This window comes from Homo sapiens, chromosome 11 (assembly GCF_000001405.40).
Source record: "Homo sapiens chromosome 11, GRCh38.p14 Primary Assembly".
Lineage (NCBI taxonomy): Eukaryota > Metazoa > Chordata > Mammalia > Primates > Hominidae > Homo > Homo sapiens.
The window spans coordinates 76,349,700-76,593,061 of NC_000011.10; the positions used below are offsets into that span (position 1 = coordinate 76,349,700).

The 243,362-nt window shown below is 40.4% G+C and overlaps 3 protein-coding genes and 1 long non-coding RNA gene across 64 annotated transcripts, besides 17 other annotated features; 2 read left to right on the forward strand and 2 right to left on the reverse strand.

Moving 5' to 3' along the window:
* Positions 1–256: 256 nt before the first annotated feature.
* Positions 257–31,433, reverse strand: THAP12 (THAP domain containing 12). Of its 2 annotated transcripts, NR_130898.2 has the most exons (6): positions 31,049–31,433; positions 16,153–16,273; positions 14,639–14,733; positions 11,257–11,364; positions 5,919–5,955; positions 257–3,095 (listed from the first exon to the last, which is right to left on the reverse strand). NR_130898.2 is itself a non-coding variant. In NM_004705.4 (5 exons), exons 1-5 carry the CDS (start codon positions 31,135–31,137, stop codon positions 1,165–1,167), a joined length of 2,286 nt encoding a protein of 761 aa, NP_004696.2. In that variant the 5' UTR covers positions 31,138–31,433; the 3' UTR covers positions 257–1,164. The 2 variants fall into 2 exon arrangements, 1 of the variants encoding a protein (NP_004696.2); NM_004705.4 differs by lacking the exon at positions 14,639–14,733.
* Positions 16,388–16,889: an enhancer, noted in NCBI's record as "H3K4me1 hESC enhancer chr11:76077131-76077632 (GRCh37/hg19 assembly coordinates)". NCBI's record gives its function as "activates a minimal SCP1, AML or CMV promoter by ChIP-STARR-seq in naive H9 embryonic stem cells {active_cell/tissue: H9 hESC(naive)}" and the evidence as "EXISTENCE:reporter gene assay evidence [ECO:0000049][PMID:30033119]".
* Positions 21,634–21,743: a silencer, noted in NCBI's record as "silent region_3781". NCBI's record gives its function as "represses an Ori minimal core promoter by ATAC-STARR-seq in GM12878 lymphoblastoid cells {active_cell/tissue: GM12878}" and the evidence as "EXISTENCE:reporter gene assay evidence [ECO:0000049][PMID:35858748]".
* Positions 30,638–31,139: an enhancer, noted in NCBI's record as "H3K27ac hESC enhancer chr11:76091381-76091882 (GRCh37/hg19 assembly coordinates)". NCBI's record gives its function as "activates a minimal SCP1, AML or CMV promoter by ChIP-STARR-seq in naive H9 embryonic stem cells {active_cell/tissue: H9 hESC(naive)}" and the evidence as "EXISTENCE:reporter gene assay evidence [ECO:0000049][PMID:30033119]".
* Positions 30,638–31,711: a biological region, named in NCBI's record as "H3K27ac hESC enhancer GRCh37_chr11:76091381-76091882".
* Positions 30,782–31,711: a silencer, noted in NCBI's record as "silent region_3782". NCBI's record gives its function as "represses an Ori minimal core promoter by ATAC-STARR-seq in GM12878 lymphoblastoid cells {active_cell/tissue: GM12878}" and the evidence as "EXISTENCE:reporter gene assay evidence [ECO:0000049][PMID:35858748]".
* On the forward strand, positions 31,624–64,935 carry GVQW3 (GVQW motif containing 3). 7 transcript variants are annotated; one of them, NR_130990.3, is made up of 4 exons: positions 31,624–31,675; positions 53,961–54,222; positions 58,778–58,923; positions 61,163–64,935. NR_130990.3 is itself a non-coding variant. In NM_001347884.2 (2 exons), exons 1-2 carry the CDS (start codon positions 32,130–32,132, stop codon positions 61,400–61,402), a joined length of 705 nt encoding a protein of 234 aa, NP_001334813.1. In that variant the 5' UTR covers positions 31,624–32,129; the 3' UTR covers positions 61,403–64,935. The 7 variants fall into 7 exon arrangements, 6 of the variants coding, with proteins under 6 accessions (NP_001334813.1, NP_001334814.1, NP_001269385.1 ...); NM_001347884.2 differs by lacking the exons at positions 53,961–54,222; positions 58,778–58,923 and having other exon boundaries at positions 31,624–32,594; NM_001347885.2 differs by lacking the exons at positions 58,778–58,923; positions 61,163–64,935 and having other exon boundaries at positions 31,624–32,594; positions 53,961–58,433.
* Positions 75,081–75,170: an enhancer, noted in NCBI's record as "active region_5288". NCBI's record gives its function as "activates an Ori minimal core promoter by ATAC-STARR-seq in GM12878 lymphoblastoid cells {active_cell/tissue: GM12878}" and the evidence as "EXISTENCE:reporter gene assay evidence [ECO:0000049][PMID:35858748]".
* Positions 84,226–94,981, reverse strand: EMSY-DT (EMSY divergent transcript). 5 transcript variants are annotated; one of them, NR_199705.1, is made up of 3 exons: positions 94,579–94,981; positions 93,970–94,035; positions 91,636–91,940 (listed from the first exon to the last, which is right to left on the reverse strand). It is a non-coding gene; the product is annotated as an EMSY divergent transcript (long non-coding RNA). The 5 variants fall into 5 exon arrangements; NR_186348.1 differs by lacking the exons at positions 91,636–91,940; positions 93,970–94,035 and adding an exon at positions 84,226–86,127; NR_199706.1 differs by lacking the exon at positions 93,970–94,035 and having other exon boundaries at positions 94,582–94,981.
* Positions 94,324–94,959: an enhancer, noted in NCBI's record as "H3K27ac hESC enhancer chr11:76155067-76155702 (GRCh37/hg19 assembly coordinates)". NCBI's record gives its function as "activates a minimal SCP1, AML or CMV promoter by ChIP-STARR-seq in primed H9 embryonic stem cells {active_cell/tissue: H9 hESC(primed)}" and the evidence as "EXISTENCE:reporter gene assay evidence [ECO:0000049][PMID:30033119]".
* Positions 94,960–95,596: an enhancer, noted in NCBI's record as "H3K27ac hESC enhancer chr11:76155703-76156339 (GRCh37/hg19 assembly coordinates)". NCBI's record gives its function as "activates a minimal SCP1, AML or CMV promoter by ChIP-STARR-seq in naive H9 embryonic stem cells {active_cell/tissue: H9 hESC(naive)}" and the evidence as "EXISTENCE:reporter gene assay evidence [ECO:0000049][PMID:30033119]".
* Positions 95,297–95,526: an enhancer, noted in NCBI's record as "active region_5289". NCBI's record gives its function as "activates an Ori minimal core promoter by ATAC-STARR-seq in GM12878 lymphoblastoid cells {active_cell/tissue: GM12878}" and the evidence as "EXISTENCE:reporter gene assay evidence [ECO:0000049][PMID:35858748]".
* EMSY (EMSY transcriptional repressor, BRCA2 interacting) lies at positions 95,319–203,332 on the forward strand. 50 transcript variants are annotated; one of them, XM_047427269.1, is made up of 23 exons: positions 95,319–95,429; positions 97,201–97,309; positions 102,159–102,258; positions 103,615–103,689; positions 105,050–105,091; positions 108,484–108,659; positions 110,234–110,386; positions 114,122–114,381; positions 122,865–123,141; positions 146,516–146,770; positions 163,687–163,836; positions 166,443–166,613; positions 173,456–173,592; positions 176,763–176,936; positions 178,569–178,767; positions 186,196–186,360; positions 188,096–188,251; positions 189,900–189,941; positions 192,517–192,668; positions 194,560–195,123; positions 196,098–196,598; positions 197,329–197,401; positions 200,253–203,332. In XM_047427269.1, the coding sequence occupies exons 2-23, from the start codon at positions 97,240–97,242 to the stop codon at positions 200,321–200,323; spliced, it is 3,963 nt and encodes a 1,320-aa protein (XP_047283225.1). In that variant the 5' UTR covers positions 95,319–95,429; positions 97,201–97,239; the 3' UTR covers positions 200,324–203,332. The 50 variants fall into 50 exon arrangements, with proteins under 50 accessions (XP_047283225.1, NP_001287871.1, XP_047283229.1 ...); NM_001300942.2 differs by lacking the exon at positions 197,329–197,401; XM_047427273.1 differs by lacking the exon at positions 189,900–189,941.
* Positions 95,727–95,776: an enhancer, noted in NCBI's record as "active region_5290". NCBI's record gives its function as "activates an Ori minimal core promoter by ATAC-STARR-seq in GM12878 lymphoblastoid cells {active_cell/tissue: GM12878}" and the evidence as "EXISTENCE:reporter gene assay evidence [ECO:0000049][PMID:35858748]".
* Positions 95,817–95,886: an enhancer, noted in NCBI's record as "active region_5291". NCBI's record gives its function as "activates an Ori minimal core promoter by ATAC-STARR-seq in GM12878 lymphoblastoid cells {active_cell/tissue: GM12878}" and the evidence as "EXISTENCE:reporter gene assay evidence [ECO:0000049][PMID:35858748]".
* Positions 96,026–96,320: an enhancer, noted in NCBI's record as "tiled region #9860; K562 Activating DNase unmatched - State 1:Tss". NCBI's record gives its function as "activates a minimal TATA promoter and a strong SV40 promoter by Sharpr-MPRA in K562 cells {active_cell/tissue: K562}" and the evidence as "EXISTENCE:reporter gene assay evidence [ECO:0000049][PMID:27701403]".
* Positions 192,870–194,069: an enhancer, noted in NCBI's record as "CDK7 strongly-dependent group 2 enhancer chr11:76253613-76254812 (GRCh37/hg19 assembly coordinates)". NCBI's record gives its function as "activates an origin of replication core promoter dependent on BRD2, BRD4, P300/CBP, MED14 and CDK7 cofactors, with strong dependence on CDK7, by STARR-seq in HCT116 cells {active_cell/tissue: HCT116}" and the evidence as "EXISTENCE:reporter gene assay evidence [ECO:0000049][PMID:35650434]".
* Positions 203,399–203,949: an enhancer, noted in NCBI's record as "NANOG hESC enhancer chr11:76264142-76264692 (GRCh37/hg19 assembly coordinates)". NCBI's record gives its function as "activates a minimal SCP1, AML or CMV promoter by ChIP-STARR-seq in primed H9 embryonic stem cells {active_cell/tissue: H9 hESC(primed)}" and the evidence as "EXISTENCE:reporter gene assay evidence [ECO:0000049][PMID:30033119]".
* Positions 204,785–205,286: an enhancer, noted in NCBI's record as "NANOG hESC enhancer chr11:76265528-76266029 (GRCh37/hg19 assembly coordinates)". NCBI's record gives its function as "activates a minimal SCP1, AML or CMV promoter by ChIP-STARR-seq in naive H9 embryonic stem cells {active_cell/tissue: H9 hESC(naive)}" and the evidence as "EXISTENCE:reporter gene assay evidence [ECO:0000049][PMID:30033119]".
* Positions 229,342–230,034: an enhancer, noted in NCBI's record as "H3K4me1 hESC enhancer chr11:76290085-76290777 (GRCh37/hg19 assembly coordinates)". NCBI's record gives its function as "activates a minimal SCP1, AML or CMV promoter by ChIP-STARR-seq in naive H9 embryonic stem cells {active_cell/tissue: H9 hESC(naive)}" and the evidence as "EXISTENCE:reporter gene assay evidence [ECO:0000049][PMID:30033119]".
* Positions 239,914–240,586: an enhancer, noted in NCBI's record as "H3K4me1 hESC enhancer chr11:76300657-76301329 (GRCh37/hg19 assembly coordinates)". NCBI's record gives its function as "activates a minimal SCP1, AML or CMV promoter by ChIP-STARR-seq in naive and primed H9 embryonic stem cells {active_cell/tissue: H9 hESC(naive and primed)}" and the evidence as "EXISTENCE:reporter gene assay evidence [ECO:0000049][PMID:30033119]".

Consider the following 243,362-nt stretch of genomic DNA (forward strand, 5'->3'; position numbering starts at 1 on the left):
CTGCATTCATTTTAGCCAGCAACAATAAGACAAACTCTGACAATTTACATCAGGGCCCACACAGTACATTTAAAAAAAAAAAAAAACCTAGTTGGGTGAATCTTACATTTAACACTTTCTTAATTGTTTTTTTTCTGTAACCCAAGTAGTAAACCACATACAAAAGACTCACCTTGAATTGTGAAGCTGTTTATCAAATGTTTAAGAGAATTTACACAAGAATGTTTTGACCCCACAAAAAATAATGTGCCTAAGCTTTAAACAAAATTCACATTTTATTTAGATTGAAATAAACTATACAAAATTGATTTTCTTCACCAAAAATAACAGCAATATTTTCCATATTTTTCTAGATAAACCACAACACTTATTTTGTAGGTTTTCCAGGTTTTGCTTATAAATCAAGATGAGGCAGTATATAAGAGTCATGGAAAAAGACAGAGAAAAAAAACAGACAAATCAGTTGTCAGTATCCATGGCCTCTGATTCTGTCTCAACCATGAAACAGAAGTGTTCAACATATACCTGCTAAAAAGCTTAGGAAGATGTAGGCTCCACAAAGGAATGTAAACAGCAACGAGATGTGGAACAACAGCAGGCTTTTCCATTCAAACTTTGTCATTTGTTTCTTTAAGTTCAAGAAAGACAAAATCTACACTGAAATCCTTGTTTGGTGAGCTCACAAGCTTTTCTCCGGTAATTTCTTGTAACTGTCCAGTATAGATTTTTAACATACTTAAAACTCCTATTAGTCAAAGGTCAATTGTGGGCTTCACTACAACATTTTATAAAATGTATTCCTTCCTCCCACACCTCTTCAAAATATATTTCTTCAAAGAATTCATAACACCCAACAAGTAGAGATCCACAGTGATAATAAATGCTATGTCTAAAATGACTTAACTGAAACAATTCCAGAGTGCCATCAACAGAGATCACGCAAAAGGAAACATGGCACTTTCAACGTTCTCTTCTGGAAGAACAGGTAGGTCTTCAAAGCTTGAGAGTTCAAACAGGGGCCATTTAAACAGGTAGATTATCAATGGCTAATGTATTCAATGGAGTCCTATAGGCAAAGATATTTAGTGATTAAGTGGTCTACATACACCTTACGGCTTTTTCTTCCAAATATCAAATATAAGAAAGCCTATTTTTAAAAGTCTCTTAGGTATTTTCCACAGTTTCGGAATTATCTGTAGGAAGCTCTGACTTACTTGTATAGAGTTTAATATATGTGTCCACCATTAAATCCAGGTCGTGTTTTATATCAAAATTTATGTTAAGCAAAGCCAAGTTACTTGACCTTTGGTCTGTCAAAGTGTTCCTCAAATATGCTTTAAGACGCTTTCGTCCATTTTCATACCGCTCATTCTCAACCTTCATCACAGGAAGAATACACAGGACCTTCAGCAATGCATACACATTAGGAAAAAACTTGATGTCAGGCAGGTGGAGGGCTTCATAGATGGTGGACGGAAGCTCTATATCTTTCCCCCTGTGTTTCCATTTGATTCTCCAACAATGAAGCTCAGCTGACAGCGTGTCAGGATTGGGTAAGTCACTTCTATACATGTCAGCATGGTGTTCCTCCGACGTATTGAATTTGAGTTGTCCCATGACTGAGGGTACCAGAGATAAGCATTTAAGAGCTTTGAGGTGCTGTTCTGAGAATATATCTTTAAGTTCCTGAATAATGTGCTCCACTGTTGGGACACTTAGGGTTTCTTTATAGTAACTCTCAGAGGTTAGCTGAGATTCCAAGTTACCCTGGTGAGCTCTGCGGAATTTCCCAGGGAGTTTCATTTGAATATCAAGTTTGGTTGCCAAATTTGTGGCTTCCTCAAACCAAAATTCATGATAAACTTCAATATTTTCCATCACTTCGTTGAGTGAATGCAGTACTGCAGTCAAGCTACCGGCCGCAAAGAAGACATCAGAGGTTTGCCCCTGGAGGTTTTTCCCAAAGGCTCTTGTAAAAGATAGGACATTTTTAAGAACAACAATAGTAACAATGAAATCAAAATCTGACACTGCACTGCAGAGTACAAATGCTCGGCCAGCTATATAGTTATTCCATCTAATATTTGTGTCACTATTTATACCATCTAAACATAAAACAAGTGCTTGCAGGAGTTCCACTAAAATTTCAAAAGCATCATGCCTGCCTGTCCACTGAGAATGGCAGATTTCCTTCAGTTCTTTACCCCTTTCTTTACTGTTCTGAAAAAGAACAGAAATTACGTTGTCAAGTTCTAAAAGCAGTTGTGGTGATCGATGGAAAAAAGAACAAACTTCCTCAATTGTTCCTAATGCAACAGATACTCCCATAACAGGTACTGATTTTGCCAACCACATATTTAAGGCACAGGAAGAGCAGAGTGTGTAGATAGCTTGGGGATATTTCTCTAAAAGTCTAGAAGCAACAACTTTCATTTTGGAAGAAAATCCACTAGAGACAATGTAAGCCTGGCCACGACAATACTCCATATTTAATCCCCACTTCTCAGTTATCATAGTGTGAAATTTCACAGCCAAAATTTCTGCATCGGCTTCATAAGGCAGGAAGCCTATAAATTCCTCTCTTAGGTTATGAGATTCATCAACAAACCTCACCAACACAGGTAGGTGCTCTTCCCCTGCTATGTCCACTACATCGTCAGTGATAATGGAAAAGAAGTGTGAGTCTCTCACTTCCCTGAGAGTTTCTTCTCGAATACAGCTCTCACAGATCTCTAGCATCTGCCTCTGCTGTGTTTTTGAACAAAACAACGTGTTAACTGCTGTTGTCTCAAACCGCTTTCTCAGAACCTCTTCACCAGAATTTATCCGACACTCCAGCAGTGCCTGAAAGTTATCTGGAGTAAAGAGACCTTCTGGGATTTCATCAGCCTCATGTCCATCCAGAGGTATGTTTTGCTTTCCCATCAGAATCAAGATTTCAAATAGAGATTTTAGGTATTCTTTGTTTTCCTTCTCTTCAAGGGTTAGAGGTAAAATGTCCTCATCTTGCCCTTCACCCTCTTCTTCGCTGGGGTTCTGAGCATTGCTATTGTTGGTTTCTTTATGTTTTTGTTCCTGCTCAGAAGTTTCATCAACTGGAAAACAAAGAATTAATTTTACAAACAGGCTCATGAAAAACCATACACAACAAAAAATATTACATCTTTGGTTAAATATTTAAAATCCACAAACTCATTCATTCAATATTCATAGGGTATTTACTAGACCACAGACTAGGACAGAGATTAAAATAAGACACTAAGATAAGACACATCCTAGTGGGAGAGACAAACAGTGTAAAGAGATATATTTTAATCCTAGATGTAAATGCTGTTACAAGATAGGAATAATTTTTTTTTTTTAAGAAGTAGAGCGGGGAGTCTCACTATGTTGCCCAGGCTGGTCTTGAACTCCTGGCCTCAAGTGATCCTCCCACCTCAGCTCCAAAGTACAAGGATTAAAGGTGTGAGATACCACATCCGGCCTAATTTTTAAAATACACTTAACAAGACTTTCCACATATGTAATGAATGACAGTCCATGCCCTCAGAAAAACAAAGTGGGACAGAACTAATTACTAAGGTACTGTGCTTAGTATTTTATATGCATCACATTACTCTCTGTTCAGGCAGGTGGTATCGGCCCCACTTGACAAACAAGGACACTAAGTAACTTGCCCAAGATCACAAATACAGTTAGAAGAATGGAAGTAAAGTTGAAATCCAAGTGCGTCTGGCTCCAAGATCCATGCTGATGCTGTTTTTATCAAACCATTATGCCACACATTTATATGGGAGATGGGACAGCTGTACAAACCAGTATAATATAAAGGAGATTAATGTAACTCTTAGGGCTAGTATTAGAATATCACACATCTTAGCCTAATCTCTTCACAGGGGATAGGAAAACTGAGGCCCTACAGGCTAAATGCCCTGCCCATAGTCATACAGGTCAGTGGTGTCTGCAGGAAAATAATCCAAATCTGAGGAGGCACAGTTAAAACCTAGTTCTTAGAACATAAGACTAGGGCCGGGGGTGCAGTGGCTTACGCCTGTAATCCCAGCACTTTGGGAGGCTGAGGTGGGTGGATCACGAGGTCAGGAGTTTGAGACCAGCCTGGCCAATATGGTGAAACCCCATCTCTACTAAAAATACAAAAATTAGCTGGGCGTGGTGGCACATGCCTGTAGTCCCAGCTACTCGGGAGGCTGAGGCAGGACAATTGCCTGAACCCAGGAGGCAGAGGTTATAGTTAGCCGAGATCGTGCCACTGCACTCCAGCCTGGGCAACAGAGTGAGACTCCGTCTCAAAAAGAAAAAAGACTATGGAGGGCGGTGGGGAGAAACAAAAATTCAGAAGTTGCATTTGATGACAAGGATAAATAAGGGGGACATGAACAAGGAGGGCATTTCAGTTGGTGAGAATTATTCTAGCACAAGCACTAAGGTAGAAGAGGGAAGCAGGCTGCCCAAGTACAAAGGGAAATCTAGTCTGACCGGAGCCTGTGTGAGCCATGCTTCAGAGCTTCATAAGGGTTCAGAAAAATGCAGGGAGCATCCTTCCTTCACCCCTCCTCAAATCAGATGACACTGCTATTCATTATATGTGACACAGCAGTGGTTCTATACTAGGGAGGCTTCCCAAGCCAGAAAGCAAGAGGTTATCCTGGACGCCTGCCTGTCTGGCTCCCTCCCTCTCTCCTCCATTATTTCTCCACTTCCAATTAACAAGTACTAATTCTCTTGCTTTTATTTTTTTCAAAAAGAAGTTCATTAAAGAGCAAAGAGTTCAAACTGAAAAGTCAAGTCCCTCTTCTTTTGGACATCTTTTTAGGTGTCATAGGTATACAAATTTCTTAAGTTCCTTGAATCTATTCCCTTTACTCTCTCTACCATTGCCTTAATTCAAGGCCTTTCAACTTTTATTTGGTCAGTTGACAGTCTAACTAGCCTCCATGCCTCCAGTGTTACCTTTTCTAATCCAACAGAGTACTCTATGTACCATGGAAATCAGGTCCCTGTTATCACCTACTTATAAACCCCTCAGTGGTTCCCTATTGCTAATAGCCCACAAGTCTGCAAGTTCTGGCCTCTGGGGTCCTCTCTAGGCTATTTTCTAACCATAATGGGTTATCACAAACTTTAACAACACTAAAATGAGTGTAGTTCCCCAAAACAGCACCCTGTTTCGTGCACAGAATACCTTTCCCTCTCTTTGCCCAAGTCCATATCTCCTCATCCATAAAGAGGGAAATAACAGTACTTATCTCACGGCTATTGTGAGAATTAAATTAATTAATACAAGTAAAGCACTTAGAACAATGATTTGGCATCAGTAAGCACTCAATAAAATGCTACGTTAATAATAACAGCAATAGGAGGAAGAAACAGAGGAGGAGGAGTAACTAATAACTGACAAGAAGAAAAACAGCTTCTAGCCCTCGTCCTTTGGTGACATAATTCGGACATCAGCACCTCCAGAAAGGCTGTTGTGACCACTACTCACAATGGCACTATGTGCCCCCACAGCATTTAGTCCTTAAACATTTACAAAGAATTTATTACATACCACAACTGGGTGGACAGAAAAAGAGATTCAGTGCATGCCTCTACTGTTGCCCTTCCTTCCCTACAATGGAGCACTGTGTGCCTGCCACCCCTACCACACTGAGAGAGGAGGCGTCACCTCCATGAGGCCTGCATATAGCATAGTGTGTGGCATTGCAGCACTCAATAAAGACAAACTAAAATTAGACTTTAGTCTCATAGATAATTCCAAAACACAGGACAAAATTGAGCACACTCCTACATTCATTCTCAAGGTAGGTTTTCAACACAGAACATATTTATTTGTCCTTACCAGGTCAAGGCCTTTTTAAAAGGCATTCAGAAGTTGAGTCATTAACACTATCACTTACTTTTTTTCTGTTTCAGTGTCCTGATTTCATCTTCACTCTAAATGTCAAGAAAAAAAAAGAAAAAAACAAATCATCTTTAAAAAACTGACCTCTAGTGTATCATCTTAGACTCACAAATACAAATGCCTATTCTGAGTCAATTTAATTCTTTCAAGAGCATAAATTCTTTATATAGTACACATTCTTCAAACAAACAGACAATGAGAAAACCAGAATAAGCTGTTAATGACTCCAAGGTTATAACAAAGTCTTAGGGAAAAAAGAATACATCATTTTGCTTATTTTCTACCTAAATCATCGTAACTTTGGGTTATAAGTGTTTACTGGCTAATGAAAGGCACAAAAATACACCATGGCACTTGGAGTTAAATTCAAGAGGACACAAATCATCTTACTTCCCAATTTAACCCTGGAGATGTCCCATAAGAAGGAGGTTGCTGAATCTCAGGACTCAACACAAAAGTGATGAGAAATCCCTGAGAAGCAGAAGGTGAAAGTACCAGCATGGAAGAGATACACAGAGCATACACAGAGCATAGTAGGCCAAGTGGCACCAATAGGGTTAGACAAAGGAAGAACTTTCCAGCTGCATCCTTTACTTTCCTTCCAACCCTCTACAATGCTTAAATCATGAGCCACCTGTTACTTTCTGTGGCAGAAAAGCAGCAATGCCAGTGACAGCTGAAGACAGCAGGATGCCTGTTGGGCAGCACTGGACATGGTGCTGATAACAAGAAACATCAGCAGGCTGGTCAACCTGGACATCCCCTCCTTATCCTACGGACTGCACGTTTATAAGGATGGTGGGTCAGGAAGAGTATGCCTGCTGTGAGATATGTGAGGCTCTCTGAGGGACAGACTACAGGGAAATGATAGCTACAGGACAGCAAGTGATTGAGCTCCTCATCCTGATACATATTACACTTCATATCTATGGATTTAACCAACCATGCATTGAAAATGCTGGGGAAAAAATGGATGGTTGTATCTATCTTGAACATGTACAGACTTTTTTTCTCATTCTTCCCCTACATAACGTAGCATAACTATTTACATAGCATTTACATTGTAGTAGGTGTTACAAACACATAAATGTATTAAGTATCATAAATAATCTAGGTATTATTTGAAAATGGATGGTTGTGCCGGGCATGGTGGCTCACGTCTGTAATCCCAGCACTTTGGGAAGCTGAGGCGGGAGGATCACCTGAGGTCGGGAGTTCAAGACCAGCCTGACCAACATGGAGAACCCTCGTCTCTACTAAAAATACAAAAAGAGCCGGGCGTGGTGGCACATGCCTGTGATCCCAGCTACTCGGGGGGCTGAGGCAGGAGAATTGCTTGAACCCGGGAGGCGGAGGTTGCGGTGAGCTGAGATCGCACCCTTGCACTCCAGCCTGGGCAACAAGAGCGAGACTCTGTCTCAAAAAAAAAAAAAAGAAAAGGATGGTTGTGTCTATACTGAACACACAGATTTTTGTTCTTGTCATTATTCTCTAAACAATGTAACAGAACAACTATTTACATAGCACTACATTGTATTAGGTATTATAAATGATTTAAAGTCACGGGAGGATGTGTGTAAGTTATATGCAAATACTACACCACTGTATATAAGGGAATCAAGTATCTGTGGATTTTGCTCTCTGAGGGAAGCTCCTGGAATCAGTCCTCCATGGACACCAAGAAGAAAGCTGATATGGAGGACTGTAATGTAAGTGTCAGTATTCATCTAAGTCCCAGGAAAATAGAAATAAACAAATAGAGGGGAAAATGCATAAAGAAAAATAAAAACTAAGGATTTCTCAGAATTTAAGGTGTAAGTCCTCAGTTGTAAGATGACAAATTAAGGTACATAAAAAAAAAACTCACATCTAGATACAGGTTAGCAAATTTTAAAATGTCAAATATAAAGAAACCTTCTAAAAAGCTTTGAGGGAGAAAAGAAGATTACCTAAAAAGGAACAAGAATCAGGCTGGCACAGACTTGAATAGCAATAATGGATGCAAAAAAATCAGAAAGAATCAACATCACATAGACTATATGTATCCTCTACGTATCTCTTAATAACATTTAAAATTTAAAATATCATATAGCAATTAAAAATAATTCCACATCTGGAAACTAAGAAAAACAATCCTATGTTAACAAAATAGAGAAATTACAAAATACCTACAGCCAGACATGACAACACTATATGTCTAAAGTTGTAGGGTATAGCTAAAATGGACCTAAGAGAGACTTTTATAGCTTTGAATACACATAAATATGAGCTAAACATTCAAGAAGCTAGAAAAAGAGTCAAAAAATAAATCACCCTAATCAAAGAAAAACCAATAAAATAGTTCATAAGTACAACAATCACTGACAAAACTACTGGTTCTTTGAAAAGATTATTAAAGTTTCATAAACTTTTAGAAACATTAACAAAACACAAGAAAGAAAGAAAACCAATAAAGATAGCAGAATGGCAATCAAAACTTTCCCTCATCCACCGCAAGCCATCTAATGGTTTTACCAAGTTCTACCTTACTTTCAAGAGCAGATAACATCTACCTACACAAATTTTTCTAGGAGAAAAAAAAAAAAAAGATACCCAACTTATTTTATGAGGCCAATAGAACCTTGATATTATAACTGGGTAATAAGAGTACATGAAAAGAAGGCTACAGACCAAGATTCACAAATGTAAAATCCTAAATAAAATATTGACCAATTGAATCCAATGGTATATAAAAGCAAATAGACATATTGCAGTCAACTAGAGTTCATTACAGAAATGCAGATGGTTCACAGAAAATCCATTAGTATTACTTATTGCATTAAAGAATGAAAAAAATGAACTTGTCTATTAAATACATGCAATGAAAGCATGTGATAAGTTAAATATAAAAACAGAATATAGGTCAGGCGTGGTGGCTCACTATTGTAATCCCAGCACTTTGGGGAGCTGAGGTAAGAGGACTGCTTGAGCCCAGGAGTTTGAGACCAAACTGGGCAACATGGCATGACTCCATCTATAAAAAAAAATACAAAAAAATAAGCCAGGCATGGTGGCACACACCTGTGGTCCCAGCTACTTGGGAGGCTGAGGTAAGAGGATTGCTTCAGCCCAGGAGGTGGAGGCTGCAGTGAGCAGTGTCTGCCCCACTGCACTCTGGCTTGGGTGACAGAGTGAGACCCCATCTTAAAAAAAAACAACAAAACTCTGAATATGGGAGTAGAAGGGAATTTCCTTAACTTGATAAAAACTATCTAACAATACCAACAGCAAACATTATACTTAATGGGGCAAGGCAAGTATGACATTACTAGAATTGTTCAACATAGTACCAGGGATCTTGACTAAACAAGACAGGCAACAGAAAAAATTAAAATAATAAGAACTGAAAGAGACAAATTTCTCCTTATTTGCAGATGATACAATCAGTAACAGAGGAAAAACTCAGAAGACTTACTAGGATTAACTTAAAAAGAAGTTCTTCAAAAGTGCTGGAAACAATTTCAACCAGAATATATCATCTATACCAGTAAGAACCATAATGTATTTAAGAAGTGATCTAAGAATGCATACATTCTCATTTAAACAACTGTAACAAAAGCTCTCAAAATTTTTCGTTTTCTGTACTCCTAAAAGTATTCTAATATTCTTTTCAAAAAACTAGTATTTAGTTTTGTCAATGATTGCTGTTATTTGATAGGTATTTTATGGGATTTTTTTTCTCTTCATGGATAGAACTAGTTAATACTTTACAATAGTTTATACTGTAACAGTAAACTAGTAATATTCGTTTACTAACAGTAATACTAAACTAGTAATAAATTTACAATAGCTAATATTGTAAAGATGTCAATTCAAAGCAATTATAATGAAAATCCCAAAAGAAGTTCTAGGAGAACTTGACAAAAGGACTTTCAAATTCATATGGAGGAGGCCGGTGGCTCACGTCTATAATCCCAGCACTTTGGGAGGCCGAGGTGGGCGGATCACTTGAGGTCAGGAGTTGGAGACCAGCCTGGCTGACATGGCAAAACCGCGTCTCTACTAAAAATACAAAATTAGTCAGGCGTGGTGGTGAGCGCCTGTAGTCTCAGCTACTTGGAAGGCTGAGGCAGGAGAATTGCTGGAAACCGGGAGGTGGAGGTTGCAGTGAGCCAAGATCATGCCACTGCACTCCAGCCTGGGTGAGAGTGAGACTCTGTCTCGGGGGGGAAAAAAAAAATCCATAGGGAAGAATAAAGGTCCACAAATAGTTAAGAAAAAGAAGAGTTAAACAATCACCTTATTTGAAAGTAAGATATATTACAATGCCATGGTAATAAAACAGTGTGGTATAGTTGCAAACAAATAATACAGTGAAATGGAACAGAACTCCCCAAAACAGCCTCATGTAAACTTGTTATATAACAGAGGTGGCATTTTATACCAGTGGACGAAAGGAAGAACTAACAGACCATGTTGGGAAAACAGTTTCTCTATAAGGAGAAAAAGTTATTATAGATCCCTACTGTACATCATACATACTAACTCCAAATGGATAAAATATCTAAATAGAAAGGTAAGCATAGAATAAGGAAAATTAGATAAATGCTATCTTTAAAAAGCACACAGTAGGTGGACTGATAGGACATATATTAAATACACTAGCATGGACACCAACTGGTAGGGAAAGGAATGGTAATGGTAATAGTGGGTGAAGAAGGAAAAATAATAAAGCAAAATAAGGGCCTTGCTAGTGGCAATGATGACAAAAAGCCATGGACTAAGGAGTTACTGTACTTCTGTTCACCTAAGGTCAACAAAATACAGATAGGTGTCAATCCTCAGAACTGAAGGATATCCAAGGAACATAAGAATATGTGTAAATTATGCCATATACAGAAATTTCAGTGTTTTTTTCTAAACCCTGTACATATTTAATAGTGATAGAAACCTTATCTTTAAAACATTCCATGTCTCCACTTTTACACTTTCCCTTTCTTTATTCCTTTGTGCTGAACTCTGGAAACACCTCAGCTCTATTTTCCTTACTATGAAAGAAAAGGTAGCTTTTTCCTTCTTCTCCAGAAGGGAATGAGCTAGTGGCCTGTAATTAACAGCACACTCTGGACCAAGTCAACAAGTATCAACTGGCTAACTCTGAGGGAGATTTTCCAATTTAAATACTAAAACTCATCATCTCACATCTAGGCTATTTAACAACCATAACATTTATTTCCCGTTACATTACCTCTGAAATAGAGAGTAATTTGGATTAATTTTAACATAAATGCATCTGTATTTGATTTCATAGTATTATGGGGGAAGGTGGGAAAGCTGAAAGTACATAGACATACCAGTTCTTTTATTCGTTTTCTGTGTCTACTATGTGGGTTGTTCAAATGACTGGTAAGATCAAATATTGTTGGTATTGCATTATCTCGAAGAACTGTCCTATAAGGACTCTGAAAAAGAAAATTGTGTTAATTCAGAGATGGTCCTTATAAATATATTACACATCAATAAAATTCTATGTTAATGACCTCCACAATATTCCTTCAACTCCAGCTCTAAAGTATAGAGACTTACAGAATTTGATGTCAGTTCAGGTCAGTCTACTATTTCCAACTGTGCCTGCATTTGCCCTTCTGGCAATCTATTATAAATTAAGAAACTGAATTGAAGGTAGGCATAAAATATAAAATGTACTTGCATTTTGCATATCTGTTTCTAATTCAGCATCCCAGCTACTTTATCTGTACTGTCCTTCCATGAGCCCACCAAATCTACAGGAGGTACAAGTCTCCCAAAATAATCTGCACTCTTGTATGTTCCATAATAATGCATCCCTATTTTACCTAATGTTCCACTTTTGCTAATATTACTGAGAAGCATCAAGGCACAGTGAAAATATTGGACTGGGACCCAGGAGACCTAGGAACTAGTCCAAACTCTACCAGTGAGTGACTCACTAAGACACCCTGGCTAAATTACTTTCCCTTTTTGGGCCCCAGTTTCTTTTTCTGAATAAAATTCTGGTATTGAACTAGATCAACATTTCCTAAAATGAAATTATTCACATACTAATGATCACAATGCTTGCCATTTCAGTTATATTACCATCTGTATTTTTACACAATCTACTCATTTTTTAGTTAACACTGTCTTAAGTAATAAAACTGTAGGAAGAATGATCTGATGTTATCTTATGTTTTTAAAAAAGTTTTTAAACATGTTTTTAACACATACTACAAAACTTCTAAAATAAAAATTGATTCATCTGCCACATGAAACCAACTCTCACGCCACAAGTGATACTGATATACATAATCACATTTTTGCAAATGCTAATCTAGGTATTTCTGTATCTCTTTCAAGTCCTAATCATCTTATGAAAGAATGATCATACTCTACCCTACTTCCTGTTAATTTCATCCAACTTGGCTAGAAGCTGGATGCATACTTAGATGGTAACGGTCCTACTGCCAGCCCTGAGGAGGCTGAGTAAAAGACAAGAAGCTTATTAAGAGGGACAGTAATAAATAACTGCTATTACACTCCCCTCAGACAGTCCAAAGAATAGTGCCTTTAATTTCTTCCTGAATTTGGAATGATAAAGATAAGACATACTTCATTTAAATAAGCTTTCTTTGAAGCAGTGATTATTTCAAAATATCTAAGCATGCTCAAAGAACATGCCAAACAAAAATAACAACTTCTAAATTTGTTCACCCAAGGAAGGGAGGTTGGGAAGACATGAAGGGAAAACATGTATCTAAATGGAACACACTATCTTGGGTTGTACCCAAAGAGTTGTTAAACACATTTGGGATGAATTTCTATTCAGAGTCAATATTTTCTAGTTCAATTCCATGCCATAATAGAAAACACAAAGATGATTCTCTGACTTCCTAGTAACACTCAACTTCTAGTGCTGGGCTCGTGATCCTGAGTCTACTAGGGAGGCTGAATGAGGAATTGGTTAGGGACACAATCACTGAAGGGAGTACAAGTTATTATATTCAAAGCTCCCCCATCTTTCACACCGAGCAAATGTCCCCAAAATAAGCAAAAACACATACACAGTCAATTCTTGATATCTTACTAATTATTAAATAAGGAGGGGAGGAATAAAACATTTTAACAAATTTTTAAAAGTCAAATCAAATTGATTTTCTATTTGCAAATAAAGCAAAGATATTATAGATCAGAAAACAGAATGTATGAATGAAAAAAATGACATTTTACAAATATTTATTTTGGCCAGGAATGTTGGCTCACACCTGTAATTCCAACACTTTGGGAGGCCTTGGCCGGGTAGACGGCTTGACCCCAGGAGTTCAAGACCAGCTTAGGTAACACGGCAAAACTCCATCTCTACAAAAAATACAAAAATTAGCGAGGTATGGTGGCATGTGCCTGTAGTTCCAGCTACTTGGGAGGCTCAGCGGGGAGGATTGCTTGAGCCTGGGAGGTCGGGGCTGCAGTGAGCCATGGCTGCGCCACTGCACCCCAGCTTAGGCAACAGAGTGAGACCCTATTTCAAAAAAAAATAATAATAATAAAAAATATAAATATCTATAAGGACACATGCCAAAAAAGACAATATTCAAATACTACGTATGATACCAAGTATCTCAGTATCAAGATTTAATCTTTAACTGCTGAATTAAGGTTTGAGCATAAAAGAATAATCTTACTCTAGCATCAAAATAATAAAATATTTGGCTCCGGCCAAATTCAGTAGTCATGAATGTTTACTGATGAAATCTTTTTTTTTTTGTCTGTTTAAAGACAGGGTCTCACCACCATGTTGCCCAGGCTGGCTCTGAATTCCTAGGCTCAAGCAATCCTTCAGCCTTGGACTCCTGAGTAGCTGGGACTACAGACACGTGCCACTGTGCCTTGCTACTGATGAGATCTTCAATGCCAAACTAATAAAGCCAAAACTCTTAAACATTTAGATACAGATATCAGAAAATCCAGGGGTTTTTGTTTGTTTGTTTTTGAGACACAGTCTCACTCTGTCACCAAGGCTGAAGTGCAGTGGCACAATCTTGGCTCACTGCAACCTCGGCCTCCTTGGTTCAAGCGATTCTCCTGTTTCAGCCTCCTGAGCAGCTGGGATTACACGTGTGCACCGCCATGCCCAGCAAAATTTTTTTTGTTTTGTTTTGTTTGGTATTTTTAGTAGAGAAGGGGTTTCCCCGTTGGCCAGGCTGGTCTCAAACTCCTGACCGCAAATGATCTGCCCGCCTCAGCCTCCCAAAGTGCTGGGATTACAGGTGTGAGCTACCATATCCAGCCCAGAAATCCAGTTTTTAATAACAACATCTCCTAGACGTATAGAAAGAACATTTTCTCACATTTGCGTTCATTTATTCAAGATTGAAGAATCATTTAGAAATTAAAAAAGCAAACCTGGCTCATCTTTCTGTTCTATTCTCTAACTAAAGAATGTAAGAATGAACTATCCTTTAAATTTCTCACAATCTGGTTAGAATTATCTAATTAAGAGACCATATTTATTACTAAAATAAAAATGCAAAAATGCATATGGCAAATGTATTTAAAATAATTTGGGATATTTTTACTTCATGTCAAGAACATAAAAGTAGTTTGCCTTTTAAACATATGAAACCTTTTATTTTGGTTGATCATTATTACCCTTTTAACAAATCAAGGCAAAAATATTCCTCAAATATTTGTGATTAAACTGTTGAACCGGAATTGGCTCACCTCCCAATGACTTCACAAGTATCTGCTTCAATTAATTTTGAGAAATAAAATAACCCAATCATTCTTTAGTTTTCTGATGCCTCTGCAAAATGTATCTGAAAAAAATATCAAAATAAATTGCTGCATAACAACATATAGTGTACCTTTGAATCAAGTTTATGTCTATCCCAATATCTGAGGTGTTACATTAGTTACACTGAAACAAGTCTGCTTCATTTCAATCAAATTTGCCTTATTTGTGCCTTTTATAAATCACAGCAAGAGAATCACAGAGGGTTAAAAATCTTAGAACTCAGGAATTACCTGGCCTAATCTCCTTATTAGGAACTGGGGCCCAAAGAGGGGAAGTGACTTGGCCAAGCTCACACAGTTAACAGTAGGTCCTGATATGAAATTACATATTATTGATGAAAATGTTTTTCCACATTACCTGGATAATTTGTTTACCATTATATCTACCACATAAAAATTAAAAGTTGGTTCTAATAGTACATACAAAAACATGAAAACAAGAGCTCCATTCCGAGATGAAAATTTTACTCATAAAAAAGCTCTAAAGAGCTCCAAATAAAAACACCAACTTTACCTTAAATAAACATATACTTTTATAATCATCTAAAATTTTCCTGAAGACTAAATAATATTTAAAAGTGGTTACCTCAGCCGGGTGTGGAGGCTCATACATGTAATCCCAGCACTTTGGGAGGCCGAGGTGGGCGGGTCACTTGAGGTCAGGAGATTGAGACTAGCCTGGCCAACATGGAGAAATCCCACCTCTACTAAAAGTACAAAAATTAGCTGGGCGTGGTGGCACAATGCCTGTAATCTCAGCTACTTGGGAGGCTGAGGAGAGAGAATCGCTTGAGCCCAGGAGGTGGGGGAGGTGGCAGAAGTTGCAGTGAGCTAAGATAGCGCCACTGCACTCCAGCCTGGGTGACAGAGCAAGACTGTCTTTAAAAAAAAAAAAAAAAAAAGTAGTTACCTTGGGTGAGTAGAAATGGGGCACCAGGAACCGAAGAGTTTTGTTTTGTTTTGTTTTGTTTTAATCATTTTGAGTTTTTTTTCCAGACAAGCGCTCACTCTGTCGCCCAGAGTGGAGTGTAGTGGCATGAACACAACTCTCTGCAGCCCCGACGTCATGGGCTCAAGTATCCTCCCATCTCAGCTTCCCAAGTAGCTGGGACTACAGGCATACGTCACCACACCTCGCTAGTTTTTTTGGTATTTTCTGTAGCGACGGCATCTGGCCATGTTGCCCAGGCTGGTCTCAAACTCCTGAGCTCAAGTGGTCTTCCTGCCTCGGCCTCCCAAAGTGCTGGGATTATAGGCCCCCGGCAAAATCAGGATTTTAAGAACAAAACAGATACTTTTCAGCTCCAAATCTGTCTTCATCTTAAAGTGGCAGGATATAGGAATACCTTCCAACATTGGTAAATACTTACATTTCCAACCAGACACAGTGAGAGAGAGAAATCAAGTCAAACAGAGAGACACCAAGCTCTTCTATTACTCACAGTTCTACAGATCATAGAGGTCTCAAAATGTTTGGCACATAATCGATAATGTTTATTTAGCTGATCAGGTGTTTTATCTTCTAAGTCTGCTCTCCTACAGTTCTCCACCCACTTCTGGCATCTATAAATAAAACCAAAATACAATTATGAAAATGAGCTCAGCATTTAAATTTCAGCCTTCAGTTTTAAGGCAAACATACATTAATAACAACGGATTCCTGCTCCCCTCCCTGAGAACATAATTTGGAGAATTTGATTAATAACAAAATAACAGTTGGAAAAAACCTTAGAAGTCATTTAGTACCAACATTTCAATTACAGACAAGGTTAAGAAGTAACTTGTTTGGAGGGAAGTACAAAATCATCAGCAGAACTAGAACTGAAACCTGCATCTTCCAACTCCCAAAACATCAGAGAAGATTCAACCATCAGCAGAACAAGCAGAAAGCTGCATGCACAGCCACAAGGCTCACAGCTTAACATTCCCTTCAGGATTTCAACTTCAACAAGCATACAAAACAACACTGTCACTGTAGAAAATCAGCAATTAGGCCGGGCGTGTTGTCACGCCTGTAATCCCAGCACTTTGGGAGGCCAAGGCAGGCAGATCAGGAGGTCAGGAGATCGAGACCATCCTGGCTAACCCGGTGAAACCCCGTCTCTACTAAAAATACAAAAAATTAGCTGGGCGAAGCGGCGAGCGCCTGTAGTCCCAGCTACTCGGGAGGCTGAGGCAGGAGAATGGCGTGAACCCGGGAGGCGGAGCTTGCAGTGAGCCGAGATTGCGCCACTGCACTCCAGCCTGGGTGACAGAGCCAGACTCCGTCTCGGAAAAAAAAAAAAAAATCAGCAACTAGATGTTCTTTAAATAACTAGTTTCTAAGGGAAGCATAAAGGCTGTATTCGTTTATCTTCCTATGAACACAAATTATTATCTACAGTAATACGTGCTGACTAGATTGCAAGCTCCATGAATGCAGGGACTGTGACTACACAATCTAGTACACAAAAAGTGTTGAAGACAGAGAACAAGACAAAGTCCATGCCCTCTCGGTGCTTAAATATTTTCAGAAAAGCTAATAATAAGCACTTATTATGAGCCAGACACGTTCTAAGTCCTTTCCAAAGATGGGTACTATTAATATCCCCCTTGTGCAGATGAAGGCACAGAAATATTAAGTAACTTGCTAAAGTCACAACTAGATCTTTCCTCAAATTTCTTTTCTTTTCTTTTTTTTTTTTGAGACAGAGTTTTGCTCTTGTTGCCCAGGTTGGAGTGCAATGCCATGATCTTGGCTCACTGCAACCTCTGCTTCCCGGGTTCAAGCGATTCTCCTGTCTCAGCCTCCCAAGTAGCTAGGATTACAGGCATGCGTTACCACGCCTGGCTAATTTTGTATTTTTAGTAGAGACTGGGTTTCTCCATGTTGGTCAGGCTGGTCTCGAACTCCCGACCTCAGGTGATCTGCCCGCCTCGGCCTCCCAAAGTGCTGGGATTACAGGCGTGAGCCACCGCGCCCGGCCCATTCCTCAAATTTCTAAGAATAAAAGTTCTGCCGTGGATAAACAGTATCACAAATTATTTTTTTGAGATGGTGTCTTGCTCTTTAGCCCAGGGTGGAGTGCAGTGGTGTGATCTCAGCTCACTGCAACCTCTGCCTCCCAGGTTCAAGCAATTCTCCTGCCTCAGCCACCCAAGGAGCTGAGATTATAGGCGTGCACCACGACACTCAGCTAAGTTTTGTATTTATAGTACAGATGGGGTTTCAGCACGTTGGCTAGCTTGGTCTCGAACTCCAGATCGCAGGTGATCTGCCCACCTTGGCCTCCCAAAGTGCTAGGATTACAGGCGCGAGCCACTGCGCCCGGCCCAACATATTCCTTTATAATTAAATCACAGTATTTTTTTTTTATGTTTTAACACTATTGTCCACCTCCCCCCAACATACATGCCCCTGACACTTAATTCTCTCTACTCTAAAAATGTCAAATCAAGGTAAAATGCTATGATTTTTAAAAAACTACACCTAAATTGTACAGCATTTCATTTGACCAACAAGTATTACTGCTCACAGTAACGATGCCTAAGATGTTCACAATTTAATCACACTTTTACACAGTTGTACATTATGATTATAAACATTTCATGTTTCAAAATCCAAATATTAAGTATAAAAACGATCTCACTATAAAATAATTTGCCATACTGCTACAGTTGTTTGTTTTTTAAATTCTTAAATCTCTGGAGACCTTCCACACAGAGCAATACTGTACATATTACCTCCGAACTAAGTTGAAACAGCTTTCTGATATCAACAGCAACTCTTATTCAGACAATCAAGAACAGAATGGGCATCAGGCAGAGAGCCTAATCAAATACACCTGACTTTCTATATGAACTACTTAAGAATAAATCTAGTGAAAGAAGTGCAAGACCTCTAATAATCTTTTTAAAGCAAACTTAAATAAATACACAAGTTTATGAACTGGCACACTAAATTCCAAAGATGTCAATTCTCCCCAAACCCATTTACTAATTCAATATAATCACAAGCCCAGTAAGTTTGTGAGAGAGAGCAAGAGAAAGAAATGACAAATTATTCTAAAACTTTTTATACACAACATTAAAGAACCAGGGATAACCAAGATAATCTTGAGAGAGAGAGAGGAAAAAGGAGGTTGAAAGAATTACACTACCAGATATTAAGACTTACTGTAAAGCTTATTAAGACAAGTACTGGCAGAAGGACAGAACAGTGAAACAAAATAGAGCACTGCAGATACTTAAAGGTAGCTCTGAACAGCAGCAAATATGGATTTTTCTTTTCCAATAAATAGGGCCGAGTCAGCTGAATATCTACATGAAAAAAATAAATCTTAACTCCTACTTGTACACCATACACAAAAATAAGTTCCAAGTGATTGGAGATCTAAATATGAAAGGTAAAACAATAAAGCCACTAAAAGATAACACAGGAGATTATCTTCATGACCTTGGAATAAAGATCTCTTAAGGCAACAGCACAAATGCTAGAGGAAAAGATATATAAATTAGGCTACTTTAAAGTTAATAACTTTTCTTCATTAAAAGAAGCCATTTAAGAGTGAAATGGCAGACCACAAAATGTCAGATATTTGCAATACATATATCTAACAATGGACTCACATTCAAAATATATATGAAGAACTCCTACAAATAAATAACCCAACATAAAAATAGGCAAGGGGCCTTGAACAGGCACTTTATAATAAAAAGGTTATAAAAATGGCAATACATAGATGAAAAAAAAATGCTCGATCTCATTTGCCATCAGGGAAATGCTAATTAAAGCCAAAACAAATTACTACATACCCACAAGAATGACTACAATGTAAAAGAGGTAATACCAAATATTGGGGAGAAGGTGAAGTAACTTTGCCCATCAACAGCAGGATGGATAAATTGTGGTATATTCATTCAATGGAATACTACTTGGCTATGAAATGAACAAACTATCTACAATCTCACAAACGTAATGTTAAGCAGAAGAAGCCAGGAGTACATACTACATGATTCCTTTGATATGAAATTCTAGAACAGGCAAAACTCATTCATAGTGATTGTTCAGAAAAAGAGTTAACACAGCAGACCTCAGGCTGCTGTCCTTAGAAAGGCCTGTTTGTTAAGGACCTTGGGCTGGTATCCGGGAACTTGGTTGGTAAACAGTTCCATACACAGAAATAAAATTTTTCCTAACTGATAATGCAGCTCAATGTGCCTAGACTGCTTGTGCAAACAAGCACACCTGCTGAACACCTGCCATCCCTTCTGGGAATTTGGAATTTTATTATATGCCAGGCAGAGGCTGCCTATGTGATCAGGACCCAGTAAAAACCTCGGACACTACGTCTCTAACGGTCTTCTCTCCACAGAAACACGGCACGTGTTGCCACATTTCCACCACTGGGGAAAAACGGGCTCTGGGTGACCCCCTCATGGGAAAGACGGAGCATAGGGAAGCCTATACATGGATTCCTTCAGACTGTGCCTGTCTTTTTCCCTCATGATCCAGATGTGTATCCTTACTACAATGCAATAAATCTTCACTGTGAGTACAACCATATACTGAGTCCTGCAAGCCCTTCTAGTGAATCTTTAAATATGGGGTGGTCTGGCTCCGCCTCAACACAGTGATGGAATAGCAGATACATTTGGGGAGGGTAACAACTGGGAGTGGGCACAAAAGAGGCTACTGAGGTGCTGCTAATGTTCTATATCTCAAACAATAATAAAGCTTCCATTCATTCTCCCTCTTCCCCCCAAAACCTAACTAATCCAAGGTATGTGAAGTCACAGTGGCTACCACTGGGGAGAATGGGATAATGGCTGGGAGAACCATGAAGCAGAGGAAGTTTGGGACGCTAGTGATACTCTATTTTTTAAAAATCCCGGTGAAATTTTCATGGATATGTTACTCTGAAAATCCAACATGATGTACAGTTATCATTTGTGATCTTCTGTGCATATGTTTTTTGGGGTTTTTTTTTGAGAGAGAGGATCTCACTCTGTTGCACAGGCTGGAGTGCAGTGGTGCAATCTCGGCTCACTGCAGCCTCCATCTCCTGGGTTCAAGCGATTCTCCCACCTCAGTCTCCCATGTAGCTGGGACTACAGGCACACGCCACCATGCCTGGCTAACTTTTTGTATTTTTTGTAGAGACGGGGTTTCACCATGTTCCCCAGGTTAGTCTGAAACGCCTGGGTGAAGTGATCGTCCTGCCTCGGCCTCCCAAGGTGCTAGGATTACAGGCATGAGCCACCGCACGTAGCTCTTCTATGTATACGTTTTTACATGAATAAAATTATAAAAATTATATATGACCGGGAGGCTGAGGTAGGAGAATCACTTGAATCCGGGAGGTGGAGGTTGCAGTAGGCCAAGATCGCACCACTGCACTCCAGCCTGGCAAGAGAGCGAGACTCCGTCTCAAAAAAAAAGAAAAAAAAAAAAAATATATATATATATGACCACAATAAGTGTTTTCACATGTGTATTCATATGTGTATTATGAATATGTATATATATTTATATACATACATACCCACTTACATACTCGTCTCAAATTTTTACCAATGCCTCCCCTTTCCCAGCTCTCCCTGTCATTGTTCTGTTCCCTGTACTCCAGATTTTGTAGACTTTTCCCTTAGCACAGTGGAATGACTCCCCAAATCCATCTGCTTCTCTCCATCAATAACACCCTGGTCCAAGCTACCATAATTTTTTACCTGGTCTACTAGTATCTCTTCCAAACTGGTCATCTGCCCTTCTCTAACCCCTTCTCCGTGCTGCAGAGCATTTTTTAAAGCCAATTTGAGAATGTCTCTCCCATGCTTAAGCTTTTAGTGGCTTCTCATTACTCTCAGGATAAACAACTGTGTTCACTTCTATCCTGGGGCCTTCCCTGCGCTGTTTACTCAGCCTACTACACTCTTCTTGCTGCTTTTTATACACTTCCTATGCACAGTTAACTATGACTCAGCCTTCAGATCTTAGCGCAAATGTCATTTCTTGAGGGAAAGTTTTCCTGACTCACATGTGTACATATATGTGGGTGTATGTGTATGAATATGTATGCACACAGAAAACTCCAGGCATTTAAGACTTTCCACCTCTCCATGTATAATATCTCAACTCCCTACATTTATCTTACTATATTATTCCCACAGTGTAAACATGCCCTAATGTCTCCCATCTTTAAAACTCTCTTAATCCTGATCCTCTTTATAGCAAAACTTGTTAAAGCATCCATTTGGACTGCATCCACTTATCTTGTTGTACTGTCTCCTTAATCAATGCCAAGGAGGCTCCTACTCTATCCCTTTTCCACTGAAACTGCTCAAGAAAATTACTAACGACCCTATCCTGCCAAATCCAACGGTCACTTTCCTGTACAGATTTTATTTCATTTTTAACTTTTCTTTTTTTTTTTTTTTTTTTTTGGTGGAGTCTTGCTCTTGTCGCTCAGGCTGGAGTGCAGTGGCACAATCTTGGCTCCCTGCAACCTCTGCCTCCTGGGTTCAAGCTACTCTACTGCCTCAGCCTCCTGAGTAGCTGGGATTACAGGCACCCCCCACCATGCCCGGTTAATTTTTGTACTTTTAGTAGAGATGGGGTTTCGCTATGTTGGCCAGGCTGGTCTCGAACCCCTGACCAGGTGATCCACCCGCCTCGGCCTCCCAAAGTGCTGGGATTACAGGCGTGAGCCATCGTGCCTGGCCTATCTTTTATTTCATTTTTAAAGTAATGAGAAGAGGTGTCATTATGTTGCCCAGGTGGGTCTCAAACTCCCGGGCTCAAGCGATCCTCCCGCCTAAACCTCACAAAGTGCTGGGATTACAGGCGTGAGCCACTGCGTGCAGCCACTTTCTGTACACACCTTAAACACCTTCAGCACTAGTCAACCATCACTGATTACTTCTTTGTTTTGTTTTTGATGTTTTTCCCTCATTGGTTTCTTACTAATGCAGCATTTCTAAAAGTGTATTCCAAGGAATCCTGTTCAAAGAATTGCTTCTAAAAAAAAAAAAGAGAGAGAGAGACAGGGCCTCAATCTGTCGCCCAGGCTGTAGCACACTGGTGCAATCATAGCTCATTCTAAGTTCAAACTCCTGGGTTTAAGCCATCCTCCTGCCTCAGCCTCTCAAAGTGCTGGGATTACAGGCCTGAGTGACTATGCCCAGTCAGAACTGTTACATTTAAAAAAAAAAAAAAAAAAGGGACCGGGCATGGTGGCTCATAATACCAGCACTTTGAGAGGCCAAGGCAAGAGGATCACTTGAGGCTAGGAGTTCAAGACCAGCCTGGACAATATAGGGAGACCTTGTCTCTATAAAAAATTAAAAAATTAGTCAAGTGTGGTGGCGTGCGCCTATGGTCCCCAGCTACTTGGGAGGCAGAGATGGGAGGATTGTTTGAGCCTGGGAGATGGAGACTGCAGTGAGCAATGATTGTGCTCCTGCACTCCAGCCTGGGTGACAGAATAAGAACCTGTCTCCAAAAAAAAAACAGGGTTCCACGGTCAAAAAAGTTCGGGTAATACCTATTTTATCCTGTCCTACCTGCTCTTAAGGTTTTAGACATTTCTGCAGGGCCTTTAAAAAAGTTAGCTAACCTCTCTGTACCTACTTTGGTCATCTGTAAAGCAAGGACTACCTCAAAATTTACTGCAAGGGTAACATGAAATAATGTATATATAACAGAGAAGTATATAACAGAGCAGTGCCTGTCACAAAGAATACACTACGTAAGTACTGTTCCAGCCTGGGCAACATGGCGAAACCCTGTCTCTACAAAAAATATAAAAATTAGCCAGGCATGGTGGTATGTACCTGCAGTCCCAGCTACTTGGGAGGATAAGGCAGGAGAATTACTTGAGCGCAGGAGGCAGAGGTTGCAATGACTGGAGATCGTGTCATTGCACTTTAGCCTGGGTGACAGTGAGACACTGTCTCAAAAAAAAAAAAAAAAGGAAAAAGAAGTACTATTATTACAACTCACCCCATTGTTTGGAAGATTAAATGAGTTGATATGAAAGTACTTCAGGCTGGGCGTGGTGTCTCACATCTGCAATCCTAAGACTTTGGGAGGCTGAACAAGGGGGGAATGCTTCAGCTCAGGAGTCCAAGACCAGCCTGGGCAACATGGTGAGACCCTGTCTCTAAAAAAAATTTTTTTCAAAAATTAGCCGGGGGTTGTGATGGGCACCTATAGTCCCAGGTATTTGGGTGGCTGAGGCTGGAAGATTGCTTGAGCCCAGGTGGTTGAGGCTGCAGTGAGCCATGCTCCTGCCACTGCACTCCAGCCTGAGTGACAGAGTAAGACCCCTCAAAAAAAAAAAAAGTTTGAAATTTGCTGCTCACATTTTAGAGCAGCAATTCTCAAACTTCATAGTCCCAGGATTCCTTTGCACTATTACATTATTGAGGACTCCAAAGATCTTTTATGTGGATTTTACCTAACAACATTTATCAGAAAAATTTTAAAAATATTTATTAATTCATTAAAATACCAACCTTATGTTAACACAAATAACGTTTTAATAAAAAATTGCATTTTCCAAAACAAAAATATTTAGTGAGAAAAATGACACTTCTTCATTTTTGCAAATCTCTTTAACGTCCAGCTTAACAGAAGACAGCTAGATTCTCACATCTGCTTCTGTATTTAATCTATTGCTATATGTTGTTTTGGTTGAAATATATGAAGAAAATCTAGCCTCATAACGATATGCAGTTAAAAAGGTTATTACAATACTCCTCTTTTTTCCATATAATTGTGAATTCTCCACAAGTGGTAGTTTCTTCAAGATTAGTTGAAATGTGACATCTGAGACCAGACCAATGAGCTTTTTCATGCCCTAGTACATAAAAAATCCCATAGTCTATCTTGCACTTTTATCCATGTATGTCTCTGTAAAACCATAAATTGGTCATTTGGAAAATATTAGTTCAGTGAGTTATACATACCATATAAATGTTAATGCAATTCATTATACAAAAAAAAAAAAAAACACATCAGTATCATCAGTGATCTCACCAGAAAAGTCTTTAAGTATTAGAGAGCTGTCAAGCTCACAGTGGCACATAAATTTTCCAAAATTCTAATTTTCAACTTGAATGCTCAAATTATCAGTTGTTCTCCTTGAAGTGGCAGGCTTGTTTATTTCTGAGAAAATGTCTACTGAACACTCAGATCTGAATAATATTTAGAAAATTCTAGAAAACACAACACAAAATTTATCAAAGCAATGATGCCATCATGTTATGTAGCAACCCAAAAATTCCACTGTCCACTCCTGAGAGACCAAATATGAAAAATGCAAATAATATCAGTGTTATTATGAAAATAGTTCTGACATTGTGGACTCCCTGAAAGGATCTTGGGGATTGCTATGGTCTGAATGTCTGCATCCCCTCAAAATTCATATTGAAACAATCCCCAGTGCAGTGGTGTTGGGAGGTGGGGCATCTGGGAGATGACTTAGGTCATGACGGGGAAGCCTTATTTGCCCCTTCCGCCATGTGAGAACACAACAAGAAGGCACCATCTAAGAAGCCAAGAGTGAGCCCTCACCAGATGCCAAATCTGCTGGTGACTTTATCTTGGACTTCCCAGCTTCCAGAACTATGAGAAATAAATTTCTGTTGTTTAAAAATCACCTAGTCTAAGGTATTTTGTTATAACAGCCCAAACAGGCACCCTCACGAGTCCCCAGAAAACCACTGTTTTACATTTCACAAAGTAGAGCACACCAGCTCTCAATCAGCCTTCATTAAATTGCCAGAAGAACCTTGGAAGCCCTCACCCATCTTGGGTGAGTTAGTACTAGCTGCCTGAGGAGGAAGAAGAGAGCTTCAACGCCCATCTCACTCTAATCAGAGCAATTCATTAGCTCTACCTGTACCATCTCCTGGTTTAGGAAGAGCTCCACTGTGAGCTGCCTCACAGTGGCAAGCCTTGGCATTAGGCAAGCCACCCTGGGGCAATCAAGACTTAGGCTTTTTTTTTTTTTTTTTACTTAAACCGTGTCACTGACCTAAGCTGGGTTGATTATTTCACTTTTTTAAAAAAGAAGCATATTAATGCCACGTTTTCTAAAACAATAAGAACTATTATGGTATGTGATTCCACACCATACACTTTATTAATTACACTCTTGAAGTTTAAATTATTTCTAAATAGCTGTTTCTAAAAGCATGCATGGAATTTATAACTGATGACTGGGAAATGTACTGTTTTAATAGCATTAAATATATTCATCTTTATTGTTTGTTAACAATGTTAGCATTTGAAGACTAGACTGGCAATGTCACCTTTTATCAACCTTCCCTACAACCTGTTTATAGAAGAAAAGGTGGGGGGGGGGTGGGTTAGAACTAATAACCCTAAAAATACTGTTATTAATTCAATAACACCTCTGGAAACTACTTCTTTGTTATAAATAACACTGGGCACAGTGAAATGGAAACTATCAAATACAGTAGAACTTAAAATCATGTAGTACGAGGAGGTTTGATTTGGATAAAAAGACCTTGAACATATTAAGTTAAACAAGCCAGACATAAAAGGAGAAATATTGTATGATTCCACCAATATGAGGAATCTAGAACAGGCAAATTTATAAAGACCGAAAGTGGATTCGAGGTTACCAAAGGCTGGAAGGGCAGGGGAATGGGAGGTTATTGCCTAATGGTTACAGTTTTTGTTTGGGATAAATGAAAAAGTTTTGAAAATAGTGGAGAAGGTTGCACAACACTGTGAATGTAATTAACGCCACTGAATTGCACACTTAAAGGTTAAATTAGCAAATTCTGTTGTATTTTACCAAAATTTTAAAAATTAATGTATATACCCCAAATCGTACACTTTACATGGGTGAATTATATGTGAATTGCATCTCAATAAACATCTTTTTAAAAAGAAATTCATGATTTGGTCTTGAAGCATTCAAAGGAGTCTAACGTTGAAAAGGGCAGAGACTTCGTGTGATCCTGGGAACAAAACTAGGACCTCCAAGGCCTCAATTACAGGAGGCAGATGTCCACTCAATACAAGGAAGAAACAACAGCCAAAGCGTCCAGAATCATCACGTGTCTTCTCACAAAGGGGAGGACTATCATTAGAGGTGTTTTAGCAAGGGCAAAGATGCCCATCTGTCAGGAATGCACAGGGCCTATAAAGGCCCATAAACATCTTTGTCTTCGAATGCTAAATTGTGTCTATGTTTTTTTTGTTTTTTTTTTTTTTTCAGGTAAGAGTCCTTATGCTAGATTCTCAAAAGGGATAATAACCCTAAAAATGATAAAAGTCACTATTATTGAGAAAATTCCAGTATTTCAAGTGAGATTTCACTAGATCTAAACACTTCTTTCAAATCTGAAACTGTAAACCCCTATAGACTATACTCCCCTTAAGGAGTGTAGTCAAAACAGGATTCACTACATATTAATACAAATGACCTGTGGTCCAGAACTGACTAGGGGTGCCCTCATTATGGAAGTGAAATAAACCTGTAAGAATGTCTTTGGGCTAAAATTTGGGTAAAAGGAAGATAACGCATAATGGGGCAAGGCCAAGTCAGACTAAGATGCTCCTCTCCTCTGTTCCCAACTGCTACTCCTCACTGTACTGAGCGAGTTCTTTCCCATGTCTCGGAACTTAAAACACTGGGAATGCCCCAGGACTCAATCCTCAGATCTGTTCTTTGCTCACTCCTTAGATAACCTTAACCCGTACCACGGTTTTAAATACCCTCTATAAACTGAGAACACCCATATTTACAATTTCCGGTTTGAAAGTCTCTGAATTTCAGACTTGTATATCCTATTCTCTCTTCAAGACATCTATTTTCTTTGAGGTGAAATTCTCATAACATAAAACTAACCATTTTAAAGTAAAAAACTAATGGCAATTAACACATTCATCATGTTCTGCAACCATCACCACTACCTAATTCTAAAACATTTTCATCACCTCAAAAGGAAACCTTGTAACCATTAATCAGTTGCTCCCCACTCTCCCTTTCGCCCAGCCCCAGGCAACCACTGATATGCTTTCTATCTCTATGGATTTACTTATTCTGGATATTTAATATAATAGAATCATACAACATATAAGCTTTTGTATCTGACTTCTTTCACTTAGCATAATGTTTCTGAGGTTCACCCATACTGTAGTATGTACTGGCACTTCATTCCTTTTCATGGCTAATATTTCATTGTATTGATATACATTTTGTTTATCCATTCAAGCACTGATAAACGTGGCTTGTTTCTACCTTTTGACTATTGCGAATAGTGCTGCTATGAATGTGTGTACATTTGGTTTTTTTGAATATCAGTTTGCAATTCTTTGGATATACGCCTAGGAATGGAATTGCTGGGACACACAGTAATTCTACATCTAACTGCCACTTGTGGTTTTGATTTGAACTTCTCTAATAACGAGTGATGCTCAGCATCTTTTCATGTGCTTTTTAGCCATTTATATCTTCTGTTTAAAGAAAGAAGTCCTTTGCCTATTTTAAAATTGGGTTGTCTTTTTGTTGCTGAATTGTAAGAGTTCTTTATATATTCTGGATACTGGACCCAGATCAAATGTATTATTTGCAAGTACCTTCTTCCATTCTTTTCACTTTCTTGGTAATGTTCTTTGATACACAAAAGTTTAATTTTGATGAAGTCCAATTAGTCTATTTTTCTTTTTACTGCATGTATTTTGGTGTCATATCTAAGAATGTGGTGCCAGCCAAGCACGGTGGCTTACACCTGTAATCCCAGCACTTTGGGAGGCCAAGGCGGGCAGATCACCTGAGATCAGGAGTTCGAGACCAGCCTGGCCAACATGGCGAAACCCCGTCTTGACTAAAAAAAAATACAAAAATTAGCCAGGCATGGTGGCGGATGCCTGCAATCCCAGCTACCTGGGAGGCTGAGTGAGTAGAATAGTTTGTGAACATCGGTGGCAGAGGTTGCAGTGAGCTGAGACTGTGCCACTGCACTGCAGCCTGGGCAACAGAGTGAGACTCTCAAAAAAAACAAAAAACAAACAAGAATGTGCTGCCAAATCTAAAGTCATGAAGATTTATCTGTATTTTTTTCCTAAAAGTTTAATGACATAGCTCTTATATTTAGGCCTTTGATCTCAATAAAAGTATAGGCCATTTGGAGTTCATTTCTGTATATGGTATGAAGAAAGACATCTATTCTTTTTTTTTTTTCATCTATTCTTTCTTTCTTGAGACGGAGTCTTGTTCTGTCACCCTGACTGGAGTGCAGTGGCACGATCTCGGCTCACTGCAACCTCTGCCTCCTGGGTTCAAGCGATTCTCACGTCTTGGCCTCCTGAGTAGCTGGACAGGCACGCACCACTGGGCTCAGCTAATTTTTGTATTTTTTAATAGAGACAGGGTTTCCCTATGTTGGCCAGGCTGGTCTCGAACTCCTGACCTCAAGTGATCCGCCTGCTTAGGCCTCCCAAAGTGCTGGGATTACAGGTGTGAGCCACCATGCCCGGCCTAGACATCTATTCTTGAATGTCTATCAGGTCTCTCAAACCCAAACTTCTAGTATTCCTCTACCAAACCTGCTCTTCCCAGTCTTCCCTATCTCAGCAAATGCTCACGTTAAAAATCTTGAAGTCGGCTGGGCGCGGTGGCTCAGAGCCTGTTCTAGCACTTTGGGAGACCGACACAGGAGGACTGCTTGAAGCCAGGAGTTCAAGACCAACCTGGCCAACATAGATTTTTAAAATCTTGAAGTCGTCCTTAAGTTCTCTTTTTCTTTTACAATCTACCTCCAAACCATTAGCAAATGATGTTGGCTTCACCTTCAAACCATATCTCAAATTTACCATCTCCTCCTCTATTAATCTGGATTATTACAACAGCCTTTTAACTGGTCTTCCGGCTTTCACCTTTGCCTCCCCACAATCTAATGAGCAGCCACTGATCCTGTTAAAATTTAAGTCTCTGCTCTAAACCCTTCAATGACTTCCTATTTCACTCATAATAAAAACCATAGTGCCTTCCAAGACCTACAAGGTCCTACCTAAAGAATTTGCCCCTACCATACACACACCTTTCTGGTCTCATCTCACCTCTCTCCCAGTCCCTCTCCCTGGACTCCTGGTTGCCCTGTCTTTGCCTTCTTTGGAATGCTGCTGCCCAAGGTATCTCCATGGCTGGCCCCTTCACCTGGTCTTTGCTCAAATTCACCTTCTTAGTGAGGCCTTCTCTAATCACTGTATTTAAAATAGCAATTGTGCGTCCCTTGATACTACTTATTCCCCTACCCTCTAACCTTTGTTTATTTTTCTCCACAGTATTTATCATCATCCGACACACTACGTATTTTACTTGTTTATTCCCCCCCCATTAGAATGTAATCTTCATGAAAGCAAGGACTTCGATTTGTTCATCTGTAACCCCCACTGCTCACAACAATGCCAACACAAGTAGACCTTCAATAATTAATTGAACTAATTAATAAATAACATAAATTATAGTCGCCCGTTGCTGCACCTGTTCCCTTACTGGACTGAGAGCTTTCTGCAAGCAGTGACACCCTTATTCACCCATGAACTCCCAGCACCTAACATTTGCGCTCGGCACATAGTAGGCATTGATTTTAAATGAATGAACCAACAAGACAGGCCTATGAAACATCTCAGCCTTTCAAACACAGTCCCTATGCTATCATTCCCTAAATATGTCAGTGTGTGGGGGTTATCCGAAGGAAGAGGTTCCAATACCAATTTCCACGCCCTCACGCGTACACCCTCTGTTATCCCTACAATACCCAAGCGAGAAAATGAGTAACGGTGACAGCCAGAAAATGAATCCTGAACCGTGCAATGACAAGTCCGAAGGAGAAAGCAGTTGCGATGAGATGAAAGAAGGTAGCGGGACTCAAAACAGAAACACTGTCCCGGGGGTGGTGGCAAGGAGAGGGAAAGGCCCCAGTGGCCACAACCATAGAGTCCTGCTCTCTTTTGACAGCTAAGGAAACTAACGCCCAGAGAGGAAAGCGACTCCCCCGAGGTCACACAGCAAGTGAGCCACGGCGAGAACCCACAGCATCCCGCGTCCGCGCGCCGCCCCAGCTCCCTCGCGTTTGGGGTGGTGTCCTCCGCGCAGAGCCCCCACCAGCGCACGTGCTCCGAGGTCCCCGGACGCCCGCCCGCCCACGGCTCGGGGCCGGCTCCCCATCTCGGTCCAACGCTGGGGTCGACGGCAGTGCGCTGCGCCCGCCTCCTGCGCCCCTCTCAGCCAGCCCGGGAGCCCGCCAGGGGCCGGCGGCTGGCAGCGCTCACCGCGAAGGTGGGCCCGGGCCGCCCGCTCTGCGCCCGCCGCTTACCTGGCAGGGTCCCGCGGGAACCTGAAGAAGGCCAAGTCGGACTGCGTGCTCTTCCGCGTGCAGTTGGGGGCAGCGCAGAAGTTCGGCATCGTCGCCCGCCCGCCGGCCGGCCCAGCCCTCCCCTCCCCGCCTCCTCAGGGCAGTCCGCCCGCCCGTCGGGGCCGGGGAGGGGAGCCAGGCCGGCCGGCCGGCTCGGCAGGGCCGACGCGCGGGGGAGGGGCGGGCGGGCTAGAAGCCGCGAGGGCCAGGAGGGGTGCCGCGGTCCGAGGCCGGGCTGGGGACGCGGCTCCACAGTGCTGTGAGCGGCCGGGAGGATTTACCGCCGCCGCCGCCGCTGGTGCACCTCCCGCCCGCCCGAGACGCTGCCGCCTCCTTCCCACAATGCACCCTGACGCCCGGGGGTGCCCTCTCTTCCCTCAGCCTTCCTCCCCCGCCCCTCCTTTCCGCCTTCTCAGCAGGCGGGCACGCGCAAGGAAGCGCGCCTGCCGGGGTGTGGCGAGGCGGAGGCGGGACCTGGCGCGCGCCGCCGCAGTGCGACTGCGCACAGTCTAATCCGCGGGGAGAGAGAATTGCGCATGCGCGCCTGTCTCCCGGGACGCTAGAGCAGGCGGTTCCTGGGCTGCTCCGGTAGGTTTGGCGTGCGCGGGTTTCTGCAGATCTAGGGCGAGCTTGCACGTTACATCACCGATGCATCTCTTCTTGCTTGCTTAATTTGCCACCACTTAGGCCTTTCTTGCAGAATTCGCCATATACTCCTTAAGGGCCGCGGAATCGGAGCGACCTTGGTGACTGGCAAACTCTCGGCAGATGTGCGTGCACTGGTTTGATGCAGACGTGGTTGTAGGCGATTTAATTTTTCCCAGCTTTGCAGCGACTGTTGGCTTCCCAGAACGGATCTCCCCAGCCTCGACTGGAAGCTGAGGGACAAAAATTCATAAAAGCAATTACTCTTTCCCGGCGAGGCTTCTAGAAGAGCAAGAAGAGCGATATGATTACACCTGCAGCCCTATAAAGATTGATCTGTCCGTCTTTCCCTTACAGTCGTGGCCTGTTAAACGTTCCTGTGTTGTTCAGTGCCAGAATGAGTGACCGCTATTTAGAACAAAGGATTAGTATCAAATTTTGCGTGAAATTGAACAAGTCTGCAAGTGAGACCCACCATCTTTTAAAAGAAGCTTATGGGGATGAAGTCATGTCAAGGGCCAGAGTTTTTGACTGGCACAAAAGGTTTAAAGAAGGACGGGAAGATGTTCGAGATGATGCCCGAAGTGGGCGTCCAGTCACCCACCGAACAGATGACAATATCCAGAAGGTCAAGGACTTGGTTTGTTCAAACAGGCAGTTAACCGTGAGGATGATGGCTGAAGAGTTAAATTTAGACAAAGAAACTGTTAGGCTCATTTTGAAAGAAAACTTGAACATGAGGAAGATTTCTGCAAAAGTTATTTCGGGTGTTTTGAAGGGTGAGCCTAAACCACGAAAACTTGACTTTCGGTCCGATCTTTCAAAGGAAACTAGGAAAAATAGCTCATGTTTGAGGAAAAAGGTAACAGGTTCTGAAACATGGAGTTATCTCCAGGGTGAAGCTGGTGGGGAAATGCCCCTGCCGGTATCCCATCCCAGAGTCCACTACTCTGCCAGTCAGCTTCTGCAGGCGTCATCTTCAACAAGCCTTCCCCCCAGGGTAGCTGAGAATTGGTTCACCCCATGGTGAGAGGAATGTGAGTTAGCTGAACCAGAACTAGGATGCTGCCTCACTGTTAGGCACCTTCTTTGGCTGCTCACGTATTTTTCAGTCTTCACCACTCCTCCCTATGTGCCATGGCCCTCCTCATTACTCTTTGCTGGACTCTTGGACCATTTTCCTTGCTGTTCTCCATAACTTTGAAAAACTTTTGGCTGTTCCCTTCTGGTATTTGCTTGTTCTTGATTTCTTTTGCTCAACAAGTTTGGATTTCTTCTCTGCCCAGACCTTAGCTTGTTGTGGCTGTCCTGTTCCTTTGTTCTCAACCTTCTGCCTCAGAGGATCATGCCAGTGAGAAGAGAGGAACAGGATCTCCTGGAATCTGTATCTCTGTGCCCAGGGAAGCATGCTTTTCTGGGAGGACCCCAAAAGAAGGCTTACAGTTTCAGCCTGCTTTGCAGTCAGGGCCTGAGGTATGGTACAGAAGGTAGTAGCATGCTGGTATTACTGAACAGTGCTGGGCCTAGGGGCTGATCTGGCCCAGATGACTCAGTAGGCACCCTTAGGAATCAGGGGTTGGCCACCAATACTGATCTTCTCACAGGCCTACACCTCACAGAAGAGCTGGGTTTGTTTCATTCTAGTCCTATGCTTTGGACCTCCACTCATTTGGGTATCACCCCTGTTGGAAGAGGAGGATCTGGTGCTAGAAAATATAAACCCGGGGACCCAGGCAAGGCTGTGTTGTGTGGGGAGGAAGACCAGGTGGCTCTCTAGTCCCTGAATTAAGGGAGCCTGCTGCCTATGTGCGGATTCCCACACAGCAGCCTGTTTTTAGTAACTAATGCCTATAGTTTTGAGAACTTGCTGTTTTTAGGACACTGCTGGGCATTGACAATGTGGAGGTTATGAACAAGATCTCCAAGGGCTGATGGGCTTCATGGATGAGATGGTTCTTGAACTGGATCCATGAGGATGGGTGAGACAGGGCTGTGAAATTAGGGAAAGCTTCCGGGGCAGGTGGAACAGCATGAGGCTTCCAACCTGCATCAGTAGAAAATGACACTGGCCAGGTGTGGTGAATCACGCCTGTAATCCCAGCACTTTGGGAGACTGAGGTGGGTGGATCACAAGGTCAAGAGATCGAGACCATCCTGGCCAACATGGTGAAACCCCGTCTCTACTAAAAATACAAAAATTAGCTGGGCGTGGTGGTGCACACCTGTAGTCCCAACTACTCAGGAGGCTGAGGCAGGAGAATCTGTTGAACCCGGAAGGCAGAGGTTGCAGTGAGTGGAGATTGCGCCACTGTACTCCAACCTGGCGACAGAGCTAGACTCTGTCCCAAAAAAAAAAAAAAGGAATTAGAAAATGATGACACTATTGGCTAAAATAACAAAGTTTAAAGAGGAAGATAATGGTGTTGCAGCAGATGAACAATTTGGGATAATTTGCTTTCTCTCCTAAGCCTCCAACTCTATGCCACTTGTTGTTAAATTGCTTCCCCTGAGTCTGTGAATAGGTTTGTAACAACCAATTTGATATCTGATTTTCCATTTGGACCCCGACAAGCAGTTTCTGCAAGTTCAAACTCTGTCTCTTCTCTTCCTGCCTCTGCCAGGATTTATGGAATGGAACTTTTCCCAAGTGGGTTCCAAGTAATACCACATAGACTGGAAACATTCAGGGGGCAGGGGTTTGGTAATAGCATTTCACAGAATTGGCCAGTCTTTGTTTTACTCAAGGATTTTTAGATATAACAGCTCCTCTTAAACAATATTGCTTGATAGTAGAGGCACAACACTCATTCATCACAGTTACTTTTAGTGCTGTTCTTTCACTTTCTCTACTCACCTCCAAAAATTACAAGTTCCTCATTAACACCTGTTTTTGTTTTGTTTTGTTTTTTGAGATGGAGTCTTGCTCTGCTGCCCAGGCTGGAGTGCAGTGGCACGATCTCAGCTCACTACAACCTCCGCCTCCCAGGTTCAAGTGTTTCTCCTGACTCAGCCTCCTGAGTAGCTGGGATTACAGGTGCATGCTGCTACACCCGGCTATTTTTTGTATTTTTAGTAGAGGCGGGGTTTCACCATGTTGGCCAGGCTGGTCTTGAACTTCTGACCTCAGGTGATCCACCCACCTCGGCGTCCCAAAGTGCTGGGATTACAGGCGTGAGCCACCACGCCGGGTCAACACCTGTTAGTTTTGAGACACCTTGAAAGCTAGACGTTGTCCCACAAAGAGAAGATACTGTGTAAGAAAACTCTTAAACCAAACAACAGCTTATAGACCTCCAGCTCCTTAACAGTTTCTAGACATTCCATTTCAGGACAATGAAGTCTTCCTACATCAGATGCGGCTCTAGGTTGCCCACAAGCACTTGGCACCAGGGACACTGCACTTTAGGAACAAAGTCCCCACCACTAGTTCTTGCAGCTTTGTTGCTGAACCTCATAGTAATCCTTGCTAAGGCCTACCCAGTGGTAATTGTTGCAGATTTATATGCTCCTGGTCCCAGGCCAGGATCCCACAACCATACCTACAGGAGTTGTTTCTAACCTGTTATTAAACAGAGGTCCTGAGACAACTTACTTCTGGATTTTATTCCAGTCCTATGAACAGGGCTGGTATGTCCCTGCCAGTGATGCTGGACCAAGACCCATGGTGGAGTGTAGAGTACCAGAAGCTATGTTGGTCCAGACATGGTTTAGACACAGCAACCAGAAGCAGGTAATTAGGAGTGTGAATTCAAATGGTTCCAATTGGCTATAATGAAAAGGACTTATCCAGAGCAAACCATTCACATTTGGCTGCTCAGAATTTCTAAACCCAAGGGTAGAGCATGATCTGGGCATCTCCAAATAGGAAAGTTCTTATATGAGTACTCCTAATGTGTCCACCCACCAAATCTATTTTATTGCTGATGCACGTTTTGCCCTGGCCTGCACCTTGCTGCCTAGGCCTCTTGAGCTCCTGGTCCCGTAGTCTCACACATCCAGCTATGTGTCCGTCACACCCCAGGCTCTTGTCCTTGACTATCTTCAGACACCTCTCAGTTTATTCTTCACAGTTTGCTCTTACTCCTCTCTTTCCTTGTTGCTTTGTTTTCTGGTCCTGGGTCACATCTTCAGTAGCTGCTTTTGGTCACTTTGGTGTGCTGATCCTTGTATTGACCTTTGGGTCATGGTTTTCCACTTAACTTACAACTCTTCTCTGATTTTTTGGATCCTTCTTTCAGCTCCCCGCTTCAGCTGCTGAGTAAGGAAATTGTCTGCTCCAGCCCTGGCCCCAGGTTGCCTTCCTATCTTAAAGAAGCAGGGTGGGGTGACATGGGGGAATTATGTGTTGATTTTGTTTTTTCTAAGGGACATGGGCACCTTAGCCACCCTCAGTTGCACTCCCCAGAGGCACCCAGTGTCACCAGTTTCTCAAGGAGGCAATATGGTTACCTCTAGTAGCAAGAGTCATGAAACTTCTTCAGAGTTATAACATCCAAAGCCCATTCTCCTAGCAACTGTATTTTCCCTGGCAGGAGAAACTCCACCTAACCACAATAGATCAAGCCTGGCTTTCTGTGGGATGTCAGTAGGAGAGCTGGCCATCTGCAAACTTTCTCAAGCTTAACACCATCGGTCAATGACTCCGTTTGGCTTTCAGGTTGATCTTTGTCCCCGCCCCCACGCTCATTCTAATTCAAAGTCCACATGGAATGTTTTATGCCACAGCTGAGCGTCTAAGAGGAATACATGCCTTCTGGGGCAGATCATCCTAACACTGATTTTATGCAATTCTCCCCTTCCATCACCCCACCCTACCTTGCTTCATTTGCCCCACTAGTAATGATCAAAAAGAGAAAGAATAAAATGTTCACCAAATCTGTGACTTAGAAAAACATGTGGAGGGTTCTGCCATCTTCTGAATTCTGATCCTCACTGAGTCCTCATTGAAATGTTATTTGGGGAAGAATGTTTACCTGGGGCCTCCTTCCCAGAAACTTTTTTTCAGATGAATTTCTAGTCAAAGACTAAGACTTGCCTTTGGAAATGCCTGGATAAATCTGGATGCTAAATGACTTGAGGACACCTAATAAAGGAATGGGGTACTATTGGGGAATTGTCTGTCATTGCATTACAAATGCTGCTCAGTCTCCCTGCTATTTGCAGACATCATCACCAGAGAGTTTCACTAGGCTCGTTGGGATTGGGTCTCAGCAAGGTCCCATGTGACTCAATAAGAGCCCACCTTTGCTGCTAAATTGTGTATGTTACTGTGCATTCTCCAATTACTTCTTCTTCAGTCAGCCCACCCAGATTTTACCAGGCGTTTATATCTTTTCTGAGGTAACCATCATGTATTTATGTTCTACAGTGTCTCCCTTATCAGATCCTTGCAAATACTGTCCTAGTTGAATCACCCCTTTCCCAGTATTAATATCCGGAAACAAAAAATCTATAGTGGGGAGCTCCAGTGGGTCCCCTCCAAGGACTCACTTGGGCATAGTCCAGTGGTCAACAGACTTCTATAAAGGAGTCTTTATGGGCCATATGGTCTCTTTTGCCACTAAACATTTTAGTGCAAAAGTAGACATAGTTAATATAGAAACAGATGAGCACAGCTGTGTTCCAATAAAACTTTATAAATGGATACTAGAATTTGAATTTTATATAGTTTTTACAAAATACTATTTTGATTTTTTTAAACCATTGAAAAATGTTAAAAAGAGGCCGGGCACGGTGGCTCAGACCTGTAATCCCAGCACTTTGGGAGGCCGAGGCGGGTGGATCACCTGAGGTCAGGAGTTCGAGACCAGCTTGGCTAACATGGTAAAACCTCATCTCTACTAAAAATATAAAAATTAGCCGGGCGTGGTGGTGTGTGTCTGTAATCCCAGCTACCCGAGAGGCTGAGGCAGGAGAATTGCTTGAACCCTGGAGGCTGCAGTGATCCAAGATCTTGCCACTACTCCAGCCTGGGCAACAGAGGGAGACTCCATCTCAAAAAAAGAAAGTTAGACATTCTTAGCTTTTAGGCCATAGAAAAACAGATGGCAGGACAGATTTGGCCCATCGGCTATAGTTTGATATAACCCCCAGTCTAGTGTATATGAAGTGTGTATATAAAAATGACAGATGATTATTTTCCATCAATAACATTATTAATGCCACATTGATCTGGCAGTGTCTGACAATTTATTTGTGGAAATTGTGGGCCAGGCACGATGGCTCATGTCTGTAATCCTAGCACTTTGGGAGGCTGAGGCGGGCAGATTGCTTGAGGCCAGAAGTTAGAGACCAACCTGGGCCAACATGGTGAAACCCCATCTCTACAAAAAAATACAAAAATTAGCCTGGCATGGTGGCACGTGGCTGTAGTCCCAGCTACTTGCAGGGTTGAGGCAGGAGGATCACTTGAGCCCAGGAGGTCCAGGCTGCAGTGAGCCATGATCGTGCTACTGCACTACAGCCTAGGCGACAGAGTGAGACCCTGTCTCAAACAAAAAAAAGAAATTGTGGAATATTGGAGGGACTCTGTGGAGCCAGGAGAGTAAACTAAAGCTGAATGATTGGCTATTTTACCTTGAAATATTCTGGTTCACAAAATAAATTTTGTGCTGTTTTTGACTAAAAATGATATTATAAAACCACCTATATTATTCCCATGTAAAATATCAAAACCAGTGTTGGCAACACTAAAACTGATGCCAAGCTGCAACCAACAATAATAGAATGAACTGAAGGTAGTCCCAAAAATGATTTGACCATGGGTAGCATTTGAATAAGCTTATGTTATCACCTATTAAAGTGTGTACTATGGAGATGACAAAACTCACTGAAATGTATTTTTTGCATGCTTGCAAATATATATATGTATTACAGATACATATGTGTATTTGCACCTTGCAACTGGTGCTGAGATCTGTCCTTTTAGGTAAGTGTATTTGTCTTTTCCCCTAGAGAGCTCTTTATTGTGTCACCTTTATTTAAACTGATTTTCCAAAGTTGTAGTAGAATCTCAGCATTGAACAGTCCATTACAAAATTGTCTGATCCAGTCAGTCATGTTTCCTATGAGTTCAGGAGTAACTAAACCCTACAGCTGCTGAAAGATTGCATCTGAAAGAAGATTCTGTGTTAATTCACTCAACAATTTTTTATTGAGTGGCTGTATGGGCCAGATGCTATCTTGTGTGCCGAGATACAGCAGTGTACAAAATAGACACAGGCCTTGGATTAGATGGTCTGAAATCTAATTATATTACTCTTCACTCTTGCAAATTTTCTGTTCCGTGTGTGCACACTAACCCATTGTTAACTGCATACCTGGAAATAGGTATGACTGTTGCCACATGCCTTTGTGCTCTGGTCTTGATGCCTCTCCAGCTGCATTAATAATTAGAGGACTGCGTGTTTCATTTAAATTTTATTATCCTTTAGACAGATCTATATTGGCAGAAAAACACACTGGCAATGTTAGAAGTGTAGACTGGCAATGGTTTTCTGAAAAGCAATTTGGCAATATCTATCAGGAGCTTTAAAAATGTTTAGATCCTCTGATCCTCCAATTCCACTTCTGGGAATTTGTCCTAAAGAAATAGTCTAAAATGTGGGCAAAATCAAGGCTTGACAATCTTAAAGTCCAACAGTAGAAAATTGGTTAAGTAAATTACAGTATGACTATCCAGTAGACTGTTGTGCCATCATTATAATTTATGTTTCTGAAGAGTATTTGACAGCATGGCAAAGTGCTTATAGTGTTAAGTGAAAAGAGTGATATACAAAATTGTATGTATAAATCCAAAAAATGACTTTTAAAAAGATGGAAAGGATATGCAAACTCTGGGTAGTTGGATTATGGGTTTTCCTGGTTTTATGCTTTAAAAAATTTTCTCCAGTATATTACTACTTATATTATCAGTAAAAATCAATAGCATCTAGAGCTGGCAGTGGAGAGATTGAGGCCAGATCACTAGTTTGGTCCATGAACAATTAACTGGCTGGGTGGACACAGAGGCTATATGATCTTGTGTTGGCAGCAAGGCTGGGACAGAAGGGAAAAGGACCTGCCCAGGAGGAGAAGGGACCGTGTGACTATGTGACCATAATCCCTACAAAAAAACACAAAGTGTTAAGGGAAGACACTGTGGCTGGCATGCTCTTGTGATGTAGTCGTAGGTCGGTAAAAGACCACTTATGAATCAAGTATATTCTGACAAGTGGAAAAGGATATGAATGCTCTCCTGGGTAAAATTAACCTCCTTTGCATTTCATTCTCACATTCTCGCACAAAATGAATTATCAAGATGGATTTTATAATAGCTGATTCTCTGAAGAATCCCTGAGACTTTGTATGATTCTTTAGTATAGCAGTGGCTTTCGATGTGCCAAGTCTACCTCCTCCCATACTGGGACACTCAAGCAACACAGATGTACACGGGAATTTTGGGTATTCTATACTGAGAATACTGCACACATATCGTTAGTCATCTTAATGTTGTAACTTACCAAACTCTTAAGGTTTGCAAATGTGATTTTGTTGGCATCTAGAACCAGTGTATTTTTTATTTATGTCTGAAAAATAATCATTGTGGGGTTTTAAAATGAAAAATCATGTAGCTAATGCCTATCCATAGATGAAATTGTTATGTTGGGAAAATGTGTACTTAATCTTTGCTTTAGTAAAATGATTATTATAAAAATGTTAAAGGTCTCCTCAGTGAAATTTTAAACCTCCAAATGAGTACACAAGGTAAATACATATTTTATAGGCCTATAGCTCATATAATCGCCAAGCTGAAAGAGTTCTTTAAGATCTAAGTATAAGTCCTCTGGTCTATAGAATGAATGAGTGAGGCTTGGGTTTCAGTTCTGGCTTCTTAACTAGCTATGTGACTTTGGGCAGTTCATTTGTACCCTCTAAGGTTGTCAGTTAATTCATCTGTAAAAGGGAAGTAATGCCATCTATCTCATGGAGTTGTTCATTTTGTTCATTTCAACAATATTTATTGAGTGCTTATCTGTGTATGATGCTGTTCTAGACACAATAAACAAGACCCCAAGAAATGTTCCTCCTCGTGAGCACACATTTCAGTGAGGGAGACAGACAAGAAATAAGATAAATTAGTAGGCTGGGCACGGTGGCTCACGCCTGTAATCCCAGCACTTTGGGAGGCCGAGGCGGGTGGATCACGAGGTCAGGAGATCGAGACCACGGTGAAACCCCGTCTCTACTAAAAAAATACGAAAAAAATTAGCCGGGCGCGGTGGCGGGCGCCTGTAGTCCCAGCTACTCAGGAGGCTGAGGCAGGAGAATGGCGTGAACCCGGGAGGCGGAGCTTGCAGTGGGCTGAGATTGCGCCACTGCACTCCAGCCTGGGTGACAGAGCAAGACTCCGTCTTAAAAAAAAAAAAAAAAGATAAATTAGTAAAAATATCTATGTTAGATAGTGATTATTAGATGTGAGGCTTACATTAAACAGTGTATACGAGGCACACAGCACAACACCTGGCATGGAGTACGTGCTCAATAGAGAATAATTTCTTCTGTGTATACGAGGCACACAGCACAACACCTGGCATGGAGTACGTGCCCAATAGAGAATAATTTCTTCTGTTTCTTGAGGCTTCCTAACAGCTCCGGAATTACCCTACAACGTGGTGGTAGTCGGCAAGAAGCCTGACTGGTTGCTTTCTATCTCTTGCCAGTTAAGGCCTAAACCTGTTTCTGCTTAAGAAGACAAAAGAATTCTTACAGTGGTGTTTTGTACTTCCTATATGGCAGATTAATCAAGGTGGTGCCTAAACACGGTTGATAAATGACCTTTTCTGGAGCCAGTTGGCAGGAGTCCTTGCCTGGGGCAGGATGGCAGGTGTTAAGTCCACAAAGACAAATGCATAGTGTCATTGCTATTTAAGCAAAACAGACTAGAAGACCGAAACGGCTGTTTCTCTTAAAGAAAAGATGTGTGCCCTATGTCCTGGGCCAAATGCTGGAGCACTGAGCAAAGTTTGCAGTATTAGAAGGAAACTGCCTACTGCATTATTTATGGGAGACCAGGGCATTGACAGAAAGCCAGGAAAAGGAGAGTTTAATGGTTTGCGGTTTTGATATTTTTGTCCATTGTAGAAAATTTGGAAAGTTTAGAAATGTTTAAAGAAGCAGCCAGAAGTCCACTCCTAGAGTTCGGGTCTGTCATCAGACCCATCTCCTTGCCTCAGCTTCCTCCTTCAAAAACATCCAGCCAGGCTGGGTGCGGTGGCTCATACCTGTAATCTCAGCACTTTGGGAGGCTGAGGTGGGCAGATCACATGAGGTAAGGAGTTCGAGACCAACCTGGCCAACATGGTAAAACCCCGTCTCTACTAAAAATACAAAAATTAGCCGGGTGTGGTGGTGCATGCCTGTAATCCCAGCTACTCAGGAGGCTGAGGCAGGAGAATCACTTGGACCTGGGAGGTGGAGGTTGCAGTGAGCTGAGATCGTGCCATTGCACTCCAGCCCGGGCGACAGAGTGAGACTCTGTCTCAAAAAAACAAACAAAAAAAAATCAGTGAACGGTCATTTACTGAATTCCTTCTTCGAGCCTGGGCCTGCACTAGGCACAGAGTACAGCCCTTGTCCTTGGGCAGTGCCCAGCTTTGTGGGTTAGGGAAAGGGCCAGAGGTGGAGAGGAGCACCAAGAAAGGGTTCCTACCTTAGACTGTCAATTTTTCCCAGAGGACAGAGCTAAGGAACAAACTTTTGTAAAGAATTGGAACAAACAGTTGTAATCATCAACTAAGGGTGATTGTGAAAAAGAGACAGTGGACTGTAAAGAAGCAAAACACAGAATGATGGTAACTGTAGCTCTTCTTATGTAAGAGAGCCTGGAGCTCTGTACACAAGGATTTAGTGTGTAATATTACCTCTCAGAAGAAACTGGACTTGAGGCTGTGGGCCAGTACCCCTGTACCTTGCATTAAGAACCTAATAAGTGAAAATTCAGAATTACAACCCAAACTCGATGAGGGAATTGGCCCAGGGAGGTTGAGTGATTTTCTTGAATCGCACATTTAGTTGGTGGCAGAGCCAGGATAATAATGAAGGACCTTGAACTTCGCTCAGTCCGTGAGTTTTTTTCTATTACTCCATCGGTAATTATTTCCTTTACTAAAATGTACATTCTTATGATATCTTTAAAATCATGCTCACCCTTGTATTTAACAAATGATTTACTAACAGTTGATTTACATACAATTTTTAAGGAACATATTTATAGCATAGAAAGTGGTGCAGAGGGTTTTACCAAATTTCTCTGGGGTGTCCAGGTCCCCTGGTCCTTCCAGAGGTGCGTATTCATAAGTAAATGTTGGCATTCTGTCATCCATTTTTTCCAGATGTTCTTCCCAAGTAGTGTGTTATGTTTTGTGTTTTTAATATTTCTCATACACGTTTTTAAAAATCTGGGCACATAAATCCTAATAAAACTCTCAACTATCTCCTCTGTGCTGTCTCAAATTTCTGAGTATGCTTATATTCATGACACAGTGTCTGAAGTCATGAATGCTATCACATAATAAGGACTTATATCCCTAAACCCCAGTCTTATGTTTCTAGATGTTCTGAAAATTCTTCACACTTCACTTATAAATGCCGCTATACTGTACCATGACATTTCCATGGTAACATATATTTCAAACATGAAAACAAGAAGCCCAAGGAAAAGGGAAGTTGGTTTCCAATGCATAAATTAAAAAATTAAAAATTGTAGAATACATAAAATGAGGTGATGGGTGTAGTATAAGGGGATACAATTAGGGGACTGTATATTTTATTCTACTTTGACCTCTCCTGAACAGAATGTTCCTGTAGGCTCACCTTAGGGATGGGCAGTATCTACCACCCACCCAGTGGCCCAATCTTGGAATCATGTTTTCTTTGACCCTGACATCCTGGCAGGTCCATGTGATTTCCCTAACATCTCTTACTGTCACCTACTGCAACTGGACAGGGGTGGTCACCCACCTCTCACCTCACTGTCTGAAGACCATCCCCTACACTGCTCCTGTGCTATTTGGCTTGGAGTTTGCTGAAAACTGGAGACTTTTGGACACCAACTTTTTGAGCTAGCTCAATCATGCCCCACTTTGTGCCTGGAATCCCTCTCTGCTGCCATCCACCTGGGAAACTCCCCTTTTGGACTCAAGCCTCAGCCTCACCATTGCTGTTCTCCCCCACCACCCACCAACCCACTCAGTGAAGCAGCCACCCTCCCCTACCACCATGTAAAATGCACATTCTTTAATTTTTTTTTTTAGCTTTAGCTTTTGTGGATACATAGCAGGTATATATATATTTATGGAGTATATTGAATATTTTAATACAGGCATACAATGTATAGCAATCACATCAGGGTAAATGGGGTATCCATCACCTCAAGCATTCATCCTTTGTGTTACAAACAATCCAGTTATACTCTTAGTTATTATTATTATTATTATTATTATTTTTGAGAGGAGTCTTGCTCTGTCACCCAGGCTGGAGTGCAGTGGCACCATCTTGGCTCACTGCAGCCTCCACCTCCTGGGTTCAAGCGATTTTCGTGCTTCAGCCTCCCGAGTAGCTGGCATTACAGGTGCACGCCACCACACCTGGCCAATTTTTGTGTTTTTAGTAGAGACAAGGTTTCACCATGTTGACCAGGCTGGTTTTGAACTTGTGACCTCAGGTGATCTGCCTGCCTTGGCCTCCCAAAGTGTGATTATAGGCGTGAGCCACCACGCCCAGCCTTCCTTTAGTTATTTTTAGATGTACAATTACATTATTATGACTACAGTCACCCTGCTGTGCTATCAAATATTAGATCTTGTCCATTCTTTCTAACTATTTTTTGGTACCCATTAACCATCCCCTTTTCCCCCCACCCCACCCTCCACTATCCTTCCCAGCCTCTGGTAACCATCATTCTACTCTCTGTCTCCATAAGTTCATTTATTTTAATTGTAGCTCCCACAAATAAGTGAGAACATGAGAGGTTTGTCTTTCTGTGCTTGGCTTATTTCACTTAACATAATGACCTTCAGTTCTATCCATGATGTTGCAAATGACAGGATCTCATTCTTTTTTATGACTGAATAGCACTCCATTGTGTATATCTGCCACATTTTCTTTATCTATTCATCTGTTGACAGACACTTGGGTTGCTTCCAAATCTTGGCTATTGTGAATGGTGCTGCAAAAAACATGGGAGTGCAGGTATCTCTTTGATATACTGATTTGCTTTCTTTTGGGTATATACCTAACAATGGGATTGCTAGATTATATGGTAGCTCTATTTTTCATTTTTTGCAGAACCTTCAAACTGTTCTCTGTAGTGGATGTACTAATTTACATTCCCATCAACAGTGTATGAGGGTTCCCTTTTCTCTGCATCCTTGCCAACATTTGTTATTGCCTGTCTTTTGGATAAAAGCCATTTTAACTGGGGTGAGATGATATCTTATTGTAGCAATGCACATTCTGATGTCAAGAAAACTGTAACACTTAACTGAACTTTGTTGTTTGCAGGATGTTTTTCTTCTCTACTAGCCCAGGACCTCCTAAAAGCCAAGCCCACATCTGATTGTTCCATGTTCCCTGCATCCAGAATAAACCTTGCGTGGAACTGCTCAATAAATGTTTGATAGATGAATGAAAGAAGGGATTTTATGGTAATTTTTTATTGTGGTAAAATTCATATGACAGAATTCACCATTTTAACCACTTTAAAGTGTACATCTCAGTTGCATTTAGTGCATTCACAATGCTGTGCAACCATCACCACTATCTAGTTCAGAACATCTTCATCACACTAAAAGGAAACCCTATACTCATTAAGCAGTCATTCTCCATTCTCTCTCATCCTTGGCCCCAGCAACCATGAATCAACTTTCTATCTCTATGGATATGTTTGGACTCATGTATGTTTGTTTTATATTTTGTGTAATAATCCCATACTGTGTTACTTATTTTGTTGCTCAAGTTGTTCCAGCTTTGGCCATTGGGTGTTTTTTCAGGTTGGCTTCTGTGTCTCTTTGATGTGCTTCCAACCTTTTGTTTTTTCTTAGCAGGTCCTTACCTTCTGGTACTACAATATGCTCCAAGATTATCTTGTTTTTTGCCTTCCACACCTGTGACCAGCCATTTCTCTATTCTCGATTTCTGTCTAGCCCTGGTTCCTTTTATTGGAGAATGGTGTTTAGAAAGCAAGATATGGGCAGTGAGTGTATTGCTACTGGAATTTGGGTCTTTTTGATATCTTCCATGTCTCTACTTAACAAGCTCAATTTTTTCTTTAGGTTATTGATCACATGGAATACAGTGATAATAGTTTTAATGACCTTATCTATCAATTTTACCTATCTCCCTCAGTTTCATTTGACTGATTTTTGGAAATAGCTTTTGGCTATTACTTTTAAGCTTTGTTAGATGAGACCAGAGTAATATTAGTCTAGGGCTAATTTTGCCCCAGTGTTGAGGGCACCCGAAACCTTATGAAATATGTCTTGCCACTCTAGATGTTAGGAATAGGAAGTGGACCTGTGTGATCTCCAAAAATGGTTCCTTCTAATCCTTTTAGGCAGTTCTTTCTCTGGCCTCTGGTAGTTTCCTTACATACATGCTGAAGACTTGAGGGGGCTTTGTATATTTGGAAGCAATGTTGCCAGGTGGTACTCAGAGGTTCTGGGATATATCTTCCTGGTGAACTTTTCCTTTTATCATTATCATTATCATATGATTCTTTATCCCTAGTAATTATTTTTGGCTTAAAAGCTGTCAATATTGCATTATTTTGCTTAGCATTTGCCTAGTATATTTTCCCATCGTTTTAACATTTCTGTGCTGCTATTATTATTATTATTATTTTATTATTATTATTATTTTTTGAGACAGGGTCTCACTCCTGTTGCCCAGGCTGGAGTACAGTGGCACAATCTCAGCTCACTGCAAACTACGCTTCCCGGGCTCAAGGGATCCTCCCACCACAGCCCCCGAAGTAGCTGGGACTGCAGGTGCCTGCCACCACACCCAGCTAATTTTGTATTTTTTTGTAGGGATAGAGTTTCATCACATTGCCCAGGCTGGTCTCGAACTCCTGGGGCCAAGCAGTCATCCCACCTTGGCCTCCTAAAGTGCTGAGATTACAGGCATGAGCCACCATGCCTGGGCTCAAATTAGATGTTTTAACAGCCAGTGTTTATTTAGATTTATAAACCTGCATACCGGCTTCGTTGCCTATCTTTCTCTCTTTTTACTGAAATATAATTCATATCCAATAAAATCGTTAGTATATTTACAAAATTGTAGAACCATCACCACTAATTTTAGAACAGATTACAGCATTCCACAAGGAAACCCCCTACCCATTAGCAGTTTCCTCATTTTCTTTAATCCCCTGGCAACCACTCATATACTTTCTGTTTCTATGGATTTGCCTATTTTGGAGATTTCATATAAATGGAATCATAATATGTAGCCTTTTATGTCTGGCTTCTTTCACTTAGCCTAATGTTTTTAAGGTTCATCCACGTTGGAGCATGGGTCAGTCATTTATTCCTTTTTTTTTTTTTTTTTTTTGAGATGGAGTTTCGCTCTTGTTGCCCATGCTAGAGTGCAATGGTGATCTCAGCTCACCACAACCTCCACCTCCAGGGTTCAAGTGATTCTCCTGCCTTAGCCTCCCGAGTAGCTGGGACTACAGGTGCGCACCACCACGCCCAGCTAATTTTTGTATTTTTAGTAGAGACGGGATTTCACCATGTTGGCCAGGATGGTCTCAATCTCTTGACCTCATGATCTGCCCACCTTGGCCTCCCAAAGTGCTGGGATTACAGGCATGAGCCACCACACTCAGCCCCTTCATTCCTTCTTATGGCTGAATAACATTCCATTGTGTGAATCTACCACATTCTATTTATTTATCAGTTGATGGACATTTAGGTTGTTTTCGGCTTTTGGCTATTATGCAGAATACTGCTATGAATGCTCATGTACAAGGTTTTTGTGAACATACGTTTTTAATTCCCTTAGGTATACACCTAGGAGCGGTATTCATAAGTAATTCATTATTTCTTGTATTCACTGGTATGCTGGTAAATATTTAACACCAGTTTTCACTTGGTAGGGTTGGGGATCTCTGATTTGTAACATTTGTTAATTTCTAGAGTGTAAATATTCAAATTACCAATGTGGCATCATTGAATGTAGAACTGGGAACAGATGCAGAGTAGTACACCATTCTATAGTATGTCTACTGTATAAACACAGGAGATACAAATAAAAGTTGCATGGTTGATAGCATAATGTGGTAAAATAATTAAGAAGGCATGCATTGTGAGGATTTTTGACCTTTATATTTAAAGTGATTCATTTAATTGTAAGTTTACATAATTTAATGTTTGAAAATGGGCCGGTTGCAGTGGCTTATGCCTGTAATTCCAGCACTTTGGGAGGCTGAGGCGGGTGGATCATCTGAGGTCAGGAGTTTTGAGACCAGCCTGGCCAACATGGTGAAACCCCATCTCTACAAAAGTATGAAAAGTAGCCTGGTGTGGTGGCCTGTGCCTGTAGTCTCAGCTACTCGGGAGGCTGAGGTACGAGAATCCCTTGAACCCAGGAGGCAGAGGTTGTAGTGAGCCAAGATGGCACCACTGCACTCTAGCCTGGGTAATAGACTGAGACTGTGTCTCAAAAAAAAAAAAAAAAGAAAGAAAAGAAAATGACTGTGTGTAACAACCAATTCTCAAAATTCCTGGAAGTTTTAGCAGTCTGCTATCTGGGCTGATCAGAGCTAGCTTTGGTGCCTCACTTGTATCCCACACCTTACATGTTACTTCTTTCTGGATTCGATTTTCTTTTTTCTTTCTTTTTCTTCTTTTGAGACAGTCTCACTTTGTAGCCCAAGCTGCCAAGCTAGAGTGCAGTGGCTCAATCTTAGCTCACTGCAACCTCTGCCTCCAGGGCTTAAGTGATTCTCATGCCTCAGCCTCCTGAGTATCTGGGACTACAGGTGCATGCCACCACGCCCAGCTAATTTTTTGTATTTTTAGTAGAGACGGGGTTTTACCATGTTGCCCAGGGTGATCTCGAACTCCTGAGCTCAGGTGATCCGCCTGCCATGGCCTCCCAAAGTGCTGGGATTACAGGTGTGAGCCACTGTGCCTGGCCTCAATTTTCTTTAAAAAACAATTGTTTTTTTATGGAGTTGGTCTTGCTATGTTGGCCAGGTTGGTCTTCAACACCTGGCCTCAAGCGATCCTCCCACCTCAGCCTCCTGAAGTGCTAGGATTATAGGTGTGAGCCACCATGCCCAGCCTGAATTCAATTTTCTTATAGACGTATATCTATTAATGTGTTAAAATACTTTCAGCAGGTTTCTGTGAGGTAAACTAACTGTCTTTGTTCATCAGAAAATGTCTGAAAGTTTGGCTCTCGCTTACTAATTTGTGTATAGGATTCTGGTTTGAGATTTATTTTTTGTGCACACTTTGAAGATATTATCCTACTGTCTCCTGGTTCTCATTGTTGCTGATGAGAAAGCTGATTTCATTGTAGTTAACATTCCTTTTGATAATCTGTCCCTTGTCACTGCAGACTTTTATATTTGCCTTGTGGTTTTGCAGTTTAATCAGTATGTGACTAGTCATGTAATTGTATTGTATTGTATTTTATTTTATTTTATTTCATTTTATTTTATTTTATTTTATTTACTTGAGACACGGTCTCACTCTGTCGCCCAGGCTGTAGTGCAGTGGCATGATCTCAGCTCACTGCAACCTCTACCTCCCAGGTTCAAGCGATTCTTCTGCCTCAGCCTCCCGAGTAACTGGGATTACAGGCGTGCATCACCCAATGCCTGGCTAATTTTTGTATTTTTAGTAGAGATGGGGTTTCACCATATTGGCCAGGCTGATCTCCAACTCCTGACCTCAAATGATCCACCCACCTCGGCCTCCCAAAGTGCTGGGATTACAGGCGTGAGCCACCATGCCTGAACTGTTTATTTGCTGTCTTCGTATGTTTCTCCAGTTTTGGAAAATTATCAATAATTCATGATGGTTAATTTTATTTGTCAATTTGTCTGGACCACGGGGTGCCCACATGTTTGGTCACACAATTATTCTGGGTGTGTCTGGGAGGGTGTTTCTGGATGCGTTAACATTGGAATCAATAGACTGAGTAAAGCAGACTGCCCTTTCTAATAATGCGAGCAGGCCTCATTCAGTTGTTGAAGGCTTGGATGGAACAAAAAGGCTGACTCTCCTGCAAGTAAGAGGAAACTCCTCCTGCCTGGCTGCTGGGACATCAGTCTTTTCCTGCCTCCAGACTCAAACTGAAACACCAGCTCTTTTTTTGGGTCTCAAGATTGCAGGATTTTGAACTGGAACTTACACCACTGGCTCTCCTTTTCCTCAGGCCTCTGGACTCAGGCTGGAAAGTCACTGTTGGCTCTCCTGGGTCTACAGCTTGCCAGGTACAGATCTTGGAACTTCTCAGCCTCCGTAATTGCCTCCATAATTGCATGAGCCAATTCCTTATAATAAATCTCTCTCTCTCTGTATACACACACACACACACACACACACACACACACACACACACACACGGATCTTGTTGGTTCTGTTTCCTGTTTCTCTAAAGAACCCCATAATGTTAAATCTTTCTTTCTTTTTTTTTTCTTTTTTGAGATGGAGTTTCGCTCTTGTCACCCAGGCTGGAGTCCATTGGCGTGATCTCTACTCACTGCCACCTCCGCCTCCCAGGTTCAAGCAATTCTCCTGTCTCAGCCTCCCAAGTAGCTGGGATTACGGGCGCCTGCCACCACACCCAGCTAATTTTTGTATTTTTTAGTAGAGACAGGGTTTCACCATGTTGGCCAGACTGGTCCTGAACTCCTGACCTCAGGTAATCCACCTGCCTCAGCCTCCCAAAGTGCTGGGATTACAGGTGTGAGTCACTCTGCCTGGCCCTTTTTTTGTTTGTTTGTTTTTTTGAGATGGAGTCTCACTTTTGTCGCCCAGGCTGGAGTGCAATGGCACAATCTCAGTTCACTGCAACCTCCGCCTCCTGGGTTCGAGCGATTCTCTTGCCTCAGCTTTCCGAGTAGCTGGGATTACAGGCTCACACCACCATGCCTGGCTAATTTTTGTATTTTTAGTAGAGCCGGAGTTTCACCATTTGGCCAGACTGGTCTTGAACTCCTGACCTCAGGTGATCCGCCCACCTCAGCCTCCCAAAGTGCTGGGATTACAGGCATAAGCCACTGCACCCGGCCCCTCTGTTAAATCTTTCTGGAACTCCTATGAGACATCTGTTTGGCTCTCTCTTTTTATTCTTCATTTCTCTTAAATTCTTGTTCGGGTTTTCTCTCTTTATCTCTCTTTACTCCATTTGGGGCATGTCCTCAAAATGTTTCTTCAGATTCCCTCTTCAGCTAGCTCGAATATGTAGGTTAACTCATCTTTGAGTCTTTAATTTTAGTAACTATGTTTTTATTTCTGGAAGTTCTATATGGTTCTTTTTCAAATTTCCCAACTCTTTCTCCTCCATACTATTCTGTTCCTTTATTATGGCTTCTATTTTTATATATATATATATTTTTTCTCTTTTTTGAGACAGGGTTTCACTATGTTGCCCAAGCTGCTCTTGAACTCCTGGGCTCAAGCAATCTGCCCACCTCAGCCTCCCAAAGTGCTATAATTACATGCATGAGCCACTGCGCCTGACCAGGCTTCTACACTTTCTTATCTCTCTATTTTAATCATCCTTACTTCATAGTCTCTTTCAGGTGTTTCCATTTTTACCCTTCATATCTCTAGTTTGTTTTGTTTGTTGACTCTCTATTTTGATCTTTTTTTTCCTCATGTGATTTGTTACTTTCTGAGAGTATTTTCCTCAGGATATTTTTTTTTCTAATAAATTTGTCAAGCATCCCTATCGAGGTATTTTGATTTGCTTCAGCCTAAAGCTAAGAGTTTTAATGGGTCTTGCTCCAGCCTAACCTATGAATTTTAATGATCTGGACCAATTTTTCTGTTAATTTATCTTGCCGGGCGTGGTGGCTCACGCCTGTAGTCCCAGCACTTTGGGAGTCTGAGGCAGGCGGATCACCTGAGGTCAGGAGTTTGAGACCAGCCTGGCCAAATGGTGAAACCTCGTCTCTACTAAAAATATAAAAATTAGCCAGGCATGGTGGCGCATGCCTGTAATCCCAGCTGCTCATGAGGCTGAGGCAGGAGAACCACTTGAACCTGGGAGGCGGAGGTTGCAGTGAGCTGAGATTGCACCATTGCACTCCAGCCTGGGTGACAAAAGCGAAACTCTGTCTCAAAAAAAAAAAAAAAAAAGAAAGAAAGAAAAGAAAAGAAAGAATTTATCTCAATGGGTGCCTGCATCTAAAGGTAAAGTAAATTCAAACTCCCCATCTTGCATGTGGCAGAGACTGGGGTTTCTATTTCTTGTAAATGCTATTTATTACCCCACCCACAGCCTCTTCAAAGATCAATCTTTCTTGCAACTTCTCTAACGCCAGGATACAGCTTTTCCAGTCTCCTTTTCATGGAAGAAGCCCAGCTTCCAATCTCAGGGCTTTATCTCAGTTCCAACTTGCTCACCTGGCAGAAACTTAAGCCCTATCTCCTACTCCTTAGTGTGCAGTGAAACCCTAGCCCACAGCCCTCAGGATCTATATCTGAGTCTGAGGTCCCTGTGTGTTGCCTAGGCACTGGCTGTACCCTGTCCTGCCTTTGAGCTCCCTTTTCATTTCTGATGTCTAGAAATTTCTCTTTATATTTTTCAAATTCAGCGATAAAAAATAACATTTTTAGGCTGGGCATGGTGGCTAACGCCTGTAATCCCAGCACTTTGGGAGGCTGAGGTGGGTGGATCACGTGTGGTTAGGAGTTTGAGACCAGCCTGGACAACATGGTGAAGCCCTGTCTCTACTAAAAATACAAAAATTAGCTGGGTGTGGTGGTGCGTGCCTGTAATCCTAGCTACTCAGGAGGCTGAGCCAGGAGAATCACTTGAACCCAGGAGGCAGAGGTTGCAGTGAGTCCTGATTGTGCCCCTGCACTCCACCCTGGATGACAGAGCGAGACTCTGTCTCAAAAAAAAAAAAAAGATTTGCATTATAATTCATCCAGCACCTCCATGTGTCTATAGCAAGGAGTGCGATGTGAGACCCATCTTCATTAGTGTAGCTGATCATGTTTCTGGAAGTTGCCAGATGAGAAACAATAATTCTGTCAAGTATACACTTATTTTTCTTAATATAATTTAATTTTTTTTTTGAGAAAGGGTATCATTCTGTCACCCCAGCTGGAGTGCAGTGGTGCAATCACCCAGGCTCAATTGATCCTCCAGCCTCAGAACCTCCCCAGTAGTTGGGACTACAGGCACACACCACCACACCCGACTAATTTTTGTATTTTTTTGTAGAGATAGAATTTTGTCATGCTGCCTAGGCTGGAGGTAGACATTTATTAATTTGTTTGTTTGTTTATTTATTTATTTATTTTTGAGACAGAGTCTTACTCTGTCGCCCAGGCTGGAGTGCAGTGGCGCAATCTCGGCTCATTGCAACCTCTACCTCCCGGGTTCAAGCGATTCTCCTGCCTCAGCCTCCTGAGTAGCTGGGATTACAGGGGCACGCCACCACACCCGGCTAATTTTTGTATTTTTAGTAGAGACAGGGTTTCACCATGTTGGACAAGCTGGTCTGGAACTCCTGACCTCATGATCCGCCTGCCTCAGCCTCCCAAAGTGCTGGGATTACAGGCGTGAGCCACCACTCCCGGCCTTGGAGGTAGACATTATCTCCTGTATTAGTCAAGGTTCTCCAGAGAAACAGGACCAATAGGAGATGTATGTAAATAGATTTATTCTTTCGTATAATTTATTGTGATTATGGAGGCTGAGAAGTCCTAAGAACTGCCATTTGCAAGCTGGAGCCCAGGAAAGCCAATGGTGTCATTCTAGTCCAAGCCCAAAGACGAAGACCTGAGAACTAGAGTTTAGTGGGTTTTGTTGTTTGTTTGTTTAGAAACAGGATATTGTTCTGGCACCCATGCTGGAGTATAGTGGCACGATTTTAGCTCACTGCAGGCTTGCATTCCTGGGCTCAAGCAGTCCTCCCACCTCAGCCTCCTGAGTAGGTGGAACTACAAGCATGTGCCACCATGCCCAAATAATTTTTTATTTTTATTTTTTGTAGAGACGGAACCTCACTATGTTGCCCAGGCTGGTCTCGAACTCCTTGTCTCAAGGGATCCTCCCACCTTGGCCTCCCAAAGCTCTGGGATTATCAGCATGAGCCACCATGCCAAGCCAAAACCAGGAGTTCAATGGTGTAAATTCCAGTCTGAGTCCACAGGCCGAAGAGCGAGGAGTGCTGATGTACAAGGGCAGGAGAAGATGGATGTCACAGCTCAAGAAGCGAGAACAAATTTGCCCTTCTATCTTTTTGTTCTATTCAGGTCCTCAATGAATTGGATGATGTCCATGCACATTAGGGAGGGCTGCCTCTTCATTACTCGGTCTACCAATTCAAATGCTAATCTCTTCCGGAAACATCCCCACAGACACACCCAGAAATAATGTTTTCCCATCTATCTCAGTACCCCATGATCCAGTCAAGTGAACATATAAAATTGGCTGTCACATCTCCATTTTGTTTATTTATTTACTTATTTATTTTAGACTAGTTAAGTTCAGTAGTGAGAAAGAGGGAAGGAATAGAACGAGGAGTTCAATCTGTGACTGACAGTGAACAATTGATTGAGATAACTCACTACCTTTGGACCAGCCATCTCCATTTTATAAATAAGAAAACTGAAGCTCAGAAAGGTTGTCTAAACTGCCAAAGCCATAGAACTTTAAGTGCGGAAATAGGTTTTGTGTTCAATCTGCTTCTCTATAAAATCCCATACAGGACATCCAGGCATCTAAAAGGTAGCTCAGTATCTCTGCCTTCTCTCCATTGTTAGCCTTGATGGACAATTTTTGCTGGAGCAAATATTCTGAAAAAGATTCCTCCTGTTTCCTATGGGAGTAGACAGCAAGCAGGTGAAGCCGGGCTCTCTTGAGCCTGGGACCCCCCGGTAGGAGCATTTGGCTGGAAAGATGTGGAAGTCAATAAGCATTTCCTCCACCACCCAGAAGCATCTCCAAGCTCAGGCAGGAGGTGGGCAGTGAAGGGGAATACCAAGCATCCTGCACATCAGGTAGAAGGAGGAAGCCCAGGCCATGGCAGGACTTACCTGTTGAGTCCTGCTGGGTTTGGGCAATGTCTCAGCAGAGACTGGCATACTCTCAGGCTTTTCACTTCCTTCCTTAGACTGGGGGCGCCTCTTGCCCTGTGCATCTTGCACAAAGCCTGGTCCTGAGTAGGTGCCCTGCAAAGGTGCAGGGGATCAATGGGGGTGACTGAGTCTAACTGAAGAAAAAGAAGGCATTTCAAGTCTCTATAGGTTGGGGACTTTAATGAGTGTAAATAGCTACCCTTTATTGAGCATTGTTTATGTGTGGACACTTTTTATGCATGTATATTGGAATATTTTTAGCTGTAAGTAATGATAACTAACAGTGACTTAAATAAGTAGTTATTTTCTGGCATAATAAGAATTCCAAAGGTGCTCCTTTGGTCTTTCCATCTTGGTTACAAGATGGCTGTGACACCCTGCCCTCACCTCCAAGTTCAAGGCAGGCAGGGGTTGGGAGGTGCGGACAGTTCAGACTCAGCAGTCCTGTTTCATCAGGAAAGCAAAAGCTCTCCCAGTAACTCCCAGCAGAGTTCTACTAAATCTCATTGGCCCAAGGGAGCTGCAGTGGTAGGTAACAAGGAGCAAATGGCTTTTGGGTAGCCAGTCAACAGGGTCTGCCATGTGCATAGAAAGCACAGTATGTATTTGGCATGGAGTCGGTACTCAATAAGCATTAGCTATTTGGCGTGCCTGTGTGTGTTTGTGTGTCTGCGTGTGGTTATATGTATATTTTCCATTTTCCCAAACAGTCCTTGGAAGTAGCATCCTCCTTTACTAATGGGACCTAACACACAGCTGGCAAAAGGCACAGTTAGAGCCACACATCAGACTCATTTCTTTCTGACTGAAGTCTGAGGGCTCTTTCCATTGCCATGCTATGTTCCACCCTCCCCTTCAACTGCCCCTCTAAAGTCTTGTCTTGGAGTCACATGAGGTCCAAGTGGGCTTGATGAAGAAAGAATAGGGAAGGAGATCAGATCAGTACTGTTGTCCAGGCTGGAGCGCAGTTGATTGTAGCTCACTGCAGCCTCCAACTCCATGGCTCAAGTGATCCTCCTGCCTCAGCCTTCCAAGTAGCTAGGACAACAGGTGCGTGCTACCATGCATGGCTAATTAATTAAAAGAATTTTTTTTGGTAGAGACAGGGTCTCACTATGTTGCCCAGGCTGGTCTTGAACTCCTGGGCTCCAGTGATCCTCCCCCTTCAGCCTCCCAAAGTGCTAGAATTACAGGCATTAGCCACCATGCCTGGCCTGGAGATCAGTTCTTTTTTACTTTTTTTTGAGACAGGCTCTCCCTATGTCACCGAGGCTACAGTGCAGTGGTTCAATCGCAGCTCACTGTAGCCTCTATCTCCTGGGCTCAAGTGATCCTCCCACCTCAGCCTCCTGAGTAGCTGGGACTAGAGGCATGTATCACCATGCCCAGCTAATTTTTGCATTTTTTGTAGAGTCAGGGTTTCACCCTGTTGCCCACTCTGGTCTCAAACTCCTGGGCTCAACCAATCTGCCCACCTAGGCCTCCCAAAATGCTGGGACTATAGGTGTGAGCCACTGCACCTGGCCTGGAGCTCAGTTCTGAAATAAGTTGACACCTGTCCCTGGGGCTATCCACAGAGTAACGATGAAGTCATGAGAGGAGGTTCAATAACTGTGTGCTAGAGTCATACCTCCACCTGAGTGCAGCCACTTTGGAATGGTCAGGCTAGAAGGTTCAGCCTTTATTCTGATGATGCCACTACTGCCCAGAACTCCTCTGGGACTCTTTGCAAGTTGCAAAAGACCTCAATCTCATTACTGTAATATTGCACCTCATTTCTGACCCCAAACCCAGCTGCAGCTTCTCATCTCACGAATTTCAAGTGACTTTTGACTATTGCCAAAAATCAAAAATCATTCCCTGAAAACAGAATCTATTGTAATTTAGATGCAAAAGAATGTGTTGTCTGCTTTGCAGCCAATTTTCAAATAAAAAAGAAATGTTTAAAGCAGTGGAAGCACTGTTTAAATAAATATGCCGGGCCAGGCGTGGTGGCTCACGCCTGTAATCCCAGCACTTTAGGAGGCCAAGGCGGGTCGATCACGAAGTCAGGAGATCGAGACCAACCTGGCTAACACAGTGAAACCCCGTCTCTACCAAAAATACAAAAAATTAGCTGGGAGTGGTGGCGGGTGCCTGTAGTCCCAGCTATTTGGGAGGCTGAGGCAGGAGAATGGCAAGAACCTGGGAGGCGGAGCTTGCAGTGAGCCAAGGTCACACCACTGCACTCCAGCCTGGGCTACAGAGCGAGACTCTGTCTCAAAAAATAAATAAAATAAAATAAAATAAATAAATAAATAAATATGCCCTCCCAGGTTGACATCTTGGAAGAGGATAACTCTAAGTTTGGTTGTATAATTTCTGCTGTGTTTAAGAAAAATTACTTAACTTGTGAGACATTATGAAAAGGATGCTGGACTTGGTAAAGATACAAATGGGCTTATAATGTTGGTCAGGTGAGACATGTTGCATTGGTGAAATTATAAATTGATATTGTTTTCTCAGAGCAATTTCGCAATGAGCATCACGAAGCTTTAAAGAGTTTAAACCACACCGGTCACAGTGGTTCACGCCTGTAATCCCAATACTTTGGGAGGCCGAGGTGGGCAGATCACAAGTCAGGAGCTAGAGACCAGCCTGGTCAACATGGTGAAACCCCTTCTCTACTAAAAATACAAAAATTAGCTGGGTGTGGTGGTGCATGCCTGTAATCCCAGCTACTCGGGAGGCTGAGGCAGGAGCATCGCTTGAACCTGGGAGGTGGAGGTTGCAGTGAGCTGAGATCGCACCACTGCACTCCAGCCTGGGCGGCAGAGCAAGACTCCCTCTCAAAAAAAAAAAAAAAAAAAAAAAAAAAGAATTTAAGCCAGTTGACCTAGGAATCTTCTAGGACGATTTCTTAGGAATCTTTCTTAGGAAAACAGTCAGAGATGCAGACAAAGATTTATGTAACAGCCATTCATTGCAGACTTATTTGTAAAAGTAGTAAAAAGAAGGAAATAACCCAAATGTCCCACAATGGAGAAATTGTTAAGAAAATTACAGCATACTCATTAAGTGAAATAATGCAGCTATTTAAGATGATGTTTTTAAAGAACTGTCAATGATGTTTGAAGATGTTCACAATAAGATAGGTGATAAAACAGACTATAAAACCACATGCATTATATAGTCCCATTTTTACTTTCTGTATGCTAAAACAAACCCCTCAAGATAGATCCAAAACATTACCAGTGGTTTGATCTGGGTGATGAAATTATAAGTGATTTTAAACTTGCTTCATTATGCTTTTATATATATAATTTTTCTTATTATAACAATAAATATTACTTTTGTAGTTAGAAAATATGTATAATGAACATTAAAATTACTTGTTAAGAAAGAAAGAAATGTGTTTTACTGGGAGAAAAGAGATCTGCCCCCAGGGTTCTGAGGGTTTAGTGGAGGAAATGAGACACGTACACAGATACGCTTATTACAAGGCAGTAAGAGCTATCACGGAGGTTTTATCAAGTGTGGAGGAAAGGATTAGCTCTGCCTGGGAGAGTTGAAGGTTAGTGAAAAGAGGTAACATTTGTTCGGGCCTTGAAGGATGAATAGGGGTCCTCTAGGGCTTTGTAAACTGTGAAGCACTATCTAAGTGTAAGTTAGTCTTTGACTTTTATGATTACTGTCAAGGCTTACCTCATATAAAGCTCTCTTTCTTGTCTCTTTCCCATGCTCCCTGAAGCCCAGGATCCCTGGGACAGGAAGCAGCAGCAGTTAAACAGTCACACATCAGTGCTCCAGCAAGTGAACTGAGGTGCATCCAACTAAGGAGCAGATCCAGGACCAGAGGAAATAAAATTATCTGGGAGCAGGGCCAGGAAGGTGCTGGTGGGTAAACAGTTCCCCCTTATTTGCCACCCTGTGGTAAGGCTGGCTTTGCTTGAGGCCTCCACCCTGAGATTTGGGGCCATCTCCATCTGGGGGATGGTAAAACCTGCGAACGAGCATCACACAGCAGTCTATGATTTACATTGGCAGGAAATGGTGTGTCAGATGTCCTTACAGCCTCCAGACAGGGTGGAGTGGAAAGGAGGGGTGTGAGTGAGGGGATCAGGAAGGGTGACAAGAGATGATTTGTACGGGAGAAATTCTTAGAGAAGCTCAAGATTGGAAGGGACTTAAAAGTTCTGTGATTTAATCCTCCCAATCCCCTTCCTAGCATCTCTATCACATTGTCATTCTTCCCGGGTGCAGCTCAGAGGCCATCTCTTCTATTACCTTCCACTTCAGTTCCTCTGGCCTATGCTTCAGGCATTTCCCATTATTTAATTTTACGAAAGAAAATTCAGTGTCCGCTGCATGCCAGGCACTGTGCTTAGAATAGGTCCTCAATTGCAGTATGCCCTCCTGTGCCTCCTGTTGTTTATTTATTTATTTATGCAACGAATGTACACCGAATGCCTATTATATGCCAGGTAATGTTCTAGATGTTGTAACAGAGTGGAGGAAAATACAGCCAGGATCTCAGGCTCTCACGGACCTGTCATTCTAGTAGGAGAGATATAAAATAAACAAATGAAAAAATAAAATATTGGGTTATAAATGTCAAGAAGGAGCCAGCTTTGGAAAATTTAGGGGAAGAACTTTCTATACAAAGAGAACAGCTAGTTCCAAGATCCTATGGGGGTAACTCCTGTTTGCTCTAGGAACAAAAGGAAGGAAACTGTGGCCTTGTGCATGGAAAATGCTTTCTTCTTTATCTGTAAATGAAAATATTCTTATGTGTCAGGATGTAGTTCAAGCATTGCCTCTTTAGGGAAATCTATCCTGATTTCTCAGGTAGAAGTGACCACTATCTCCTTTCCTCCTCACCGCCCCTGAGTAGACTTCTGTGAGCACACCTGTGACACTTTGCCATTCTTACCACATTAAATCATTGTGACTTCCTAGTGGACCTCAGTCTCATTCAAGGGCAGGACTGAGCTTCCTAACTAAATCCCTAATGTTCAGGATAGAACCTGGCACAGAGTCTGTGATCAGTAATGGTTTGTTCCTAGAATACTGAACTGTCACCCAGCACCCTATCAGAGCCTCACTAGTGATGCTTATTTGGAATTGAAAACAATTTATTGATCAGTGCCAGGCCCTGTGCTGGGTACTTTCCACCCTGCTCATTCTTATAAGTCTCACAGTCAACATGTCCAGTAAGTATCACTATTTTATTCTATAACTAAAACTCAGGCCAGACTCAGTGGCTCATGCCTGTAATTCCAGCACTTTGGGAGGCTGAGGCAGGAGGATCACTTGAACCCAGGAGTTCAAGACCAGCCTGGGCAACAGAGTAAGACCCCATCTCTACAAAAAAATAAGAAAAACTGGGTATGGTAGTGCACACCTGTAGCCCTAGCTAGTCGGGAGGCTGAGATGGGAGGATCACTTGAGCCCAGGAAATGGAGGCTGCAGTAAGCTGTGATTACACCACTGCACTCCAGCCTCCCAAAGAGGGAGAAAGTTAGAGAATTAAAGTGATTATCTGAGGTGGCTCAGTAAGAAGAAACAGAACTAAGATTTGAACCCAAGTCCTCTTGATGTCAAATCCCAATGGTTCCTCTTCTATGTGATGTGACTCATGATGCATTAGTTCATCTGTCCTCTCTTTTCTCCTATATAATCATTTTCCTGGGAAAAGGGTCTGTTTTGTTTTTTTTTTTACTTCATTCTACTATATTCCTTATGACACCAGAACAGTGCTTTGTATTTAGTACACAGTCAATACATATGTCTTAAATCTCCAAGAGGTAGAAAAGAAAGAATGAATGTGTGAATGAATGCTTCACCCAAAGTGAATCAGTCTCTGATAACAGTTCATAGGATGGTGATGGGCTGGAGAGAGGCGTTTCTGAGGGGAGGCGCCTTCCCAGATACCTCCAGGTGTCGATTCCAGGAGGGCCTGGAGAGAGCTGAGGATGCTGTCTCTGTGCTAAAGCACTTGTTTCTTAGAAATCACACCTTTTGCTCAGCTGCACATCTCGGCAGGCAGGCAGGGCAGAGGGGAACATGCATGGCTTCCAATGAGTTGGGAAAATGAGGTTAGGTTTCAATTCAGATACTTATTTGTGTTTTCTAGGTCTGCACGGTCGATGCATTTTCAACGAGCAGTGATTCTGTTCCTCATCTTTCATTGCTTTATGGGACTTCAGGGAATGAAAGCATAACATCCTGCTTTCCCATAAGTTCTCTGGCTGCTACACTGGCACCAATTAAAGACATGTCTATGCAATTAATCAAAACCAATTTGGAAGCACTCTGGTGCTGCTCCTCTGATGTGCTGCCTGCTCCACATACAGTAGTTCCTCAGCTGCGGTGATGGAGCCAGGCACATAGGAGCTTTTGATGAACTGGCTGTACTGGCCCCAAGTGTTAACTATGTCATCTGACATGACTAATGAGGCTCCGGACTTGATCCGCGTGAGCGGAGCAGCCCTGCTGTCTGGAGGAGGCTCAGTTTCCACAGCCAGCCTGGGAAGAGGCTGCAACGTGCAGGGTACACACTGCATCATGTCAGCTGGAGTCCTAGAGGCCTCTAGCGTTGGAGCTGGGAGTCATCCATGGAGAGGGTGATGGAAACTGTGGGCCAGGCTCTGTGTTGGGCGCCAGTGTGAATGTGACCCAATTTAAACTTCTAGCTCAGCCTCCTCATTTTAGACCTGAAAATCAAGACCCAGCAAAAGTGTGAGGCTTGCCAAAGACCTGAACTTTGGAGAGAGAAATGATGGAGAAAGCAGGGTCTCTGCCCTAGATGAGAGGTAAATATGTATGAGGGTAACAACTGGGGCCTGGTGCAAGTATACTTCATCAAGGGTTAACCATAGGCTTCCTTTCTTCCTTCTGCAAACCTTTATCAAGGGGAAGGGTTGCTTGTGCCCTTGTCACCTCAGCAATTCCAAGAGCATGGAATTTGGAGTCAACAGATCTGTGTTTGAGTCCCAGCCCTACTTTGAGTTGATGTAATCTTGCAAATCACTTCATTTTTCTGAGCCTTGGTTTCCTCAGCTGTAACATTGGAATAGGCCATATACTGCCCAGCCAGCCTACCTCCATGAGCCCTTCTGTGACTCAACTGAGTTAATGGGTGTGAAAGTGTAAGTAAGAGCCTCTGCACGTGTTAGTTATTATTCCAGTTTTCATCCCCCTAAGGAGCACTGGCTGAAATCTCTGGAATATGGATCCACAGATAGCTTTAACTCTCTTCCTCTTCCTGCCTCTTTCAAATGGACATAAAAACCAATTGGTCATCCGCCTAAAATCTCAACAGCTTTCCCAGAGAGCCCATGCATAGAAAGAGGAAGAACTCAACCGTTGTAAATTAATGTCATTCCATACATTGATTGAGCACCTACCACATGCCAGACATTGTGTGAGGGATCGGAGTTGGATAAGACATGTTTCTTGGCCACCTTGAGAAGCTCACCATTTAGTAGGAGAAACAGAGCTGGGCATAAATAACTATAATGTACTGCAGACAAATGCAATTGCCATAGGAAAGATACAAATCAAGTGTTTTGGGAGCCAGAGGATGGAGTGATTCATTCCCCAAAAGGAGACTGGAAAAAGGTTCATCAACGAAGTGGTACTGAAGGATGGGCAGGGCTTAGCTCTGTCAGGAAGAACGAGGCAGGGCACTCCAGACAGAGAGACCAGCATAGGCAAATGTATGAAATCTGGAAAGGAATGGTGATCTAAAGGACAGAATAAAATCAAGTAAGGTATTGGGAGTGAGCATGAATCAAAGAAAAATCACTGCACCCCAACTCTGAAACTCAGGCATAAATGTTGCTGTTTCACTGTTCTCTTTGCTGGCTGAGGTCACCTTGGCCTCTGTCCCTCAGTCAGAGAAAATCCCACACTGGCCCTTCCTCCAGCAAAGCCAAACCCAAGCCCCAGCCAGCAGAAGCAAAAACAAATGAACAGGGATCAACAATACCATTAGATGCAAAAATTCTTGAGCTGGGAAGGCCAGGTCACAGCCATACCTCCCCAGCCAGGGTAACAGCTTGATCAGATGTGGCAATGACACCAACCCTGGAGCACGATGGCAAGGAACTTAACTTAAGCCTCTTGGCATGGGTCACAGGCTACATTTTTCTCCTTCCCCCCTCATCCAAAAGAAGCTAGCTTCTTCTTTATGAGTGCTGCTGTCAGAATGGCTTTGGAAAGCCTAGAGCTGCAGCTGAACTCAAGGCATGGCCATGGGCCACCCCAGGGACTTGTATTTTCTCAGTCTTTCTATCTTTCGTTGCGAATTTTTTTTATTGTGCAAATAATACAGTGTTAAGAACGGAAACTTCAAGAAGAGAAAGAGGAAAGAGAGCATCCACTCACATGTCATCTGTTTCCATTTCTCCTTGCCCTTTCCTGCTGTTGTCCATGAGCATAATTTTTTGGCCGCTTTTATTACTGATACAACTACGTATTCTGTTTTTATTGCTTAGCCTTGTATCATACAAGGCTACTTATTGCCAGCCCCTGGTGTCCACACTGGCTTGGCATTGTTCTCCCAAGACTGAAAAAATATGCCAGGTGTCATGTAAAGGGACTTTCCGCAGATAACATGATCGCCATTGACAACTGGCATCATGTGGCAGAGGAAAAGCTTCGACCGCTCTGCCATCATGTTGACTTGGGTTGGAATCTCAGCTCCTCTACTTCGAAGCTAGATGGCCCTGGGCAGATCATTCCATCTCTTTGAGCCACAGTTCCTCATCTATAAGATGGGGATGGCATTAGTACCATCTTATGATACTAATGGGATCACAGTGAGAATTAAGTGAGATACCAAAAGGGGAATGCTCAATAAAGAGCAGCTCTCCTTCCCAACCCTTGAGGGGCTGACCTAGACACCACTCTGCTTTTTCCTCTCTTGCCCACATTTGGCCACCTCCCCTCCCCTGGACCCAGCAGGCCCCCTGGGTGAGCCCACCTAAATTATGACAGGCATACCAGTCTGCATATTTATTATTCACTGGGTGAATTTGCTATCTTTTACTTAAGTATTTTCCTCTGATGAAACTTTTGTTTTTGTCCAGTTTTTCACTATTTCCAATAATGATGCAAAAAAAAATACCAGTGTGTGCCGCTCACCCTATGCTTTAAAAATTGTATTTTCTCAGAAACAATCCCCAGGAGTAGGATCACTGAGATAGAGGATAGAAACATTTTCAAGGTTTCTGATGTGTATTTCCAAATTGCTTTTCAGATTTGTACCTGTTATGCTGCCACCAATTTGAGGGAGGGAACCACTTAGGCTACATTGGAGGCCGCTGGGCCCTGGTCACAAACTTCTGTCTCTGCTTTATTTCTACCATTGTCTTCTCTTAACATGGCTCCTGAACTTCTCACTCTATGGGACAATTCATTGTTTGTCCCCAAAATGATGCTCCCATACTTTTGTGCCTTTGTACTTCCTATTAGTCTTCACCACCCTTGCCCAAGAATATTCTTCCTTTAAGATACCCTCTCACCTTAGAGCTCAACCTTTGTGGAACTGGGAACTTCTATACTCTCTTCAAGACCCAGTTCAAACACCCCTCTCTCCGTGAACCAGTTCCAATCCCCCCAAGCAGAGTTCGTCACTTTTGTTATAAGTGGTACCTGGAGGAACCCTTGGCATCCAAGTGTTCACCAAGAGTCAGCCATCCCCTAACCTCAGCTACAGGCCCCAGTTTTCGTGATTCTCTCTTCTCTTTTCCTCTCTCACTCTTTGCACCAGGCAATCTCACCAGGTTTTCCCAACTCATGTCCTAAATATTCTTAGATCCACTTATCTTTGCCTCATGGTCATTGCCAGAGCTATCACCTCTCCAGGATTCCTGCAATGGTCCCCACAAAAAAAAAAAAAAAAAAAGAGTAATATGTACATGGTTCAAAAGCCAAAATAGTCTCAAGGCTTATTATAAGAAACAGTAGATTCCTGCCCTAATCCTGCCTACCCCCAGCCTTACTCCTCAGAGACAACTAGCCACTTTCAGCTATTTCTTTTGGTATTTACTTCCATTTGCCAAATAAGATACCTATACTGCAGTTTCTTGATTTTAAGTTCAGGCATTATCTTTTTAAAATTTTTTTAAATTTTGTTTATTAGTTTTATTACAGACCTAGTCCTTTTTTTTTTCTTTTAAGGGTATTCCTGAAACACCAAGGTTCAGACATTATCTACTGACTTTGAACAATGGAATATTTCTCTAATAGCGCTTCTCTCCTCCGTTCTCTAATATAATTGTATCTACAATTATTTAACAATTTTTGGTTAATCATTTTGCAGTATTTACACATTATGACCAGAGAAGCCATTAAAAAATATTTATCTTCTGAGATATCAACATCTCTTCTGGGGCTGCTATCTCTCCTGGTGAGGTTTGAGCCTCCTGGGGGCAGGTGGAGCACTCAGGGACAGGGGCTGATATGCAGGAGATGGGGCTGGCTGGCTATTGGCTGGCAGCCAGGTGGCACCAGTCTCAGGATGGTTCTCATGCAGGGCTCCCTGGGCCAGGTAGGTATAGCAAGCAAGGTTCAGGTCAGCCTTTTGGGGGAGCCAAAGGCAGTGCCCAGGAGGGACTGGAGGCTGCTGACTGGCACAGAAACTGAGTGATCTGAACAAATGCTGGCCTCTTGAACAGGGTTCTGGGGCCCCTGGCTATATGTCAGGTACTGTCTTTTTAGTAGCTGGATCTGATGGATAGCCATAGTTAAGCCATCACAGTGCCTGGGATATAGCTGGACCTGACAGAGTTGGTCATCATACTGTTCTTTCAAAGAGTTTGAGAGAAGACTTAGTGATAGAGATACAGAAACTGAGCAAAATAAAACAAAAAGGCAATTATTTACGTAGGAGAACCTGAAATCTTAACAAGAATGGAAATATACTCACAGACCCCTACATGGCTTAATTATGAATAACATTTACATAGTCATAACCCTGGCCAACAGGACTGCATTAGGTACGTTCGACTGTATTGGTTATTAAAGTGTTGAAATATTTCTATACTGGCTAGTAAATAGTAGCCACCCTCAAGCTCCCTGGGTACCCTGTTGCCACTGTACCAGCCATCCCACCCACCCCCTCTCCCTGCCTCTTAGAATTCCCTGGAACTTCCCAGGATCCATCAGATTCAGCTACTAAAAAGACAGTACCTGGCATATAGCCAGGGGCCCCAGAACCCTGTTCAAGATATATAATTAATACTATATAACTTTGTTTAATTTTAATACTTAAATGTTAATAGCCACATGTGGTTAATGGCTACCGTGTTGGACAGCACAGATCTAGAATGATGTGTTTTCCTGACAGGACACTGCTAATATAATACTTGACATGAAAGCGGTCATGGGAAACTGACCCTCCATGATACGAATCTGGGATTGTAATATGACCTGAGTGGGCCTGAATTCAACGATGACTTCATTGCCAGTGGAAAATGGGATACTGTGTCAGGGAAGAGTTCCAACCTCATGGAAGATGGCAAGGAGTAACAGGACTCCAAATTGACTTGCCACAACTCTATGGGTGCTGAAAGTAGGCAAGACCCAGTGGATCAGAAAAAGACAGCATAGCAAACAAAAGGGCCAAGAGCATGGTAGAGCAAGTTTCCTTGCCCTCAAATCCCACTAGTCAATACAATGGCCCAGATGGCAGCTATGCGTGCCTTGGGCCTGTGATGTCACCAAGGAACCCTGGGCTAAGGGCAGAACCTTTTATAGCAAGCAGTTAACAAGCCAGTCTCCTTCCCCTGGAGAGTGAATTGCTGGACGTTGTGGTCACCTTGACCTACCCCTACCTACCTAACTGCTTTTGTGACTAATTATATAAACGATTCAGGGTCAGAAAATGGTTAGTCCTTGCAGTTTGGGACAAACAAGAATATACAAAGACATTTGGAGGTCGGCGAACTGCATCTCCCAAAACTGTCCACCGTAGTCCATGGCATGCAATAGCAAAAGTTACTTAAACTAGCATCTTGTGAATAACTGGGATGAAATGCCTTCAAAAGCAAGTCTTTGGAAGACCAAATGGCTGCTGAAATGCTCTACTAAGGCGAGAATTGTGACCAAGGATTTTAAGATGGATTAGTTGCTTCTGACGGTGCTGAAGTTCTTATTAAAAAAAAAATTCAAGCTCAGGATTCTAAACTCTCAGTTAGGCATGTTCAGAAAACCAAAGAGCTTCCATTGTAGCTTTAAAATATATATGTATTTATAACTAGTATACAAAACTATATTTATATATTAATGTTAATTATATTAATATATAACCTATTATAGCTATGGGACTAAGATAATTGAAAGTCAGACCCAAATTTTAATCCTGTGGGTGCAGAATTACAATGTTCGTAGAAATCACAGGTGCCCCAGGTTTCTTACAGGAAAGTCAGAGCGTTAAATGGGAAGAAATGGGATCCTGAAATATGGAATGGAAACATTTGGTTCACCTTGGAGAAATATGAGAATCTGGAATGCCTAAATCCTCCTGCACTCCAGAAAAAATAAAAAAAGAAGTTTAAGGGCCTGTTTTCTATCTAACTTATTGGAGAAGAATGGGAATGTGATCTTTTTTAAAAAATCCATCTCTGCCTATCAAAGTGCGTGTGCATGTATGTGTGTGCATGTTGTGAGAAAGAAACAAAAATCTAGGATGCACATGTGCATAAATGCACACGCATCCCCCTAAGACCATTGGGAAACTCTACGTTTGAAGACAGAATGTAAAAATTTAAAGCTCTTTCCAAGTCAAATGAATTTAGGTGTCCTGCTTCCTCCAAATCACTTTGGCTTTATGTCCCGCCCTGCGTGCTATTATACCGGAGGCAGGGAAGATCCATGAGGAAAAACAAACTTCTCAATAATAAATCTATCAGCTTTGGATGTATTCACAGCCTCTTGCCAAGTCTCATTTCAATCCTCCTCTTGGGGTCCCACATTTCCCTCTTCCATTTGTTCCACACTTATTATTTGTTTATTGAAATGCTCCACTTGCTAGGATAGGCTCCCAAGGAAGGAAATCATCTTGCTATTTGTTGTAGTTGAGATTCCAGGGATGAGAGGGGAGGGAGGTGCATGATTCCATGGTGCTACTGGGGCTCCAGGCAACACCCATAGAACTTCACTGGAACTGGAGCTCCCCTTCACTGACAACACTTCTTTGCAGTGATGACATTTCAACACTCTATATTTTTCTGAGGATAAAGCAATTAGTAAGTCCAGGGACCTTCCTCTTAATTTATGGTCTCACAACTTAGTGGTTAAGAAAGACAAGTAAAAGTTCCCATCCTGGGACAGCAATGTAATTATAGCAATACATGCAAGGTATCCCAGTTAAAATGGCTTTTATAGGCCAGGTGTGGTGTCTCCTGCCTATAGTCCGAGAACTTTGGGAAGCCAAGGCAGGTGGATCACTTGAGCTCAGAAGTTTGAGACCAGCATGGGCAACATTGTGAAACTCCGTCTCTACAAAATACACACAAAAACTTATCAGGGCATGGTGGCAGATGCCTATAGTCCCAGCTACTCAGGACTCTGAGATAGGAGGATTGCTTGAGCCTGGGAAGTCGAGGCTTCAGTGAACCATGATTGTGCCACTGCACTCTAGCATGGGCGACAGAGTGAGACTCTGTCTCAAAAAAAAAAAAAAAAAAAAAAAAAAAAAGGTCTTTATCAAAAAGACAGAAAATAATGGATGTTGGAAAGAATGTGGACAAAGGGTAACCCTTATACACTGTTGGTGAAAATATAAATTAGTACAGCCACTATGGAAAACTTTATGGAGGTTCCTCAAAAAACTAAAAATAGAACCACCATATGCTCCAGCAATTCCAGGACTGGGTATTTATCCAAAAGAAAAGAAACCAATATATCAAGGAGGTACCTGCATTCCTATGTTTATTGCAACACTATTCACAGTACTCAAAATACAGAATCTATTTAAGTGTCCATTAACAGATGAATGGATGAAGAATGTGTGGTACGTATACACAATGGAATATTATTCAGCCGTACAAAAGAATCAAATCCTGTCATTTGCAGCAAAATGTAAGGAACTGGAGGTCATTATGTTAAGTGAAATAAGCCAAGCACAGAAAGACAAATATCATATGTGGGAGCTTAAAAACTGGATCTCATGAAGATAGAGAGCAGATTGGTGGTTACCAGAGGACAGGAAGAGTAGGAGGGAAGGGAGATAAAGAGAGCTTGATTAATGGGTACAAATACGCAGTTTGATGGAAGAAATAAAACCTAGTGTTAGATAAATATGTAATACATTACAATAATGTATTATATATTTCAAAACAGAAGAAAATAATTTGAATATTTGTAGCATAAAGAAAAGACAAATATTTAATGTGACAAATATCCCAATTATACTGATTCAATCTTTACAAATTATATGAATGTATTAAATTCTCACATGTACCCCCAAAATATATACATCTATTATGTATCAATAAAAAAATTTAAAAACAATACTGATAAACTGTTAAAAGAACAAAAGAAGTAAGTCCAAGGTGCTTTAGGATCATTTGAGCTGTGGGCAGAAGGTGGAGAAAGAGGAAATGCTTTCCTGAACCCCATCCTGATTGGTGAGGATGAAATGGGGTTGGCATTGATTCTGGAAGGGAAAGTAACCTATAAAGGCTTGGAGGGGAAGATATTGTGGTCTGTTCAGGAACATCAGGTCATTCCAAGTGACCAGAGGACTGAGTTTGAGGGAAAGGTAGCAAAACATGAGGCTGAGCCCCATTTTACACGTCTGGCAGATGATATTCAAAGAGAGGTAAAGCGGCGGGGTACGACGGCTCACCCCTGTAATCCTAGCACTTTAGGAGGCCGAGGTGGGAGAATCACTTGGGGTCAGGAGTACAAGAGAAGCCTGACCAACATGGCGAAACCCAGTCTCTACTAAAAATACAAAAATTAGCCGGGCATTGTGGTGCATGCTTGTAATCCCAGCTACCCGGGAAGCCGAGGTGGGAGAATCGCTTGAACCTGGGAGGTGGAGGTTGCAGTGCACCGAGATTGGGCCACTGCACTCCAGCCTGGGCAACAGAGCAAGACTCTGTCAAACAAACAAACAAACAAACAAACAGAGGTTAAGTGCTTTGCCTAAGGTCACACTGCTCATAAGTGGCAGAGCTGGGATGGGAATCAGGGTCTGACACAGCTATAGCCCAGGGTGCTGTGGAGAATCAAGCTCCCATCCTGAGTTGAGGACTCAAAGCCCAAGAAGAGGGATCTTGGATCGATTGATGTTGGTGTTGGGCCATCAAATACATTAGGAGAGGCAGGATTGCCTTTAGTGCCCTCTAGGGGCAAGGGCAGGGGACCACCTAGCAGAAATCATTTTCTTACGGGATCTCCTTACATGAAGGGAGAACTACTGGGCATGGGCAACTGGATTAAGGTCTGGCAAATTAACACACAGAATCACAATTATAGAAAATTGAGTATGAACAGTTTCTAGTTCTCATGCTTTTGAGCTTTTCAGTCTCGTGCCAACTCCAGGAATCTTTGCTGGAGATGTCGGCCTGCTGCCCAAGTACTCTAGCAATAATTATATACAACTGTAAGTAGCTATCATTTACTAAGCTCCAAAGACTTTACACATGTCATCTTGTTTAACTTTATAACTATCCAACAAAGCTGATAATCCTACTCCTATTTTCAGAAAATTGGGGATCTATGAGATTTGTGACTTGAATAAGTTCATACAGCTAGTAAGAGTTAATAACAAGAGTTAAATGCTTAAATGCTTACCATGTGCCAGATTCCATGCTGTAACAGACTGTGTTGCTTGCCTACCCAGTAGCCATCCTGCCCCTTCGCTGCTAACAGAATTCTAATTTTACCCAGCAATCCATCCAGCAGGAAAAGAGGCTCTATCTCCAGTATAACTGGCCAAGCCAATCATAGTGATCCCATTCCTCCTTTGTCAGCAATTGGATTAAAGGCAGGCTTATTACCCAGCTCTGGCCAAAGATGTGGGGGAGAGTATCAGTGAGATGTTTCTGGGAAAGGTTTTCTTATTTTTAGAAAGACACAAAAGAAAGAGATGACCCTTTTCTGCTTTGTATATTGTAGTATCTGGATATAATGCTGGGAACTGTGGCACCCATCTTATGACCATGAGGGAAGCCAGCCTAGGAAAGTCTATATACCAAGGTTGGAAAAGCATTAAGATGAAAAGAAGAGTTTTTGATGAATTAACCAATCCTGAAACTTCCTTACTTCTAGACTTCCTGTTATATGAGATGATACATTTTCCTTGTGTATTCTGCCATGTTTCAGCCATTTAGAGTTTTGGTTTGTTACTTGGAGCTAAAGACATCGTAGCTGACACACATGTATTTTCTCATTTAATTTTCACCAAAAATCCATGAGGATAGTGTTATTATCCCTATTTTACATATTAGAAAATGAAGGCTCAGAGAAGGTGGGTAATTTTCCCAAAGTCATAGAGATAAGAAATGGCATAATAGCATTTGAACCTGGTTCTGCTTAATTCCAGAGTTCTTAACCACATCATACTAAGCAAAACAATGAAAATTAAACCTGTTCTGGCTGGCTCCAAAGGCCATGCTCTTTCCTTCATGTTTTATTGCCTCCTAATTTATGGGATGAAATTCCAAGAAACTTGAATCTATGATGTATGGTACTTAAAATATGATGTCTCCTCCCGTCCCTTCACTCCCCATGGGGATGAGGTAGGCTAGCTACACAATGCAGGGGAGGATGATTGCAAAGGACGCCTGAGTTGGCCTGGTCTTGGTTCCCTGTTACCAGTGGACTGGGCCTTTCTTACTACTGTGGCTTGAGAACATCTGGCAAAAAGGACAGCCTGGGCTAGGCACGGTGGCTTATGCCTGTAATCCCAGCACTTCGGGAGGCCAAGGTGGGTGGATCACTTGAGGCCAGGAGTTCAATACCAGCCTGATAAACATGGCGAAACTCTGTCTCTACTAAAAATACAAAAGTTAGCCAGGCATGGTGGCGGGCACCTGTAATCCCAGCTACTTGGAAGGCTGAGGCAGGAGGATCGCTTGAATCCAGGAGGCAGAGGTTGCAGTGAACCGAGATGGTGCCATTGCACTCCAGCCTGGGTGACAGAGCCAGTCTTTGTCTCAAAAAAAAAAAAAGGGACAGCCTGGCCCCCAGTGAGACACAATTAGACTAACTCTGATGCCTTTGTGTGTGAACTTTCTGTCTTGCCCAGGTATTTAGTCTCACCTGGATGGGTCTTACTACTTTTCCATCTGCTCTAGTGGGAAATTACTTGGCATCCTTCCTTGGCAGGGATGTCAGGAAGAGCTGCCTATCATCAAATGCAAGACTGGACAAAATGACAGTTAAGAGCCATTCCTTTGTGAAGAGTTGAGGATTACATGAGAGGTACCAGGAAGGTAGATTTTTTTTTGAATCCACCAAAAAATATGGCAGGAAGAATGAACACAATTCAAGGAAATATTTCTGAGCATCTTGCATTCACCAGGCCCTGTCCAAGCATGGTGACACAGGCAAATACATAACCCCTTTTGTCTAAGCTCAGCCTTGCAAAAAGGCTAAGATGTGTGGCCATAATTAAAAAAAGAAATAGACTATACCCAGGGTTAAACAAGGAGAACAATGTATGGCAGGTACCTCAAGCAAGAGTGACATGTGACTAGAACCATTAGGAGTTTTGAGAGGTGGCTTGAGATGAAGTTTGTAGAATGGGTAGGCTTTGGACAGCTGGAAATGGGCATGAAGGAAGAAAGGAACCAAGGCAAGAAACCTTCTTGCTTGCAGAGAAGGCCAAATGAAATTTTGGCTGGAGCATTTTGTTGTTGTTGTTGTTGTTTGTTTAGATGGAGCCTCACTCTGTTGCCCAGGTTGGAATGCAGTGGCGCAATCTCGGCTCACTGCAACTTCCGCCTCTTGGGTTCAAGTGATTCTCCTGCCTCAGCCTCCCGAGTAGCTGGGATTACAGGCCCGCGCCACCACACCCAGCTGATTTTTGTATTTTTAGTAGAGGTGGGGTTTCACCATGTTGACCAGGCTGGTCTTGAACTCCTGACCTCAGGTGGTCCACCCGCCTCGACCTCCCAAAATACTGGGATTACAGGCATGAGCCACCATGCCTGGCAGCATTTGTTATTTATAGTGGGAGATAAGCCTAGAAAATAGCATTTTGGGGTCAGCCTGGGACAGGTCCAACATGCCAGGGCAGATAATTTGGTTTGAATTTGGTAGGAAATGAGGAGCTGCCCAAGACTTTTGATCAGAAGCATGACATATTTAGCATTATGTTCTAATGTATAGTAATTCCACGGGTACAAGCAGAATTGAGGTGGGAAAAGATGGAGGAGCAGAGAGATCAATTTGAAGACTTAGGGAATCCCTTCTCCCTGACCATGTAGTGAAAGCACTGTTTCTAAGACCAGCAGCGCCCAAGTGTCTGGCTTACTGCAGAAAGCCAACTTCAGTGGCTTGGGAGGAAGCTCACACCTCACTCAGGGTTCCCACCTAGCTGGGAGCTCACACATGTCATAATGTACACAGCAGAGGCACTGACAGAACCAGAGGACTGGGATCAGTTACATGGGGAGAGGAGCTGAGCTGCAGAGAATCATCAATGAAGACAGGAGGCCCCCACAGAGCCCAAGGCAGCCTCCTTTCACCAGCTACATGGAGCTCAGAAGCAGCAGTTCGAGACTCTGAGAGGGCAGGAGGGTTCAGATTAGTGGAAGTGCGGTGCAGTCCCAGGATGTGAGGGTGGGGCAAGGGGAAGCAGGGGCGAGACTGAAGGACCCAGCAACCCTCTTACTGAGAAGCTGGGCCAGTTCTGCATCATTACAGGGAGTGGCTCTGGCCTTTAGGCCCTAGATCCTGGAGTTGGAGGTTATGCTGCATTTCCTCTCTGCTGTCACTGGCTGCATTAGCTGCCTGTGGCCCCCAACAAGCTCTTTTTTGTGCCCTCCCAATTTCTTTCTACTTGATTCATCACTTATTTGAGGCTCTGAGAATCAGTGTTTGCCTCTCTTTGACAATCTCTGGCCAGAGACGTACATGTCTCTTACACCTTCTTTAAGACTAGAACACCCAGCACATTCCTGCTTGACGGTCTGTGAGCATCACAAGTTTTATGAAAGTAAGGTGGCCCGGTGAAGTTATTATTCTTTATATAGTAAATCCTGTAGGTAACATAAACAAGTGAAGAGAACTGGTTTAAGAGAAAGTTGCAGTGTTTTAATGGATATACTTTGTTTCTTTATTTCCACAAAGAAACATGCTGTTCCCCATTTTCTGAAATGCCTGGCTCTAACCTTCAACTCTTTACTTTTCACAGAGATACTGGTAGTGAGAAATGTTTCTCCCCCTAAAGAAAAACAAGAGTGCAGGGGTATGAGGACAAAGAGGTGCGGTGGAGACTAGCGAGTTACAAAACACATACGGCACTTAAGAAGGACAAGCAATGAATGACAGCCTAGTGTGGCCAGATCACCTGATTTTTCCACAGAAGCTGGAAATCCAGAATTTTATGTAAAACCTCCCGGTTTTAAAACACTGGCAAAGCAAATGTAAAAAAATTATGTGGGGCAAACAAAGCACATCTCTGGGCCAAATCCTGATAATTTACCACCTCTGTCCTACAGTGTCAGGTCTAAGTTCATTAGCTTGGAACTCAAGCCATCCACCACCTGACATTTGTTCATTTCCCCCCACTTCTCAACGGCACGTTCACACTCTTCTCACCACACCAACCCACCTGCGGTGCCACACCCTGATCTCTCCTGTCTTCATACCTCTGCATTGCTGGTCTCTGTCTACAATGCATATTCTCCCTTTCTCTGCCTGGGAATCCCCTATGCAGTTTCTCATTACTCAGATCAATCCACACTTCCTTTTGACAATTACCCTTCTCTTTCTAAGTTTAGGTGCTCTTCATTCTTTCTATACTTCCATAGTACCCTAAACTTATTTCAACCAGATCTCTTACCACACCATCCTGGAATTGCTGGTCGCCTTGTCTGTTGTTCACCAGTTTGAGTACTCCCCGAGGGCAGGGACTTTCATAGTCTCTGACCTGAGAACCTAGGGTATGGGGTAAGAAATATGCCAAGAAAGAGAAAGTATTTAATCAGATGGGAAAAATGAAAATTCAAATAAGATAGCCAGAAGCCTGAACATTTGATGGTCTAAGAGGTGATAGCAGGTCATAAACAGAGGTCAAGCTCAGGATTCAGGAATCAGGATAATTAAAACAGGTTCGAAAGTGAAATGTGGTGAATGGTTTAAGATATGAGCTGTGGATGAGGTGAGGGTGTCTGGGGCCTGATTTTGCAGGGTGCCGAGAGTGTGACAGACACAGAGATGGGTCTCACTGCCTTAATATGTTAGTACTGGGTTCTACTACCAGCTTGATAGTCTGATGAGCTTCTCTGTTTCAAGGACTAATTTTCTCAGCAAACATCTACTGGGCATCTACTCTGTGCCAGACATTGTTAGGCATCATAAATATAGAGAGGAATCAGATATGACCCATGTGCTTGAGCTTAAGGTCTAATGGAGGAAATAGACACATAAATAGATAATGAGAATAAAATGAAATATATACACAACAGAAAGCAGCACATGGGGACTATGATAGCACAGAGGAAGGGCTCCAGATTCATTAAGGCACAGAAATGGTCATTTCCCTGAGGTCAGACAGCTACAGAGGTGCAGACCCAGAATTAGAGCCCAGCACTGTTAGACTTCTAAGTCCAATTTTTTTTCCACTGTAGGAAACTGGGAGAAGACAGAAATCACTTTATGGTTATGGAGAAAATTTATGTGTGTCAGCTTGGTTAAACTGCAACTGTATGGTTCTTGGTTAAAGTCGGTTAAGAGTGACAGTTGCAGCCAGGCGTGGTGGCTCATGCCTGTAATCCCAGCACTTTAGGAGGCCGAGGTGGGCGGGATCACAAGGTCAGGAGTTCAAGACCAGCCTGGCCAACATGGTGAAACCCTGTCTCTAGTAAAAATACAAAAATTAGCCAGATGTGATGACACGTGCCTATAATCCCAGCTACTTGGGAGGCTGAGGCGGAAGAATTGCTTGAACCCGGGAGGCGGAGGTTGCAGTGAGCCAAGATCACGCCATTGCACTCCAGCCTGGGCAACAGAGCAAGACTCCGTCTAAAAAAAAAAAAAAAAAAGAGTGATAGTTGCTTGAGATCTGGAGGCAGAAGTGAATTGGCAGCCATCGCTCTCTGAAGATCATGGGGGTTTGTTACAGCAATAGGCGAGGAGGCACCAGCAGGTTCACTCTCCTCCACTCCGTATCCAGCTCTTCCTGACTGCTGACCCTGTTGACTAACAGTAGCTCCAAACCTAGCACCAGACAGTTGCAGTGGACCCACAGCCTTCTGCAGACGTCTCCATCAGCTCCTCCTCTGCAGCCCCTTTACAACCTCTTGAGTGTGCTTGGCTGCTAGGATTGACTTCTTCAGTGACTCCATCGATCCCTGCCTCCCTCCAAGTTCCTAGTGGCACTTCCCCAGCTGCACCCACAACTCTATTAGTTTGAATTCCTATAATAAATTCCTTATGCATTAATTCATTGTAGTTCTGTTTTCTTAGGTGAACACTGAGTTCACAAGTAATTGAAGCCTGGATGTGGTGGCCCACACCTATAATCCCAACACTTTGGGAGGTCGAGGTGGGCGGATCGCTTGAGTACAGAAGTTCGAGACCAGCCTGGGCAACATGATGAAATCCTGCCTCTACAAAAAATACAAAAATTAGCCAGGCGTGGTGGTGTGCACCTGTAATCCTGTTACTGGGGAGGCTAAGGTGGGAGGATTGCTTGGCCTAGGAGGTGAAGGTTGCAGTGAGCTGAGATGGTACCACTGCACTCTAGACTGGGTGACAGAGCAAGACCCTGTCAAGAAAGAAAGAAAGAAAAGGAAAGAAGGAAGGAAGGAAGGAAGGGAGGGAGGGAGGGAGGGAGAGAGGGGAAGGGAAGGGAAGGGAAGGGAAGAGAAGGGAAGGGAAGGGAAGGAAGGGGAGGAAGGAGGGAAGGAAGGAAGAAAGAAGGAAAGAAAGGAAAGAAAGAAAGAAAGGAGAGAAAAAGGAAAGAAAGAGAGAAAAGGAAAGGAAAGGAAGAAAGAAAAAGAAAGAAAACAAGAAAGAAGGTAATCAAATAGATAGACCAATGGACTAAGGTTAGAAGTCCAGCTTCACCAACATATCCATAACTCCAGTACCCTGCATTTAGTAGTTCAGAAAATGTTTGTTCAGTTGGATTGATGTTTAGGTTGCTTTAGGTTCTTTAATGGTACAGATATCATTGCAAAGAACGGCTTCTAGGAAACTTTTGTTTTGCTTTTGCTTCTGTTTCTTTTCCTATGGTCAGTTCAAGAGTGTATAGTCATTTATGGCCCAGGCTTTGAAGATTTGACCCAGGACAATATCTGTTGTGTTGGCTTTATGTGCTCTTCATCTCTTGGGGTATGATAGATTTTCCTCTGGCTTCGATTTTTCTCACTCCCTCACCTTCTGTCCCTTGCAAAAACAGAGAAAAACCTCACTCTTGTGCATTTACTCCAAAGAAAATATTTCACACTCTAATCAGATCATCAAAAAGCACATATTGGGTTACACTTATGGGAATGCTTCTCTGGCCTGGCTAGGCTGGAAGTGGGAGAAACAAAAACATCTGGAAATTGAGGCTCTGCTTACTTGGGCTGAATGGACAGCAATCAACTCTGAAACACTTAATTGCAGGGAAATTTTCTCTTTGCTACTTAGACCATTCAGCACTTGCTGGGAGAAGACATGTTGCATGCTCACTTTATCTTCTGGAAAGCTGGATTAGATGTTACATTTCAGTTAGAAAACCATTTACGGAATGTCTCTCCTAAACTAGTCCCTCTGCTAGTTGTTGGAGATAGTGCCTTGAGGTGTTTTCAGCTTATGGGGGAGGGTAACACAATGAGTTACAGCACAAGTCAGCATATAGTGCTAGAAAAGAGGCATAAACAAGGCATTATGGAACAGAGAAGAGGGCAATAGCTGATAAGGGGGTGGTGGAGTAGGTGAAGGAACCTAAGAGGGATGTTAAAGGATGTATAGGCAGAGGAAATTAACAGTTATTAAGCACTGAGATTTCACAGAGGAAGATGAATAAGCCTAACAATCATGCATTGATAATCTATCCTGTGCCAGTCACTGAGCTAGGTAGTTTACATATTTTATCACATTAAATCTTCCCTAAAACCGGCCAGGTGCAGTGACTCACATCTGTAATCCCAGCCCTTTGGGAGGCCGAGGTGGGCGGATTGCTTGAGCTCAGGCACTTGAGACCAGCCGGGGCAATACAGCAGAACCCCATCTCTTAAATAAATAAATAAATAAATAAATAAATAAATAAATAAATTTTCCCCATAACCCACCTGGAAGAAACTGAGGCACAAAGAGGTAATTTGTTTAAGAGCTTCAAAGAGGTAGAATTGGGATTCAAATCTAGATTTCTCTGACTTCCAAGAACATTCTCTGCTCCCCCTTGTGCTTGGAGAATTATTTTCAAAAGACAGTGAGATGGATTATGAAGAGCAAAAAGGATTTTGACAGATTTTGAAAGGCACAGAGGTGCAAGAAGGGATGGCATTCTAGGCAGAGGAGTAATCAGAGGGGTACAGCCACAGGGCAGGGTGTGAAGGTGCAAGGCCTGTTTGAGGCACTGTAGGCAATCTAGTGGGACTGCAGGAAGACATTGCCACATGCCCATACCACTGTCTTCTCAAATTCAGCAGGCCAATCATCAGTTCAACACTGCTAGGGGATTCAGAGCTCAAAAAGCCTCAGTCCTTGCTCCCAAGGAGTCTCCAATCTAATTATGATCTGGTGAGATAACTGCCATTACTACTGATTGCCTTGTATGTTTCAGCACAGAATGTATGTGTGTGTGTGCATGCAAATACTCATTCAAGCATTATTTGGACCATTTCCTTCCCATAATTATTTCTTGACACATATACTCCCTGGGCTCTCCATAAGCGTGTGTTCCTTTATTACCTCTGCCTTCAGCAAGGCTTGTATTTGAACTACTGGCCTTGCAGCGGTAAGTTTAAAGCCCATAGCATCTCAACAAGTGTCCTTTCAATTTGACAAAGACCTGACGTGATCTTCCATTAGCTCACTTAGAAAATACTGCTCAACTCTGGGGTTGCAAAGAAAAGATCTTAATTGGAACTGACAAGAAAGTGGACACCTTCTACCATTTCTCTGCAGACTTCACAAGTGCTCAACACTTCTTGAAAGAGAGTATGGCTCCAAGCCTTTCCATTTAGCTGGCTGGAGCAGAGTTTTAAAAATGCACTTCATCTCTGGCAAATCACAGCAGAACACCATCAACAGCTGGAAACTCTCTGAGGTGAAGACAAGTTGGATATTATGCTTGGATTTATAGCCCCCTACCCCATGATAGCTGATTTCCATTTCTGACAGGGTTATTATTTCCATCTTTATAAAGTATCTTGAATTTCACCTTGGATAATTACTGATTATCATCAGCTCCTCACCTGAGGCATCTTAGCACTTGGGTGAACATTTAAAAAAGGGGCTTTTTTTTTTCCCAAAAATGAACTGGGGAAAACTCAGTGTGTGAGACTATGTCTTTATTTCTATTTTCATTTGCAATCCCCTTTGGTTTTCTAATGATCAAGCCATTCATCAGTGTCAATTCACCATCCAGAGTACAGGCAGTGTTTTTGCCACTTGGGTTCCAGTATGGATTAAATGGTAATAACTTGTGTTACTAAGTCTGGTGGTACTATGGTAAACATAGATCCAAAAAGTTTTAGGGCATAGACAAGATCTCAGTAGCCATCTAAGGTTTTTATTCAAGGATGTACGTCACAATCTTCCAAAATTTAATAGAGCTCTGCAAGTTATTCTGACAAGTACTCCCAGTTGAGGACCACTAAGAGTCTAACATCCCTCATCTTGCTTTTCAAGGTTGCCATTCTATGAGTACTTTTTTTTATGTCTTCATGCCTGCCTTTGCTTTTCCTAGTTTCTCTGCCTTGCTATCTTTGATACTCTCTCCTCACTACTCTGCCTGGTGAAATGCTGTTCACTTTATGAGGTCTAGCCCAAATGCCACCTCTGCTATGAAGCCTTCTGTGATGGAAAGAATCCTTCTTTTTTTTTTCCCCTACTCTCATAGCACAGTACCTTTAGGAACATCCTGTGTTATTACCTTCTTCTATAATGTATACAGCTATCTGCATGTCTATCTTCCCATCCCATCTTCCCCACTCAACTACGAGCTCCAGAAGAATAAAGGTTGTACCTTTTTAGTCTTTTTTAGAGACAGGGTCTTGCTCTGGCACCCAGGCTGGAGTGCAGTGGTACAATCACAGCTCACTGCACCCTTGACCTTCCAGGCTCAAGTGATCCACCTGCCTCAGCCTCTTGAGTAGCTAGGACTGCATGTGTGTACCACCATGCCCAGATAATTTTTGATACATATATATATTTTTTGAGATGGAGTCTCGCTTTGTTGCCCAGGCTGGAGTGCAGTGGCATGATCTCAGCTCATTGCAACCTCCACTTCCCAGGTTCCAGTGATTCTCCTGCCTCAGCCTCCCGAGCAGCTGGGACTAAGGCACATGGCCCCATGCCCAGCTAATTTTTTTTATTATTCGATGGGGTTTCACCATGTTGGCCAGGCTGGTCTCAAACTCCTGACCTCAGGTGATCCACCCGCCTTGGCCTCCCAAAGTGCTGGGATTACAGGCGTGAGCCACTGCGCCCAGCCTCGATTTTTGATTTTTTTGTAGAGACAGGGTCTCACTATGTTGCCCAGGCTGGTCTTGGAACTCTTGAGCTCAAGGAATCCTCCTGTCTCAGTCAGCCAAAGTGTTGGGATTACAGGTGTGAGCCACCTTGCCTGGCCTAAAGTTTGTTCCTTATTCATCTTCATATCTCCAGGGCCTGGCATGGAATGGGGCCTGGTGCTCATTCTTTGAATAAATGAGGAAGCTGAAAAGTGAAGAGACTTTACATTGGTTCACTTAATTTAGCCAGATCTGGACTTCCTCTGCATTTATTCAGTAAATTGCTTATAAAGAAAGATGTGCAAGGATGTGAAGGAGAAGGACCTAAATGGCCATGATATTAGTTTTAAATATTATTTGTAAAACATCACTTTCCTAACAAAAGCAATAATAGCTGGTTTAATCTGAATTAGTAATGAAAGAATGGATATCAACTTGAACCTCAGGATGCGTTTTCAGGAAAGCAATCTCACAAAATTCTAAAACTTAATTGACTGCCTCAATCAGTGGAAGAAAATATTAGCCTGAAAATCAGGAGACCTGCTTCCTGGTTCCTGTATGACTTAGAACAAATTGCTTCACCTTTCTGGGTCTCAGACTTCTCTTATATAAGATGGGGCAGTTAAAGTGGAATATCTCTGAGGTTTTTTCTAGCTCTGAAGTTCTATATCCTTAGCCAGAATCATTAGTTGACTGATGTCACAGTTTCTTTATTTTGGCTCTACTCCATATTTAGGAGAATGAAATATTCTTAATAAGATAGAGTTTTACAAAATATATTTTGACATTATAATGATAATATAAATACCTAAAAGGAAAGTTGGAAATAGAGAAAAGAAAAAAGAATCATCCATAGCTCCACTACCCTAATATGTTAATGTTTGGACATGTTTTCTTCCTTTTTTTTTTTTTTTTTTTTTTTGAGACAGAGTCTCACTCTGTTGCCAAGGCTGGAGTGCAGTGGCATGATCTCGGCTCACTGTAACCTCTGCCTCCCCAGTTCAAGTGATTCTTCTGCCTCAGTCTCCTGAGTAGCTGGGATTACAGGCACATGCCAGCACGCCCACCTAATTTTTGTATTTTTAGTAGAGACAGGGTTTCACCACGTTGGTCAGGCTGGTCTCAAACTCCTGACCTCGTGATCACCCGCCTCGGCCTCCCAAAGTGTTGGGATTACAGGTGTGAGCCACTGCACCCGGCCTCTTCCATTTTGTTTTTATATTCACATGCATATGCTTTTCCACTTATTATAAGCATTTTTCTTGATGTCAATTATTTGTAACGTTCATTTAAAATGACTCCATAGTGAGTAGATGCTTGGGATAGGTAAATACTCTTCTATTGCAAGATAATTAGGTTGTCTTCAAGTTTTTGATAGCATTGAAATTCAAATCCCTGTAAATATAATTCTTTCCATCTTTTGGATTATTCCCACAAATAGGAATCCTATATCAAAGGTACAGCAGAGGAAAAACATCTTTTCCTTCTACCCTTCTAAGTTCTGAAGTCCTGGTAACAAAAGACAGATTAACAAAAGAAAAGCATTCAAATCTATTTAATGTAAATTTTACATGATATAGGAACCATCATAAGGAAATAAAGACCCAAATAAATTGCTAAACCTAAGCACTTACATGCGAGGTTTGATGAAGAGTGGAAAGTTGTGGAAAAATATGATAGGACAAAGTGGGTATAAGCTAAGGTTAATAAGCTGGGGGAAACTTAGCAAGGCCTGTTTGCTCAGATTCTTCTTGGTGCCCCTCTATCTTGGAGAAAAGGATGTTAGGGATAGCACCTCTCACAAGTGCTAAGAGGTTCCTAAGACCTGCTTCGGGGAGAAGGGTGGGAGGAGGTCAGAGAGATCTTCCTGCATCAGTCATTTTCTCAAACTCCTTTAGCTTAAATATTCAATATGCCAAGATGCCATATTTTGGGGTAGTGTATTTTGAGCCCCATAGAAGGGTATGAACGTTTGAGTGACTCTTATTACACATTTCCATGGTGTATTTCAGTGAGCGACCGTGATTTTACTCTGCAGAATTCTTTCACCTTCCTCTGACAGCAGTACCCCAATTTTCCTAAGGGAAACCAAGCCCGCCTTCGCACTCACTCCATGTTTTTCGGGAATAACTGACTTTACCCACATCGCTTCCTCTCTCCCCAGAGTAACATGTGGTTCACACCTGGCAAATCAGGGCATTACATGCTCCTGTCTACAGTTCAGGGATGGGCATGTGACCCAGATAGAGCCCATAGCAACAGAGCAAGGAGATTTTGGTAAGACTGTTCATGAGATGGCAGGTGCTCTTTTCTGCTGAGGCTGTAAGCAGGGTGGATGATGTAAACCTGGGGCTGCTGGGAACCAACAGATGGAACCTGAGTATGAAGCGAACACAGATAGCAGAGCTCAGAGATGAGGAGATACTAAGACTGGCTCTGTTTGAATCCCTAGATCAGTAATGCCTGAAGCCAAAACTACCCCACAACTTTTCAGTTAGTGAACAACAAACATTCTTTTTTTTTTTTTTTTTTTAAGAGACAGGGTCTCACTCTGTCATCCAAACACAACATAGCTCACTGTAAGCTCAAATTCCTGGGCTCAAGCCATCCTCCTGCTGTAGCCTCCTGAGTATCTAGGACTAGAGGTGCGCATCACCATGTCCAACTAATCCATTGTTTAAGCCATTTCATTCATTTGTTCATGTTTGTCACCAAAAGAAAAACAAAGCCTAATTGGTATAGGTGGGCTTTTTGTTTTCTTTTCTCTCTCTTTTTTTTTTTGAGGCTGGAGTGCAGTGGCATAAACAAGGATGTCTCATTTCAGCCTCCACCTCCTGGGCTCAAGTGATCCTTCTGCTTCAGCTTCCTAAGTATCTGGGACCATGGGTGCATGCCATCAAACTTGGATAATTTTATATATATATATATATATATATATAGTAGAGACAGGGTTTTGTCATGTTGCCCAAGCTGGTCTCGGATTCCTGGGCTCAGGTGATCCTCCTGCCTCAGCCTCCCAAACTGCTGGGATTACAGACATGAGCCACCATGCCTGCCCTGTTTTAATTTTCACTTTTTAAAAAATTAATCAACTTGATTTTTTAGAGAAATTTTAAGTTCATAGCAAAATTGGGGATATTGTGTATATCCCATCCCCATACATGCACAACCTCCCTCACTATCAACATCCTGCACCAAAGCGGTGTGCTTGCTACAATCAATAAACTTACACTGACATAGCATCAGTCACTGAAAGCCCATCATTTACACCAGGGTTCACTCTTGGTGTTGTCCATTCTATGGGTTATGACAAATGTATAATGCCACGAATCCACCATTATAGTGCTTTTTACTTTTATTGAGATACAATCTATATAAAGCACATAAATCATTTACGTACAGCCTAATAAACTTTCACATATGCAATATCTATACATATAGCCCCTACTCAGATCAAAATATAGAAGATTGATAGCATCCTAGTAGGCTCCCACGTGTTCTATAGGTCGCTCCCTAAAGGTATTTACTATTCAGACCTCTATCACTATAGATTATTTTCAACTGCTTTTGAACTTTATATAATATAAATGAAATCTCACCCTTTGATATCCAAGAATTGTTTTATTTTTGTTTTTTAAGCCACATGCATGGATATGTTCTACGGTCATCATGGCATATTTATAAGTAGCTAAATCTTCTACATTTTATCTCCAGCATTGGACCATGGTAACTGACATTCAGAATAAACACTTTTTTTTTTCTTTGAGACAGGTTTTCACTTTTTCACCTAGGCTGGAGTGCAGTGGCATGATCATGGCTCACTGTAACCTCAAATTCCTTAGCTGAAGCAATCCTCCTGCCTCAGTCCCAAGTAGCTAGGACTATGGATACATGCCACCACACCTGGCTAATTTTTAAAAAATGTTTTTATAGAGATGGAGTCTCACTATGTTGCCCAGGCTGTGAATAAACACTCTTAAAATGCTGCAAGTTTCAATTTATTAAACATATTCAATACGCTTTTCAAGAATCTACAATTTGCCAAGCACTATATTAAAGGCTGGATATAATAAAAAAGGGGTGTAGTTCCTTCCTTCAAGGAGCTTTGGCATTGGCAACTACCATGGAAACAAGCAATTATATTCTATATTATTAAAGAAAGAATAAATTTCATTCATTATCTGATACTGGGAAAGTGGGGGTATAGATTTGAGGAAGAACGTTCATTTACTGAAATATTTATTGTGCTCATCTAGGTCCTGGGCATGGAGAATACAAAGAATCTTGGCCTATGCCTTCTAGAAGCTTCCTACCTGCTAGAAGGAATTATTATCTCAATACAGTCTGATAATTACCTAAAGTATGGCATGAAACAGGTGCCTTGGGAACCTACAGGAGGAAAACTGATTGTGCCTGGTGTGGGAGGAGGTGAGGCTTCTAAAAAAGAGGGAATTTGGCCAAGTCTCTTGGACAAAGAGCAGAGTGCAGTGGGAGCATCCCAAAGATTGATCTCCATGCTTCCACTTTTACACTCTTATTCTCATTCTCACAGTATCAAATATTATGTCTAACATTTGAAAATGGCCTGGCATTTTCTCCTAAAGTTGAACACATGAATATTTAACTTTAGGACAAAAGTTGACCCAACAATTTCTCTAAGTCTTGGGTTCAAATGACTTAGAGAAATTCATAATTTCAATAGGCGGCATGAACAAGAATATTCAGAGCAAACTGTTCACATGAACAAAAACAATAAAATGTTCATCAATGGGAGAATGGGTGAAAAAATGGATAAATTCACACAATGGAGAAACAACAGTTAAAATAAATGAACCATAGCAACATGCGACAATATGGATGACTCTTAGCAATATAAATAAAAACAGTAAATAAATTCTAAAATATTACATACAGCATCACATACTTTTCATGGTATAGATTTTTTTTTTTTTTTTTTTGAGACGGAGTCTCACTCTGTCGCCCAGGCTGGAGTGCAGTGGCGTGATCTCGGCTCACTGCAAGCTCCGCCTCGCGGGTTCATGCTATTCTCCTGCCTCAGCCTCCTGAGTTGCTGGGATCACAGGTGCCCGCCACCACGCCTGGCTGTTTTTTTGTATTTTTAGTAGAGGCGGGGTTTCGCTACGTTGGCCAGGCTGGTCTCAAACTCCTCACCTCATGATCCTCCCGACTCGGCATCTCAAAGTGTTGTGATTACAGGAGTGAGCCACTGTGCCCGGCAGTTCTATAAATTTTAACAAAGTTTTTGTAACTACCACTACAATCAAAATACAAAGCAGTTCCATCACCCTCCCCCAACTCCAAACCCTTGGCAGCCATTGATCTGTATGCTGTTGTGATATTTGTACCTTTTGGAGAATGTCATACAAATGGAATCATATAGTATGTAACCTTTGGATATTGGCTTCTTTTACTCAGAATAATGCCTTTGAGATTCACCCAACTTCTTGTGTGTATCTTACCTCTTTTTTATTGCTCAGTAGTATTCCATTGTATAAATGTACCACAGTTTACTTATTCACTCACTGAAAGACATTTGGTTATTTCCAGTTTTTGGTGAATAAGAACAAAACTGTTCTAAACACTCATGCATGTTTTCATGTGAAATTTTTCATTTCTCTAGGCAAAATGTGTACGAATGTTATTGCTGAGTCATATAGTAACTGTTTGAAAGTTTACAAGAAAATGCCAAACTGCTTTCTAGAGTGGCCATACTATTTTGCATTCCTATCAGTCATGTATGAGAGTTCCAGTTGCTCTGCATCCTCACCAGGAGCTGGTGTTGTCAATGTATTTTATTTCAGCCATTCTATTAGGTGGGTAGTGGTATTGTATCATGATTTTATTTGATTTAAGAGACGGGGTCTCACCATATTGCCCAGGGTGGAGTGCAGTGGCTATTCACAGACGCAAGCACGGCACACTACAGCCTCGAAACCCTGGGCTCAAGTGAGCCCAGCATCTGGAGATGTCTCCTGTCTCAGCATCTGGAGACAGTCTCTGCACCCAGCTGTGACACTGTCATTTTACTTTGCATTTCTCTTATGGCTAATCATGTTCAGTATGTTTTCTTGTGCTTATTCCCATCTGTATATCCTCTTCGGTGAAGCGTCTTTTGCCTATTTTAAAATGGGGTTGTTTTCTTACTTAGATACAAGTCTTATGTCTGATAAGTGTTCTACAAGTATTTTTCTCCCAGTTTGTTGCCCACTGTTGCATTCTTTTAATGGTGGCTTTCACAGAGCATTGCCTTGGCAGCTTTGTAACAAATCAATTGACCTCAGACTACCACTTATAGAAAGAGTATATTTACTTTTCCCTATTCCTTCAGTTAGGTGCAGCTAAAAACCCTGGACACTATATGTAAAACATTATACATAAAACAAATGTAAGAAGAATCTGAAAGGTGACAAGAAGGCAGACCACCTAAGGATCTGGAACCCAAGGAATACACAGAAATGAGTTCCCTGGGTTTTCTTTTATATATCCCAGATTGGGTACTGGAGAAGCTGGCAACCCAGAAATGCCAATGGGCACAGCATTTTTTTTTTAAAGCCCTAGGAAAAGCCTGCTCTGTCTAGTCAAAGGACTAGGAAAGCAGCAGCTTTGCAAGACAGAACATTTTTAGATGATAATGTCTCTACTCCAGATAAGTACCACGGGAAAAAAACTACAACCCAACCCCCACCCCCACCAGCAAAGGCCAGGTTCTAATGAGACCACTCAACTTCCTTTCTCCATTTCTGGGTTCATGTCAGAGAATACACAGGGGGAAGCTTAGACTTTCATCCTCAATGGACAGTAACAAGGCCCTCTCCTAATACTTGCCCCTCACACTTGTCAGCCCACCACATGTAAAACATGGAATTTCACCTGTACCTGGTGGCAAAGAGGTGCCCTTCCCTTCTCAGGTGGGATGGTGTCAGACAAGGCCAAGTGGAGAGTTGGGACTTTTACCTCCAACCAGTGGTAATGAGGCCACCCCCAAACCCCCACCTAGCTAAACTGAAATGTATGCATTTCCCAAAATTCTTATGTTTATGCCTGTGAGTTGGCCATTGCTATTTCTTTCTCGGATTTTAATAGCCTTTCCTCCTTTTTCTGTTGAACTTCTATCTTTTAAGGCCCTACTTGCATGCTGTCTTCTTGGTGACTTTTCCTTACTAGCTCCTAGGAAGTATTAATGGCTCCTTAACTCTTTTCTTTTCTTTTCTTTTTTTTTTTTTTGAGACGGAGTCTCACTCTGTCGCCCAGGCTGGAGTGCAGTGGCAAGATCTCCATTCACTGCAACCTCTGCCTCCCAGGTTCAGGCCATTCTCCTGCCTCAGCCTCCCGAGTAGCTGGGACTACAGGCACCCGCCACCACACCCGGCTAATTTTTTGTATTTTTAGTAGAGACGGGGTGTCACCGTGTTAGCCAGGATTGTCTCCATCTCCTGACCTCGTGATCCGCCCGCCTCGGCCTCCCAAAGTGCTGGGATTACAGGAACTCTTTTCTTACAACTTGCTAATACCAGCTAGGTGCGGTGGCTCACGCCTGTAAGCTCAGCACTTTGCGGGGCAGAGGCGGCTGGATCACCTGAGGTCAGGAGTTGGAAGACCAGCCTGGCCAACATTGTGAAACCCCATCTCTACTAAAAATACAAAAATTTGCTAGGCGTGGTGGCACACACCTGTAATCCTAGCTACTCGGGAGGCTGAGGAAGGAGAATCGCTTGAACCCAGGAGGCAGAGGTTGTAGTGAGCCGGGATCACGCCAGTTGCACTCCAGCCTGGGTGACAAGAGTGAAACTAAAAAAAATTAAAAAAAAAACAACAAAAAAAAAACACACTTGCTAATACCATGAACACCATATTGTATGGCAATTATCTGTGTATGTGTCTGTCTCCCCCACTAGATTATGAGTATGTGAAGGGCAGTTGATCATGTTTAGTAATTTGTTTCTCCGGAGCCTGACAGAGCTTCACCCACAGTGGGTGATGATAAATGAACTTTATATGTAAATTCTTTAACTGAAATTATTTTTAGAAGAAAGAAAAGATATAGCTAGCCTTTAGAATTATTCTCATGCTTAAAAAGCATACTTTTTGGTTACCCAAAGCCTCTGCTTTTATCATGTTAGTATGAAGCTGGTATGCTGTTCTATATAGTTTGTTTTCAGATTGATCTTTTTCCCCTTTAGTTCCTTCTACGCACACGGATCATTTTGTTTTTTAAATTTAATATTCATCCATCTAAAAAAGGTATCATGACATGGCTGGGCACAGTGGCTCCTGCCTGTAATCCCAGTACTTTGGGAGGCCAAGGCGGGTGGATCACCTGAGGCCAGGAGTTCAGGACCAGCCTGGCCAACATGGTGAAACCCCATCTCTAGTAAAAATACAAAAATTAACCGGATGAGGGGGCACGTGCCTGTAATCCCAGCTACTTGGGAGGCTGAGGCAGGGTTAATTGCTCGAACCTGGGAGGCGGAGGTTGCAGTGAGCCAAGATCATGCCATTGCACTCCAGTCTGGGTGACAAGAGCGAGACTCCATCTCAAAAAAAATAATAAATAAATAAATTTAATATTCATCCATCTAAAAAAGATACAATGACATGGCCTGGTGTGGTGGCTCACGCCTGGACTCCCAGCACTTTGGGAGGCTGAGGCGGGTGGATCACAAGGTCAGGAGTTTGAGACCAGCTTGGCCAAAATGGTGAAACCCCATCTCTACTAAAAATACAACAATTAGTGGGGCATGGTGGCGCACGCCTGTAGTCCCAACTACTTGGGAGGCTGAGGCAGGAGAATCGCTTGAACCTGGAAGGCGGCGGTTGCAGTGAGCCGAGATCGTGCTACTGCACTCCAGCCTGGGCGACAGAGTGAGACTCCATCTCAATAAATAAATAAATAGATAAATAAATAAATAAATAATTGGTCTCAAACACTGGCTATATTTTATGGAAAATAAAGAAAGCCTCTGAAAGCAGAACCTAGAGGCTTGAGGGTAGGGTCGAGAGCTGTAGAGAATCATTCCTAGAGATCATTAATGCCTCTGAGAGCGGAACCTAAAGGCTTGAGGGTAGTCAAGAGCTGTAGAGAATCATTCCTAGAGATCATTAATGCTTCTGAGAGCGTAACCTGGAGGCTTGAGGGTAGAGTCAAGAGCTGTAGAGAATCATTCCTAGAGATCATTCCTGATCAAGGAACTAGCATCAGAGCTGTTATGAATCAGTGGCCCTGGCGTGCCTCCTTTATTCCCCTTTCTGATTAAGGTCTACAGTGGTTTTTCCATGCCTGTCCCACCATTGTATGTTGGATGTGTGGGGAAAAGGTAACTTGTCTCTTTAGTTCCCGAGTCTTTACACTGAAAGCAACTGCACCTAAGAAAACTAACCCATATCTGGACTTGATTTAGGTGACAAGATCTTGGACCTCAAACCTAAGCATGTTGCCAAAATGGGAAGACTTTGGGTGGTAGGAATGAGTCCATTTGCATGTGGGAGGAATATGAACTGTTGTGGACAGAAGATAGACTATGGCAGTTGATATTTCTAAAAATGAGCACAGTAATATTCTGGTGTTCCAGGATGCTACTATGCTTCTATCAAGAGATAAAATCTATTTCCCCTTTCCTTGAACCTGGGTGGGTCTGTGACTGATTCCAGACAACAGCCAATGTCAACTGCTGGTCTTATGAATGAACGAGCCCTCATAAGATTCCAGACCTCAGTCTTCAAATTTCCCTTGCTGATGTCAAGAGGAGTAGAGATTAACTGTCCCCACTAAGTCCCACCCAAATTGGAGATTCATGAGTAAAACAGATAATTTAGGCCACAGCAATGGTTATGGAATCACAGATAACCAGACCTCCTTAACACCTGTGTGTTTGGGGGAAGAGTCTTCTGGTGATATTTGAATTTGGACAAATGAGTTTTCTCTAGGGCTTGGTTTCCTCAACTGTAAAATGGAACAATAATTACCAAGTCATAGGAATGTTGTAAGGTTTAAATAAGATAAGCAAGGTGTTCTTTTCATAATGGGTCTGTAATAAACGCTACGCAGTATTATTTCAACTTATTCCCACCAGTTGTTCTAGCTTTACTGCTTTGTACAAATTCACCTTCAGAGTACGTGAGTTTTATATACATTTATACAAACATATATAAAATCTGATTTTATATCTAAATCTCTCTGTATACATATTGCAACATTATAGCTTCTGTAACACTCTTGGATCACTTGCTCTGGGGCAATCCAGTTACTATATCCCAAAGATGCTCAAGCAGCCTTATAGGGAGGTCTACATAGTGAGAAATTGAGGCCTCTTTCCTTGCTGACTTTCCAACCAATGTGAGTGAGGTACCTTGGAAGCTGATCCTCCAGCCCCAGTCAGCCTTCAGATAGCTGCAACTGCTTGGGAGACCCCAAGCCAGAACCACCCAGCTAAGCCACTCTTGATTCCAATAGAAAATGCAAAAACTGTATAAAAATTTAAAAAATTATTCTTGTTTTAAGTCACTAAAGTTTGGGATAATTTTTCTTATGCACTAAGAGTTAACTAACAGCTATATCAAACATGAGGAAAGATGGGAAACTGATCACAGGTTGAGGACTATTTCGGGGTCGATGGAAGGACAGAGATGGTTGAATAAACTTGAAAGTACTGATTGAGACTGAATTTGAAATAAATAACCATGGGGTCCAGGACAGAAAGGAAAAAAAGTAAATCCAGCAAAGGGGAACAGATTTCTTTTTTAAAAAAATTTTTATTTATTTTTTTGAGATGGAGTTTCGCTCGTTGCCCAGGCTGTGCAATGGCGCGATCTCGGCTCACCACAACCTCCGCCTCCTGGGCTCAAGCTACTCTCCTGCCTCAGCCTCCCGAGTAGCTGGGATTACGGGCATGTGCCACCATGCCTGGCTAATTTTGTACTTTTAGTAGAGACGGGGTTTCTCCATGTTGGTCAAGCTGGTCTCGAACTCTCGATCTCAGATGATCCGCCTGCCTCGGCCTCCCAAAGTGTTGGGATTACAGGCGTGAGCCACCGCACCTGGCCAGGGGAACAGATTTCTGTGTATTTTCCCAGACTAGAGGTAGTTATAATCATGTCTAATAGGATAGTAAGTCTCAGTTTTCCTTCTTTGGTTGAGTGTAGAGTGGCTCTCATTTAATTCACCACACATTTCCTGGAGCCAAAGTGCTTTTATTTAAAATCATGGCTCTGTTACTTACAAGCTTGTTACCTTGGGCCAGCTATTTAACCTCTCTATGCCTTAGTTTCTTCATTCATAAAATGGGGATAAAAGTGTATCTGTAAGGTTATAGTAGAGATTAAACAAGTTAATGTGTATAACGTGATCTGGAATACAGAAAGTCCTATGTAAGTATTAGCTATTATTCTTATTATATGCTAGGCTCTACAGTACACAGACCTGATTGGTTCCTCTCCTCAAAGAGCTCGTTGTCCAGTCAGGAAGATTTTCTTTTCTTTTTTTTTGAGACAGAGTCTTGCTCTGTCGCCCAGGCTGAAGTGCAGTTGCGCAATCTCAGCTCACTGCAACCTCCACCTCCTGGGTTCAAGAGATTCTCCTGCCTCAGCCTCTCGAGTAGAGTACCTAGGACTACAGATGCACAACACCATGACCGGCTAATTTTTCTATCTTTAGTATAGACGGGATTTCACCATGTTGGCCAAGCTGGTCTTGAACTCCTGACCTCAAGTGATCAGCCCACCTCGGCCTCCCAAAGTACTGGGAATACAGGCATGAGCCACCATGCCCGGCCAGGAAGATTTTCAAATAAATGGCCATAATTCAGTGTTCTGAGCTCTGTAACAAGGTGTACACTGAGTGGTAGGGGAGCAGAGGCAGGGATGTCTGTCTTATCCTAGAGGGAAAGACAGGGGCAGGATAAGCTTTTTGAGGAAAAAGTTTGAGTCTAATCCTTAAGGAAGAGCATGTTGGGAACATTTGAGACTATAAAGCAGTCACAGGCAGCATGGGAAAGGTAGTTTCTGACTGCAAAATAAATACGGTTAGGAGAAAAGGGAAGATGTGAACTGTAGTATGTAATGACCAGCACCATCAACATCACCTGGGGGCCTGTTAAGACTATAGGATCCAGGCCTTACCTGATATCTATACTACCAATATTTGCGTTTTAACAAGATCCTCAAGCGGTTCCTATTGACCATTAAAGTTTAGAACCACTGGTCTAGAGCATAGGCTCTGGAGCCAACATAATCAGGTTTAAATCCCAGCTTTAGCTTTTTTTTTTTTTTTTTTTTTTAAGATGGAGTCTTGCTCTGTTGCCCACGCTGGAATGCAGTAGAGCGATCTTGGCTCACTGCAACCTCCACCTCCCTGGTTCAAGCAATTCTCCTGTCTCAGCCTCCCGAGTAGCTGGGATTACAGGCACATGCCACCATGCCCAGCTAATTTTTGTATTTTTAGTAGAGGTGGGCTTTCACCATGTTGGCCAGGCTGGTCTTGAACTCCTGACCTCAAATGATCCACTTGCCTCAGCCTCCCAAAGTGCTGGGTTTACAGGCGTGAGCCACCATTTACTTATGTGTGACTTTAGGCAAGCTATTTTGCTTCTTTCCTAGACTTTAGTTGCCTCCTTTGTAATTAGAGATAATAAAAGTTTCCACCTCATAAAGTTGTTCTAAGGACTGAATTACTATGTAAAATGCTTAGACCAGTATGTGGCACTTAGTAAGCACAAGGATTGACTATAATAATTCATCACTCATATGCTACTTCTTAAGGTCAGAGTCAGTTTTATAAGCCCCTTGTCTTTCGATTTGTACTCCATTGTAGAGGAGTAGACATTCATTGTCATTTTGACATTCACTGTAGAGGAAAGGACATTTGGAGGTCAGAAGACCTGGGATTACAAAGCCTAGCTCTCTTCCAATTCCTAGCTCCGTGAAATTTGGTGAGTCCTTGGTACATCTATGTTTTTCTCATTCATAGTATGAAAGACCTTAATCGTACCTGTCACACTGAAATGTTGCGAGGCTCAAATCAAATAATATATGTTAAAGTACAAAAATCCTCTATGAAGATTTCACTTACTATCTTTCCAAGAGTTCTTAAGCAACTGGATGCATAGGAAGGTCAGGGAGACAGCGGAGGGAGGGCCTGGTGATTAATATGTTCCACTTTACGATTTTCTGAAGGTGTAGGTTGGGTTTCAACAACAGTGACTTTCCTAGACCTCGGAGGGTATTTTTAGCTAATGGGCAAATAGTAGTAGGAAACTTAAATGCTGTTATTTACCTTCTCTTCCTAACCTACAGTTCCACTCAAGAACATGAAGAGTCTCATACGTTTGTATAGTGGTTCACAACTTACAACGTTTACGTGGTGCATCACAAGATCCCTATAGGGTAGTATTAACCCAATTTTTCAAGAAGGAAACTATGTCTGGAAATTGTAGAATGCACATTAAAAACTCTTTCTGACGAGCGTTTCTACCGGATCCGATGTTACCCAAAGTACAAAATTTAAAGAGGGAAGTCAATCACAAGATTTCATTGAATCTTCAGTATCAGGCAACTGGCTTCTATTTTATGGCCGCAAATAACTATATATTGGGCCCCTTTTCTCACCTGTAAAATAGGAACGAAAAGACCTTCTCCACAAATAAGATGAAATAAGAACAAAGGCTGAGGGTGAACCTACCACGTCGTAGGGCCTCAAATAAATTCCTTCTCCTTCTTGCCCTTGACAGAGATAGCACGAGATATCACTACCATTCCCACTTCACACGTGGAGGAAATCCAACGCGAGAACGCTCGGATTTCCCCTTCTTTACTTGCAACAACTCCGTAACCCGCAAATCGGCTACGGACAACTGCGATGTCCACTATGTTAGTTCTCGTAGCGTGGATTCTCTCTCCTCAAGATGCCATCTGGGGGGCTAGAGGCCACTAATAATTGCCCTCACGATCGAAGAAACTCGATCCTAATCCTCGACGGCACTTCAGGAACAAAGCTGCTCTCCCATCGTCCCTAACCTCACTACCGTAAAGGTCGCAGCAGAGCCCCTGCTCCAACCGCTAGCGCCATCTTGGCCGCTACGTGTGACGCCACACGTAGCAGAGAGCGCAGCCGATTGGCTGGGAGACGGCAGCCCAGGAGAGGCGCGCGAAGCCAGAGACAGGAGGGTATGCAGGAGAAACCAAGGGAACTACAATCCCGGCCTTCCTTGCGCGTACGACAGCAAACCTGGAGCGAAAGAGGTTGGAGTTTGGATTCGGACCACAACTCCCAGCACCCTCCGCGATGTCTGTCCTTTTCTTTCATAACGCGGAGGAAAAGAAGGACAAGATGAATGGAGGCCTTTTGGTGTTTGTTCTCCGAAAGGCGGGAAAAGCGAACTACACCTCCCGACTGGCCGCGCGCGGCTGCGCCTGCGCCCTGTTACCTGTCGCCATCTTGCCCCTTCAGAGGCACCGCAAACAAACCCAATTCCTGGTGTCCCCTAGTCTTGGCGGAGGAGCCTTTTAGATGAGCCCCGAAAGGCCGGGCAGGTGGGTGACTCTCAGGCAGGGTCCTGGGAAGAGCTGGCAGGCCAGCCAGGCTAGAGGAGCGCCGGGCCAAGCATTCGGAGCCCGGCTTGGGGCTCCCAGCCCCATCCTCCGTTGTTTCCTAACGGGATCGTGGGGCTCCCCGGGGTGGACTCAGGGGGACTCTGGCTGGCCTGGTGCTGGGACTCTGGGGGTTTAGCTCTGGGAGACTCCCGGTGAGTCCAGGTCGTCTGGCTGGGTATCCGCTGGCTTACTCTCTCTCGGTTGTCCTCTCCGCTGGGGAGGGAGTGAGGCGCGGGTGCCGGCCGGGACCCCTGACAACAGCTACTGGCCCAGAGGGGCTTGGGTCGTGGACTTGACATTGGGACCGGCGCCGAGAGGTCCGGGTGAGGAGCCTGGGCTGGCTGCTCTTGTTGTGGTGCTGCTAGGGAGTGCGTGTTTGGAGAGGGGGCGGGGCGGGCTTGTCTCCTTGACACTTGAGTGGGGAAGGATCCTACAAGATCCTGGTTCCCCGAGCGGGCTCCGGAAACTACTGCCCGGGTTTCCGATGCGTTGCGGCCCCGCTCTGGGGTCCCCTGGCTAGGACGCGCCGGGATGCCGTGACGTGGTGCTCGGTTCGAGCAGTCGCCGGCCGCCTCCAAGATCCTGTCGGGAGGCGGGGACTGGCTTGTGGAGGGAGAGGATTCCTTTGGCTCTGCCCCTTCTTCCTCCTCCCCACCCCTTTTCTTTATGTCATACTGCCGGCTGGGGCGCGCAGTCCAGTTCTTCTTGCCTTGGGTTTGTTCTGAGCTGAGAGGACTATGGGAAGTAGGGGGAGGGGGGCTCACCTCGGGACACAGAGTTGGAGTTAGCAGCCCCAGCGCCTGGAACGGGATATAGCAGTTATTTCGGTTCGGTGTCTGACTTCTAGGCTAGACAGTGAGCTCGTTCATTCATTCATTCATCCATTCGTTTTGCTCAGTCGCGTCAACCATTCACTTACCCATTTAACAAATACTTAGAGCGGCTCTACTCTGTGCTAAGCAGGTATTGCGCGTGCCCCCAGAGCCGTGTCTTTTTGTCTTTTACACTAGGAAATTCCCAGTTCTAAGTAAGTTCCTGGCAGCTCAACTGTTGGTAAATGGCTGTTTAATAACTACAGGATCAAAATTCATATTCCATTAAGACTTGAGAGAGTATATATATATGTGTGTGTGTGTATATATATATGTATATATATATGTGTATATATATATATGTATGTATCGTTCCAATTTTAGTATATGTGTTGCTGAAGCGAGCACGAGGAGTTATTTATTAAGTTTCTTTAACTTGCTAGGAGCTTTACAAATTTTATCTCATGTAATTCATAAATGAGGAAGCTGACAGGAGTCAACTTGCCCCAGGTTGGTAGTACCACCTGTTTATTAAATGAAATGCCAGCCACTATGAAAGAACTTTATATATAGTGTTCTTTAATACGCGTAACAAACTGGGTGGTATTACCTCTGTTTTATAGATGTGTAAAGCTTAGGCTTAACCAGTAAGTTGAAAAGTTGGGACTAGAAACCTAGAGGTGTCTGGCTCTAAAGCCTGTGTTCTTTCCACTGTGATAGTTCAAATGACTTAATTCTTGATTTCTCAAAAGTTGGAAAGTGTGGTGGTGAGAAAGGATTGTAAAATAGTAATATCTTTTTGGTTTACTTCTTAGCCTGTGACTGGATCTCCAGGTGAGTGGCCCCTTGAATGTACTTTGGTACTTTGGTAATTTGACTTTTTTTTTTTGTTCTGGTAGGGAGGACAAGCTCTTTGGGGCTACCAAACAGAAGCAGCAATGCCTGTTGTGTGGCCAACCCTTCTGGATCTCAGCAGGGATGAATGCAAAAGAATTCTTCGAAAATTGGGTATGACGTTCATTGTTTGTTTTTTACCTCTCTCTGATACCTTTTTTCCCTTTCTGCCTAGGTCATAGCTGTTTGCATGGATGTCATATCTCACGCTACATCAGAAATTCTTTGGAGATACAGTTCCCATCTTACTCATTGTTGTTTCCCTCAGTGCCTAACATAGTGCTTTGTAAATAGTAGGTGTGTGAATTGTAATAATACTAGTAGCTAAGATTTATTGAGGGCTACTTGGCTATTCTGAGTCTTTTTTATACAACATCTAATTTAAATATTTTAAGAATTAGCTTTGTCCTTTGAAAGCCTAAAAGGTAGGTGTTTTTTGTTTGTTTGTTTTGTCTCGTCTCCATTTTACAGATGAAGCTTAGAAGCCAAGGTAATGGTGATAGACATGGAGTCAGTATTTGAACCAGGGAGTATGCTTTCAGTCTCACTTTAACATACTCTTAACCTTCATGATTGTATGTGTCAATTACATACTATTTCTGAATTCTAAGTTGATGTAAGCCATGCTCACTTTTTCAAATTATATTTTACTATCAATAATAAAACACATTTTATGCTTGTAATTTATTATTTAGTGTTTCTTTTCCCTTACAGCAGCCTTTCTCAACCAGCATTGAGGGAAAGAATTAAACCCTAATGCTAAGGTATCCATTGTATGTAAAGAACTAACTTCGCCCTGTGCATCTAGAGTGCTATTAGTTATTACTTTCCTTGGGAAAATTGAGAAAAAGAGTTATTACTCAAATCATTTTGTGTTCTGTAGTTCAAATGAGGATCTTTGGTTGAGAAATGCTGCCTTAGACTATGAGGACCTTGTCTTATTTACCACTGTAGTCTCTGGCTAGCACAATAAATGAAATAATTGAAAAAAATAATTTGAAAAAGAAGATTAAATGTTTTGGCAGTGGATATGCATTATTTAGATATCTGTGATTTTAAAGGAAAAGTATAGGTCTTGAATTTAGACAGACCTGGGGTCTTGGTATTATTACAAATGACCCATGTGACCAAGGACAAGTTATTTATTCTTCCTAAATTTGTTGATAGTTTTGTTAAAACAAAAAAAAAGAGGATAACACTCTCTGCCTCATTAGTTTGTTACGTGTGTTAACAGTATACATAAAGGGCCCGTCATAGTAAATCTTTGTTGGGAATTTTTCTTTGTAAATCAGATAGAATCATAGCTGCTCTGGCCCTGCCTGTCCTTTTTATTCCACCCAAGGCCACTATGAGGATTTCAAATCACTTTTTAGCAGCATCTTTTAAAGCAAGTCTAAGAGAGTTGTTTTTGGAGAGGGTGTGGGGGATGTCAATCTTTTTTTTTTTTAACCAAACTTTTAGTCCTAATCTGAAGATAGTTTTCTACACTTGCATACAATTAATATAACTTGTTAGTTGCCGATTATAAAGTTGGACTCATATTTATTTGATAGCTGAAATTGCAGAACATATCACAAAGACAGTAGATTGAATTGGGGTTTCTGGGCTTGGGGGCCTTTGAATTGAGAGATTATGTTTAAATATAAAAATGGTAACCTTTAAGTCTAAATTTATTCCTAATTTAATCAGAGCTGTGTGGGTAATGTTGCTGCAGAGTGCTTCTATATAAAAGAAAACAGTCATCTCGTATGGTAATATCATCTTCATTGACCCCTCATATTGGGAGGTGAGCTTTGATAGTGATTTGCCAAAGACTTCCTCCCCACCCGTTGGCTTATTATCATAACAATGAAACCTTTGAATTGTCTTCACATGCTAACTCTAGGTCCAAAGTTTAGAAAAGGTACATACAGTTTTTAAAAATTAGCTGTATCCTTTAAAAAATAGTTATAAATCATTTTAATATAAGATGTTAAATACTTAGATTTTACATACATATAAAGAAATTGGGATAGAGAATTTCTTTATATATACTGAATGTGTCAGTGCTAGATAAATGCTTCCTTCTCTCTGTCTTGCCTCTCCCCTTCCCTATTTTTGTGATCATTCCTGAGCTGTAGCTCCAACACGGGGCTTTATGGACTATAGTGTATTTGAATGGCTGATTTAATGGACCAAATTGAGGGCTTTATATAAATGGTTTGGCAAATCTTTCGTTTTTGGAATGTTCATATGTGTTTGTTATTTTATTCTACTTTTGTATTAACACTGTGATAGAATTGCTTGAAAAATAATACCAGAAATTCAACTAAATTTGAGGTATGTGAAGATCTAAGGATACCCATCAAAATGGACATCAACAAATGTGAAGGAGGTTGGGAAGCTAATAGGGTTCTTTACAATGAGTGAATTTCTTGTGAAGAGGAGGAAGTGATGTGGATTCTATAGCTGTGGTAACTGTGTTCAGAGTCCCAGTTTTGTGTGTGTGAGGTTGCCATCTCTTGATTTTGTACATGACTTCTTAGACTTGAAATGTCAGAAATATTTGTTGTATTTCTTTAGTTAATTTTATTTTCTCTGAAGTAATGTCTTGATCATCATAAATTCCACAGGTCACAAGTGTCAACTTCTTTTTCATTTTTCTCAAACTATTCCCTCACTTTGACCTCTTCATTTCTTTTTATGGCATTGCCATTCTCCTAAACATTTTGCAGGCTGCAAAATCTGACTGCCTTCTGTCATTACTTCCCACAATCAATCAATTACTGAGTCCTATCAAATAAAAACATTTTAGACTGGAAATAGAGGCTTTTCTCAGTCTGGCCACAAACTACTTTTCCATTTTTACCGTTCTCTGTTCTCTTCCATGTGTGAACTAAAATCTTTAAAATAGTTATTTGGATATATTTCTTAGGTGCCTTGTTGGATTTTAATCACCTTGAGGATAGGGATTTTATTTTGTTCCTAGAAATATTCTCCATGATACCTTGTAGCAGTAATGTTCAATTAGTAGTTTGGTTTGAGTTAGGGACTATCCAAGTACAGACATATTTTTACTGCCCTTAGTATAAAACTCTCAAACATAGTTACTGACTGTTACTGGAAGTTACTGGAATAATATGAAACTATCTGTTCTTTTACTCTATTTCTTTTGTACATTTGCTTTTTTTTTTTTTTTTCCCTGCCTGCCTGGCACACAATTCTCTTTCTGATTAAAGCTTCTGCTTCTACGCTAGATGATGTATTTCTCTTCTGCACTTAACTCCCTGAGGGCAGGATTAGCGCACCATTTGGTATATATAATGGGACTCAATACTGATCTGTTGAATAAAATATTTCATAAATGGGGGAAGGCATAAACATTTAGAGTATACTGCATTCTTGGTTATCCCTAATGCTTTTTCTGGACTCTATTCTGGGTCCGATAAAAGCTGAAACATGTTTCCTGAAACTAACTATTTCCTTCACTACTCTGAGCAGCAGAGCTTTGTCCTTCAAGAGTGACCACCACATTGAAATGTCTACATAGTATCCAACACAGGTTGAACATGCAGGATGTTTAAACTTAGGGTCATTTGGTTGGAACAGACATTCCTTTTTTTTTTTTTTCCTTCTGAGACAGAGTCTTACTCTGTCACCCAGGCTGAAGTACAGTGGCATGAACATGGCTCACCACATCCTCAACCTCCCAGGCTCAAGTGATCCTCCTACCTCAGCCTCCTGAGTAGCTGGGACCACAGGCATGCACTACCACCCCCAGCTGATTTTTAAATTTTTTGTAGGGATGGGGTCTTGCCATGTTGCCCAGGCTGGTGTTGAACTCCTGAGCTCAAGCAATCCTCCTGCCTCGGCCTCCCAAAGAGCTGGGATTACAGGTGTGAGCCATGAAGCCTGGCCAGATTTTTTTTTTTTTTTTTAAGACAGGATCTCGCTCAGTTGCCCAGGCTGGAGTGCGGTGGCATGATCACAGCTCACTGCATCCTTGACTTCCTGGGCTCAAGTGATCCTCCCACGTCAGCCTCCTGAGAGGCTGGAACTACAGGTGTGTACCACCACACCCAGCTAATTTTTTGTATTTTTTTTGTACAGCCAGAGTTTTGCCATGTTGCCCAGACTGGTCTCGAACTCTTGGACTCAAGCAATCTGCCTCCCTCGGCTTCCCAAAGTGCTAGGATTACAGGCATGAGCCACTGCACCCGGCCTGACAGTTTTATTTCTTAATGGTTAATTCTGTGGAGAGAGTGCAATGAAGATGTCTAGTATTAGGATTCAGTATATTATGTCCTAGTTGCTGCAAGATCATTTCATGTTTATGTTTCCCAATTAGTCATTTTGATGATAGTTTTTATAGATGCGGAGGATCTTGCTTCTGGAGGGTACCTACAAAGTCCCTTCTAGGTAAGGAAACAGGTTTAGAGATGAGAAAAGACTTGCTGAATGTCACATAACTAATAAGTGGCAGTGCTGGAGTCAGAATATTTTGTTCCAATATTTTTTCCATTGCATACTATTTACAGTACTTTCGATTACACAGGAGGGAGGTAGAATATAGTTTGAATTCTTAGGCAAGCCTAAGGAATTATTTTAAGAGTTGATTAATGAAGATACCTTTTAGTAATGCTGAAAACGTCTCAGCCTTGTTACATCAGTTGGTGCCTATTCCCAGTTGTTGGTATCATTTGTGTTATATGTTTTTTAGTGACAATGTGTGAAACAAAATATCTACTGTTAGATTTTTCTACCTAAACATTTTATATACATGACTTCTGTGAGGCAATGAAAAACAAAATATAAAATTATAAAAGTCACATTTTAATGTTATTAGATAAAATTTTTGAAAGGAATTTAAAACAATATTTTTATTTAATTATTTTTAGTTTTTTTGCCCTGAAGTTTCACTATACATAGCCATAGTATTAAAATATTAAAGGCCTATCTTGATAAAATAATTTTCTTCTTTTAGAATTGGAGGCATATGCTGGAGTTATCAGTGCACTTCGGGCACAGGGGGATCTCACCAAGGAAAAGAAAGATCTTCTTGGAGAACTATCAAAAGTTCTTAGGTAAATTATTGTAAATGTTTGTGAGACTCTAGAAATTTCATTTTGGGGGATTTTATTACTTATCACTCTCAAATTAAGTAACTGTCAAATTAAGTTGAAGAACAGAGGTGTTCAAATTGTTGGTGCTAAGAGACTCCATCCCAGTTGTGTGCTCTGTTACAGAAAATTGTATAATTTACCATTTATTGTGTAATCCAGAATGAATATAATCCAGAATGAAGAGCGTGCAAACTCTTCAGAAAGACTTGAAGGCAGTTTATCTTACTTTTAGCCCACCTGGATAAGGGAGGTGCTTTTGACATAGGTGAAGGAAAGAAGAGCAGTAACTGGATGTGATGATCTAGAGTGGCATTTGTTGGAGGGAAGAGGTGATGTGAGGAAGATGCCTTAATTTACATAAATGGGTAGTGATTATGTGGTCATGGCCTTAAACATAGTCTTTTTTAAGTGAAAATATGGAAGAGGCTCTTCCTGTTACTTAACATTAATATAGGGATGTTATTAAGCCAAATTCTCAATCTTACTGTCTTCATAGTTAACAATTTGTATTTGTTTGTTGTTTATATTTCTCATAAATTCTGTTTTGTAGCCTCTTAATTCTGTTTTGGTCCATATTAGAGATTTAGCTTAAATAGTATGGAATACAATTTGAAGAGTGGTATTCATTTTATTGAGTATTTATGAATGGAATGGGTATAACCTTTTAAAAAGTTGTTTACTATTATTAACTTTACATGTGTTTAATCAGGATTAATATAAGCACATTTTTACCATTGGTAACATAATGTAATGTAGAAGATATGCAGCTAAAGTATTGAATAATAAAGGAATATTACCCTGGTGTTAAGTTGTATAGTGTATAGCCACAGGAAACAGATTATCTTGCCACTCCATTTGTTTATTATATTCATTGAACATTAAATTATAGACTCCTAAGCCTTAGAAAAGACCTTAGAAAACTTTCTTGTAAGTGACAAAATCCTCTTCTCAGCAGTCACAATTAGGAAGCCATTCAGCATCTGTTTGCATGTTTAGATAGCAGGAAGCTCTGCTAATCTTACCCATGGTCTGACATTTCTGAGATTTGGAAGTAATACCTTGATATCAGGCTGAATTTGTCTTCTTATGATTTCTAATTTGCAACTAAATATTTCTTCAGTTACACAGAATTAGTATGAATCCTTTTCTAAGATGTTAAAGCATTTGAAGATATATATATTAGACTCCTGTCTATATCTTTTCACAAAGCAATCTTGTCCCCCTTCTCCCCCCAAAAATGTTGACTTAAACATTAATGAAAGTATAGAAAGAGCTGCCTGCTTGGCAGAGTTCTATAATGGCTATTTTTCTTCATAGCATCTCAACAGAACGCCACCGTGCTGAAGTTCGGAGAGCAGTAAACGATGAACGGTTAACAACAATTGCACATAAGTAAGCCATTAGTCGTACCATCCCTGATTTTTTATGACATAGTATAACACAGTTTTGAAACAGTCTTCCTATTGTGTAGCAGATTCCTGAGTCTTTTAAGTAACAATATCTCTATACTCAGGGATCCTGATCATAGCAGTAAAAGTGATATTAACTGTTTATTCAGTTGGGTTTTTTTTTGCATTTGGTTAGGCAAGCTTTAAGTACTCAGGTCAAATCCTGTTACAATGTAATCTCTGTCTAACTAAAAATCACCACAATTTAGCAGATGATTCACTTACTTGAGGCCAAGTTCAGTAACAAAGTATTGTGACCCCTAAAATTGAAAGCCCTTTAGAGGTTCTTTGTAATGGTATTTGATATGTTATTACCTTATAAATAGGCGTTGTAACTTTTTTGATATCTGACTCATTATTTCATGTATTTTGAGATTCAGAAAAAAATGTAAAATTTGTGTTCTGTCTTTAAGAAATATGAATATAACATCTCTTAATTTATTTTTAAAAAGCCAAAAAAATAAAACGATTAAAGATTCTTACCAAATTGTTTTCTGATCATTATAACTATTTAAGAGGAGGGGTGGAGGGTGGTAGAGGATTGAGGGCAGGGATTAAGCCTTAATTGAGTATGTATGGAGACAGTGCCTCCTAAAGAATACAAAGGAACAGAAAGTAGCCTTTAAATGTTTGTACAAGATGATAAAACATTTCATAAAATATGTTATAGTATAATTCATTTGTTTTTTATTTTTATGTTTTAATGTTAAATAAAACTAAAGGGAAAAATTCAGTGCATTTCCATAATGTGATAACTTAAACATTGTATTTAAGTCAATTGGCAATATTTGAATTGACCCCAAAGAGCTTCATCTTGTGCTTCACTGTCCCTCATTTTACTTAACATAAAATGGGGTGCTACCTTTTCAACAACGTAGTTTGAAGGTTGAGCTGTTTATTCTGGAATTTTGAGATTCTTCAGTGGTAGGTATGCACTGTAGAAATTTGGGAATTTTCTATTAGAGATGTTTAGTAATCTAGTTGCTAGGCTAACATGGTTGAAACACTCAGATATTAGTCAATGTGTTCCTTCTTTAATTTGCTCTAAGCTTTTGAATTGGGGTGCTCTAGAAGTAATGGTAACTGCGCCTAGATTCTAATTTGAGAACTAGTAATAGGAAATTTATGTGCTAGAGAATAAAGTAGTAAACCTTAGCTTGCATTCAGAGGCACTTAGAAACAAATTAGTATTGTAGAAGCATTGGAAAGGTATTGTGGGGCAACTAGTTGTAAGTTGATGCATCAGTTTCATACTTAAAGGATAACATTTATTTAGTCTCCTTTTCCTTTTTTCCCCTTTAAAGAATGAATTTATCCTTATATTTGGGTGAAAGACCAAGTTACAGGTATGCAAATAGGTTATTATTATTTCAGGCTTTTTCTTGTATTTATTTCCAAATTGAAGCTCTCAATTATTCAGGGGCACATTATTCCATTTATGAATTAACCATGCCCCTTGCTTTCCTTCTCTTCCCCTCCTCCCCCTCCTAATACTGCCCACCCTTTAGCCATTTTGCTGCTTGGGAGTACCTCTAGTCAGAGGGTGGGAAGGGAGAGGAGGTGAAAATTTTAATTAGTCATTTTACTACTTGTTAGTTGTCCTGGAAAAGGTTTGGTGGAAGAATTTACAAGTATTTGCCAAAATATTTTTGGATAATATATGAGTTTCTTTAATCTATTTGACCTCTCCCTTTCCCTCCTCTCTCCATCAGCATGGATAATTGAGAGTTGGCTTTTATCTGCCTGTGTTTCCTCTTTTTTCTCTCCTTTCTGATTTCTTTAATACATAAATTTCATTTTTTTGAAAAGAGTTTACTTCAGTGTATAATTTTGAGCTTCTTAGGTTTTTCTATATTCTTGTTTTAATATATTATTGTTTTAGTTGGATCAGATGTTTTATCTACTTGTTGAGCTCAAGGGGTCAGTGAGTGGGGATTGGTGAGGAAGGAATAGATCTCTCATTCTTTCCATCTCCTCTGCCCTCTTCCCCTCAGAAGTAGCAACAGAGCCTAGTTCCAAAGATTATCTATAGGAGGGCTTCATACTCCAAGCCTAGAAAAACAACTAAAGGAATGCGCCTGAACTGACTGCATTCCCTTTCTCCTCCCCTCCCCTCCCCCCACTCAAAATAGGAGTTAAGGCCTGAAGGAATGTGGTTGAAAGGTGATGAGAAAGCTGAGAAGATTGAGCACAAAGGAGGGGGAAACAAAAGGAGTGGGATATCTGGGATCAAAGAAAAGCCTTTCTTGTGGCTTGAAACATAACACGTGTTTATTGTTTGGCACCAGGCCACTTATTAAGTAGTTTGATACTCTTAATTCAGTTTTTAATTATGTCAGAATGTTACAGTATTAACGCCTTGGATGTCAAGGAGCTTCGGATTTTTTAATTGGACCACTCTTGCCCATGTTGTCTCTAGATTCAGGAGAAAGTGTCTATCTGGAATTTCTGCTCTCTTAATCCTTTCCCCATCACTCAGACATTCACAGGATACTGGGTCAGTTTCTGTGTGAGGATGAGGATTTCTTACTGGTGCCTTATACACCAAAGGATATGTGGGCCAAGGTAGTTTCATTAGTATAATCTTAGATTTCTCAGAAAAGGGACTGGAGCAAGGTTTCCCCTGTCATACTTAGTATAAATAGAGAGACACTTTTATACTCACACTAAAGTATCTCAGTGAAGCCCTCCAGGAAGATGTTTAGTCTATAAAATCTAGTTTAGATAACTTGTGTAACTAATGCATATTTACACTTACATCTTCATTACTAAGCAAATAGGAATTTCTGATCTAATTCTAACATGATACTTAATTTTTCACTCAAAGTTTGAGCATGTTTGCATGAGTAGAAATTTGGAAGATTTATAGATCTTTCTAAAAGTTGCAGTTGTGTCTTTTGCACTGCAAGTTTTGTCTTTTCAGTAGCATATGTTCATGTGCTTCAAATTATTAATCTTCCATAATTTCTGCCACCACTTAAACAATGTACCAGGTAAGTGTAGATGTCACTTAATTTGTGTGGTAAACTCTCACCAAGCAAGCTTATTAGTGATATTATAATAAACTGATAGCAAAATAAAAGTAAGCCAAGAATATGCTGAATAGCTTTTAGAATTTTTTCCTCTAACAATGAGCTTTTCTGTTTCTTTCTTGTTTGTACCATTCTTTGTTTCAAAAGTAGCATCAACTTGGGGATTATATAATAACAAATTTGTGAGTGTTACTGAAGTTTTAGGAATTCCCCTTTCCTTTGTCTTAGGTAGGACTGTGTTAAACCATAAAGGAATTTACACATTTTCCACAGTAACCCAGCTGGATTCATCGGCTCTTAGAAATTCCTTTCTGAGCTGAACTTAAATCCTTAAATTGTAAAAGTGATTTATTCCATTCAGTGAAAGTTGGTAGTAATTCAACAGCACTATCCAGTTGGTATACATCAAAGGCAAAACCCATTTGAAAAATTTTATACTTTCTACTTATCTGTCAAATAATTTCAGTAGTATGATTATGCTGGTCGAAGGAGACATTTATTAGTTGCGTGACCTTAGGCAAGTTATTTGATATCTCTGACTCAGTTTCCTCATCTGTAAAATGGAGGTAATAATACTACCAAATTCATAGGATTGAAGAGTTAATACATGTAATATGTTTAGAACAATCCTTGACATAAGTGCTTAATGATAACTATCATCATTACTATCATTATTAGCATTATCATTTTTCCACTGCCCACTAACAAGGGCTTTATACTCTTATCTAAATCTGAGAATGGGTGGACATACAGAGTCTTAAACTCTAAGTTAGTTTGAAGAACCTATGGTTTCAAATGCAGAAATATTTCAGATTTAGTGTGAAGAGATTGATTATTTCGGAGTGAATTTAAACTTCAGCACTAATCATTAGTCAGGGTCTTTCATAGAGCCAAGTTAAGAGAAGTGATACAACTACGTTTTGATATTTCAACCTCTGGTTGGATTCTTGGAATAAAATTTGCTCCAGGAATTTTGGGTAGAGAAACTGAGAATGGTGTTTGCTTAGAGAGTTGAATTGTCTCAATTCCTTCTTAGAGTGAAGGGTGGTATAAATAAATAAAATTAATGGTGCGTTTCTTCTAGTGTCGTTAGATCTAGTCTGTTTTTAACAGGAAGGATAATAACAATACATTGTCAGTGACACATACGGTTATATATACAGCACTCTTCTGTTCTTTTCTACTTAGGCTCCCTTGTTTACTGCCTCAGTTTCCCTTGTTTGAAAGCCTTAGAACCTCTGGCCATGCAGGCAGTTAGATAATTTTCAAAAGGTTCAGTGAATTCCATCCTTAATTAAGGAAAATCTGACTTTTAAAATTATAAGTGCTTTTTACTTTCTTGTGTTAATTATAAAATTAACTTCTAAAAATTAGTTGAAATACTAGTTTTCATTAGTGATAGCAGATTTAAGTTAATGAAACCAAGGCCGATATTTATTTAGAAGGCATAGGAAGATTTCTTGTAGTTTCAGTTATGTTCATGATAAGATTCAGATTATAGAATAAACTGTGTAAGAACCTAAGTGTGTGACATTCCTTGAATTATAATTATTCATAATTTTGATCTTGCTTGCTTAAAATAAAGCCTCTCCTATTCACTCAGGGCACTTTTTATAATTTAAAAAGTTATATATGTTTGAGCATATATGTTTGATTTGTTTTTAGTGATTGAAAACCCTTGTAGCAGCGCTTTCTTTTTTGTTTAGTATGTCTGGACCTAATAGCTCTTCAGAATGGTCCATTGAAGGTCGTCGATTGGTACCACTGATGCCCCGGCTCGTTCCCCAAACCGCCTTTACTGTAACAGCTAATGCTGTTGCTAATGCAGCTATCCAGCATAATGCATCTCTTCCAGTGCCTGCAGAAACAGGAAGCAAGGAAGGTGAGTAGAAAAATATGCCTGTGTTAGAGATTACTTTTCTTAGAATCTTCAAGAAAATTTCAAGAAAAGTTGTCTTATTTTTCATCTACTTTTATTCTAGTGTTTAAAGGTTATGAAACATAGTAGGAAACTCTAATTCTGAAATTAGACTGCCAGGTTTTTAGCCTTAGACAAAATTTAGTCTCCCTTTTGTCGAAGGTGTGAATTATGTTAATCATCAAAATTGCAAAAACCTCGGAATAGATTTTTGATATCAGTGTGTCTTGTTAAAAATGAATAGAAGGCCTTAATGGATGACATTAGAAAATAAATAAGGTAACAGAAGTCATTTAGCTACTAAAAAATGATTCTGAACTGATAGCTTTAGAAAATAAAGCTGTTTTCATTTTCTGGAATCAGTGATATATGCTACTTCTTTGTTCTGGTTAATGAATGTGCTGAATCCATTCCCTGGCAGAAGGGTTTTATCATTATTTATCTAGTAATTGACACATGCTTTAAAAATCCTCCAATGCTCTAGAGGCCACCAAGAGTAATATTAAATTTGAGAGAGCATATTTGGATTGACTCAAGTAGTTTAGTTTGATGTTGCATGACAATGACCCTAAAAACAATGCATTTGTCAGGTTACTCTGGGGAATTGTCTTTGCTTACCTAGCAATGGCCATGGAACAGAGTAAGACACTTTTTTTATGCATGACAGGCTCTGTTTTAGGGTGAGAAAAGGTATATTTGGAGGAAGACAGTGTATAAACTTGGCCTCCATCGAGTTCTTCCATCTACTGACGCTCAGGTAGAGTGGAAAGAATACAGAGTTTCCACTAGTCAAATCCATGTTTGAATCTTAATTTGTCATTTCCTAGCTGTATGACCTCCAGCAAGTTTGAGCTTCTGTGAGCCTTGGGTTCCTCATCTTTAAAATGAGAATGTGATGTTGTGAGAATTAGTGAAGATGTATGGAAAGGATTTAGTGTGTGGTACTCAATAAATGGTGCCTATAACCTATTCTTACTGTTGTTTAGCTGTATCCCTTCGTTGAATGATAGGTTGAAATATGATGTTGTCATTATTTTAGTTGAGTTGTTGTGCTGCTTGGATGGCAATGACTAGCGAGTTGATTTATAGAAAAGAACGTTTCCTTGATTGTTCCCTAGTGGCCACATTGGAAATTGCTAAGGTTAGGGAAAAATTATCCACCCATATCATTGGTGCTGCTATTAGTATTAAAAGGGAATACAAGTAAGTGCCTGTTGTCCCACTCCTGCCATGAGTGAAAATTATTTTCATTTTTTCTCAGTATAATTTTAAACTTTATTTCTTTGTAACTGTGTTTTTCTCCGTCAGCAATGTCACCTGTAGACAAGCTGTTAAATACTTGGGAAAAATCTATTTAAGTGATAATTTTCAGGAAAGGTTATTAATGCCTTTTAATCTGTGGACCTAATACCTAGTACTGGCCTCTGACTTCTGATCACATGAAAATGTTAAAATTGGCCTGCAATAAAAATAATTTTTTTGTATGCCTGGACAGTTTTGGTGAAAGTTAACAGCAAACTTTTTTATCGTTCCTTCAGTAGTGGTTTGCTATTCCTACACAAGTACCACGTCAACCCCAACCTCTACCCCTGTTCCAAGTGGCAGCATAGCAACGGTTAAGTCTCCAAGACCTGCCAGTCCTGCCTCCAATGTAGTTGTCTTGCCAAGTGGAAGTACTGTTTATGTCAAAAGTAAGTGATATTCTCAGTGTTATCAGGGCCTTCTTGGCTAAATGCTGCAGTCTAGGCTCTGATTAGACCTGCCTTCCTGGATTAAATCATTGGTCCACTAGCTGTTAGTAGGTTAGTTTTTGAAGATTTTAAAGAATTCCTTTCTTTACATATGACTAGGTATATATTGCTTTTTTAATCAGTTCTGGGGTTTCAGAAGTGACTTCATTTTCATTGTCTGTGGGTAATCTGCCTTTGAACTGTGTTATCCTTAAGAATTCACTTTTTTGATTGTCATGAAATAGAAATATTGTGAATAGAAACTGAAGGAATGTGCTTATGTAATTTATTCAATATTTCTCCTATAATTTTAATCTTTGTAGTATTTTCTTAGATTATTTTATATAATGTATTATCCAGCTGTTATATTCAGTGAAACATTCTAGAGAGCCTATCTTTATTTCTAATTGACTGTAATTTTTGAAGTTTCTTTTGTTTGTAGTTTTTAATTCCTTGATTCTACCCTATGAAGCAGTTTGGTGTCCTGTTCATTTTTTTTTCATTTTTTTGTTTTTAATTTCTGTTAAGACAATGTTGCTTTATATATACATTTTGTAATTTATAAAGAAAAGGGGCCGGGCACGGTGGCTCACGCGTGTAATCCTAGCACTTTGGGAGGCCGAGGCGGGCGAATCATCTGAGGTCAGGAGTTCAAGACCAGCCTGGCCAACCTGACGAAACCTCGTCTCTACTAAAAATACAACAACAACAAAAAGTTAGCTGGGCGTGGTGACACATGCCTGTAGTCCCAGCTACTCGGGAGGCCGAGACAGGAAAATTGCTTGAACCCGGGAGGCAGAGGTTGCAGTGAGCCGAGATTGCGCCACTGCACTCCACCCTGGGCGACAGAGCAAGACTCTGTCTCAAAAAAAAGAAAAAAAAAAAAGAAAAGTGGTTAATTTGGCTCACGATTCTGCTGGTTGGAAAGTCCAAGTTTGGGTGAGGATCTTATGCTGCTTCAACTCAAGGCAGAAAGTGGAAAGAGAGCAGGTGTATGCAGAGAGATCCCATGGTGAGAGAGGAAGTGAGAGACAGAAACTGAGGAAGCCAGAATCTTCTTAAATTTTATTTTTTGCTTTGTTTTTCCTGTCAACTGGAGGTGATTAATATTTGATTTTCATTTTTCTCAATATGGTTATAAACTTGATTTCTTTGTAACTTAGAGGTAAAGTTTGCTGTTTTAGACAGGAACAATTCTAGGTCTTTGTCGGCCCTGTTTAAATTAAAAGTTAAAAAATTGAAGGTGTAGGGGTTATATTTTATTACTAATTTCATGAGTCATGCTATATAATTGTTTATGTCTGCTCTGCAGAGATTTTCTATGTTAAGTTGCTGTGTTTCATGTTTCTCACTTGATTTTTAAAAAGTCTACAAAAACAGTTGAGGCTTTAGTTCATAAAGAAAAAACGCAGAATCTAGGACTATTAATTAAATTTATATCTGATTTCTGCAGATTTAGCCAAGGTGGTCTTTTAAAATAACTGTAGAGACCTACTTTTTGATCATTTTTAAAACACTAGGCTGGAGCCGGGCTCAGTGGCTCACGCCTGTAATCCCAGCACTTTGGGAGGCTGAGGTGGGTGGATCAGTTGAGGTCAGGCGTTCGAGACTAACCTGGCCAACATGGTGAAACTCTGTCTCTACTAAAAATACAAAAACTAGTCAGGTGTGGTGGCGGGCGCCTGTAATCCGAGCTATTTGGGAGGCTGAGACAGGAGAATCACTTGAACCTGGGAGGCAGAGGTTGCAGTGAGCTGAGATCGTGCCATGCACTCTAGCCTGGGCAACAGAGTGAGCCTCCATCTTAAAAGAAAAGAAAAGAAAACACCAGGCCAGGCATGGTGGCTCATGCCTGTAATCCCAGCACTTTGGGAGGCCGAGGCGAGCAGATCACCTGAGGTCAGGAGTTTGAGACCAGCCTTGCAAACATGGTGAAACCTCATCTCTACTAAAAATACAAAAAAATTAGCCAGGTGTGGTGGCAGGTGCCTGTAATCCCAGCTACTTGGGAGGCTGAGGCAGGAGAATCACTTGAATCTGGGAGACGGAGGTTGTGGTGAGCTGAGATCGCACCACTGCACTCCAGCCTGGGCAACAGTGTGAGACTCCATCTCATAAATAAATAAATAAATAAATAAGTAAAATACTGAAAGTGCATCTCAAACATGAAGAAACTATTTCATATAATATGTAGTTTTAAGTAACAGGAAGATTATTGCTTTATGCTCAGAAGTCATACCAACAACATTAGTTTGAGATGTAATTGTTTATTTACCTAACTTTGTATGTGCAAGGCACTATACTGGGGAAACAAACCAATAAGACTTAGTCATTACCCTCTGGGAGCCCCTTACTAATGGGAGATATGTAGACAATCACATTGCCATCTGGTAAGTGGTACAGCTTAGGGGAGAGGTGGATTAGCTTTGCTTAGAGGAATAAGGGAAAGCTTCACTAAGGAGATGGCTTGTAGGATGATGATTGCAGAATGATGAAGAGGTCATTGATGTTAGGTGGTATTCCCCAAGGAACAATAGTATATGGATACTCAGAGATGGATAGAATGTGGTTAAGGTGGCTTTGGGGAATGGTTAGCAGTTCAGAATCCCAAGATTATAGGGGTACATGGGGTTGGATGTAACAGGTATTGTGTTCTTGGAAAGATATGGAGTCTTGAATGATATGGTAATGATTTTGTGCCTCATCTTGTAGGGAGATAAAAACTACTAAAGGATTTTAGGCAGTGCATAGGCATGATGAGATGTGAAATTTTGCAACTAGTAGTAGGATTGAGGGTAGATAGAAGTGGACAGACTGGAAGCATGGACATCTTTTAGGTGATTGTTGCTAAGATACAGGCAGGAGATAAGAAGGCCTGACATGGCCATAGGTTTAAAGAAAGGAGGGAAGGCCAGGCACGGTGGCTCACGCCTGTAATCCCAGCACTTTGGGAGGCCAAGGCGGGTGGATCACCTGAGGTCAGGAGGTCAAGACCAGCCTGGGCCAACATGGTGAAACCCTGTCTCTACTGAAAATATAAAAATTAGCTGACTGTGGTGGCGGGCATATGTAATCCCAGCTACTTGGGAGGCTGAGGCTGAGGCAGGAGAATCGCTTGAACCTGGGAGGCAGAGGTTGCAGTGAGCTGAGATCACACCACTGCACTCCAGCCTGGGCGACAGAGTGAGACTTTGTCTTAAAAGAAAGGAGGGAAGGCAGCCGGGCGCGGTGGCTCACGCCTGTAATCCCAGCACTTTGGGAGGCCGAGGCGGGTGGATCATGAGGTCAGGAGATCGAGACCATCCTGGCTAACAAGGTGAAACCCCGTCTCTACTAAAAATACAAAAAATTAGCCGGGCGCGGTGGCGGGTGCCTGTAGTCCCAGCTACTCGGGAGGCTGAGGCAGGAGAATGGCGTGAACCCGGGAAGCGGAGCTTGCGGTGAGCCGAGATTGCGCCACTGCAGTCCGCAGTCCGGCCTGGGTGACAGAGCGAGACTCCGTCTCAAAAAAAAAAAAAAAAAAAGAAAGGAGGGAAGGCATTCAGAGACCACTTCTCTGAGGGAAGATTGATAGAACTTATTGGCTAATGGCTTAAGACAGAGAGAGGACAAGGATGATATAAAGATTTTAAAAATAAAGTGTATAATGCAAGATTAGTTTGGTATACATATAGCAGTATTGTCATTGCCCTTCAGGTGTAAGCTGTTCAGATGAAGATGAAAAACCCAGAAAACGAAGGCGAACAAACTCTTCCAGCTCCTCTCCTGTTGTTCTAAAGGAAGTTCCAAAGGCCGTTGTTCCAGTCTCAAAGACGATCACTGTGCCTGTGAGTGGTAGTCCCAAGATGAGCAACATCATGCAGAGCATTGCCAACTCCTTACCACCCCACATGTCTCCTGTAAAAATAACCTTCACTAAACCATCAACACAGACAACAAACACAACAACACAGAAGGTATGTGGTGGAGGGAGTCTCTGCCTGCCAATTGTTTCTTTCAGACAGTATGATTCAGATTTAATAAACATGCACTGAGTGCTTACTATGTGCTTGGCATTATGCTGGGGATGTTCACATCTTTTACTTTGTTTAATTTTCCAGATAAGGCTTTGGGATAGGTATTATTATTTCAGTTTTGCAGATGAGGCTTTGCGATGTTAAATGACTTGCATAATATGACACAGCCGAATCTCTTCTAAGAATTGTGCTCTATTTTATAGTTGTAATCCTATTTGGAAAAAATTTAAAATAGAAAAAAATTTTAACCTATATTTGTATGACCTTCCCTGTAGCAACTCAGGTTTTAATTTGCCAAAGTAGTAAAGTTGTCAGGTGTTTCATAGAAGAAAGGAAGGATATAATTAAGTGAATAACTTTTGTTATCTTCTTTTTAAATTCTTTGTATGCTGTTATTAATTCATTCCTAAACTCTTCTCTAAATATGTTGAAGTCATTATTATTTTGTCAGTTTCATGTTTTTAGACCCCTCTGTCTTCCCACACTGATCTGGATGGACCATAATGGCTCTCTAGGCTTGTTGTACACCTATATTTCTGGGATCTCTCTTTAACCATCATTCTGATCTTCTTTGTTAGTTTCTTTGCTTATTTTGCCAGAGCATATCCTCCAGTAGCTACCTGGTGTATGGGTGGATGGAAAGTAAATTTTTGGGGACCTTGCATGGTAGACTGCAAATTTCTTTATTCTACCTTCCCACTTTTTTTATGGTTTAACTAGGAAAAGTATTCTAGGTTGGAAGTGATTTTCCCTGTGAATTTTTGAAGATGTTGTTGCTCTGTTGGCTTCCGGCTTCCATTATTGATTTTGGGAAGTCCAGTACCATTCTAATTTCAGATACTGTTTTTCTCTTTACAAACTTTCAGTAACTTTCAGAATTCTGAAATTTCAAGGTAATGTTCCTTGGTGTGGGTCTTTATTTCATCGATTAGGTTGTATACTCAGTGGGCCCTTTTATTCTGAATATTTATGTCCTTCAATTCTGATACATTTCTTGAGTTATTTGATTTGTCTCTGTTTTCTCTTTTTGGATCACCTGTTATTTGCCTATTGAACTGCCTGGATTGATCCATTTATCTTTCTCATTTCCATTTTCCATTTGTTTGCATTGTTTTCCTACTCTAATATAATGGAAAAAGCCTGTATTTTGGAATTGGACTTCTTGGATTCAGATCCCAGCTTTTGCCACTTACTAGCTGCGTGACTGTGGGAAAACTAAACTCTCTACCCGAGTTTTCTCGTCTATAAAACAGAGAAAACAATGTATTTATTTTATAGGATTTTTGGGTGTAAATACATGAAATAATATATGAAAAATTGTTACAGCCTTGCACGTAGTAAATGTTCAGTATTTTTATTTTCTTTATCATTTAATTTTATTTTTCACTACATTTATAGAGTTTTTCATTTTTGCTCTCATACTTTAAATTTCTAGTAACTCTTTTTCTCTCAAAGTTCCTTTAAAAAAAAAAAAAGCATCCTACTCTTTCATAGAAGCATTGTATTCTCTTACCTAATGAGATTCATGACAATTTTTTAAATGTTTTCTTCTTTCATGTTCTCTCTGTAAGTTCCTTTTATCTATTTGTTTTGATCTCTTTTATTTAGTTTTCTTAAGTGTCTGGCTGTCTGCTTACGAATGAAAATAGGCACTAAAAAGGTGACAGAAAGCTCTGTGTGTATGGGTGGGACATGCTGACTGGTGACTTTCATCGTAAATTGACCTAGCTGGACTATTTTGTTCAGGAACATCCACTACCCCTTTACCTCCACCATTTGTCACTGTCTTTAGGGCTTTTGTTTGGACTGGTAGGATTGTTCAGAAATATCCCAGTCTCCTGCCTCGAGTAATATAAGCCTGGTTGGCAGTGTTTTGTTTGGGGGTTAAATAGAGGGAAAGGGCTGGGTGGGCTCACCATTCATGATATATATACTTTACTTATCTCCTCTGTTTTTAGCGTAGTACCTGGCCCCCCAGATGTGCCTGATGTCATTAGATTTCTTTGTCAATCTCCCTCATGACAGTAAATTCTTAGCCTTCCCTTAGGATGGGGGAGAATAGCTAGGGATCTAAATCGTTCTTAAACAGATTTTCAACTAATTTTCCTCTCTTCAGTTGCATGTTTATCCCCACTTCAGAAGTATCTGGTGTTCTCAATTCCTGAGTCTTTCTGGGGCTCACAAATGCAGGCTGCCTTATTTTTTGTTACTCTTTACTGCCTTAGGTTTTTACACTCTTAGATATGCTTAATCCATTCTTATTTGTCTGTTTTTCAGTTTCCAAACTTTATAGCTGTTGTCACCTTTTTGTTTTGACCTTATAGGTTTATGTGCCTTTTCCCTTTTAAAAAAAAATCCCTTCATGCTGTTTTAGAGGGATTTTGGGGAAGGACTGGAGGTAAATTCTGTGTTCGGTGTATGGTCTTTCAACCTTTGAATCTTTACTCCTGTGATAACTTCCCCTTAAAGAACCTCCTCGAGTTTCTTGCAAAGATGTCACTATATAATATATTAAAAATTATCATTATTAGTAACTAGAAGTGATAATGAGCTGATCTGTGGGATGTAATTCTATTTTCAGTCTGAAGATGAGGGATTATGGTATGGTATTAGAATCAAACAAAAACTTTGAGAGTCAAGAGTCCTGGGTTAGAACCCTAGTTCTTCTAGTATGACCTAAATAAATTAGTCTTTCTAAATCTGTTCACTCATTTATGAGATGAGAATGATGTCATCTTAGGACATTATTGCAAGGATTAAATGAGATTGGATATTTAAAGAGCAACATAAGGTATGTATTCAACAATTGTTAGTTCCTTCCCTTGCAGGTATTTTATGGAGTGTAGAGTTTTGTTTATTTACACTGTTGATTAATGAGCTGTTCCAAATAAATGAATTCATCAGTTCATTGAAGCATATCCCTTCATATATAGAAATTAACTATTTTTGATGACTTCTTAAGTTTTATACTGAGGATAATTTTTACATTTTTATTTGATGACTCCAAGATAATCTTTCTGAATGTCACTTTTTATATGCTATTATAGTTATTGCTTTCTAAGCTGGCCCTATATTAGGTGGCATCAGTCTGCTGTGCCCTGAATTTTTAAGTCTACTTACTATAACGCTTTTAACTGCCTTTGTTGCTGGATCTTATTTTCTCAGTAATTCTTCTCTCTTCCCTGCTTCTTGTCTAGTCTTTTAATTTAGTATTTGAGAAATAGTAAAGCAAAGCTGTAGCTAAAAGCGTACCTACCTCCCATCCATATCCTTCTATTCCTGTACTCTGTTTTATTGTTATTCATTATACTTACAACTAGTTGATATTATATTGCAAAGTTGTTTATCTTCTATTTCTCCCAGGGACTATAAGCTGCTAAGGGTAGAGACTTTGTCTTATTCTTCAATGTATTCCCTAGTATTTAGAATAGTACCTGGCATGTAGTAAGTGCTAATTAATATTTGTTGAATGAGTAAATTAATTAATGAATGAATAGAAGTATCTGGTTCCAATACTGGCTTAGCTACCTCCCTTGAGCCTGTTTCTTTGTAAAATAAAGATGATCATAGGCCGGGTGTGGTGGCTCACACCTGTAATCCCAACACTTTGGGAGGCTGAGGCAGGCGGATCACCTGAGGGTAGGAGTTCTGAGACCAGCCTGATCAACATGGAGAAACGCTGTCCCTACTAAAAATACAAAATTAGCCGGGCGTGGTGGCACATGCTACTCGGTAGGCTGAGGCAGGAGAATCGCTTGAACCCGGGAGACAGAGGTTGCAGTGAGCCAAGATTGTGCCATTGCACTCCAGCCTGGGCAGCAGGAGCTAAACTCCATCTCAAAAAAAAAAAACAAAAAAAAAAACTTAACGTAGTACATACAGTGAGTGCTCAGTAAATGTCACCTAACACTATTAACTTTTCAGTCTTCTTCGGTGGACTTAGCTAAAAATACGTGTAGTAGATGAGGACTCAGTGAAGTTTGTGAACTTTTTTTAAGTTCATTGACTTTACCATATATTTATTTTTATTTTTTTTCTTCTGAATTTTCAATTGAGAATGGATAGTTGAGGTTTTCAGACTTGGGATGTTTGAAAGAGGGCATATTTATCTCCCAAGTTATATATGAGCCATACCATGAGAGTTCAGGTTCAGAACCTTAGATTTGGCTTACTATGGTTAAAAAAAACAAATGTTTAAAACAAATTAAATTAAAAATAAGACTCATTCATTCCACAAATATTTATTGAGCACCTACTATGTTCCAGATGTAAAACTGTACTCTTTTACTTCTTGTGTACTCAATGCCATTACTTTTATTATTTTGTGGACAAGCTGATATGGGTAGGACTAATAAATGTTCTTGGAGTTTTATGTTTTTCTTTTGCTTGGGTAATTGGATTTTTCTGAAATCTATCCAAGGCTGTTGCCATTATTGCATTCACTTTGGATTTGTCACAAATCCTGTATAAGGCAACTTAGGAATTATTGTAGGTGAAGTGATTTTTATATTAAGTATAATTATTTATGAATTTGTGGACTTTATTCAAATTCAAATAGGTAATATATTTTCAGGGTAGACACATTTCCACCTGTGTTAATGTGGTGCCTTCATTTTAAATATAACATTGATGCAGCACTTATATATCAGAGCAGCAGAATTTAGCTTTATGCCTTCATGTGCTTGATTGATATTTTTCATTTTGTCCTTAGGGTGCAAGTCCCAGCACTCTTAAGGAGTTTTTGTGAGTGCTAGAAGGTCAGTAATTTGAATTATGGCCTGAATAAACACTGTTTGGTTCACTTGGTTTTAAACCCCTATACTTCCTCCTGTTGTAATGAGTAACTTTAAAGTACAAGTAGGTTTCCTCCAAGGTGGATCTCTAATGAAGGATAACTTCTTTTCAGATCAGAAATCATCTTGCAGGCTGAAATCTCAAAATAGATCTTATCATTTGTATCTGTAACCTAAAATATGCTCTTAAAGACTCTAGATTCATTTTGCTGAAGTTTTGTCTTAATGTTAAAGCCTACATGTATACTCTAATTCTGAAATTGCAAATATTTGGTACAAGTGTGAATGCTTCCCTTGCCCTTGCCCATGACAGACATTGCTAATTAACTGTGGCATACTTTCCTGCTAAGCCTTGGTGAATTCTTATCTGGGCCTCAAAGTCCTTATAAGCATTGTGCTCCAGGAAGCTACTACAATTAGTTCAGAACTGGCAAAAGTGAACCCTAATTGCCATTACTACTCTAATGGTTTGGCTGTGGCAGCAGCTGTGAATTCTTTGGATTCTCAGAGGTATCAGAATTTGGGAAAAAAATAAGAGAAGTTTTAAGTGAAACAAAGTATATTGAAATGCATTTTCAGATTGATTTGATGTATAATGCCTTTACTGATATCCTTTTCACATTTATTAAGTAGTAGTAATAAGCTACTAATAAGTACCATTTGTTGACTGCCAAATATTGACAACCTGCTGTGTGCCTAGCACTATGTCAGATGCTTAACATCATTATATCGTTTAATCCTTGTAATGACTTTGCAAGGTAGGTATTATTATCCCCATTTTATAGATGAAAATTGGAGCCCAGAGATTCCAACATGTCCAGGGGCCTGCCATTTTTAAGTGGCAGAGGCAGGATCTAAGTGCAGGTTCATTTAAGCTTGTGGTCTTTTTGCCATATTGGTCTACTTCTCAGCTTGTATCATGGTTGATTGTTGTTTTCTAATAATGCTATATAGGTATTTGCTGATCAAGTCTATCTATAAATATGCTGGTTGACTCTATATAGGTGTTTGCTGATCTTATGTATCTTTCTTGATGCCTCAAATAATTAACTAACAAACCCCTTAAAGTAATGGACAAGTACTTATATCTTGTAATTCTCTGTAACACTGGATAAGAACTCATATCTGGTAATTCTCTGTAACACTCAAAGTATATAATAACAATGTTATGGTCCGAGCTTCTTTGAGATGTAGGTCCTGAGTACAGATATATTCAGTAAATTTTGACTGACTCACTTCTGGCCTTCTTTAGAAGTGATATAAAAATGAAAAAGAATTTTCCCTTAAATTCTTTAGATTTTTCAAAACAGTTTTTCTTTTCTAGCTAGGTACAAATAATTTCATTTAAAGAGGAAGGAGATAATCTGCTCTTTTTTGGGTTTTACTATACCACCCCAGAATAAAAATGTGATACTACAGACTTCTAAATAATTTTTGTGTTCTCATTTGTAAAATGGGGATAATAATAGTACACGTATCATAGAATTGTTAGGAGATTTAAATAAGCCAATACATATTAGCCCTAGGAGCTATTCTTGATTCCGTTCTTTTCCTTAACCCTGCCATTTTCATTCATCAACAAATCCTATTCTCTCTACTTTTCAAAATAATCTGACTTTGATCACTTTTCTTTATTTCTACTACTAACACTCCGGTGCAGGCAGCCTCTATCATTTTCTGCTTGGTCTGATGCAATAGTTTAAGTGGTCTCACTGCTTCCCCTCTTGCCTCTTATCATGTAGCAGCTAGAGTGATCTTTTAAAATATACATCAAATTTTGTTTTTCTTCCTACTTAAAATATTCCTGTGGCTTTCTATTATACTTAGTATAAAAATCTAAATTCCACATTTGATGTAGCCTCTGCTTACTTTTCCAACTCCTCTTTGCCCTATGTGCTTTTTGCTACACTGCTTTCTTTTCTGTTTTTAAATTTATCAAGCTACTTCTGACATTAGTTCCTTTCCTTCATACTATTCTCTCTGTCTGGAATGATTTGTCACTAAATCATCTACAGTTTTCTAGTTATACTGGCAAAACCTTGACATCTCTTTCCTGCCTCTCTTTTTCTCCATTCTTCATATCAATATACAAGCAAATCCTGTTGGCTTTACCTTTGCAGTGTATTCAGAATCTGTTCACTTTTTACTTCTTCCACCACAAATACCTTGTTCACCATCATCCCTGCCTGGTTTGTTACAGGAGCTTCTTAATTTGTCTCCCTGTTTCTACCTTCATTGCCCTACTGTACTTTTTACCTAATAGGTAGAGTAATGATTTTTTAAAAAATGGACTTTATTTTTTAAAACAGTTTTAGATTTACAGAAAAATTGAGAAGATAGTACAGAGTTCTCATATACTCTGCACCCAGTTTTCTCATTCTCTTTGTTTTGTTTTTTACCAACTTCCTGATAAGTCTCCTTTATTCTGAACATTTTACATTGGTGTGATACATTGTTATAGCTAATAAAGACTATTAATGCATTAATGTTAATTAGATCCATGGTTTATTCATATTTCCTTGGTTTTTACCTATTGTCTTTTTCTGTTCCAGGATACCATATTATATTTAGTTGTTATTTCTCTTTAGGCTCCTACTGATTCCTCTTTACTGTGAAAGTTTCTCAGACTTTCCTTTTTTTTGATGACCTTGACAATTTTGAGGAGTACTGGTCAAGTATCTTGTAGATACCCCAACTGTTAGAATTTGTCTGATGTTCTTCTCATGATTAGACTATGATTATGGGTTTTTGGACAGAAGACCTCAGAGAGAAAGTACCTTTTTCATCACATCATATAAAGGGTATATACTGTCAACATGCTCTTACATGGTTTAGTCCTTCATTACTTCTCTGCAGTTGTCTACTACTACTTTGTACCCTATACATTTCTATCCCGTTCACTAGATCTTTGAAGTTTCTTGAACATACCAAGCTTGCTTCTGCTTTAGGGCCTTTGTATTTACTGCTCCCTGTGCTGATGGATGGTCTTCTGGGTAGCACCATGGTTCATATCCCTACTTCCTTCTGGTTTCTGTTCATATGTCACCTTACTGAGAGGTCTTTATTGAATACATTACTTAAAAAATCATACAGTGCTCCCATCATTCTTTATTCTCCTACCATACTTTTTTGTCTCTTCCATTTGTCTCTGCGTGACATATACTTACATTTCTGTTTATTTCTCTCCCACTACTAAAATGTAAGCTACTTGAAGGTATCAGCTTTGTTTCTTTTGTTCATTCTTCTATTCTCCAGCGTCTAGAACCATGCCTGGCACATAGTAGGTGCTCAATAAATATTTATAAACGAATGAATGTTTAAATTACTTTCTAGAAAGAGTGTGCCAATTTATACTCCCTAAGTAGTATGCTGAAATGTCTACTTTCCTGTATCTTATACAGCGTTGATGTTATCTTTTAAAATATTTGATTTGTAAAATTGTTGCTTATAAATGCATTTTGATGATTACTAGTAAAGGAAAATTTTAATATATTTTTAGTTGTATATTCTCTGTTGAATTGCTTCTTCGTTTTTCATAAGCTATTTTTAAATTATATATAACTAACTGTGAGTCTAGATACATTAGTAGTTTAGTAGGTACATAAAAATAACTTATTTTTTATTCCTTAGGTTATTATAGTCACCACATCACCAAGCTCAACCTTCGTGCCCAACATTCTCTCCAAATCCCATAACTATGCAGCAGTCACTAAGCTTGTACCAACGTCAGTCATTGCTTCTACAACCCAGAAGCCACCAGTTGTTATAACTGCTTCACAGTCCTCTCTGGTCAGTAATAGCAGCAGTGGCAGCAGCAGTTCTACACCATCACCTATTCCTAATACAGTTGCAGTAACAGCTGTGGTGTCCTCTACACCATCTGTGGTCATGTCAACAGTAGCACAAGGTGAGTGCTGTTTCACAATTTAATTCTGTCACAGTTGCTATATGGAATTTTGAAGAAAACTTGGTGGGTATGTTTCTCTGCTTTGGATATGAAGGTCCCTACTATTAGACCCAAGATCACCACCCCGTGTACCCCAGTTTGAGAATGTCAAGATGGTCGGTGATTCCATTTTCTTATATTAATATGCTTGCCCCAAGTTGTTTTGCACAATACCTAATTACCTGGGCTGCTAACATTCACAAAATGTAGGTTAAATCTCGTCACTATAAATTTCAAAGGGCTGTACAAATATCTTTAATATAATGAAATTTTTAAATGAGAAATTTGAAATTATATTACCATAGGTTCTTCAGAGGAAACATCAAGTACACATCCTCTTCAAAGTAAATGATAAGAGGTAGGAGGAAGAAGATGGTTTCAAGGATATGCCATTTGCTTTTTCTTCAGTCTCCTACATTTTTCTTTTCTTTTTTTTTTTCTCGTTGAGACAGGGTCTCGCTCTGTCACCCAGGCTGGAGTGCAGTGGAGCAATCTTGGCTCACTGCAACCTCCACCTCCCGGGCTTAAGTGATCCTCCCACCTCAGCCTTCTGAGTAGCTGGGACCACAGGCACACACCACCATACCCGGCTATTTTTTTTGTATTTTTGGTAGAGATGGGGTCTCACCATGTTGCCCAGGCTGGTCTGGAACTCCGGAGTTCAGACAATCCACCCGCCTCAGCTTCCCGAAGTGCTGGTATGACAGGCACGAGCCACTGTGCTCTGCTAGTCTCCTAAATTTTTCTGTATGGATAGATGATGGAAATATTAACTGAAGAGCAACTGAGACCTGAACTCAAGGGCAATTGCTGCTTAATAGCAGAGTAGGCCGGGCACAGTGGCTCACGCCTGTAATCCCAGCACTTTGGGAAGCGGAGGCAGGTGGATCACTTGAGGTCAGGAGTTCAAGACCAGCCTGGCCTGTAACATGGTGAAACCCTGTCTCTACTAAAAAAATACAAAAATTAGCCGGGCATGGTAATGCACACCTGTAATCCCGGCTACTCGGGAGGCTGAGGCAGGAGAATCGTTTGGATCACTTGAGGTCAGGAGTTCAAGACCAGCCTGGTGAACATGGCTGTACTAAAAAAATACAAAAATTAGCCGGGCATGGTAGTGCACACCTGTAATCCCAGCTACTCAGGAGGCTGAGGCAGGAGAATTGTTTGAACCCGGGAGGTGGAGATTGTAGTGAGCTGAGATCCAGTCCTGGTGACAGACCAAGACCCTGTCTCAAAAAAAAAAAAAAAAGCAAAGGAAAGGAAATATGGAAATCTGAGTTCCATTTTAGCTTAGTTTCTTAATACCTTTGTGTTCCTCCCATATGAAAGACAAGACAAATAGCATATCATCAGAAATGTCCTTTTTTTAGTGTTCGTAGGTCTTAAGAGAGTGATTAGAGGGAAGCATATATTATATAGAATTCATACCCATATTTATAGTCTGTCAAAGGGAGCTTGGAAACAATATAGAAGGGTACTTGGTATTAGTTTTCATTGAGTTTTATGTGAATAATATATAACTTAAGACAGATTGGGGCTTGGAAATATTCTAGTTTATGAACTAGGAGTGAATGCAAGCACTCAAGTAGGAAAACAGTGTCTTGATTGCTTTAATGATGTATTATGTATTTTATGTAACTGTTAGCAAGGAAGGGATTACATAGATATGGATGCAGTCAGTATTTCTTCACTCTGCAGCTGTTATAGTAGGATATGGGAGCATCTGTCATTATTTTCTAGTTCTGATACCCATTTAATGTCTCAATCAATGACAAGAAGTAGCAGTCTTCAAATTTCCTTTTATGTTACCTTAAGTAATTAAAAAAAATTCCAACATTTCTATTTATACAGCAGTGAATGAGAATATAGTCCTGTTAAATACAGAAATATATATTTTTTGAGATAGAGTCTCCCTCTGTCGCCCAGGCTAGAGTGCAGTGGCATGATCTTGGCTTCCTGCAACCTCCGCCTCCCGGGTTCAAGCAATTCTCCTGCCCCAGCCACCCCAGTAGCTGGGACCTCAGGTGTGTGCCACCACGCCTGGCTAATTTTTGTATTTCTAATAGAGGTGGTGTTTTGCCGTGTTGCCCAGGCTGATCTCGAACTCCTGGCCTCAAGAGATCCTCCCGCTTCAGCCTACCAAGGTGCTGGGATTACAGGTGTGCACCACCATGCCCGGCCTAAATATAAAAATAATTTTTATACAGAAAATTTGTTTAAAATGTTGGTTACAAACATGTTCCGAATTCACCATTTTATAATTTGAAGGTTGAGAGAAGGAAAGGCCACCTGACTCCTCACTCGACTGATCCGTGTATCAACACTAATATAAATTATCATCTGTTGATAGTTGTTTTTCTCTGCCAATACTCATCAAACAGTTTGCTGGTTTTACTGTATTAGAAAGATTACTGTTTTTCTAAGGTAGATGGTACTATTTGAGATGAGAGATATTTCTCTTGGTTACTAATAAAATATCTTGAAGCAAAATGAATATTCCAAGCTTCTAATTTTCATTCTTAATTTTCTCCAGGTAGCCACTGAATCTCTTAGGAACTTAGGACTTTCTTCATTTTCTCCTTTGCTTCTTAGCATTCTACATCTCTTTGAGCCTTAAGTAATTATAGGGGAGCTGGATGTGACATCTCAGAGATTTCTCTTAAAGTCACTGGAAGTTAATAGAGAATGAAGGATGTAAAAGTAAACTCTGAGTATAGATACTCAAGGAAACGATGTGATTATTTTGTTTCTGTTCGAGATATTTAATTTAGATGTTATTAGTACTAAGAAATCAAGGAATTTTATTTTTTTTAAACAAGGTAAATATTGATGGAAATGGTAACACAGACTGCGTTTGTGATTGTGCCTGCAGGACTTCTGTAGCAGCTCCTGTGTGGGTACATCAGGCAAGAGGGCATTCAGTGTCTCCTACTATGGACTAGAGACATATTGTTTTAGGGCTGATGTATCTCTGGTTGTGCCTGTAGGGATAGCTGGTTGTAGAGGGGAAAGGGTCTTAGCAGTAACTTGGTAAATGACTCCATGTTTGTAAGTGTAGTGATGGTCCACACTGCATTAATTGATGTAGTTATGTCTCTTTTAACTTAGCAGTCTTCTCTCTCTTTTGTCCTTGCAACTTACTTGTTGAAGAAATAACTAATTTTTCTGAGAGTTTCCCATAGTCTGGATTTTACTGATTTCATCTGTGTATTGTAGTTTAACAAGGTCTCCTGTTCAATGCATTTCCATAAAACTGGTAGCCAAATCTAGGAGCTTGATTAGATTCAAGTCTGATTGTTTTTGGAAATAGGAAGAATGAACATTTTATAAGTGGTGGTGTATGCTTCTTGTTGCATCGTTTTAAGAGACACATAATGTCTGTTTTTTCCCTTTAGTGATGTTAACATTGACTAGAGGATACAAGTGTTACCAAATGGTTTTAATAGCTATTGATAATCTTTGCCTAGATCTATTATTTTATTGGTTGTTGCAAAATGCATTTTATCTTTATTTTCATTTATTAGCTAGAATTCTTAAAGAAGTACTTTCCTTTATTATTATTGCTTACCCTGAGGTACAATTCATATGGGAAAAGCAGGATACATGCATGATTATTTCTCTTTATTTGTATGTTTTCAGATGAATTGGTTCATTGGCCAATAAGATTTTCACTCCCCATATTACTAAGATTTTTGATGTCTATCAATATATTGCAGATCTTCCTTCTGGTGCTCACATTGTTCCATCCTTGCCAGTGGGAGCCTCTTAGTTGGTTTCTAAATTCTTTTGACACAACTACATTAGTCTTTAATAGTGTCCTTGTTTTGTGGTATGTTGAGATGTTCCAGGTTCATCTTGTACATTTTCTCCCCTAGACTTGAAATTAGACATTTCTTCAGGGAGTCCTGGTTTCTTAGTGAAAAATGGTGTTTAGATACCACAATCTGGGCATTGTGGGGGTGGTCATTACTACTGTATTGGTCATTGTTTCTGCATTTTATTGGTGGATAGAGCTACAGTTCTTTTCTGTTTAAGAGGAAATATATCGTCGTTTCATACTGATATTACCAATTCCAATTTATAATTATGGGTTTTAACTTTTTCTATTTGTATGTTTGTATTTTTTTCTGTCCTGATGATTCAGGAAGGATCTTTAGGAATCAGAAAATCCTGATTCCTAATGATTAATAAAATTATACCTTTAATGTATTGTATAATACATAATAGTTTCAGAATAACAGAACCAATATGATTATTGAACATAAATTTTTATTGTAGTTATTTAGTTTTTAAGGGTATTCTAAGGATATACAATCAAATTACTGTATTTAAAAGTCACGTGAAATTCTTTTCTCTGTAGTCAAGCATTATAGGTTAATTTATTTCTGTTTTTTTTTTTGTTTTTGTTTTTTGTTTTTTTTGGATTGTCATTTTGAAAATTTTTGCTAAATTTTATTTATAATTATATAACATATTTATGTAGTTCCAAAATCAAATCCACAAAATCAGGTATGTTCTGAGAAGTCTGTTTATCTATGACTCCAACAGTCTGTTCTGTCCTCCCTGATAGGTAATCTTTTTAATTTTTATTTCTCCTTTCATTTTTTAGCATATAAGCAAATATGTATTTATTATATTTTACTTTTTTCTTAGATAAATGTAATATGTTATACAAACTGTTGTGCACTTTAATGTTTGGAAGGAGTAATTTTTAATTTGGTGGTTATAAGTCTGGTGCTGGTAATACAGAAAGAGGTAATAGCTGAAATGTGGTTTGTGTGTATAGAAGGAAATAGTTTATCTTAGATGACTGCTTCTTCATAGTTGATTCATCTTCCTTTTTCCTCCAGATTTTGTACTTAACAGACTAGAAGCTGTAATTAGCTTTTATTGTTATCTCTCAAATCCATTCTCAAATGGGCTATTATTTCTTAGATTGATTCCACTTTTTATTCTGCCTGTTTCTTAGATTAATTGTTGCTACTGTTTTTTTTCTTTTACTTTGGTGAGAAAAATTTGCTCTCATCTTGTTCTTTTTATGTTATTTTATGGATTTCATGAATTATTTACCCAATGTTGTGACACTCTTCTGCTGACCTTTTATTTTCCCTCCTTGACCCATCTTCAACCTAACAAGTTACTTCCAATTACGTTGTTTCCACAAATACTCCTGCTGTCTGCACTTTATATACTTTCTTTAGGCTGGCCCTGAATGCAGTTTCTGTTTTCCATTCCCATTTCACAAAATACCTTCCCTGTGAAATCCCCCCTTATCAGTTCAACATGGTTCCCATTTAGTATCTAAAAGCATTTAAAAGTTATTTAAAACCTAACAATATTAGTAGGTCAGATAGTTTAGGAGAACAATAGAGAACAAAGCGCTACCAGTAATCCCACCACTATACCACAATAGCACTTTCTATTTTCTATATTATTACCTTTTTACCCATGTGAATAATTTTTTTTTTTTTTTTTTTTTGAGACTGAGTCTCGCTCTGTTGCCCACGCTGGAGTGCAGTGGTGCGATCTTGGCTCACTGCAATCTCTGCCTCCCAGGTTCAAGCGATTCTCCTGCCTCAGCCTCCTGAGTAGCTGGGATACAGGCGCGTGCCACCATGCTCAGCAAATTTTTGTATTTTTAGTAGAGAAGGGGTTTCACCATCTTGGTCAGGCTGGCCTTGAACTCCTGACCTCATGATCCACCTGCTTCAGCCTCCCAAAGTGCTAGGCTTACAGGTGTGAGCCACCGCGCCCGGCCGTGAATAATATTTTTTACATATTTGGAATAAAAAGTTCATATTCTATTTGGTAGCATGCTTTCTTCATATATCGTTGCTTCGTTAACATTTTTCTATAAATATCCTAATTATTTTCAGAGCTGTTTAATATTTTTATTATTGTTGCATAATTTATTAAATTTATTATAATATATAATGTATAATAATTTATTAAATTATTCCCTTATTGTTGGGTATCCAGTGTGTTTCCAGGGTTTGATATTCTAGATTTAACTATAGTGAACATCTTTGTGAATTTAATTGAGCCTTCCATTTTCTTAGAACCAGCACTCAGGAGCAGGATTACCAAATAGAAGAATTGGAATTTTTTTGTAGAGTTTACTAAATACCGTATTTTGTCCCCATGAACTATATACCCTTTCAGAATATTTCATTAGTATCTGGCCACTATTAAGTCCTTATTCTTCTTGTTTTAAAAAAAAAATGGGGCAGAGGGAATAATTTTGGCGATTAAAGAAAAATTGAGTAGCATACTGCTTAACCAGTACAGTTTGATCATCCCTAATCCGAAAATCTGAAATCTGAAATGCTCTAAAATCTGAAGCTTTCTGAGTGCCAGCTGATGCCACAAGTGGACAATTCCACACCTGACTTCATGTGGTAAATTGTAATTAAAACACAGGTGCACACCACACAGTTTATTCAGCGTTCCCAAGGGAAAAAAGACTCCTTCTGCCTTCTGTAGCAGTGATATATCTTTTCCTTGTACACCCAGATTCCCCTCACACAAGCACTTCCACAGAGGGTAATAAAATGGCATGTATGCAGGCTGGATGCGCCAATAACAGGTTCCCCGCAATGCCCCACATGGGGCCAAGACCTATGTGCATCACTTACTGTGTTTTTTTGCTTATTTTCTGTTCTGTGGTGTAAAGATGTTGAAAATGTCCAAAAGGCCTGCAGATACCCCTGAGGGGTAATAGTGACAAGGACACAAAGAAGCACTTATGTTTATCTATAGCACAGAAAGACAAGCTGTTGGAGAAACTGGACAGTGGTGTTAAGTGTGCAGTGTGTTGCAGAAGAGTATGGTGTTGGAATGACTACCGTATATGACCTGAAGAAACAAAAGGATAAGCTATTGAAATTCTGTGCTGAAATCGTGAACAGAAGTTAATGAAAAATAGAAATACACTGCACAAAGCTAAAAATGAAGATTTCGATCACGTATTGAAAAAGTGGATCCATCAGCATTGGAGTGAACTCATGTCACTTAATGGTAATACTGGTCATGAAACAAGCAAAGATCTATCATGATGAACTAAAAATTGAAGGAAGCTGTGAATATTCAACAGGCCATTTGCAGAAATTTAAGAGGAGACACGACATTACAGTTTTAAAAATTTGTGGTGATAAAGCATTTGTTGATGATGAAGCAGCAAGAAGTTCATTGACAAGTTTGTCAAAGTCACCGCTGGTAACTATCTTATGCCAGAACAAGTCAGTAATGCTGATGAAACATCACTGTTTTGGTGTTAATGCCCCAGAAAGACACTGGCTATAGCAGATGAGACAGCTAATACAGGAATTAAGGATGCCAAGGACAGAATAACTGGGATGGGATGTGGTAATGTAGGAGGCACTCATAAGTGCTGTGATGGGCAAAAGCTTGCATTCTTGCTGTTTTTAAGGAGTGAATTTCTTACCAGTCTGTTATTATGGTAACAAAAAAGCATGTATTACTAGGGATATCTTTTCTGATTGGTTTCCAAACATCTTGTACCAGCAGCTTGTGCTCACTGCAGGGCAGCTGGACTGTGCAACGATGGCAAGATTTTATTTCTTGATGACTGTTCTCATCTTCCAGTTGAAATTCTCCTCAAAAATAATGTTTATGCCATGTACTTTCCCCCAGTGTGACTTTATTAATTCAGCCATGCGGCCAAGGTATCCTTAGACCAGTGAAGAGTTAATATAAAAATGCTTTCTTGGGGGAGTTGCTGGCAAGGTAGCCGAATAGGAACAGCTCTGGTCTGCAGCTCCCAGCGAGATCAACACAGAAGGCAGGTGATTTCTGCATTTCCAACTGAGGTACCTGGCTTATCTCACTGGGACTGGTTAGACAGTGGGTGTAGCCCATGGAGGGTGAGCCAAAGCAGGGTGGGGTGTTGCCTCACCCAGGAAGCACAAGGGGTTGGGAAACTCCCTCCCCTAGCCAAGGGAAGCCATGAGGGACCCTGCTGTGAGGGACAGTGCATTCAGGCCCAGATACTATGCTTTTCCCATGGTCTTTGCAACCCACAGACCAGGAGATTCCTTCGGGTGCCTATGCCACCAGGGCCCTAGGTTTGAAGCACAAAACTGGGTGGCCGTTTGGGCAGACACCGAGCTAGCTGCAGGAGGTCTTTTTGTTTTGTTTTGTTTTGATTTGTTTTGTTTTTGAGACAGAGTCTTTCTTTGTTGCCCAGGCTGGAGTGCCATGGCGCTATCTCGGCTCACTGCAAGCTCTGCCTCCCGGGTTCACACCATTCTCCTGCCTCAGCCTCTCGAATAGCTGGGACTACAGGCGCCCGCCACCACGCCCAGCTAATTTTTTGTATTTTTAGTAGAGACGGGGTTTCATCATGTTAGCCAGGATGGTCTCGATCTCCTGACCTTATGATCCGCCCACCTTGGCCTTCCAAAGTGCTGGTATTACAGGCATGAGCCACCACGCCCGGCCAGGAGTTTTTGTTTTTCATACCCTAGTGGCACCTGGAACACCAGCGAGACAGAACCATTCACTCCCCTGGAAAGGGAGCTGAAGCCAGGGAGCCAGGTGGTCTAGCTCAGCAAATCCCAACCCCATGGACGCCAGCAAGCTAAGATCAACTGGCTTGAAATTCTCGCTGCCAGCACAGCAGTCTGAAGTTAACCTGGGATGCTCAAGCTTGGTGGGGGGAGGGGTATCCACCATTACTTAGGCTTGAGTAGGTGGTTTTTCCCCTCAGAGTATAAAGAAAGCCACCAGGAAGTTCGAACTGGGCGGAGCCCACTGCAGCTCATCAAAGCTGCTGTAGCCAGACTGCCTCTCTAGATTCCTCCTCTCTGGGCAGGGCATCTCTGAAAGAAAGGCAGCAGCCCCAGTCAGGGGCTTATAGGTAAAACACCCATCTCCCTGGGACAGAGCACCTGGGGGAAGGGGCGGCTGTGGGCACAGCTTCAGCAGAGTTAAACGTTCCTGCCTGCCAGCTCTGAAGAGAGCAGCAGATCTCCCAGCACAACATTTGAGCTCTGCTAAGGGACAGACTGCCTCCTCAAGTGGGTTCCTGACCTCCATGCCTCCTGACTGGGAGACACCTCCCAGTAGGGGTTGATAGACACCTCATACAGGAGAGCTCTGGCTGGCATCTGGCAGGTGCCCCTCTGGGACAAAGCCTCCAGGGGAAGGAACAGGCAGCAATCTTTGCTGTTCTGCAGCCTCCACTGGTGATACCCAGGCAAACAGGGTCTGGAGTGGACCTCCAGCAAACTCCAGCAGACCTGCAGCAGAAGGGCCTGAGTGTTAGAAGGAAAACTAACAAGCAGAAAGGAATAGCATCAACATCAGCAAAAAGGATGTCCACACAGAAACCCCATCTAAAAGTCACCAACATCAAAGACCAAAGGTAGATAAATCCATGAAGATGAGGAAAAACCAGCGCAGAAAGGCTGAAAATTCCAAAAACCAGAATGCCTCTTCTCCTCCAAAGGATCATAACTCCTTGCCAGCAAGGGAACAAAACTGGACAGAGAATGAGTTTGATGAATTGACAGAAGTAGGCTTCAGAAGGTGGATATTAACAAACCTCCCCGAGCTAAGGGAACATGTTCTAACCAATGCAAGGAAGCTAAGACCCTTGAAAAGAGGTTAGGGGAATTGCTAATTAGAATAATTAGTTTAGAGAAAAACATAAATGACTTGATGGAGCTGAAAAACACAGCACAAGAACTTTGTGAAGCATACACAAGTATCAATAGCTGAATCAACTAAGCAGGAGAAAGGATATCAGAGATTGAAGATCAACGTAATGAAATGAAGTGTGAAGACAAGATTAGAGAAAAAAAGGATGAAAAGGAATGAACAAAGCCTCCAAGAAATATGGGACTATGTGAAAAGACCAAACCTGCGTTTGATTGGTTTACCTGAAAGTGACAGGGAGAATGGAATCAAGTTGGGAAACACTCTTCAGCATATTATCCAGGAGAACTTCCCCAACCTAGCAAGACAGGCCAACATTCAAATTCAGGAAATACAAAGAACACCACAAAGATACTCCTCGAGAAGAGCAACCCCAAGACACATAATCGTCAGATTCACCAAGGTTGGAATGAAGGAAAAAATGTTAAGGGCAGCCAGAGAGAAAGGTAGGGTTACCCACAAAGGGAAGCCCATCAGACTAACAGCGGATCTCTCTGCAGAAACCCTACAAGCCAGAAGAGAGTGGTGGCCAAAATTGAACATTCTTAAAGAAAAGAATTTTCAACCCAGAATTTCATATCCAGCTAAACTAAGCTTCATAAGTGAAGGAGAAATAAAATCCTTCACAGACAAGCAAATGCTGAGAGATTTTTGTCACCACCAGGCCTGCCTTACAAGAACTCCTGAAGGAAGCACTAAACATGGAAAGGAAAAACCAGTACCAGCCACTGCAAAAACATACCAAATTGTAAAGACCATTGACACTATGAAGAAACTGTATCAACTAATGGACAAAATAACCAGCTGGCATCATAATGACAGGATCAGATTCACACATAACAATATTAACCTTAAATGTAAACAGGCTAAATGCCCCAATTAAAAAACACAGACTAGTAAATTGGATAGAGAGTCAAGACCCATCGGTGTGCTGTATTCAGGAGACCCATCTCATGTGAAAGACACACATAGGCTCAAAATAAAGGGATGGAGGAATATTTACCAAGCAAATGGAAAGCAAAAAAAAGCAAGGATTGCAATCCTAGTATCTGATAAAACAGACTTTAAACCAACAAAGATCAAAGAAGACAAGGGCATTACATAATGGTAAAGAGATCAATGCAACAAGAAGAGCTAACTATCCTAAATATATATGCACCCAATACAGGAGCACCCAGATTAATAAAGCAAGTTCTTAGAGACCTACAAAGAGACTTAGACTCCCACACAATAATAGTGGGAGACTTTAACACCCCACTGTCAATATTAGAAAGATCAACGAGACAGAAAATTAACAAGGATATTCAGGACTTGAACTCAGCCTTGGACCAAGTGGACCTAATAGACATCTACAGAACTCTCCACCCCAAATCAACAGAATATACATTCTTCTCAGCACCACATCACACTTATTCTAAAACTGACCACATAATTGGAAGTAAAACACTTCTCAGCAAATGCAAAAGAACAGAAATCATAACAAACAGTCTCTCAGACCACGGGGCAATCAAATTATAACTCAGGATTAAGAAACTCACTCAAACCTGCACAACTACATGGAAACTGAACAACCTGCTCCTGAATGACTACTGGGTAAATAACGAAATTAAGGCAGAAATAAATAACTTCTTTGAAACCAATGAGAACAAAGACACAATGTACCAGAATCTCTGGGACACAGGTTAAAGCAGTGTTTAGAGGGAAATTTATAGCACTAAATGTCCACAGGAGAAAGCAGGAAAGATCTAAAATTGACACCCTAACATCACAATTAAAAGAACTAGAGAAGCAAGAGCAAACACATTCAAAAGCTAGCAGAAGTCAAGAAATAACTAAGATCAGAGCAGAACTGAAGGAGATAGAGATACGAAAAACCCTTCAAAAAATCAGTGAATCCAGGAGCTGGTTTTTTGAAAGGATTAACAAGATAGAAAGACTGCTAGCCAGTCTAATAAAGAAGAAAAGAGAGAAGAATCAAATAGACACAATAAAAAATGATAAAGAGAATATTACCACTGATCCCACAGAAATACGAACTACTATCAGAGAATACTATAAACACCTCTACGCAAATAAACTAGAAAATCTAGAAGGCCAGGCGCAGTGGCTCATGCCTGTAACCTGCACTTTGGGAGGCCAAGGCAGGCAGATCCCCTGAGGTCGGGAGTTCGAGACCAGCCTGACCAACATGGAGAAACCCCATCTCTACTAAAAATACAAAAAATTAGCCAGGCATGGTGGCACATGCCTGTAATCCCTGCTACTCGGGAGGCTGAGGCAGGAGAATTGCTTGAACCTGGGAGGTGGAGGTAGTGGAGATTGCGCCATTGCACACCCAGCCTGGGTAACAAGAGCAAAACTCCATCTCAAAAAAAAAAAAAAACCTAGAAGAAATGGATAAATTCCTGGACACATACACCCTCCCAGGACTAAACCAGGAAGAAGTCAAATCCCTGAATAGATCAATAACAAGTTGTGAAATTGAGGCAGTAATTAATAGTCTACCAACAAAAAAAGCCCGGGACCAGATGGATTCACAGCTGAATTCTACCAGAGGTACAAAGAGGAGCTGCTACCATTCCTTATGAAACTATTCCAAGCAATAGAAAAAGAGAGACTCCTTCCTAACTCATTTTATGAGGCCAGCATCATTCTGATACCAAAACCCAGCAGAGACACAACAACAAGAAAATTTCAGGCCAATATCCCTGATGAACATCAATGAAAAAATCCTCAATAAAATCCTGGGAAACTGAATCCAGCAGCACATCAAAAAGCTTATCCACCACGATCAAACTGGCTTCATCCCTGGGATGCAAGGCTGGTTCAACGTATGCAAATCAATAAACATAATCCATCACATAAACAGAGCCAATGACAAAAACCACATGCTTATCTCAATAGATACAGAAAAGGCCTTTGACAAAATTCAACACCCCTTCATGCTTGAAACTCTCAATAAACTAGGTATTGATGGAACGTACCTCAAAATAATAAGAGCTATTTATCACAAACCCACAGCCAATATCATACTGAATGGGCAAAAGCTGGAAGCATTCCCTTTGAAAACTGGTACAAGACAAGAATGCCCTCTCTCACCACTCCTATTCAACATAGTATTGGAAGTTCTGGCCAGGGCAATCAGGCAAGAGAAAGAAATAAAGGGTATTCAATAAAGGGTATTCAAATAGGAAGAGAGGAAGTCCATGTGGAGAAATTGGAACACTTTTACACTGTTGGTGGGAGTATAAATTAGTTCAATGATTGTGGAAGATGGTGTGGCGATTCTTCAAGTATCTAGAACCAGAAATACCATTTGACCCAGCAATCCCATTACTGGGCATATACCCAAAGGATTATACATCATGCTACTATAAAGACACATGCACATGTATGTTTATTGCAGCCCTGTTCACAATAGCAAAGACTTGGAACCAACCCAAATGCCCATCAGTGGTAGACTGGGTAAAGAAAGTGTGGCACGTATACACCATGGAATACTACGCAGCCATAAAAGAGGATGATTTCATGTCCTTTGCGGGGACATGCATGAAGCTGGAAACCATCATTCTTGGCAAACTAACACAGGAACAGAAAACCAAACACCAAATATTCTCACTCATAAGTGGGAGTTGAACAATGAGAACACATGGACACAGGGAGGGGAACATCACACGCTGGGGCCTGTTGGCGGGTGGGGGGCAAGGGGAGGGATAGCATTAGGAGAAATAACTAAGGTAGATGACAGGTTGTTGGGTGCAGCAAAGCACCATGGCACGTGTATACTTATGTGACAAACCTGCATGTTCTGCACATCTATCCCAGAACTTAAAATATAATAAAAAAATGCTTTCTTGAACAGCATACTAACAGCAGTGAACAGAGGCATGAGTGTGGATGATTTTCAAAAAGAGTTTAACATGACGGATGCCGTATATGCTGTTGCCAATGCTTGGAACATAGTATCTAAAGACACAGTTGTGCATGTCTGGCACAACCTCTGGCCTGGGACTATGTTTAGTGATGATGATCAAAGTAGTGACTTTGAAGGATCTTGTATGTCAAATGAGAAAAAAATGATCTCTGACCTCTCCTCCTTACATTTGCAAAAAAATATACCTTCAGAGTCTGTCTGGAAGGTGGGTGAAGTGGATATTTAAGAAGTTTTTAACGTCCATAATGAGGCTCCAGTTACTCCAGTTGACTGATAGTGAAATAGCCAAAATGGTTCTGAATCAAGGTGGTCATAATAGTGATGATGAAGATGACATTAACACTGCAGAAAAAAGTCCTATACATGACATGGTGAAAATGTGTGATGATCTTACTGAAGGACTAGAGCAGTGTTCATTTATAACAGAATAACAAATCATGTCAGTTTATACAATCAGAGAGAAAATTCTAAAGCAAAAACTGTTGTTAATAAGACAGATGAGGCTGGGTGCAGTGGCTCACGCCTGTAATCCCAGCACTTTGGGAGGCTGAGGCAGGCGGATCACTAGACCAGGAGATCGAGACCATCCTGGCTAACACGGTGAAAACCTGTCTCTACTAAACAAAATACAAAAAATTAGCTGGGCCTGGTGGTGGGCGCCTGTAGTCCCAGCTACTCAGGAGGCTGAGGCAGGAGAATGGCATGAACCCGGGAGGCGGAGCTTGCAGTGAGCTGAGATGGTGCCACTGCACTGCAGCCTGGGCGACAGAGTCTCCTGGTCTCTCATCTGCTTCTGATGCTTCTTATTACCTAAAAACAAACACAGAAACAAAAAACAGGATACAGTAGCCTTTTAATCAAAACACAATATCATAGGTATAGACTGAAAGCCTGTCTTCATTTGTTCTTGCTCTTGTTTAACAGCTGATACAAGTATTCTGGTGATACTACTGTGCTGCTAGGTTACCCAGAACATATTATTTTTTAACGGTATCAGTAGTAGGTAATATTTTTTACTGTTAGATACTTATGTGTAAGTAAGTGTAAGAAAATAATTGCTTATCAGTAGCATACAAGTTCAGAGTTAGGAATGGTGGTGATACCTAACAACCGCAGATCGTCCACATGGGTGCCCAAGATAGTGACACCTTTGCTTTCTGATGGTTCAGTGTATACAAACTTTGCACAAAATTATTTAAAATATTTTATAAAGTTTATCTTCAGGCTGTGTATAAGGTTTATGTGAAACAAATGAATTTCATGTTTCGACTTGGGTCACATCCCCGAGGTACCTCGTTATGCCTATGGAGATATTCCCAAATCTGGAAAAGATTCAAAATATGAAACACTTATGATCCCAAAGATTTTGGATAAGTGATACTCAAACTTTATATCATTTTACACCTGATTTTTTTCTTTAATATCTATGAGTATGACACAAAACACAGGTAATGTTTTTAACATTTATGCATTATCTTTCCCCTTCACTTACATGACTTTTTAAAAAATGTTCTTTGAACTTCATATTTCTCTAAGGCTCGTGTTAAAAACTCTGAGTATTTCATATTTATTCAAAATTACCAATGTAGCCTGAACTACAGTTCTTCCAAACATGGATTAATGTCTTTGTTTCAGTGATATTCACAGTAGCCCATTTTTTTGTGTGTATTTAAATGTTTCATAAATTTAGGCTGAGTGCATTGGCTCATGCCTGTAATCCCAACACTTTGGGAGGCCAAAGAGGGAGGGTTGTTTGAAGCTAGGAGTTCAACATCAGCCTGGGCAACGTAGCATGACCTCATCTCTACAAAAAATGCAAAAATTAGCCAGGCGTGGTGGTGTACACCTGTAATCGTAGCTACTCGGGAAGCCTGAGTCAGGAGGATTGCTTGAGCCCAGGATTTGGAGGCTGCATTGAGCTATGATTGTGCCACTGCACTCTAGCCTGGGCATTAAAAGAAGACTGTCTCAAAAACAAAAACAAAGTTTAATAAAGTTATTGTTACAGAGCCCATGGATTATTTATGCTATTTTTTTTTTGTTTTTTTTTTTATTTTTTAGCTGGATCTGGAGATTCTTATATGGATTGTTAATATCCAAACTTACTTGCAAAATACGATGTGATTGAATGAATATCTTTACATAAATCTGCATTGATCAAGTGATTGGTTTTTCACAATAAAATTTATTATCTCACAAAACCAGAAGTCCAGAAGGGAGGCTCAAGTTAGGCATTAGCTCATTTGAGCCATCAAGGAATTTCTTTTCACCTTTCTCTTTGCTTTTCTTGGTAATTCTTGGGTAACTCTTGGGGCTTTTTTCTTGGGTAATTCTCATCCTGGGCAAGTTGAGTACATTTCAGGTTCTACATCTAGCTGTGACAATGTCAGAGAAAAAAGAGAGAATCCCCTTCTGTGGGTCTGTCTTAGGAAAGAAAAAATCTTTCCTAGAAGTCTTCCATGAGATTCTCCTTATATTATGCTGGCCACAACTGTGTCATATGTCCTACCTAAACTAGTTCTTTGCAAAAGTAATGGGGCCACCATGACTGGCTTAGATCAATTAGGAATTGCCTGTATGGCTGGCTTAGGGCCAGCCCTCTGAAAGTACATGCCAATGCCTTGTGGATTCTTCAGGAAAGACAACAGATTCTATTAGAAAAGAGGAGGGCAGAGGAGAAAGGAAATTAGGACAGGCAACCAAGAGTGTATGCTGCATTCGATTATTTAATAAATGGTTTTAGAATAATTGACTTTTCATTTGGTTCTGTGCATGTCCATGTTACTTGGTTGATGGACTTGATCAGATTCTTCTTGTTTTCTTTTTTTTTTTTTTTTTGGTCTACTTGTTATGTCAGTTACTGAAAGGGAAGTGTAAAAGTCTGTAGCTATATTTGTGGCTTTGTACATTTCTCCCTTTAATTCTGTCAGTTTTTATACACACACACTTAGGATTATTGTGTCTTCTTGATGGATTAACCCCCTTTTCATTATGAACCATTCCTTTTTATCTCTGGTAACCCTTGATGTTATCACCAGTGTTTCCATGTCTGTCTTTTCTGATGTTAATATAGCCACTCCAACTTTCTTATGATTACTGTTTGCTTGATGTATCTTTTTTTTTTTTTTGAGATGGAGTCTTGCTCTATCGCCCAGGCTGGAGTACAGTGGCGTGATTTTGGCTCACTGCAACCTCCACCTCCTAGGTTCCAGCGATTCTCCTGCCTCAGCCTCCTGAGTAGCTCAGATTATGGGCGTGCACCACCACGCCTGACTAATTTTTGTATTTTTAGTAGAGTCAGCGTCTCACCATGTTGGCCAGGCTGGTCTCAAACTTCTGACCTCTGGTGATCCATCCACCTCGGCCTCCCAAAGTGCTGGGATTAAAGGCACAAGCCACCGTGCCCGGCCTACTTGATGTATCTTTTTTTCATTATTGTATTCTTAACCCATCTGTGCCTTTGTATTTAAAATATATCTCTTATGAACATTGTATAGTTAGGTCTTTTCTCTCAGTCTGATAATCTCTGACCTTTAATTGGAAGGTGTAGTCCATTTACATTTAATATTAATTATCGGTAGGATTGAGTTTAAGTCTGTCATCTTGACAATTGTTTTTATTTGTCTCATATGTTCCTTGTTCCTTTTGGTCTCTTTTCCAGTCTTCTTTTATTTATTTATTTTTATTGATTTTTTTTTTAAGGATTCCATTTTATTTCCTCGACTCGGTAGCTACACTTAAAAAAAAATAGTTGCTCTAGAGTAGGGTTCTCAACCTCCACATTGTTGACATTCTTGACCAGATAATTTTTTGTTCTTGAAGTTGACCTGTGCATTATAAACCTGACTATCCACTAGGTGCCAGTAGCATATGCCCCCCGACCCCTGTTATGAAAATAAAAAATGTCTCCAGTGATTGTCAGATATCCTGTGGGATGACGAGAGGCGGAAAAATTACTATTGGTTGAGAATCTAGCTTTAGAGCTTACAGTATGCATTTTCAATTTATAACAGTCTACCTTGAAATAATATACTATTTCATGTATTGTGTTAGAATCTTAAAAGAGTACTTCTATTTCCTCTCTCCCTTCCTTGTGCTATGGTTGTCATACACTTTAATTCTATATGTATTTATAAACTTCACATTGCCTTGTTAATCTTTTTGCTTCAAACTGGTGATTTTCTTTTAAAGAAATTACAAAAGAGGGGAAAACATGTCTTTTAGGTGTACCAGGTTCATCTTATACTTTTCCTATTCCAGCCTTGGAATCAGTCATTTTTTCAAGAAGTCTTGGTTTCTTATAGTAGAAAGTAATAATTAGAAGCTAAGATCTGGGTTCTGGATATGTTCATTGCTAGGGGGTGTGTGTGTGTGTGTGTGTGTGTGTAAACACATGTACATCTGTATTTTCATATATTAAAAGCTGAGTTCATAGTGATACATCCAATTTCAATCAAACATTGCATGTTAACTTGTTTCCTCTCTCTCTGATAGTGAAAAACCTAACTTCTATTATCTCGAATATACTTATATATCAGTTTCCTGATATGTAACCAAATAATAGTTGCTCCTCCCCTATGCTGTTGTTGCCTCCTCCCCTGTGCAGGTGCTGTCCTCATTCCTTTCAGGCTCTGACATCTGCATACTCTTACCTCAGCTCAGCTGATTTCTTCTTCTTTTTTCTTTTTTTTTTTTTTTTTTAAGAGATAGGGGTCTTACTCTGGCACCTAAGCTGGAGTATAGTGGCATGATCATGGCTCACTGTAGTCTCTAACTCCTATGCTCAAGGGATCCTCCTACCTCAGCCTCCTGAGTAGCTGGGACTACAGGTGTGTGCTGCCATGCCCGGCTTTTTTTGTTTTTTGTTTGTAGAGACAGGGTCTTGCTATGTTGACCAGGGTGCTCTTGAACTCCTGACCTCAAGTGGTCCTCCTGCCTAGCCTCCCAAAGTGCTGAGATTATAGGCATGAGCCACTGTGTCCAGCCCCGCCTGAGTTCTGACACCTTCCCTCAGCTACCCCTTTGCATGGATGCCTATCTCAACCTGGTCAGCTCTGACAGCCATGCCAGGGCCAGGTGGCCCTCCTAGGCAGAAGCCCTCACCCAGTTTGGACTCTGTACTCACCCTAGCCACCGTTTCCTACGGATACCCTGCTGAAGCTTTGAGATCCTGCGCTAGGTAGCTCACACCGTGGAAGCCCACTTTATCCCACTTAGGTTCTAACTTTACATGCTGGGTTATCCCGTGAACTCTTCTCAGTGTAGATGCTCTCCTCCTCCTACTCTGGCTCCCATGGTAAGCCAGTCTCCAGAGTGAACTCTGTCACCTCATGCTAGACTACTCTTCTGCTTAGCTGCCTAGCTGTCCATCCTGCTTTATACCACCAGATGGCTTTTGTATGGAATTGTTTGGGTAGCTAAGGGGGATGGAAGAGGAAGAAGACCTTGTAGTTGTTAACACGAAACATTTATTAGTTTGTAATGATAGACTCGTGTGATCATTTGATTGTCTTCTCTGACCTTTCTCAGGGTAGGGACTGTTCCATGGATACCAAATAGTTTCCCCAGGATCTAGCATAAAGTATGTACTCAAGTTTTTATTGAATAAATAAATATTCAGAAAGATTAAGTACTTTAATCAGGTCATACAGCTATTATGTTTTTATGTGTTGAAGACATGGATTTAAATACACTTCTGGCTGGGCGCAGTGGCTCATGCCTATAATCCCAGCACTTTGGGAGGCCAAGACCAGTGGATCACTTGAGGTCAGGAGTTTGAGAGCAGCCTGGCCAACATGGTGAAACCTCTACTCGACTAAAAATACAAAAATTAGCCATGCATGGTGGTGCGTGCCTCTAATCCCAGCTGATCGGGAGTCTGAGGCAGGAGAATCGCTTGAACCGGGAGGCAGAGGTTGCAGTGAGTTGAGATCACGCCACTGCACTCCAGCCTGGGCCACAGAGCGAGACTCCATCTCATAAATAAATAAATAAATACAATTCTCTGATTACAAAAATAAATACAAGCATCCTGAATGCTTTCACATCAGATACTTTTCCTGTACAAAAGTATGTGGAAATCACAGTGATGGCAGCGGTGGCCCATCTGGTAGCTGCTGCAGAGATGCTGCAGTGGGGGAGGCATCGCCAGGGCTGCCCATTCCACAGAGCCCGCAGGGAGCCAGGAACAGATAGGAACCCTACTCTCTTCTGAGTTGGCAGGGCAGGAGCCCCGCCCTCCTGGGTGCAGCTCCAGTGGGTGCAGTGGACTCCAGGTGAAGTCCTCAGACTTAGAACCTAAGTGTGGGATAAAGTGGGCTTCCATGAGTGTGAGCTACCTAGCACACACTCAGGTGGAGTGAGAAGTTAACAGGGCTTTTTCTGGCCCGCCTGTGGCCACCCATGAACCAATCAGCATGCACTTCCTCCCTGCTGAGCCCATGAAAACCCTGGACTTAGCCAGACTCCAACAGACTGGGGAAAACCTGCCTGTGGAAAGGAGCTACCCGCTGTGGGTCTCCTCCCCACGCAGACCTGGGCATCCGTGTGCTCTCAGGGGCCAGGGAAGCCCCCCCTTCCCTTGCAGTCTCCGAAGTGCCTGCTCCTGCTGCCTGGCCTCTCCCCGCTCCTGCTGTCTGCTCCGGTTTCAGAGCAAAGTTGAGGCCTAGCCTGGGTGCTGTTGCCACCCAGCTGGGTGCACACCACTTGGGGTGGCACTGACGTGCCAGCCCCCTGCCGCCTGAACCGCCCCCACCCCCAGACTTTGGGTGCCAATGAGCACGGGAAGGAGGCCAAAGGGGGTCGAGGGTGGGTTGATAAGGGCCTGCAGGCGCCCCTTCCCCGAACAGCCTGGGCTCTGTGATTGATGGCAGCAGGAGGCAGACAGGCTCGTGAGTGCAAAGGGGTGGGTCCCGGTGAGGTCCCACCCTCAAACCAGGGATGGCCTGAAGCATGGGGTCTGGGCTGTCAGTTCCAGGTGGAGTCGAGACTGGAGTGAGAAGTTACAGGGCTTTTTCCGGTCCATTGGCCGCCCATGGACCAATTAGCATGCACTTTCTCCCTTCTGAACCCATGAAAACCCCTGACACAGCCAGACTCCAACAGACGTGGGGAAGATCTGCCTGTGGAAAGGAGCTACCCACTGTGGGTCTTCTCTCAGCTGAAAGCTGAACACTCGTTCAGGAGACCTTCTTGTAGAAAGGAGCTACTCGCTTCGGATCTCTTGAGAGCTGTTCTGTTGCTCAGTGAAGCTCCTCTCCGCCTTGCTTACCATCCAGTTGTCCGAGTACTTCATTCTTCCTGGATGCGAGACAAGAACTGGAGACCCGCCAAATGCCGGGACTGAAAGAGCTGTAACACAAACAGGGCTGAAACATGTTCCCCTGCTCCCCATGTTACCAGTGACAGGAGAGAAGAGCTGCAGCCCTTGGGGGAGCCCAGACCTAGGGGCTCCCCAAGCCTGGGCTCTGACACCCTCTTTGGGACTCTGTGGTTCTGGTGTCTCCAAGCTTTCGGGCGCCACTGTGTTCTCGTTCAGATGCGGATGCCCGCAGCAGAAGCTGTGTGCGGTACATCTGGTCCAGCCGCAGCCTCGCATGGAGCTTGGCATCTCTGCCAGTGCCTGGAGCTGCCCGCCCCACTGCAGCAGCTGGCATCTGTGCCTGGCTCACTGTTGACAGGTGTGGGATCCGGGCCGGTAGCACGAGCCAAGCACCGCCTGCAGGGACAAGTGGACAGAATGAGCCCAGTGGGCAAGCAATACTCAGGTAGAAGGTGCCGCCGGCCACAGACGTTTCTGGCTGGTGAAGTGACACCCCAGAGATCCCGTGACAATAGTTTAGTTAGGGAGTTACCCATGTACATGATTATCTTCATTTAATATAAGACCATACATTATGAGTGCCATATAAAGTTTAATGCTTTAGGTAGTATAAAAATATCTTTCACTTGGATAACTTTATACTCATTGAGTCATAAAATGTTGGCACTGAAAGAGGCTCCAGAGATAGTCTAGTTCAGCACAACCAAGCAATACAGAACATACATGTTACTAGTATTCAGGAAGGAGTGGGGAACTATGTAAGTAATGGAAGTAAGCCTTCCAGGTGATTCTGACTACCTTGCCTGCCTGCCTGCCTTCCTCTCCTTTCCTTTCCCTTCCTTCCTTCCTTCCTTCCTTCCTTCCTTCCTTCCTTCCTTCCTTCCTTCCTTCCTTCCTTCCTTCCTTCCTTCCTTCCTTCCTTTCCTTCCTTCCTTTCCTTCCTTTCCTTTTCTTCTGTCGCCCAGGCTGGAGTGCAGTAATGCCATCTCGGTTCACTGCAACCTCTGCTTCCCAGGTTCAAGAGATTCTCCTGCCTCACCTTCCCGAGTAGCTGGGATTACAGGTGCCTGCCACCGTGCCCGGCTAATTTTTGTATTTTTAGTAGAGATGGGGTTTCACTATGTTGGCCAGGCTGGTCTTAAACTCCTGACTTCAGGTGATACGCCTGCCTCAGCCTCCCAAAGTGTTGGGATTACAGGCGTGAGCCACTGTGCCCGGCCTTCTTGTCTCAAAGTGTCCCTCAGTCTGTGATTGATCTTGATCTGCACAACAGCTCTTAGAGACACAGGGCAAGGAAAAATTCAACAAGTGAGGATGCTGAGGTCTAGAGAGTCATAGCGACTTCTCAAGTTTTATCCTCCATCTTTATCATTCTCTAGAGACATTTTACATAAGAACGTGATATTATTTAAAACCTTTTCTGTAATACAGTGTATTTGTCATGGTGAGGATGTGGTAGAGAAAGGTGTGAAAAAACATCCTAAGTACTTGAGAATTAGGCTATTAGTTTCTTTTTATTGTATCAGCAGTGCTTAAAAAGTTAATATGATGAGTTATATTCCAGGTTCTCTCAGTTAGGAATATTAACTTATTGATAGATAATAGTCCTTTTAGATAGTTGATGAATTCAGAAAAATTACAGATGAAAAACCTGCGAGAGGGAAGAATATCTGAAACTCATACATCTTTAGTGAAAGTTACTAGTACTCCTTACCTATGTGTGCTTGCTAATATTAGAATCCCACTGAAAAGAACCTCATATAATCAGAATCTTTTTGCTGTGGATATGTTGAGTATGCCCATTTACAACTTTTCATATGATTATTTAATGATTCAGAGTTCTTAGGAAATGACTTTTTCTGTTTTTATTAAAATTTTTTTTCCTCTTCACCATTCTCAGAGAAAAGGGAATTATCTTGTTCAAAAGATGAATGTGAGTTATTTCAAGGATACTATGTTTAAACTGGCTGATTAGAACCTGAAAAATAATATTTGAAAAATATATAACATATAAATAAGATTCAAAAATTAATAAAATCGCTTTGTTCTTATATTATTCACATTGAGAACCTACATTTTCTAATAGAAAATCTGTTAAGAGACAGGTCTGGGAACATCCTGTCTGATAATTTGTTTCTTTCATTCTCACTCTTCACCAAGGGAAAATCAGTTCATTTTTAAAATCTGAGAACAATGGTTACCTCCCTTGAAGAGTTTGAAGACTAGATATCAGATATGTAAGGTGCCACACATTTTATCTGACACTTACTAGGTGCTCAATAAATTGTACTTTTTGTTGATTTCCCTATTCTTTAAACTATTATCTACTATAATAACCAGAAGTAACTTTAATTTTGCTTTCCTATCAAATTCTCTTTTCCCTTACTCCTTTTCTACAGGTGTATCTACATCAGCAATCAAAATGGCATCAACCAGACTTCCTTCCCCCAAAAGCTTAGTGAGTGCCCCAACTCAGATTCTTGCACAGTTCCCTAAACAACATCAACAGTCTCCTAAGCAGCAGTTATATCAAGTGCAACAGCAGACACAGCAACAAGTGGCCCAGCCTTCTCCAGTATCTCATCAGCAACAGCCTCAGCAGTCTCCTTTGCCACCTGGTATTAAACCTACCATCCAAATCAAACAGGAGTCAGGTAACTGGAAAATGTTTATAAGATATGGTAATTCTTCTTTATTCACCAGTTTTTTTAGTCTTCCAGTCCATGAACACGGTATGTCTCTTCATTTATTTAGGTCTTTGACTTTTTCATCAGTGTTTTACAGCTTTCAGCATATAGATTCTGTATATGTTTTGTTAGATTTGTACCTAAGCATTTCATTTTCTTGTCGTGATTATAATTGGTATTATGATTTTAATTTCAATGTCTACATGTTTTTTGTTAGTATATAAAAATAGTATTGATCTTGTATCCTTTGACCTTGCTGAACTCACTTGTTCTCAGAGTATTTACATAGATTCCTTGGGATTTTCTGTGTATGCAACTATGTCATCTATAAATAGGGACAGTTTTGTTTCTTCCTTTCCAATCAATTGCTGTTTATTTCTTTTTGGTGTTTTATTTTATTGTCTAGAACTTCCAATACTATGCTGAATGAATAAGAGTGAGGAAAGTGGACATCCTTGCTTTGTTCCTAATCTTAAGGAGAAAACATTCAGTTTTTCACCATTAAGTACAATACCAGCTGTAGGCTTTTTATAGATGCTCTTTATCAGGTAGACGGAGTGCACTTCTGCTACTAGTTTTTGGGGAGTTTTTATCATGAATGAGTGTTGGATTTTGTCAAGTGCTTTTTCTGTTCAATTAAGTTTTTTCTTGTTTAGTCTATTGATATGCTGGATTATATTGATTGATTTTCTGTTAAACCAGCCTTGCATATTTGAAATAAATCCCACTTGGTCATGATATATAATTTTTAAAAATACATTGCTGGATTCAATTTGTCTCTCTATTCATGAGACATTTTGGTCTGTAATATTCTTATTTTATACTGCCTTTGTCCAATTTTGGTCAGGATAATACCGGCCTCATAAGGTGAGTTTGGAAGTATTTATTTCCTTTCTATTTTTTGGAAAAGACTATGTAAGATTGATGTTAATTCTTTAAATGTTCAGTAGAATTCTCCAATGAAGCCATCTGGGCCCGGAGAGTTCTGTTTTTAGAAGCTTTTAATTGATGAATTCCATTTCTTTATTAGTTATGGGACTTTTCAGATTATCTGTTTCATCTTGGTTTTGGTAGTTTATGGTTTTGAGGAATTGATCCATTTCTTCTAAGTTGTCAAATTTTTGAGTGTAAATTTGCTTGTAGTAGTTCTTTACTATTCTTTTAATGGCTATAGGATCGATATTAATGTCCTGTTTCATTTCTGATATTGGTGGTTTGTATCTTTCTTTGTCAGACTTGCTATTTATTGCATTTAAAAATTTATTGAATTTTTTAAGAACTAGATTTTTGTTTCATTGATTTTTCCTTTGCTTTTCTGTTTTTAATTTTATTATCTTTATTATTTCTGTCCTACTTTCTTTAGGTTTATTTTGCTCTTCTAATTTCTTAAGGTGGGAACTTAGATTATTGATTCAAGACATACTCTCTTTTCTAATTACTTAGCATTTAGTTCCATCTATGTAAAGACATTTGTCACAAATTTCTCTCGGCACTGTGTTAGCTGCCTTCCACATATTTTAATATGTTCTGTTTTCATTTTTATTCAATTTTTTGTGTAAGACTTCTTCTTTGACCCATGGATTATTTAGAATTGTGTTGCTTAATTTCTAATGGAGATTTTTCTGGGTTTGTTTGTTTGTTTTGCTATTGATTTCTAGTTTGATTTCATTATGGTCTGAGAACACACTGTATCATTTCAATTCTTTTACGTTTATTGAGGTTTGTTTCTTCACCCACAATATGTTCAACTTTGGTGGGTGGTCCATGGTGCTCGTAAAATATCTATGCTGCCGATGTTGGGTGGAGTATTCTATATATGTATATCAACTAGATTCTGTTGGTTGATTATGTTGTTCAGTTCTCCTATATCTATGCTGAATTTTCTGCATAGTAGTTCTATTAGTTGATGGGAGTGAAGTAATAAAGTCCCCAACTAATTGTTGGATTCTAGTACTGCAAAAACAGCTATCTCAGTTTTTGCTACATGTATTATATTTTGATATATCTATTGTTTGATGCATACATATTTAGAAACATTGTGTCTTCCTGGTATATTGATCCTGTCTCATTATGTAGCGTTCCTTTTTTTCTGCAATTAATTCTCTATTTTTTTTAAATATAAAGGCTGATTTTAAAAAATTTCCATTCTTAAAATTTAATTCCAATTTAACTTGTAAAGTCTGCCATATAAATTAATGATGGTAACTAGCCTGCATTAGTATATTTAGTGCATGTAATAGAGAACTATACTGACTGGAGGGGAGTGAGTTCTATTGCCTTGTAAAGTATACTTTATCTGTAATTAATATAGCCACTCCTATTTTCTTTTTATTCATGTTCACATAGTGTATTTTTTTCTCATCCTGTTACTTTCAACCTACTTTTATTGTTGTATTTGAAGTGAGTTTCTTGTAGACAGCATACAGTGTAGTTATATATTTTTATATCAACTTTGCCAATAACTTGTTTTTGTTTTTGAGACGGAGTCTCGCTTTGTCACCCAGGCTGGAGTGCAGTGGCACAATCTCAGCTCACTGCAACCTCCGCCTCCTGGGTTTAAGCGAGTCTCCTGCCTCAGTCTCCCAGGTAGCTGGGATTACAGGTGCACACTACCACGCCCAGGTAACTTTTGTATTTTTAGTAGAGACAGGGTTTTACCATGCTGGCCAGGCTGGTCTCGAATGCTGATCTCAAGTGATCCGCCCACCTCAGCCTTCCAAAGTGCTAGGATTACAGGTGTGAGCCACTGCATCTGGCCAACCAATCTTATAACTTTTTTTTTTTTTTTTTTTTTTTTTTTTTTGAGATGGAGTCTTGCTGTGTCGCCCAGGCTGGAGTGCAGGGGCGCTATCTCGGCTCACTGCAAGCTCCACCTTCTGGGTTCACACCATTCTCCTGCCTCAGCCTCCCAAGTAGATGGGACTACAGGCGCCTGCCACCACACCCGGCTAATTTTTTGTATTTTTAGTAGAGACGGGGTTTCACCGTGTTATCCAGGATGGTCTCAATCTCCTGACCTCGTGATCCGCCCTCCTCCACCTCCCAAAGTGCTGGTATTGCAGGCATGAGCCACTGCGCCCGGCCCCAATCTTTAACTTTTAAATGATATATTTAGATCATTTACATTTAAGGTAATTGTTGATATGGTAGTGGTTACATGTGCCGTTTTATTTTGTTTGTTTCTTTTGTTTCTTGTTTCTTTTTTCTTGCCTATTTGTAGTTTACTTGAAGAATTTTTAGGGTTTCATGTTGACTTATTATTTTAAAGTATATTGTTTTGTTCTGTTTTCTTAGCGTTTGCTTATGGTATTACAGTATACATGTGTTGGCCATGTGAGGCCAGGAGTTTGAGACCAGCCTGGGCAATATAACAAGACCTCTGCCCTTTTGTAGAGACCATTTTTTGGTCTCTACAAAAAATTTAAAAATTAGCTAGAAATGGTGGCATGTGCCTGTACTCCTAGGTACTTGGGAGGGAGCAGGAGGATTGCTTGAGCCCAGAAGTTTGAGGTTGCAGTGAGCTATGATTAAACCACTGCACTCCAGCGTGGGCTACAGAGTGAGAGCCTATCTCAAAAAAAAAAAAAAAACCAAACCCAAAACAATAAAAAAAATACTTATGTCGCCTATCACATTTGACCTTTTCACTGCAAATTACTCTATATTTGAAATAATTTTATCTTTCTAGTAAAAAAGGGAGATTTCACCATATCTAATGTTACTTAATATAATACTTAATGTTACTTAATGTTAATATAATACTTAATGTTACTGGCTCAGAGACTTTGCCAAAGGATAGAAATAATTCATAAAACAGATAGCTCCTAATCTCTTCCCAAAGGAACTAACTCCATTTATACCAGAGCATGGAGAAGTTCAAGACTAAGGGCATTCTCAAGAACAGTGAAGGAAGTGGTGAAAGGCAACCAGAAGGAGATTCATGGATGTAATGAACATATAGTCTAGACTGCAGACAGTTTATAGAGAAGAAGCAGATAATATAAAAGCTGGGAAGAGCCTTCATGAGGTTAGAAGAAATATCAAAAATGAACCCCAGAAACTGTTCCTTCAAAGGAGCCAAAATTCGGATTACAGAGTAATGTATGCTCCAAAGCTTTCCTGAAAACAACAGAGTAATCAACCAGCAGTTAATAGAGTTTAACAGCTGGGTGTCGTCAAGGAAAGAATAGAAAAAAGCCAAACTAATACCACTGTCATCCCAAAGTGACTGTAAGTATACCCAGAGCAGTGTCTCCATGAGGAATAATATCAGATGCTTAGATGAAGGAGCATGGGCTGGAGAGGGAATAAAAAGACTTCACTAAAATAACTGATCCCATCACTAAACAAATAACTATGCAAATAACAATAACAAATCCCTGGTGAGGGGAAACCAGTACCCAGGTACTGCATGGTCATCCCTCAGTATCCGTGGAAGATTGCTTCCAGGACCCTGTTGATACTCAAATCTGTGGATGTTCCAGTCCTTTATAAAAAATGGTGTAGTATTTATGAAACCTATGCACACCCTCCTGTATACTTTAAATCATCTCTAGATTACCTATAATACCTAATACAATGTAAATGCTATGTAGCTGTTATACTATATTGTTTCTGTACTTGTATTATTTTTTACTGTTGTATTATTATTTTTGTTGTCTTTTTCCTAAATATTTTTGATCCATGGTTGCTTGAATCTGAAGATGTAGAAGTTACAGAGGGCTGTATGTATATTATCTAAAATGTCTAATTTCTAACAAAGACATAAGGAGGCAGGTAAAGAAACAGGAAAATATTACCCATACATTAGAAAAACAAACAAACAACAGAAACTATAAGAGCAACCAGATGTCAGACTTAACTGAAAAGTACTTTGAAGTAGCCATTACAAATATGTTCACAGAACTAAAGAAAAACATGATTATAGAAGTAAAAGAGGCTATGAGGACAATATTACATCAAATAAAGATCAATAAAGAGATAGAAATTAGTTTTTAAAGAGAGCCAAACAGAAAATCTGGAGGTTAAAAGTAAAGTCACTGAACTAAAAAATGCACGAGAGGGGTTCACGTGTAGATCTGAACTGGCAGAAGAAAGAATTTGCAAATCTGAAAAACGATCAATAGAGGTTATGTGAGCTGAAGAACAAAGAGAAGAAACAATGAAGAAAAGTTAACAGAGCTTCAGAGAAATGTGAGACATTAAATACACCAACATACATATAATGGAAGTACGAGAGTTGGGAAGAGAGAAAAGAAAAGAAATATTCAAAGAAATAATGGCTGAAAACTTTTCCAAATTTATTGAAAAGCAGTAACATATGTTTAAGAAGCTTAACAAATTACAAATAAGATAAACAAAGATCATAAACAGACACATCTCAGTAAAATTGCTGAAATTCAAAGACAAAAAGAAAATCTTGAACACAGCAAGAGAAAAACAACATATCACTTACAAGGAAATTGCAATAAAGTTACGTAAGAGCTGACTTCCCAGTGGAAACAATGAAGCCAGCAGGCAGTTGGATAACACATTTGAAATGAAAAAAAAAAAAAAAAAACCCACCAACTAAGAATCCTATATCCAGCAAAGCTAGCTTTCAAAAATGAAGAAAGACTTTACCAAATAAACAAAATCTGCAAGAGTGTGTTGCTAGCAGACCCACCTTACAAGAGACACTAAAAGAAGTTCTATGAATAGAAAGAATAAGGAAAAAGACAGTGATGTCTGCTGTTGACACTTATATTCCATATTATACCAGAGGCTCAAGTAAGAGAAAATGGGCAAAAAAAAAAAAAAAAAAAAAAAAGCATCCAGATTGAAACAGAAGAAACTCTACCCCGTTTACAGATGACATGATCCTTTATATTATTTTTTTTTAAAAAAAGCATCCAGATTGAAACAGAAGAAACTCTACCCCATTTGCAGATGACATGATCCTTTATATTATTAAAAAAAAAAAAGCATCCAGATTGAAACAGAAGAAACTCTACCCCTATTTGCAGATCACATGATCCTTTATATTATTAAAAAAAAACAAAAAACAAAAAAAACCACTAAGGAATCTACTAAAAGATATTAGAACTAATAAATGAGACGTGTTTGGAAAGGTTGCGGGATACAAAGTCAACACACAAAAATCTATAAATTAGCAATATACAATCTAAAAAGTGAAACTAACAATTCCATTTATAATAGCACCAAAAGAACAAAATAGGAATAAATTTAACAAAAGAAATACAAAATGTATACTCTGAAAACTACAAAACATTGAAAGAAATTAAAGATCTAAATAAATAGGAAAGCATACCATGCTCACAGATCAGAAGATTTAACATTGTTAAGATGACAGTGCTCCTTAAATTAATCTATAGATTCAATGCAACCTATATCAGAATCTCAGCAGACTTCTTCGTAGAAATTGACAAGCTAACTCCAAAATTCATATGGAATTTGATAGCCATATGGTTAGCCAAAACAATCTTTAAAAAAAAGAAGTAAAAATCACAGGCAGGAGCCCCAGCATGGTGGCTCCTCCCGGTAATTCCAGCACTTTGTGGGGCTGAGGCAGGTGGACCACCTGAGGTCAGGATTTCGACATCAGACTGGCCAACATGGTGAAACCCTGTCTCTACTAAAAATACAAAAATTAACTGGCCATGATGGTACATGGCTGTAATCCCAGCTACTCGGGAGGCTGAGGCAGGAGAATCACTTGTACCTGAGAGGCGGAGGTTGCAGTGAGCTGAGATTGCACCACTGCACTCTAGCCTGGGTGACAGAGCAAGGCGTGGTCTCAAAAAAAAAAAAAAAAAAAAAAAGAAGAAGAAGGAGAGGACTCAAATGCTTCCTGATTTCAAAATTTACTACAAACCAATGGTAATCAAAACAGTATGGTACCGGCATAAGACATATAGATCAATGGAACAGAATTGAAAGTCCAGAAATAAAACCGTACAACTATGGTCAACTGCTTTTTGAGAAAGATGCCAAGATCATTCAATGGGGGAAAAATAGTCTTTTTAACAAATTCTGTTGGGACAAATGAATAGATATGTGCAAAGGAATGAAGTGAGACCCTTACATCACACCGTATACAAAATTAACTCAAATGAATCAAACATTTACACTTAGAGGTAAAACTATCAAACTCTTAGAAAAAAACTTAGGGTAAATCTCTAACATACTGGATTTGGCAAAGGATTCTTGGATATAACAATGAAAGCATGAGCAACAAAAAGAAAATAGAAAAGTTAGATATCAAAAACTGCTGTATTCAATTTAATTTATTTATTTATTTGAGACGGAGTCTTGCTCTGTCACCCAGGCTAGCGTGTAGTGGCACGGTCTTGGCTCACTGCAACTTACGCCTCCTGGGTTCAAGCAATTCTCCTGCTTCAGCCTCCCGAGTAGCTGGGATTACAGGCGCGCACCATCACGCCCGGCTAATTTTTTTTTTTTTTTGTAGAGATGGGTTTTCACCATGTTGGCCAAGCTGGTCTCAAACTCCTGACTTCAAGTGATCCACCTACCTTGGCCTCCCAAAGTGCTGGGATTACAGGCGGGAGCCACTGTGCCCAGCTAACTGCTGTGTTTTAAAAGATACCATCAAGAAAGTAAAAAGACAATTCAGAGAATGGGAAATAATACTTGCAAATTACATATCCGAAGCAACTGTACCATTTTACATTCCCACCAGCAAATATAAACTGTACCATTTTACATTCCCACCACCAGAAATAAAACCATACATGTACATGTAAAATGGTACAGATATATGAGTTTTTATATATATATAATATATATATATAAACTCTTATAACTCAATGGTAAATAGACATATAACCCAATTTTAAAATGGGTAAAAGATCCGAATAGCCATTTCTTCAGGGAAAATATATAAAAGATACAAAAAGCACATGAAAACATGCTAAACATCATTAGTTATCAGGTAAGTACACATCAGAATCACAGTGAAATATACTTTACACAAAGCAGACTGCCTAGAATCAATGTAACAGAATAACAAGTGTTGACATGGATGTAGAGAAACAGGAATCCTCATACACTGCTGGTGGGAATGTAAAATGGTACTGTTGCTTTGGAAAACACGTCAGTTTATCAAACAATTAAATTAAACAAAGAATTAACATATGATCCTGAGATTCCACTCCTAGGTATATATACAAGAGAACTGAATACCAAAAAACTTGCATACAAATATTTTCAGCAGCATTATTCGTAATAGCCAATAGGTGAAACAATCCAAATTCATATCAATGGACAAACAGATAAACAAAATGTGAATTTTAATTAGCCATAAAAGGAATGAAGTACTAACACATGCTACAAGATGGATGAACCTCAAAAAGATTACATTAAGTTCAAGAAGCCAGTTACAGAAGACCACGTATTATATGATTTATTTCATATCAAAGTCCAAATTACAGAAATCTACAGACAGAAAATAACTAGTGGTTACTTGGGGCTGGGGGTAGGAAACTGAATGAATGGGTGCAAGGAGTAGTAGATCATATTATGGGGTTTCCTTTTGAAGTGAAGTGTTCTAAAATCAATTGTTATGATGGCTGAACATATCTGTGAATATATTAAATAACATTACATTGTACATTTTAAATGTGTTCATTGAATGCTTAGTCAATTATATTTTGATAAAGCTCTTTAAGAAAAGAAAATTCGGCCGGGAGCGGTGGCTCATGCCTGTAATCCCAGCACTTTGGGAGGCCAAGGCGGGCGGTCTTGGCTCACTGCAACTTACGCCTCCTGGGTTCAAGCAATTCTCCTGCTTCAGCCTCCCAAGTAGCTGGGATTACAGGCGCGCACCATCACGCCCGGCTAATTTTTTTTTTTTTTTTTTTGTAGAGATGGGTTTTCACCATGTTGGCCAAGCTGGTCTCAAACTCCTGACTTCAAGTGATCCACCTACCTTGTTGTAAAACTATAAAAATATACAATAGCGTGATAAATACCATATTCCAGATAGTGGCTCTGGGGATGTGGAGAGAAGAATAGTGGTATTACTTCATAGAAAATAATCTAAAAGAAATATGGCGGCTGGGCACAGTGGCTCACGCCTGTAATCCCAGCACCTTGGGAGGCTGAGGCGGGTGGATCACGAGGTCAAGAGATCGAGACCATCCTGGCTAACACGGTGAAACCCCATCTCTACTAAAAATACAAAAAATTAGCTGGGCGTGGTGGCAGGCGCCTGTAGTCCCAGCTACTTGGGAGGCTGAGGCAGGAGAATCGCGTGAACCCGGGGGGTGGAGCTTGCAGTGAACCAAGATCACGCCCCTGCACTCCAGCCTGGGCAACAGAGCGAGACTCTGTCTCAAAAAAAAAAGAAAAAAAAATTTCAGGCCGAGCACAGTGGCTCACACCTATAATCCTGACACTTTGGTAGGCCAAGGCGAGAGAATCACTTGAGGCCAGGTGTTCGACACCAGTCTGGGCAACATGGCAAGACCCCAACTCTACAAAAAAAATTTTTTTAATTAGCCAGGTATGGTGGCATATGCTTGTAGTCTCAGCTGAGGCTAAGGCGGCAGAATTGCCTGGTGTACTTAAGCCTGGGCAATAGAGCGAGACCTTGTCTCTAAATAAATAAATAAAATTTAAATATAAAAAATATTCCAGGGCATTAAAAAAAAACTTTCAAAATTCTTTCTTGGAAATACACATAATGCTCAAAGAAAAACCTGGCAAACCCTGCACACAAAAAAGAAAATTACAGACTGAAATCACATTTGGTTATCAATATATTGTATTGTCTAACCTCATACCAGTTTAAATTCCAAAAGACTTAAATACAAAAATTATAAACTGTGATGGAAAATCTGGAAGCATTAAAGACCACACTGATAAATTCAACTACATATAAACAAATAGTGTTTTGCACAGAAAACCCCATGAAGTCAAAAGACAAATAAACTGGAAAAAAATCTGCAAATCATGAAATGCACAGAATACCAATTATCCTGACAGTGTAAGAATTCCCAGAAATTGATCCAACAGGAAAGTGGAAAATGGATACAGATAGCACACAAAAAGTGAATTACAAAGGGCACTAAAACATATAAATAGTTTCTCAAACTCACTCTTAATAAGGGAAATGAAAAATGAAAAAAATACTGAGATAACATCCACCCGCCCCTATCACATTGGCAAAAATCCAACTGCTTGAAAATATACTGGTGGGAAGGGGGCACTGTGAGGAAGCTGGGACTCGTACATTACTGGTAGGAAAATAAATCGAAAATCCCGATAAGATGAAAACTTGGCAGTATCTGTCAAAACTGACATAGCAGTCATACTTCTGGAAATTTATCCTACAGATACACATACAAAATGACACTATATAGGCTTATTCACTGCATTTTGTTTGAATTTTAAAAAAAGAAAGACTGGAAACAACCTTACAGGGGATTCATTACATAAATTACGATTCTGGCGTACTTTATAGAGTTTACAGGTTCAGTTCCAGACCACTGAAATAAAGTGAATATCACAACAGAGGAAGTCACACCAAAGTTTTGGTTTCCCAGTGCATATAAAAGTTATGTTTATATTATACTGCTGTCTATTATGTGTGTAATTGTATTATGTCTAAAAAATGTACATACCTTAATTTAAAATACTTCATTGCTAAAAAATGCTAATGACCATCTGAGCCTTCAGAGAGGTGTAATCTTTTTGCTGGTGGAGGGTCTTGTCTCAATGTTGATGGCTGTTGACTGGTCAGGTTGGTGGATACTGAAGGTTGGGGTGGTTACAGCATTTTCTTAAAGTAAGACAACAGTGAAGTTGGCTGCATGGATTGATTTTTCCTTCTGTAAAAGATTTCTTTGTAGCATGGAATGCTGTTTTACAACATTTTACCCACAGTAGAACTTCTTTGAAAATGGAAGTCAATCTTTTAAACGTGCCATTGCTTTATCAACTAAGTTTATATAATACTCCAAATTGCTTGTTGTTATTTCAACAACATCCACAGGACAGGGCACTATTATTTCATTAGAAGATTCCATCTCAAGAAACCACATTCGTTGTTCATCCATGAGAAGCAACTCCTCATCTAGTCAAGTTTTATCACAAGATAGTTATTTCTCTCACTGAAGACCTAAACCACTCAAAGTCATCCATAGAGGTTGGAATCCACCTCTTCCAAGCTCCTATTAATGTTGATATTTTGACCTCCTCCCATGATTCAAAAATGTTCTGAATGCATCTAGAACAGTGAATCCTTTCCAGAAGATTGACTTTGCCCAAATCCATTAGAGAAATCATTATGGCAGCTGTAGCCTTACAAAATGCATTTTTTTTTCTTTTTCTTTTTCTTTTTCTTTTTTTTTTTTTTCTTTTTTTTGAGACATAGTCTGTCAGCCAGGCTGGAATGCAGTGACACAATCATAGTTCACTGCAGCCTCAACCTCCTGGCTCAAGCAGTCCTCCCACCTCAGCCTCCCAAGTAGCTGAGACTACAGGCATGAGCCATAGCATGCCTGGCTAATTTTTTTAAAAAAATTTTTGTAGAGACAGGGTCTCACCATGTTGCCCAGACTGGTCTCAAACTCCTGGGCTCAAACAATCCACCTGCCACAGCCTCCCAAAGTGCTGGGACTGCAGGCATGAGCCACCACACCCAGCCTAAAATTTATTTCTTAATAAGACCTGAAAGTTGAAATTATTCCTTGTTTCATGGCCTGCACAACGGATGTTATGTTAGCAGGCATGAAAACAATATTAATCTTGTATATCTCCATCAGAGCTCTTGGGTGACTAGGTGCATTGTCAGTGGGTAGTAATATTTTGAAAGGAATCTTTTTTTTTTTTTATGAGCAGTAGGTCTCAATAGTGGGCTTAAAACCTTCAGTAAACCATGCTGTGAACAGATGTGGTGTCATCCAGGCTTTGTTGTTTCATTTATAGAGCACAGGCAGAGTAGATTTAGCATCCTTTTTAAGGACCCTAGCATTTTGCGAATGGTAAATGAACATCAGCTTCAACTTAAACTCAGCAACTGCATTAGTCCCTAACAAGAGAGTCAGTCTGTTCTTTGAAGCTTTGAAGCCAGGCATTGACTTCTTTATCTATGAAAGTCCTAGATGGCATCTTCTTCCAATAAAAGTCTATTTTGTCTACATTGAAAATCTGGTGTTTAGTGTAGCCACCTTCATCAATGATCTTAGGTAGATCTACTGGATAACTTGCTACAGCTTCTCCGTCAGCACTTGCTGTTTTGTTTTGCACTTTGACATTCTGTAGATGGTTTCTTTCCTTAAACCGCATGAACCAACCTCTGCTAGCTTCCAACTTTTCTTCTGCAGATTCCTCACTCTCCTGGCCTTCATAGAAATGAAGTTTATTAACTGGCCTAATTTCAGTATCATTGTGTCTTTGGAAACAAGCAGGCCCAAGGAGAGGGAGAGAGATGGGAGAATGTCCAGTTCGTGAAGCAGTCAGAGCACACACAACATTTATTGATTAAGTACATCATCTTACACGAGCATGGTTTGTGGTGGCCCAAAACAATTATAATAGTAACATCAAAGATCACTGATCACCGATTAAAGTAACAGATATAATAATAAAAAAAAACTTTGAATTATTGTGAGAATCATCAAAATGTGACACAGACATAATGTGAGCGCACACTGTTGGAAAAATGGTGCCTATAGACTTACTCGACGTGGGGTTGCCAGAACCTTCAATTTGTAAAAAACACTTTGGGAGGCCAAGGAGTGCAGATCACCGGAGGTCAGGAGTTCGAGACCAGCCTGGCCAACATGATGAAACCCTGTCTCTACTAAAAATACAAAAATAAACCAGGTGTGTTGGTGGGTGCCTATAATCCCGCTACTCGGGAGGCTGAGGCAGGGAGAATTGCTTGAACCCAGGAAGTGGAGGTTGCAGTGAACCAAGATTGCACCACTGCACTCCAGCCTGGGTAACAGAGCGAGACTCCGTCTCAAAAAAACAAAAAACAAAAACAAACAGACAAACAAAAAAACACACTAGTACTGAGAAGCACAATAAAGCAAAGTGTAATAAAACAAGGTATACCTGTATCACTGTAGAATGAAGAAGCAATTTAATTTTATGTACTGACTATATTAAAAAGATCTCTAAGATACATTGTTAAAGGTGGGGGGGAAAGCAAGGTGCATGTGTTATGTTTTACAAGTGTGTAAAGAGGGGAGGTATAAGAATCCATATTTAAATTTTCTTGTATTTGTGGAGACTCTGACAATATATAAGAAACTAAGCTTTTGTTAATGGCAAGGGAGAACTAGACAGAGGACAAGGAAAGAGGACAAGTTATTCACTCTAACTTTTTATACTGGTCAGTTTTTAATGAATGCTTTCTCTATTCAAAAAAATAAAATATAGACCAGGTGCAGTGGCTCATGCCTATAATCTCAGTGCTTTGGGATTCTGAGATGGGAGAATTGCTTTAGCTCAGGAGTTCAAGGTTACAGTCATCATGCCACCGCACTTCAGCCTGGGTGACAGAACAAGACGCTGTCTCTAATAAAAAAATTAATAAACTGGCTGTGTTTGGTGGCTCATGCCTGTAATCCCAGATCTTTGGGAGGCCAAGGCAGGGGGACTGCTTGAAGCCAGAGTTCAAGATCACCCTGGACTATAAAGCAAGACCCTATCTCTACAAAAATAGTAAAATTAGCTGAGTGTGGTGGCATATGCTTGTATTCCCAGCTACTCTGAAGGTTGGGGCAAGAGGATTGCTTGAGCCTAGAAGATCAAGGCAGTGAGCCATGATCACACCATTGCACTCTACCTTGGGTGACACAGCAAGACCTTGCCTAAAATTAATTAATATAGTATAATGTAATAATTGATTCACAAATAAAAATGCCATTGATACAGACCTTAGAAACTGGAACCTTGCAGAAATAGGAAGTATCTAGGGTGGGGTAAGTGACAGACTTCTCTGACAGACCCCTGCTTTACGCACTGAGTGCTCACAGAGTCGGGGTAAGGGGTTGGGGAGCAGCCAAAGGTCCTCACAGTTTGCCTCGCTTGGTGGTGGAGTCACTGCCTCACAAGCCAGGGCAAGGGCTATCAGTACTTCAGTATACTCAGTGGTACTGTGCCCAAGGTAGAGCTTTGTCCACAAACTGGGGGCTGGGCAGAATAAGAGAGCTCTCACATCCATACTGCTCTTGCCCAGAACTTAGCCTTAGTAGTAGGTAGCTGAGTGCAGGATGATATAATCTGAAGTCTGGTTTCTCCTGAGAAGAAAACCTTTCAACTGGGAGCTGGCAGAGAAGGAATCCCGAGTTCTTCTTCACTGCAGCCATCTGGAATGGAATGTACCCCTTGCTGAGCTAGTAGTGGGGAAGGAGGAAATGCTCTTGGTTTAAATACCACAGATTTTGCCTTTCTCAATGAATTTTTTGAGATTTTATTGAGTAGATGTTTTTTCATTTATTATTTGCCCTTGGCACGATTTCTGGACCCTTTCAATGGTGGTTTTATAATTTTTACCAGCTTCACTGGGTTAGGGGGCCAGCAGAGCCGATGCCGCCGTGCCAGATATCAATATTTGGAATGGCTTTAAGTACATTGGAATTACTTTCTTTTTAAGAGACTGTAGAATTCTCCAATGCAACTATCTGAGCCTGCTACTTTTTGGCAAAGGGGTACAGCTCCTGAAATTTTTATCTGTGGAAATTTGTCTATTTACATTTTTTCTCTTTTCTGGGGTCAATATTGATAAGTAATAACTTCCTAGAAAATTACCTATTTGATCCAGATTTTAAACTTATTTGCATATAATTGAGCAAAGTCATTTTAAGATTATCTTAATTTTTTCTCTGTGTGCTTATTTCTTTAGAAGCTCCTTTTTATATGTGCTTTAAGAATTACTTAATTGTGGTCGGGTCTGGTGGCTCACACCTGTAATCCCTTTGGGAGGCCAAGGCTGGTGGGTCCCTTGAGGTCAGGAGTTCAAAACCAGCCTGGCCAACATGGTGAAACCCTGTCTCTGCTAAAAATACAAAAAAATTAGCCGGGCATGATGACAGGCCCCTGTAATCCCACCTACTCGGGAGGCTGAGGCAGGAGAATCACTTAAACCCAGGAGGTGGAGGTTGCAGTGAGCTGAGATTGCACCACTGTACTCCAGCCTGGAGACAGAGTGAGACTCCATCTCAAAATAATAATAATAATAAAATAATAATAACTGTAATTCACTAATGAAATAAATACTAGAAATTATTCCCCCCACAAACCTCAGTGCTTAAGATTTATTATAATCAGAATCTTAAAATTTCCATAATAATTACTGAATTTTTACTGTTCATTATGAACTTTACAGTTGTGATTTATTTAATCTTAACAACAGCCTTATGAGGTATATACTAATAGAATCATTATTTTATGGATGAGGAGACTGAGTCACAGAGATTATGTAGCCTGTCTAATTATATACTTAGATGTCATAATTTTAACAACTTTGTTGGCTACAAGAAATTTAAAATTATGTAAGGCTATTAAATAAATAGATCTGTTTGCTTCCTAATGTCTTAACCTAAATCACCATCTCAAAAAGTAATATAATTCTTAGTTGTCTATAACAACATATTTTAACTCATGAATTATTTCAGTGAAGATAGTAGTGGGGAAAGAGTGTTACCAAAAATTTCCTTCCTTAGCTACCAATTTAAATTTATAGTTGGCATAGGAAATTTTATTTTAACCCTTTTCTCATTTACCCCGAGAATACTTGCTGGTGGTGCTTGCAGCTGTAGCATTTACCCCAAGATAACTTTGCCAGGAAATATCTTGCTTTGATTATTATTTTTGCATTGCTCTAGTATATTGACTTTGGAAACAAAAGACATTATTCTATTTATAGCATTCTGTTTTTAGTAGTGGTATTTCCGTTTACAAAATATAGTAATTCTCAATTGCTGAAAATGTCAAATCCTAGAAGCTAGCATTCCTATGTGTGATGTTAACATAGTTCTCAAAAACAGTTTTTATATTTTATTTTCACATTGAAAATCACTCAGATTTGTTTCAGCCTCAAAGAGCATGTTTATATAAAATTAAATGAATGCAGGCAGCAAGCTACACTTTTTTTTTTTCTAAATGGGAAAAGGGTTAAAAGAATGTTTACATTTGGAAAGTCAATGTAACAATTATGGCATTATAAAGAAAAATTTAGAAAATGTAAAAAAAAAAAAAACCATAAATCACCACCCTAGCACTTTAGTTTTATTTTTGCCTATCACCTTCAAGTTCTTGTCCACACACATTTTTTTGTGTAGGTAGAATAATAATGTATCTTTTTTTGTATCCTGTATTTGACAAAGTGAGCTATTAAAAATTATTTTAAAAGAAGGCAGTTAAAAAATTCAAACAAAAAATGTTCTTTGTCTTTATAATTTTCAACAGCTTTTATGTAAGTTTAAGGAGTTGTGTGAATATTTTGGCGAAGTTGGGGATACATAAAAGCACATTACCTTTTGTTTCTGACCTCTTATGCTAGTCCTTTCATCCTAAGTATTTGTATGGAAAGGATTATTTGCCTGTAAAGTCAAGTCCAGTGGATAATTTGGTTTGAAAGCTCTTGTATAACACAATCATAGACAAAAGATTTGTTTTTCTTTATGAAGTTTGTTAATGCAATGTTTTAGTTGCATTTCTGAAATGAGAAATAAACTAAGAAAGATAGGAATTTGAGGAATAAAAGTTTAGAGTTTCATCAGTATTAAAAAAAACTTCTCTTTAGACAAGACTGAGTAAATGTGTGTGACTACTGCCCTCTTGGGTTGGTATAAGGGACATGTATTTAAAAATAATTTGTGCTGAGATTTATCTTTCTTCTTTCAAAGGTGTTAAAATCATCACACAACAGGTTCAACCAAGTAAAATCTTACCCAAACCAGTGACAGCAACTCTACCCACCAGTAGCAATTCCCCTATTATGGTGGTTAGCAGTAATGGTGCAATTATGACAACTAAACTGGTAACCACTCCTACTGGTAAGTTCTCTTGAGCATCAGTTCATTTATTCATCATACATTCATCAAACAGTTTCTCTGTACCAGCAATATGCTTGACACTTGGGATATAGAGATTAATGGGACAGTTTTTCAAAGAGGCCTTTCTTGATTCTCACACCCCTACTGACTGCCCTGACGTTAACTTTCTTTTGTTATTCTTTCTAATGATCCTTTGTTCTTTTCCTTTATAGCACTTCCCATAATTTCTTAGGTATCTAGTTGTATATTGATTTGTTTGATATTGTTCCTTTTATTGGACCATAAGCTCTGTGAGCGTAAGGGACCATATCCTTTTTATTTACCACATATATAGAGCTAGTCTGTAAGTAGGTGCTCAGTCAGGATTTGCTGAATGAATTAAAACAGTCCCAACCCACAAGGATTTCACTCTGATGAAGTTGAGAAGAGTATATGTTACATTACAGTTTAGTAAGCGTTACTGAGACTGAGGGAAGCACAGAATGGTATTGTGCCCTGATAGGCAAGCAACCAGCATATGCTGGAGGAAGTGACAGTGTTGAACATTTTGGATAGTAACACTATCTAAAATGTGACCTTGAGCAGATTACTTAATCTCTCTAAATGTTTTTCTTTGTTTATTTGTTTTTGTTTTTTTCCTTGTTTATTTAAATGGGATAATAATACCTATGCCATAACGTTATTATAAGTACTAAATGAAATCAGGTATGTAGAAAGTCCCCGGCATAGTGCTCAATAGTTGTCACTATTAATATTATAATTAGCCATTACCGTTATTTTAAATGTATGACTCTTTAACCAAACTTTTTGAGGATGGCTAGTATTTAGATGACAGAATTTAAATAGTGTAAAATGATACCTGTCTCAAGCTTATAAGCTGTCATTTATTGGCCAGTGTGTAAAGGTCATTACAGACATTGCACTTCATATCCTTTAGGCTTTATTATCTCCATTTTCAGCAACTTCCCCAAGGTCATGTAGCCAAAAAGAGGCAGAACTGGGGATTGAACCAGTTTGACTCCAAAACCTGTGCTTTCTTTTGTTTTTTAAATTGCAGTAAAATATATATAACATGAAATTTACCATTTTCAAATATATAGTTCATTGGCCTTAAGTACATTCACATTGTTGTATAACCATCAACACCATCTATCTCCAAAACGTTTTCATCTTCCGAAACTGAAACTCTGTGTTCATTCAACAATAATGCTTCATTTCCCCACTTTCTGAAGTCCCTGGCATCACCATTCTACCTTCTGTCTCTATGCAAAGCCTGTGCTTTTAAACACTATTATTCTTTAGTATTTTTATCATACTTCCCCTAAACTTTTCTAAATAGATAACAGTGTTATGCATATATGATTCTTCATGTTATGGAAAAGTAGTGAAGAATAATATTTTGTCTATTTATGTGTCTGTGTTATAATAAGTGTTTCTTTTTTTAACAAAAACTTAATTTGAAATTTTTCCAGATGTAATTTGCCAAATTCAAACTATGTATCCATATAGCATATTTACTTTGCACTAGTTTTGTGGGTTTTTTTTTTTTTTCATTCAGATGTATGCTTATAACCAATATAAACTAATTCTACTTATTGTTCCTCCCGTTCTCCCTTTTTGGGTAATGGTTGTATTTTTCAAAGGTGAATAACTTGGTAAAAGCATTTTTTTGGGGGGGGGGAGGAGGCGAGTATTGAAAATGGCTATCAAAGTGGTCCGTGAATTTGATTATCATGAAAGATTTCTTCAAGTGAAGATGATGTTATCTTAGTCATTTTTTTTTCATTCTCCCTAAGGCTATTGATGCTTAATTTAGGAATAGCCTTTCTGAGTTACTGGATTTGTAAGAAACTACAACAGACTCATGTAGTTAGCTTTTAATTCCTGTTTGGAGAAAAGAAAAAAGTGTTAGAAATAGTGGGGAAGGGTATAAAATCTTTTGAGACACATGAAGAAAAATAGTCTAACAGGTCTAAAGTTGAGGAAATAGGTAAATAGAGAAAATTTTAGGCTAAAGAGAAATATTCCTGGCAACTCTAGGCAGCTTTAACTTTAATCTTTACTAAAATGATAGAATAACCAACCCTTTAAAGGTGGACGTATATTTAGAGGGTAGCAGAGTACAAAGCAATGAAAGTTTGTAAAACTTTAGGCAAACAATACTGCCTTATTTGCTCAATGCCAACATTGGGTTTGGCACTAAGACAGCATAAAACAGATGCAGAGACCTTAAAATCTATGACAGAAATATCTAAAATACTCTGGCAGGAAAGATGATTAAATTTGTTTCTTTTGGCATAAAACTAGTAGAAGAAGGGTAGTGGAAGAAGGGAACAGAGTTAACTCTACTTTTTCTTGGGTTAGTAATTTGATGCAACACATCACAAAATTTTATGTGTAAAATTAATTTAAATTGACTTGGCTGTAGTACTTGCTATATGTGTTGAAAACTGGCTGTAAAATTATAAATTAATGTCTTGACACCTTGAAATTCCATTTTCAAGTTATAGCAATGTAGATTATATGGAATTACAGTTAAACTGTATTAATTATCATTCTTCTGTAAGCAATGACAAGTTTTTCTTTTGGCTTTTCCCTTTCTGTAGGCACACAAGCAACCTATACCCGGCCAACAGTGAGCCCATCCATTGGTCGGATGGCTGCAACCCCTGGAGCTGCAACCTATGTGAAAACTACGAGTGGTAGCATCATTACAGTAGTACCCAAATCATTAGCTACCTTGGGGGGCAAGATAATTAGCAGTAATATAGTTTCTGGTAGGTATATCTGAAATATGTTAAAGGTATAGGTGGCCTTCATTGAGAGGAAAAAAAAAACTTACTTCATTGAAGGATTATATTTGATCTCAATTTTTTGCTTAGAAATCTAAAGCTTTGTTTTAGTCCTTATGTTTCATGATTAAATAAAGTTTTTAGTTTTAATATTCAATATTCACATATAAAGCTTTTGATAGTTTTAAAATGGAAAGAACCTTTAGTTGCTTTTAGTCAGAGTGGAAAGATTATAGTTTAAATTTGCATAGAGATTTTTCATTTGCAAAGTATCCTTCTATTTGTCAACCTATTCAGACCCCATAACAACTCTGAGGTGGTTGCTATTGTGCTGAATTTACAAATGAAGATAGATTTGGCTTTAGAGAGATCAAATTGACCTGTCCAAGACCAATTAGAGTTAGAAAGTGGAAGAACTCTTATTTGTTCTGAATATGTTTTAGGGAACATATCTCATAATTTCAATTACTGATGTCACTTTAGTTTATTAAAAATAAAAATATTTGAATACTTTATTTGCCTTTTGCCATTTATATTAACTTTGCTTTTCAGAAATATTTTACTTTAATAGTGAAAGCCAACCATCTGCCTATTTATTGGTATATTGAAACCATACCTGGTTTTTATTGGCTCATTAATCTCTGCAGTTCTTGGGTTGTGGACCCTAATGTGGAATGTTAAAATGGCATCTGTTTTCATCGATTATTATTTTTAATTAAAATGATGTAAATAATCCCAGATTAAGCAAGACTGTAGACTTTAATTATCTACCATTTTTGTAGACAAGTCATATTTTGTATGCCCCAGGTGAGTTGTTCTAACATTTTAAAGTCAAGGGATTGAAGTTCCTGGCAGTAATTTGATGTTGCTGATAACTCAGGGAGTGAAAAAAAAAGCAAAGCAGAGCATGATATTGGCATAAAGTGTTATATTTAAAGATGTTAATTTTGGCTCTACTTTTAAGTGTAAGTGAGAAAATCCGATGTTTGCCAGACTGAGGAGGGTGAAACCAGTAGGGAAAGAATCATTGTACTCCAGCTTTTAAGAGGATACTTTAAATAACACAGTTAAAACTTAAATTGTAATTTATTACTTGACAATATCTTTACATAGTATAAAGCACTTACTCAGTTAAACATTTGTCAAAAAGGGATCTTATATTTCATTGGTAGGTAGTTTTTTATGACCTTAAGGATTTTTCTTTACTTATACATGAATTTATAGTTTCATATAGCTTGAAGGAATGTTTGGATGTCATGAGTCCTCTATTTTCAGACCTAATGCATAATGTAGCTGCTTTGTACCTGGTTAGAGCAATACAAGCAAGCACATTTTCCTAAAAGCAGAGATGTCATTTGAAATTTATATATCTTATACATGTATAATGTGTTATCCATCTTTGTATTGAATTATAAAACCATTCATGTTAGTTGCTACTTCAAGTGCATGAGTGTACATGAGTAGAGACTTTTCCAGCACTATAGGATATACTTGGCATACAGTTTAAACATACAGTTTAAACAACTTTATTCATTGTGTGGTGCTCATTATGTCTCTATCTCTGCTTCATTGACACTTTTATTCCAAAGAACTTCTTCTGGTTGCTCTAAACTGATCCTTATGTTACATCTCACTATTCTTTATAAAGACAATTTTCTTATTTTATAATATTGTTGATCCATGATACTGGGATTATAGGTTAGTTTTAAAATCTTTCATTGCCTATTTATAGTAAACTGATAAGGCTGGTTGAATGAATTTACACAGTTTTCTGTCTTCATCCATGAGCAGATGCTTTTTCTAGGGTCCCATCTTCCCCAAACAAAAAAGAAGTACTTTCTTTTTTTTTTTTTTTTTTTTAAGACAGAGTATCACTCTGTTGCCCAGGCCAGGGTGCAGTGGCATGATTGGCTTGTTACAGCGTCAGCCTCCTGGGCTCAAGCAATCCTGACACCTCAGCCTTCCAGGTAGCTAAGACTACAGGCCCACACCACCATGCTTGGCTAATTTTTGTAATTTTTCTAGAGACAGGGTTTTGCCATGTTACCCAGGCTGGTCTCAAACTCCTGAGTTGAAGCGATCTGCCCACCTTGGCCACCCAAAGTGCTGGGATTACAGGCATGAGCCACCATGCCTGGCTCTTTTCTTAAAATACACTCAAACATCTAGCTATAAGACTAGAAGGCTTTAAAAAAGATACTTTCCCTCTCATTGTGGGAGAATTTGGAAACTACAGCCAGGTTCAAAGAAAATTAAAAACCTTTGATTTTTACTATCCATAGGACTGTGTTAAAATTTAGGTATATTTCTTTTTATTCATTTTTCTATTCGTTTGTATAAAGTGTGTGTGTGCGCGCATATATATATATATATATATTTTTTTTTTAATTGGGATCTAATATAGTCAGATTTTATCCGTATTTCCTATAGTAATGTTATTTTCCCATGCTAGTAAATGTAGTTTGACATGCCCCCCTCATATTTAACCATTTTCTTATTGTAGCAAGTTTTAGGTTACTTATAGGCTGTCTTGTGTGTGTGTGTGTGTGTGTGTGTCATTATAAATAATTCTATGACGAACATTATTATACATAAATTATTTTGTGGAATTCTTACTTCCTCTGTATAAATATCCTAGAATGCAAGTTAATGCTTCCAAAGTACTTTCTAGAAAGTTCTTTTTATTAGAACAAGTAATTAAATGGAAGCCATGACTATCTTTGTAGTTGATTCATATCTTTTTTTTTTTTTTTTTGAGACAGACTCCTGCTGTGTCACCTAGGCTGGAATGCAGTGGTGTGATCTCTGCTCACTGCTACCCCCGCCTCCCAGGTTCAAGCAATTCTCCTGCCTCAGCCTCCTGAGTAGCTGGGATTACAGGCGCCTGCCACCACGCTCGGCTAATTTTTGTATTTTTAGTAGAGACAGGGTTTCACCATGTTGGCCAGGATGATGTCAAACTCCTGACCTCAGGTGATCCACCTGCCTTGGGCTCCCAAAGTGCTGGTATTATAGGCGTCAGTTACTGCACCTGGCCAATTCATATTTTATAGCGTCAAATATTTATTTACATGTGTATACATTAGATTATCAGATTTGTAAGTTTTTTTGTGAGCTTTGTTGAGGGTTAGATGAATAATTACATTGGATTCTTCAGAGTTGAACTCACTACCTTGATTCTAAGGACGTTATGAGAACCTGTGACAACAGCAAAACTTTAATTCTCCTAATCTTTAGTACAGTGTCCAGGAAAGGAGCTATTGTTTTTGCACTTTTTCATTCGTTCATTCTTTGAGCAAAGCAACATAAAACATTACCTAAGAGACCAAGATTGTCAGGTGATTTTAGAATCTGTAAATAGAATAGTAAAATCTGAGCCAATAAATTTGTGTTCTTCTTTAAGCCTACCTATTATAATGCCCAAACTTTTACAGGGATCTTTTTAAAAAATAAGAATGCCTGGAATGCATCAATATCATAGTTCATTATTATCTAAATGGGATATACAGTTATTTGCACCCATTATATCTCGATTGTTTTATAAGTGAAGATTATATAGGTGGGTCCTTCTGATATGCTACGAGCCAGATACTCTGCTGTGTGTTGTGATACAGAGGAATATATACATGAGTTTTATTATCTGCCCTAAGGAATGCTAAACAAGTGAACTTGTATAATTTTGCTGTAACATGGGAACAGAAGTCCACTGTGAAAGCATAGAGGGTGACTTTTTTTTAATGAGTAATACTTCTTCAATGTAATGTATTTATCCCCTGATACAGAAACATGTTCACTAGAATTTCAGAAATTTATAATTGATCATTCTATCAATTATAAATTATATTCTATTTTAATATAATGTTAGACTTGCTTTTCCTTATGCTATTCCTTTTTCTTCTATTTTCTGACATTTGCCCCCCCACCACATTTTGTTAAACTTGTGGACTTGGTTTGCAACTATCATATAAATTGAAAAACCTCTGTAATGGAAGGGATTAGACATTTTAGTAGGTAAAAATATAATTCATTTGTTAAGCAAGTTTTGTCAAAAAGTGGTCCTTGTACTTTGGTATAAAGTCAAAAGCATAGTAAATCATGTCAAAAGAGGTCTGTATGAAACCATGTCAAAAAAGGTCTATAGAGTTAATCACATGTGAGGGATTAAAGTTAATTAAGAGTTAAAGTTAGTATAAGTGAATCATGGGCAGCTTGGTTTTTGAAGTTCTTAACAGCTGACTGTTCAGAGACTACAAATAAATGGAAAAACAGTTGTGAAGCTAGTTCATAGATTAAAATGCTCTTTTATGTAACCTCAGAGCATGTTACCTTGGACTAATGAGACATATAATGGCAAATATATTGTAAAGACATTTTTTGTAGCAGTGTTGCCAAAATTAACATATAACTAGAATATTCTTATTCTTAGTGTAACTTTGTATACACTAAGTTTACACAAACTTAGTGTAAGTTTGTATAAAACTTAAGTAAGGAATATTAAGGTTTTCCAGTGGAAAATAATAAAATTGTGTTTAATTATTTTTTGAAGACATATTGCTCATGTTTTTACTAAGTAATAATTCTGTGCTTAGTCATTTGATAAATGATATGTAGGCCTATAGAAGAAGAACTTGACATGCCTCTTTTCATAAGCAGAGGAAATTACAGGAGCAAAAGTAGCATTGGAATTTGTATGCTCAAAGACCAATGTGGAAACCAGCACATTAAAGGAGAGGCGTATGTTAGTTAATTCTAAAAATTAAGGTCTGACAAAGCCTGGAAAGCTAGGCAGAGGAGTTTGGGCTTTGTGTGGTAGGTAACGGGAAGCCATAATGAAGAAGTTACTTCTTAGATCAAAGTTTATGGTGTGTACTCTGGAGTACATGCTAATTAGATCAAAATGGTAGATTAAGGGACAGATTATATATTAATAGGATTTTGAAACATGAGGGAAAGTTAGAACTGGGAATGAAATGGGAAATTAGGGAATTTAACCAGTTGACATGTTTCAGGTTCTTGGCATGATAAGTTTAGTTTTTTAAGGATGTAATTGTCATCCACTGTGCTAAGCACTGAGGAATCATAAAAAGGTACAGTGTGGAGATTAAGGGGCTTTCATCTTGTTGAGAGGTATAGGGAGTTAAGACGAGGAAACAGGCCAAGCCTGGTGGCTCATGCCTGTAATTCCAACAATTTGGGAGGCTGAAGCAGGAGGATCCCTTGAGGCCAGGAGTTCAAGACCAACCTGGGTAATGTAGTAAGACCCCATCTCTACCAAAAAATACAGAAATTAGCCAGGCATGGTGGCACATACCTGTAGTCCTAGGTACCTAAGAGGCTGAGATGGGAGGATTGTGTGAGCCCAGGAGTTGAAGCCTGCAGTAGATATGATCATGCCTCTGCACTCCAGCCTGGTAACAGAGTGAGACCCTGTTTCTCTTAAAAAAAAAAAAAAAAAAGTCCAGGCACAGTGGCTTACACCTGTAGTCCCAACACTTCGTGAAGCTGAGGCAGGAGGATCACTTGAACCTAGGAGTTTGAGACCAGCCAGCAGCCAGGGCAACATAGTGAGACCTTATCTCTATAAAAAATCAAAAAGTAAGGTGGGAGGACCACTTGAGCTCAGAAGGTCAAGGCTGCAATGAGCTGTGGTTGCTCCACTCCACTCCCGTCTGGGTGACACAGCAAGACCTTGCCTTAAAAAAAATAAATAAATAAAAATAAAATTTTTTGAAAAAGAGAAGAAGACAAGGAACAAATCAAAGATTTGCGCCAGAATTTACAACTGAAGGTTGGAAGGTAGATTTGATAGGTAGAAGAGAAGCCAATTATGGAAGGATGTGTGGGAGAGGGCAAAGTAATACTGTGTTTGGATCAGTAGGTATAGACCTATTAGATAGATCTTAATAATTGACAATATAAGTTTATATATGCAAATTAGAGTTTTATCCTCACATTCTCCAGAGTGCTACAGATTACAAAAGCATACATTGAATCTGTGACTTGTTTTGTATATCGTTTACTTTGCTTTTTTTTTTTTTTTTTTTTTTTTTTTTTTCTTGAGATCGAGTCTTGCTCTGTAGCCCAGGATGGAGTGCAGTGGCGCAATCTCAGCTCACTGCAACCTCCACCTCCCGGGTTCAAGCAATTCTTTTGCCTCAGCCTCCCAAGTAGCTGGGATTACAGGCGCCCGCCGCCACCCCCAGCTAATTTTTTTGTATTTTTAGTAGAGATAGACTTTCACCAGGCTGATCTTGAACTCCTGACCTCTGGTGATCTGCCTGCGTCAGCCTCTCAAAATACTGGGATTATGAGCGTGAGCCACCACGCCTGGCCTACTTTGTCTTTTTTAATCACAGAAAAATACATGGCTTATTTCTTTTCATAAATTTTTTCTAGAGCCTAGTGTTATGTAAATTTAAGCATTTACTTCATGTTCTTTTTTGAAGGATTTTCCCATCACTTCAGTCACATATAATACTGGGTTTGGGGGAAATACATGTCATGGAATAGAGATTGTGATTTGTTTCTTTTAACTAGTCAGACAAAGAATATTGATGGTAAAACTGTTGTTCTTAGATTCTGAGTTTTGTGTATAGGTTCTCAGATTCTAAAAAGATGACTGCTTTAACTGTGAATTCTTAATATTCTCTCATTCTGGTATGACTTATAACTTACTATTCCAAGCCTTCATTTTCATCATCTTGACAGCTTTCATGTCATCTAGGAATGACATTTACTATATGTACTAATTGTGTATAATATAAACAAAAATAACCAAGTATCTCTAGTCCTTAACTCAGGCCTCCTTTTCTTCCCCCTTTTCTAAGGAACGACTACCAAAATCACTACAATCCCAATGACTTCCAAGCCCAACGTGATTGTTGTACAAAAGACTACAGGAAAAGGAACGACCATTCAAGGCCTCCCGGGCAAAAATGTTGTCACAACGTTGCTAAATGCTGGAGTAAGTGAGAGCTTCAACTGCAGACTTAGCAATTCACAGAGGATTTAAAGACCAGCTATATAAATATTTGCACAAGGACTTGAGAAGCCCACAATAGCCAGAATGGCTTGGTTTACCACTGCTGGGATATAACAACTGTTAAAGCACCACCAACTGATGCCATTTTTCACAGTAATTTCTAAAGCATGTTGCTCATACTTGCTCATAGCTAGGTTGCTTGTGACCATGATTTAGATGCTTAGCTTTGTCCAGATAGAGAATTCCATTGGCTTAACTGTAGGGGGACTTCAGTTGGAGCACTGTTTTATTCCTGCTTATGGTCAATAGATACTGACTTAGTATTTGGCTTAGGGTGGGCAAAGAGAAATATGTGGGATTAAGACTAAATTAATTGATGGGGATTTGTTACTTTCTTTTTTTTTTTTTTTTTTTTTCATTTTTACCTCTTTGAGCTGTTAAAAAATAAAATCAGACTGGGTGTGGTGGCACATGTCTGTAATCCCAGCTGGTTGGGAGGCTGAGGTGGGAGAATCGCTTTAGCCCAGGAGTTCAAGACCAGCCTTGGCAACAAAGCAAGACCCCCACCTCTACCAAAATTTATTTTAAAACTTAACCAGATGTAGTAGCATGCACCTGTAGTCCCAGTTACTTGGGAGGCTAAGGTGGGAGGATCACATGAGCCCGGGAGTTTGAGGCTGCTATGAGCCATGATCATGCCACTGCACTCCAGACTGGGCAACAGAGTGAGACCTTGCCTCAAACAAAAAATAAATAAATAAATAACAGATTCATTTATAGTTCTGAAGGCAGTTGGTAGGAGGGTTGGAGTTAGACAAAACAGGGCTTTGTTTCTCCATATTGTAGTTGTTTGACCTTGGGTGACATACTCAACCTCTCTCATTCTTAATTTCCTCATGTGTACATTGGGATTGATGATCTTTACCAGTGAGGTTGTTTAGTAACTGGTAGCTATTGTGAAAGTGCTTAGAATAGTGCCTGGCCCATAAGAAGTCCTCAATCATTGATTTTCTTCTTGTTATTCTTGGTACTTACCTGTTTAGGCTTGTTAGTGTCCCTACCTTGCCTAACTTCACTAGAACATGGATTGCTATACTTCACTTAAATAGATCTCATAAAAGCTTCATTGGTAGGGGTCCAGCATTAGATTTTTTCAATGTGTGGGAAAACAGATTGCTCCTAGCCTGAATTTACATAGTAAGCCAAAAGTAAAGCCAGGATTAGAATTCAGATTTTCAGAACCCTTTGTAATATGGTTTGCAATTTCAAAGAACTTGATATGTAAGAGGGGATGCTTTGTATTCTAGGCCCTGTGGTCACAAAGATCCAAGAGTCATGTATGATTCATAGCTGTTAGATATCTCTGATAACAACCGTTTGACACAGGCAGCTCTAGTAAAACAAGCAAATCAACGTATAAGACCGTTTTCTGGGCTGGGTGTGGAGGCTTATGCCTGTAATCCCAGCAATTTGGGAAGGCAAGGCAGGTGGATCACTTGAGCCCAAGAGTTTGAGACCAGCCTGAGCAACATGGTGAAACTCCGTATCTACAAAATTACAAAAATTAGCGTGAAGGTGTGCACCTATAGTCCCAGCTACTTGGGAGGCTGAGGTGGAGGATCACTTGAGCCTGGGAGGCAGAGGTTGCAGTGAGCTGAGATCTTGCCACTGTACTCCAGCCTGGGTGACAGAGCAAGACTCTGCCACTGCCACCCCCGCCAAAGACCACATAGGCACAATCACCTCTACTCACCACTTGCTCACCTATGCATGCCCACAACACACATCAGAAGAGCTTTTTTGAAAAACAGGCTGCTAGTTGGTTTTGTTTGGCTTGAATGGGTCATACTTGGCCAGGGTCCATTGAGCTATTTAATAGATAGGTGTGGTCACTTGCAAACTAGTGGCTCTTGGCAAATGAACTAGAGCTCTTTCCAGAGATGGTGCTGGGAAGAGTATGCATGTGTTGAAATAAGTAATAACACCATTGGCAGATGCTTCATGTTTCCCTTAAGTAATTACAGCAGATAGTTAAAATTGTGATTTTTGTAATTATATTTAGCTCTGAATTCACAATGATTGCTTTTTAGCCAGCTCACGTGGGTGCTTTGTTTTTACTGGCTGCTAAGTTTAGATAGGCACACGTTTAGATGATGCTGGCTAAAAATTAAGAAAAACTGATGAGGTGAAAATTCTCAAATCTTTTCATTTCCATCTTAAGTTTATGGATTTTAATTTTAAAAATTTTAATAATTTAGTAAAGTCACTGTATTTGAACTTAATTTAGTTAAGTTCATGTAAAAAGATGTTGATTTCATGAGTGACCAGAAAATGGTACTTAAGAATAAAGTAGATGAAAGTATAGAAAATGATGAAAAGTTAATGGATATAAGCTATCTAGTTAATAGACTAAAAGGATATTAGTAATATATGAATAGTAAAACATAGGAAGCACTCTGAGTTTTCCCTTCCTTTTTTTCTATATGTAACCTTATATATTATTAACAATATATAACATTCTTTCCTCATGGCATATGTTCATCAAATTTTTCCTATATATAACCTTAGAAAGAATGTTAATACCTCTGCTGATTTTGCTTGCCCATACTTTTTCATGTAGACATTCTACTATATATCCTTATAATTTCATATATGTAGAACTTAGGGGATGTATTTTATGTGTGTGCATTTAGCTACTGGTATATTGCACAGTAATTTTCTAATTACACAAATACTTATTTCAGATAAATTAGAAAATAAATATGTATGTGGGGGTTAAGACTTATAATCCCAATTCTTAGAGACAAGCATTAGCAGTGTACTATACCTTCTTCCAGAATTTTCTGACTATTATAATATATGTATTCCATTAATGGGATAGTGTAATAAGTATTTTTGCATGTGGTAATTTTTTAAAATTCGCTCATCAGAGAATAATTAATTCCTTCTTTGGGTAGAAAGTTGGTCAGATGACTTTCTATATCATTTCAACCAAGTCTACGATTTTTGATTTCCTGGAAACATTATACTTTGTTACATAATCTACAGCCCTTTTTTCATCATCCTGGTAAAACCTTACTGATTTTTCAGTGAGAGGACTTTATCATTTATATGCATATAAATCTCTTATATAATCATTGACTTCAATTTAGGGAGAAAAGACTATTCAGACAGTGCCAACAGGAGCAAAGCCAGCTATCCTTACTGCTACAAGACCCATCACCAAAATGATTGTAACGCAGCCAAAAGGAATAGGTTCTACAGTTCAACCAGCAGCTAAAATCATCCCAACAAAAATTGTTTATGGGCAGCAAGGGAAAACGCAGGTATGCTATAAGATATGATGATTTTTCTTGGCTCTTAAATATTTTCAATTCTTATAATTCCCGGGTAGAAATTTGAAGGAAAAGATCAGCAATCTTTAAGAAATCAGATTGTTAAAAGTTATGTTTGAATGTGTTAATTATTCAAGTATTGTCAAAACTTCATTTATCTTTTCAGTACTTTCTTAAAGATACCTAAATGTGTATGTTGTGCTATCAGCAAAGATTATGGGGAAATAATTACCTAGGAATACAATTTGCTGAAGGTGTATTTTGTGATTTGAGGGGGGTGGTTGAGGGAGGATCATAGTCATTCAGAATCACTCAAAGAAAAATATTTACTTTTTATAAGCTACCATGGCCTTCAAAAGCATTTTATTTACTTATAAAATTAGCTTTGCTTGAACCCTTGAACAATAGATAAGCTAGAGTTGTATTTATTTTTTAACCAATAGAAGATAAGGGAACTTTTCTGAAAATTTGCCTTGGAATTTGAGGCTCAGGATCTAATCATATGTTGCTAGGCTACTGTTTATTTTGTAGGTATTTTGCTTTTCTGAGAATATCGAGGGAAGCACTATTAGTTTCGGTTGAGAAATGCCATCCTAGAATTTTTGTAAGAGGTATTAATGTACCTATAAACTACTAATTTACTTTTAGAATCTGTTCTCTCAGAATTATAGCCAAATACTTTACGTATCTAAAAAAAAAATAAGCTTTGTGACAAGTCCAAATTGCCTATGGAGTTTAATTGTAATAATTTCATTTGCTTCATCTAAAGTATGTTTTCCTTCTTAACTCTTGGAAATGGGTAACTTAACAGAGTCTGAGAAATTTTAGAATCTTATATGTGGTAGAAACAAAAATAATTATGAGTTAATAGTTTTTATTCCATGGACCCAATTGAAATTAACTCCTAGAGTTCAGATTTTGAAGTAGAATGGCCCAGTTTGAAAATTTTCTCCCATTTCACTTGTTTCACTGTTTGTTTTTAACTTTTGCCAGGAGCTGATCCAACACATGTTCCATGTTGCTTCTGATAGTTGTCAAATCAATATTCATCTGGGGTTTCTTCAAAGATAGGGCCCAAGCAAGTTTTACTTTTTGCAGGTGTGTCAATTAGGAATTTGATTTAGTTTCTAATGAAAAAAAAAAAGAAAAGAAAAAAAACTTGAAGAACACTCGCTCAAACAGATTAGGGTTTTATTTTTATTATATTAATAAAAGTTCAGAGGGAGGAAGTCCTGGACTGATACTGCAGCACAAAAATTCCACTGGGAATCTAGACTCCTTGTGTCTTTTTGTTCTGCCATCCTCAGCTTGTGGATATCATTTTACTATATAGTCTACAGATTATAAAATGACTCCTGAAGTTGTAGGCAAACAGGCACAAAGGTTCTTGTCAGAATCATGGCTATTGCACTCTGGCATGTACCACTTAAAACATTGTATATGGCTTACACTGTAATTTGTCTGTAGATTGAATTACCCTTTGATGAGCAATGCTGTGCCTAAAAAGTATAACGTACAGAATAGTTTCCATACCAGGAAAATATTAGTTTATGACCTAGAAGTTTAGCATTTTTAAATCGTTTTCTAAAATTTTATCTCAGTATATTTCTGCTTTTCTCCTAGGTTCTTATTAAACCCAAACCAGTGACTTTTCAAGCGACAGTTGTTAGTGAACAAACAAGACAGCTAGTAACAGAAACATTACAGCAAGCATCCAGGGTAGCAGAGGCTGGTAATTCATCTATTCAGGAAGGAAAAGAAGAACCACAGAATTATACAGATAGTAGTTCCTCTTCTACAGAGTCCTCCCAGAGTTCCCAAGGTAAGATCTATTTTACTTCTGATTTATATAAGTACTACTGACATAGTGCCCAAATTCTAAAATAGAGGTTGCTTCTACACATTTCACAACAAATTTGTATGCTCTATCAATTCTTTTCCTTTTTTTTTTTTTTTTTTATTGTTTGATGTTAAATCGGTGAGCTGAAATTTTATTTTTGGTAAAGGTTACCATTCTTTCCTGCATGGAATATGTTCATCAAATAATTAACTTTAGATGATGAATCTGTCAGGTAGGTAATATTAAACTGGATAGAGTTATGATTCCCAGATGGTAATTTTCATATTCTTCCTCTCTGGTTTGGGTAAGTAGGAGAAAACGTATGTAAAGAAGTGAATATATATTTTGAAATGGTTATTGCTATACCCTGAGAAAGAATCAAGGTGGTCAGAGGTAGACTGTAAGTGGGCTGTAAGTAGGGTGACTATACATTCCAATTTGCATGGGACAAGTCCTAGTTTATGTTGTTCTGGCACAATTATTAAAGTACTCCCTTTCACTCTGAAAAGTATCCCAGATAATCATATGGTTGTCCTAATTATATGGAAGGAACGATGAAGCTAGATTCTACAGCAGAAAACTCTTTGTCCTCGGTGCTGTTTGAATTATGTTACTCTTCTACGAAACCTCTTGAAATAAACTCATGATCATAAACTTTGAGACCTTCTACAAATCTAGTACTCATGTCTCTCAGTTATCTTAACTGCCCTTATCCTTGGGTGGTACATTTATGTCTGTGCTTATGTGCTCTGATGCATCTAAGCAAAGCTGTTTATCTTCCCTTGTTCTTTCCACACTCTCTCCATTCCCTCTCTCTGCCTTCCCATTATCCTCTCTGGGGTGCTTTCTTAGCAACTTCACTTTTCTTATACACAGTCTCCATATTGTGCAAACACTAGTATTTTAACTCTTTGGTGGAGTCTTCCTTGATTAGTCTTACATGGTTCACATTGCTGATTAGTCCATTAATTCAATTTGACAATTATTTATTAGTTTATACTACATACTAAGCATTATGCTAGACCCTACAGAAGAGTACAATATAGTTCTTGCCCTCCAGGAGCATAAAATCTAGATCTAGAATAGGGGATTTAAAAAATACACATGCAACTCTAGTATAAGAATTTTATTAGTAGCAAACAAAAAAAATGCCAAAGACTGAAAGTTGACATGCCAGTGAGGAGAGGATAAGAAAGCATTCAAAATATTCTTTGAAAATTCATCAATTAAAAATAAATGAAAATGTTGATTTTTAACAAACATAATATGTCCCTCATTATAGAGAGTGGGTAGTTTCCTTCAGCATATTATCAGTGATAGTAATATTTTCTGAATCCGTTTGCTAAGATGGACTTTATCATTCTGTATTGATTATGAGTCAATTATCTGCTGATTACACTTGGTTGATGCTTATTCTCCAATCATTTCTTTTGGTCTGCAGTTTCTTGAGCAATACTGGCCTTTTTTGCACTCGAGATATACAAAATATATTTTCAAAGAGGGCAGATAAAATGTTTAGTATGAGTTGGTGCAAAAAGGGGACATGAACAGTAGAAGTCTGTATATACATAATCCTAGGTTATCCTTTGAAATTGTTAGTCCTTTCCTAAGAGAGCTGTAAACCAATTAGTACTTCCCAAACATGCCATTTCATTAGTTGAATCTTTAGGGTTTTTTTTTTTTTTTTTTTTGGAGATAGAGTTTCACTCTTGTTGCCCAGACTAGAGTGCAGTGGCGTGATCTCGGCTCACTGCAACCTCCGTCTCCTGGGTTCAAGCGATTCTCCTGCCTCAGCCTCCCGAGTAGCTGGTATTACAAGCACGCACCACCATGCCCAGCTGATTTTTTGTATTTTTAGTAGCGACGGGGTTTCATCATGTTGGCCAGGCTGGTCTTGAACTCCTGACTTCAAGTAATCCACCCGCCTCGGCCTCCCAAAGTGCTGGGATTATAGGCGTGAGCCACTGCGTCCAGCTGAATCTTCAGTTTTTATTCTAAGAATGGGACATAAGTTTGCATCTTCTGTTTTTATTCTATTAGGTTGGTGCAAAAGCAGTTGCCATTACTTTTAATGGCAAAACTGCAATTACTTTTGCACCAACCTAATACATCTTTCATTGTATATTACTTTTTAAAATATTCTATAACAGAAAATTTCACAATTTAGAATAGGCATAGTTGACTGTAAGGCAGATTTTTATAATCTGCCCCTCCCCTTATCGCCTTGTATAGCTGTTTACTACATTCTTACAAAGACTAGGTCTGGGAATATATATGCTGTGATTTAAAGAGAAAGGGATTAAGATGTTGGTTGGTCTCAGGTCATGCTGATTTTCAAAGTATATGAGAATATTCCTACTTATTAAGAATGTAAGTACTACATAGTTTATTTTTCTGTTACATTGTTGCTTTTGTAGTTTTTAGCCACTTTTTTCTTTTTAAAGTAACCTTTTGATATAATTTCAAAATTACAGAACAGTTGCAAGAATAGTAAAAAGAACTCCTGTGTATACTCTTTACCTAGATTCACTACTTATTTACATTTTGCCCTATTTGCTTTGTTGTTGATTCTCTGCCCCCCTTCTGCTGTGTGTGTGTATATTCTTAAAATTTCTTAACCATGTGAGAGTAAGTTGAGCTAACATGTTTCTTATATTTACTTACATTTGTAGGCCTATATTTCTTAAGGATTCTTCTCTTTATGACTAAGATACAGTTATCAAAGTCAAGAAATTTAATGTTATAATAATTATCTAATTTACAATCCATATTCAAATATTGTTAATTAGCTAATAATGTTCTTTATGGTTTTCACCTGTCCTCAATAAAATTCAGGTCGACACATTGCATTTAGCTGCATTTAACTGTTGTGGTTTTTTAATTCTCTTTAACCTGGAATAGGTCCTCAGCCTTTCTTTGTATTTCATGACTTTGATATTTGAAGAGTGTAGGTCAGTTACTTTGTAGAATATTCTTCAGTTTGGTTTTGTCTGATGTTTCCTCATGATTAGATTCATCAGGAATTCCACAGATAGGATATTATATCCTCAGTTTTATCAGGAGAAACATGATGTCAGTTTGTCCCAGCATAGATGATGTTAACATTGATCACTTGGTTAAGATGATGTCTTCTAGTTTTCTCCACTATGAAGTTAACATGTTTCCCTTTCAGATTAATTGTAATTTGTAGGAAGGTACATGATATAAATATCATGTTCCTCATCAAACACTTATCCAGTAGTTTTAGCATCCATAGATGATTTTCCGAAGTTCATTATTCTTTGCACATTTAATAGTTGGCATTCCACTATAAGGAAAAATCAATCTTTTCTTAACTTCAGGTCCTTTTTCTGGTGACTTCTGCTACACAAGTCCTGGAATAAGGACTACGTATGCCAAGAGAATGCCTTGATTCCACTTGTGGTTTCTGAACTTCACCTACTGTCCTCCACCCCCAAGGAAGAGAAATTTTTATTTCTCAACTGTCTCCATATAGGCTAGAATATCATCACCCTATTTTGAGACTTTCCTTGATCACCCTGAGAGGATTCATTCTTCTATGTTAGGCTTCCAATATTGCTTTGTACATCAGCTCTTTTAACACTGACAATTTTATTTTGTATGTTGTGTTTGTTTGTGTGTTATAATTGTTTTCTTTTCCACTAGGCTACTAGCTTCTCAAGCTTAAAGATCATATTCATCTTCATACATATCTGGCATTTATCCAAAGAGTTCAGTTAGGACTGAGAAGGTACTCAGTAAAAGTTTCACCGAATGAACAAATAGCAGAGCAGCAACCATAATAACTGTGGCATTGGGTTAAGCTGCAGCCTTATAAACTCATTTTTGTTGCCTGAGTCCAAAATGTTTTTTTTTTTTTTTTCTGGAGTTCCCCCTAACCTTGTGAGTGGGCCTTTTAAGTAGTAAGTAGTATACACCTAGATATGGATAGATAGCTAGGTGACCAAACCTAATGGATTAAGGCCATCCTCGCCTAGGTCACTTACTAAAGATCAGGTCATATGTCATATCGTTCCTGTGCTTTTCTTCCTAAATGGGCTTTTTCCCCTTTCTCATTTGGGAATGGGGTAGCCTAGAACGTATTTGGGAATGGGTTCCAGATTTTTTTTAAACACATATTAAAGATTATTTATATTATGCTTTGTTTCCAAAAGGTTTTAAGGTGGATTAAAATATAAGATTATATTAAGTGAAGTGGAAGAAAACAAGGAGACAAACCCAAGGGCAGAGATTTATAATGGAATAAGGCATGAGTCAAATACAAAAATGTATCTTGTAAAGACATTGCTTTGAGTAAGTCATAACTCAGTTTCTAGAATGATTTCTTTCTGAAGTTTCATGATCTCAGTACGTCAAGGTGAGGGTGGGGAATAAATCCAGGTTGAGCAGAAACATACTTATTGCAGAACTTTTCAGAGCAATTATGTGCTAATATGTATATGAAAGATTAAGAGTGGAAGATACAATATAAAATGTTCCCCAACTTTTTTGACCATGGAACCCTTTTTTTGCAGAACATCTTGAGGAACAAATGTTCTCTGGAACATTTTGGGCCTTGCTGTCTAGGCAATTAAATACTGTGAAGTCCTTGAGCTTTATGACAGTGCTTCAGAGGGAAGGTATATATTACATCGTAAAAGGGATATAGATATCTTAGGTTTAGTTTAGAAGCAATGATTTAGATGTGTAAGGTGTTTAGAATCACTTTGTATGAGCAATAGTTGGTGGAGACAGGATTTATCATGAAGAAGAGAAGATGGGGGTGGGTTGGGTTGGTGGGGACATAGGAGCTTTTGTCAGTTATCTTCAGGACTGTGATGTGGATTAAGGAAAAGAATTGGTCTTTGTGGATACAGGAACAGACCTAGAAGCGCTAAGTAGAAGTCACAAGACCTGTTTCTACTCAATATGAAAAAACTTTCTGATTGTTATAACTGTGCAGAGTTGTAAGGAAACTGTCTTAGAAAGTAGTGAGTACTTTGGTGCTGGAGTTCTCAGACCCATGGGAATATTGTGAAGATTATAGTATAAGATTGATGGCAGCATTAAACAAACTTTAAGATCCCTTCTAACGGAAAAGTCTTAAGATTCTATGAAAGTATGATCTAGGCCATTTATAATAGAGACATAGGAGATATTCTTCCATAGAGATGTCTGAGTCTGCCTTTGAGTATACTGTTAAAGTGTATATCTCTAGTATCTAACGTGTAGTAGGTATCCAACAAACACTTGTTCAGTGCAGAAAGACATCTGAGGGACAGGCTGCCATCTGCAAGAGATGCAGGAAGTCTAGATGAACGCACACTGCATAAGCACATGTTACTGGTGCAAGCTCCTGATTTCCTAGTCATTGCGTTCCATGACTTGATAGACAGTAGCTTCATTTAGGTCTAAGCATAAGCCAAAAGTAGGAGAGAGAATCATTTAAAGATGGGTTTTCACATAGGTTCACACACTCATCTTGTGTCACAGGGTTGCTACAGTGATACTTATGATGGTCAGCTGCTCTTTCTGAGTATAGACAGAAAGAGATGTAGCAATCTCTCTAGTACCTACGAGGTGATGTTGTTTGGGATAATGGTCTTTGGTAGATGCTCTCCTATGGAAATTTGTTTTCCCTTTTTCCTATCTCTTTCTACCTTATCTCTATAAACACAATCCCTGCCTTTTGTGGATATTCAGTGTGTCTTGTAGGGTTGGGTTGCAAAGTCATTCTTTGCCTATATCATTATGAAAATTTCTTAAGTTTGAGAGCTTAAGTTATATAAAAGGAATGGTTTCATAATATAATCAATTCTCTTAAGTTTAAATTCTACATATCTACTTAAAATGAATAAAAGCTGCTCTGTGCTTCACATGGCATTTGGTATTGCAGGATAGCATCCAGTCTTCTGTATTTCTGGGGAAGTTTAATGGAAAATTATATATCTTCATGTGGCATATATTCTACCTGGTGTTTTGGGGAGGAAAATATAGTTTGTTCATGGTAATTAAAAATTCTAGGTCTATTGTGTATTGATTTTGTTTTTTTCAGGAAGGCTGTTTTGTTGGAAGAGTTGTTCCCCTTGCCCCAACATTTTTCAACAACTTTGTGGCTTTAAAAAATATAAGGTTCATAGAGGGTTAAACGTTTATTATGTTTATTCTTGTTTTGGGGGCTACTTGAATTCTTTTCATTCTTCTGTGATGCTTTCACTGACCATCCCAATTCAAAGCAGCCTCTTACTTTCTGTTTGTCTTGTTTGCCCTAATCATTTGATATTTGCCCTAAGCTACAAAGCCATATATCTTTATTTGATGTTTCCCCCATTATAATCTGAATATAGAGGAAGGAATCATGCCTTTATGTCCTCCACAATTTCCTCTATGGTGTCTTGGACAAAGGAGTTTAGGAAGTTTGTAATAGTCTAGTCCAACTTGCTTATTTTATAGGTGGAAAACTAAAAGAATAACTTGTTGCTTGATTTGATGCACATTTAGTATTTATATGTGTACCTGTATAGCATGAATATAATAAGCCTTGGATTAGGGCTGTAATTTATTTTGAAACTAACAAAGGGTCTTAGAATTCAGAACTTCCAAGCTACAATAGCAACAATAATAACATTTCTATTGGCCTTCATAGTTTATAAAGCTCATTTCCATGTATCATTTCATTGCATACTCAGAAATTCTATGAGGAAGAGAGATAATTTTATTCCCATTTTAGAGGTAGTGAAACTAAGACCCAAAGAATCAACTTGCTAATAATTGATGTAGTTGGGGCTATAATCCAAGACTTTGAGCTCCAGATGTTACACTTGTCCTGTTATATCATGCTGGTTCTAGATCATCTGTCTTTTCTTGCTGGCAGTGAACAGGATTTCCTTCAGTAATTCAGCCATCCAATAAGTGTTGACAGAATGCTCAGGCTGTAATACAACACATATTTTCAGGTGCATTGGAGAAAATAAGACTCCTACAGCATTTTGTTCTTACTATACACAAACATGCACTCACCTACACATATGCGTATCTATTTATAATAGCAATTATCACATTGAGTTGTGATTTGTCTTTTTACATGTCCGTCTCCCCAGCCAGACTATGTGCTTCTTGAGCATCCTCTGATTATTCTGTGAGCTCCTTTATATCTTCAATGCCATATCTAGATTCTGGCACATAAGTGTCCAGTTTGTTGTGAAATCAATGAATGAGTGAATGAATAAGTGAATTCAGAAGTGAAAGACATTATGCCTTCTAGGGGCTTATAGTCTTCTTGGGGAGATAAAGCATGAAGTTTACAATAAATAGAAAGATAAGCAAACAGACAAAAAAATTGTTTGTTTTTTTTTTTTTAAGAGAAACTTTGTTTATAGGGTTTGTTTTTTTTTAACTAATATAAAACAGATTCCCAGCCTGTAGTTCATGTAATTGCTTCCCGGCGTCAGGATTGGTCAGAACATGAGATTGCAATGGAGACTAGCCCTACCATAATTTATCAGGATGTATCCAGTGAATCACAATCAGCTACTTCAACAATCAAAGCTCTGTTAGAACTCCAACAGACAACAGGTATGAATTCACATGCTCAATTGAATGAAGCATGTTTTCTCTAGAGACGGGTTGTGCTAAAATACTACCACTGTTATTATTTATTATTACTATTATTTATTATTATTATTGCTATTATTTGAGCACATTTCCCCCCTCTGGACTTGTCTATAATCATTGGTACAGTCTGGTTTACTTGTTAGTTCAGTAAGATGTGCACAGGAATATTGAAGTACAGATGGACTATCTGTAGAAAAGAGAAAAAAAATTGACAGCTCTGTCTTGTCTCTTGCTTAAAATGGACAGTCCTATTGTTCCTTAGCACTAGAAAGGAGTAGTTCTATCACTTCTAAGCACAAGGCTAGATACAGTACAGTTGCCAGTTGCATTGAAGAATAGCAGGAGGCAGATTGAAGGGCCTTGCCATCCTCCTTGATATTGGTGGAGCACAAAACACCTTTAGTGGCCCTTGCTAACATTCTGATTTGTTTTAATTTTATCTTCAGACTTATTTCTTTGAATAGTATAGGTTAGCCACTTGAGCTGTCATGCAAAGTTGTCCTCATATAACTAGATCCTATAAGTATTTCTAATTACTAAATATCTTTGATAAACTCTAGAACAAACCTGTGGAAGTTATACTGACTTTTCCTTTATAATAGGTCAAAGATTTTCAGAGTATTTAAATGACCTTAGCAATTATGTCATCCAAACCTTTCATTTTATGGATAAGTAAACTGAGATCTAGAGAGGTTATCCAGTTGATTAGTGGCAGAGTGAGACTCATCTTTTGGTTCCTAGTTCAATGTCCTCTCTACTTGTAGGGTGACTTTTGTATTTTTGTTGTTGTTGTTGTTTTACTTATTTTGTTTAATTGTTTTGATTTTTGTCAGGTTATGTACTCAGTGGGTATGAACATTCAGTGGACTTAGTTACTGGTTACCGTTTATTGTAACTTCCACCTTGTTTGATCCAAAGATTACTAGCATTTAATGTAAGTCTTTGGTTAATCCTTCTGTCGGTGTTATTTTTGACCTTAGGGATTTCTTCGGTTCTTTGTCGTTGACATGCTGAGCCATTTCTCTTAATGCCTTATAGAGGTGGGGACTTTGAACGCATAGATTTTGTAGAAAAGTTGATAACAAGGTAGAAAGTGAATCTATTAATGGAAATCATTCTTGATTCCAGACTGTTATATCAGACATTTTTCTAGAAACAAAGAAGCCATTTTTTTCTAACAATGAAAATTTTTATTCTTTAAAAGTTGTTGAAGACATTGTAACATTCCTTTGGAGATATCTTGAATTTTTAATAGCTCAAATTAAACTGGTCACTGTGTTGTGCTATTCTGGGTAGATGTGTCCTAGAGCAAATCATGTTATGTACTGCTTATTCACCCTTTGTTTTTAGGTTGATGAACTCAAGACCACAGGGAATACCTTGAAGAAGGGTATAGGAAATACCTTAAGGAGAGTGTACAAGATAAAAATTCAGTTGTTTGGCTTAGAGATAAAAAGGAGATGATTTTTGTGTTATTGTATGTAAGTCCTTCTTACTAGGCTGCTGAGTATGGTTATGCAAGTTGTGCACTAAACAGCCATACATAGCAATCTGCTTTTTTCTTTTCAATTCACTGTCTACTTAGTCACTGCCAGTGTGGCACCCCAGAGGTCTGGTTCATTATTCCTGTGGACAACTCTGGTTTTGGTACTTGTTTGTAATAAAAGTTAACTTTTCCCCTGACTTTTTTATGCAGTAAAGGAAAAATTGGAATCTAAACCAAGACAACCCACTATTGACCTGAGTCAAATGGCAGTGCCTATTCAGATGACCCAGGAAAAGAGACATTCTCCTGAGAGTCCATCAATTGCTGTGGTAGAGTCAGAACTAGTAGCTGAATACATCACTACTGGTAGGTGTCCTCTTAAAATGTAGTATTAAGGTAGGAGAACTACCTTCCTGGATTTCATGGGATGATTGTGTGGGGGAGAATATATTCTTTATATTTTTAGCTTTTTCCTCTTTGTTTTCAGAGCAAATTCACACCATCCTTGGGATTTACCCTGTCTTTAATGACTAGGAAAAAAAATAGGATGTTATGAAGTTTGTAGGTAATATAAAACTACAAGTCAGCCATAAATAACAACTGTGAATATACAGCAACAGTTGTAGGGAGAGGATAAAATATCTTTTGTCTAAGAATGAGTTTTGTTTGTTTTTTGTTTGTTTGTTTGTTTTGAGACAGGGTCTCACGCCCATCGCTCAGGCTGGAGTGCAGTGGCGCGATCATGATTCACTGCAGCCTCAACTTCCTGGGCTCAGGTGATCCTCCTGCCTCAGCCTCCTGAGTAGCTGGGACTACAGGTGTGTGCCACTATGCCTGGTTAATTTTTTGTATTTTTAGTAGAGATGGGATTTCGCCATGTTGCCCGGGCTTGTCTTGAATTCCTGGGCTCAAGAGATCCGTCCACCTTGGCCTCCCAAAGTGCTGGAATTACAGGCATGAGCCACTGAGCCTGGCCTAGAATAAGTATTTTTATGCATCTAGAGTTTTTAGTTTTGTGGGAAGGTGGGTCAAGGGGGAAAGAAGAAATAAAATCCGGTCCTTTTAATATTTTTCAAAAAGTAGAAAACCTTAGCCAGATGCAGTGGCTCACGCCTGTAATCCCAGCATTTTGGGAGGCCGAGGCGGGCAGATTGCTTGAGGTCAGGAGTTTGAGACCAGCCTGGCCAACATAGCGAAACCCCATCTTTACTAAAACTACAAAAATTAGCCAGGTGTGGTGGCACTTGCCTGTAGTCCCAGCTACTCGGGAGGCTGAGTCACGAGAATCCCTTGAATCCGGAAGGCAGAGGTTGCAGTGAGCTGAGACTATGCCACTGCACTCCAGCCTGGGTGTCAGAGGGAGACTCTGTCTCAAAATAAAAACAAAAACAAGCCAAAAAACCCTTAAATCCATTTAAATACTTACAAGTTCTGGTGGAAAGCAGATTAGCTATTTGTTTAAAATGTGGTCTGGCAGCAAAACACTGAGATTTTTAGATGGCATATATAGAGAAATAAAACAAGATAGATTGTTTCTCTCCTATTCTGATTAGATGACACCTGGAATACTGCTTTCTCTTTTGAACACTTTATTACTTTGAAATTTGAAATAGTTCAGAGAGCAGTAATGTGAATAATTAAAGGGTTTAAGAGAGATGACTTATGAGGCAATATGTAGAGGACTCCTTTCTTAAGTTTTCTTTAGCAGTGGTTAAAGGAGAACATAAACTTACAGATATTTGAAGGACATAAATACCAAAAAGAAAAGGAATTCTTTGGCATCATTTTAGGAGATAATATTATTAAGACTAATGGGTTAAAATTGCCAAAGGGGAAAATCCAGGTAAGATATGGAAAGCCATCTAGAATCTTTCTTTAGAGATATTTAGCAGAAAGCTAATTCAAGCAGAGGCCAGTATTCTGGGGAACATAAATAACCTCTGGGGGTAGACTAGATTCTTGCATGGTGAACAGATGAAAAGACTATGATTTCTTCCCTTACTTATCCTTTCAGAACGCACTGATGAGGGGACAGAGGTTGCTTTTCCCCTTCTAGGTAAGTGGTGTGCATCCATTTGTAGTATCACTGAAGGTAAAAGATGATTGTTTTGGGGGGAACCGCTTAAATGGATGCGCTCTACTCTCATCTGGTAGAGGAAAGGTAAGCTCCACTTAGTGAAAGGAAGAGAGATTTTTCTTTTGTAGAATAGTGGAATTCTTTCTCAGAAATGAGCATTTTGACAGTGGAAAAAAGAGTTCTTTAAAATAATAAAAATTACTGCTTTATGGTGTTTATATGGCCCAGTTAAGGTCACTTCAGCTATTTTCCAAGGGTTTATTCTGTGACCTTCCTCCACAATCTCCACCCATGATATCCACAGCCATATTGAGCATTTTCTTTGACTTAAAAGCCAGCTGCTTGGCCTGCCCTTTGTATCATTCTGCAGTGGGTACTAGTTCTCTCTAATTTTCCTGAACTCTGGAGAATTACCGTGAAGTAATTATAGTTGAAGGAGAATTATTTTTAAATAGACTTAGTTGATCTTTTTAAAATCCATTTCACTTCTTAATAAAAAAATGCTTAATGTAATAATTATGAAGATTAATATGGGTGGTAGAAGTGTTCCATATAATTTGATAATTTCATCTGAAATGTATTTTTTATTTTCACATGTCATTCATTTCTGATGCTTTCATTTAAAAAATATTAATTTGCTTAATTTTAATATTATTATAATTTGTTTTTTCTACTCAGTCATATTGTAAATTACTTCAGTCATTGTTGTTTTAGTGTAAACCTTGACTATCTTTTTTTCGATTATGTTGAGCACATATGGAAGATTTTATTAACTCACGTAATTTAACATGTGCATACAAAGCATACTGTGAAATATTGTAAGATACTACAGAACATTTATAAAAGAATACTGGTGATGCTGCCTATAATCTCAAATCACATGTAGATATATGTATAGCAACAATAGAAACACTGCATTTGTGAATATAGATAGAATGTGTCATAAAAAATAAAGCCTATTTATATTTCACTGGATAGTTTTAAAGCTAGTCCTTATAATACATAAATGGCATTTTTACATTGATTTCCATAGTGATCATCTTACTCTTGAACACCCCACTATGACTTTTCTAAACAGGAAGTCAGTGCTATTTGAAATTATAGATCAGGGTATATGAACATTAGAATCATGGGTTATTGAGAAAGTTTCAATAATCCCAAAAGCCTTAGCTAATTTACAGATATATTGTATTTTTATCTGTTTCTAATTCAAAGGGTTAGTTTCCCAGTAATCATATGCATTTTTAAAGCTCTGTGGACTGTGTAAAAAGTTGAAGTTGAGGCCAAGTGTGGTGGCTCATGCCTGTAATCCCAGCACTTTGGGAGGCCGAGGTGGGTGGATCACTTGAGGTCAGGATTTCAAGACCAGCTTGGCCATCATGGCAAAACCCTGACTCTACTAAAAAATGCAAAAATTAGCCTGGCGTGGTGGTGCACACATGTAATCCCAGCTATTCAGGAGGCTGAGGCATGAGAGTAACTTGAACCTGGGAGTCGGAAGTTGCAGTGAACAGAGATTGTGCCATTGCACTCCAGCCTGGGTAACAGAGCAAGACTGAGTCTCCAAAATAAATAAACAAATGAATAAAAAGTTGAAGCTGGTAAAATTTGATAGATTGGTTACTTCATGGGACCTTTGTAGCAATAGAATAAGAAGCAGGGATGTTTCCTATACTGCAATCTTACCCATTTGTGCCAGGTGAGCTAAATTTGAGATGATAGAACAGATTTTTCTATTATTTTGTTAACTCTTTATATTTGTTTAGTACTTTATAGTTTAAGGACAATTTTTCAGTCTGTTACTTCATTTGGTCCTCTTCTAGGTAGAAACAGCAAGCCTTTATTATCCCATTAAAATAAAATCAATCAAACAAAACAAAACCTCTTAAGTTTTAGAGGCTAATAGAGGATGAGTGACCTCTTCAAATTCACTTGGCTGTTTGATGGTAGAACAGGACAGGATCCAAGCGTGATTCTTGATTCAGTTTATTTTCTGCATTATCACCCAGACCTTTAGATTTTTAGGAACTGTAAGGTTGTGAGACAGAATCACTTAATACAAAGGAGTGAATGCTACTAATGTTTTTATTGCATGTCGAACTGAGACCAAGAGATTAAAGAATGTGTATTGCCTTACTTTCCTTAAAGATATTATTTTGGGATTACAGAAATTGATTACTGCTTTGTTACCTTAATGGGATGAAAGTCATTGGAGAAAGTGAGTACAGCTCATGGGAGGATGCAACTTTAAGGGGTTTGTTCCTCCTTTGTGATAAGAGTTTTCACAGTGCTTCCGTATACATTTCTCATCTCATCCTTATAATAGCTCTGTTATTCCCATTTTGCAGATGAGGAAACAGTCTCAGAGAAGATAAGAGACTTTCTTAGAGTCACACAGCTCATAGATGGGCAGACTGTGGTCTTCTGCCTCCTAGTTCACAATACTACACTTTCTTTCTGTGATACAAGCTCACAGACATTTGTTTAAAATGACTACTGGTTACAGATGCTGTGGTGATTTCTGGAGAAATATCATCACCTCCTCTATTTTCAGTCAGCCATCGCTCCCAGCCCCAACAGCCTTCCCAGCCCCAGCGGACCCTGCTCCAGCATGTGGCTCAGTCACAGACCGCAACACAGACTTCGGTGGTGGTGAAGTCCATCCCAGCATCTTCCCCTGGAGCAATCACCCACATTATGCAGCAGGTTGTATCTCTTCTTTTTCTTCCTATCTTCTGCAACTGCCCATGCTTGAAATAAGATTCAGTGTCATCTTGTATTTTAAGAGGAGAAATAATTGGAACGTAGAGTGTTTGTGTAATTCTTTTCTAAGAAATGAGTAGAGGAAATGAATTAAGAGTCTTAACACCAGAAAATAATTCTGAAACAGTATTCTTAAATCTGTGAACTCTTACCATTTCAAAAGGGTGAGAATGTCTAGATGAATCTAATGACATCAGAATTGGTCACTGTTTTTGTGTATTTTACTGTGGAAGAATGTATCATTGAGGTAAATAAGATTTTCAAATGAAATAACATTTGGCTTGTTTAGCTGTTTGCTGCTGGGTTTGTAGTTTGTTTTTCGTTTTTTGTTTTTTTTTTTTTTTGCTTTTATAATGAATCCTCATAGTAACATTATGACTAAGGAGGAAAATAAATATTTGATTTTTTTAACTATACATGGTCAATTACAGAGGAAGAGATGCAACAGAAAGTTGAGAATATAAATCTAATGTAAAACAGGACATCTGGTATTAAGGGTAATGGGGAAAAGGAAAAATATGTTAATAGGTTGATTTTGTGTCGGATACTGTGCTTTGAGCTTTAAGTAAATTGTTTGATTCATACTATGATCTTGCAAGGTGGGTGTGTTATCCCTCTTTTACAAGTGAGGAAACTTTTATGCTCACTTCAGTAAGAAAGTAAGAAACTTGCTCCAGGTGGCAGAGCCAGGATTTAAACCCAAAGTGAACTGCCTCTGTTAAATAGTTATATCATGGATATCAGATTAAAGCATGACTTATCATTAGTAGTCACATAAGTCACCATCACTCACATGATGATGAATCTAACTGTAGGCAAACTACTGGAAAGAAAGGCAACGGAGAATGTTGAATTGAAAGCCTGTATGTGCAAAGTCATTATGGTATAGGGAAGAGTCACAATTGAATCTCAAAATTTTATAGTTTAGGATTTAAGTGTAGCATATGATAAGGCAGTAGGGAGGATGGGGATAGGGTGGATCTTGCTGTGTCATTGAGGGAAGCCAACTGGCTGGAGGTTTTGTTGGGCGGCAGGTCTCAGCCTGGAGTCCGGCCCTCAGCTGGCAGCTCCTGACATTGACCTTTCTCCGGACACCTAGAAAGGTCTGACAGGCTGGCCCTAACCGTGTCACTCAAGATGATGCCTCCTCACAACACTTATCACTGACACTGGGCACTTTGCCTTTCTACTGACAGGAATGCTGTTGTCCCCTCCTCAGTCTCCTTCCGTCCTGGGAGCCAGGGCTCTGGGATCTGAGCAAAGGGGCGAGGAATGCTAGTCGAGAGGTGCTTCATGCAGACCTTGGTGAAGCCTGAAGAATGATCTTCATCCATGCAGGGGGCTCTCTGTGGGGACTGGTACAGGCACAGGTCTCAGACAATCTCCCTGACCTTCCAGATAGCACTGGACCTACACATAGCCATGGTGGGCTTCTCTGAACCTTGGCTTTTCTCGGGACCTCATGGCTTGGTTACCGCTTTTAGAGAGGTTAACATCATGAATAGGCCAGACGGCTGTTTCCTGAGCCAGGGAGCCTTTCTCTTCTTTTTCCGTGTTTGGTTGTGCTTGCAGGGCCATCTTATTCTTCTAATCTGTAAGTTCTGGACCCTCTAAGACTTTTCTTATAGTAGTAAGTAGACCAGTTTTCGAAGCACTTACGTCTGAGAGTTGAAATTGCAAGTTGCAGTAGAAAGCTCCTTGAGGTTTCTTGGCCTTTCTAGGTTCTTCTGAAAATTTTTGAGTGAATCTCGTAAGTCTTTTTCAGTTAAGAGGAAAATGTAGCAATGTAGATGTTTTTCTTATTTCATTCTTACTTTGTGCCTTTTTTACTTAGGCATTAAGCAGTCACACTGCTTTTACCAAACACAGCGAGGAACTTGGAACTGAGGAGGGCGAGGTTGAAGAGATGGACACTTTAGACCCTCAGACAGGTCTGTTTTACCGATCTGCCCTGACTCAGTCACAGTCAGCTAAACAGCAGAAACTTAGCCAGCCCCCGCTGGAACAGACTCAGCTGCAAGTGAAAACTCTGCAGTGCTTCCAGACTAAACAGAAGCAGACCATCCACCTGCAGGCAGACCAGCTCCAGCACAAACTCCCGCAAATGCCCCAGCTTTCCATCAGGCATCAAAAACTCACCCCTCTCCAGCAAGAACAAGCACAGCCCAAGCCAGATGTACAGCACACACAGCATCCCATGGTGGCCAAAGACAGGCAGCTTCCTACCTTAATGGCACAGCCCCCGCAAACTGTAGTACAGGTGCTTGCAGTGAAAACCACGCAGCAGCTCCCTAAACTGCAGCAGGCTCCGAACCAACCAAAAATCTACGTGCAACCCCAAACCCCCCAGAGCCAAATGTCGCTCCCAGCTTCTTCAGAGAAACAGACGGCAAGCCAGGTAACGGAATATTGATAGCATGCAAAGTTAAACTTCTCTGTTCACGGAAAAAAAAATGAGAACATCACGACCCTATCATGATATCAGTGCTTTCTCCTGGCAAGAGGAAACCCAAAAGCCTCATTACGCTGGTATTACTTTGCCCCATCAGAAGGTTGACATTAGGGAAGAAATGCACGCATTAATATGTAGGAAGAAAAAAAAGCATAGCACTCAAAACTTGATTTTTCAGGCAGTTTTTATTGAAATCACTTCAGCATTGACCAACAGTGCATAGAAGCGATATCCCTAAATTATTTTTATTTTTTGGTATAAAATATTTATTTCCATGCCTATAAACTCTGATTTCTGTGGTAATAATGCTAAGTAAACTACAGTCTTTTAAGGAACTTCATTGAACATCTTTCTTTGTAGTTTATATCATAGCCATCTAGTTAACTTTATTTTTTAGATTTATCTTCTAGATTACAGAGGAATTATTGGTGGATAATTGAAAGCAAAATTATATTAGCAAAACCAGTGGCTCTGGAGTGATGTATATGTATGTATATATTATAAATACATATATATAGGATATGTTTGTATACATGTATTATGAAGCAAAAGATTGGAAAAAATCTTCTTTTTATTTTAAAAAGCAGAAGATTATATGAAATAATTTGAGCCAGGTTGAAGGTGTACTGTTTAGGGCTGTAAACCCCAAAGGAAAACTAGGCTGCTGAGACTACTTTTTTCTTTATTGCTATAAACCTTGGCTGGCTGAACAAAGGTTCTTTCAACCCCTCCTCTTTCTCTAGGTTTTGTAAAAGTAACCAGATCCTTCCTATCCAGCCCTCTTTTTAAAACAGCAAGCTTCAAAACTGTCTTCCTAGTATAGCGCACGAATGTTTCTTTTGCCATATTGTCTGGGGTGTTTGATTAGATTTTCTCAAAGAGATGTAGCTATAACACACACAACCCCAATTTATTTTCAGGTGGAGCAGCCAATTATAACCCAAGGATCCTCTGTTACAAAGATAACTTTTGAGGGGCGCCAGCCTCCCACAGTTACAAAGATAACTGGTGGCAGTTCTGTGCCTAAGCTGACATCACCAGTTACAAGCATATCTCCCATTCAGGCCTCTGAGAAGACAGCAGTGTCTGACATTTTGAAAATGTCTTTGATGGAAGCTCAGATTGATACAAATGTAGAACATATGATAGTGGATCCCCCAAAGAAGGCTCTTGCCACTAGCATGCTCACTGGTGAAGCAGGATCATTACCCTCCACCCACATGGTGGTGGCAGGGATGGCGAATTCCACTCCCCAGCAACAGAAATGTAGAGAGTCCTGTTCGAGTCCATCCACTGTTGGCTCTTCCCTAACGACAAGGAAAATTGATCCACCAGCAGTGCCTGCGACAGGCCAGTTCATGCGTATTCAGAATGTAGGCCAAAAGAAAGCTGAAGAGAGTCCAGCAGAAATTATCATCCAGGTAAGAATTGGAAGGAAAATGAGAAATCTTGTGCATCTTGGGGGTTGTGGGTTTGTTTGATATGTTTTTGACTTGTCACAGGAAGAATCAAGCCAAGACAGCAGGAAGACATAGATATTATCTTTGAGATGGTGTTTGACAAATTTGGTTTAACACCTATTACAAAAATACAAATTTATTTATTTTCTGGAAGAGGATCAGAAAATTGATGGACATTGTCACCCAGCACACTGTAAAGGCAATAAAGAGCCCATGTGTCAGTTTGATTTTGTAAGATACAAGCTATACTTGCCAATGTGTTCACTCATTAAGTCAACCCAGAAGATAGGAAGTTTCTGGGTTCAAATTTTGTACTCCTCAATTTTTGCTCAAAAAATTCTGGAATGTAACTGGATTGCACTTCTATTTCAAGTTAATTTGGGGGACCCTTTTCTTGGAAAAACAGTTCTTGTTCTTGATCCAAATTTATGACTCAGGACAATCAAACCTCAACTGCAATGTCTGGAGAGACATGTTCTAAGGTGATATTTTAAAATAATGTTTATATTTAATTTGGGACTAACCATGAACTTTACTGTTTAATTCAATCATTGTTATTAAAAAATCTTGTTTGGTTTCTGTCATGCCTTGGTAAGTACAGGCTAATTAACACAATAGAATTATTCATTGATAATAGATGGTACCTCACATTCCCTTGATTCTAAAAATCATCTCTTGTCATGCATAATAGGTCAAGACTAAAGAATTACTGAGTCCAGGCTACCCCTTAGAAGTTGTATTTTATCTCCCTCTCTCCTTGCAAGGTATCAGGTTGTTTTCTTGACATTTGTCATTCTTTGCTAAACAGATATATAGCTTGGAAGGTATCAGAATAGCACATTTTAGTTAATTGAGAATTTGGATTTATTGAAATGTGAGTAGACTAGGATTTACCATCAATTCATTATGGTAAACTTTCTCTTTGCCATGATCCCAAACTATGGGAGAATGCAAATTGACAATGTTAAACCAATTAAGGTAGAATTAAATATAGAGGAAGTGCTTAAAGGCAAGTAGAAATGGCCATTGAATTATTAAAATAATTTGTTTCCCTTTGTAAAAACAAATGTAAATGAAGTAAATATTTCCTGACAAAAGGATTTGTGATTTTTTTGTATTTTCCCCTGAAGAGGTAAGGTGTGGTGGAAAAGGAATGGTTTTCTGGCTTTGCCATTCATTGTATGATTTTGGGCAAGGCTACTTAACGTCATTTTGCCTTGGATTTCTCATCAGTAAAATGGGAATCAGTAATGCCTACTTTACAGGATTGATACAAGGATTACACAAAATCAAGCACCTAGCACAGTACGTGGCTCATAGTTGTTGTCTAACAGATGGTAATTATTACTGTTTTTACCAAAATTATCATGCCTACTGGGGGCTTAGATTCCTATACTCACTAAATTAAAAATCATTTTGAACAGCTTATTTGGGAATTATTTTTCTGCACTTTATAAACAGGAGTGAAAATGTAATTTGCTTCATGTATCAAGGATGATAGTTAATGGATAGGTTCTTTACAGAATTCGCAGCCAGCTTTTAGCATGTCCCATGTGCTAGGTGTGCTATGTCAGAGGTAAGGACAGCAGAGTGATTAACAACCAAACTTTTGGAGTCAGAGATCCCTAGATGTGATTTCTACCTGTATCCACTATGTAACAGCACTGTGGGTTTGGGCAACTAAACTAACCTATATATCTCTTTTTCTTTACCTATGAAGTGGAAGCATTAACATCTACTTCAGAGGGTTGTTTTGAGGATTAAGTGAGAAAATGTATATAAAGCACCTAGTCAAGTGTCTGTGTAGAGCAATGCTCAATAAAGATAGCTCCTATTATTATACTCATCATTAATATATTGTTAGAGCATTTTCAGGTCTTATTAGTTATGTTTAGCTTTGATCTGAAGTATTGATTTGCTGAGTCTGTAAAGTGCTTTGATTCTAGAAGAATGCTCTATAAAAATTCAACATGTTTGATATTAAATGCTTTGAATGAAAAGCATTGCTCTTTGTGGACAGTCTGTATTTTATTCATTGGTTGATTCGTTCATTCATTCATTTATTCCACATGTATGTTTAACTACTGTGTTCCAGGCACAGTGCTAAGTGCTGAGAATAGGGAAGTAAACAAGATGTATCTTCTATTATAAAAGAGTCTATATATGTGGAATTCATAGACTTTTAGAACTGCAACGATCTTCACAGTGTATCCTCCAACTATCTTATTTTACACAAGATTAATGTGGGGCTCAAAGAAGTAGAGTGACTTACTCAGAGGCCCACAGCAAGCCAGAGACAAAGCTGAACTAAAATCCAGGCCTCTTGACCTTGTCTAATAGTCTTACACAATTATCAGGTATGTGGAAAAAAGAAGCAGAAACAAACAAACAGAACTTCGTGACTCCAGAACCAATGCGTAGGCATCTTGCATTATTTTCTTGACAGTGTAATTTATATTTTCCCCAGTAAAGGGTTATTTTGGTCAGGCATATTTGCAAAGTGCTGATATTCAACTTTGCTCTGGGGTTTTTAATGTTAAAAATGTGTATTTATTCATCAAGTGTTTATTGAGCCTCTTGCTGTGTTCCAGGCCTTGTTCAAAGCTCTGGGCATCTAGCAATGAGTAAGATAGTCAAGATCTGTGCTCTGTCCACGTTCTCTTGGAGCTTACATTTTAAGAGTAAGAAACAATTTAACAGATGATAAATGCAATGAACAAAAATGTAACAGAATGTAATAGAGATGGGGGTGGGATGAACCCACTACTTTTGGGTTGGTGGTCATGGAAGGAAAGCTTTTCCAAGCATTTGAACCAAGTTGCAGATGACAGGACAGAGCCAACCATGCCATGATTTGGAGGAAGAATATTCCAGGAAGAGAGGAAGGACTAGTACAAAAGCACTAATGTACAAGTGAGTTTGGCATGAGGCTGGTAGCCATGGTAGGGTGTTTGGTTGTATAGTGAGTACAATAGGAAACAATGTTGGGGTTTTAAACAAGAGTATGACATGAACTGATAAACCTTTTTAAAGGATGTCTAATAAAGAGGAAAAAGAATCTGACAAGGCAGTGTACCTATGATATTTACTTACACAGAGGTCTACAGCAAGTGTTCTTCTACTGGTACTCGTCTTGCAGATAATAAAGGGCAAAATTAGGCTACATTTACATTTACATTTGCTTAATAATAAATGAAAGCTTTATTCAAAGTTCTTCTCTTGAATTAGGCAATAGATTTGAGCCTCCTTTGTTAGAAGAGGCACCATAAAGGAGTGGAAAGATTGCTTTCAGTTGTACAAGATTTGGATTTGAATCTTGGCATTAACCCTGACCAACTGTGTGACTTTGGTTAAGTCATCTACCCTCTCAGTTTCCTCATTTGTAAATGGGAATAATAATTTTCTTATAGTGTTGTCACAGGGATTTAGCAGAATATGATGGGATTTAGTAGAATGTGATGTGTGAAAGCACCTTGCACAGTGCCTGGCATGTAGTAGTTGTCCAGTTGTCCAAAAAATGTCAGTTTTCTTTTTTTTTTTTTTCTTGATATTGTTGGGGAAGTTATTCTGCTACCTTTTCTTACCATAAAGATTCTCCTGTGTCTTCTCTTCCAGGCTATTCCTCAGTATGCTATTCCTTGTCACTCCAGCTCCAATGTGGTGGTGGAGCCCAGTGGGCTTCTTGAGCTAAACAACTTCACTAGTCAACAGCTGGATGATGAGGAGACAGCAATGGAGCAGGACATAGACAGTAGCACGGAGGATGGAACTGAACCCAGCCCTTCTCAGAGCTCTGCTGAACGGTCCTAGTGTTTGGACACAATAGTGCACTTTAAAACCTGCTTGGTTACCAAGTGTCCAGGGAAACCCTTGTATTTTGATGACTAAAAAGAGCACTTTGCCCGTACTTAGGCTGTGGACCCTAAAACAGCAGTGTTTCAACAAGATGTTGCTGCAGGAGCAGCTTTTTAAAACAAGATAAAACTCACAGGGGAATGTACTTTTTTAAAAAAAAATGAAAAAGAAAAAAAAAGCTGCACATTTACAGTGACTTAAGACCTGGTCTTCTTTCTCTGTTGGATCATGGCCGGTGAAACAGTTTTGTCTTGCAGTGGAAAGAGACTTCCTGTGAATGTTTCTCAACTGGTTTCTACTGAGCAAAATACCATCTAAAAGGAGAATGTGAATAGTTGTATTTTGAAATGATGTGTCAGGAAAAGTTTTTTAAAAACTTGTATGTTTTTGCAAATCCCTGGAAGTGTTGAATTGGTTAAAATTTTACATTTTCTCAGTTCATAATTAGTTTATAAACACCTAGAATAATACTGGCATTAAAGAATCCTTGTTGGATGGTAGAAATCAGATCCCTAACCAGTGGGAGGTACTTTTTGGGTGGCTTGTGCATTCTTATCAGTTGTGTGCTAATTTATTGTATTGTTCCTTTGTGCTCTAAGCAGCACACTTGCCTTCTATTTATTTAAGTGTAAACATTTCAAAGCAGGCCGTACTCCTTCTGACAAATTTCTTGTAAACCAGGATTGCCTACGCTTTCCACTGTCGTCGTCTCCCCACTTTCCCTCTTCCTTTAAGAAAACTTACTAAAAAATGTTTCATTGCGAAGCAGAGGAAAAGAAACGTTTTCAGACCTAAAGGAAATGTTTGGTCATGTTAAGAAAACAAATTATTCATTCATATGATGCTTTCTTAACGTTGAAATTGCACATTCACATTGGACTGAGACTTTGAAAATAACTTTTACATACTTTTGTTTAAGCCCCTTTGAAATGTATAAAAAGTTCATTTACAGTTCTAAATGTAATGTTTTTAAGCCTTCTATCTTTTTAGGACACAGTTTGTTTAAGCAATATGTTTTGGTCTTGTGATCACTGTCTGTCACAAGTAGAGTGAAAGGGGTAAGGGGGTGGGAGGGTAAGAGTTTTGACAAGTTGTGGCAAAGGAAACTATACTTTTCATTTTTAAAAATGTAAATAGAAAAGTTTTTAACGGTTTTATATAGATTTCACTATAAATAAGCATTTTAAGACTGACAAATGTTGAACTGTACATACATTTATCAGCATAACTGCCCAGTTTTTTTGGTGCTGAAGTACTGTAAGTAGAATTCATCAACGGTCTCCTAATTTTTGCATCTACATCTGGGGGGAAAAAGCTGTGATACTATAGTTAATAAATTCCCACTAGAGTGACACTGAAGATTTAAACACAAGCATTCATAAGATGCGCTGATCTCTGGTGGTTGTCACTAGTTCTGCTAGGTGATAATGATTTACCCATAGATGGAGCTGTTGGATATTATTTTATTGTACAAATTCATGTTTAAAAAACTTTGTGACTGTTTCTAGTTAAGTAATTTTTTAACCTTTCTTGGGTCATAGACTTCTTTGGTAAACTATGAACTCTCACCAAAAAGATACACATGCAACATGTTAAATACATGTTAGACTTTGCATACAATTTTAGGGGCTCATGGGCCTCTAAGCCTATCCATGTATTCCAGGTTAAGCCCTCTGTTATGATCAATCCATTACTTACAGATTAAGTTTTTATAAAATAAAGTATCTTTTAAATATTCATGGATCAAGTAACAAGAGCAAACTTGAATAAAGTTATGTTCTACATATTTTGGCAGCATAGCATACCTGTGTCCCTTGAGAATTTAGCCTTCATATGTTTCTGCAATTGGAATGGCAAATAAAAGTGCTATCATCTACATTTTTTTAAAGAATTACAAATATTAAGAAATTATCAAGTGAAATTTAAAATTTTTCTTTTAAAGGTGTTAATTCCAAATAGAGCATGCATTCATTTATTTATTCAACAAATATTAATTGAGCATCTTCTGTATGACAAGTAGTATTCTGTGCACTGGGGATACCATAGTGAACAAACAGGAAATCCTATCCTTATGAAGTTTATAAACAGGGCTTCCTGCTCATGAAATGGATACAAGGAATGAAGACAGGAGAAAATAAGAACAATACTTAGGTTTTTTTATAAAGTGGATAGATGATGATGCCATATATGGATTTTCAGACATCCCTTTACTGAAAGTCTTAGCATTATATCTATTAGTATTCCACATTTAAGTACATAATTTAAAAGTAATTTAAAGTCATCTCTTTGAAGGATATTAACAAATTACAATGCAAATGCTACAGAATTTTTAGAATCCTAACAACTATTAGGCAGTGATAAGAAAAATCCATTTGGCTTAAAGTAAACTTTAATAAGTGCCTAGTATTGCAGATGCAGTTTATGGTGAACTTAGAGGATTAAAAACCAAAGGGGGCTTCATTGAGATATTCACATGCCATAAACTCTCCCATTTAAAGTATACCGTTTAATGGTTTTAGTATATCCACAGAGTTGGGCAAGCCATTACCACAATCAATTTGAGAACATTTTCATTAATCACAAAAGAAATCCTGAAATGAAACCACCACCACCATCGCTCCAGCCCTGGGTGGCCACTCCTCTACTTTCTGCCTCTTATGGATGTGCCATAAGAAATGTGGACATTTCATATAAATGAGATTATATAATATGTGGTCTTTTGTGACTTCTTTCACTTAGCGTATTTTCAAGGTTCATCCGTGTTGTAGAATGTGTCAGTACTACATTTCTTTTTATGGCCATTCCATTGTGTGAAATATATCACATTTTGTTTACCCGTTTATCAGCTGATGGATATTTGCATTGTTTACACTTTTGGGCTATTATGAATGATGCTGCTATGAACAATTTGTGTACAAGTTTTACGTATTTTCAGTTCTTATGGGTATATACCTAGGAGTGAAATTGCTGGGTCATACAGTGACTGTTTAACCTTCTGAGCAAGTGCCAGACTCTTTTCCACAGGGACTGCATATCAGCAGTCTATAGGAGTTTCAGTTTCTCCACATCCTTGCCAACACTTGCTGCTGTTTGTCTTTTTTATTCTAGTCATCCTCATGTATGAATTGTAAAGTGCTACCCCATTGTGGTTCTAATTTCCATTCCTCTGATGGCTAATGATGAGCATCTTTTCATGTGCATATTGGCCATTCATGTATCTTTAGAGAAATACCTCTTCAGCTTCCTTGCCCATTTTCCAATTATTTTCTTTTTCTCTCATTTTAAATTGAGAATTTTTGAAGTATAGGAAATACTACTAATCTTAAGAGAAAAGTAATGTTTATCACCCTTAAAATCCTAGGTTAGGTTCTAGTTCTGCTTCTCTAATGTAACAAATTGCTTAGCAGTATTAAAACAGTATAGCTTCATAATTGAAAACTTGCTTTTAATTACATTTCTTTTTGAGGTTCTCACAGTAGCCTGCTAAGGTAGGAGACTTAGTACAAAGGAAATAGTAGTCAGGCGGTCTGGATTTGACCCTTAGACTCTTCTGTGTATTGATCATGTGAATTTTAGCAAGTCACATTTCCTCTCCGAGTCAGTTTCTCCATAATAAAAGTGAGTATTTCTAACCCCATGGGACTATTATGAAGACAAGATGAAACAGTACACGTAAAAATGCCAGTGAGAGTCGGGTGCTCAGTATTTTTTGAGTCCAGTAATTACACCACTCCTACTTTATAAATAGAAAACTGAGGGTTCAAAGAAGTTAAATGATGTACTAAAACTCAGATTAAATGCTAATGACATCATGCTGAGCCATGAATTACTACCTTCTCTAGAAGGAAGTGTTTTTGTTACCAAACAGGACTGGCCCTTGGAAGGATGGAGGAACTCGGTGTTGGGCTATTAACATGTCTTCTAATCAGCCTTGGGTGCCTTTACACAGAGGTGCTCGATTCAGGCTTTTTTTTTTTTTTTAGTTTAATTATGTGTCATAAATCCCATATAAGAGGAAGTGGAGTGAAAAAAAAGCACTGTATAAGCAAGACCTTTCCCAGAAAGGATATTGAAAACAAAGTCTGCGGCCTCTGCTTGCAGGTTCGTAAGCTTTAAGTAAGCAAGACTTGATGACCTATATATTGAAAAAGAAGAAACACAGGATCAGATTTGTAATTGTGAAAAGTCTTGCTCTGCCTTCTTCCCTCTTCCATGCTCACACATACACACTATAACTGAAAACATATACTTGCTTTTTTTTTTTTTTTAAACCAGACAAGCCCTGTGAGCTTGGACCAGCTCTAAAAGGCATAAAACAGCAGAGGACAGAATGAAATAGTACTACTTTATCTGATTACTTAAAACTGATAGATAAGCAATCTCTTCTCTCCAAGTGGTTCTGTCTGGTGTCCTGACTTTTCTTTCTCTGTCTTGCAACAGGTAGTTAATGGGCTCTTTCTGTGTGCAGACATTGAGGATACAGTTGTCAGCTAGGTGGGAAAAGCCTCTATTGTCATGGAACATCCAGCCTAGTGAAGGAGACATGTTAATGAAGAATTAAAACTAGATGGATTAAGTGTTAAGAGATGTGATGGAGAAATGCATAGTGTCATGATAGCATATAAATGGGGAGGTTGGGGGAGTTTCCCTCAGGAAGGAATGCTGGAGCTGTGATCAGAAGGAACCAGAGGAATTAGGATATAACTAGGCAAAGAGGAGGGAGATAAGCTGTGACGAGATAGGACAGCAGGTGCAGAAGCCCTGTAGTGCGAGAGGCATGGTGGGAGGGAAACTTCGAGTAGGCCGCTGTGGCTGCAGCATGAGCAGCAAGGGCAGCATGGTGAGAGCAGACGGTGATAAACTATATGAATCTTGCAGTTGTGTTAAAGGTGTGTTTGTCTTTATGAACAATGGGAAGTCATCAAGAAGTTTAAGTCACGAGCTGGCAAAATGAATTAATACACTTACAAAATATTTGGAGTCTTGCTTGATTAGAACAGAAAAATATATTTGACATTTCTTTTTTGATAACAATGTTATCTCCTTATGTCCTTTTCTCAAACATCTTCAATGGTTCCCTAATACAATGGTATGAATCTAGCATTTAAGGCTCTTAAAGCATCATTTTCTAGATTCATATTCCCATTTTACTACCCTGACCTACTGCCTACCTCCCCCACCACATACACACTATGCTCTGCATTTGAAAGTCTCACCCATTTGTCAAAGTCCAGCTTGAATTCCACCTCCTTCATTTAGACTGCCCAGATCTCTTCAATGAGAACTCAACCCACCCCACTGCTGAGTTCCTCTAGCATTTGGGAAGAAACACATGCTTACTTAGCACTTACCATTGGTTACCTGCTATGAATTATTTGCAGTGCATAATGATCCTCTTTTGGTGTAAGAATTCACACTTTATTTTTTGAAGTCATCAAGTTCCTTGTGTGATACCTGATGGGAATTCCAAGAGTCCACCATCACTCAGTGGGTGGGTTTCTTTGTAGTCCCACACAATGTGCCTCTCAGAGAGTCCTTGAGATGCATTATTTTAGGGAGTCGTTCTAAAAAAGTTTTTTTCATCCTAAAATCATAGACACTGAGCTTTCTTAGTTCTTTTTCTCTTATGCTGTTGAATTAAATCTCAGGCTTAATGTTTAAGTTAGAAAAGGGTTTAGTGAAATCATAAATAATCTTGATAAGATTCACTCTCTCACTCAACCCAATACTGTTCCTATTTGGTCCACAGGATCAACCGCTATTTTCTTGCATGGTGGTATTCACCAGGGTTTGTACTCAACCCACATCCCTTCTCACTAAGCACAGTCTTCCTGGGACTTTCATCTGTGCTATAGATTCAACTTCCACCTAGGTATGGATTAATTAAGTCATTGAATATTTATTGAGTGCATGTGTCTCAGGCAGTGTTCTAGCCACTAGGGATATAGCAGTGAACAAAATACTAAAAAAGTACCTGCCCTATGTAGCTTACATTCTAAACAGGTGATAAGTATAAGTTAAAAATGCATAGTATCTTAGCGATAATAAAACAAGTAGGGAAGAAGAACATGAAATTCCAAGATGCATGTGAAAATTTAGATAGGTTAGACAGGGAAGGCCTTACTGAAAAGGCAACAACAACAACAAAAAAATGGAATTGAGAGAGCTAGCCGGGCTGATGTCTGTGGAAAGTGTTTCAGGTGACAGAATAAGTGCAAAGGCCCCAAGAAATGTGCCTCGCGTGTTCAAAGACGGAAGAATGAGACAGGATTAGAGTGAATGGGGAGGAAGGGAGTAGTAGAACAGAAGGTGAAAACGAAGCATTTCTAGTTTTCTGAGAGTCATCATAAAAGGGTGCTGAATTTTGTCAAATGCTTTTTTTTTTTGCGTCAGTTGAAACTGTGGATTTTTTTCTTTGTTTTATTTTTATTTGTTTATTTATTTGAGACAGAGTCTCGCACTGTTACCCAGGCTGGAGTGCAGTGGCGCGATCTTAGCTCATTGCAACCTCTGCCTCCCGGGTTTAAGTGATTCTCCTGCCTCAGTCTCCCAAGTAGCTGAGATTAGAGGCGCCCACTACCACACCTGGCTAATTTTTTTGTATTTTTGGTAGAGATGGGGTTTCACTATGTTGGCCAGGCTGGTCTCAAACTCTTGACCTCATGATTCGGCCGCCTTGGCCTCCCAAAGTGCTGGGATTACAGGCATGAGCCACCGCGCCTGGACCCTTTTCTGTTTTTATTAATGTCTTTTGTGGGCAGCATATTGGATCATGGTTTTTTAATCCATTCTGCCATCTCTTGTTTTGGATTGGAGGCTTTAATCAATTTACATTTAATATACTATTGATAAAGAAAGACTTCTACAATTTGATAGTTGATTTTCATATGTCTTTTACCTTTTAAAATCCTCCATTTCATTCATTGCTGTCTTTTGTGTTGATATTTAAAATTAATCTATTTTTATTTCTTTAAAAAATTTTTCTCCTAATCTCTGTGTTGGTCAATTTTGTGTTTTTTTTTTTTTTTTTTTGTAATGAAATGTTTTGATTCTATTCTCATTTCTTTTGTGGCTATTTTAAAGATATTTAGTATTTTCTTTGTGGTTACCATGGGGGTTATATTGAACATCATAAATTTATAGCAAACTAGTTGAATTGAAACCAACTTAACGTCAATAGCATACAAAAAATTCTGCTCCAGTGTATCTTTGTCCCCCTTTTATGTTGTCACGAATTATATCTTTATGCATATGTAACCAATAACATAGATTTATAATTTTTTTATTCATTCATCTTTTAAATCATGTAAATAATTGTCTTTTAACTCTCCTCTAGGTTTTTCTGGGCTTTTAGTTGGTTTAGTTGGTTGATTATTTGGTCGGAGGCTGTAGTAGTCCATTTGTCTAGTGGCTTTTTCTATTTATTTTTTCATAGATTGTATTCCTTTTCATGTGTGGTCACTGGTCACTGAAGTTGCTCTTCCTTAGCTTGTGTCTAACTAGGGTTTTGACAGATTTCTTTGAGTGACAGGACCTAAACAAACAAAAACACTTCTCTCAGTCTTTGCAGGTTGCTTCTGTTCTCTGGCTCTCCTTCAACACTTACGCAGACTTCCACTGAACCTACGGACCAACCTGAAGTGAAAGTTTGAGGTCTTTGACAAAGCTTTCTAAATTCCTCCATATACAAGAGTGCTTTGGAGTCCTTTAATTTCCCAAAGAAACACTCTCCTTGGCTTTTTCTTCTAGGCTTTCAGCAGTCTATTATATGTTGCAGCCAAAATGTAATCTTTTGCTTCAGGCATCTGCAGGTTTTTTTTGTTTTTGTTTTTGTTTTTGTTTGTCAGCCTTATAATGTTTATAGAGTACTGTCTGCTACTTTTCTGGCCTGGGTACATTCTGCCTTAAGCAAAGCAGACTGTCTTGCATCAGTCCTTTGAATAGCCCTGAGACAGATTAGAGCAGACCTACACAATAATTTGAGAATGATGTCTCCTCTGCCCCTTCTAGAAAGAGGGACCAGGATCCACGATAGAACGTGGGCTGACGTCTTTAAGACTGCTGCCAAGCCGGGACCAGGGCAAGGAGTAGTAATGCCACACAGCTTGCCTGTATCATATTTTTTTATTGTGGTAAAATATACATAATAAAGTTTACCATTTTAGTTATTTTCATTAATAAGTGTACAGTTCAGTGACATGAAGCGCATTCATGTTGTGGTGCAACCATCACCAGTGTCCATCTCCAGAACTTTTTAATCAACCCAGACAAACTTCTTTAAACAATAACTCCTCATTCCTGCCTGCCCCAGTCCCTGGTAATCACCCTGCAGTCAGGAGTTGCCCTCTTCTTGATTCAGTGTTCAGTTGTTGCTGTAAACCTTTGACTGTTTTCTGGAGTTCTGACAAAGTTGGTTCTGACAGTTTCTGCTTGTTTTTTGGTATTTCTGTGAAGCTGCCTACCCTGCCATTTTGCTGACGTTACTATTAATGCCAAGGTTTTTGTTCTGAACACCTTGGAAGAAGAGAATGGCTATTAACTGAGATGAGAAAGACTGGGAAGATCTAATTTGGAGAGTAGAATATCAAGGGCTCAGTTTTGGATATATTAAATTCAAGATGCCACTAGATATCAAGGAGAGAAGTCAAGTAGACAGAAAAGAAAAGAGGTCTCAGGACTGAGCCTTGGGGTGGTAAGGACCTGGGGGTCAGGAAGATGAGGCAGAACCAGAAAAGACCGAGCAGAAGTAGCCAGAGGATGGGAGGTAAAGTTGGAGATTGTGGTGTCTCAGAAATAGGTAAAGACAGTGTTTTTGCTGCTAAGTCAAGTAACATGAGGACTCATGGAATTTGCCATGTGGAAGTCATTGGCAATCTTGGGAAAAGCAGTTTTGGTGGAGTTGGAGGAGAATGGGAGGAGAGAATTGGAGACCAAGAGTACAAATAATTTCATGAGTCACTGTAAAGAGGAGCAGAGAAATGGGGCAGTTGCTGGAAAGGGAAGTGGGATCAAGAATTGTTTGTTTAATGTAAGAAATTGGGATTCCTGATGGGATTGATCCAATGGAGAGGAGAAAGTTTGTGATGCAGGAGAGGAGAGAATTGCTGTTGCACTGTCCTTGAATAATGGGAGGGGACAGAATCTAGTAGAGGTGCTGGGTTCATCTGTTAGAAGAGGAAGAAGCAGGTAGGTAGGTAAATGCATTTGCTTCAATTTTATGATGGCTCTCAAATACACATCTGCAATTGCTCTCTTCTTTGAGCCAAAACTTACTTCCTTGGGACATCCCTGACTGAATTTTTCTAAAAGTACGTCAGCCTCAAGTTGTCCCAAACAAAGATCAACCCCTTTCCTTTCAACTTACTCTCTCTGCTTGTTACTCCCTATCCTTGGCAGCCCATTCATGCTGAGAAGAGGAAGGGTCAGTTTTTTCAGTAAGGTGGAAGCATCAAGAAAAAGGCAATTCCAGAGCTGAGGCTGGAAGATGGGTAATTTATCATGTGGAGAAAGGTGGGGAAGAATGAGACAGGCAAAGCATCAATGGTGGGGAGGGACACTGAGCTTGGGTTGGGAGGTGACTGGGGGCGGTGAGCTCAGAGCAGTCATCTAGAGGCTGTTACACTCCCAGATGCCAACAAAGCATTGTCAGGGGTTGTGGAGTTTCCCATAGGTTGTTATGTAATCCAAAAGGCTACTTGTCTTGAATTTTTCTTCCATAGCATTAGATTGTTGTTCTGCCAGAAGAACCCTGCAAGCTGCTTCCACCTCCGGGCCTTGTGCCGGCTCTTCCCTCGTCATGCAGTGCACTTCCCTCTCACCCATCATCTCCGTGGTCACCTCTTGGGACACTTCCCCAGAGTCTTTCTCCCTTAGCCTCCTCATCTGTCTCTCATTTATGGCTTTTCTCATTTGTTATCCCAATTTTTGCTCTGTGAGGGTTTTCCTCTGAGGGTTGAATTAATCTCATGTCCTTAGAACAGGCCCTGGCATGGAAAAGGCATCAATAAGTTTGTTGATTGACTATATAGAAAAAAAACCCAAACCATCTTGGTCTTAGGTCTCTGCCCACAGGTGCACAAATGCTTACTAACAAGCAAAGCCCAGAAATAACCTCCTTTCAGGCTGTTTTTAGATGAGGATGTTATTGTTGTGAGACGCGTGTGTGTCATCCATTCTGGACTCAGGAGACAGTGCCCATCTCTGCTGTCATTTGTTCTGTCACTTCAAAGTGCAGGAAAACCATGGGTGGTGATTTTAGAATCTTATTCAGAACCCTCAGGGAATGAGTCATTGTGCACTGACGACTTTTCCGGATTGCTGCCGTTCAAATAAATCAAGCAACAGGACATTATTGTTGTTGTTATTGTTGTTAATTTTAACTATTTTTGATGGTAAATTTCAGAAATGTATTATCATACTTTCCTCAGTATGATTCTACCATCTCGTTTCTTCAGAATCATTATGATGAGCATAGTTATAATAATTTTTCAGCTCAGCAATGAGAATACAGAGCTTTGCTGGCCTCTCCCTGGAGCAGATCCGGACCACAGCCCTAACTGTACGGTGGAGGGAGCTGAGCTGCCCCCAGAAATCAGAGGGGTAAGTCAGGGAAAGAGGCAGGCCCAGACCCCAAGCACAGGGCCAGTGAGTCCCAGGCTTCAAGTGCACCAGAGTCCCCTAGGGATCTTGTTAAAATACAGGTTCCGATCCAGTAGACTCAGATTCCTCTGTGGGCTGGGATCGGAGTTCTGCATTTTTAACAAGAACCTGGGCAATGCTGGTGCGACCAGACCACAGACCACCCTTTCCATATCAAATCTTTCTGTATCAAGTTGACCTCCCAGAGGTTTTCTTGTGATCTTGAGTGGATTTTACTGGGAAGCTTATCTTTCTCTGGGGCTTCTTACATGTACCAGGTGGTCTCTGGTGATAATAATTCCTCTAAAGTTTATAAAATGGTCACCTATTTCTCTTCATTCTCACAATAATCCTAGGAGGTAAGTTAGCACCCTTTTACCGACTGGGACACCAATTCCTGACATCACAGGGTTCCCAGGAGGTGGAGGCAGAGCTCATGGCTCTGTGTCTAGTGCGCTTCTCATCCCTTTCTGCTGTCTCCCCTTATATCTGTGCTCTGTGCCGTATACAGCCTTGTGGACTCTCAAGGCCGTGGGAGTGCTGTGGGGAAAATAATTGTGTGTGTGCACACATGTGCGTGCCTGTGTTAACAGGAAAGGCTGATTAGCAACAGCTGTAGCACGTGAGGCCCATGTAGTCTCACTTGGGACACCCTGGCAGAGACCAACGTTTCCTCTCTGCTCCATCTCCCTGTACCCATGAAGCCCTGGCATCATATTGTATGGGTGAAATATTGTGTCACAAGCAGCAGCGGTCCCTGCAGCACGTGCTGAGATGCTGTAGCTGCCCCACCTTCACCCCTTCTCATTTGGGGGCAGGCTGGCTGGACTTGATCTGCCAGCATCTGCTTCTCTGCCTGATGCCTTTCTCTGACCACTGGGGCTACTTTGCCCTGTACAAGGCGCTGAAGTGCTGGGAAATTAATGCCCCTCAGTCAACCAAGGGCTAATGGAAGCTGATGTAAAATAATCGAGCTCTCCTAATTTAGGATAACTCCGTGGCATTTTCCCCCACATTAAGCCTCAGTTACTCACCGTGGTGACATGCTTGATAATGTCTCACTTCCCCACTCCCATAATAGTAGTTCCTGGGATCCCTTCCTAAAGGAATGACTTGCACTCAACTCCTTGTCTCAGGGTCTGCTGGAGGAGGCCAAATTAAGGCACTTCTCCCAACCACTCTTTCTACTAAGTTACATCTGAACCCATATACCTGACTTTCCTCTCATCACAGTGGAGAAGTATTCCAGTTCCTGGTGAATTCAGACCCTCCATGAGGGGCCTAGATCGCATCCTTACAGCCCTCTCAAGATTTCCCTCTTGATATTATTTCCCTTCTCTGTGGCATCATCTTTCCTTCTCCCTCTCGCTTCCCTCTTGTCTCACTTTTCTCCTCCTCCTCCGTCTCCCTCTCTTCTAGAATACACCAACCTAGAAACAGGCTTCAAGATGACCCCTCAGGCCATAGTCTTCTGTTTCTGGGCAATATGGAGCAATAGTGACTGGATTTTTCTCATGTGCCTGAAACAGCCATAACAATAACAACACCACCACCACTATATGACACTGTGGTTTTCAAGACACTGGGCCTCAAGCAACAGCAGCCAGAAGATGGGAAAGAAGCAGGGTGAAGAAGTCTATGATTGCCCTAGCACAAGAGGGCATCATAGGGAAGAGCGTAGGGAAGAGAACCCAAGTAGAGCCTGCTGGGCTCTCTGAATTGAGAAAACTGGACTAAGAGTCCAGAGAGACCAAGGTAGTTAGAATGTCCAGGGCAAAGTAGTAAAGGAGAGAACTTCACAGAGAACTCCTGAGATTTGCAGTGATCCATGCATGCTTGTGAAGAAATATACAAGGCTAAGGGAAGCACCACCGGAACTAGAGGAAATCATAGCTAGTGCTCACACAGGGCCAGAATAGTGCCTCTTCCGACCAGTCAGTCTGGAAAACCTCATGCTTCACAAGACATTGAGTACGTACTCTGAAGGGTTTTGCCTCAGTAGTGGGGAATAGTAAGCCCTAGACTAACTGCTGCTCTAGTCCTTCCTAACAAATCTTAAAAGAAATACCAAAATGATCAAACTGTTTCCAAGTGACTTAACTGCATCTCAGAACAAAGTGCAAGAATATTTATAGTAATACAAAAATGTCCAACACTCAGCAAGGTAATATTCATAATTACTATCATCAAATAAAAAATTAACAGGCTTGCAAATCAATTAAAACTGGCCCAGGATTGACACAGATGTAAAAACTGGCAGGCAAGAACATTAGCACATTTATTATAGCTGCATTATATATGTTCAAAAGTTAAGTGGAGACATGGAAGATATAAAAAAAAAGACTCAGATCAAATTTCTAGAGATGAAATCTCTAGACTTCATTTACTGAAGTGGACTTCTTCCACTGAAGTCTTGAACTCCTCAAAGTCATCCATGAAGACTGGAACCCACTTCTTCCAAACTCGTGTTAATGTTGATATTTTGACCTCCTCACATGGATCACAAATGTTCTAAATGGCATCTAGAATAATGTTCCTTTCAGGAAGGTTCTTAATTGACTTTGCCCAGATCCATCAGAGGACTCACTATCTGTGGTAGCTATTATACCCTTACAAAATGTATTTTGTAAATAATAAGACTTGAAAGTTGAAATTACTCCTTGCTTTATGGACTGTAGAATGGATGTTGCGTTGGCAGGCATGAAAACAATCTTGTACATGTTCATCAGAGCTCTTGGGTGACTAGGTGCATTGTCAATGAACAGTAATATTTTGAAAGGAATATTTTTTTTTCTTAGCAGTAGGTCTCAATAGTGGCTTAAAACATTCAGTGAGCCATGATGAAAACAGATGTGCTGTCATCCAGACTTTGTTGTTCCATTGATAGAGCACAGGCAGAGTAGATTTAGCATCATTCTTAAGAGCATTAGGGTTTTCAGAATTGCAAATGGGCATTGGCTTCAACTTAAAATCAGCAACTGCATTAGTCCCTAACAAGAGAGTCAGCCTGTCCTTTGAAGCTTTGAAGCCACGTATTGACTTCTCTTTCCTAGCTATGAAAGTCCTAAATTACATCTTCTTCCAACAGAAGGCTGTTTTGTCTACACTGAAAATCTGGTGTTTAGTGTAGCCACCTTCAACAACGATCTTAGCCAGATCTACTGGATAACTTGCTGCAGCTTCTCCAACAGCACTTGCTCCTTCACCTTGCACTTTTATGTCCCATAGATTGCTTCTTTCCTTAAACCTCATGAACCAGCCTCTGCTAACTTCAGACTTTTATTCTGTAGCTTCCTTACCTCTCTCAACCTTCATAGAATTGAAGAGAGTTAGGCCTTGATCTGGATTAGGTTTTGGATGAAGGAAAGTTGTGGCTGGTTTGATCTTTTATCCAGACTGCTGAAACTTTCTCCGCATTAGCAATAAGGTTGTTTTGCTTTCTTATTATTTGTGTGTTCACTGGAGTAGCACGTTTAATTTCCCTCCAGAACTTTTCCTTTGCAGTCACTACTTGGCTAACTGGTGCAAGAGGCCTAGCTTTCAGCCTGTATCAGCTTTCAGCATGCCTTCCTCACTAAGCTTAATAATTTCGAGCTTTCGACTTAAATTGAAAGATGTGCAACTCTTCCTTTCACTTGAACACTTAGAGGCCACTGAAGGGTTATTAATTGGCCTAATTTCAATATTGTTGTGTCTCTGGGAACAGGAATGCTGGAGGAGAAGGAGAGAGATGGGGAAACGGCCAGTTGGTGGAGCAGTCAGAACACATACATTTACTGATTAAGTTAGCTGTCATATGGGTGTGCTCTGTGGCAGTCTAAAACAATTATAGTGGTAGTATCAAAGATCACTGGTCACAGATTAACATAACACATATAATAATAATGAAAAAGTTTGAAACATTGGGAGAGTTATCAAAATGTGACACAGAGACACAACGTGAGCACATGCCAGGGCAATCAGGCAAGAAAAAGAAAGAAAGCGTATTCAGTTAGGAAAAGAGGAAGTCAAATTGTCCCTGTTTGCAGATGACATGATTGTATATTTAGAAAACCCCATCGTCTCAGCCCAAAATCTCCTTAAGCTGATGAGCAACTTCAGCAAAGTCTCACGATAAAAAATCAATGTGCAAAAATCACAAGCATTCCTATACACCAATAACAGACAGAGAGCCAAATCATGAGTGAACTCCCATTCACAATTGCTACAAAGAGAATAAAATACCTAGGAATCCAACTTACAAGGTATGTGAAGGACCTCTTCAAGGAGAACTATAAACCACTGCTCAATGAAATAAAAGAGGACACAAACAAACGGAAGAACATTCCACACTCATGGATAGGAAGAATCAATATCATGAAAATGGCCATACTGTCCAAGGTAATTCATAGATTCAATGCCATCACCATCAAGCTACCAATGACTTTCTTCACAGAATTGGAAAAAACTACTTTAAAGTTCATATGGAACCAAAAAAAGAGCCTGCATTGCCAAGACATTCCTAAGCAAAAAGAACAAAGCTGGAGGCATCACACTACCTGACTTCAAACTATACTACAAGGCTACAGTAACCAAAACAGCCTGGTACTGGTACCAAAACAGAGATATAGACCAATGGAACAGAACAGAGGCCTCAGAAATAACACATATACAACCATCTGATCTTTGACAAACCTGACAAAAACAAGAAATGGGGAAAAGATTCCCTATTTAATAAATGGTGCTGGGAAAACTGGCTAGCCATATGTAGAAAACTGAAACTGGATCCCTTACTTATACCTTATACAAAAATCAATTCAAGATGGATTAAAGACTTAAATGTCAGACCTAAAACCATAAAAACCCTAGAAGAAAACCTAGGCAATACCATTCAAGACATAGTCATGGGCAAGGACTTCATGACTAAAACACCAAAAGCAATGGCAACAAAAGCCAAAATAGACAAATGGGATCTAATTAAACTAAAGAGCTTCTGCACAGCAAAAGAAACTACCATGAGAGTGAACAGGCAACCTACAGAATGGGAGAAAATGTTTGCAATCTACCCATCTGACAAAGGGCTAATATCCAGAATCTACAAAGAACTTAACAAATTTACAAGAAAAAATCAAACAACCCCATCAAAAAGTGGGCAAAGGTTATGAACAGACACTTTTCAAAATAAGACATTTATGCAGCCAACAGACACATGAAAAAATGCTAATCATCACTGGTCATGAGAAAAATGCAAATCAAAACCACAATCAGATACCATCTCACACCAGTTAGAATGGCGATCATTAAAAAGTCAGGACACAACAGGTGCTGGAGAGGATGTGGAGAAATAGGAATGCTTTTACACTGTTGGTGGGAGTGTAAACTAGTTCAACCATTGTGGAAGACAGTGTGGCAATTCCTCAAGGATCTAGAACTAGAAATACCATTTGACCCAGCGATTCCATTACTGGGTATATACCCAAAGGATTATAAATCATGCTACTGTAAAGACACATGCACACGTATGTTTATTGCAGCACTATTCACAATAGCAAAGACTTGGAACCAACCCAAATGTCCATCAATGATAGACTGGATTAAGAAAATGTGGCACATATACACCATGGAATACTATGCAGCCATAAAAAAGGATGAGTTAATCTCCTTTGCAGTGACATGGATGAAGCTGGAAGCCATCATTCTGAGCAAACTATCACAAGGACAGAAAACCAAACACTGCATGTTCTCACTCATAGGTGGGAATTGAACAATGAGAACACTTGGACACAGGGTGGGGAACATCACACAGTGGGGCCTGTCGGGGGGTAGGGCGATGGGGTAGGGATAACATTAGGAGAACTATCTAATGTAAATGACTAGTTAATGGGTGCAGCAAACAAACACGGCACATGTATACATATGTAACAAACCTGCACGTTGTGCACATGTACCCTAGAACTTAAAGTATAATTTAAAAAAAAGAAAATATGTGTACCATCATTAACCATCAGAGAAATGCAATTCAAAGCTACAATGATATACAACATAAGGACGGCAATCCTTGTCATCAACATCATCAACATGATGTAAACTTGCTGAAGACAGGGTTTCTTTTCTTTCCCTTGCTGTAACCACAGTTCATAGAACACTTCCTGGCACATGACTGTTGACTAAAGCAGAGCCATCCAGGCCAGAGAGAATTACTAGAGGTATGCATTGAGGGTAGAAATAGTAGCAGCAGGGAGCTAGGTATGAAGGTTAGCAGGAGTGGGTGAAAGTCATGCCTAAATGAAACCAACATTGCCTCCAGCAGCTGTGGGACTGCAGGAGGGCAGGACTGGCTGCTCTCTGAAGGTCAGCAGGCTAAATAAAATGCTTAGAAACAGCCTTGGGTGGTAGGAATGGATGTTTCCGCACTCTTATTTAATAATTTTTAAATTTAGAAATTAATATATACAGAAGAGTGTGTAAAACATATATGTGCTCTTTAAAGAACAGCTATAAATCAAACATCCATGTAACCACCACCTAAGTTAAGAAATAGGACATTAGTCTGGGCATGGTGACTCACATCTGTAATCCCAGCACTTTGGGAGGCCAAGGCAGGTGGATCTCCTGAGGTCAGAAGTTCGAGACCAGTCTGGCCAATATGGTGAACCCCGTCTCCACGAAAATTACAAAAATTAGCCAGGCATGTTGGTGCATGCCTGTAGTCTCAGCTGCTCAGGAGGCTAAGGCAGGACAACTGCTTGAACCCTGGAGGTGGAGGTTGCAGTGAGCAACCTCCTGTCTTCTAAAACAAAACCACTCTCTTGATTTTTGTTATAATCATCCCTTGCTTCAAAAAATAGTTTACCATCTACTTCTGTACAGCTAGATAATATCTTATTCAGTTTTTAAACTTTATATAAATGGAGTTATAATAAATGCATTCTTCCATGATTTGCTTTTTTTCCTCTTAATATTATGTTCACAAGATACTTTTGTATCTTAATATGTAATATATATATATATATATATATATGTTTCTTAAGTAATTGATTAATTTACAATCCCATTAGCACTGTGTGCTCCCCACCTTGGTTAACAATTGATAATTTTATACTACATAATTTTTGCAATATGATAGGTAATCATATTTTCAACAAAATAAGTGAAATTTTAGCATAGTTTTAAATTTAGAGAAAAATTGCCAGAATGGTATGGGAAGTCCTGTATACCCCTCAGCCAGTTTCTCCTATTGTTAAAATCTTTACATTATTATGATATATTTGTCACAACTGAGAAAGCAACTTTTCTACATTACTGTTAACCAAACTGCACACTTTACTTGGACTTTACTAATTTTTCCATGAATGTTCTTTCTTCTAGTCCAGGATCCCACCCACTATGCCACATTCCACTTAGTCATCACGTCTCCTTCATCTTCTCTTGTCTGTGACAGTTTCTCAGTCTTTTCTAGTTTCTCATGACCTTGACAGTTTTGGGGAATACTTGTCAGGTATTTTGAAGATTGTCTCTCAATTTGGGTTGTCTGACGTTTTCCTCGTGGTTAGACTTGGGTGATGGGTTTGGTGGAAGAAAACCACAGAAGTGAAGTTCTCTTCTCATCATATCATATCAAGGGGACATACTATCCACATGACTTATCAACGATGGTGTTAATCTTCATTATCTGGCCAAGCTAGTGCTTGCCAGGTTTTTCCACTGTAAAGTTACTCTCCCTCCATCCTTTCCACACTCTACTCTTTGGAAGAAAATTACTAAACGTACTCCACACTTGAGGTGGAAAAAGATTATGCCCCACCTTCTGGAGGAGGGAAGTATCTATGTAAATTATTTGCAATTCTTCTGTATGGGAGATTTGTCTCTTCTCTCCATTTATTTACTCAATCACTTATTTATATTAATATGACTTAGGAATATTTATTTTACACGTTGGATTATAATACAACACTACATTATTTTGTTGCTCAAATTGTTCCAGCTTGGACCATTGGAGACTCTTTCAGATTGGCTCCTATATCTTTGGCACTTCCTTATTTTCTGGCTCCATAATATTCTCAAGGCTTACCTTATATTTTTTTCTGCCCCAGCTCTAGAACCAGCCATTTCCCCAAGTAGCCCTGGTCCCTTTTATTGGAGAATGGTGTTAAAAACCAAGATTTGAGTCTTGAGTGTGCTCACTGCTACTGGCTGTTGTTGATCCTAGGCCCTCTTAGCGGAAAGAGCTAGGAAATAAATATGCACATACAAATCCATAGATACACATACATATCTATAATTATTTCTGTATCTATCCATCTGTATCTACATTAAGTTAACCATACTGATGTGTCTTGCTCTATCCAATATTACTGTTCACTCTAGCCTTCCCCTCTCACTTATATGTAACTTCTCTCCCCAACAGTGAGAAATCTAACTCCCATCATCCAGCATCCATTTATTTATTTGTTCAACCTCAGTATACATGCACAGTAGCTTCAGAATTGTTAAGCCATATCCCTGTGAGAAATAACTTTACCAACTAGAACACAGTGCCTATGTATAATTCCTTTGTGTTTAGCCTTACAGTTTCCGGCTAACATTGTTTTTTCAAAGTTACTTAGGCCAGCTCCTTTCTTCTCTATCCCCTTCAAATGTTATATCATACATTTGTAACACAGTTAGATTCTTTTGTCACAGTCTGAATCCATCCTAGGAGCCCCTGACCTCCTGGTTGATTGATTTTTAAAATATACGCACATTGGGCCAGGCGTGGTGGTTCATGCCTGTAATCCCAGCACTTTGGGAAGTGGAGGTGGGCAGATCTCTTGAGCTCAGGAGTTTGAGACCAGCCTGGGGAACATGACCAAACACTGTCTCTACAAAAAATACAAAAGTTAGCAAGCGTGGTAGTGCATACTTGTAGTCCCAGCTACTTGGGAGGCTGAGGTGGGAGGATCACCTGAGTCTAGGAGGTTGAGGCTGCAGTGTGATTGCGCCACTGTACTCCAGCCTGGGCAGCAGAGTAAGACCCTGTATCAAAAAAATTTTTTACATTCATTAAAGTTCATTTTTTGAGCTGTAAATTTCTAAGGTTTTGACCATTGTATTGTATCATGTATGCACCACTCCAGAACCATACAGAATAATTCAATCACCCTAAAAATTTCCTAATATTTTCCCTTTTTAGTCAACTCCCCTTCCCCAAACCCCTGGCAAACACTTGATTGCATATTCATCCTTCTAGTTTTTCTCTTTCCAGAGATGAAAAACCATGCTTGCATATATTTCATCTCTCTAGTTTTTCTTTTTCCAGAATTTTCATATATATGAAATCATACAATAAATGGCCTCTGAAGTCTGGCTTCTTTCGCTTAGCAAAATACATTTCAGATTCATTGATAATTTTTCTGTGAATTAATAGCTAGTTCCTCTTTATCACTGCATAGTATTCCATTGTACCACAGTGTGATGGTTAATTTTATGTGTCAACTTGGCTAGGCTGTATGTCCAGTTATTCAATCAAACACTAATTTATGTGTCTCTGTGAAGGTATTTTGTAGATGTGATTAACATCTATACTCAGTTTACTTTAACTAAAGGTGATTACCTTTGATCATGTGGGTAGCCTCATCTAATCAGTTGACGGCCTTAAAAACAAAATCTGAGATTTCCCAGAGAGGAAGAAATTTGGCCTCAAGACTATAGCATCAGCTCCTTCCTGAGTTTCCAGCCTGTTGGCCTGCCCTACAAATTTCCGACTTGCCAGCCCCTACAGTCATGTGAGCCAATTCCTTTCAATCTCTTCCTATTTCAATAGATAGACAGCCAATAGGATATAGATCCTCCGGTTTCTCTGGAGAACCCCGACCGATACACACCGTTTGTCCATTCACCTATTGAAGGAGCAGGCCATCTTGGTTGTTTTCTGTTTGGGGCAATAATGAATAAAGCTGCTATAAACATTCACGTGCAGGATTTTGTGTTTATCTAACTTTTCAGTTCACTTGAATAAATACTTGGGAGTGTGATTGCTGGGTTATATGGTAAGTCTATGTTTAACTTTATAAGAAACTGTCAAAGTGTCTTTTAAAGTAGCTATACTATTTTGCATTCCCACCAGCAATGAATGAGAGTTCCTGTTCCCCTGCATCCTCATTGGTATTTGTTATTGTCAGGTTTTTGGATTTCAGCCATTCTAATAAGTGGAATCTCATTGTTGTTTTGATGTGCATTCCCCTAATGACAAATAATTTTGAGGGTAATTGTATTTTTAATTTCCCTTTTTCTAATTATTATTAAGGTTGAGTTTATTTTTCTGGATTTACTGGCCAACTGATTTTTCTTTTCATGAAGTGCCTGTTCAAGATTTTGCCTGTCTCTTATCTTTTTCTTATTGTTTCTTAGAACTTCTTTATGCATTCTGGGTATAGGTTTTCTCCGATGGTATGTATCACAAATATTTTCCCTTACTTTATGGTTTGCTTTTCACTCTTTATAAGGCCTTTTGATGAACAGAAAACTTGTCTTTGAACTAGAGCATTTGCTCTATTTACATTTAATTTAAATACAGACATATTGGATTTATATCTATCACTTATTTTGTGCTTTCTGTTTATTCCATCTGTTTTATTTATTTTTCTCCCCTTTCTCCCCTTCATTGACTTATTTGGTATCATTCAGTCTTTCCCTCTACTGCTTTGAAAGACATATACTCTTTTTTAATCTTCTTAGTGTTTTCCTTAGAAATTAAAAGATCATCCTTAATTTACCAAAACCTAATGTAGTAAATATCTTTATCCTCCTCTTGAGCAATAAAAGGACCTTCAAACACATTTATCTTCCACTCCTAAATTGCATGCTATTGTTACTGTGTATTTTAACACTGTCTTTTAAAAAAACTTTCTCTCACAGTATAATATACTGCAGAAATTTTCACATAGAAAAACGCTGACCCGATGAACTTTACAAACTGAACACATCCATGTTATCAGCACTCAGATCAAGAAAGATAACATTATCAGCACCCTGAAAGCTCCTCTTCAGTCAGTACTATGACCTGCCAAATGGTAACCACTATCGTGTCCTCTAACAACCTAACGTAGTTTTGCCTGCCTTTGTACCTTATAAAAAAGGAATCATACAATATGTATTTACTTGTGCCTGGCTTCTTTTGCTCAACATTATGTTTGTGAGGTTTACACAGATGGTTACTACCATTGTGATTTTGCTTATTGCTTTGATTGGCATCTAGTTTGATATTAATATGGCCGCTTCAGCTGTCTTCTTTTTTTAATTTTTTCTTCTTTTTTTGACTTTTCTTTCTCCAGTCTTTGATTCAGGATTCGGCTTTCTTTTGATTAATGTTTTAATAGTATATTATTTCCCATTATTTTACTTTTTTTTTTTGAGACAGGGTCTCACTCTGTCACCCACGCTGGAGTGCAGTGGCACAATCACAGCTCACTGCAGCCTCAACCTCCCCAGGCTCAGATGACCCTCCCACTTCAGCTTCCTGACTAGCTGGAACTACAGGCATGCAGCATCATGCGGGTATTTTTTTGGTAGAGACAGGGTTTCACCATGTTTCCCAAGCTGGTCTTGAACTCCTGGGCTCAAGCAACGCTTCTACCTCCAAAGCGCTGGGATTACAAGTGTGAGTGAGCCACCCTGTCTGGCCCATTGGTTTACTTTTTTTTTTTTTTTTTTTGAGACAAAGTCTCACTTTGTCACCCAGGCTGGAGTGCAGTGGCATGATCTGGGCTCACTGCAACCTCCATTTCCCAAGTTCAAGCGATTCTCTTGCCTCAGCCTCCCAAATAGCTGGGATTACAGGCACCAGTTTAGTAGAGATGCGGTTTCACCATGTTGGCCAGGCTGGTCTCGAACGCCTGACCTCAAGTGACCTGCCCGCTTCAGCCTTCCAAAGTGCTGAGATTACAGGCTGGAGCCACCGCGCCCAGCCCCATTTGTTTACTTTTAACCTATCTATATCTTTACATTAAAATGGGTTTCTTGTAGATGACAAGTAGTGTGTCTCGCTTTTTTCTCTAATCTGACAATCTTTTTTAACTGGTGTGTTTAGACTATCTACATTTAATGTAATTATTAATAGAGCTGAATTTAAATCAACCACTTTGCTAGTATTTTTCTGTTTGTTCCATCTTTTCTTTGTTCCACTTTTCTTTTTTCTGCCTTCATTTGGATGGAGTATTTCTTAAATTCCATTTTCACTCCAGCATTGTCTTACTACTCATACCTATTTTTAAATTGGTGTGGGGGGTGTGGTTCCTAGAGTTTAAAATATGCATCTTTGTCACAGTCTACCTTCAAATAATATACATGCATAATATTACATGCCTTCGCACAGGTGTAAACATTTTACAGCAACAATATACTTTCAATTCCTCCTGACCATTTTTTTATGTTATTGCTGTCACACATTTTACCTTTATATAAACTACAAACCCCAAAATACAATGTCACAATTTTTGCTTTAGACAATTTTCTTTTAGCGCAATTAGAAGAAAAAAAAAATCTTTCCACTTACCTTCATTAAAAAAAATCTCTAGAGCTACTCATTTTTTCTGTGTATATCTAAATTTTGTCTGGCATCGTATTCCTTCTTCCTGAACTTCTAACACTTCTTGCAGCTCAGGCCTTCTGGCAATGATGTCTCTCAGCTTTTGTTTATCTGAAAAGGTCTTTATTTTGCCTTCGCTTTGGGAAGATAGTTTTTACTGGAAATATATTTTTGGGTAACAGTTCTTGTTATTGTTTTCTCTTTCAGTACTTTGAAGATGTCACCTAACTGTCTTCTGGTTTATGTAATTACTTATGAGAATTCTTCTACAGCTCTGATCTTTGTTCCTCTCTAAGCAATGTACCTTCTTTTTTTCCTTGGGGGTCTTCAAGATCTTCTCTTTTTTGTTTATCTATTATGTTTCTGAGGATGAAATATGTCGATTTTCTGGTTGGTTTTTGCTTTCGTTTTGTTATTTATTCTTCTTGGGGTTCTCTTAGCTTCTTGGATCTGTGGTTTGCTGTGTATGTTTTTCATTATTTTTGGAAAATTCCTAGCCATTATCTACTTAATATGTCTTGTGTCCCATTCTCTTTCTCCTCCTTCTTGGGATCCAATTCCACTTATTTAGACTGTTAAATATTGTCTCATAACTCATGCATTCTCTGTGCTGTTTTATTGTTGTTGCTGCTTTGTTTTTACTCTTGTTTTCTTTTAGTTTGGGTAATATCTACTGACCATCTTCAAGTCCATTGACTTATTCCTCAGTTGTTTTGAGTCTTCTGACAAGCCACAGAAGGAATTTTTCATCTCCAGTACGGTGATTATATTGTCCACTTTTTCTATTAGATTCTATAACATATTACTCCTATTTGGTTTAAAGTCCCCTTATGATAGTTCCAACATATGGATCATGTCTGCATCTGGATTTATTGATTACCTTGTCTCTGGACAATGGGTTGTTTGTTTCTTGCCTTTTTTTGTGTGTTTTTATTTTTGATTGAATGTCAGACATTGTCGAGCAGTAGACACTGAGATAAATAGTTATTACACCTGGAAAAAGGCATGTCTCCTGTTCTGTCAGATCATTAGTGTGTGGAATTGAGTCAATCTAGTCAGGAGTTGAGTTGGGTTTGGGTTTTGTTGTTACTAGGGTTATCTTCAGTGTTTTGCAGTCTTCGAATTCTTCTAGAATTGCCTCAGGTTTAGGACTGGAAATGAGATGCTGAAGGATTTTTCTCAGTGATCTCAGGCTTCAGCCATCTCTGTACTCCTGTACCACATAGGGGCTTCCTCTCCACATTCTTGCTCTTCTCCCAGTAGCAGACTGATCTTGCTTGTTACAAATGCTTGCCAGGCTCATCGTGGGGACAGGGAGGCATTCTCTTTGCTGTGTCCCAGTCTCAGTGTTAGGCAGGCCCTGTGTGCTTGGGCCTTGGTGGGGAGAGGGAGGTTTGTTCAGGATTCCTGCCCCTCCTCCCAGTGGAAGCCAAAGTTTGCCTCATATCTGTGCAGAGTCTGTACTGGATAGGGTTTCCGGCCCTCTTCCATTCGTAAGAAGTCTCTAGTGGCATTTGTTTAGGATTCTGGGCCTGGAAGAGTTTCCTTTTCTTCTATCCTTCACCTATCAGCAATGGAATCTTGCCTGTGCCCATGCCCTTGAGGGTAACAGGGTTTGTTACCTCTCCCCTCATACATTGGGGTTAATTTTTTCCATATGAGAGCAGGGTTTGGGCAGGGAGACAGGGCAGTGTGTCTTTGCTGTAGTCATTTCTGAACTCTCCCTGCACATATGCACTACCCAAGGCTGCTCTCTACAATCGCTCAGCCTTTCCCTAGTTGTGATCATCAGTACTTGATGAAAGCCCAAGGAAAAGGGCCTGAGAGTATACTAAAACTTTCCTCTGGGACTCTAGACTGCCAAGCTAGCCAACACTTGGCTTTTAGCCTTTGTTAAACTTTAAGCTATTTTCTTCTCTACCTGTATGGTGGTCAGTGCCTCTTCCTATGCTCTGTTACAAGTGACCCAATCCCTAGATCTCATCTCTCCTTGGAGGTGCCTGTCCCCCTTTGGAATTCAGGGTATTTGGTTGTCCTCTGACCTCAGATCTCTGATGGATTCAAGAAAAGTTATGATTTGTAGTTTATCTGGCTTTTTCTTGCTGGGATGGGAGCAATGCTTTTTTTAGCTTCCTATATCTTGGGTGGTAGTAAAACCTCCCTCCTACATTCTTTCATTTATTTTTATTTTTTTATTTTTTAAGAGATGGGGGTCTCACTATTTTGCCCAGGCTGGTCTTCAACTCCCGGGCTCAAGCAATCCTCCTGTCTCAGCTTCCAGAGTAGCTAAGACTACAGATGTGTGCCACCATGCCTGACTCTCCCTCCTGTATTCTTTTTTTTTTTTTTTTTTTTTGAGACGGAGTCTCACTGTGTCACCCAGGCTGAAGTGCAGTGGTGTGATCTCTGCTCACTGCAACCTCCGCCTCCCAGGTTCAAGTGACTCCTTGAACTGGAGTCCTTGACTCCTGCCTCAGCCTCCCCAGTAGCTAGGATTACAGGCACCCGCCACCATGCCCAGCTGATTTTTTTATTTTTAGTAGAGACAGGGTTTCGCCATGTTGGCCAGGCTGGTCTCGAACTTCTGACCTCACGTGACCTGCCTTCCTCGGCCTCCTAAAGTGCTGGGATTATAGGCATGAGCCACCACTCCTGGCCCCTCCTGTATTCTTAAGAAAGCAAACAGGCTTCACCTCTTTTGCCAAGTCCTTCTCCCTCCTTACTGCCCTCTGATCTGGTTCCTCTCTGCTCCCCAACTCAATTCTCAATTCTTTATTCCCCAAAAGATCCTATCTAGCATTGTAAGGCCCTCTATAAAGGGCAAAGATGGGGAAGGGAGAGAAGAAATAGGGTGGAGATGTGCCAGTTGGCAGGGGTTAGTTAGAAGAAGGCTTGAATTCTCATACATTAATAAGTCTTGTCCTGTCACACTTGTAAATAATAGCGGTAACTGGGATGAGACACAGGTCACTAACACAGGCTGGTCCTCCCCCAGCCAGTCCTATGAGGGACCCAGCAGTCTTCCCCTTTAATTTCTCTATTGCTGGATGACAGGCCAAGTGGATTCACATGATAAAGTATTGGAAGTGAGAGGAGCAAAGTAGGGAGATGATGAGAAGTTGCTGAATAGCTTGGGGGTGGGGTTTTCAGGGAGTCTGAGAAGAGAGGAGCCAAACCAGACCTAGGATAGAAGTGGACAGGAGGAGAAAGTGGACTCAGTGCTGCATGGACTGCATATTAATTTTATTTATTATTATTATTTTTTTGAGATGGAGTCTTGCTCTGCCGTCCAGGCTGGAGTGCAGTGGCGTGATCTCAGCTCACTGCAACCTCTGCCTCCCAGGTTCAAGTGTTTCTCCTGCCTCAGCCTCCCGAGTAGCTGGGATTACAGGCTCCCACCATCACACCCGGCTGATTTTTAGTAAAGACAGGGTTTCACCATGTTGGCCAAGCTGATCTCGAACTCCTGACCTCAGGTGATCCACCCACTTCGGCCTCCCAAAGTGCTGGGATTACAGGCGAGAGCCACCGCGCCCAGCCTGGACTGCATATTTAGATTCATTTTTCTCTTCGAGAGAATCAAGCGAAGAATGGTGTCTTCCTGGGCTTTTCTGTGTAGGGGTGCTTCTTAAACACGATGCGACTCTGAGACTGAACCAGGAGTGTCTCAGCTTCCTTAAGAGTTACATTGCAGGCTCCCGAGGTATGTGCCAGAACTGTGTTAAGTACTTTACAGATGAAGAAACAGGGTCAGAGATGATGGGTGACTTGTCCCCAGTCACAGCTAATAAGTGACAGAGTTTGGACAAAAATCTAGCCAGGTCTGATGTTCTAGCCTAAGGTCTTTCAGACAGCTCTTCCCTGGGAAGCCACTGACCCCTGGCTCATTCCTGCCCCCTCATCCTTCCTGCCCCAGTATGCAGGGGTAGGCCTTCCCTCGGGGCCTGGCTGAGTCTATACCCTAGCCAGCCCCGCCATATCAGCCTCTAGAGACAGCCTTCCTGACACTCCCCAGACAGCCAGGCCCCAGGGCGTGCAGCCAAGCGGAACCTCTCTGGGTGCCCCCAGCCTGAGCTCTGGGTGTGCTGCTCCCAGTCACAGCCCAGGAATGTGGGCATCCAAGCATCAGCAGCAGACATGCTCGCTGGCTGTCAGCCGAACCAGGGCCCCTGAAAACTGACAGGAGCTGAAAGAACCATTAGACAGGAAGGCTGGACTGAGAGGGCAAATTTCAAGTCACCTGAGCTGTGCATGGCAACGCAAAGCAGCTAAAGCTGGTAATGTTGGGAAAGCCACTGCCTGATGGGCCTCCGTTTCCCCATCTGTAGACTGTGGATGATATCTGTTGGCCTGCCTGTTTCACCAGGCAGCTGTGAGAACATAAATGTGATTGATTGCATCACCTGATTATATTGCTACCTCAACCCATCTCAAAGACCCACAGGGGAAACTGAGGCTCTGAGAGCACACAGATGATACCTCGGTTGGTAATAGGGCCAGGCCAGGAATCCGGGCCTCCGGGCTCAGCTCTCACTGACTCAGTGTCGGACCCTGGGTAGATCTCTCTTCTCAGAGCCTTGGCTTCTTTATTGTAAAACGGAGGAACTGCCACGACAGTGCTTCTCAGGCTTAGTTGTACTCACGTAGCACTGGGCCCTTGTTAATCCACGGATTCTGATTCAGCAGGTCTGGGGCGGGGCCTGAGAGTCTGCATTTCTAACCAGCTTCCAGGGTCTGATGCTGCTGGCCCTGGGGCCACATTTAAGAGCTGGGGCCTGGAGGAGCCATATGGGCTTTCAGGTCAGACATTCCTAAACTTCCAGGGCTCTGGATGCCTCCTTCCCTTCATCGCAGCCCCCACGGGGCTGTCCTGAAACTCCTAGGTGGGAGCACTTCCTCTCTTCCCTGCGACCCTCCGCTTCATCTGCACCTGCCTCACCTTCAGAATCAAGAAGTCTCCAGCTCCTCCTGCCTCCCCCTGGGACCTGCCCTTCTCCCAGCCCTTAGTGGGAGACAGAACCCCATACCTATTGAGGATGTGAAGAGCTCAGACCTCTGGAGGATTAGAGAGCAGGGCTTCTAGGAAGTCTCTCATCCCAGGGATCTTGCTGACTCAGTAGCTTTCCTGCCCCTCCTGCCATGCCCGCCCAACCTCAGTAGCTGCTGGAGGGGATTTGTATGCCATCAGGATTTTGTAAAGAAAAGAGGGTGTGTGTTGGTAAGGAAGGAAGAAGCCAACATTTATTAAGGTCCTATTGTGTGGCAGGCACATTCGCAAGCATCGCTTCCGGCCAGCCCTTGGCCCTGTGAGGTGCACTTGCATTGAGCCGTCATTGTGGGGATGAAATATGGTGCAGCCCGGGAGACTCCTGAGGGACAAGTCAGCAGTGTGAGGAGGGGACAGAGGCCAGCCTGGTTTCCCAGCACAAAGAAAGAGGAGCCTGGGGGCAGGGAGCATCCAGCTTGGGGAGGGCCTACAGATCAGGGGTGGAGTTTGACTTCTTTCTGGGAGTTTGACTTCTTTCTGGGACAGCAGGAAGCGCGTTAAAGGGCCAGGCGAGTTTGAGAGAGGATCAAATGAACTCTTCGGAAGGACATGGCCGTTGAGTGGAGATGGGGGTCAGAGGGACCTCCATAAGGCTCCTTCCACTCGTGGGACCTTGAGCTGGACAGGCTGTGCGGTAGCCCTGTCGTTTGTCTACACGCGAAATATCTCTACAGCACGTTCTTACCACGATCTGATTCCCTGTAAAATCCCCAGGAGGGGGCAGCACAGGCCTCAGTCTCCCCTTTGGGAGAGAGGTCCAGGGAACACCACAGGCTTCCCCAAGACCACCCCAGGATGAGTCACTGGGCCAGGATTGGAATCCAGACTCCGTAGGCGGTCTGCTGCCAGGACTCTGGGTCCTGGGAGGGAAGAGGCCGGAAGGCCAGGGCCCAGCCCGGGTCAGCAAGCACCCATCACCCGAGCATTGCCCGGCTGGCCCGGCTCAAAATAGCTTTCCAGACACAAGGAAATATTTTATCCCACTCCGTTTTCCCACACAAAAAAAATAAACATCCCCAAATCTCAATGGGGCCAGACTCCGAAGAGGGGGGAAGGGGAACAAGAACATGGCTGGCTGCCCACTGAGAAGTCCGGTATTTGTCCTTTTAGTTCCTTTCTTGGGGTCAAGACTTTGCTTCCTGATATGAGCGTGGAGACTCCCACTGCTTTCCCAGTGGGGACTGGCTTTCCCTTGGTGTTAGGCTGCCCTTTCCCAGGGGTCACACACCTCAGACATTGTGATGCAGATGGGACAGCTGCAGGGACCATACATGGAAGGGTTAAGAAGCATATGACACAGCTCTGCCCTTGACGGGCTTACACGCCACTGGGAGGCATGGCTGGGCTTCCTGTCTCCCTGAGGAGCTCTTGGACACTGGGGAAGAGAAGACTAATATTTCCTGAGAGCCAACTGTGTGCCTGGTACACACCAGGCTCTTCCAAAGACACAATCCCATTTGACCCTCACCATAAGCCTTTGAGGCAGGTGAGGCTATGAGGCTATTATCACTTCCCATTTTACAGATGAAGAAACTGAGACTTGGGGCAGGCATGATCTGTGCAAGGTTTCAGAACCAGGGAATGGTAGACCGAGGACTTGATTTTACACAGGTGGCTGTAAGGCTGCACTTGGCGTCATGCTGGCATTGGTAGGGCCCACCTGGAGGCTGGTGGGTGGTGAAATGAGCCGGGGCTTGCTTGCGCACAGAGCTCCCGTTCTTCCCTTGGGTTGTGGTAAACCCAGTCCCTAGTGTCCCAGGACCTGACTGGGAAGGCAGAAATGAGGCTGCTGTTATGGATTGAATTGTGTTCCCCTAAAAGGTAAGTTGAAGTCCTACCACCCCCGACATACCTGTGAATGTAACCCTATTTGGAAGTAAGTTCTTTGCAGATGTAATCGAGTTAAAATGAGGTCATTAGGAAGGGCCTCATCCAAGATGACTGGTGTCCCTATATGAAGAGGGAAGGACAAATTGTTTTGTTTTCATCCTCCCAGTGTGGGGTACTTTGTTATGGCAGCCTCAGGCCATCTATACAGCTGGGGTCTGCCTGGGGGTCCCTCAGCCTCCTTAGGCAAAAAGGTGACCTGGAACCTGTGGGAGAGGTGCAGGGGCCAGGGCTCAGTCCTCAGCTCTGTGAGGGGAAGAGCTTTCTCCCAGTCGCAGCATCCCAGAGGAGGGGCCTTCTGAGGTGCCGAGGGCCACGTGGCGGGAGTGTGTATATGGAGGAGAGGATGGCCGTTTGATGAAGGTGTTGGGTTGATTGTCTCTTTCTTGTTGATTTTTGAGTATTAGTTTATATAGATATATCTATAGAAAGGTTGGCCTACTGGGTAATGAGTTTGTTGCAAATGTGCGTGTTGCAAATATGTTTCCTAGTTTGGGGCTTGCTTGTCTTTTCATATTCTTTATGGCGTTTGTTTGTTTGTTTGTTTTTTAAGAGACAAGGTGTCTCCCTGCCACCCAGGCTGGAGTGCAGTGACGCGATCATAGCTCACTGCAGCCTTGGTCTCCTGGGCTCAAGCGATCCTCTCACCTCTGTCTCCCAAGTAGCTAGGTCCACAGGTGCGCATTACTGTGCCTGGCTAATTTTATGCAATTTTTTTGTAGAGTCGAGTCTCACTTTGCTGCACAGGCTTATGGTGTCTTTTGATCAACAGAGGTTCTTCATCTTAATGTTATCAAATTTGTCCACCGTTTTTCTTTATACCCTGTGCTTTTGCTGTCTGCTTTTAAAAATCATTTTTCATCCCAAGGTCATAAGAGAAGCCCCTATATTTTTCTAAAAATTCAAAATATTACTTTTCACAAGCATTTTTTAATTCAACTGCAATTTATTTTTGTGTAGGGTATGAGGTCAGGTTTCTAATTTAATATAGATAAGCTACTATCTCAGCATCATTTATTGATCAGCAGTGCCATCTCTCTTATATCTGTCCCTGTATCAATACCTCAGTCTTAATTACTAGAGTTTTAGTTATTTTACTGTACTTAGTTTTAGTAAGTCTTGATGTCTGGTGGAGCAAAACTCCCTATTCTCATCTTGTTTTCTTCTGTAATGTCTTTGTTATAGTTTTTGTACCTTTTAATGGTTCCTTTAAAAATTCTTAACACAGTTATTTATGTAAAAGTTTTCTGAAAATAATTTTAATATCACTATTAATTTGAATAATTTACTTTAAGATTTGTATAACAGAGAAAGTGAGAGCTTGACAGTTTGGTAATATTCTTTTTTTTTTTTTTTTTTTTGAGACAGAGTTTGGCTCTTGTCCAGGCTGGAGTGCAATGGCACAATCTCAGTTCACTGCAACCTCCGCCTCCTGGGTTCAAGCGATTCTCCTGCCTCAGCCTCCTGAGTAGCTGGGATTACAGGTGCCCGCCACCATGCCCAGCTAATTTTTTGTATTTTTAGTAGAGATGGGGTTTCACCACATTGGCCAGGTTCGTCTCAAATTCTTTTTTTATTTTATTTTATTTTATTATTTTATTTTATTTTTTTAGTATTTATTGATCATTCTTGGGTGTTTCTCGCGGAGGGGGATTTGGCAGGGTCATAGGACAATAGTGGAGGGAAGGTCAGCAGATAAACAAGTGAACAAGGGTCTCCGGTTTTCCTAGACAGAGGACCCTGCGGCCTTCCGCCGTGTTTGTGTCCCTGGGTACTTGAGATTAGGGAGTGGTGATGACTCTTAAGGAGCATGCTGCCTTCAAGCATCTGTTTAACAAGGCACATCTTGCACCGCCCTTAATCCATTTAACCCTGAGTAGACACAGCACATGTTTCAGAGAGTACGGGGTTGGGGGTAAGGTTACAGATCAACAGCATACCAAGGCAGAAGAATTTTTCTTAGTACAGAACAAAATGGAGTCTCCTATGTCTACTTCTTTCTACACAGACACAGCAACAATCTGATTTCTCTATCTTTTCCCCACATTTCCCCCTTTTCTATTCGACAAAACCGCCATCGTCATCACGGCCCATTCTCAATGAGCTGTTGGGTACACCTCCCAGACGGGGTGGCGGCCAGGCAGAGGGGCTCCTCACGTCCCAGAAGGGGCGGCCGGGCAGAGGCGCCCCCCACCTCCCGGACTGGGTGGCGGCCGGGCGGGGGCTGCCCCCCACCTCCCTCCCGGACTGGGCGGCTGCCGGCTGGAGATGCTCCTCACTTCCCGGATGGGGCGGCTGCCGGGCGGAGGGGCACTTCTCAGAGGGGGCGGCCGGGCAGAGACACTCCTCACCTCCCAGAAGGGGTCGCGGCCGGGCAGAGGCACTCCTCACATCCCAGACGGGGCAGCGGGGCAGAGGTGCTCCCCACGTCTCAGACGAGGGGCTGCCGGGCAGAGACGTTCCTCACTTCCTAGACAGGATGGCGGCCGGGCAGAGACGCTCCTCACTTCCCAGACTGGGCGGCCGGGCAGAGGGGCTCCTCACATCCCAGACATGGGCGGCCAGGCAGAGACGCTCCTCACTTCCCAGACGGGGTGGCAGCCGGTCAGAGGCTGCAATCTCGGCACTTTGGGAGGCCAAGGCAGGCGGCTGGGAGGTGGAGGTTGTAGCGAGCCGAGATCATGCCACTGCACTCCAGCCTGGGCACCATTGAGCACTGAGTGAACGAGACTCCATCTGCAATCCCGGCACCTCGGGAGGCCGAGGCTGGCAGATCACTCGCGGTTAGGAGCTGGAGACCAGCCCAGCCAACACAGCGAAACCCCATCTCCACCAAAAAAATACAAAAACCAGTCAGGCGTGGCGGCGCGGCGCCTGCAATCCCAGGCACTCGGCAGGCTGAGGCAGGAGAATCAGGCAGGGAGGTTGCAGTGAGCCGAGACGGCGGCAGTACAGTCCAGCTTCGGCTCGGGATCAGAGGGAGACCGTGGAGAGAGAGGGAGAGGGAGACCGTGGGGAGATGGGAGAGGGAGAGAGAGGGAGAGGGAGACCGTGGGGAGACGAGAGGGAGAGGGAGGGGGAGGGGGAGAGGGAGAGGGAGAGGGAGACTTCGTCTCAAATTCTTGACCTCAGGTGATCCACCCGCCTTGGCCTCCCAAAGTGCCGGGATTACAGGTGTGAGCCACTGCACCCATCCTGGTATATATTCTTATAAAAAATTTTCAGTGGATAGACCAACACACATGCACACACATATAATTTATTTATATATACATTATGACAGAATCATTCCTCATATACTGTTCTGACATTAACTTTTTCACTTAGAAATAGGTCTAAATATATTTTCATGGTGGAAAAATAGAACAGACTCATTAAAAAAAAACAAAACCTGCACGGTATCCCATTTTAGAGAAGTACTCAAATATAGTCAACCAATTCCTTACTGAGGTACGTTGGTGTTGTTTCCAATGGCTCATTTTTTAAAATTAATTCTGCTTCCAGTAATAAATTACCCTCCAGAAAGATTGTACCCACTAGCACTGTATCACACTGCCTTTTGGATCACATGGGCACCAACACAGGGTATTTTAAACAAAATAAACAGATACAGTAAAGATAAAGCAAAGAACACCATAGGCATTGTGTATATGCCACCCACACATTTACTACACGTTTGCCACACATTTACTACATTAGCTTTTTATTAAATTTGCTTTGGAATTTTAAAAAAAATATTAAGGAAATTTCAAACATACACAAAAGTAAAGTAAATGGTATCATGAACCCATCACCCAACTTCAACAATGATCAGTTCATGGCTGCATCCATCTACATTCCCAGCCCCAGATTATTTTGATGCAGATGCCAGACACCATATAATTTCATCTATAAATACTTCAGAAAGCCTCTCTAAAACATAGACTCTTTCATACTTTAAACAATCAAATATTTTCTAATATAATATGATATCCAAATATATCAAATTCCCTTGGTTGTCTTAAAAAAAAATAATTTGACCAGGCGCGGTGGCTCACGCCTGTAATCCCAAGACTTTGGGAGGCTGAGGTGGGCAGATCACGAGGTCAGGAGATCGAGACCATCCTGGCTAACACGGTGAAACCCCGTCTCTACTAAAAATACAGAAAATTAGCTGGGCATGGTGGCAGGCGCCTGTAGTTCCAGCTACTCAGGAGGCTGAGGCAGGAGAATGGCCTGAACCCGGAAGGTGGAGCTTGCGGTGAGCGGAGATCGAGATCGCACCACTGCACTCCAGCCTGGGCGACAGAGCGAGACTCTGTCTCAAAATAATAATAATCATAATAATAATATTAATAATAATTTATTTGCAAGATTGGGAAAATGTTGGTCCAAGGACACAAAATTTCATTTAGGCAATAGGAAGAGTTTCTAACATCTGTGCTACATCATGGTGACCATTGTTAGTAATGATACATTGTACATTTGCAAATTGCTAAGAGAGTAGATTTTAAATGTACTCACAACAAAAAATGATAAGTATGTGAGGTAATGCGTATGTTAAATAGCTTGATTTAACCATCCCACAATGTATACATAGATCAAAACATCATGTTGTACAGCATAAATATACATAATTTTTGTCAGTTAAAAAATGTTGCTTAAATAAGTATTGTCAATTAAAAAATAATTCATTTTCTTGAATAAGTATTCAGAATAAAATCCAGACATTGTCTTTGTGACTCTTAAGTTTATTTTTTTAAATTTTGTAACAATCACAAACTTACAGAAAAGTTGCAAGTACATTACAAAGAGCTTTTCTTCTCCTGACTCTTTTGAGAAGTGAGTTGCAGACCTGGTTCCCTGTCACTAACCAAATCTTTTTTTTTTTTTTTTTTTTTTTGAGATAAGGTCTTACAATATTGCCTAGGCTGGTCTCAAACTTCTGGCCTTAAGCAATCCTCCTGCCTCGGCCTCCCAAAGTGCTGGGATTATATGTGTGAGCTACCAGGCCCAGCCTCCCCAAATCTTTAATGCTTCCTACAAACAAGGACCGTCTTCTCTATAATTATAATATAACCATCAAACCCAGAGATTAACATGGACTCATTACTATCATCTACTCCCCAGATACCATTCAAGTCTTGCCACTCATCTCAACAATGACTTTTATTGTCAAAGGATCTAGTTCAGATGCACACACCATATTGTATTTTAGTTGTCTTGTTCCTTTAGTATCTTTCAGCCTGGAAACGTTACTCAACTTTCCTTGAAATTTTTGAAGTTATTTTGTAGTCTATCCCTCAGTTTGAATTTGCCGATGTTTTATCATGATTGTACATCTTTGCAAAGTCTATAATTGTGCATCTTTGCATAGTATATGAATACTATGCATCTTCAGTAGGAATATCATGGAAGTGATACTGTGTTTTTTCTCATTGCTTCTTATCAGGTGGTGTGTGATTTTAATTGGTCCCATAACTGATGATTCAGGTGATGTCTACCAGTCTTCTCACTGTAAAGTTACTCTTTTCTCCTTTGTGATTTTTATAGATAGTTTGAAACGATGCAAATATCTCATTCCTCATCAAACTTTCAATTTATCCTTTAGTTTACATCAGTATGGATTTATGATTTTCTATTTTATTCAATGGGTCATAATCTCTTACTACCATTACTTATTTTTAAGCTCAAAATGTCCCCAGTTTGGCCAGTGGGAGTCTCTTTAAGCTGGCTCCTGCATCCTTTTGAGAAATACCCATAATTCTTTGGGCACATCCTTACTTTCTGGCATTACAAGATGTTCCAGGCTGATTTTGTACTTTTCCTGTCCCAATCCTGTAATTAGGCATTCTCTAAGAAATGCAAAACGGTGATATTCTAATTATATTTTTTATTTATTAGCCAGAATTCCTTTATTTAAAAAACAACTTCCTTTTATCAACTACATTAGTTCATTTCCTTGAGTGCAGTTTAAATAGCAAGTCAGGATAAATATTTGAGTGTTTCTCATTACTTACCAGTTTTAATAATAATGAGTTAGTTTTCTAGCCTTCTCCAAAGGTAATCAGTAAAGTATTTTTTAGTAGTATAATAAACTTATTCATTTTTAAGTATGTCAATCTATTTGTCATTATTTTTATTGATGTTCAAATTGTCCCAACTTTGGCCAGTGGGAACCTGTTTTGAAAATTTACATATGAATCCGATCATGAGAAAACAAATCCACACTGAGTTTTTTTCACAGTGAAAAGAACATTGGGAATTTTGTTTGGGATTACATTGACTCTACAGGTCAATTTGGGGAAAACTGACATCCTCGAGACAGTGAGCCTTCCTGTTCATGAACATGGTATACGTCTCTGTTTATTTAGGTCTCCTTTATTGTCTTTCAGTAAAATTTTATTCAAGATCTTTTATATCTTTTGCTAGATTTATTCCAAGATATTTTGTATGTTTATTGCTAATACCAATTATATCCTTTTTAAAATGCATTTTTTAAACTGAAGAAGTGGTAATATATAGAAGTGCAATTGACTTTTGCATATTGATTTGATGTCAGACATTGCTAAACTCTCTTCGGTCTAATAATCTTTAGATTATTTTGCTTTTCTAGGTAGAAAAGTATATCATCTATGAAAAATGACAGTTTTATTTCTTTCTTTTCAATCCTTATTATTTTATTTCTTGTCTTAATTTTTTTCCAGAATATCTAGAACAAAGTTGAATAGAAATAGCAATAGTAGGCATACTTGTCTTATTCTTGATTTTAAAAGGAATACTTTTATGTTTCAGAATTTAGTAAGATGTTTTCTATAGGTTTTTAAAAAAAATAGATGTTAGATTTAGAAGGTTTCTTTATATTACTTATTTGCTAAGAGTTTTGTTTTTAATCATAAATGGATATCAAATTTTATCAAATTTATATGTATGTATGTATCTATACACATGGTTTTTTTACTTGTTTTTGTTTTTTCTTAAAGACAGGGTCTCCCTCTGACACCCAGGCTGGAGTGCAGTGGTGCAATCATAGCTCACTATAACCTTGAACTCTCAAATTCCTGGACTCAAGTGATCTTCTCACCTCAGCTTCCTGGGTAGCTAGGACTACAGGCATATGCCACCATGCCCAGCTGAGTTTTAAGTTTTTTGTAGAGACAAGTTCTTGCTATGTTGTCCGGGCTGGTCTTGAACTCCTGGCCTCAAGCAATTCCTCTATTTGGCCTGCCAAAGTTCTGAGATGACAGATTTGAGCCACCACACTTGGTCTATATTTTTTGAAATAATTCTATGGGTTTTTTTCTCTTTAATTTGTTAATAAAAAGCAATAATTCATTTACAGATTTTTCTAATGTTGAACTTGGTGGTCAGAGACCATGGTTTGTATAAACTGAGTCTTTGGAATTTGTTGAGACTTGCTTTATGGCCTCACCCATTATGCAAAAGTGGTCCATATGTGCTTCAAAATGGGTATATTCTCCAGTCATTGAGCATGAGTTCTATATACATGCATTAGGCAACTTCTCAGTGGAGCGGCTAAAGTCTTACTGGTGATTTTTTTCTTTACTTGATCTATCAAATCCTAATAGAGGAGCTTCCACTATTTGCCTGATATATATAAATATCAGACAAATAAATGTTATGTGTGTATATATATATGCACACTCATATACACATATCTGAAGCTGTGCTATATCATGTGTGTACCCTCTAAACGGTTTCATTTCTTCCTGGTTAATTGACTCATCATTTTGCAATGGCACACTTTATATAAACATTTATAGTAATGTTTTTGTCTTCAAGTTTGTTTTGTCTGACATTAATATGAATAGAGCAGATTCCTTTGAGTTAATATTTGTCTGGGGTGTTTTATTTCATCCACTGACTTCTAACTTTTCTGTGTTCTTAGAGCTGAATTTTTTTGGTGTGCCTACTTTGACCATCTTCATCTTGTTATTGTGATTACTGATGTATTCAAATTATTTCTACCATGTAGCACATAGTAGGTGCTCAGGAAACGAGCCATTGTCAACCCTGAGGCCTCTAGAAGGCCTGCTGGGAGTGGGGGCTGGGAAGGGAAGTGAGGCTTCTTCTTGGGGCGGGGGTGTATGTTGCTATTACCCCCTAGTCCGGGGGGCCTACAGGACATGGGTTTTCCTGAGAAAAGCATGGCGTTTCCAGAAAGCATGGCTGAGAAAACCCCAACCTAGTCTGAGGCCACATAACTGTTTCCTAGAAACTAGATGTGAGTGAAACTGGCCCGTGCCCGAGTCACAGTTTCCTGTTTTTCATCCACTAGCTAATAAAGTTATTTCCTTCGTATGCTGCGCGGCTGAGCCGGAAGGCCCCAGCGGCTCAAGGCTTGAGGCTAGCTGTTATCCAGCACCCAGCTCCAAGCAAGGGAGGAAGCGGCCTGGGCTCCGCTGGGGAGGCGCTTCCTCTCAGTCAGCACTGTCCACGCTTCTCCCCTCCAGGGCGTCCCAGCACTCGCAGCTTCCCTGGGGCTTCAGAGCCCCAGTATGTCTCCACCCTGACATACTCCAGAACTTCCTCCCTGGGCCTGGAGACCCACCCGCCTGGGCCTCTTGGAAGTCTTCAAGATGTCTCTGACCAGATCCTCAAGTCTCTCAGGTCCCGAATGAATCTTATCTTGCCTCGCCCTGTGTCCTTCCTGGCGTTCCTCATCTCTGTGTACCATCACCATCCAGCCAGATTCTGCTCCGTCAGAATCCAGGGCGTCACCTGACCCCCACTCAGGACCTGCAGGGACCTTGATCTGGGCTCCGACACAGGTTCTACTCACAGCAGCGTGGAGAGGGCTGGCCTGCCACAGCTCTGCCCCCGTTCCCTGGCAGTGGCTGCAGGGCAGGGAGAGGTCAGATTCCTCCCTGTTCCCTAGTGCCCGCTCAGGGTGTGGCCTGGCCAGACTGCTGGAGGGTTTGTTGAATGAATGAATGAATCCGCAGGCCTTCTGGAGTCTTCTCCAGGATAACAGCTGCCACCCCAGCTCCCCAACCACCCTCCCAGACTGTGGTTTCCAGAGCCCTCTGCCTCCAACCCCTTGCTCAGAACTTGCTTCGGTTTTTGTATTCATCTGCACATGTGGGACCCAGCTGCAGACACCGTCCAGGTCACTCTTGGGAGTGCAGGGCCCTGGCCTCGGGTGGCATGGTCCTGCACTGGCAGGGTTGGCTCTTGGTGCCAGGGACATTTCAGTGGGCCATTCATTCTCTTTTCACTCAAACATTTATGGGGCCTGGAACACGTGCCATGCACTGGGGATACAGCGTGACAAAGGTGGACAAGGTACCTCCTCCCACGAGGCTTACCCACCAGAGCGAGAGCAGAGGACCCAACAACGAACGCCCCGTCCCTGGTGGCATCAGGTGGGCTGGGGCCCCTGCGGTTGAATGTGTATGGTAGATACGGCCACAGGGTAACAGGGCAGGAGGGCAGTGGGAAGCTTGTGCAGGGAACAGACCCTGCCCCACAGCAGGCTGAGCCGCAGGGCTGAGTCCAGCCCCCAGAATGGAGTGTGGCAGAAGGATGGAAGCACTGGCCCTGAGGTCCAGGGTCCCCTGCAGATGACCCAAACAGATGATAGAGTGGGGAGGTCACAGGTGCCGGAGTCAGCCAGCCCCAATACTGAGGACTGTGTGGCTTCGGGCAAGTGGCTCTCTGAGCCCATTTCCTTTTCTGCAGAATGGATGTTAAGAATCCCCACCTCACTACAGGATAAAATGCACACACATGGGGGCATTTAGCAAAGCCCCTGGCCAATATGCGGGGCTCAAGCTGGGACTCAGCTCCTGTTGGGAGCCGGCAGTCAGCCCTGGAGCACGGGGCTGAGGCCCGGGTTGCTGACAACCCCCTGCCCTCCACTGCTCTGAGGCCTCTTGCAGCTAAGAGAGCCAAGGAGGAGGGGCAGGGAGTTCAAAAGGCTTAGGGCTAGGGGGAGAGGAGGGAGGAGGATAGAGTTTTGAATCGGGCATTTGATGTGTATGAAGTCACAAAATCCTCAGAAATCTGGGGTCAAGGGTCAAACACATCACCTCCCCCCCACTGCCTTACCATGAGGAAACTGAGGCTCAGAGAGGAAGTGATGTGCCACAGGTGTATGGAAGAGCTGTGTTTAGATCTAGGGATGCAGGACTCCTGAGCTCATGGCCCTTGTCTTGTGCTGAGGTTGGGGGTTTCAGCCTGGCCCCCCACCTTCTTTCTCACAAGCCTTAGCCCCTGGGGTTAACTGAGTGGTCCTCTCTGCCCTGGATATGTGCCCCTGCCTTTTTGAACATCTTATTCATTCTCGATCAGTTCGTCTTTTGCTTCCGACCTGGCCTGGAGGCCTGCAGGTACATGGTGGACCTTATTCTCACCTTGGCTGGGCTGCTCTACATGCTGGTTTCCTGGATCTGGAACCAGAGCAAGCTGGAGCTGGAGCAGCCTCTGTGCTGAGCTCCTGGAGAGGGGGCCTGGGCCTGTCTCATCCCTGTGTCTCCAGCACCCAGCCAGGGCCCTGCTTGAAGGAGCTGGGAAATGCTTGCTGAAGAAGAAAAGGGTCAAGGGTGGGTGGCCTGGGTTACCAGAATGCCCTGAGCGGGTGACAGTTTCTTTACTGTCTGAAAGATAATCAAAAATATGGAGCCTGGTGCTGCACAGTCCCAGATGTGATCCCACCTTGATCAGAGCGAGACTCCGTCTCAAAAAAACAAAAACAAAAACAAACAAAAAAACCCCAAAAAGCTCTTCAGGAAGTATCTGAGAAGGCAACTTTTATCAAAGTGCCCCAGAACCTAAATGGCAAATCTAAAGGGTATGCATGCATTTATATGCATTTATAGAGTTTGCTTCATTTGAAGATGATAAAGAAGCTTTAAATTCCTGTCATAAAAGGTAAATTGGGGGCAGAGCAATCAGGCTGGAGTTGAGATCCCACCTTGGCCACAGTGTAGGAGTGTGTGACCAAGTCTGTGTAACATCGAGTTTACCACTTTAACCCCTTTTGAGTGCACAATTCCATGGCATGAAGCACATTCACGTTGTTGTGAAACTATCACCATTATCCATCTCTAAACTCTTTCATCATCCCAAACTTTTGACAGTTTTTCTGGTCATGTGCCCTAAGGTGAGTGAACTCCCTTCCTTGGAACCTCAGCGTCTCATTTCTGTACCAGGGAGAGAGCTCCCTGCCTCCCGGGTGCCGGGAGACTCACCTCCTTCAGGTGAGTGGGCATGGCCAGGCTTCCAAGTCAAGGGGGGGTGCACCCAGGAATGGTTCTATTGTTCCCCTGTTGGTTGGCACTTCCCACAGGGCGGGGTTGTTTGTAATGATAAGGATAATTATGGTACAATCATAAGGAGCGTTAAGAGGGGAGGGCCCCAGTGGCCGGGAGCAGGGAGACCTGGGTCCTAAACCGCTCTGCCAAGTAGCTGCGTTCTTCCTTGTATCTTCCTTGCATCTGGTTCTTCCTTGTACAGAGAGGGGTGACAAGGGTCCCCCTTGCATCTTCTTGCAGTGCCCAAAGGCCCTTCTCCTCCATGATCAACCTAACTCCTCACCTCACCTAGGCCAGGAGGCTGGGTGAGGGTCAGTTCCTGTGAGTGAGAGTGGAGAATCCAGATGCTTCTGAGGCCCTCTGCTCCCTGAACATGATCGTGTTCTTGTCCATCAAGTCCAAAACCTTGTGGACAAGGGGTCCTGGCTTTCTCCTATTCATTCACTCACTCGAGTATTCACTCGTATACTTAATGGGCCCTTGTCTGTGCCAGGCCTTGTCTTGGGCCAGGTTTGGGGGCCACAGAGATGCATCAGGCCTGGTGCCTCCCTCTCCCCATCTGGTGGGAGGTCAGAGCCAGGTATAGACAGGATGGCTCAGTGCTGGGCCTGCAGGGGAGAGATGAAGCCTGGTGACATCTACTCCGCAGAGGGGCGGAGTGGGCACGGCCTGGGGTGTGGACATGCTGCGGCAGGTGCTCAACTCTCCAGCTCTGTTTGCAAAACAGGGATGAAGAACGGCAACTGCAAGGGCAGATGAGGTGGTGCAGGTGAAGAACTTAGCTCCGTAGCTCAGTAATCTGCACTCTGATCACGAGCACCCCACGAGGCTGAATCTGTGGACCCCACTGGGAAATGCTGCATTTGTGGGTCCTTCCATCTGTCAGCCACACCCTTCCTAGCATCTGTTGGAACAAAGCACGTTTCGGGCCCAGTGTTGCATACATCACACAAAAGCGAGCTGCTCCGTTCTGCGAGGGACTTCTTGAGAAGCCTTACAGATGCTTATCTCCACTTCAGCTGTGGTTCTCAGAAGGGACCTACTGTTGGTTGAACATAAACCTTAGGTCCCGGACACAGAGCATAAGGCTCAGGCCCCTCCCTCCAGATCCTTTGTCTAGGGGGCAGACGACAGGTGTGGAGCTGCAGGTGGCCTGCTCTGTGTGTGGTTCACAGTGTGGCCCCAGCCCTGCACCCAACAGGGGCTGCGGAGGTGTTGGACAGAGACATTGGCTCCATCTCATGGAGGGAAGGTAGGATGGAAACTGAAATAAAGAACCATTTTGGCCAACCCTGATGTTTCTTCTCACACCACCACCACTGCATGCACACAGACACATGGACACACAAAGGATTTAGTTGTTATATCTACAGTTCTCATTTACAGATGTGGAAACTGCAGCTCCACAGCTCTGACCTCTTCCAGATTTTACCTTAAAGCCACAGGGCTGGAAATCTCCATCGTCTTCTCTGTTGCAAGCCATCAGGCAGTCCCTGGGA

Bases quoted from the DNA above. Each gene is read 5' to 3' on its own strand.
- EMSY (NM_001300942.2), top strand. From the start codon at position 97,240: ATGCCTGTTGTGTGGCCAACCCTTCTGGATCTCAGCAGGGATGAATGC. The intron at 105,092-108,483 runs GTATGCAAATAG...TTTTTTGTTTAG, and splicing joins GGTGAAAGACCAAGTTACAG to TATGTCTGGACCTAATAGCT. The intron at 189,942-192,516 runs GTAAGTGGTGTG...CTCTATTTTCAG, and splicing joins GGTTGCTTTTCCCCTTCTAG to TCAGCCATCGCTCCCAGCCC.
- GVQW3 (NM_001282456.4), top strand. From the start codon at position 32,130: ATGAGTGACCGCTATTTAGAACAAAGGATTAGTATCAAATTTTGCGTG. The intron at 32,512-53,960 runs GTGAGCCTAAAC...TATTTTTTGTAG, and splicing joins TATTTCGGGTGTTTTGAAGG to AGACGGAACCTCACTATGTT.
- THAP12 (NM_004705.4), bottom strand. From the start codon at position 31,137: ATGCCGAACTTCTGCGCTGCCCCCAACTGCACGCGGAAGAGCACGCAG. The intron at 11,365-16,152 runs GTGAGTAATAGA...TTTCTTTTTCAG, and splicing joins CCTCTATGATCTGTAGAACT to AGTCCTTATAGGACAGTTCT. The intron at 3,096-5,918 runs GTAAGTGATAGT...TTTGTTTTCCAG, and splicing joins GACACTGAAACAGAAAAAAA to TTGATGAAACTTCTGAGCAG.